A 288,358-nucleotide genomic window follows, 5' to 3' on the forward strand; every position below is an offset into this window, starting at 1 on the left:
TTCTGGGTCTCCTTTAGCAAGCTGTTGACTCATTTTTCATGATTTTCTTGCATCATTACTCTGATTTCTCTTCCCAATTTTTCCTCTGCTTCTTTTACTTGATTTTCAAAATCCTTTTTGAGCCCTTCCATGGCCTGAGATCAATTCACACTTTTCTTGGATGCTTTGGATGTGGGAGCTTTGACTTTGTTATCTCCTTCTGAGTGTACGTTTTGATCTTGTCATCACAGTAACTTTTTATATTCAGATATTTTCTGTTGTTTGCTCATTTTCCCACCCTATTCCTTGACTTTTAACTTTTTATTAAAGTAAGGCTCTGCTTTCAGGGTGGAGGCTATACTGTCCCAAACTTCAGGGGTTTTGTGCAGCTGTTTTCAGACACTTCTAGGGACCTCTAAATTTTCAGTTTTTCCAAGGTCAGGTGTCTGCTCTTCTCTTGGCCTGTGCTCTGATCTGTAAAGGGATCACAAGCACTCTTTTCTCCCCTGGAACTGTGAGGACAGTTCTCTCCTCACTGCTGCCACAAGTTCTACTATGCCATTGCTCCTCCTTGCCCCAAGAATGTGACCCAGATCCAAGTGTGGGCAAAGTCACAGAGTCCTACCTAAGTGTCCACAGAGACCCTGTAATCTCCTTCTGAGCAGTTGCTTGATCCCCTTATTGTCAATGGATAACAGCCACTGCCGCCACTGCTGATTCAGTTACTCTCAAGGCCTGCTCCTGGTTTGCTGGGGTCAGTGCTGTGTTGGGGCCAGGGCTGGTCTGCACTCTTCCGTTACCTAGGTCTGACAGTCCTCTCCTACTGATCTTCTAAGTTGTCTTTGGTGTTTGTGGGTTGAGAAGTCTGCAAACCACCACAGCTGCTAGTGATTCAGTCCCCTGAGGCTGGTTCTGGGTTTGCTGGGTCTCATTCTGCGTTGGCATGGTCCGTGCTGGTTTATTCCTTTCTCAGCCTGGTGCAACAGACCTTTCCTGTCCATCTTCCAGGTTGTCTTGGGCTGGAGATTTGTTTTACTGTCTTTTTGTGGGTTTTGCTGCTCTAGAATTTGTTTAGTAATTTTCTACAACTATTTGGAGAGTTTGGGGGAGAGCTCTGACAAACTCCTTCCTTTATTCCATCACTTTGGCTCTGCCCCCAGTTGTACCAACTCTTTACAAATCATTCCCCAAATGTTCAGCTGAAGAACAAATTACAGCCTCTGAAAATGAAATTCTCACAGTCTTTAAGTTGAGAACAAGAATTTCGCCATTTTCCTTTCTCTGCCTCAGGGTAAACAATGCACAATATTGAGTATTTTTGTTATATAAATCAATTAAATTGGGGAACCCAACTGGATTCCCATGGAAATCAGAGAGAGAAAGTCCACCTGTCATCACAGAAATAACTTTTTCTAGACAGATTTGTGTTTAAACAGTGCTCATAATAACAGAACATTCGAACTGTAGCAATTAACCCAAGAGAATTCAAAGAGAAAAAAGCAGAAAAGCTATTCTCATAGACAAATACAACTATAAAAAGATTGCTTGAACATCACCATATACTTGACAAATCCACACTTGGAGAATATTTCTTTAGAAGTAAGCTATGCACCCTACAAAAATGCCATTGGATCATCCTGGTAAATTACCTCCAAAATAGTAACCCCACTAAGTAGTGATGTCTCTGCCAGATCAAGAATCAAAGGTATTGTCAAGGCCAGATTCAAAAAAATACTCAGGGTCAATGGCATGGGATTTACATCTATAAATACAATAAGATAGGAACTCCTAGATTTAAGGAAGTATGTCCTCTAACCTTAAAAACACACAGAATTTCCCTTTATTTGGCACAAAGGTGTACCACAAAGGCACATCAAGAAAGCCTATTATGATGCAGTTATTGAAACCTATTCCTGTACTTCCTTTACCCTTCGTGTGTGTATGTGTGTTTAAATCATGGCTGATTCTGGGGTCAACTGTAAAGAAAGCTTTTTACATTTGGCATCCTTCACCCTCCTTTCTGGGGTCTTTTTACCTGATTTCAGAGTCACAGAAGTTGGTTTTCTACTCCATACAGGGATCAACCCTACAATATATTCAATTTCTACTTAAATGCTTCTGCTGAGAGGAAAATCATTACCTGCATGGGCTTCCATTTCATTTTCATGAAGATCTAATTATTATAAAGATGTCTTATACAAATCAAAATTTGCCACTATAACTTCTATTCTGAGCCTGCAGGCTCTTAATAAATATTTATTATCTGCAAAATAGCAAAAATATTTGCAGAGTAATCATGAGGGCATTTGGTAAACTGTAAAGCATTCTGTAAACATGAGCTATTATAAAATTTCATATTCTAACAGATGAGGAGAAAAATATCTTTGAGATAAGGAGCTTTTCATGTGATCCTCGAATAATAGAATGAAGTCAACTTCCTACCCTTTCTATGCATGAGTCTTGGGTTTTATTACGTAGAGAACATTCAGACTACACTTTCAAATCTGAGTATAGCCTGACCTATGTCCTAGATTTGGGGTGAGCAAACTTCAAAGGTTTCAGAAAGAGATTAGATAGGATGCTAAGGCCTAAAGTTGTACAGGGCAAGTTAGTTGAGGAAGGATGGAGGGCTCTCAAGAATTAAATTCTGACGATACATCATTCTGAGGTGTTCTCTAAAGCAGACTGTTGTGTATGCATATGGAACTCACTCTTAAATCAATTTTTACTTTTAAGATATGTTCAGGAGATGCATGAAGAACAGGATGAATATAAAAGTGTTATGACCTGGTAAGAATAGTGTAGGTATTGCTAAAACACGCAACTGGTCAAGTCTGAGGAGGAATGCCAAGAACAACAAAGAGGGCTTTTAATCAATATAAGGAGTGAGGGCAGAATCAGAGAAGGGACAGGATTACTGGTAGGGGTAGACAGAGAAAACTACTTAATTCCTATTTTGATTTCTTGGACCAAAGAGAAAAATGAATGAGTAATCTAAGTTAAAATCCAAGATAAATAAGGAGAAAATAAGTAACTAGTTTCTTTGATGAATTTAAGATACTCCTGGGGACCTGAAAATTAGTGGATGGGATTGTTCAGCCATTGTGGGATGACTTTGAAAGATTATGGAGAACGAGTTCTGAAGAAGAGCAAATGTCATGGTTTTCAAAAATAAAAATGGGAGGAAGGAGGCAAAATGTGCAGATGATGGGTCAAGGAGCTTGACTTCCAGTCATCACAAAAAAATTCTCTTACATGAGATAGCCATCTGGGAAGAGAAAAGATAGGATGGGAAATTTAGGCAATATAAAAACAAAAGATATAAATAAAAAAAATTTTAAATAAGTCTAGGATTGTTCTAGATGCTTATTGAACAGCTAGAAAAATAAGCAATGACAAAGACAGAAAGACTGGATTAATTTTTTGCAAGGATTATTGGGCAGTCACATCAAAAAGAAATACCATAGTTATAGGTCACTTAGGTATCAGCAAAATACCTGACAAACACTATCTTTGGGGACAAGGGATCCCACCAATGTGTGGGATCAGAGTATTAACGAGGTAGATTCTTGTTTGAACAGCATCTCAACATCAAGTGAAGCTGTTTGACTCCTTTATTGGGAATGCTGGAAAGGGGATGTTTGTTCAAATATAAGCTGGACTAGATGGTCTTGAGACCTGGAGTCTGGAAGACTGTCTTCCTGAGTAAAACCCAGCCTCAGACACTTACTAGTTGAGTGACCTTGGGTAAGTCATTTGACCCTGTTTTCCTCATTTTCTTCACCTATAAAAATGAGCTGGAGAAGCAAATGGCAAACCACTACAATATCTTTGCCAAGAAAACTCCAAATATGGTCATGAAGGGTCTGAAACAACTGACCAACAACAGATGGCCTCAGAGATCCAGATAACTTCTGATATTTCATGATTCAGAATTCTAGGGGTCAGAATTCTATTTTACCATGCTGTAAATATCATCTTTTTTTTAATGACATTGTGATGTTAAACAAAGATCTAAATACAAAAGATATTATTTTTTGGGGGTGACAACAGAGGAAAAGAGAGGGCTATATATTTGTTTCTTTTCTTTTAAACGCATGCTCTGGTTTGAAAAGTTGTGGTCCCATCAGCTTCATTTTTTCCTTAGGGAAAACAACACAAAAACCCAATCAGTCTAACAAATCACACCATATAATGCAAATGATCCATTTCTGGTCCCCATACTCTACCAATAAAAATTTACTAACTACATACCCATCATATAGCACAATATGCCCATGAATATACAAGAGTACGACAAAAACTCTAGCTCAGCCTTCAGGAAGCTTAAAGTCTTCCCAAAATACCCTTCATTATTTCTGTAAATTTGGTTTGGGCTGCACATAATAATTCAAAGGTCATCATTCTCAATTATATAGCATATATAATAACATTGCTTTTTCAATAGAATTGTACAAATATATAAACTAATTTTTCCCTCTTTTCACCATCTATCTATACTATACAGATAAAAACACCTACTTTAATTAAAAATTGAAAAGCCTATTAGTTTTAAGTTATAATATTTTATTAAAATAGCATATTCAACCACTGTCAACCAATAATACAATAACTTTTTTTATTTTTCCCAGAGTACGCAGCACAACACAGTAGTGATTTAAAATATCTTTATCCATGATAATCAATGAAAATATCTCCAATTCAAGTGAGCAACTAAAACTAAAACCTTGTAAAATTTCTGAATCCAAAGAAACATAAAGGTTTCAAACAGAATTCTCGTGTATACTCCTGCAAACTCAAGCCCAGTATTTTACTTGCCCGACAATACTGTTAAACTTCTTCTCTTATGCATAGTATAACTATGGGACCCATATTTTATAAATAAAATCGGCATTTTCCATTCCATTTATCTTTCTTTTCAGCTTCACAAAGAAACCAGTAAATAAAACTGTCAGTGACAGTCAACAACAAAGGATCTCACAGCAAGATAAAAAACTTGAAAATACTCAAAGATGTTTCTATTCTATTTGTACATAAAAAGACAGATTTTAAAAAGTGCAAGGCAAGATTTGCAGTTTTTTTGAGTGTGTGGCATGTGTGTGTGTGTGTGTGTGTGTGTGTGTGTGTGTGTGTGTGTATGTGTGTGTGTTGGGGAAGGGTTTAGGCACATCCATTTCCTTAAAGCAAGCTTCAGGATGAAATTCCAGTTTGTTCTTCATGACACCTGTTTAAGTCTTTCTTTAAAAAAAAAAAAAGGAAGAGGAAAAAAATTACATCCTGTCAAAGGTAAAAGAGGGAATTCTGTCCAGAGAAGCAAATCCTTCCTTCAATTGTGTCGTGTTCGGCCTTTTTTTATCCTTGCGGGTTTCGGCTTGGGGATGTATTGATTATTTGCTTGGTACTCAAGTTCTTTACGGAAGTAGTGAATTGCCTTATTTAAGCCTTCTTCCAAAGGGACCTGTTTGGAGAGAGAAAGAGAGGCAAGGTCACATCAATACGGAGTTTCTTGTCTAATGAAATAAATAACTGTGCTTGTCCTCGGGGGTGTGCTGTTGCAGGAAATGCTGGTTTTCAACATGAAACATCTGCTAGAAATGCCCACAGCACCACATACTGGCCACAGGACCAGTGCCAACCCAAGAAAAACAGAATCCCATGCTTGCTCCTTTCAAAATGTGGCTGAATCCAACCACAGGAGGACAGTTTTGCTTTTATATTTCATCCTTGCTTATTTATTATAAGTAAAATTTTACTCTAAAACAAATGTCAAATTCTGAAACATTAACCTACTTTTCTTTTTTCTTTCTCCTTCCTTCTTTTTGCTTCTCTCTAGTAGTGTCTATTCATTATTAAAAAATGAAGAAATACCACTTGGGGAGACACTCAGTTTCAGGGCAAGTCATCTGACTTTCTGAGGACTCCGATTTCTCATCTAGAATATGAGAAGCTGCACCGAATGGCCTCTTGGGTCCCTTCTGCCTCCAGAATGGATTCCATTTCACCATTATTCTAGAACAAGGTCACAGGACGGGTAAAGGAAATGTGAAAATACAGTAAGCACTTTGCTTGTGAGCCACTTTATGTCCCAAGTACCTAGATATGTTTCAGATTAAACTGGACGAGCTACTTTCACCTACTGTGGTTGAAGGGACAGAATACTGAAAAAATGACCAAAAATGGCACAATATAAAATAATCTTAACCTCACTGTTAATTGTCAGCTCACTTTAAATAACAGTAACAGTTGAGCTTTCACTTATGAACATGGAGGGTAAAATGGAAGCAGCCTAAGCCCCAAAGCTTCTCTTGGCATAGATCCCTTCCAAATTTCTACAAGATAAGAAATCTTGAGAAAAGTGACCTGAATAGTTGGATGGGTCCTTGGAATCACAGTATCACAGCCTGAGATTTAGAGGGGCAAGGAACCTCAGCGACCATCTAGTCTGACCTCATTGACTTATAGATAAGAAAACTGAGGCCTAGAAATGTTAAATGACTTGCCAAATTCAGAGGGGTAAAGACCAGAAGCAGGATTTGAATACAAGTTCTCTGACTCCATATTCAGTACTCTTTCCACTGTACTACAGAGCCTTCAATTAGAAATACCCAATTTCCCCTCTAGTCTTTAAAACATGTAATGTCTAAATTTATTACTTCACGTAATGGGATTTTTGTTTTGTTTCATGACAGGAACAGGGAGACTAGAACTTCTGACTGGTGGGGGATGGATTCTCTCTCTACAAATGCAGACTGGCAATAGGTCTGTGGAACTTAGTCTCAGGAAATCGATTAGGGAACCAAGATGTTAGGCAATTTTGCCACAACCATGCCATGTCACCAAAAACGAGTCACAGTAAGGACCTGAACCCAGTTCCTTTTGATTCCAAGGCCAGCCCTTTCCACTATGGCATGCTTCCTCTTATGTGATAGATGTGTTACCAAAACGTTGTAAATAAATTACAACTGAACCAAATCTTACAGGCACTAGAAAAGCTTGCCATTTAAAAAGGGAACCGCAGAGAAAATCTTTTGGGGGGGGAGGGGGGAAGAATCCTTTTGTAAGGTAAGAAGTCATCCTAGAATGTTTTCCTGTAATGCAAATATTTTGCAAGGAAAAGGAAAAAGGGAAAAGGGGGGAAAGGGAATGGAGAAAAGCATATTTTTAATTGTTAAAAATGGGAATGGAAGTAGCAGCTACACTATGTGATGATCAGTTATGACTGATTTAGCTCTTGTCACTACAATGATCCGAGACAATTCCAAAAGACTCATGATGGAAAATACTATCCACATCCAGAAAAAAGAACTAATTAATGGAGTCTGAATGCAGATCGAAGCACATTATTTTTATTTCTTTTTCTTCCATGAATTTTTTTTCCTTTTGTTCTATTTCTTCTTTCATAATATGGTGGAAATATGTTTGACAGGATTGCATATGTATATTCCACATCAGATTGCTGTCTGTCTTAGAGAAATGGGAGGGGAGGGAAGGAGAAAAATTTGGAACTCAAGAATCTTACAACACACAACCAGGAATGTAAGCCATTAGACAGAAGTAAAACTTTTGGAAATCTGAAATTCATTTTAGAGTAGGATTTTACTTGCAACATGGTAAGGATAATCTATAGATGTCTCCCTCCTCCATAAGTGACCTCGGCAGTTGGGGTCAGGATAGACCAGTGACTTAGAGCAACAACAAGGATATCCCTATCATCCCCACCACCAGCCTCTCACCCCAAAGTTGCCAACATTACATGCTTCCAAAGGACATGGCAACTTCCTTCCAACTTGCAGTAACAAACTTAGGAGTTCACAGCAAGGGACAATTATCTTCTGTGAATTGTGTGTGTTCGTCCTTTGTTGCCGAAGAAGACCATGCCATCAGAGAAATGATGACATGACTTCCAGTTGACTTCGTTTTTTTGAGTGAGGGAGGGCTGTACAGGTCACCAGTCTCACTTTTCCTCCAGATCCATCTGAATCCAGTGACTAGATATTCATCAGGATGAATAACTGCCTAGGTGGTGCAATGGACTAAGCACCAGTACAGGAGTCAGGAGGACCTGAGCTCAAATCTCACCTCAGACACTTGACACTCACTAGCTGTGTGACCTTGGGCAAATCACTTAATCCCAACTGCATCATCCTGGGTCATCTCCAGTCATCCTGATGAATATCTGGTCACTGGATTCAGATGGCTCTGGAGGAGAAGTGAGGCTGGTGACCTGCACAATCCTCCCTCACTCAAAAAAACAGTCAAGTGCAAGTCATGTTTTCTGCAGATTAGTTAAAACCTCAAAGCTTAAGAATTTTTTCCTCCCTAGGGCTTACGAACTTGCTATCTCTCTGATTCATAGATAATAAATAAGCTATGCAGTCTTACAGGTAAACTTTCATTGCATCCAAGAAAAAGCACAGACCAAGTTAAATGGAGGCATTCTGCTTCACTAGAAATTCTAAACATGGACCTAAAAAAGCAACAGGAGCAAAGGTCAGTATGAGTCCATAAGCTCCAAACAGGTCTCTGGTCAAGATGTCTGCCTAGGGGGAGTACAACTGTGTGCTCCCCCTGCACTGCATTCAGCCCAGGAAGGACCATCAAAGTTATTTCCTTGGTAACAGAAAACAATTTTCAAATGATGCATGAAAAGTCATTTAATGGTGCAAGGAAAACTCCACCCCTTCTTCCGCTCTGCCTGTCCAGGCCTTGCCTGAATCCAGCTGGTATGGCTCTTCCATTGGTGGATGGAACACACAGAAAGGGAGGGGTGTGGGGAAGGTCACGTACAACAGAGAAACTCATTTCTCCAGGGGATACCACCCCTCCTTCAGCTTCACTTACCACAGGCTCCCACCCCAGCATTAGCTTGGCCTTTTGGATATCTGGCTTTCTTCTCTGTGGGTCATCTTGGGCTTCTGAGAGAAACTGAATTTCACTACCGCTACCTGTTTAAAGATCAAAACCAAAACGTAACCAGAGACATAAAGAGAAGAAATCATTGTAATGTGATGTGGGACAATTTAAAAATGAAACATATAAAAGTTCAAATCCTGCCTCAGAGTTATGGGCCCAGACAATTAGAGGGTCTTTGGGGTGAAGACTGGGAGTCCATATCACGTCCAGGCTGGAAGTATAGTCGGTAGCTTTGATTTGCTCTGTTTTCTGACTTGCAACTCTTCACCCCTCCTTAGGCAGCCCAACCTCCCTTCCTGTCCCCCCACCATACTGGTGCAGGACTAGGTACAGACAGCTGAGTAGTTTAGTCTGTCTCAGTTTAGAACTCTCATGCACAAGCCACCCAATAGCCCAGCCTCCCAGCAGCAAGTTTTACGGTGTCCCTTGATCAGCAGAAATATGTTTTCTTAAACCATTTGGTCACATTAGAAAAGGGTCATTTCCCCCTCCTCCCAGGGCTTAGAAAATTAGGGCCCCATTTTTATGTGACAATAGCCTCTCATTTCTATGAGGCTTTAAGACATACAAGGGCTGCTAATTGGTGCAGCAGATAGAGTACCAGAGAGCCAAGCGTGGAGTCAGGAAAACGTGAGTTCCAATACAGCCTTGGATAGTTACTAGCTATGTGACCCTGGCAAGTCATTTAACCCTAACCCTATCTGCCTCAGTTTTCTCAGCTGTAAAATGAACTGGAGAAGGAAATGGCAGACCACTCCAGTGTCTTTGCCAGGAATAACTCAAATGGAGTCCTGAAAAGTCATTCACAACCGAAATGACAGCAACAAACAGGAGACATACAAAGCTCTTTCCTTATGCCACCAACGGATAAGATGTTTTCCCATTTTACAGGTGAAGTAATTGGGCATCACACAGGGTAAGGCAGCACTGTGGACAGACTGCTGAATTTGGAATATGCACAAAGCATTTTGCCAACCTTTAAGTGTCACATATATGCTAACTATCACCTCATCATCATCATCATTGTTGTTTACGAGTAAAAATAATTATCCCAGAAACATGATTTCATTGGTGGAGGAAAAATTCCCAGGGAGGAATCTCCTTCTACTAATGCTGAACTTTGCAATTTATAGTCTGTGAAAATCACCAAGGGCACCAAGGCTAAATGAGTGGCTCAGAGTCACCAGTCAGTGTGGGTCAGAGGCAGGGCTAGAACTCTTTTGAAACCAGATCTCTGTCCTCTATACTAAGCCATTTCTTTCTACCCACAGCATCCAGAATTCCTACATAATTTCCCATCAAACTAAACCCAATCCTTCTGTAGCATCTGTGATGAAAAGTTTTTCTGTTTTGGTGGTTGTTGTTCAGTCATGTCTCACTCTTTGTGACCCCATTTGGTATTTTCTTGGCAGAGATACCAGCGTGGTTTGCCATTTCCTTCTGCAGTACATTTTGCAAATGAGGAAACTGAGGCAGACAGGTTTCAGTGACTTGCCCAGGTTCACACAGCTAGTAAATGTCTGAGGCTGAACTGAAGTCTTCTTGGCTCGAGGCCCATCATTCTTGTCCATTGTGCCATGGCCTAATAAATTCTGTTCCGCTTGCATACCCTAGGATCACCACTTTGTTCCAATGAGGTAATGGAATTGAACCCTAGTGGAGGAAGTAATTTAAATAACAACCTCTTATAAGTGAAATGAAGGTTGTTATGAATACTGCTATTGGTCAGATAACCATACTGTCACTGTGACACCAACTTTTCAGTCACTCAGGTTATTACCTAAGTCTGTAAGTTGTAGGACCAGTACTAATCTTCATTGGTAGAGTAATTTCCTCACCTGGCCCTCCTGACACTGAAATTGAAATTTCGGCCCTCTTAAAAATATGGAAATAAAACTTATTTCTGTTACACACTAAAGTCTAATTCCAGTGCCTACTTGTGGCATGGAGACAAGACCCAGGCGTCATTGGACCACAGATTTATATTTGGAAGAGACCTTAGAAGACACTGAGTCCTACCTCATATTTTATGGATGAGAGAACTGAGGCAGAGAGGTTAAGTGACAGGCTAAGCGTCATACATACATACATACTTCATGTATCTGAGAAGGGATACTTACAAATGGCGAAAAACTGCTATTTTATGTAATTCTGATACTGCAACAATTGAGTAAGGATTCAGAAAATGGAGTCAAAAGAGGTGGGTCCAAAACCCATCCCTGTTATTTATTACCCATGTGACCTTGGGCATGTCACTAGACTTCTCTGGGCCTCAATTTCTTTATTTGTAAAATGAAGGGATTAGATTAGATGCCTCTAAGTTCTCTCCTAGCTCTAAATCTTTGGTCCTATGATAATTAAAAAAAAAAGACTCCTTGCTGGATGCTGGGGTGGGAGGGAACACAATTAACTGAGGGATCAGAGAATACATGGCAATGGAGTGAACCAGGTAAACTGAGTCCCAGAGCTCAGGACCTGTTCTTCTCAGAATGGACAATGAGGAAAAAATTAGAGGCATTCCTTAGATCAGAAATCAGAATTCCAAAATGGTTCACAGGTCAGATTCAGCACCAAAGTTTTAAAGCCTTGCTGCTGACAGATATGTATAATAAAGAGAGGTATTCAGAGGAGGTGGATGGACAACACTGACCTTTGTTTTAAACTTAGACCAGACCTGAACAACTTGGCAGTGGAAAGGGACCAAAATTAAATAGTCAAAACTTCTTTGGGCCACAGATAGGTTTTTAGTGGCTCACTTTCCAAGTAAAAGAATGATTAAACTACTATGCAAATAAGCCATATTTAAAAAGGGGGAAATTTCAATTGATATCAATTAATTACACTTATTACTTAAGATTTTTACTTATCATGAAATTGCACCTCTCAGACTAGAGACAGATTAAGATGGTTGGTTGCTGAGTATCACATGACAAGCAGGAGAGAGTGCACAGTAGCAACCCATCTCTCAAGTTACACGATGGCACAATAGTGACTAGTGGAAGGCCTGGACAAAGCACTCATTACATCTTTACTTTCTTTTACAGTCTCTATATTTTTCCTGGGCCACCTGAAACCCTTTGGCAGGCCATTATGTTGTGCAGGCCAGTCTTAAATCATCTTTGGTTTCAAGTCAAATTCATTTGTAGCTAAACCACAGGACCTCAGGAATATCTATGAGGGGATAATAAGAGGTGACTCTACAATACAGTTTGATCTCAGCAAAGCCTAATTATTTCAGTGCCATACTCTGTTCAAGAGAAATCTTTAGTCTCCATTTATATATGGATATAGTCCTAGTCCTAGGAAAAAAGATTCCAGGGATTCCAGTGATGGGTCCTCAGAAAAGGAATTACTCAGGGCTGGGACTAAGCTCATCATGTTTATAGGAGACAGATTGCTTGGGCCTGAACTGAGTCTGGAATCAGACAAAGCTCTGGGTCACCGTGGGGTGCAACTGGCTGACTTATTATCTCCTGCCCTGATTTCTACATTGGCTCTTACAATTTCACAGGAAAGCTAATCAGAATTGTAAATAGTACTTAGAACTGGTTGATGTGTTCTACACCAAATAATACAAATTTTATGCGACTCTCTTTCACCCTCTGAAATTCCATTCTCACCCAGCAAAGGCTCCTCGAACAAATCATTTTCACCTACACAGAATGACCTACCTTTGGGGAACAAAAAGGATCTAACACAAGAATAAGCCCACAATTACAATCCCAAACAAAAGCAAAGACACCCTTTCTCCTGCTGTTATTTAATTAAAGCATCAGAAGACAAACGTCTCTGATAAAAGTACTGCTTTTATCCAACTCAATTAGCTTATATTAATTACACATTTGCTAATCAAGGCATTAACCACTGATAGGAAACATTCATGCTGAAGTTCACCCGTGAAATGACTTATCCTACTTACCAACAAGGTTTTTAATTAACTGAGCAAATTCTAGAATTGTGTGTTCTTCTGGGTTCCCCTAAGGAAGAAATGGTTACTGGTTATGAGAGTAATTAAGTAATCACATTAATCTTCTGTAAGATGTTTATAGGCTCACCGACAGCAGAAAAGACAACAGGCTTTCTACAACATACATATGTTTATTTCACCAGTTGCAATTTTCATTCAGGGTTGTTAACACATCAAAATCATGTTTACTGAATCTGGCAAGATAATACATTGTATCAACTTACTACCCCTTCTGAGTACGATAGCAGCTACCACGGTATATAGGTGGCTCAGAGATATAGCGCTGAGCCTGGAGTCTGAAAGCCCTGAGTTCAAGTGCAGCCTCAGATACTTACTGTCTGACCACAACAAGTCATTTCACCTGTCTGCCTCAGTTTCATCAATTGTAAAATAAAGGTAATAATAGCACCTAACTCCCAGATTTGTTGTGAAGGTCAAATGAGATAGTACTTATAAAGTACTAGGCACAGGGTAGTCACTAATAAATACTTATTCCTTTCCTTTCTCCTTTGCTATAAAAAATAATTCTGATGGGCTAAATAAGAGCAGGGACAGAAATGCTGAAGGACAAGAAAAGCTTACTGCTTTAATTATTATATCTAGTGTGAAACACACTAGATATAGAAGTCCACATAAAAGACAATTAGAAATCTACACTGATCAAGATGTGGAGATTATTTGGTAAGTAGCATCTCTCCCAATAAAAAAATAGAACCCTGAAGACTGTATTTAATAATGAAAAGAGAAGAAAAAGTCATACCCACTTTCCTCTCCTGGTTTGAAATGGAGTCTCTAAATATGATAGGTTAACTTAATATCTTTCAGGGTAGCAAGCTGAATCATTCTATCTTTTTGTTAAATCTGAGAAAATAAATTTTTAAGTAATTTAAGTAGTAATTTCTCTGATTTTCCTGAAGGATATTTTGATGAATTTTAACTGTAACTTATGGCTTTATTTTGATAATAATAGTAATTAAAAAAAAAACAAACCAAGGATTGCAGAGAAAACAGGCTTTCACATGACCATGGATGTTCAGTTGGAAGGGATGTCAACAGACCAGCTAGTCTAACCCTCTTACTTTGCATAGAAGGAAGCTGCTGTTGTTGTTCAGTAGTTTCTGACTCTTTGTGATCCCATTTTCTTGGCAAAGATACTGAAGTGGTTTCCTATTTCCTTCTCCAGGTCATTTTATAGATAAGGAAAATGAAGCAAATAAGATTAAGTGACTTGCCCAGGCTCACACAGCTAGTAAGTATCTGAGGCTGGATCTGTACCCAGAAAGAGGAATCTTCCTGACTCCAGGCATAACACTCTGTCCACTGCATCACCTAACTGTCCTAAGGAAACTGAGGCCCCAGCAAACTAAAGGACTTGCCCAAAATGTAGCAAGTATCAGAGGTGGTATGTGAACCCAGGTCTTCTGATACCCCAGCCAATGTTCTTTTTACCGAACACAGATGTTCTACAGGTGGAAAGAAGGCTGTTTTCCAGTTATATTATAATCACTCTCACCAGTGAGATATTCTCTTTGAAAAAGCTCCTTCTTCCATGTTATCATTCAGGGATATTTACACAAGGGACATTCATGCATTAAACCAGGAACACACAAATTTATGCATGTAATTTCCATAAATTACAGGCATTACCAAAAAGCTCTTTTTAATAGTGCCTGATTACGCATGCTGCTGCACAAACTGAATAGGCCAGGTAGTCTTACTTAGGAGTTCCAGGTTTCTTCATTATGGTCTTTAGTAAAACATCTTTGTAGAAATTTTTTGCTTGTAAAACTTGCTTACTCAGTGCATCTTCTCCAAACAAAAATCATTTAGGTCCCAACAGATTTTTTGATGGAAAAGGTAGACCTTACAACCCAGAGCTTACAAAGACCTTTGCCAGAAAGTCAATCTCCTGCTAACCAGTGAGGAACAACGAAGGGGAAGAAAAAGAACTTACCAAGTTGACAGGACTACTAACATTGCTATTCATTAAGGCCACAAGTCCATTTACTAGATCACTGCAAAAGAAGGAAAGATCATATTATCTTTTTCCTCAAAATAAATGATTATTGAATACACTTTACAAGTTCCAAAACAATTTTTCAAGCCCTCCCTTCCCCCTCAAAAGAAAATAAATTGGAAAATGAGGAATGTAAAGAAAAAAAATAAATCTTGCAATTAAGATGGATGTTCACACAAGTAAGTCCCTATATTCCTAATGAAGACCCATGTCTGCTGTGTCCCCCAACATCTGGCTCCCATGGACACTGATGAGCATTACTTTTTCCCCAGATGAATGTTATTATGAAATAAAAGCCCACTGTGATGGAAGAACTGTGCAAAGCATGAAGGTCCCCACACTGGCATGTTACAAAGACAAATTGAACAATACTGGTTATTGAAATATGATTATGACTTGTTCTCCAACACTCCAGCCTCCTCCCTCTCCCCAACCAACAATCTTAAGACATCCACGCAAAAAGGTCAGGGAATTGCAAATGTTTCAGATGGATTGTGATTGACTGGTCCATGAAAAGTGAAGAGAAGTAAGCAAATTTCCGCTTACCAAGAATTGGTTCTTATTTTCAGAAGCTTTAAAGTGTGGCTCTGTTAAAAAAAAGTTACTCTGTAAAAATGACACCTCAGCACTACACAAAGACACTCCCCTTGTTCCTTTTTGAGAGGCAGCATGTCCCTAGAGAAAAGCTCTCAGTTCTACATGGGAGGTTTGACTGATGCAAATTTTAAAATATTTCAATCTTCCTCTGTGCATTGTTACCACTGAGGAGCAGGGCATTATGGGTCATGTTACAGGTTTTTTTTTTTTTTTTTTTAAAATAAAGTAATTGTACAAAGCAAAGACAATGTTCAACAGTCTTGCTTTTCTCTTAAACAAAGAAACCTCTTTGGGGGCTATTTTGGCAAGCTTTTCAATTTTCCATTTACAACCAATGGGCATATTTACACTAACATGCTCAAATCATTCTTTTCTCACAAATCAAGCACTCATGCCAATAACTGCCAGCCATTTGATTATTTCTCCATTGTAGAGAAACTGACCAAAAAAAGTCACTTCATCACTATGGCAGTGAATCATTGCATCATGGTACCATCATAACATTCTTGGTAATGGATATATTTTCTTGTAGCAAAGTGGCCTGAAAAGATTCACAGTTTCAGACATTAAAAGCTGCCATTCATTACTATTTATTACTACTAATTAGCCTGAAACTAAGAGAGGGAGGAGAGTGGGGACGAAAGTTATTCAAATTATTATTAAATTATAAGGCTAAAAGAATTCTGATCACCATGCTTTGAATGACAGATCATTTAGAACATAAACTGGCAACTTTTAAGGTCAAACCCGCACAGATCACACTTACATTTAACCTAAAGTTCTATATCAAGTGTCATTTTGACAAAGTGACTTTTTTTTTTTTTTACATAACATGGCTTTAATGCATATGGACATAAACTGACCATGACAATATCAACCACAGCAATGATAAAATGTCAATGGTAATGATTATTTGAATTATTAGATGAATAGATTATCATTATTATTATTAGAATACTTAGATGACACATCTTTGGAAAACAAGTCAATTCTGCATTATAATGACTAGGTAACATCATCCCCAAAAGTCAGAAATAGTAAATTGTAAGAATGAGACACTGTTGGTTAGAGGTTTTTTCAGTTTCTACATATTTTTTTCTCGTGTAATAAACACACTCAATCCTAATTGCAATATAAAATATGAGAAGTATGGATAGTATGGTTGATAAAGGGTTGGTCTAAATGTCATAAAGACTTAGATTTAAGTCCTTCCTCTGACATTTACTAGCCATGTGGCCCCAGGAAAGTCACTTAACCTTCTCAAATCTCTATAGTTGAAATTTAAAGGAAAATCTCTGTAGCTTTAAGTTAAAGAAAGGAGTTTCCTCTCAGGAAGTGCCCTATACTGATAAAATTATGGAACATCCAAAGAAAAGAATGCCCTGATATATAAAGCCTTCTAAAAGATGAAGCTTGGCAAAATAGAAAGCAAAATGGACTTGGAATGAGGAAGACGAAGGTTAAGACAGGTTCAGGTACCATCTCTGACTAGCTGTAACCCTGAATAAAAGCCTCACATAGGTTTCCTCATTTGTAAAAGAGATATAATACCCACAATACCTCTATAAAAGATTGTTGTGAAGACCCAAAGGGATAATATAAAGCACTGTGCAAATGTTAAAGTGCTATATGAAAATACTAGCTATTATTATTATTTTCAGAGTCTAGTTGGCCCAGGAGAGAGAGTAATAGATTTAAAGTCAGGAAGTATAAGACTGGAATCTCATCTCTGACACTTATTAGCTGTGTGATGATGATGGACTACAGGGAAGCCACTTAATGTCTCTAAGTCTCAATTTCCTTATCTACAAAATGGGATAATAATATCTGCAAGTATTTATTTTAGAGGCTTGTTGTGAGACTCCAAGAAGAATATATGTAAAGGGCTTTATATGTTTTAAAACAGTATATAAATTTCATCTGTTATTATTACATTGGGTAAGTCTCATCCTGGGGGAGGGGGCATTTAAAACTTTTATTTCTTTGCTTACTTGAGGTAGTTAGCTATTTATTTATTGTAAGATGTGAATGGATTTTTTTATATAGCTCTTTTTCAGTCTGTGATAATTTGGTCAGGACTGGAGGTCATTTAGGGAAAAAGGATTCATGAAGTAAATGAACATGTATAACATTTCTGTGAGAACTTAAAATGAATGATCCCCTAATGCTAAATATTTATATCTATAACAATATATTGATTAAAGCTATAATACAGAAAGGCAAACTCAAGATGAAGTAACCCGAAAAGCAGTGGTATACTTTACTATCTTGGCTAGAGGTAGTATGTTCTAGAGGAAAGAACACTGGACTTAGGGTAAGATGAGCCATGAATTTTGAATCCTGCTTCTTTAACCTCAGTTGCTGTAAGATCATGGACAAGTCAACCTTTCTGAGCTGTAGTTTATCTGTGTATAAAACAGATAACATATCTGCAATTCCAGCTTAACAAGTTTGAAGTTAGGAGTCAATAATAAAGAATATAAATGCCAGTTACATAAAAGTCAGTTATATTTATAGAAATAGTCAGAGACAGGACCTAAACCCACTTATCCTGCCTAGAAGTCAGCTCTCCATCCACCACGGCTCACACAGCATTATTGAGATCACTACCACTCATCTTATTAATTGAGTTCCAATAGAAACAATCCTAGGAAAGTTAAAATAAATAGGAAAGTAAATAGGAATGAGCACTTGACTACATGTCAGTCACTGTGCTAAACGTTAGAAATAAAAAAAAAAAAAAAAAAAGCTAAAAAATGAAACAAAACTTGACCTGCACTGGTGAAGGGAGTTTCCTCATCAGAAATTAACTATATCAGATAAATCATAGATCAGGTCCAAAATATGAAAGCAGAAACAGCAAAGCTTAACAGATTGAATACATAAGCTCATGTTCTGTACACTCAAAAATAACAACACTGTCATCATCATGTGAACAAATCCTGAGCCTAGGTTTCTCTTTCTGGTAAAATGGGTGTTATACAGACAGGGTAGCTGTGAGAAAAGCATTTATAAATTGTAAAATGAGTGAACATCAGAATGTCTTCATTCAACCAGGAAAGATACTGAGTAACATTATATTAGCATTTAGATGAAACTGTATTTATCAAAGAAAGAAAACTATTTCTTTAAAAATAAAAAGAATTCTCTTCCATCAATTACTTCAAGCTTGTGGAGATTTACAATGTAAAAGGACACCTGGTGAATAATGTAAATAGGATGCCAATGAACGTAAAGAGAGTAAATCAAGAAAATCTTGGCTTGTTGGCATAGTTTTAAAGTGGAAAGGAACTTTAGAGATGATGGAACCAAAATGATTTAAGAGTCCTGAGACTCCTGAGAAGAAAAATGGCACTGGAGTCAGAGATCTGGGCACAGTGCTGGGGCCACCACCGAGGAGCTCTGTGACCTTGGTTACTACTATTCAGTTGTTTCAGTCACTTCCAACTCTTTGTGATACCATCGGGGCTTTTCTTGGCAAGGAGACTACAGCAGTTCAGCATTTCCTTCTCCAGCTCATTTTATAGATGAGGAACTGAAGCTAATAGTTAAGTGACTTGCTGAAGGTCACAGAGCTGGCAAGTATCTGAGGCCAGATTTGAACTCAGGAGTCTCCCTGACTCTGGGCCAGGCACTCTATCCACTGCACCACCTAGCTACCGATGGGCAGGATTATTTCAACTCTCTGGTATTCAATTTTCTTACTATGTGAAATGGAAATAATACTTACACAACCTATCTGGAACACTTTTATCAGAAAGGATTACATACGTGTTAGCTAATATCATTAGACTTTGATTTGATGCGGATGCCTGAGAAAGGTGGGATGACGGGAAATAAAATGTGAAAGTGATGAATTCCCCACCCAAAAGTTGGGTAGCAAACTCTATTTCAATATTTATCTCCAAATATGAAGTGCTAAGTAGTACTTCATAGTACTTCAACAGTACTGCTACTACTAGAGCCCTTTTTACCACTCCCTCTACTTTATGTGTGCCTTGAACTGTTTCAATTGTTGAAACAAATTTTCAAAACCAATCTCTTAGCTGGTGGCTCAAGAATAAGAGATGACTTACTCCAGAGTTTTACAAATTGGAGAGGGCCGGTAGATAGATATTTTCCCTTCTTAGAACAAGGAGGTCATTCTTTTGTACTTAAGAAGACTTGACTTTGAATCTTCTTCAGATACTTAGACTAGGTGTGTGACCCTTTCAAGTCACTTTCACCTCTCTAGTCCTCAGTTTTCTCATCTGCAAAATTGAAAGGGTTGCACCCAACGGCCTCCAAGGTCTCTTATAATTGTCTAAGTCTATTAACCTAAGAGAAAGTAGTCTAGGAATGGCACTAAATTATATTTGTGACTAACTTTTCCTTGTCGCTATGATGGCCTCTACACCATGTAACCTACTTTATCCAAGTACCAGCCAAGAGACTATACAGCAGCTGAGGGGAACATCTTGAGCATCCACCCTGTAAAGTGGGATGGGAGAGAACTTCCCATAACCTGGAACTCAGGGAGAGTAAGTCAAAGATTATTTATGTGTGTGTGTGAGGGGGTGATTTCCCAGTCTCAGAGTACTTCTCCCCGAACTTTCAGCCAGGACCTGATTCTGAGTACAGAAAGAATAAAGTACAAATTCACTTCTGGGGAAAAGAGACCACTGGAAAGTTTAAAGACTAAGTTTATCCAATTAACAATTTTACCTTAGGGAGGTGGGGAGAAGGGAATCTGGGTTCAGATTCTGCTTTTGGCACTTAATACTTTTATCAAGACAATTAACTTCCCTGGGTCTCAATTTCCTCATTGGTCAAATGAGGAAAATGAACTAGATGATTTAGAAGGGTTAAATGACTTACTCATGGTCACATGGTTAACAATTGGAACTGGTTTCAGTATTCTCTGCATTATGCTGCTGACCATCATTGCTGGCTGCCTGTATTCTCACAGAGCTTGCATGTGGAAGAGGGTGCTGGGACCAAGAGAGAGAAAGCCTGGAAGTATTTTGTCAGTGGCCTATGACTAGCACAGTGCCTTTTCATGCAGTGAATTATGACAAATGCTATCAGCAAATTGCAGTATTATCGAATCCACAGGATTTTGTAGAAAACAAAATTTAAAAATTAATGGAATTGTTTAGATTTTCATTGAGCTCAACAGAATTTAAAAATTATTATGAGTTACAATAGAAATTAATTATATATGAAGGAGTGTGCATATGTTATGCACATGTCTGAAGTCTATCTATCTAATCATCTCCTAAGATATGAATTGCTAAGAAAGCTAGCCCAAGGGTTAGGTATACCTGAATTCAATGCATACTAAGTAGGTTACCCTGGCTAAGATGCTTTCTTAGTGTCTTAATTTCTTAGTGCCCCAGAAAATTCTAAAACTACATAAGTTATAGATTGAGTTGTCATTAAATTGATGGGAGTTCCTTACTTTGATGAAAACACAGGTTTGGGTCTCTATTTTTTGTGATGAAGATTTTTACCCCCTTTAATTTTTGAGTTTCAAATCTTCAAAATAAATAATATTATAGAAACCTAGTTTTTTTTGTTTTTTTTTGTTTTTGAAAAGTATTCTCCTCAGGTCAGAATGCTTCATTAGTATCCAACATAAGATCAAAATGAGGGAAGATTGATAGCCACTCATTTAGATAATTCATTAAAGTTTCATGTGCCCAAATTCTGTAGGCTTCCTAGGAAAATATTAGAGTTGACTGGAGGGAGGAGAAAAGGACAAATGGAGGTCTGAAAATGTGGAAGTGATGAAAAGCTAATCTTTGGTGGAAGTTCTACAATATACAGAGAAGTCATAAGTTTAAAAGGAACTCTGAGGACACATGCTAAGAGGGTCATTTAACATAAATAATGTTATGATCCATGAAACTCCAAAGTTACTTTTCTGAGAAGGCTGACAATCTGTGTATGCTCTTTAGGGATAATGGCAAAAGATTTCCCAGAAATAAAGAAGAAACAAGTACACTAAATTGTTTATTTAAATGATTCCTGAGAATTCTGTTCACCTTCTATTCTTTGGTAACAAGGAAACAAAAAACAGAACCCTTTGGTTATCTTTACTTTCTGATTTTTCTCTGCATAGTAAAGGGACAATTATTTAGATGAACAGCAAAATGCTTTGATTTATTTTAGATTAAAAATGATAAGCTTATTTTTATTAGTAATCTTAGGTCACATGGGACTTAAAAGATCCTGCTGTACACTCAAGGGGGAAAATCTAATATCTAAAGTTATAAGTGGATTTTTTTTTTTTATCAATCTAGAATCTTAAAAACTTTAATAGTGGTTATTTGCTACAAGTAATAAATGACCATTTCCACACAATATTTTGTTGCTATCTTTTTATCAGAGACACAAAAATCATTTACAAATGCAATTTTTGAAAAATGGAAATGAGTGTTTAACTATTTTTCATTCCAAACAATAAGATCTACAGAGTGTAAAGACGTGTCCAAGTTCTTCAAATATAATGAATTTAATGTCACATTTTCAGGGTTTTAGTGGCTACCTCATCCAAACTAAGGAAGCCTTGTCCAAAAGATGACACAACGTGCATAGCATTTGTTGGTGTGCTGCATCCAACAAATCTTTATCATCAAAGCTGAGGTCAGAAATTATACTCATTAAAAGTCATACTCAGTACATGACAAATGCAACTAAGAAACACTAGATGGCAGCATGGATTAGGAGAAAACCCACCAAAAGTGGGTTAATTGCTAACAGAAACACAAAACTTGGATTTAGCGTGATTTAATTTTAAAGACAAGACCTACGGAGGCTTTTTAGTTTAAAAAGAAAATCTTAAAAATCTGAATTTATTTTAAAATGGAAAACGGGTCTTTTCAAAATTCCTGTTTTCCAAGTGTATCTTGGAACCTTTACAAAGTGAAAATGAAGATTCCTTAGGACCACATCTTATCTTTCCCCAGAATATCAACACTGGATAATAGACCCTTCAAATTAATTACACATGACAAAAAACGAATATGCCCTTCCTTACCTGACGTACTGGAATGCACGAGTCTGAGACCCAGAACCATATACCTAGGAAAACAAATAGAAAGCCAGTTTGGAACATACTAGTAGACAGGGGTGTGCTGGCAAATGTTTAACAACCAAAAAAATATGCAATCTTAGGCTTTGAGTTCAATCTTCATTATTAACATTTTCTTACCTCAAGTCTAGATAATCTACACAACAGTAAGTCAAGCCTTGTTTTGTAACTTTTACCTATTTTAGAGGTACAAATTCTTGCACTGAAAATTTAACAATTGCCCTGGATCCAACACAGAGCTCCCGAATGTATGGAGAGGATCAAATTCCACAGAACACAAGTTAACTTGAAAAGAATATACCTAAGTGTTGGTGATGTGATTTCTTCACTCCCAACAAAAGTTTTTCTTAATTATTCTCTCCCATGGCAAAAGGGCTGCAGACTAATATTAACTCACATTTACCTAATGCTTTGAAAGCTTACAAAGTGGAATTTGAACCCAGGCCTTCCTAACTCTAAGCCCAATAACCTAATCGACTATGCCATGCTTTGTCTCATGCTGATTGGTAATTAGCTAAGGCAGCCTAAAAAACAGCCCTAAGAACTGTCCTGAGAACTCTTTCTGATGACCCACACAGAATGTTTTGTACCTGAGAATATTAATATATACTGTTGAGAAACTGGATCGTTACATTCTTGGCTCCTCGATGAAATGGTCTGAGCTTTCCAGTCCTCCTATCTTAATTACCTTTTCTAGTACTGACATTTAGCATTTTATTTTTAAATGCTTAGGGCATAACTAGCCAAGACCAGATAGCCAACACCTGCCATTTCTGAACTGAGTTATGATTACTTCCTTATACCTCAATGTTGAGTGAGAAAGCTACTGGGGATCAGAAAATTCTTATACAAATAACCATAAATCCTTTAAAATATTTTCTTCAAGTAAAACTACAGAAGGGAGAATGTGGTAGCATAGGTGATTTGCATATAGTGGGTAAGCCCTCAAATACTCATTTTATGAAATTTTGGAAAAATATAGAGCAAGAAAAAAAAGCTAAATTAAATGGTTCACTTACCTCAAGGGGGAAAAAATTGGGGCAAGAGATGATGTAGTGCTTTAATTTCTTTTTGTGTTCAGACTTGTGATTTCATTCATAAAGGGAAACCCTCAGATTAGCAACTATTCTGCAACTTACTATCTTAGAAAACTTACACCAAGAAAGGCTCAAATGAAGTAATATTTATAAAGGCAGTTAGCCCAGGGCCTGGAACAAAGTAGGCACTTAATGGATGCTGATTCCCTTCCCTTCCTTAAAGGAACATCCCAGGAATCAGTATTCGTCAGAGACAGGAACCCAGCTTTTCTAGACTTGAGATTAGCTCTCTTTTCACTGTACCACACAGCTTTCCTTATGGTAAATAAATGACTTCAAAAGGAAGGGATAAATATCCTCTTGGTAGAGCCGCATTATGATGACAAATCACTTTCTCTGCCAAATATCTGCATTTTATTTGTTAGAAAGATTTCTTTTTTCAATAGGGGTTAGAGGGTGGAAGCAAGGGAGAGAAAAGTATGTTTGCTAAGAGAAAATAAATGTTTTTAATACATGTATGCAATATTTCTGAAATAATTTTTTTTTTTTTAAAAAGAAAAATTGGTGTTATCATTTCTTGCACCTGTTTTTCATCCTGGGTTGTGGTCCAAATTGCGACATCAGAGGTTCTACAGAAGGATTCTTAGAGGGAAGCATATTTCACAGCCTCCTGGCCAAGTGTGGAAAGGTTTTGCTTTCTGTTGTTGGGTGGGAAGTAGAGGGCTATTAGAAAGATTGTCTTTGGGACCAGATCCTCCCTTGACCACAGCAACAATACTGACACCACTATAATAGTGCCTCCTAGTAGTACCATGACTACAAGAAATAGCCTCCCTTGTTCCCCAATCATTAGCTCTGTTAATTAGGGATAAGTCAGTTGCCACAGGTACACTCACTCTATCACCCAAATTTCTAGGGAGCTCAGAGCTAGGTGGTAGGACTGAGTGGTTAAGTGATAAGTTTTATATACATATATATATATATATATATATATATATATATATATATATCTATAAAAAAGTAAAGTGACAAGCTACATTCTGAATCAAAAAATGTGAGAGTTGGAAGGAGTATGAGAAATCATCTAGTCTAGGGGTTTTTAATCTGGATCCATCAACTTGTTTTTAATAACTATATTTCAATATAATCAATTTCCTTTATAATCCTAAGAATTTTATGTATTTAAAAGTATTACTGTGAGAAGGGGTTCCGAGGCTTTAGATGGCCAAAGGAATCTGACAAAAAAGACGGGAAGAACTGACGCAACCCAACCTTTTCCTTCTGCAGCCAAGGAAGCTGAGTGTCCAAGGGACAAAGTGAATTAATTTCCTAAGATCACATAGAAACTGAGCAGCAGAGAGCCTTGATTCCAGCCCAGGCTTCCTTAGCTCTCAGTTCAGCATTCTCTCCATAACATCACACACTCCAACGTTTAAAGAATTGTTTATATATTCTTGGAAACTTCACATTTGGAAAACAGTTGGTAATACCTACTGGAGTTTCCTTTTAGCCCTTGTGGTCTACCGGAGTCTACAGGAGGCAGCTAAGCAGCTCAGCAGAGAGCAGTGGGCCTGGAGTCAGGAAGACATGAGTTCAAATCCAGTCTCAGATACTTGCTAATAACTGTGTGACCCTGGTTAACCTGTTTGCCTTAATCCACTGGAGGAGGAAATGCAAACCACTCCAATACCCTTGTTAAGAAAACCCCACAGACAGCATTAGTGTGCTATAGTCCACAGGATCAAAAAGAGTTGGATACAACTGAACACTCAAAAATCTATACACTACAGACCAGGATGGAATAAGTATGGACCCGGAGCTGGACAACTAGGGCTGAATACTACCTCTGACAATACTTGTGTGATTTCTGGCAAGTCACTTAACTCTCCCTCAGCCCTAATTCCATACTCTAAAAAATGAGGATGCCAATAATGCTTATACCAATGTCATTGTGAGATGCAAAGGAAACAGTGCAAATGCATGAATACAAGCTCTAAGAGTCATTTATGATAACAGTTTTGCTGTTGCTGAGTCTTTTTCAGTCATGTATGACTCTTCATGATCCCACCTGGGGTTTTCTTGACAAAGATACTGATTTTTCATTTCCTTATCCAGCTCATTTTACAGATAAGGAAACTGAGGCAAATGGGATTAAATGACTTGCTCAGGGTTTAAGGCTGAGGCTGGATTTGAACTCACAAAGAGGAGTCTTCTAGACTCCAGGCCTGGTGGTCTGTCTACTATCTACTATGCTATTTAGTATGCTACTATAGCAACAGTAGCAAATCAATTTAGAAAATAAAAAGCCCTTGTAACTCAAAGGCAGATTTGATAATAAGTGCTACAACCAAGTTAGTCAGCCACCAATGATAACAATTAGGAATTAAACAATGAATTGGCTTTTATAAGGTGCTTTAAGGCTTACATAATGCTTTACAAATAATATCATGCTTTATCCTTACAACAGTCCTAGGAGGTGGGTACTATTATTATCCCCATTCTACAGAAGAGGAAACTGAGGCAGAAAGAGGTTAAAGTGTCTCACCCAAGGTCACACTGCTAATTTCAGGGGCTATATTTGAACTCAGATCTTTATGAGTCCATCCACTATTCCACCTAACTGCCCAAACATGCACATAGATGGCTAGTATTGCCAGCACATTTTAATACTTTCTATAAATATATTCCATGTTCTATCTGGAAGCTTTACTATAAGTATACCAGTTGCCCCATCCAGGGATACTCACTTGCATAACATTTTCCTCAGAGGACTAGAAAGTTGTACAATTAGTGTTCAATTGTGATAGACTCTCTGTCATCCTGACAAGTGTAATTCCACAGCAAAATGTCTTATTTTTTCCTGAAATTCTCAATTACTGCTTTTCTCTAGTGTGAGCAAACACTGAGATGTAAAATCCCTAACTTACCTTCCTCTTATTTTTTGACAAGGGTAAGTAGTTAAGTCCTGCCAGAAGGGTGCTTTGTGAAACAGGCAGCCAGAAGACAGTTTTTTCTCTTTCAAAGTGGCGTCTATGGAGTTCATTACGAACACCAACTCCCATGACTAGGCTCTCAGAGTCCTCCTTCTTACACCCCTTCCAGTTCCCACTTGGGAATTTTAACTGGCTTTAGAAATCTTAGGGTTCCTGCAGCTACAGGCTTAGTTTGAGACAGGCCTAAAGGATGAAGGCTGATTCCATAAAGTCAGATGTGGGAAATGGGGAACGGTTCTCCCTGATTCTGATGGATTCCATGGCCATCCTGGGCTTTTGTCACATTTGAGGGAGAAGGCTAAGAGGTAAGATGGTCTGCTAATCCTAATTAAATAACGTGAGAAAGGAATTTTTACATAATCAATCTGTGACAATGTCCCTCATATCTTTCCCGAAGTCACACACTTGGGAGGCGTGTTGTGTTCATGATGGCTCTGAGTGAGTATAAATAGTAACAGCTTCTGTTCAGGGCAGAAACTCAAAGGGTCTTCTTCTCCTAGACTGATTCTTTCATGAAGGCAAACTATGCCATCTTTTGCCTCAATTCTTACTTAGCCTTTAATTTTGGAATGGGTTTTGCTTTAGACAAATTGAGACCTGAGAAAAACCTTTGCTTAAAAAGGCCAAGATTTCCCACTGCAGCCAGGGCATCGCCAGCCATCCTGACCTTGTCACTGGACACAGCTGTGCCTCACTTAAATCCAATTCACTTATTAGTCAAGATAACACCCTCACGATGTCATTGGTCCTCTTCAAGAACAAAGGACAAACAAGAACAATCTTCAGCAGTTATTAAGAATTGCACTGAAGAGGATGCTGGACTTGAAATCAGGATCCAAGTCTGAATCTTGCCTTAGTGACTTCATAGCTATAACCCTAGGCAAATCACTTAGCTTTGTCGAGCCTCAGTTTTCTCTTTTGTAAAATGGCGATAATAGATGGTTGTGAGAATCAAATGAGACAAGACGTAAAAATCAAAGTACATTTCTATTATTATTAATAATTGGTGTTTAAACTTTCAGGGCAGGGATCAAAGGGTCACAGAAGGATCTCAGAGGTCATCTAGCTCACTTCCTTAATTTCAGAGATGAAGAAATTGAGAGGTTTCTTCAGAAGCCAGAGATGTCAAGTGGCCAAAGTCACACAAGTGCTAAGTATGGGGCTGGGGCCCAGGTCCAAAAATCCCCTCTTTTTTCCACTGTACCATGATGCCTTCAGTCTCTTACTTTGGGTTGTCTGTCTTGTGGCCAGCACATAATGGGCATCCACTGTGTGTCAAAGTCTGTGTGGGACACTCATATACGGTGGGAATGACTGACCTTTACTATGCTGGTCTCCCATAGAATTCCATATATCTGGATATGCTTTCCTACCTGACAGGTTTTCCAGGTAGTAGAACTAGGTCATTATGGTATAATAAGCCTAGAGCTGGAAGAAATTTGAGAGACCACAAACATCATTTTACAGAGGAGTAATCTAAGGCCCAGATGTTAATTCTTTAGCTGTGGTATTGTTCACGTGCACTGGGCTATGGGATGATCATAGTCAGACTGCATATTGTGGTCACTTGTTTTAATTACTGACACACATCATTAATGTGTTAAGAGGGGTTCCAGGGGGTTGGAGGACAGACAAGATTATGCTTTGTAAATAAGTAGGCCAAGCCTATTACCTGGAGAGCTTCAGTTTCATGGATCCCTAAAGGCAGGTTTAGAGGCACAATACCACTAAGGATCTCTAGTTGTTCCAACATTTGCCATTCTTATATTAGGACAGAAAAACAGTCCAGTGTAGTGCACAGAGCCTTTGGACTTGAAAGCTGTGTGATCCAGGGTGAGTCACTTCACTTACCAGTGCCCCATGCAATCGTTTAAAGCTACAAGCTGCAAAACAGGTTTCTGACACTGAGGAAATCACAAGACTGGTACGAAACAAAGACAGACACACACAAATGCACAAACACACAGAGGATACTCTCCCTCCCACTCCTCCGCCCAACAACTGGTTCACAGAAATTAAACAATGGGCCCTGGGTCATACAGCCAGCATATGCCCATCTACATATATGCAGGGCAGAAGATGACAGTACTAACCAGCAATGCCATGGCCAAGCAACAACACTTAGGCAGTCTCTTATCATGTTAACTTACAGATGATTCATACACGAGCATGGTCACTGGGTTCTATTCTCATATCTCTCCAGCTTCCCTCTTTCTTCTCCCAACTCTGTCCATTTTAGACAGAGCCAGCTGTCATGGGAAGAAATACTTACTTTAGCACCCCACTCCCACAGAATAGTATCAAATAATCTTCTCCCACATGGGCTTTCACCCTATCTCTATCGGGGTTGCCTTAGGAACCCCTACATTCTAACTGCTGTCTACTGAAGTAGCATTCCTTTAGAAGTCACTGGAAACCTACCCCACTTTGGTGTAGCGGACAAGGCCCTGGACTCAGAATCAGGAAGATTTCAAATCCCACACAGCCTCACTAGTGGTGTGACCCTAAGCTGAATCACTCAATCTCTATGAGCCTCAGTTTCTTAATCTATAAAATGACAGAGTTGGATTCAACGGCTAAGATCTTTTTCAATTCTAAATCTATGATTCTGATTTCATGATTTATTCTGGGTGTCTCCTGAGCACCACTGCCAATGGATTTCGATCAGCACAAAAGGTGTAGGCACGTATATATGTGGAGGGGAAAATGCTTGCCCTTACAACTTGGATGCGGAAGCAGGGAAGGGATTTGCACGACTCCATTGAAACAACATTAAAAAAGGTAGGTAAGTTCATGGTTAAATAATAGTATATAATTTAAATGGTACGGTACCCATGGGCAACTCCTCCATCATTCACAGCAGGAATTTTTTTAACCTTTTTTTAATCATGGGTCCCTCTGGCAGTCTGGTAAAGTCTATGGCCACCTTCTCAAATAATTCTTGTTCCTTACATTCATAATAGAAGGAATGCTAAATTCCAGTAAGAGATTAACAAAAATAAAGATACCATTTTTGCCCCCATTCAAGTTCATGAATCCCCTGCAATCCATCCATGGATTTCAGGTTAAGAACAATATATTTTTCTCTGAGAAAAACTTTCTAAGCTCCAAAACTCTGATTTAACAGAAGGAACTTCTAAAGCAAAATTAATACATTATTAGGGATTCCTAAAAGGTATGTTGTTTTTTTTTTTTTTTGGTCAGGCATAGTGCTTTGTTCAAATCTTCTAAGTCACCCACAGGAATGTCCCTTTGGCATACATGTGTTTGACAACTGTGAATATTTCAACCACACAACTGTAGTCTGAAAGCTTCTTCCTAAATTCCCCCTGTACCAGAGAGCAGCAACTCTGCATATGCTTAATGTCAAAAGAATAATAACCCATGGTAACCAAGAACCTACAACCAAGATGAGAGTGCTAAGAAACTTTGTATGAAAATATGGTATGAGGGAGAAGAAAAGAAAAAAGAAAAAGGTTTAACTGAATTTCCTTGCCCCATCTCATACACACAAGCTTTCTATGCGTAGGAATAAAGAGTGCTTGAAGGGGCAGGGGCATGAGGCACAAATACAAAGTGTTATATTAAAATTCAAAGTGGACCACACACCAACTCTCTCCTCTAAACATGACAACAGTGAGGTCAAAATTTCAATAGATTCTACCTTATTTCCTCTTTGGAAAGGAAACAGAAAGTTTCTGGAGGAAAGAACTGATTACATGAGGATGGTACTCTTTGCAACTATTTAGTAAATGACAAAGTTTAAAAATGATTAGGGAGGAAAACCAGCTACACACAGTGATGAGTGGGACAGTGAAGACCAGGACGGGGGTTATACTTCAGCTGCATTTTCATATGTGCTATCACCTCCTCCTGCTAGTTTCCACAGTCTGCCAGTTTCCATTTGTGGTTTTAATTTTAAAACCTTTTACTTTTCTGATATAGCCATAATTCAGAAATCAGAAAAAGTAGCTGCCCAATCAAATAACTGTAAATATTAAGGTGTTTTTTTAGATTCCCTTTAATGTGACTTCCTCTCCTCTGTATGTCTTATTGGTACAAAGTTGTTTGCATTTTGTCTCCTCATTATACTGTGAGCTCTCAGAGAGCAGGGACTGTCTTGTCTTTTTCTGCCAGCTTTGAGCCTACTGCCTAGGATATAATGGGCATTTAATAAGTACTTGATGACTTGACTTAACTGATTTTAGAAGGAATACCCTTCAAGTATCCATCTAATTTTTATTTTCAAAAATATGGAATAAAAATAATTCCTGAAGAAAGGCTAAAATCAGTGACACATTCATACTTTAATCCCTCAAACTGGAAATATTCATACCAGTTTGTCATTTATTTTTCAAAAATGAAACTGAGGCATGAATGAAAAATTCTTCTAAAACTTTACTGAATAACCAGTTTAATCTGAAACAAGCTAAATCTGTCTGGAAAAAGCGATGGAATCATGGAACTTGGACTCAAATTCCACCTCTACTGGTGTGGCCAGGCAAATTGCTTAAACTTTTTGGGCCAATTTTCTCATCTTTAAAATCAGCGGGCTAGACTAGGCAACTCTTCTACTTATTAAAAAAAAAAAATACTATTGCCCTATTTTTAAAAGCTCCTAAAACTCAAATATATGTGTGTATACATAATACATATACATACAAACACACACACACACACGAAATTTCTAAAACAGTTGATTCCACTCAAATTCTGAGTTATAATGTCTGTGATTCAGCTATGGAATTTTTTTAAAAAAGAACTTGCAAATGATATCTTTTTTTTTTTTTTTTTTACTGTTACAGTACACAACCAAGAGGTGGCCTAAAAATCGAGCCTTTGGGAAACAATTTATGGGTGACTTTGTTAAGGGCAATTAAAGAAGCTAAGTTGGTACTGATACTAAATATTCCTTTTCCCTTAGAAATGACATTTAGAAAGCACTCGTGAGAAAAGAAAGGATATGTGTCTCTTTATTTTCCTTCCCCTAAGGAACTAAGTTTTTTCAAGTGGATTGTGGAGAGGGAGGGAAGGTTTTCCTTCAATCTTTCCCAAGATAACAGCCAAAGAATTAGTTGGCATGAAATTCAAAGATACCTCTAACAGAGCTGGAGAGAGAGAGAGAGAGAGAGAGAGAGAGAGAGAGAGAGAGAGAGAGAGAGAGAGAGAGAGAGAGTGTGTGTGTGTGTGTGTGTGTGTGTGTGTGTGTGTGTGTGTGTGAATTGCTTGAAAAGTCACCATACTGTAAAGTTGCTCTGCAAGTATGATAAATGAAAAAAATCCAGACAATTTTTAAAAGAGAAAAAAAAAAGCAAACCTTTCCCAAATGATCTTTCTGAGGACTAGCTCTCTTTTCACCTTTGCAGACTAACGATTGAATGCTTTGGAATGAAGTGCACTCACTGATGGCACCAGCCATCCTTGCTTCCTCACCACGGAAGCTCTCCAGGCACAAAGACAACATGTGAATTATCGCTGCCTGCCAACAATAGATCTTAGTCTTGTGACACACCGGGAGGCTCATTTGGCTGCCTAGCACTTGGGTTCTGACTGCTGCCAGGAGGCTAATGAATCAAGACCATGCTTCTAGGAAGATGTCTGGCAGTTTGTTCTTGAAACCAAAGAGCTCTGATCTCATAAAAAGAAGGGCTTTTGTAATATAATAGGTGAAAAGAATGAGGGAAAGAAAAGTAAAAAGGAATGTCTGTTGGTGATCTATGTGGCACCAAAGACCAATAGAGCCCTGATTGTATTCTAAGGGGGGCCCAGAACCTCTAAAAGAAGTCAAATGGGAAACAGGGAAAGAAGCTATCAATGTAGCTCCAGTGATTTAGTCTCAGGTGATAGAAACAAGCATCCAGCCCCTGGAGCAAGACATGGGCTTGGTGATGCTACTCATGAGCAACAAACAAACACAGCAGATATAAACTCATCCTTACTATTTAATATTCTTCCCTAACAGACCATGCTCACAAACCTTGGGGCAACAGTATGTTTAAGGTGGAAATCATTGTGAGATGTGGCTTACCACAGTGGGACGTGGCCAGTTTAGCTATACAGTATTCGATGAATGACTTGCCATTGTCTTCATACATATAAAAAACACCAGTTCTTCAGCCTGGCATTTCCTGCCCCCTTCACAGTCCAGCTGCAGTCCTCCTTTCCTGACTTACTTCCCATCACTCATTCCCATCCTCTACACCCTAGCCAGAGTGAATTACTAGTTTGTTCCCTGAACTTGATTCCAACTATTGCCTCTCTCCCTCTGCTCAAGCTGTTTTCTCACTCCTGAAAGGTAATCTTTCATCATTTCTGCCTCTTAGAAAGCTTAAGCTTTATTTTGGGATAAGTAGATTTGGAGCTGGAAGAGACCTCAGGGTTTAACTAGTCTCGTCTGGAGCCAGAAGGGACCATAGGGGCTATCCTGTCAAATGCCCTCATTTTAGCAAATGAGAAAACAGGCCTGGAGAGATTCAGTGATTTGCGTAAGGTCACACAGGTAGTAAGCATGAGACAAAGTGTTTGGCTCTAACTCCAGAGCCAGGACTTTTAAAAACAAATTTTTCCACAATGCCTCCTTCAACTCAGATAAGTCTTTGTATAATAAACCTTATATGATTCCAATTTTTAGTTTTCTTTCCTTCCTAAAATTTCTATGTATTTACTTATGTTTATATATCACTCCTTCCTCAAACAGAATATAAATTCTGTGTAGTGACTGTATTTTTTTCTCCATTCCCCATGGTTTGGATGGAGTGATTTACTTAAATGCTTTTTTTCATCAATGTGAGTCCAATACTACATTCACAATAGCATGGAGCACATTTAACCTTACTTAGGATACATCCCATTTAGAAATATATGATTTTCATAATCTTGAGAGAACTCAGTGCTCAGTTCAATACTTTGGATGATTTGTGATCTCTAGTTGCTTCCTGCACTCTGCAAGACTTTCACATCAACGGCTCCTCACTTTTTTTTTCTTTGTATGATAAATCCCTCTTGGCAATCTGGTATAATGCCTCTGGATTCCTTTCTTCTCAGAATAATGTTTTCAAATGTATAACATTAAATACACAGGGCTACAAAGGAAACTCATGATATACAGTTATCAAAATATTTTATAAAACCGGTTCAGGGGCTCCAAGTTAAGACCTTTGCTTTTAGTTCTTCTGAAGAGGTGTCTATTCAACTACCAACAAGCTCCACTATAAAAAAAATTCATGTAATAAAGTGAGGAAAGAGATGGATTTGTTGTGTCTCATTTAGCAGGCAACTCAAGCAAAGGAGCATTTTATCCCCACCATATTACCAACAAAATAATTCTGATAATGCAGTCTAAGAATCCTTAAACAACAGTCACTATATTTGCCAAAAGTCACTGGTAGAAACTAGGAAGAGTAAGACAGTCAGAAAAACCGAAATCGCAGCGGTTAAAAGAGCAAGGTGCTAGAAATAAGCTATGACGCTATCTAGGAAAGTTTCTGGAGAGAAGGACAGGAAAGCAGGATGCAGATCAAGAACAGGAGAAATAGCAGAATATACTGCGAGAAGAGACAGAGAAATGGGGGTGTGGAGGTGAGCAGTGTTATCAAACACAAACAAAAATTTAAAACCTAATCCTCAGTTAAATGGCAAATTCCATATGCTGGTGATTCTCCTCAACTCCCCCCCACCTTAGCCTCCTATAATAAGAGTTCTAACCATGATTTCACTATCTCTCATAATTGTTCATCCATGACCTAAAACTTGTGAAATTCCTCTCTGGGATCACTATCTGCTGTCCATTCTCCTCTCCCTTGGCCTTATTCCCCAACCCATCTTTCATCTTCACAATGACCTCGAGTCTCTCTGTACCACTTTCTATTCTCCCAGTCCCAGTCGTGTCTTTGTACTCCTGACCAATTCAACTACATATTATCTCCTATTCACACTCTCCTGTACTCTCCATATTTAATCACTTGGCCAAGTCTAGGTTCTATTTCCACAACCTTTTCTATTCTCTCCATTCAGAAGTCTTTTAAGACTTCTTAGACTACTTTAATAGCTTCCTTAGTGGTCATGAGACTTCCAGTTTCGCCCCTTTCCAATCCATCCTCTGCCCAGTTATCAAATGAATATCTGCATAGATCTGATACCATTTCCCTACTCAAAAGTCTTCAGTGGGCTCCTAAATGTCCCTGCAATAAAGTCCAAACTCTTTCTTCCCCCATAGAGCCCTTCTTCATACCCATATCCACCATTCCAAAAATACTAGCCCATTTTGATGTCCCTGAACTCTCCATGTCATCTCTCATGTCTATAACTTTCATGCCAGCTAACTCCCAGCCTTAGAATATGTTCATTCCTGTATCTACCTCTTACAGTCCTAGCTTCAGGGCTCATCCCAAGGGCCACTTTCTCCAGGAAGCCTTTTCTGAACACTCCACCCCAACCCAAGAAGCCTGTGTTCTTTCCCTTCTAAAATTACTCCTATTTATTCACTTTCCAGTGAATATGTTGTGTATTCTCAGTAGTAAGTGAGGTCTTTGAAGACAGCTTTTTACTTTTATATTTATAGCAATTTATAGCATTAATGTCCTAATGAAAGTATTGAATAGGAGATTGTGGAGTCAAAATTCAGACCTAGGCCCTCTGCTCTCTCCATTACCACACACTCCCTCTCCATGTATTTAGGACGTCACTGTAATGAACCACAAGCTCCATCAAGGCAGGAAATGCGACTTTTAGAATTCCACATCTCTGTCATTACCTGGCACAGTACTTTGCACATAGCAGGCACCTAACCGGTGTTAGCTAAATAAATAGATCTTCATGATGACCTAAAATATCCAGACTTCGAGGTGCATAATCTAATAAATACCAAAGCAACACTTGATTAGCAACATGCGAACTAGCCCATGGAAATTTTAGGATGAAGCCTGGCTTAGTCTTTCCACATCTTTATACTGTCAGCTGATGTATATGCTCAGAAAAGGCAGACTAATTTTAAATTTATCTAAGTAAGATCCAATTAGGAACATAAATTTGCTGCAGACACATTTGTGTGATACATTTATGCACAAAGTTGAATTACACATACCAGTGCTAACTCTCTCTGATATGGGGATAATTAAGATTTGAGAGTGAATATATATAAAGAATACGTATATACACAACAGATATGTGGTAAACCAAAAAGCTTTTGGTTTTCTGAGGTTAGACTTCATGTGATTGGCTGTCTCTGCTCTACAGAAACTCTTTCTTCCTATCAAGTATCTGTGAGACCTCTGGAATAGCTTTTCACACACTATAATCTCTCCACCCCAATCTTCCTTGTTGGAAACTTCCAGCAACCATGCTGATTGACATCCCACCCCCCCATTATCCTATTCCTCCCCGCCTCATGACAATAGGTGTTAGAAATCAATCACGGTGAAATTTCATCCCTCCCTATAGAACACCCAAGATTCTTCCAAATTGTACCTGTTCTCTTGGGTTGGGACCACCTAGCAGTCTTGCACCCAAGAACTAGAGGAGTGGTGGAGCCATTTTCGACCTTGGTACAAGGGTAGGAGGACACCTAAATCTCTCTTTCTCCTCCTGCCAAACCTAATGATCCTTTAACTCAAGGCCAAGACCTTATATATCCTGATTCCACTAACGTGTGCCTTTCCCTTCCTATGTTACTTCCTATGTACTCTGTATTTATATCACAGATACCAATTATGTACATGTTGTCCTGTCATTTCACCACCACCCCCCTTCTTCTCCTTATTAGAATGCAAAGTCCTTGAGCGAAGAGACTGCTTCAGCTTTTTCTTTCTAACCCCACAGCAAAGCACAGTGCCTAGGAGAAGCAGTTATTAAATGCCTGAATCTCTTAGATAAAAGAGACTCCAATGCATCCACATCCCTTTTCACTTTGTATAACTGTCTAAAATGAACTATCTTCCTATTGTCCATAATAAAAAGTCTATAAGGTTTCAGTACTACTGGCTGGTTTGCTTCTGTAGAAAACACTAAATTCTCTCAAATTAGCAGCAGCAGATGAAGAGAATTTGCTTCATTAGGCCCCAAGGTGTACATTTTTTCAGGGATATTTATCTTTAATTTAAAATTTTCTTTTCTCTCTCCAGTGTAGCTTAAATTCCAAACAGAGGCCTCATAGTGATTTAAAAGCCTTAAATTTACAGAAGTTCAAAGTGAGGAATGACGTTTCAGATACTCACTGTGAGAGGCTCTCCTTGGAGGGCTTGCAAGATGAAGTTACTGACCACTCGGCCGTCATTCATGTGCATCCGGGGCCCAAAAGTATTGAATATTCTGGCAACTCGCACTTCAACCCCTTCCTGCATGAAAAGAGGGAGAAAAAGCAATATTATGTGGAACTTTCTCATCTGTATTCTTGGTCAGGACAAAACAAATGCAGGGGTTGGAGGATAGAGCATAATCTCTTTCTAGGAACAACAAGTTTTATTTCAAATTTTACTATAGTTAAAAAGCCTTACCTAATACACTGTCTTCTTCTCTTGTATATATCCTTTGACATTGTCTGGGGTTTTAAGTGTGGAGATAATCAAATCTGACAGCTTTCTTACTTTTCTTAACCTTCCTATTGTTTTAGAGACTGTGAACCAGTCTGTCTCTTCCTTCCCATGTTTTTTAAGCATTGCACATTACAGACTGCTCCTTTACAGGTCCATCAGCACTTCTGCTCGCCCACACGTTAACTGTGGTATGCCCTGAGGCTGCCCTGGATTCTCTGTTTTTTTCTTTCTATACCTACTGCAGAGAATTCAACTCACACGGCTTAAATAAGCACCTGGATACCTTTCTAATCTGTATCTCTATCCCTAAACTTTTCATGCTTGCTCTCTCTCTCTGATTATCTATTTCTAGCCATCAACAGAATAGTTTCTCTCAGGACCATTATCTAAAATAGAACACACAGAATACTAACAATCACCATTCACATTTATGTAACACTTTATGGCCTACAAAATGCTGCCTCCAGATATAAGCTCAGCTGTTTGGCATTTATGGCTCTTCCTAACTTGGCCTCTTTCTATCTTTCCAGTTTTCTTACACATTACTCCCCCACAAGCATTCTATGTTCTAGCCACACTGGCCTACTTACAGTTCACCCAACATAATAATCTATGTCCCTTCTCTGTGCCTTTCCACTGGCTGCTCTCCAGGCTGGAATGCTTTGCCTTCTCACTTCGTTTGGTTTCCTGGCTTACTTTCACAGCTTAGTTCATCATACCTTGTGCAGGAGGCCTTTCTTTCCCCCCCAGCTATTGCTACCTTTCCCTCTCTTGGTTCCTCTGTTTTCCTTCAATTCTCAGCTCAAGGGCCACCTGAATTCAGGGACAGCCTGGGCTCAAATCCCAGCCTCTGAAACATGTTCACTGAGTGATCCTCAGAAAGTGATTTAACCTCTCACTGCCCCAGGCAGATCTCTAAGACTCTAAGTTGCTAAACATTTATTGAACTGCCTAGGTAAAGGGAGCTGACTCACTGTCGTTCATTATACCAATGAAATCACAGGTCTTGTCCTATCTCTCTCTCTCACACACATGTATATGTGTATATAAATGTAACATGCACACTATACACGCAGACATGCATATGTGTGTATATACACACATGTATTTCTAGTATCTTTGCTAAGAAAACCTCAAATGGGCTCGTGTAGAGTTGGACACGACTGAAAACAAACAACAGAACCCACACACATGCATTATGTGTATATAAAATATCACCATTTTACAGAAGTTACAAGTGATTTGCCCAAAGTTGCATGATTGTAAGTGATCAATTCAGCACATGAAACCAGGTCTTATGTTTCTGTCTACATCCTCCAGCTCATTAGTCTCTCTGAACACATTACCCTTGCCAGATTCTGGAAGAACAAAGGCACAGATGTCCTCTTGGGCTGTGCTTACCTATCATTCTTGGGGTCATCCTGGACTTCTTTCTGTTTAATAACACCAAGTTTATATTAATAATACCACTTTATATTTGCCTAGTACTTCAGAGTTTCAAAGTGTTCTCTTACAAATCATCTTACAATTCTCACAGCAAGGCAGGGACAATCATCATGTTCCAGAAGAGTAAGATAAGGCCCAAATGTTAAGTGACATGCCCAGGTACACATGTGTAGGAAGTAAAAGAGTTGGGAGTGATGTCCAATAAACCTGGTCCAGTGTTCTTCGCTGTCCTCCACTATCTTGGCAATTAATTCAGATCTACATCTTTCTCTTAATTCCCACAGCTATAACCCCAGCCCAAGCCCTAACCACCTCATGCATATCCTCTTTTCTCCAGTCTTTGCTGATTTAATGTTCCCTAGTACTACCTGGTATAAAAGAGTACTAGGACCCAAGAGCAAAGGGCCAGCACTGTCTCTGCTAGCCTCCCCTCCTGCAGTTACTACTAGCTCCAAGGTATGGGAGGCAATACTCTTGCATATTTTAAGGGACAGCCTGCATCCCTGCCCCAAGCCCTAGAAAGAGGAATTTGGCTATAAAACTCATCCTATCTCTTTCCTCCAGAATGCCTGGGATAAGTGGTATACTTAATAAATGCTTGCTGAATGAATGAATTTTAGAAGGATTTTCCTGTCTGAAGAGAAAGCTGCTGATCCAAATGGGGCTTTCTTCCCTGTCCTCTTCACACTCCTTTCAGTTCACTTCTAGGACAGCTCCTAGCTGGGAAATTCCTAGCTCCAAGGGCTCCATTCTGCTTTGCCTTTTCCCTCATCTCTTTTTCTATTCTTACATAAAGCTTGAGAACGTTTCCTCTGGTCACCTTGAGCAGTAGTGCCAGGGGCATCTATCCAAGAATGGACCCCGAGAAACAAACAAAATGATTGCAAATAATTTGGGAAGGTGGGGAACTTTCTCTGAGGATCCCTTCCCAGCTCAAGGATGCAAGGGAGAGACTAGCTGGGTTTAACAGTCAGGTTTCTCTCTCTGACAGACTGTAAGGAGGTCAGGAGTCCTTTGAAACAACTGGAAAGGTTGTGTTTTCCTTAGATTGTGAAGCTCCAGTTGCAGCCAGCAACAGCAGTAGCAAGGAGTCTAACACAGCCAGCAAGCCATGCGTGGGATGGTGAAAAAGCTGCTTATACTATTTCTGTTTCTGGAGAGCCAGCAAGGTTTAAGCTGTGACTATAGCTAAGAGGGTGACTATTAGCAGCACTCAGTTTCTATACAAAGCAGACTTAGGCGAAATGGTTTACCCTACACATGGTTGAGAGATGGTACCTTCACTGATCAAAATATTCTTGAAGGCACAATGAAATGGGCTCTAGACAAAGCTTTGTGACAGCCTGCTGTCTAAGGTGTCTAATCTTAAACAAGTCACTTCTTTCTAGGCCTTGGTTTCATCCATAAAAATGGCTGAAATGGAGGAAAAAAGTAACAGTGCTGAAAATGGAGTCACAGTCCTTGCCCAAAACTGAACCCAAATCATGCTCCTCACTACCTGAGTGACCTTGGGCAAGTGACTTAAGATCTATGGGCTCTCAGTTTCCTTACTTGTAAAATGAGAAGATTAAATTATCTCTAAGATTCCTCCAAGTCCTAACATCCTACATTATACATACCCTGCCTGGAGGTGCTGTCACTATTTCCTTTTTTCAGGCTTAAGAAAAGGAACCATGAGATTAAATGAGTTGGCTACAGTTAACAAAGGTACTGAGGCAGGATGCAAACTTTCTGATTCCAACTCCAGCACTTTATTCAGTATAATATGCAGCTTTTCTATTAATTTCACAAACAAAAATCCACACACTTTTTTCAGAGATTGCATGAACTTTAGCCTGAAGCCCAGTCAGTGTCACAAATTCTTAATGTTTTAGTTTATGAAGTTTTACAATCTTTATGTTTATATTTCTTCCATTACACGGTAAACTCCTTGAAAGCCAGGACCTTAATACTACACACCCACACCCACACCCTCTCTCTCTCTTTCTCTCTCTCTCTCTCCCTCTCCCTTTCTCTCCACAGCACAGAGTACATTGTTGTCTTGCTGGGTACTCAAATGTTGATGACTAAGGCTTGTGGTTTTATTTGTAGCCTAGAAACAAATAAACTCTTTCCCTACTAAACAAGTCAGAGAAGATGTAAAAAAAAGGGCTAGAGATGGTGATCTCAATAGAAAATAACTCAAAAGTCACCAACTTCAGTTTTATTAATAGAATGGGGGAAGGACACACAGAAACAGGCAGTGAATTCAGCTTTATTCTAGGAATAGAATATAAAATCTCAGCAAGTTTACATAAATCAAACCAGTGTGCCTGACAGAGTAAAAGGCATACCAAGCTCCCATGAAGTCTGCAACAAATCAAGGTTAGCAGCATTACAGGCTCCTAGATCTACAGCTGGAAAGGACCCCAAAGGTCACATGGGCTAAATCTTGATTTTTTTTATAGATGAGGAAACTGAGGCTTCAAGGTCACACAAGTAACCCCCTCCCATCACAACCCAGGGATATAGGAAGGGAAAGAGACTGAATGGGTTTTTACAGTCAGATTCCTCTCTCTGAGAGACTGAAGCAAGGAGCTAACCAGTCAATTGAGATTTGAACTCAGGTTCTATCCCCAGAAATAGTGTTGTTTTTGCTCCCTGTTTTGTTGCCTTATGTGAAAAATTTATCACTGCACAGCCAACCTGGATGGAGAGCCTGAATTAAGTTAGGCTGGAGCTCCATACAGGCATGTTCAATTTTCTAAGTCTTTTCAGCTTCAAAGGCCCTGTCAGAGTTTATATTCTACTGCCCAGGATGATCTCCACGTTACAACAAGGCTTGGGAGGAGGATGTCAGTGCTGAGTCTCAAACTTACTGTTACCAAACCTCACTACAACAGCTACTACTACTACTACTACTACTACTACTGCTGCTGCTGCTGCTATTACTACTACCACCACCACCACCACCACCACCACCCTGCTAGGTTTGTAAAGGGTTTTACGTGTTATTTTACTTGATCCTCACAACTCTGCAAAGTAAGTGCTATTATGATCCTCATTTTCTTAAGAGAAAGAGGTTAAGTGATTTGTCCAGTCACACAGTAAGTATCTGCAGGAGGATTTGAATTCAAGTCTTCCTAACTCTAAGTCTAATACTCTATATTAGTACTTGCTGAATGAATGAATTTTAGTAAGATTGCACCGCACCATCTAAATGAGTGATGGAAAAAAAGATCTTCACAAATAAAAGAACATTTCCCCTTTCTGGCCTCTCTGGAGACTGATGGGACTTAAAGTAAAGGAAAGTGAATCCTTCAGTGAGCTCTGAGACTTGAGAAACAAGTGATTGTGGTCTGGCCTTATCCTCATGTTACTGACACTGTCTGGTCCTCTTCTTTCTCAACAGATAGCAGAAAGAAGATCAGCTCTTCAAGAGGAGCTGTTGTCATTGAACAGTTTTCAGTCATGTCCGAGTGTTCACGACCCTATTTGGTGTTTTCTTGGCAAAGATATTGGAGCGATTTGCCATTTCCTTCTGCAGCTCATTTTATAGGTAAGGTAACTGAGGCAAACAAGGTTAAGTGACTTGCCCAGGGTCACACAGCTAGTAAATGCCTGAGGCTGGGTTCCTGAATCCAGGCCCAGCACTCTATAATTCAAGGACAGTCACTTTGTAAAATTTGGATTTAAGATTCTAAAATGGCAAATCTCTTTTCAACAGGTAGAACAGAATCAGCTCAGTTTTTCTGAGAATTCAAGGCTTTCAAAGGCACATTTTACCACTGAGGTTAGAATATCCCAATACTAAATCCCATATGTGGAAAAGAAATACAGGTCTAACCTCTCTCTGAAGCTGTCTCCTATTTCCTGACCATTTAAAATATCTTGGACTGACTATGTCAAGAAGAGCCCTGATTTTCAGGGCACAGTTTGGAGCCCAGTTAACCCCAAAACTGTCTTCCTAGTTTCTACTTATTCAAAATAGAATCTTCCCTCTGAATGGCCTGTGACTTCAATGCATTTTTCTCATTTTCTCTGCTCTACCAATGTGATTTTCTGAGTTTAAGAGATTATCCCCTCTTTCTAAAAAATAACATTTATGCATAACTTTAATTTTCATAACACATTTCCTATTGTATCCTTCTCTGTATCCCTCCCAGAGGGTCACCCCTAACATGAATAAAGAGAAAAAAAGTTTGTAAAACTAACCAATATATTTTCAAAAGGATATTTTATGCAGAAAATAAAAAAAAATTAAGAAAAATCAAAATGACCCCTCTACCCCCCGCCCAACTCCACAGTGTGTTTTTTTTTGTTTTCACTCAATGGTTAGCGTGTGTTGAGATTTAGGAAGGCAAAGCTGCAGGCTGGAGCCCAGGTGGATTAATTAGGCACACAAAGGAGGAATATCTGTTTCCCAGTCGCAAGATGTATCCATAGGCTGTGGGGTCACCAGAAGGGCTGACTGGATAGGGTAAATGCAATAATGATGATAACAACAACAGCTAGAATTTATTAAGGTTTGCAAAGTACTTTACAATTATCTCATTTCAATTTCACAATAACCATAGGAGGTAGTTATTATTTATTATCCTCATTTTTTACAGATGAGGAAACTGGGGCAGACAGAAGGTAAGTGATATGGCCAAGTTAACACAATAAGTAACAAAGACTGGAACTCATGATTTCCTGACTTTGAGTCTAGCGTTCTAACTTACTGCATCATCTATGAATGTCATCTTAACTACCTAAAAATCCTGCCAAGTATATCTCCTAGTAATAAATATGTCCTCACAATAAATCTCCTTTACAGGCCAATTTAAAGCAATAAAACTTCTTTCTTAGAACTTCTGGAATTAATTTTGTAATGCTGAGCTGACAACTCTGTTCAATTTTTCCTTGTTTTTTCTCAATTCTAAACCTTCTGGCAAAAATAAATGAAAAAAAATCAAATCCTAACTACTCCAGAATCATACCTCAAAGCTGTTTTATACTGCAGACCCCCTACTGACTACAACTGGCAAACTTAAACTCTTCACAAAGGTCTTGGAGTCCACAAGTCAGTAATTCAGGAGGCTTATGGCTGAATCACTGTTACTAATGATCACCTTTCACGTTTGGGTTCTGTGGCTATGTACCATTGTGGGGATAAGATGAGTCACTGGCATCTCACTCTAGACATCATATTAAAAAAAAATCAAAGGAAAAATAAATACTGAATGTCTGAAAGAAGAATATGCAATTGTCAAGTCACCAAGAAAAACATCAACTTGAAAATAAGATGGACAATTAGTGTTCCTCATAAGGCTGATACACATAACTTCAGGGAAGCTTACTGTATCAAGTGGAGTTTCTAAGTTTGTTGTCTGCCCATCCTTCAGAATGTTACTCATTGTTTAAGGTTTCTGTAGTGGATGCAACCTTTATGAAGTTATGGGAAAACAAAAAAGCCAATTAGCTACAAGAGATACAATTTTGGCTTCTGAAGGAGATTGAAAAATTAGGTCTTTCAGAACAGTAACTGCATTTTGATGATGTTTAGCCAAGAGAATGAGGCAGATTTCACTGTCTGTGCCTCCCAACTGAATACAGGCACATACAGCAAATCTGGGTGGGTTGAGATAATTCATAATAATTTGTAATATAGATAGCCTGAGCTAACTTAAATTCGCTCATTTAATAAGCATTTTTAAGTACTAACTATATGTCAGGACTGTGGTAGGTACTAGGGTTATAAAGGCAAAAAAATGAAAATCTTTCTGCCCCATAAGCAGTTTACATTCTAATGGGGAAGGGGAGAAAATAGGTAAATATGAAATATAACAGAAACAGATTGACTTTTTTTTTTTAACATATTCAAAGCAAGAATGTGTTTTGCTTGACTGTGCATATTTATTACAGGGTTTTTGTTTTCCCTCTTTTTCAGTGGCAGGGGCAGAAGGACATAGGAGAGAGAAGGTGAATTTTTATGCATGGAAACAAATTTAAGAAAATGAAAACAAAATTTTAAAATTAACTCTAAGTATAATAGGGCTTTTTGGGGGGGAGGGGAGGAGGGTTAAAAAACTATTAACCAAAAATATCAAGGCACAGCAACCAGCTCTAAATCAGCAACTGGGAAGAAGGAGGGGATCAGGAAAGGTGTTGCTCAGAAGAAACCCCAATGGATAACATGGCTTGTCTTCATGGCAGAAAGAATTGTAGATGGTCTCATCGTGGACATGTTTAAAGTAAGGTAGCCCTGTACATCATTTAGAAGGTTCTACAATAAAACAAGGGCTTGTATTCTGACAGAAACAGCAGCCAAAAAGGATCCCCATGCATACATGATACGCCTATGCTTCAGAGTAAGCCAAAGATGTGAGAATTGGGCATTCACAACAAAAAAAAAGCTCCAATGACAACTGGTTTACTACTGAACTAAGTACTTCCTTCCTGATCTTTTTTTCTTTAAACTGGAGCATCATGACCTACTGAAGGCCTTTACCTTTCACCTATTATTTGATTAACACTTTCTGAGTTCTAAGTCTAAGACACAAGGGCGAAAAATATGCTGGTAGAGATGTCAGCTACTGCCTTGCTGATTAAAACTTCAATGCTTGAGCAGCAGATGGTATTTCTAGGGCAACTTTGTTATGAATCTTCAGAATAAGAAGTGGTAACAAATGTTATGTAAATGGAGGCTATGGGCTGGTTACTCTGGAGACAGTCAAATTATTGTGGTTGCCACACATAGACAATACTGATTTCTACAGATGTTAGGCACATTGTTCAAGGCAAAGGTGTAGAATAAAAGGTATGAGTAAGAGGCAAGAGTCTAGTATTGTCTTTGGCTATAGCTATGGCATCAAGGTAGTCAGGATAGACACCACAGTATCCATCATCACGGATACTACACTATCCAGGAGTCTTTGGGGAGAAATAATTTTTTCTCAGTAAGTCTGTTTCTTAATCTATCCATAACTACAGTAGTCATGTTACCTTGGGGAAACACTGTTTCTTCATCTATATAATTTGGGGGTGGGGTGTCAGGCTAGACAGTCAATCCAATTCAATAAGTATTTATTAAGAGTCTAGTATGTCCAAGTTAGGTGATGCAAGAGAGAATGCCAGGCCTAGAGTCAGGAAAATTCATCTTCCTGATTCAAATAGTACCTCAGACACTTAGCCATGTGGCCCTGAGCAAGTCACTTAACCCTGTTTGTCTCAATCTCTTCATCTGTAAAACGAGCTGGAGAAAGAAATGGCAAACTGCTTCAATATCTTTGCCAAGAAAACCCCAAATGGAGTCATAAAGAGTCAGACATGATGGAAAAGTGACTCGACAACAACAATACATGTAAGGCACTAGAGACATGAAGACAAAAATGAAATAATTCCTGCATACATCGTATACATAGAAAAGTAAATTAAAAGTGCCTGCAAAGCAATTGTGAGGGGGGTGGAGTGTGGAGGAGAGGAGACAGCCCACAGTCCTTCGCAATCTTAATATTCTGGAATACTGAGGTAAGACACTTTGAATCTGAGGAATCACTGAGCAACATAACCAATGACAATAAATGACACTGAGGTATAGGGGCTGGACCTACAGGGTTTTTAAAAATTTGTTTAGGGTATGTTTTCTCCATTGTAGTACCTTGAGGGCAGCATCTGTTTAGTTTTGTGTTTGTTTCCCCAGTACTTACCACAGGACCGTGTATAGGTTAGGTGCTAAATAACTATTGAACTGAACTGGCAAAAAAAGAAAGTCAATCAACAAGCATTTATTAAGTGCTTACTATATGTCAGGCACTGCGCTAAGTGCTAGGCATTCAAATGAAAGATTGGTTCTTTCAACCTTAAGTCTATGCTCCTATGAATAGTTAATTCATTCTGGTCCAAAAGTTCAGTACAGTTCTCTAAATACCAGTCTCCAAGGGGTGTAAACAATCACAATGTTTCATCTATCTTTAATATGTCTGGAAGTACCTTTGGAGGCAGGATTTACTCCTCATAAAGAGTTTTCTAAGATAAAAATGTGTATAGAAAAGGAAGGAAAGTCACATAATTTGGATGAGATTTCTCTGCGTACATTCATTTGGCATCACCAAAGTTGTATGGAATCACTGCTGAAATGTGCAAGCATGCCAGTGAGTTCTGGTTCTAAGGGAAGACACTTCAGCCCCAAGGCTATTCAGAGCTCTGAAACTCGAGTAAGACTGTTGGCATCAGAGAAGATTTTAAACACATGGAGAAAACTGAGCAAAGGCATAAGGCTTGGAAGGTGAGGAAACCAGCACATCCATTCACAAAAGCCCACAGTCTGCTGCTGTGAGTCTCAGGCACTCTTTAACCCCTGGTTGTACTCAGTTGACCATGAAGGCGCAAGTGCACACACAGAAAAAAATTTACCCAATTCATCTGAGATACTTTCCAAGTTCTCACCTTACCATCCAGGTTCACTAGAGAAAAAAAAAAAAATCTATGCTTCCTTTTGATAGCATTCAAAGGGACAAAGGAACAGCTCATTTCTCGCAAAGTCTGGGCAAGACTGTAGGTATATTAAATAAAAATACAAATACATCCACTACCTTCCCACTCCCAGTCCATTAAATATGATGAATACGAATAACACAGAGAAAAATCATGCTTCAAAACTGATTAGGAAAACTATAGTATTCAAATACCAACAATGAAAAACATCTTTTCTCCCATAGACTACATTCACATCACATGTCCACCAACATGATCTGAGTGATACACTGGGAACTTAAAGATCTTCCCTGCCCCTTACTAGGCCCATGTGACCTGCTTTGAGGTTTGGCCCAGCTCACAGCAGAGTCACATGAAACCCACGGTGGGAGGAGCTTGCCAAATGGGTACAGCAGGAAGAGAAAGTGAGGTAGAGCTGGGAGAGAGGCAGAGCAGCTAGTGTGAGTGAGAGAGGGAGGAATTCTGCCTCGGGAAGCTCGTTTGTGGGGAGGCCTGAGGGAGGGAAGGCTTGGGGATGTTGGTGCCCCCTATTTCAGTGGCATGTATAAGCTTCTTTGTTACCCTGGTGGAATTGGCTTTCTGGCATCTGAATAAATATTTTGGTTTCGTCTTTGAGGAAGAGAGTTTATGTTTTGTGAATTTAACCTGGAAATATGCATGTATATCCACAGTGGCTGCTGTGGGTATTGCAATGGCATTATATGTGTGTGTGTGTGTGTGTGTGTGTGTGTGTGTGTGTGTGTGTGTGTGTGTGTGTGTATTCCTAGTAAATAAAATAAATACTAAATGAATCAAACAAATATTAAAAAGTACTGTGGAAAACCAAAGGCATACCTGCTTCATGTAGGCGTAACACATGGTCTCAGCCACACGCTTTCCTTCATCATAACAGGCTCTAGGTCCTATGGGATTCACGTGGCCCCAGTAATCTTCACTCTGGGGGTGGACTTCTGGATCTATTGGAGAGAAATAAAGGACTGGTTTTTCTTGCTCCTCATTTCAAGCTTACGAACAGAGCAAATTCACATTGAAAAAGGGAGAGTGTGGAAGATGGCCAAGGCATTATATTTTTATATTGAGATTGATCTGAAGTGTAAGAAAAATATAAGGAGGATATAATATTAGAGGAATAGGAAAGTGAAAACAAGTTTGGGATGATCTAGTAAGAACTCCTTGCCCTTGGATACAATTTTATTATTCCTGAATGTAAGTAAATGTGTCAAATATTTTTAATGGGGACCTGAAGCAAATTATTTCATAAAAGTTATTTTTTGTTTTGTTTTTGGTAGCATGAATAATCATGCCCTAATTTATTGGTCTTGTGTATTTGATTTAGTATACTTTTTTCTTAAAGGTCTGCCAAAAAAACTAAACTTCTATCTGAAAACGGATAATCACACATGTTACATTTTTCATGGTGTTTAACTTCTGTTTAAAGTGATCACATAAAAAAATTTCTGATGTCCTTGTGTTTGGGACCTATCCAAGGTAATGATCTACAAGTACAATGTAAAGAATGCTGGACTTGCATCAGAAGACCAGAATCAAGCTCCAGTGCCTCCTCTCGCTACTTGTATGCTCTTCGCCAAATCAGCTTAAGTCTCAGTTTCTTAATTTCTTAACTGATAAATGGGAATAAACGAAAATAAAAATGAAAACAAATTTGCAGTCTTCCTTGGAGGGGCATCATGAGACTCAAATGAGAATGAATGTAATGATGCAGCAACGTCAGAAGGAAACCAAAAAGCAGCCCTCAGTAACAGCAATAATTTATGTACCTTGTATTAATATTAAAAGAAACTATGATTATTTATACTTACATTATTTATTTAAATGGACAAGAAAGCATTAAGGATACTTATTGAGTGTCTTTTATCACTGGAGCACAAAATATCCCCTAGGGACAAGCCTTTCATTCCACAATTAAATATCAAATAGAGCTTGTGAATAATTCAGTAAAAGAATAGTGTCCTAAAGCACACAGTATCATAACACTAAGGTATGAATTTTACCCCTACAAAATGAGTTTTCATAAAGAGAAGGAACTAGAGACACAAAAAGGAAGGACTTCATACATAGGAAACAAAATCAATTCGTTTCTCAGAAGAACGAAGACAAACACAATTTTGCTGAGGTCATGCCCTACCTGCACAGAATAGCCCTCATGTTTTATGCAGTGGAAGCCTTCTATCATTGGCATCAATGTCAGAAAAGTTCCTGGTGATAGGGATCTGTACATCCCAGAATAACCAAGTAATAAAAGGTCATGTTACAAAGAACAATCCGAAATACCAGAAGAATATTTCCTTGTGTATTCAAGATTTCTCTATTCAAGATAAATGCTGCCCACATGAAAGATTCATTTACGAGATAGTTTTCCGTGTTATTTATGGTCCAAGTAAAGGTTTACAAGTAAAAGAGCACATGCCCACATAAAGATCTCAATATAAAAGTCATGTCTAGCTTTCTGAGATACTATATACAAAAGATGCACTATAAATAATATTTAGGAAAGCTTTTTAAAAAATTAAGCATGAAATGGAACTGCTGATGCATTTCAGAAAATGCACTGTTTCTATAACCTCACTGAAAACAAACTTCCATCAAATATGTTATTCAAGAGGAAAAGGAAGGTGGGGTACATGGGCTTTGTGAATATGCTGTCTTGGATAGGACAAGGGAGGTCCCTGCATATTTTAGCCTTTTAAGACAGTGCTCAGCCCATGTGACATACTAACTTGGAACAAAGAGCACAATTTCTTGGACGTGGTGTTTTATCTGCCTTTGAGATTGAGGAAGAGAACACCTGACAATTTAAAGGGAGAGTAGTCATTCACTTCTGCATTTGTCCAAACAGGACAGATGATATTTCAATGTTTCTTCAAAGATTGAGAGTAGATAGGGGGAGAAGGAAAGATAAAATCAGGGGAAGAAAAGGTATATGAGTTGCAGGCAGAACATTTCAGTGTCTCATCTGTACCACACATTCTCAAGAAGCAAATCAGCAAAGAAAAGAGGTATAGTTTCCTTAAGCTTCTGGGAAAACGCTGATAACATTCATTCCTTGGTTGTAAGACAATAAAATTATACACAGACTTGACTTGGAGGGATGGGGCGAGTGGAGTACTGTTTAGGTAACAAAGGTCTTATACTTCCCAGATTTCATCCCAGATGTGTCCCGGATTTCCCTCTCCTCCCCGTCATGTAGCATCTGTATAGTTTCTCAATACTTCATCCAGAGTACTGCCATGACATACATACCGCAGAGACTTTCAGTCTCACACTAAACCTAAACTAGATTGCGCCTGATAATTTAATACCCTGCACACATGCTGTGCTCAATTTGAATATTTTGCAGAGCTATGGTTTCAATGGTGTGGGTCTTCTATCCACTGATGCAGGTTGTACTCCTCTAGGCTCTAGTAAATATACTCTTTGTGAGTTGCGATGGCCAAAATAATTCATCACCTTTGAAACCAACCTAGTGATGAGCTGCTCTAAATAACTAATCTGGTCCCTGGATGACAGACATGCAGTCTGTTGCTAGGTTCATACTTGAAACCTTTCCAGCATAGAAGAAGCGGCTAAATACTTTCCCGTGATGTAACTTTTGGGAACCCAGGGTCACCTCCACACACATAATGAGGAGACTTCAGTGTAGGACTGAATGGAGGATAATTTTACTATGAATTTAAAATGCAACTCTCTCTGGTAGTCTTTCTATTACATACATCACTGTTTGACAATTGTAGGCCTAGGGGAATGCTGATGAGAATGCTGCTAGAGGGTAAAACAGTTTTATGAGATAGATTTTTGAGATATGCAATCTACAGAAGGCTCTTTTAGACATCTTAGAGCCCCTAAAGAGCAGCTAGGTGGGGCAGTGGATAGTTAGGCCTAGAGTCAGAAAGATGCATCTTCCTGAGTTCAAGTCTGGTCTCAGACATTTACTACCTGTGTGACTCTGGGCAAGTCACTTAATCCCATTTTCCTGTTTCCTCATCTACAAAATGAGCTGGAAAAGGAAAAGGCAAACCACTCCAGGATCTTTGCCAAGAAAACCCCAAATGGGGTCGACGAAGAGTCAGACATGACTGAAATGAATGAACAACAGGAAAATTTTTTAAAAAAATAGTCGATGTATTTCTTCTTGGAGTAGAGTTTTAATCCTTTCTCCTCAGCCAAAATCAACCAACCAAACAATCAATCAACCAATTGTTTATTTATGGGAAAAAATATTTTAGGAAAAGATGCTGAGAAAAGAAGTGTACTGGACCCAGAGATGTGGTAGGTGTCAATAAAGTCCAAAATAAAAGCAGAAAGGAATACCACAGCAGGGCAGGAAACTGCAAGAACAAAGTCACTATTAAGGTTGGGAAGGTGGAAGGCTTCTCAATAAAGTGATGCTTATTAGCATCCAGCCCATTCCAACACCAACTGGCTAAAAGAGAGACAAAGGGGAGCCAGATTCATTGCTATTGCTTGAAGATAGATCCAGGTTCTCCCACCCCATTCATAAAGGTGATTTTCAAGGGCTAGTCCACACTATTACTAGGTTCTCACTCAACAGGTAAAGACATACAATCTGTCCATCCTGTTTTTCTTTGAATCTTCTCTTTTCTCGATCCTTTTACCTCATTCCAGAATTCAGTCAAGGAAGCAGTAAAAGGGGACTACAAGGGAGAGTCAGGAGACAGCAAACAGTAGGAGAGGAGAGACTTAGAGACAAAGGATTCCTGAGAAGCTGTGGGCATTAACATTCTCCTCCTCCTTTCCATCCCACGGCAGGCTCCTTGCTCATCCAGGCCCTTCAGCTCTAGGGTCGGAGATGGTGACATCTACACTGGGGATAGTCTACTGGACACATTTTAAAATCTGGCCCCTTCTTACCACAAGACTATTTCTGGGGTGACTGACAAATCTTCAAAGCCTCTTATCTGTTTACCAACCTTACTTATCTGTAACCAATGAGTGATCTGTAACCAAACAGTGATAAAACAGTAATAGAAAATGCAAGCTCCATCCTTCTGAGTTGGAACCTCAGACCTAAACCTTAAAATTCTCCTACCAAAGTTTTTATAAAGTTTTAGTGGGGGATGGACCCCATTAACCCCAAGGGACAAGTTGCTGATGTCTTACCTCCATATACTTCCGAAGTGGAGGCCAGTAGAAGACGTGCTCCAACACGTTTTGCCAACCCTACAAATGGGAACATGTAAAAGGATCACTGTGGTTTTTGACATGACAGGGCAGGACTCTAGAAACATTAAGATAAGCATTTTTAATACTGAAATCAAGGAAATGTTGATCCTATCACAACGTGCATATACTTCAGTGTTAGGCTTCAAAGAGACTGTATAAGCAAACCAAAAGAAATTCCATCTAAAGATGGGGTAGTAGTGATTTAGTAGAAGGTAAAAGGCCATGTTGGGAGGCCTTGCCTCAAATGCAAAAACTCCTATTTATTAATAATTACATTAATTAATAATCACATCCATTGAGAACTCAATGTCCTGCTCTTGAGAATAATAACATGTAACCCATTATCAATGTTGGGATATTAAGGCTCATGTTCTTGATGAGTAGTTCCTAATTCAGAGCCAACAGTCTTATGTTGCATTCTAGGTTCAGGCTGATAAGGCACTGAACAGCCTGGGGCAGCTCTACTATTCCACTACTGAGGTGACATGAGAGTAGACAGAGAAAATCATGTCATACTCTCTGATCTACCTGGCTCCTGTGGAAGGGGCTGATAACTCCTGCTTAAATTCCTTTTTTCAAAGAGAAAGATGAAGTTAAGAAACAAAACAAAAACTCTTCTCTTATTTTTCTAGGGAAAAGAAAGGTGAACTCCATTTCCTGAGTTAGTCATTTAAAAAAAAAAAAGTTAGCTTTTTTTAGCTGGCAAGGTTCTATTTTTTTCTGGCTACATAAGGCACTGACCTGAAGGAGAAACCAGTTTAGAGAAATTACCTGAAACCCATATTAACTAAACTTAATAGAAAAATATTTAATCTTTTATCTAGAGACACCAAGTCCATTTTTCTCTGATTGCTCTTAACATCCTCCTTCACCCTTCTGTTGAAATCAAACCTCAGTATCATAGTATACTGAAAAGATTGTTACTTTTTGAGGCAGAGGGTCTAGGTCTAAATCTAATTCTACCATTTGCTATCTATGTGACCTTGGACAAGTCACTGCTGGATGAGAGAACCTGAAATGTATAAATATATTTCTATCTGCTTTGTCAATACTTTCATTTCTTTTAATTTACCTCTCCCCTCCAAAAACTTTAATAAAAGAAAATCATAATTAAGGAATTTTGTTTTGCAGCTATTTAGGAAACCTTAGTCTTTGAAACCTTTTATAAGTTAAATTAAAAAGAACAGCAGCAATAAGTCTTTCTCTAGTAACAATTCTCTAATAAGCTGAATATTAATTCTCTAATAGCCTAAATAATATATTCATTAATGCATTACTAGTATAACCAGGCACACTCAGAAATCTATATGACCTTACATCTTTCTCCCATAACACACATCATCAACACCACCACTAAGGGTACTTTACCTCTACTATGAATCTTGTGGCTTAGTCTAGAGTCTAGTAACAGACTGATCAGTTTTGCTACCTAACAATCAGACAGTTTCTCCTCCCCTGCTTTAAATAAACCCCATTTAACACCTACACACCCATGGCACTATGTCAGTCTAGATCTGAGGCTCAAAGTCATGAGTAATTCTTTGTAAATTTTTAAGATAGAAGTCATGGAATTAATTTCTAGCACTGAATAATGTCTTTAATGACCTATGGAATTGTAGAGGGGAAAGTGAAAGCCGAGATGACAGGATACTTGCAGAGGCAGCCTACAAGTTACAGACACCTGCTTTTAGAATGCTGGCCAGCTGCTCTACTGTAAAAATGGTTACTCAGTGAGAAAGACCCTGCAGTAAATGAAGGCCCCCAGGGACTGTATTAAAACTAAAGAAGTCCTAGCTGATAAGTTAGCAGTCAAGACTGTGAACTACTATGGTACTGGGATGCTCCCTTCATAAGCTACAACATAAAGGAAGCCATTCCAAGCCTGAGATAAATGTCCAGGGCAGGAGTACATGATGTGTATTCGTATCTTGCTAAATAAATAAATATTCCTGATTAAAGAAACAAGGAACCAATTTCAACTTACCCAACATATTTAGTGTCCCAATTGTGTTGGTCTTTAATGTCTTGATAGGATTGTACATGTAGTTTGGAGGAGAAGCAGGAGATGCTAGATGATAAATCTGGTCCACTATGAGAGATATAATGATGAAAACATGATTTCCAGAGACCTATAAAAATCTCAAGATTTTACAACAAAGCCATCATTAAGTTGGTTAAACCCTTTATCGAGAATGAATTTTCTAATATCATAAAAATAACTGCATTTACAGTGATATTTTAAATAGGCAAGCAAATGTCACCTATGTACTGAATATGCCACAGTTTTAAAAGCCTTGCTTTTAAACTGAAACTGAAGTCAATTGGATAATTTGGGTGTTTTTTCATTAAGCAATCTTCAAAGTTAGGTGAGGAGAAGTGCTTGAAACAGAAAGAACACTGATGTTCCAGGCACAGCAGCAGTCAGTTGTATATAAAGGAAAGTGTTTTTAATTTGTGAAGAAAAAAAGGACAAACAAATAGACATAAAAAGGAAAAAAATAATCGTTTATGCAATTTAAGTGGATTCTGTACATGAAAGGGGAGACTGAGATTACTGTTAGGAGATAAAATGACTTGTAAACCCCTAAATGCCAAGACCATTTTAATTCTGATGTATTCTACCCTTTTATTTTGCTTTGTATCTTTTCAGCTTATTGCTCCAATCAATCACCACCACCAAGGATCAGAAGTAATTCCCAGTACACATCAGTGAGGATTTTGCTGCCCAAGTTTCTTTGAGTGTGTATGATGACACTGATACAAATATCTTTTTAATGATGTATTCCTTCAACAACAGTGGCATCTGACTCAAATAGAAAGAGATTCCGGCTGCCACATGATAACTTAGAAAACCACAAATTAACATCACCTATGTTGCATTATTTCATTTTTTTTGTTTGACATTTCCCAATTACACTTTAACCTAGCTCTTGGTGGCACTTAGAAGTTTTGCTGGCCAGTTTTGGCAGGTGACTTTGATACTTAAAGCTTACTTAAAGTAAATACTTAAAGATACTTTAAAGTCTTATCCTTACCTATTTCTACTAATGGAACCACTATTTCTCATTCCCTCTTACATCAATCAGAGGCATCTTGGGTTCTGCCTTCTCCCTTACTCCTTATGTCCCCTTGTGAATTCTTTCACAATTTCTCACTTCTCCTCTTGGTCACCTCTTGGAGTTCAAGTCTCTCAATATTTTACTCCTGGACTATGCAATACTAACTGACCCACTGGTCTCCAGTCTTCCCTTTCTAATATTCATCTTAAATAGCTGTTGCCAAATTAATCTTTCCAATGCACAGCAGAGTTCTGATCAATCACTTCAAAATCACAGGATGACAGACTTAGAGGTGGAAGGGATCTAAAACATCATCTAGTTCAAAAACCCCTTTCTCCTCATTTTGCAGATCAGAAAACTGAGGTTCATGAAAATTAAGTGACTCATCTAAGGTCACACAGACACTAAGTAGCAAGATTTGAACTCAGGTCCTCCCAAAGCCAGAGCCTTCTTCCATTGCACCATGGCTCTCTATTGTCATAACTAATAAAAGTCCAAACATTTTAGACTTGTGCTTAAGGCAATGTTACCTTTCCAGCTTACCTTTCTAAACTCTAAACACAGCTACCCCCCTGGCCTTTTGTCACCCCAAGAAGAATTCTCAGGCTTTCCTTCCCCTGTTCCTCATCACCTCCATCTCATCCAGCCCTTTTTCAGTTGCTCTATTACTTACTTTCAGGTTACAATATAGTGTATCTTCAAGTCTTAGTACAGTTTTAAGATTAAAATTTAAAACTGCACTAAGACTTTGGGGACACTGTAGAAATGCCAATTTCCATGAAAACAAAAATGACATTGAATTCAGTGAAACATATTCACCTTATCTTCCTCTTTCCCTCATATAACAATCAACAACAATAAAAAAAAAATCACAACCTGCTTCTAAAAATACCCCCAATCTTTGAAATTGCCTTGCAAATAAATAGTTTTTTGAGACTTAAGGTTCAATGCTTAAAAATACATCTCTTGTCACAGCAATGATCACCATATGCCAACTGTTTATCCTCAGATAACAGAGAAAATAATAGCTCCATAGTCAGGAGTCAGGTTTCTATCATGTCTTTTCTGTTTTCTCTGTTTATTACCCTCTATCTTAGCTTCCTGGCAATAGCATATTAAATTACATTTTATATTCGGAGAAAAAACTGGCAGATATGACTGCTGAGCCACTATCAGTGATCTCTGAAATATATGGAGAATTAGAAAGGTTACCCAAAGCCTGGAGAAGAGCAAATGTCTAGATTTTCAAAAAGAGCAAGAGGCAGAAGTCTGCAAAATTGTAAGCCATCAACTTTGACTTCTAAATATTAAGTATGTATGGATTAATTTTACATAGATACCTATTTATGTTTAATGATACCCATCTCTAGGGTAGAGCAATAGGGAGTGAAGAAAAATATGAAAAAGGAAAATTACATAACTTTATAATATATTTAAAAGGAATAGCAAGTTTTATACACAATAGATTTGTAATTTCATGTGCAATTGTCCTTTTTGTCCTACTATGTTATGGAAATGGTTTCTTTATTCCATAAATTAAAGACTTAATAGATAAATAATTGAAAAAAGGAAAGTTTTAAAGGGATGGATTGTGAGCATTTAGATAAGGAAGCACTGATGAATAAAAACCTGAATGACTTTGTCCAAAAACAGGCAGGGCTGTAAGGAGGGCAGAGTTATTAGGTTTTGATTTTTTAGACCACTCATCCACTCAGCAGTGCAGGAGTAACAGAGACTAACATATAGAGCATTCTTTCCCTACCTATATATACTTTCCCAATAACTGAGGAAAGGTTTTGTACCATTTTTTTCATGATGAGCATAGCTTGTGGTATTTGCACTAGTTGCAAAAATTCCTACTTATAACTGAGGACAGACAGGCCATACTGAACTTCTCTCCTCTCCTTCTGTGCTATGTGGCTAGACTAGGAAGATAAGGTTAATGCTACTGACATGGTACACTTAGAATTCAGCCAAGCATTTGACAAAGACTGCCCTGTTATCCCTTTTATCTGTGGGCAAAATGGAGATGTGTGAGTTGGCTAACAGTACCTTTTGGGTCTGGAAATTCAACAGGTTAGGTGAATTTGAATGAGTTGAATTTCCAGATTGAAAAAGTTGTCATTAATTGACTGATGTCAGACTGGAGGGTGTTCTCTCCTAGAACACATGAAGGATCTGTCTTTGACCCTGTGCTCCACCATTTTTGATCAATTAATCATTTTTATCAATTTTTTTATCAGTCAGCAATAAGTTAACACTAATTTATCAAATAGTAATCACAGATGACGTACTTAACATCTTATATTTTTAGAGGTGAATTTGTTCATCTGAATGTAGAACTTTTACTTTTATCCCTCTTCCATTTTATTTTAGTCAATTTAATTTATTCTAGCCTGTCAGATTCTTTCTTGATTCCCATATTCAATGTTAGCTACCCCTCCTCACTTTTGCACATCGTTCTATATGTAAGACATAAAAGATAATATTAAGAGTTGAAAAGAATCTGGTCCAATATGCACCACCAAATAGAAACTCATGTTATGGCTTTCTCCATTGAAGATCACCTACCACACATTTGAACATTTGCAATAGAATGAGCCCATCCTACCACCACAAAGTTGTCACATCTAAACTTTTTCCTCTGAACAAGTCAGTATGATTTATAGTAGTCCAAAGAGCAAATGTTATCCTAAGTTACAACTAAAACATAACAATGTGTCATATCTTGATCAGATCACATCTATAATACTTTGTATAGCTCTGCATAGCACATTTCGGAAGTGATACAGGTGAGCAAGAGGGGGTGACTACAATGGCCAAAGAATAAAAAAATATGCCACACAGTACATCAACTGAAGCAACTCAATGGTCAGCCAGGAAAGGTGATGCAAGAGACATGAAAACTGTGTTCAAACGCCTAAAGGACTACTGGATTAAAAAGGGAGTAGACCACTCCCAGGACTTGTCCTCCCCCACTGCCATGCTAACTAAGTCTACATGTCTCAGAATTTCTACCTTGGAATCCCCACCATCCTGAGGAGGGGCTGCCTCAGGTGCTCAAGGCCCAGGCTCCAGCCACGCTTCCTTCACAGATTTCTCACAACCAGCAAGCACACCCTTGGACTCTCTCCTCTGCCACCTACATCCCTCTATCCTCTACATCTGTGGTCCTCGCTCCTAGACCACAGTGTGTCAATGTCCTCCACTCACTCACCCATCCCTGGGACATTCCACATCCAGATATACCTTCCTGACTATGCCCAAAGGGCTATAAAACTGTGCATACCCTTGACCCAGCAATACCACTACTAGGTCTGTATCCTAAAGGGAGCATACAAATGTACAAAAATATTTATACAGCTCTCTTTGTGGTGGCCAAGAACTGGAAATCGAGGAGATGCCCATCGCTCGGAGAATGGCTGAGCAAGCTGTGGTACATGAACATAATGGAACACTATTGCTCCACAAGAAATGATAAGCAGGCAGACTTCAGAGAAACCTGGGAAGACTTGTATGAACTGATGCTGAGCAGAGCGAGTAGAACCAGGGGAACATTGTAACAGTAAGAGCAACACTGTGTCATGACTGACTTTCATAGACTTGGCTCTGCTCATCAATGCAGGGATCTAAGAAAACTCCAAAAGACTCATAATTTTCCAACACTGTCCACCATGGAATCTCAATACAAACTGAAGCCGACTATTTGCTCGCTTTGTTGTTGTGGTTACTTTGCTTCTTCTTTCTTGTGGTTCCTCCTGTTGGTTCCAATTCTTCTTTACAACATGTGAAAATAAAATTAAAAAAAAAAAAAGATATACCTTCCTGGTCACTACCCCTGTATATGTGTCACACTTGTTAAAATGTAAGCTTGGATGGAGGAGGAGACATGTGGCCTCCCGTGTCTCTTCTCCTGCCAAAGCAGGATGGTTGAAGCCAGAGTAGGGAGGAGAAGGGAGCTGCGGGGAGGGGAATGTGACCAGTCAGAGAAAACGGACATAAACTAAATAAGGGTGAGACTCGGAGCAGGCTGGAGTGAGAAGGTGGTTAGCTCTGGGAGCCCGGCTGAACCCAAAAGACTAGACTCCAGAGATGGCTGACTCCACCAAGGTGTTACGGCTTTTTAAAATTTTGCGCAGGACTAGACAGCAAGTTTTCAAAGACAACATCAAGCACTAGAAGCAGCAAGAAGAGAGATAAACGAAGAATTCAAAAAGAACAAAAGTGAGACTTCGCCAGAGGAAATAGGAAAGTTGATCAAGATGGGTTCTGATGTTGAATTAATTCTCAGAAAATCTGTTATACAGGGCATTCACACAGATCACAACACTTTGAAGTTAATTCTTAGGAAAGACCTTCTTATAGAAAATAATCTTTACCAGGACGCACCTGCCCAGAAGCCATGAATCTTCTTGGACAAACAATTTATTGCATATTAATTTTTAAATTATTTTAAGTGACTGAAAAAATAATGATGCCCTTTATAACCGCAACCAAAAAAACAATTAGAATGTGAATCTTGATTACACTGTACATGGAAGGGCATCATTGGGAATAGCTAATTGTACAAAGCAATATGTCATTATATATTTTATACTGGAAGCACATCATTTGGAAAAACTCATTGTGAGGCTGAATGTTTCTGGAGAATATTTCATAAGATGGTTCATTTTCATAGGAAATCAGCCCATGTTTTTTCTTTAAGTTATGCTCGGGTATACTGTGAATTTCAATTTTTGAGATTTTACCATGTATTAATTGAGAAAATGAAGTGTGTTAACAAACTGACTTATTTTCTATTAAATTCTGGCTTGAAATGTATGCTCCTCAAAGTGTTAAATATAATCAGAAATTTTAGTGTTCCAGGAAAAAAAAAAAAAGCTCTTAGAGGGTGAAAACAGTCTTTTGTTTTGTATTTGCATCTCCAAGGACTGGCACTAGTAAGTGCATAATTAATGCCTTTTTATATCTTCATTCAGTATTTGCCTTGCCTCTAGGAAGCAGAAGTAGGGGCAACCTTCCAGCTGAGTGGGAGATTTAGGACTAATTTACTGAAAAACTTCCTAACAATTAAGGTTGTTCAAAAATGAAGGGGCACCTAGATGGTACAGCAGACAGAGCACTGGCCCAGGAGTCTGAAAGATCTGAGTTCATATCTGGCCTCAGACACTAGATACTTACTAGTTGTGTGACCTTGGGCAAGTCACTTAACCCTCACCAAAAAAAAAAAGTTTCCTCCCAAAGAAGAGGCTGAAGTATCACTTCAGAGGGATGTTATATAAAGCAGGGCTTCTTAAAACTTTTTCCATTTCCAACCAACAGTCTCAACCTAGGGTCTCTTCAGATATTTATATTCTATGATTGTTTGACAAACACCCAGTCGGTCAACAAACATAATTCTTTAATGTGCTGGGTACTGTTCTAAGTGTTGGGGTGATGAGTTTCTTCTCATTTAGCTAGGTTGGTGGCTCAGACAACAAGTACAGTTGGTACATAAAAAAAAAAAAAAAAAGAGCATTTCATTTGACAGGGCTCATGATGTGCTGGTGTAGCTCTCAAGTTCCCAGTTTACATCCCAGTTACAATGAGGCATCATGGATGTAACCTGAAAGCCATACTGGTGGCCTTGATATAATGAAATGGCTTGAGGAAAGCCTTGGGTATGCTGATAACTTTTATGGATCATTTACAGAAAGGCAGGAACAAGTAATGCACAAGATGAGAAAACATAAAGGTTTTGAAGTCTACACCAGGAAAGAGAGTATCCACACCAATGAGAGGATCATTTAAGTATGTCATTAAATATCTGAAAAAATCCACGGCACATAAGTAGATAAGAGACCATTGAGGCTGCTGGGCGGCACAGCGGCTAAAGCACTAGGCTTGGCGTCAGGAAAAACTGAGTTCAAATTCTACCTCAGACAATAGGAACTGTGTCTGCCTGTTTGCTCAACCATAAAATAGCATCTACCTCCCAGAGTTGTTGTGAGGATCAAATGAGTTGATATTTTTAAAGCAACATATTACGTTGAGCTGTTTTTCAGTCATGCCAACACTTTGTGACTCCATTTAGGATTTTCCTGGCAAAGACACTGGAGTGGTTTGCATCTCCGTCTCCAGTTCACTTGACAGATGAGAAAACTGAGGCTAACAGGGTTAGGTGAGTTATCCAGGGTCACACAGTGTCTCAGGCCAGATTTGAGATCGGCAAGATGAGCTTGGCACTCTATCCACACAGCTGTTCCAAAAGCACTATGTAAATGTCAGCTATTATCATTTTCAATTAATAATTGCTATTATTATTACTCTGTCAAGGTCAAGCAGGAAAAGCATTTATTACGTGCCTGCTATGCATCAGACACTGTGATACATGCTGGGAATACAAAAAAAGCAAAAAGACAGCTCTTGATCTCAAGGAGTTTATAGTCGAATGGGAGAACCAATATCTAAAGCACTATGGACATGCACACTATATACTACTGTAAAAGACCCTAAGACTGAGAAGAATTAGGAAAAGCTTCTTGGAGAAGGTGAAACTTCAGCTGGGCACGTGATTGTATAGAAAAATGTATGTGCAAATAGGTCTTCAGGACAACTTGACCATAAGAATCTGATGAGGCAGGCCCACAATTCCTGAATTCACTGACATTCCAAGGAGTTTGGCACATGAGAGAGCAAGGCTCAGATTTTCTTCCACCGGCAGCATCTGTTAAGTATATTTTGGCCTTTATAAATACTCTTCTTAATTCTTTAGGTCAACAATTCCAAACCATGCTTCATGAAATTCTAGTGCTCAAGGTGAAAATTTGGATGTTCAATACATTTTTAACCTCTGTTTACTATGAAGTTGTGTATGTACCAAAACTTTTATTAAGTCAAATTCTTCTTGATCTATCACTTAAAAAAACTTAATTTTTTAAAACTTTGATGTAAAAAATTTCAGGAGCTCCTCTTTATTAAAGCTTTCCCATTCTCCTAGAACCCATTGACCAACTTCGTGTATCAGGGCTGTTATTAGAGATGGAAGGGTCATTTGATTTCACATAACACAACAACCTCATTTTACAAATAAGGAAGCTGTGACCCAGAGAGCTTTGGCAACTTCCCCAAGCTGATACAATGAGCAAGTGTCAGAGCCCAGACCTTCATACTAGGAGGACTATAGGTTCCTCTAGACCTCAGAGGTCATCAACTCACTCACTTTAACAGTTGAAGAAAATGAGTTCCAGAGACAAGTGACATGCCCAGGGTCATACAGGTTGGAAACTTAAGAGCCACAACAGTGTTCTTTTCATTAGGCCACACTGCCATAATATATTTTGAGCCCAATATTCTTCTCTGGTCAAATTAGTTTGGGAAGTGATGCTCAAATATGATATAGCTATACAGACAAAAAAAACAAAACAAAACAAAACACAGCACTACAATTTTTTTTTTTAAAGAAAAACATCCAGTACATTCAATATCTTCATTAATTCATGCTAGCTGGAATTACCAGAAGGATGCTGAAAAGTCCAAACTGAAGACAAAGACTTTCTGGATAAGGCTGATTACATGGATACAAATTTTAATAAACATAATCAAAAGACAGACTTCACTATATTTTGAATTGGCAATGCCAAGGTTGTGTTTGGATCCACTTACTCATCCTCTAGAGATTGGTGAACCATGAAATAGGACAGAGCTCTCAAGCTACCACTTCAGACTAAACAAAGAGCAGAAGCAATTTTCATATGAAATTCTTGCTTATTAGAAACCAAGTAAAAAAATCCAGTCTCCCCACACCAGCCCACATGCGAACTCTTAAGGCAGGACCTGACCAAGCACAGAAAGAAATTCTGAAATGGGGTTTTAAAAAACCAGCCCCATTAAGCTAGTTGAATAATACTTTTTTTCCAGTAAAAAGACTTTTTAATTTTATATAAAATTTAAAGAAAAACAATATTTTTTTGAATTAAAAAAAGGGAGGAGGCACCAATTTCAAGAACAATTAACTGAAAGTTCTTGAACTAACTTTCATGGAGTTTAACTTTTATTTACTTAATTCTGCAGGTTATTTGTTAACAGACTGGCTTCTTCCACATTGGGTTGGTTTTAGTTTATGGGGTGAATGCAAGTTTTATTTATCCGTTTTCTTTGGCTTGTGTGGCTGTTCAGTTGTTTTTCAGTAGTGTCTGACTCTTTGTGACTCCATCTGGGATTTTCTTGATGGACACTAGTATAGTTTGCTATTTCCTTCTCTAGCTTATTTTACAGATAAGAAAACTGAGGCAAACAAGGTAAAGTAACCTACCCAGGGTCACCCAACTATTAAGTGTCTGAGGCCAGATTTGAACTCAGGAAGGTGAGTCTTCCTGAGGACTCTAGGCCATCTATCGTGCCACTTTGCTTAATCGTATAGGTAATTAAAAGTAAGTTTGAGTATTAGAACATTTTGGTTTCATCATATAAGTAGCTTCTTCCACAGTATTTCAGTAAATATTCCATGTCATTCTCACTTGCCATGCATCCTTGGGGTTCTTAATATAGACTTAATCTGTTGAGTTTATATTGTTTTATTTTTATACTTATTTATAAATATAAATTATTTCTGTAATTTATATCTGTGTAAATAAATTTAATAAATAAAAATATAAATTACGCTTATTTAATATTTAATATTAAAACATCATTTTAATAATGACCATGGGTCCTAACGATAAATCTTAGTATAAAATTAAGACAGATCTAACAAACAGTCTGGTTTGTTTCCCATCCCAATTTATGAAGTGATTCCTTTCTATTCCTCTAAGATCTAGTTCTTAAAAGTTTTCTGATATTCTGTATAAATGACTGAAGCTGCCTGACACTTGTAAGGTATGTTAATGACAGGGTTTCCCTTTTATCTAAATGCTGGAGTAGATGGCTTCTGAGGTCTCTTCCAACTCTGAGATTTTGTGATTTATAAAAACACTATCGTAGAATGAATATTAAATACCCTTTGCATGTTTAAAGTAAAAATACATGCACAGGAATAAAGGAAAAGCAACAAAGGCTGCTGGGAAGAAAACATTCCCCTAAACATCACACTGGTGACAGACTGACACATTGGCCTTGAGAGTGTGGGTGAACCACAGGATCACCCGACATCTTGCAGAACAAGTCTGCAGCATAAACCGTAGAGTGACACTTTTTCAGCTGACAGTATTCAAGCTGTGATTTCTCATGTCTCTACTTGTTAGTGGGCAGAATGGCAATGCTGCTGCTGTTCCCTACCTACCCCGGAAGGCACCCCTATGGCACTGTTCCAAAAATCTGAACAAATTTTATCCATCCTATTCAAGCAGGAATCTGAAAGCACCATGCAAGCAAAAATTTTCCAACAAAAATAAAAGCTGCCACTTTAAGGTTAGTTGAGTGATTTTTCAAATACATTATCTTATTTAAACTTCATAACAATCCTGCAAGATAAGTTGCAAGGACCTGGCTTCTAAACCTACCTGGGCAAACTTACACTGATCACCACCTCCCTGAGCCTTGGCTTAACTGTAAAAGGAAGGGGTTGGATCAGTGGGTCTCTGAGGTCCCTTTCAGTTCTAAATCTATGATCTGACCATGATCATTTTATAGATAAGAAAACTGAAGCTCAGAGAAGTCATCACCAACTGATAGGATGACAGCCTGGGTGGTTCCTGACTCCAAACCTAGGACTCTTTCCACTGTTAACACTGGCACCTCTCCACACTCCCTCTTTACACTTTCTTTTCCTTCATGTTTTTGATGTCTCTTTTCTTAGATTTTGTCTCCTGGGCATGAGCTTCCTATAAGATTGTGGAAATTATTGCTAATCTTTGTTTATTTTAGTTATTCCTTAGAGTAACTAGTTAGGTGGATAAATATAAAGAGTATTTATTCTCCATCCCCTTCTTTTTCATATAACCTATTTTTGACACAAATAAGAGCAAGAAATCACCCTTGTGATGTCACTGGTCTTCGAGAATGAAGGACAAACAGCAGCCCTTCTTTTCTAACAGAACTTTCTCTGCCTCTGTAGATTTACAGATAGAAGGGCAAAAAATGACAGCAGTACCCTAGGTCCTGTCCTAAAAAGGATATTATTTTAGTTCTAGTTGATGAATTAATTTCTTAAGGGATTATGAAAAAGAGAAATGAGAAAAGAAAAAAATCCTTCAAATTATTATCTATGTAAGTACTAAATCATATGAATGGCAATGAGCAGGAACGTAAATAAAGCAGCAATGTTAACTCTGCTAGTCTAGAATTAGCTGCATAGCATGTCAATTGTTTATACTTCAGCCTGTAATAAAAATGAAAAATGATTCCAAAGTAGGTTGGTGGAGGGTGGGGTGTGGGGAGGAGGGAAGGATGGAAGTGGTAGGCAAAAGACAGGTACGTACTAGTCATTCCCTACAACTTTCCTTCCCTCCAATGAGACTGACCGCTAAATGAACCTTCCCTAAGCACTGCCCATTTGCAATGTCTGGTAATCTCAGCTAGCAAAATTATGACCCTCAGGGAATGAGTCTGAAGAATTTTAAATTAGTTTAGTTAACCCCTTTTAAAGACAAGCTTATTTCTACCTTTTCATGAAACTGCTAAAAATAGCTCAGAAAACACTGTAAGAACACAGGAGTTTTGTTCCTTTTGTATTATCAAGGGAAGGGGAGGAGGCAAGGAAAAAGGGATGGTGTAGACCACACAGATATGAAAAGCATGCCTTAAAGAGGCACTGCCAATAAATGGGAGGGTGAGAGGGGGCATGGAGGTCTAACCATATATGGACTATTTGTGGTTTCTTTTAGCGTGTGCTTTAACGATGCCTGAAGTCTATGCAAACAAAGCATTTATTAAAATCTGGAAGAAAACAGCAAAACACTGAGAAGGAAAATTTCTCTAAGTATCCCACTAGAGCTACTGTCCAGAACATAAATAAAATCAGTTTCTTTCCTATCATGCAATGAGAAGGCATATAAAAATAAATGGTCTACTGCACAACACCCCACTGATTCCTCTCTGCTCAGCCTCAACTCAGCCCCAGTGCCGAGGCCATTAAAACTCTAGGAAGGCATCCGAGTAATTTTAGCTTCCACAATGATGACAAGAGGGCTAATTAAAATTTGAGATTAAAATTAAGATTTGCCCCTGACAATGAAAAAAACAGAAATGGTATCATATTCTCCCTTTATCCAATAAGCTCCGTTCATGAATGGTTAAATGTAGAGTAAAATACAGCATCATAATTTAAAAAAAAAAAAAACAAGAGTGGGGGAAAAAAACTGACCCAGAATCCAGCACGTTATTCTCAGATAAGTCACTAATGTAGCAGTACCATCCACAGAAAAATACACACATATCTGTGTATATATACACTTAAGAATCAACATGTCATAGTCACGGATAGAGAACTAGCCCCAAAGACATATCCTACTTTTGTTAGCCCATATCCCAGGCAACTACCCAAGACCTAAGTTTAGAGAAAATGCTGATATGCATTGGGAGAGAAAGTTTCCTCATTAGGAGTTTGCATTCCAATAAAACAGGTCTGGTCCAAAACTATGAACACGAACACACACACACAGACACACACACAGACACACAGACATACACAGACACACACACCTCCATTGAGCTAATACCAAAAGCTTCATAGTTGTCTTGAGAGGGATGTCTCCATTTTTGAGAATTTGTAAGGTAGTGGAAAAACTAAGCTTCTTTTGGCAGAAAGAAAAAAATACTTTGCTACATCTTTTGACCTATGGCTGGATGGCCTCCAAGGTCCGTTCCAGTTCTAGATTCATTATTCTATGCATTTGGGATTGCTTGATTTCAAATCAGTTCAACCTTACTTCACATCCACTGAAAACAGAAAGGACCATTGGAGCATCTTTCAGTGCTGTTAAGATTTCAGTTCTCACTTAGAATAACAGGATATCAGAATCAGAAAGGAGGGATCTTTAAATATAATCATGTTCAATGTCCTCATTTTGCAGAGGAAAGAACTATTTAATTTTTATGTGATACCCTTTGCAATTAGATATTTAAATATTTTTTTTCACAATTATGATAACAACAATAATTTCTGAGAACTTAGTTCACATCTACCAAGGAAAAGGATTTTGCCTCTTGGCATATAGACTTGTAAAATGAGAGAACGGAGTAAATGATCTCTAAGGTGTTTTTAAGGTATAACATTTTATTATCGAAAGATCCTAAAAAGATATGACCCTATGTCTTCTAACAACTGGCCTTTGTGCTTCATATTTGTAATGTTAACATTAGAGTTAAGAAATTCCCAAGTTAAATGATTAAAATCATAGCACAAAATTATAGAATTTAAGACTGGAAGAGATCTCAGAGATCTCCCTTCATTTTACAGATAAGAATAAGGCCCAAGAAATTAAATGACTTGCCCAAGGGCACACAATGCCTCAAGTGGTAGAGGCAGATGTCCAATCCCTATATTCAGACACTGAAGTCTTGCATTGTTTCTAGTCTACAAGCTCAATAAGAGAGCACAACTCAGATCCTTAGAGTATCATACATATTATGGTACGCTTGGCAACATTACTTTTGCCCTTCTACAATGATTACTCAGGTATTAATAGTCCAAGGCTTTCATCAATACTCCTATTTCCCCTGGTCAACAATGAAACAGAATGAGATTCAAGAGAATTCCTTTGGTTACTGCGGGACAGCTCAAAAAAAAATGGGGAAGATGAGAATAAGAATAAAACAACCATCAATTCTTTATTTTTATCCTTCTGTTCTCTCTTGGTCTAATGCCCACAGATTAAAATGTATTTGTCTCTCCAAGAAGACACAGTCCTTATGGCCAGCATGTCCCACTAGATCCTAACTTCACTTCCACCACCACTTGCCTGCTGCCATTGACAAAGACCTCAGATCATGATGGCATCACAATGCAAGTCCCAACATCCCGCCATCCACTTTTCTATCTCCCCATTCTATAACGATACCCAAGGTGAGGGAGGGGGCTTTCTCCTGGGGCACTCTACAACTTGGCTCCAACCTGTTTCAGACTCATTGCTACCCTCCACTTATTCTCCATCCCAACAATTCAAACCAAACATTCTCAAGTTCATCCTACCCCATTTTCCTTCACTACCCTTAATGCCTGCCCTCTCCTTTCCAAACTCTGCCCCTCAATATCCATTTGTAGAAACTTTTCCCATTCTTCAAGATCCACCTCTAACTTTAAGTAATTTCTCCCTTCTCAAATCTCTCAAAACACTTACTCTGTCCTCTCCTATGAACTAATCCTATCTTAGGGTAACCAGCTTTATTATTGTTCCTGTCTTTGTCTTATGTCCTCTACTACACCATAGACTCCTTGAGGGGAAAAGTTGGCTATGTCATTTTCATTTTGGAATCTCCAGCAATGAGTAGAGGTCAGACGACACCATCACTAACCCTTCTCCTGGTCATTAAAACCCTGTCCTACCTATCAAAGCTCTAAGTATTCCTTCTTTCTGATTCCATACCAAATTCTTGCGCAGCTGTTGGCTTCTTTGTACAATAAGGTATCAAAGGAAACAAAGAGAAATTCTTCTAACATCTTTGCTTTTGAAACATAATTGTAATAACCTGTAAGTTCTAAAATTCCAGGCATCTTTTCATCTATAAATGGCCTTCATGCATGGCTGAAGGAAATCTTCACAGAAGAACTACACAAGGCATGTGCTCTAGATATGCCAAAATGAAACAGCGTAATTACTACCCATTAATCCAAATAATTTACAAACATCAACAAAACAACCCTAAAACTTTTCAAGGCTAAAGAATGTTTTAAAATATACTCACACTAGTTTTTGTAAGGGCTTTCGAAGACAGAATTATAAAAAACACACTGCTAATTACAAGTATTCTTTTGAAGGGGTGGAGAAGGAGATGAGATTTTCTTCCTTTACCTCTCAATTTTCTCCCATCCTGATGAAGGAAAGGAACAAAGCAAAACCGCCAGCTGCCAAATAAACCTGAAAGTGCTAACTTTTTGGTAGTTACCACCATATTCCATTGCACCATGCCTGTGCTAACCTAAAGAGACCATTAATCATGTGTTAGCTGTTAATGGAATGAATCGAAAGACTTCTTTAGGACATATCCCAAACCTCAATTGCTTCCATGTGCCCAAAGTGAGTGAGTGAGAGAGAAAGAGAGAAAGAAAGAAAGAGAGAGAGAGAGAGAGAGAGAGAGAGAGAGAGAGAGAGAGTGTGTGTGTGCGCGTGTGTGTGTGCGCGTGTGTGTGTGCGCGTGTGTGGAGAGGGGGAGGAGAAGGAAAAAAGAAAAGGCCAAACAAAAAAACATAAACGTATTTTTTCTTATTTATAACATGAGCTGATAATAATACCTGGCAAATGGAATAAGAATTCACACAAACAGATAAGAAATCAATCTGAATCACCATGATTCTCCCAATTCTTTTCTAAACATTCATTATTCATAGATAATAGTTTGCAATATACAAATCTTACATGATACAAACTCACAAATTTGAATTTGCCAGTTATTTGATTGGTGTATTTTATTATTATTTTATAATCACTCTAGTAACACTGTAGCAAGCATTTTTACATGTCTACGTGCCAGACATTGTGCTAGGAGCTTAGGCTATAAACACACAAAAAAAGAAACAACCTTTACTGCCCAGAAATTTGTATTTTAACAGATTGTAGTGATGGGCTATTTAAAAATAACCTCCTTATTAACTGCAAATTTAATGTAAAATTGCTTATACTTTTTAGTAGTTAGCAAGAGGATAGAATGCATGGATGCACACACATCAATAAACATTTCCCCTCAAATGAAAACTCTATCCAGAAGCATCACTACATAAGACATGTCCACTCACCTTCAATGTAGAGGGGCTCTACAACATCATGGTTAATTAGTTCAAAGTTTTCATGGCCGATCCAATGTTCCACATTTCTTTTCCTGCCCGTAAAGAAGTTGTCCACAACTGTAACCTCATGGCCATCCATCATTAGTTTGTCAGTAAGATGAGAACCCACAAACCCTGCTCCTCCAGTTATCTGCATTAGGACAGTTTGTATGAAATATTTACAGAAAACACCAAAGAAATCAGATGAAAACAGATTTCACAAACTGGCTTTTGCAGTTGGCTGGGGATGGGGATGGGTAGGGGTGGGAAAAGGGAGAAGTGAGAAGGGAAGATGGGAGGGTAAAGATATTTCAAGTAATACCTTTACTTCTACTCCAGAGCAAGCAAGCATAAATATCGCAACAAATCTCTAAAACAACCAAAAGACATTACTCAGGCAATTCTTCAGGAAGGTAGATATTACAAATTCAAAAATATCTTTCTCTTACAGAACATTACATCATGACAGTTTTCTGTTTACAGAGATACCCTGAGTAATGCTGGGATAGCATAACCATCAATACAAGACCTAACAGAATTACTTTCATTAGAAGTATAGAATGGGTGAGGTGTGAGTCATGCATTGAATGTCTGTGCTAGATAAATAGAGACTTCCATTATAAGAATTCACCAAGGAAAAAAATTAAGAACAAGCTGATAAGCAAACAAGGACTATTCATAGGGTGAAGCCCTAAAACAAGAAAGAAAGAAAACTGCCACGTGATTATCATCATGACAAAGCAAATCCTATCTAGGAGCTAACTACGTGCTGCTTAAAAAGTGATATAATTTGGTTTTATTTGGTAATAGGATTTGGTAATAGCCAATTTCCAAAAACTAAATGCCACTAGAAACACAGGGCCAATTCTCTTCAAAATATTTGAATGAAAAGATGCTGTTAATCCCATATTGTGTGTTTGTGATTAAGGGAGGAGGTATGTAAAGTTGGGGCAAGACAGATGTAAACATGAAAAAAAAATAAGAATTTCTATGTTCTACTCTGATTTACATTCTATTATATAGAACACCAAAATTTCTAGGTTCCCTAAGCCCAAAAGCTAAAAGGCAGTTTGGTATAGATCAAAGGACTCTGATCTTAGGGTTAGAAGATCCACCCATCCTGGCTCAGACACTTCCTAGCCATGCCACTAAATGTCAGTCCCAATTTCTTCTTCTGAAAAATGTGGATAAACATACTCATAACTCATCACTTCATATGGCTATTGTGAAAAAATGTTTAGAAAATCTTAAAGCATTGTCAGCTATTTTATGATAGTGATAGGGAAAGGCAGGTGAACCTAATACCTAAGAAAATACATGGCCTATTCATTTTTCTAAGTCTTCATAAATGTATATTTTATTAATGATTTTGAATTATCATTCTTAGGGGGCAGGAAATTTGATTGCTCACATGTTAGAATCATGGGACAATAGAATGCTTAAGTCAGGAAAGGAATCAGGCACTTAGCGTTCAAAGGGGCCTTAGTGACCTTTCATTTTGCAGATGGGAAAACTGAGCACCCAAAGAGATGAAGTGACTTATCCAAGGTCACATAGGTATTAAATTACAGGACGAGGGTTCAAATCTAAGTATTCTGAGTCCAAAACCAGTGCTCTCTTCATTGCACAACATGTCATGAAGAACCCTGGAGGGCAAATAGTCCAAATGAGGCATTTTACAGAAGGAGAAACTGAGGTCTGGAGAGATTAACTTTCAATATGCTTAATTTATTCACTATTAATAAAATGTTCATAGTAATCCTTTAGAACCATAGAATTACATGGTTGAAAAAGACATTAGGATCACCTAAACAGAGACAATTTCTACCTTGACTATCTCATTGGATGGATACAAGGTCATGACTATAAAAGCACCTTGAACCATCAAGAGAAATACAAATGAAAGGCATTATTATCTAGTCCTGCATTTGAATGTGTGTGTGTGTGTTAGTCCTTCGTTGCCAAAGAAGACCATGCCATTAGAGAAATAACGACCTGACTTGCACTTGACTTTGTTTTGAGTGAGGGAGGGCTGTGCAAGTCACCAGCCTCACTTCTCCACCAATGTCATCTGAATCCAGTGACCAGATATTCATCAGGATGACTGGAGATGAGCCAGGATGAGACAACTGGGGTTAAGTGACTTGCCCAGGGTCACACAACTAGTGAGTGTCAAGTGTCTGAGGTGAGATTTGAACTCAGGTCCTCCTGACTCCTGAACTGGTGCTCTATCCACTGCACCACCTAGCTGCCCCTCCTGCATTTGAATAACCAAGGTCTAAAGAGTCTATATGATCTGGGTCCCCACAGCAGTGCTACTTTCACAACCCTACCATGCTTGTTTGTGATCATTAATCACTTCTACATTTTATCTGAATTAACTTTACTGGCCCATATTTGGGGGTGGGGGGCGGACTAGCAGAAAGAAGTAATAAAAAAGGAACTGGGAAAGAGATTATTAAGAAAAAACACTAACCTTTAGAATGGAACTGCTATTTTGGTCTCAGTCTCTAAGTTCACGAAGTGCTTTTATACTTATTACCTCATCTCATCTTTGTATCCACATGGTGAGATAGGGCAGGAATTACTATCTGTTTAAATGATTTTAGTCTCCTTCAACCCTGTTAAGTCTAACACTTTTTTTTAATAAGGCTAGTTTAATAATGATAAGGATAGTTCCTCTAGGACAGAGAGTGCTGAATTTGAAGGCTGATGACTTGGGTTCATATCCTGGTTCCATCACTTATTATCTGTCTGACCTTGTACAAGTCAACCGTTTTCTCCAGGCCTCAGTTTCCTCCTATGTAAACTGTGTATGTTTAGGGAGGTAGAGGAGAAGGGGGAATTATTCTCTCCAGGTCTTAATTTCCTCCTTTTGAAAGTGAAGAGGGTTTGGAATAGATGACTTTCATGGCCTCTTACAGCTTATGATCTAAGTTTTAAAAATAGCCAAAGGGCTATTTTTGAGAAAAGTCTCAAACAAGGCAATGAATGTATACTTATCTTATGGAGAAGGGAAGAAGAAAGAAAAGTATTTATTAAAGCACTTACTGTGTGCCAGGCACTGTACTTTATATATATACTCTGGGAGGTAGGTGCTACCGTGAGTCCCATTTTACAGCTGAGGAAATGGAGGCCCAATGGAGACCCAGAGAGGTTAAGTGACTTGGCCATGGTGACACAGCTAGTAAGTGTCTGGGGCCAGATTTGAATTCTGTCTTTTTGACTCCAGGTCCAGAGCTTTACCCACTGTATCACCTAACTATCTTCCATTATACAGTCATCTTTGCATCTAAACTGCACAGTCAACAGCCTAGAACCTGAAGCTATGTATTGTATTTAAGGATTATAACAGGTTTGCTTTCTGCATTTCATTAACTTCAGTAGTGGTATAAAATTGTGAGAAGGAGCCTTGGCCTTGGCAGTAACCCACCAAAGTTGTTTTAATGGAATAACTCTCCTCTATCAGAAGCACTTAGTGCTTTATGTTACTTAGCTAGGCAGTCAGAATATTTTTGTCTTATCATATTCAGCCCATTAAGCAAGTACTCCTAATAGAAGAAATACAGATAGAAGCTGAGGGCTTCCGGGGGAGGAAAAAATTCACCAGGAAAACGAAGACAACAATGAATAAGAAACAAATCTTCTTGGTAATTTATCTAAAGGTAGCAGCAAGAAAGGCTTGTTATCTTTCATACTGAAAACTGGATTATGAGTTTATACAACGTTGAATGTTTTCCACATACAAATGCCAGTCGATGAATTAATGTTAATATATGCTCAGGGTGCCAAAAACACCTAAAATGCTTTAAGTTCAAACTTGGCATTTAAACATGAGGTTGCTCAGAAAAAGGGAAAAATGATTTCAGAACTTATTCTAATAGGCCATTCCTCTGTATGAAAATTTCAACACCCCTCCAGCAAAAGGACCCCAAGTTTTAGTGCCAAAAAATTTTTAAATTAAAGGTGTATAACCATTTTTATAAAGGTAGATCACTACATAAATGGACACTATGATTTTTAGAGTTTAAATCCTCATTCTAAACTCGAATCCACAAAAAAAAAAAAAAAAAAATGAACTTCTTTCTTTTCTCACAGTTTAAATTATCCTAGGGCAATTCCTTTAGAAACAGTATAGTCAGTACTGTGCAGCTATCTGTGAAACAGAATAAATTCTGCTACCATTCATCACCCTGTGACCTTTGACATATCATGTATAAATAAAGGCTTCTTTAATAAAACCATTAGTCCTTCCTATAGAACCTTACACAAGATTATCAAATGATCATGACTGTGCCATTAATCAGAAAAACTCAGCACTTTATTCTATGGCTACAGAAGACTGTGAAGAAATAATAGCCCCGTGCTGTTTCATCATGGGTCACTCCATTCAAATTCAGAGGGAGCCACAGATATTATTGAATTGTAAAAAGAAGGTATTACCCAATCAGAGAGGTGACATTTGGAAGAGAAGCTTCCAGTTTGCTCTAGGTCTGCATTATGTGACGCTCTAAGGAAAACAAGTTTTTATGTAAAGATGGTTTATGCTTGCTACTCAAAGATAAGTAGCATTTTTCTTCCAAGTGTTTCTCCTTTATCTTTTTTTAAGTTCCGACAAACCAGGTTATAAAAAATACTTGGACAAAACTTGTACTAAATTGAATTTCAAGCATCCTAAAAGAGAAGGGTTGTAATTTATAAGTCATCAAGGATCATAGATTAACAGGATAAAGGAGTTCCTTTATTAAAAAGAACTCTGTGTGAATGAAGAACAAATATATACAAACTTACCAAAATTCTTTTTCGATCCTTTTCTGATAAAAATTTCACTGGTGGGTACTTCTGGGTAAAGCTACAAAATGTAAAGGCATAAAAAAAAAAAAAATGGAAGGTCAGAATTAGGGGTCATTCTCTGTTAACTGCACTAAGAACAGCAGTTCTACAGAACAAATGCATTTCGCTTCTGCCCTTAATCTTAATGGGCAATGGAAGAGCTGACCTAGGGCAATTCCTACACAGAGTTTATATCTACATTTCATTTAATTCATTGAATAAATGTACTGGGCATGACTTGGGGTTCCATCACAGAAGCCAACTGCAGGTGAAGCTGGCCACCTACTTGATGTACAGTGAAGGTGATACACAAGAGAATTATATACTAAAATAACTGTATAACCAAAGTATTGCTCAAGCCTGGACAGAAGAAAACAGTAGCCATCCTTTTCCAATTCTCAGAGCAGAGAGGAACACCACATTGTTTTGAACAAGATGTTGAAAGAAATGTTTCTTTCCACTTATCAAAATATTAGTTTCCTCCCCCCATTTCCTCTGAGTTCCAAGTTTATTTGTTTTAAAACAATCCCTATTTCATCTTTTTCTCCTCTCCCCAGCTACCACCATCCCACCTGGATAGTATGAAGTCCCAGTAAGCTCATCTATTCCTGTGGTTTCTTCTGCCCCCTAGTAGATGCCTTCCAAAATACAACATCAATCTTGACTTCCTATAGGGAAATGGTTGACTTTTTTTTTTTTTTTTTTACATCACAGAAGTCTGGGGAAGCTTATGGTCTCATCTAAGAATAATATTTTTAAATGTATAAAAGAAAATACATAGGGTTAAAAGGAAATAAATACAGCTAGTTTAAATACAGTTACCAAAAAGTGGAGGTAAAAAAAGTTTAAAACTTTCTTCTACAGAGCCTATCATTGTGTGTGAGCAGACATACACACACACACACACACACATATATATAGCACATATACAGCAGACATACACGCTTGTATACATGTGCACAGTTGAGCACACACATACACACACACCTCTGGAGAGAAGACACAAACACATCATGGGAGTTGGGTACATAATCGAACAAGACTAGGAAAGCAGTCTGATTGCCTATGGGAAATTGTACAGCTCCTTTAAAGACCCCAAACTCCAATCAGGAACAGAGATTATCAGTACTGTTGTGGCTATGAGTTGTAACTCGCTGAAACCAGAATCTGAGGAATTAAAAACGAAGGTCACGAGAAAAATGTCAGGGGTGTGAGCAGGATTTAGCACATAATAAATATGAAACTTCAAAGGTGAATTGGAGCGAATGGTATCATCAGAGAACCGAAGCCTCACTGATAGCCCCCTAAAATCAGGAAAAATCAAAGTCAACACCATGTTGAGTGGATCCCCTGCAGTGAACCTATGGGAAAACATGGACCAGAGTGGTATAGGATGGGAAGGTGCATAGGTGCATTGGTGGGGGGAACTCCCAAAGCAGTAAGACCATACAGCCATTTAATATCTGAGCAGGTCACGTTAATTTGGGTGTCCTGCACTCACATTCAAACTATTTGCAGGTGCCCAAATAAACTTGCCACATCTTTTCCCAAAAGCCTCCCTTTTCAATTATCTTCCTTCCAGCTCTTGGCACAGTGCCTAGCACATACTAGGCACTGAGTAAACTAATATCAGCCTCATTTGATTGCTACAGTATCATCATTCTTCCAACACCAAAGGCAGGGAGTACGTCCAATTTATCTTTACATTTCCCCAGGACAATACTGTGCATCAGTAAGAACATTATCAACATTGAATGAACTGGGTCATCCTGGACTCTTTCTTTCTTTGCTTACAACTAGATTTATAGCCAAGTCCCATTGTTTCTTTTCTCAAAATGTCTCTTGTATCCACCCTCTCTTCTTCGTTCCTACCCTAGTCTCCAAACCTTATTTCTACCATGGTCTGATGTACAAGAGGAGCTACAGCAGCTCCTACTATTTGCGTCTATCCAGAACGGATTCATTCCATAATCTGGCCTCACCTTACCTGCCCCAACCTTACTTTGCACTTCACTTTAACCTATGCCCTCTATTCTAGTTAACAGATTTGCTCATTGTCCAGGGAACATACCAGCGAGTCCCTCCAGCCTGGGGCACCCTCCTTCCTGTTCAGTACTTAGATATATCTGTCCATAGATTATGTCTTTTATCTCTTTTGTGACTACACTTCTTGAGAAGCCTGTCTACAACCAAGCCCTCCACTGTCTTTCCTGTATCTTCTTAATTCTCTACATTCTGGCTTCTGCCCTCATCATTCAACCATAAATGCTCTCTCCAAAGATATCAATGAACTCTTAATTGCCAAATCTAATATCTTTTTCTCAAATCTTTTTGGACCTGTCCAAAGTCTTTAACACTGTCAGTCATCCTTTTGATGTTTTCTTCTCTTAGATTTTCATGATTCTTACTCTATCCTAGCCGTCTTCCTATCTATCTGATCATTCCTCTCAGTATCCTGTGCTGGATCTTCATGCAGTTCACTGCCGCTAACTGTGGATATTCCTCATGGCTGTGAGCATGCTGGTAAAAAGCCTGTTCTGCATGGAAACACGGGTTTTTTTACCAGCATGCTCACGGCCTCCTTGACTGCATACATGAAGCGAAGAAGGAAATGAGGAGGGCATATGCTGCCTGTGGCAAGGGGCTGGCCACAACCTCTTCCAGAACAGAGACAGTGAAAAGACAGGTTTGCTCAAGACAATCTAACATTTTCAAGTGCCAGGGTTGGATCATAAGATCATAGATTTAGAGCTGGAAGGGATGTTAAAGGTCATGTAGTCCAACTGTCATTGTACAAAAATAAATTTGCTGGAGCCATGCCTACTTTGTTAAGTGACAGAAGCAGACAAGTGAAGAGAGCGATAAGTTGATAATGCAGTCTTATTATAAGCACATTTTTTTATTTTTCCAGATCCATAGGATATTCAGATTGGAAGGGAACAGGCCTAGAAAAGATTAAGTGACTTCCTGAAAGTCATACAGGGAATCACTAGCATGGTCTAGGCTAGCAGCTAAGTGTTTGGACACGTAGGATTAACATTTTCTCCCCCATTATATTATTTTCCTTTGTTCTTTTTATATCATAATCTTAGAATTTAAGTTAATATTTGGGGGAAGGGGGAGAGGGAAGCTGCAGCCCTCTCACTATTCACTTCATTTTCCAAGCTCTTGAAAACTACCTCTATTTATCTTCTAAATGAGAGAGAGTTGAGAGGCTTCTAGTTAAGAGGTTGAAAGGTACTAAAAAAACGTAGGTTTACAGCAAATATCTAAAAAGGGTCCCAGGTAGAGCAATTGTAAAGAAAATAAGAGAAACAAAGTTAGTCCTTTTTCTAAACCAGAACTGCACCCAAAAAAGGCAAAGCAAGTCCAAGTAAATAAATAGGCCTGAGGTTGGGCAGCTCTGGGAGAAGAACTATGCTAGGGAAGCCTACGTAATACGCTACTATAAATGATCCCGATGGCCACAGATGCTCCTGGGAAAGGCGGGGGGGAGAGCAGTAAGCCAGCACAAGCTCCAGAATAGTGGCCTAAAGCCTGTCAGAACAGAAGTAAGGAACAGAGAAATCTTTTACAGGTCACTGAGCAGGGACATTACTGGGTGTGCCTTGGAGCACATGAATGCCCAAGGAGGAGGAATAAGGATGGAGGAGAGAGGAAAGAATGGTTTACAAGAACCCTGAGACTGACATGATCTCCAACATCTAAATGGGGCCTTCTAGGCACCAGAACCAACTCCCAACTGGGGATTGTTTAAGAGAGAGACAGTGGTCCAAACTAAAGCCTCTGTGAACCACGACTACCAGGAAATGCAAACAGAAGCTGAGGATTGAGAGAGTAGGGCCTAGTACCAGACACCCTAACTAGATTGGCAGAAGCATCCAGACTTTCTGAGGTGAAAAGACCAAATAGGGTTTTAACCATCCAAAGAACTGGAACTAGAAATAGAAGTGAGCCGGAGAAAACAATCAAAATGAAGAAGTGATAGAGGCTAAGGGAAACCCAAGCATAAGAAGAGAATAACTTCACAAGTATAAACAGAACCTCCAACAGCAATGACTTGGCCACATGGACTATATGAGTAGATGAAAAGAAGGAAGCAAGAAATTTTTAAAAGTGAAATTAGAGATGAAGTTAGATATCTGGAGGAAAAAAAAATTGAAAGAACAGAATATGAAAAATCTTATCAAAGTGGCAGACTCTCTGAAAGAGAATGAAATGGATTAGAAAGAATTAAATTTTGTATAATTCTTTAAAAAAAAAAGGACGATAGAATTAAATTCAAGAACCAGACATGATAATATATACCAGTGATACAATAAGACAAAGCTAAAATACTCCCTCCCTACAATGAACTATTGGGAAGAATAAAGCATTTACCAAAGTAATTTTAAGGACGGAGCACTTATAATCAATCACTTAATCAATAAATATTTAAGTGTCTACCATGTAGACCCTATGCTAGTAACTGAAGGAATCAGGAAAGGTCTCAGTGTAGCAAGTAGAACCTGCTACAAAGCTTTGATTTGAAGGAAGCTAGGAATTCTAAGAGAAAAGCTCAAGAAAGGATGTATCCTGTGGAATATAGAGTGCCATATAGGAACCAGTAGCAGCACATTTTGACAAGAACAGAGTGTGAAAAGGAAAAACTGGAAATAGGAACTCGAAATATCAAGAGAGAGCTATATTATGGAAAGCATTAAAGGCTGAGGCATTTGCATTTTATCCTGGGCAATAGGAAGACACTGAAAATTTGAGAAAGGAGAATGACCCAGTCAAATCAGTGCTTTAGTTATATCAATTTGTCAGCTATGTGAAAGATGGATTGAAGAGAGAAGATAAGAGGCCATAGTAATAGTTTAGACATAACTTAACTGGGCCTAAACTAAGACAGAGCCTATGAGAAGAAACATATTATGAAGGAAGAATCAGCAAGACTTAGCAACTAATTGGATACGGAGGGTGGAGAAGAAGGAAAAGTCAAGACAGCTTCAAGGCTGTGCATCTGAACAACTGGGAGGACGGTTCTGTCTTCAACAAAAATGGGCAAGTTTGAAAAAGAGATGGAAATTTTGAGGAAAGAAGATGAGCTCCATTTTGGACATTTGACTTTGCATTGCCCAGGCAGATATACCCAACAGGTAGCTGGTAACAGGAAGACTATAGCACAGGTGATTTTTTTCTGTATAGATATACAGATTTGTAAGTCATCCATGACAAGATATTAAATTGATATGATATTTAGTTAAATAGACATTAAATTGATGGGAGCTGATGAGCTCACTAAAGAAGATATAGACACATAAACACACATACCGATTCTCCTTTCTCTTCTTTTTCTCTCTTCTCCCACATATTTAATATTTTCTCTTTTATACACAATATGTACACACAATGTACATATATGTGTATGTGTTTAGGTATGAGACGGGCCCAATATTGAGTTCTGAAAGACATCTAGTTTTAGGACAACAAAGGGGCAAGGGTCTAGCAAAGGAGACTGAGTATGAACGTAAGACATGCTAATGGAGAACCAAGAATATAAAAGCCATGGTAACCAAAGGAGAAGAGAGCATTAGGGTGAAAAAATATTTCTCTTGATTTCCAGTACAGGGTCTGTAGGAATCAAAAGTAACAAGGACAGCTAACCAAGTGGTCACCTGAGTTTCACAGATTTCTATTAATGCTATACTGTCAACCATGCTTTTCTAGCAATGCACTATAGAAGTGATCCCTAAAGAATATGTAACCACCTCTCCCAACACACTTAAGGGGAGAGGACAGCCCTAGGGGAGGGGTGATATGGAATGTATCACGCCTTCAGACAGTCCAGGCCAGAGAATTATTATGGCCAGAGAAATATTTATTGAAATCTACTATGTAGAATTCTGTGCTAATAAAACTATTATTACTAATAAAAATACTATCTTTCATCTACATGGCACTTTTCAGGTTTCAAAACTCATTCCCATAACAACTCTATGAGGTAGAAGGAACAGAACCCATCCCCATTTTATGAATAAACTAAGGTTCAGAGATATTTAGTGATTGGTCAAAGGTCACAAAACTACCAAGAATCAAGGGGAGGTCTATTTCAAGTCTTCAGACAATTCTGTATTATCTGCACTATTTGCACTAGCTTAAAAAATCAGTCTCACAATCTAGGTGGGGAGATAGGACAAACTAACAGGACAAAATAACAATACAGGGTATTATTAAGTAAGCAGTCAAATGAATAAGACAGCTGGTTAATATAAAAAGGAAAGGAAAGGTGAGGAAAAGAAAGAAAAAAAGGAGAAAAAAAGAAAGAAAAGAGGAAAAGAGAAAAGAAAACTCAGAGGACAGAGATCACTCGCAGGTAAGGTAAAGCCTACAATAGCAATAGTTGTGAATTGGGCTTTGAAGGATACACAAGATCCTTCATGAGATCTTTTCTATTCTAAGGATACATAAGATTAGGAAGGACAAGGAAAGATGCATTCAATTTAAGTGGAAAAATTGGAGGAACATTCTGAGCAGAGGCATGCAGTAGGCAGCAGACAGGAATAGTAAGGACAGCAGAGTTGTTTGGTAAGAGCAGAGGGTTTGTTTTGTTTTGTTTTTTTTTTTTTTTTTTTTGCAATAACAAGAAATAATGAAACCACCATCAGCTCACACCTACCTAGAACTTTAAAATTTACAGGTGCTTTATCTCACTTGATCATGAAAACAAACCCATGGGATTGATGCTATTATCATCCCAACATTACAGATGAAGAAACCTTACAGGAAGTTAAATGGCTTGTCCAGGGCCATAAAATTAATAAGCTCCTGAGTTGATGTTTGAACCCAGTCCTCATAAAAGAACAGAAGAAGGAAAGTCTTGAAAGGTAGGTTGTGGATGTATTGTGGAGTATACTGAAAGCTGTACCATAGAGTCTACACTGTGTTCTAAAGATTTTTGAGCCATGGAATGATCAAAAATAGAGTTTTAGTTGAATTAATCCAGTATCCTCATGCAGGATGTGCTGAAGGGACAGAAACTGAGAACACAGCTTTAGAGTTAAAGGAGACTTTAAGGGAAAGATGTCAAAAAAGCTGCAATATTCCTAAGAACACAGAGAATCAGATTCAAAGGTAGCTCCTATCTGATTTTAATTGTTGATATATTAATGAAAAAAGAAATATATAATTACATACATTTTCTATAAAAACATGTGTGGTTTTCTAAGTCATCATGTGGCCTGTAGAGTTCCTTATGATTCCATGGAAATGACTAGAAAATGACAATTATCCCTTTACTTTGTTTTATTTAGACCATTAAAATGTTAGATTTGGGATTCCTGTTTCCATTTGAATTTAATACCCCTACTTAGACCAATCTCATTATCCTTATTTATAGGCAAGTGAACTAAAGTCTAGAGTGGTAAGTAACTTGTCTAAGATCATAGAAGTAATGACAGAATTGGGCCTGGAACCCAGATCCTAGATTTCAGACTAGAAGCCTACTAGTCCCAGACTTTACAAATAAATAAACTGAGGTCTAGAGCTGCTAAATGACTTTACAGAGTCATGTTAACTAATAAGTTGCAGAGAAATACTCCCACTAAATTCCTTCTTTTTTCCCACTGTACTAGGCCAATTATCACAGAGGCAAGGAATGCATTTAAGGCAGCATTATGAAAGCTAAACACTGAATTGAGAGGTAGCAGCAAAACTCTGAAGAAAGGGATGGTAGTATGACATTTAAAAAGCATTGGTAGGATTTGGGTGACATCGGATATTGGAAGGGGCAAAGACAGGAAAAAGCCAATGATAACCATATTTAGATCCTAAATAATTAGCAAAAAAACCCCACAAAAAACAGAACCTGTGGGGAAGATAACACATAGGTCTGAGATCATAGAAAAAAAAGAAAATAGTATCATTTGAATTAAGCAGATGAGGGGTTACGGGGCTCAGAAAAAAAGAGGTCAAGGTCAAAGATAAACATTTGGAAGAAGATGGCAAAAAGAGACAAAAAGGGCAGAAAACCAAGCATATTCTGTCTGCAGTCTTAGATATATGATCTTCTAATCTTTTGGGTCAGTTTTTTTTAGAATTGGGCAAATATCTCTAAGACTACTCAGGTTATATTATTTCCTTAAGTCGTAGTTGTTTCTTTAAAAAAAAAAAAAAGGTATTCTAATTTACTGTTATCTGCCTGGAAATTTCAAACATACCTGAAACCCTAAACTATCAGAAAATAACTTAAAATGTTACCAGGTCCATCATTTGAAGTTGGAGGCAGCTAGGTAGTGCAGTGCATAGTGTTCAGGCCCCAGGATCAGGAAGATGAGTCTTTCTGGTCAAATTCGGCCTCAGACACTCACTCACTTACTAGCTGTGTGACCCTGGGCAAATCATTTCATCCAGTTTGCCTCAGTTGCCTCATTTGTAAAATGAGCTGGAGAAGCAAATGGCAAACCATTTCAATATGTTTTACCAGGAAAATTCCAAATGGGGTCATAAAGAATTGGACATACCTGAAAAATGAATGAACTGAAAAATATTTGAAGTTAAACAATAGAAATTATTAGTAACTTTAATAGAAAAACAGAGCACACTAACCTTAAAACTACTCTTGATTGACAATTCTTAATCTCTACTTTTAAAACCACATTTCTTTTTTTCTTGCCTTTTTCTGTAGTTAGGCAAATTCTAAAAACTGGTTATTGTATTTTTCTGTTATTAAACATAGAAGCCAACTCTAATATCTAAATGTATCTTCTAGCTATATTTTCATGTATTCAATGTCAAAATATTCCCATGATTCTAGTGCAGAGGGAAAAAAAGTACAGATCTCAGTCACATAATCTGGCAATTAGTCTTTTTAGTCACATTACTTGAGTGCATGAATGTGCATGCACACACATGTGCACACACACACACACATGCCTGTCTCAGTCTGCTCAGTTAATCTGAAAAATAAGTGTTTCATAAAGTCTAGCAAGTAAAAATGCCAGAAGGTCAATATTTTTTAAATTTAAATTTATTTATTTAAGTTTTCAACATTCATTTCCACAAAATTTTGGTTCCAAATTTTCTCCCCATTTCTCCCCTCCCCTCACCCCAAAATGCCGAGCATTCTATCACCAATCTGTCCTCCCTTCTAACATCCCTCTCTTACCTTATCCCCATCTTCTCTTTTGTCCTGAAGGGCCAGATAACTTTCTATACCCCATTACCTGTATTTCTTATTTCCTAGTAGCAAGAACAATACTCAACAGTTGTTCCTAAAACTTTTGAGTTCCAGCTTCTCTTCATCCCTCCCCTGCCAAAAGGGAATCTTTGGGAAGGCAAGCAGTTCAATATAGGCCATATCTGTGTAGTTTTGCAAATGACTTTCATAACAGTCGTGTTCTGTAAGACTAACTATAATTCCTTCCATCCTATCCTGCCCCCCATTGCTTCTATTCTCTTTTGATCCTATCCCTTCCCAAGATTGCTCCCTCCTCTCACTGCCCTCCCTTCCATTATCCCCCCCACCCTGCTTATCCCCTTCTCCCCCACTATCCTGTATTGTAAGATAGGGTTTCATACCAAAATGACTGTGCATTTTATTCCTTCCTTTAGTTAAATGTGATGAGAGTAAGCTTCATGTTTTTTTCTCTCACCTCCCCCCTTTTTCCCTCCACTGAAGAGTCTTTTACTTGCCTCTTTTATGAGACATAATTTGCCCCATTCCATTTCTCCCTTTCTCCTCCCAATATATTTCTCTCTCACAGCTTAATTTCATTATTTTAAGATATTATCCCATCCTATTCAATTCACTCTCTGCTCTGTGTGTGTGTGTGTGTGTGTATGTGTGTGTGTGTGTAATCCCACCAACTACCCAGATACTGAAAAAAGTTTCAAGAGTTACAAATATTGTCTTTCCATGTAGGAATGTAAACAGTTCAACTTTAGTGAGTCCCTTATGACTTCTCTTTGCTGTTCACCTTTTCATGCTTCTCTTCATTCCTGTGTTTGAAAGTCAAATTTTCTTTCAGCTCTGGTCTTTTCATCAAGAATGCTTGAAAGTCCTTTATTTCATTGAAAGACCAGTTTTTCCCCTGAAGTACTATACTCAGTTTTGCTGGGTAGGTGATTCTTGGTTTTAGTCCTAGTTCCTTTGACTTCTGGAATATCCTATTCCACACCCTGCAATCCCTTAATGTAGAAGCTGCTAGATCTTGTGTTATCCTGATTGTATTTCCACAATACTTGAATTGTTTCTTTCTAGCTGCTTGCAATATTTTCTCCTTGACCAGGGAACTCTGGAATTTGGCCACAATGTTCCTAGGAGTTTCTCTTTTTGGATCTCTTTCAGGAGGTGATCTGTGGATTCCTTGAATACTTATTTTGCCCTCTGGTTCTAGAATATCAGGGCAATTTTCCTTGATAATTTCATGAAACATGATGCCTAGGCTCTTTTTTTTGATCATGGCTTTCAGGTAGTCCCATAATGTTTAAATTGTCTCTCCTGGATCTATTTTCCAGGTCAGTTGTTTTTCCAATGTGATATTTCACATTATTTTCCATTTTTTCATTCTCTTGGCTTTGTTTTGTGATTTCTTGATTTCTCATAAGTCATTAGCCTCCATCTGTTCCATTCTAATTTTGAAAGAATCATTTTCTTCAGTGAGCTTTTGAACCTCCTTTTCCATTTGGCTAATTCTACTTTTTAAAGCATTCTTCTCCTCATTGGCTTTTTGAACCTCTTTTGACAATTGAGTTAAACTATTTTTAAAGTTGTTATTTTCTTCAGCATTTTTTTGGGTCTTCTTTAGCAAGGTGTTGACCCGCTTTTTGTGCTTTTCTTGCATGTCTCTCATTTCTCTTCCCAATGTTTCCTCTACCTCTTTTACTTGATTTTCAAAATCCTTTTTGAGCTCTTTCATGGCCTGAGACCACTGAATATTTATTTTGGATGTTTGGGATATAGAAACCTTGACTTTTATGTCTTTCCCTGATGGTAAGCATTGTTCTTCCTCTTCTGAAAGGATGGGAGAAGATATCTGTTCACCAAGAAAGTAACCTTCTGTAGTCTTTTTTTTTTTCCCCTTTTTGGGGCATTTTTCCCAACCAGTTACTTGACTTTTGGGTCCTTTTTCAAGAGTAGGGTATACTCTGGGAATCTGTGAGATCTCAGTTCCTCCAATGTGGCACGATCAAGCATGTACTGGTTTGGAGGCAGAGAGGGATTTTCGTGCCCAGAATCTTAGCAGATATCTCTCCATAGCCACCTGGTCTCTAGTTCCCAAGGCAGCACTAGGGGCTGATTTTCAGATAAGCTGGATGGGCAGGGCTACCATTCAGTGTGAGACATAGACTAGCTCGCCCAGGGCCTCCACACAGGGTGGAGGCAAGAATCAGCTCCTCAGTGCCCCCAGGGTTTTTACGCTCCAAAAATGTATGCAGCTGCTGCGCCTGCAACGTAGCCTCTGAGGCAGCTGCCTGCTGCTGGGAGCTATGGGAAGGTCCTTCTCCCTTCCTGGTCAGCTGGAAAAACCCCGTCACTGACTTTTGGTGCCTGTGGGTTGATCAAACCCACTGCTGCTGGGACTGGAGATTCCCTGACTGGAGATTCCACTTCCAAGGGCTGATCGCCAGCCATGTGCCGTGCAGCCATGTGCCGCGCAGCCAAGGCTGGGCTGGGCTCCACACTCCACTCCACGACTGATGTAACCCACGTTTGCCATGGGCCTTTCAGGTCACCCTGGGCTGGAAATCTCTTCCATTCTGTTGTTCTCCACTTCTGCTGCTCCAAAATTTGTTGAGAGTCCCTCTCTACAGGTATTTTGTGGGCTGTGTGGGGAGACCCTGCGTATGTGTGTCTTTCTACTCTGCCATCTTGGCTCCGCCCCCAGAAGGTCAATACTTAAATCTGCTCACTGACTTTGGAAATACTTCTCCTATTTAGTCAACAATGACTTTAAGATAGATCCTTAGAGATCAAATATGTAAAAACATAGATAACTTTGCAGCTTCAACAACACACACAGATCATCATCAAAGAAGAATGAAAGGACATGTTCCATTTCTCATATTTTCAGTAATTTCTTTTCTTGTCAATAAAGCAAGAGAGATATATGACTGGTTTCTCTGTTCATCGTTTCTCAAACTTAGAGGAATTTCTAGTCAAGAACACAAGCAGCACAGATTTATTTTCTCAGCTATCTACGCCCTGTCACAGGAAATCTCATTCCAGGTTTTTTTGTTTGTTTTGCCTGTTCTTCCTCATTACAAGCAATAAAACATGAGCCACCATTGATCTTGCTCATGCAGCAGAGCAAACTCTGGGAGCCTGAATATATGGGTTCTTTCTGTCCAAAGAAGTTTAATCTTCAATTTAGGTCAAAACGGTTCGGGTATCAATAACTACCATGAACAGTCACAGGAAAATTCCCAATGATAATACTTGAGCTACTATACTTAAATATGAATAAAATATTTTGCTTTTGCTCTAGGGAGAGATTAAATGCTCAGTTTGCCAGAACAAATTCAGGATAAAAAAGGCGAAATATCAAGACTAGTCACATCCACTTACAGAGCCCAACTCAACTTTCCAAACCAGAATAACCTCTCCACAACTTCCAAATATGTTCTCATTAGAATACAGAAATTCTATAAAAGCAGGAATTTTATCTGCTTTGTTCTTATATCCTTTTGTTTAGCACAGGAAGTTCTTAATACTTTTTCATTTATTCATTCAACTAAATTACAACCTTCCTTACCTTTAATCATTTGGCCAAAGAGCAAAAAGAAAAATAAAAAAAAATCATTTTCAAATCTCTTCCTTTTTAACCCTGAAGTTGATAAATATAATTCCAATAAAGTTGAAAAATTCTATTTTTGCCCTGCCCTAAAACTAGAGGTATGCTAGACAGAACCAGTTTGAGTTTGTAAAGAGCCAATGGCTAAATTCTGATTATGATTTACACCTCGGAAACAGGCAAATGATACAAACCAGGACTTGACTTAGTATTCTGGCAATGTTATTGTTCAGGCTTTTCAGTCATGTCTGACTGTGACACCACTTGGTGTTTTCTTGATAAAGATACTGGAATCATTTGCCATTTTGTTCTCCAGCTCACTTTACAGATGAGGAAACTAAGGAAAACAGGGTTAAGTGACTTGCCCGGGGTCACACAGCTACTGTCTGAGGTCAGACTCCAGGCTTAGCACTCACTGCATCACCTAGCTGGAAGACAAGGATATTATTTCCATGACAGAATAATCATCAATGTAACCAAGGCTGTGGGAGGTTAAGTCTAAGGACACAGAGGGGTGATGGGGCAAGCATCAGGTCTACAATACAGGTCTTATATTCTTTGCAACAGAAACCGTGCTGCCTGTCAGCTGTGATCAGATCAACAAAAATGTTACTCTGAGTTTGCTGAATCCTAAAGAACTGAGAAGGGCAGCTACCTGTATTACCCCAGGTAAGTCACTTTACCCTGTTTGCCTCAGTTTCCTCACCTGGAAAGTGAGCTGAGAAGGAATGGCAAACCACTCCAGTATCTTTGCCAAGAAAGCCCAAATGGGATCATGAGGAGTCAGACACGACTGAACAACAAAAAGAACTGTGAATTATACTTAATTGTGCATGTGCCTCAGATTTCTCCCTGATTGCAATTTTTGTTAAAAGGCCACAGGCAACGTCTGGCTCATCTTTGTATCTTCCACTCATTATTTCTCTGACGGCATGGTCTTCTTCAGCAATGAAGGATGAACACACACACACACACACACACACACACACACACACACACACACACACACACACACACACACACACACACACCCCTTTAGCATAGTCTTTTCTACATAGTAGAAGTTCAGTAACTATTTGTAGAATGAATGAAGCAACTTAATCATCTGAGAGAGAAGGGGAGGGCACCAGGTTTGGCTAGATTCCTTTTCCTATGTGGATTCTTGGCAAACCAGGCTCCAAACTGAGCTTTGGAAATAACTCTGTTAAACAAAACACCTCTTTGTAATGTTTGCATAATGGATTTTATCTGTAGAAACTAGTAAGGTAAACAGAAATTGAGGTAAATGCCAGGGATACAGTACTGGCCTCTGATGAGCACATTCAATCCTGAGCATCCTCCGCGTATAGAGGGAAGAACATTGGCTATGGGGCCAAAACAGGGCTGAGAATGAACAGACCAAGGTTCTAGACTCACTTCCACTACTAAATAGCTTTGTGACCGTGGACACAATTAATCTGTCTGTTTCCTCAAATGTAAAATAAGGGGAATTGAACTAGTTAAAGTTAACTCTTACCCAACACATGGCACCCCTACAATCTGGAAAATCCATGTAAAAATTCAAGGTCAAAGTCTGAATTATGGTACGAAAAGATAAAATATGGTAATATTATACAACACCATACATGTATTTTATACATTTCTGAGTTTCTAAACTTTTTCTGTATTGTCTGCTGGTCTTCCCATATCATCTGAGGCTTCTGCAAAATTCCCTCCCAAATTCCCATTTAATTTCTTATGCCACCCCACGATATATCAAAACCATGATAGGAAAAGTCGTGATGTGGAAGGGATAACTGCATTTCTAAGATTTCTTTTAGCTGATGTTTGATGATTCAAGCTAATCTAGCTCCACCTCTTGCCTTAACTCCAATGCCTCTCCGAAACACAATACCTAGAACTAATCCAAATCTTGCCTCTTAGTAGGAGACTTCAACACAATATATGTGATGTTCCTTCAGACACCCTAATCTCTCAGGTCTTCAATTTACTCACTTCCTGTGACTTGCTCTCCCACTCTACTTCAACTACACAGAGAGGTTAGACCAGGGGTGGGGAACCTGTGGCCCTTTAGGTCCTCAAGTATGGTGTGCCTCAAGGCCACAGACTTGGTCATCACCCACATGTTCCACTTCCATGTTCATGAACTTCTATCCTTTCCTCTTTCCCTATGTGTATTGTCCTAACTGCTCTCGGTCCTCATTCAGTTCTTCTATCCCTAAGTTCTCTGCACTGGCAAAACTCTCTCTCCTGCTTTATCTTGACCACTTTGCTACCCAATTTAACTCTATACTACCCTAAGCTGAAGTCTCTTGCCCCCTTATCTTATTGTATGTTATGTCTTGCCAAGCCCCAACACTGGATTCCTTGGGTCCTATACAACCTTCACTTCAATTAAAGTTGTAGAAAATTATGAAACTGGGTTGAATCCACTGAAAATGTCTGTTACATAATCTCACATGGGACTTCACTGCTGCAAGGCTCTCCTTTCAAGGTCCCATTCATCACATAAACTTTCCCATACCTTTTCATTCTTCCTTTCACCCCCCGCCCCCCCGGCCCCACCATAGCACTCCTCCCCTCTGAGCTGAGAACCCTGACTCATAAACTGAGGCTACTTGCCAAGAGTTCCCTCTTCTCAAATCACACAGATTCTAACCCCTCTATGTATCTCTTGGATCCCATTCCAGGCAGCTGAGTGTACAGTAGATAAAGACTGCTGGACCAGGAATTAGGACAACCTGAATTAAAATTCAGGCTCACTCACGGACTAGCTGTGTGACCATAGGCAAATGGCTTAATTTCATTCTGCCACAATTTCCTCATGTAAAATGGAAATAACAATATTTGCAAGGTGCTTTGCAAACCTTACAGTGTCATATAAATGCTAAAGATTATTCCATCTCAACTGAATTCTATTCAATTAGTATTTCTCTGTTGGTGATTACCAGATCTATTTAACCAACACTACCTTCTCTTTTGACCTCCAGTTTCACTTCTCCAACTGCCTATTGGACATCTCGAAAAACACAACATCCTATAAGCATTTCAACACAACATTATCTTTCCTGCCTCCCCTAAATTGTTTCCTCTTTCAAACCTCCCTATTATTGTCAAGGGTACTACTATCTACTCAGTTACCTGAGCTCAATTTCTCACTCCAACTCACCCCCTATATCCAATTTCTTGTCAAGGCCTGTGGATTTTACCTTCTACATTCTACATCTCTTGAATACATTCTGGTATAGGTCTTATCACTTTTTTTTATTGTTTAGTCATATCTGATTCTTCATGATCCCATTTGGGACTTTCTTGGCAAATATACTGGAGCGGTTTGCAATTTCATTCTCTGGACCATTTTACAAATGAGGAAACTGAGGCAAACAGAGTGAAATAACTTGCTCAGGGACACACAGCTAGTTAGTATCTGAGGCTAGATTTGAACTTGGGCTTTCCTAACTCCAGGCTAGGCATTCTAAACACCTAGCTGCTCCATTACTCCAGGACTACGGAAATAGCTTTCTTGTTGGTTTCCTTGCCTCAGGTCTTTCCCCACTGCAGTCTATCCTCCACTCAGCTGCCAAACTGATTTTCTAAACTGCAGGTCTGACCATGTCCTTTGTCCACCCCATTTGATCAACTCCAGTATCAAATATGAAATCCTCTTTCTGGAAACTTAAAGCCCTTCACAAGCTGGTTCCTTACTAACTTCCCATTCTGTTAGACTTTAACTGCCTTCAAGGTACTCTAGAATCCAGGGGCCTCCTTGTGGTTTCTTGTATGTACCATCTCCAGACTCTCTGTCTTTCCCTGATCAACCTCCTTGGTTCAACCCACATTCTATCAGAGGTCTCCTCCAATGTTAATGCCTTCCCTCTATTAGCTCTCATTTCCCTGTGTATATTTCATATATATATACACACACACATATATATGGTTGTTTGCACATCCCTTGAGAAAAGAGACCATTTTTACCCCTATTCTTTATCTTCCCAGTGTTTAGTACAGAAACTGGCACAGAAGCAAGTGATTAATCAATATTGCTGACTTAACACAATTTAGAATTAATCTAAAACCTCCCACACTTCAGCCAAAAACGAGAAAGATAGTCACCCAGAAATGACTCAGGGCTGCTCTAGATCAAAGCTAGCTGTCCCCAAAATAAGTCATGTTTCTAGGTCTGAATACTGTGATCAGCTTTAGGAATTTGCCTTGATGCCTACAAGTTCCTTTCTAAGAATACTGAGTATGATACTGATAACTCACCAAATTCAGTATTTTTCTGTTTTTATCCAGGCTATTCCAGTAGTTTCCCAATTAATCTTCCTGGCCTCCAGTGTCTCCAGTATAGCAATACCAGATTCCTATCATTTCTACGATTACATCGCAGACTTGCTCTAAAGCATTACTACTAAATAAAGTATGAATTCCTCAGCCCAGCGTCTAAGGCCTTTCAACACTCTTGACTTCAGTCCACATTTCTAGCTTTATCTCTCACAAATTTTCACAAACTTCCAAAAATGTCTTGTGATTTTCTATACTCAAGCTGTTTCCTGTATATAAGCTCCTTCAGACCAGGGACCCTAGTTAATTTTTCTCAGCATCCTCCCACAAGGTAGGAGCTCAGTAAATACCTGTTAAAGGAATGACTCAAGATGAATATCAATCTACAAAACACTCATAATAGAAAATGCTCTTCACAACCCGAGAAAAAGCTGATGAATCTGAATGCAAATGGAAGCATACTATTTTTATTTCCTTATTTTTTACTCTTTGTATTTCCTTTTCTGTTTCTTCTTTCACAACATGACTAATATGGAAAGATGTTTTACACAACTGTACATATATATCCTATATCAAATTGCTTACTGTCTTAGGGAGGGAGGAAGAAAATTTGGAACTCAAATTTTATAACGGAAATGAATGTTAAAAACTGTCTTTACATGTAATTGGAAAAAATAAAATTCTATTTAAAAGAAAAAAGGAAAAAAACTTCAGAAATTAAAAAAAAGATGAATATCAGTCCTCAGCTTCCTACATTCCCCTCCCCACTGAGAATGTTTCCAAATCAGAGACAACCCAGTAACAGCAGATCTCTAGGTTGGAGATCTACTAAATAAAGTTTTGAGGTTAATCAGTAAATCTAATCTTCTGTCTTAGGGTTCTGATTTAGCAGGTAATAGACATTCATTTCAGTCATAGCCTACAAAAGGCTCCATTATCTAAAGGGGTTGAAGAAATAAGGGACAAATTCTTTAGACAGAGGCAACTGATGTGTGTGGGCACTAACATAAGAAAGAGAACAGGAAGACTGGAATTTAAGCCATTTTTACTGAAGATACATCACTGTAGTATTTAAAAAATTAATTTTTTTTGGTGGAAGGCCACTTTCTTATAACTGACAAAGGAGAAACTCTCTTAGGATAGTCAGTGTTTGAAGACAAACAATGACTATTTTGTTTTTTCTAAGCTACATCTGTGTGCGTGTCTGTGTATAAAATATATACAGATATGTTTAAACACACGCAAAAATATATCACAAACACACATAAACCAATACAATTATTTTGGACAAGACCTGTGACTTCATTAATTCAAAAGGAATTCCCCGGGAAGAAATTTCCTCTACCCATACAGATTAGCATGTACTCTACAGTTTGCAGTTTTAAGAAGGTTTAAACAGAGGTCTTCCTGACTTGGCAATTAGCCTTCTACTCATTTTTATCTGTTCTATTGAAGCAAGTAGGTGGTGTAGTAGAGTGCCAAGTCTAGAGTCAGGAAGACCTAAGTTCAAATCAGAACTCAAGACTCTTACTAGCTATGTGACTCTGAATAAGCCACTTCTATTTGCCTCAGTTTCCTTACATGTAAAATGGGGATGATAATAGCACCTACCTCCCAGGGCTACTGTGAGGATAAAATGAGATAATTATCATAAAGCATGTGCCTACTGCCTGGCACACAGGAAGTGGTAGTATAGTCATTATCATCCCTCTCACCTCCTCCCACATACAGACACACATAGACTCAGCCTAGTCAGTTAGCTCTTTCAGCAATTCATGATTGTTATTTAATGATTTTTCCTTGGAAAAGGGAAATACTGAGACAGAACAAGACTATGTGTGTGTACACACACACACACACACACACACACACACACACACACACACACACACAAACTTACTCAAATGATTTATTTATGCACATACACTTAGGGATACTTACTTAACTGTTGAGTCTACCTTTCTAATAATTGTATACTTGACACATACCCAATATTATCAAGTCATAATTCCACTGTCTTAAACTTATTAGTTTTCTTACCTTTTTTCCAAGTCTCTGATTTTCTCTCTCAATGGCGCAACAGCCTATAACAATAATGACAGAAATAAATTTTTAAAGAACTCAAGACCTTTCCCCACCCCTGAAACACACGAACTGTTATTTTATAAGTAAGCATAATGTCTTGTAGATATAACACAGAAGTTTAACATTATTTTCCACTCTTCATTTTCAGTCTGAAAGCTAAATGTACTACAACTTGGATTCAGCTGTTACTCTAAACAATTAAGTGCAGGCATATGGTGCTCCTACTCCTTGAGATGCCTAGGGCTTTGGTAGAAGATAATATCTGTATCTACCCACCACCAGGAGCAGTGAAGGGGAGTTTCAGGTTTGAAACCAAACAGACGGGACCAGCCTTATCCTCTTCTTAACAATGCAGTTTTGTTTTTTTTCTATTTTGGCTTATAAACAATCAACATTTTGTTTGTGCAAATGATTTGGTTTGAATAACTGAGTTGTTCCTCCAGCACGTTCATACATTTTGTGTTGCAAAGGATAAAATCTTGGGGTGAGTCAGGACAATTCTCATGGTCTTCCAGAAATGATTTGTTTTGTACTTGTAATTCTTTTCTCTTTCCTTTGAGCCTCAAACCATGCTCACCGACCTAACTTGATCCTTATGTGAGGGAATTCTAGACATTTTTAAAAAAAATTTTTTTTTTAATGTAACAAAGTGAGCTTCTAGTGTCTGTATTATGTAGGCGCCTTGGCTCATTCAAGAAGCAAGAAGGCAAACAAAAAGTCAGCCTTGTGTTTTTTCTCTTCTTTCTTATTCTCCTCATCTTTTCTTCTTCTCTGCTTCCTCTTTTTTCCTTTTCTCTTTCTCTCTCTTTTCCTCTCCTTACCTCCCTTTTTCTCCCCCCCACCCCCCTTCTCTCCTCAGTTTCTCCCGCTTGCTACCTCAGAAGGATTTCACTGAATGGTGATAAATTAAATTTTCCTTGAGTTAGTTACAATGAATAAAATATTTTAAAACCTGTACTTTTAAAAAAAATTAAAAGTGGAGGTGTTATTTGGAGTGTAACAGTAAGAATCAGAAAAATCTTTCCCATTCAGTTAACTCTTATAACAAAAGAAAAAAAAAAAAGAAAAACTCAGATGGCATGGCCCAACAGGTCCCATCACAGCAAAGATACCAGGGCAGGCTCCAAAAAGAAACTGAAGATTTTAAAGTCTGAGAACTTTAATTCAAATCCAGGCTTCAGCACTTATTGCCAAGGTGACTTTGAACAAGTCTTTTATAACCTCTCTTGGCTACAGCCTCCTCACTGGTAAAATGAAACATCATCAGATGACTTTTGAGTTCCTTTTTAGCAACAACAACAAAAAAAAATGAATCTTTGATTCTACTATTAGAGGAATAAGGAAAGTAAACTGACCTCTTCTATCTTATTTTCAATTTTCTGTTCTCCATTTTCTTGTATAGACCTATGGAGTAGAAAGTTATAAAGCTGAAGTCAGTTGAATAATCTCATGATTTCAAACAATTATTTTAGTATAAATTACCAGAGACAAATAAATACTATGGAATTCAGACATCCCTTATACTTCTTTAATAGTCATTTGTGCCATTTTTCTAAATAGAGGCTCTATTTACCCTAATTTAAAAGTTTTAAACCTAATCTAAGTAATCTCATTCCCACAATACCCCCCAAACTAAGTCTTAAATTAAAAGTTAAGTAGCAAAACTTAGTTAAAAAAAATAAAAAAGATATGCTATGCAACCCTTCATCACATTTAAGGGTGTGAGTTCTGTATACTACAGCTTTCTTGGGCATCTAATACAAAATGAAGCCTTTCAAGTAGCATAACAGAGCTCCTTTACATGGGATCAGCACACACCACACCTAGACACACAGAAGCTTCTTTGTTGACGAAACATACGTATACCACAGTGGTAGAAATCAATCAACATTTCCCTCACCCACTTTGGAAAAATCCTCCAGTCAAAAAAAAAAAAAAGACATCCAGGGGTAAAGAGTGAAAAAAAAGGGATGCTAAAGTTAAATAAAAGAATACTTTTGTCCTTGGATACTACACATGTCACTACAAAAGCAACAGCAAAACATCAATTCTCATTTCATAAGCAAGGGTTATGGTAACCACCCTAACTTGAATTAAAAAGCCAAGAAAGAAACATGGCAATGAGAATTTCCTTTTAACTTAAATGGCTTTCTGGGAAAACCTAAAATATGTTTAAAACAACAAAACACAGCATTTCTTCCCAACATACACATACATGCAAGGGCATACATACATAACCACGTAAGCTCTGCAAAGAGCCTGCTAAATTAACTAAAACACTGTTATCAACAGTAAAAGTGTACACAGTAATATAAACTGGATAAATAGTATTATCATTGCATATATCAAGAATCTGCTCGTAATTTGGGGCACTGACAAGATTCAATTTAGCAATTTTGTCCTCCCTTCTCTTTCCCTTCTTCATATTCAGATTTTTAAAAGGCCTTTTAAATCAATGAAATGGACTTCAGGGGAAAAAAACAAAACACTTCAACAATATTTCCCTCCTCCCTAGCCCCTTAAACATAGAATCTATATTTTAAATACCAATTATAATGTTTTAAACCATGGCAAATCTGAACACATCTTCAAAATCTTATTTGAAAGATGAGTAAAAATGTCACCCATTTTACAGTTACAGAAACTAAGTATTTTATATTCAGACATAGTAATGAGAGAGAGTACCACACACGCACACAAAATTGACCAACTACAAGGTTTTCCTCTTATCTTCTAGAAAAAAAGCCTATACTATAAACTCTCAGTTACACACACTAATAGAGGATTTCATTGCCATGCACAATACAGAACAGCAGACCATTAATACAAAAGTTCCTGTCCTCTCTTCTCACCCTACCCCACGCCCCAGTTAGGCTTTTTAAGAAAGCATTCATTCTGCTCGTTTCTAGTGATGTATTTTTCATCTTATGTTTTGTTGAGGCTAAAATAGCTTGATTTGCCAGAGCACGTACCAACTGACACTGGAGAAGACAGTTTGGATACTGAGAATCCCATCTAAGATTAAAAGTTTCTTTCAGCAAATCTACAAAATGGTTAATTGAAAAATTAATCATAAAACACAATTCCACAGCAGACACATATTAAAATAAATTAATTACCTTATGTTAACGAAGTTGCCCCAAACAGCTGCTAGAAAAAAGAAAAGGAAAAAAATCATTAATGTACGCAATCTAGCATTTACAGTGCTGGAGAACAGAAGGTCAAATCTTCAAGAAAACTGACCTTTAAACAAATTCACACAGAAAACTACAGTCCACTGATTAGTTACAAATTATTTTCAACATATATTATTTACAGTAAGTGATAGATGTATGATGTTACAATATCATGACATCATAAGATTGGCTAAATTTATTTACAGTGAAGGCATTATACAGGGATATAAAAACTAGATTCTTGTACATCAAATAAGCCAAGGGAGGAAGCTGGTACAATAGAGAGACTATGAATTTTTTGGACTCAGAGAACTTGTGTTCAAAACCAGTTCTACCATGTACTGGTTGAGTGACCTTGGGCAAAGAAAGAGATGGGAATAAACATTTATTAAATGCCTACAATGTACCAGGCACTGTACTAAGCCCTTTACAAATATCTTATTTGACCCTCACAACAATCCTAGGAGGCAGGTGCAGTTATTATCCCCATTTTACAATTGAGGAAACTGAGGCAGAGGGCAGTTAGGTGACTTGTTCAGGGTCACACAGCTAGGAAGTGCCTAAGACTGGATTTGAACTTAGGTGTTCCTAACTCTGTGCACTATAGTATCACTTAAGCTGGCTCTGTCATTTTATCTCTGAGACACAGATTCTTCATCTTTAAAAATGACTGGGTTGGGCAAGATGGCTTTTAAGGTGCCTTGCAGTTCAAGACGATCTTCACTCCAACTCTAAACAGGTGAGCATTTGTGACTGATGACTTAGCCTGGGCAGGTGAGCAAAAAGCAAATGAGAAAAACAAACTATTAACCCCCACTGCTGAGAAGCCGGCAAGAAACACTTTAAAACAATAGGAATATATCCAGAGCTAAGGAGGGAGCCTAGCCACCATCTCCTCCAATCCTCTCATGTTATTTATGAGGAAACTGAGACCCAGTAACATCAAAATGGGAATCAGGTACAGGATCTGAATGCAGGCCCTAAGACTTCAGGGCCTCTGCTCCCATGGCCGTGGAAAGAAGCTGCTTTAGTGCTCCACTGCCCTGGCTAAGAAAGGAAGGCTTTTTCTGCTAAAGGAGGCATATGCCTGGTGGAATCCAAAGGGATACTTTTCTTGAGATGGAATAGATAACAACGTCAGCAGAAAAGGGGGAACCATGGTAGTGGCAGGGGTAGGGAGAAATAGAAGATGATCTGATGAAGTAACCTTTGGGTATTTCTGCCTTACACAGCAACCTAACATTAAATTCACTTGTTTTTGCATATATCTTTAGGGGTATCTGCCGAACCTCTTAGTTTCCTTATACATTACACTTTTGTGGGGTTTTGCTCAGCCCTGGATTAGACTTTCCCTTTCTCGGAGGAACAGAATTAATTTAACACAGTACAGTGCATACACTGATATTTTAAATAATATCTTATGGGTTGGCCTTTTATCTTTGTCAATCATTTCCCACCCATACAAGCCCCTCTCTTTATGGCAAAGGAAAATAATGAGGCAAAGGTATTCCACACAGAAGACCTGCCTAGCCGTGTGTTATACACTATCTGTCCTGCCAGCAGTCACTCTACTGCTGTGAGGGAGGAGCCATAGTGGGCTATCTCTTCTCTAGATCCTTCACTGGTTTTTCCATTACCCAGAGTTCAACTTCCTTTTGGTAGGATTTTCATTTACATTGTTATGATTACATCTACTGTTCTTCTAGTTCTTACTTCACTCTGCATCAACTCAAACCGATCTTCCCCGAATTTATAATCTTGCTTAAAAATTACTTACCTTATTTTATTCCATTGCATTCAGATAGTTATTTTAGCCATACCCTATCAACAGGTGACAACTTTGTTTCTAGCTCTTGGTTACAAAAGTCTTGCTAGGAATATTTTGGTTGGACCCTTGCTTCTGTCTTTGACTTCATTAGAATATACACCCAAAGGTGGGATGCTAGATTAAAGAATATGAACAATTTACTTTTTTGGAATAATTTAAAACTGAAATAGATAATATCCTAACATTTAAAAACATTTCTTTGATTTGAGTCTTTTCAGGAAGATTGATCAACAAGTCAAGTTGAGCATCCATCAACTAGGAATGTATGGACAAATTACTGTACATGTATGTAACACAATTTTATTTTGCCATATGAAACAGCAAAAGGGATGGTGTCAGAGGAACCTGGAAAGACTTGTATGAACTGATGCAGAGTGAGGTCAACAGAACTAAGAGGATAATTTATAAAACAAACAACACTGAAAAGAAAAACAACTTTGAAAGATTTAAGAATTCTAATAGATGAAATGAAAAAATCATGACTCCAAAGGACTGATCAAGAAACATGCTACCTACCACCTGACAGCGCAATGGGAGAATCAAGATTCAGAATGAGACTTACATGTCTTGGACAGTGGATAGTATAGAAAAATATTTTGCTTGACAATGCATATTTGCTGCAAGGCTTTTTCTTTTTTCCTCTCATGGGGGGATGGGGAGGGAAAGAAAGGGAATAATGTTCCCTCCCAACAAAAAAGAGAACCAAAGGACTATAGCAAGAAAGCTCTAAATTTTACATATTGGATTTATTATATGCTTTAAAAGAAAAACAAGCTCTATGTAATAGAAATTCACAATTTAATGTACAGTATTCTCCTAGTCTATAATCTTTATGAAAATACTCATTTTATTTGGCATTTATTAAATTGAGGATAAAAAAATGAAATAAAAATGAATAAAACTTAACGGGCTAAAAATTAAATTTAGCCAAGTGAGTTAAAGAAAGAATGAATAAATAATAAAAAAAAACATTTATTAAAGATTTACTTTATATTATACATAGTACTTTGTCTTGGGGATACAAAAGATAGCTAGTAACTTGTCTCAAGGAAAGTACCTTCTAATGAGAAAGAAAACATATATGGGAGAGAAATAGCTAAAAGAGAAGGGTATTTAGACATAGTATGTCACTGGAATGGTGAGTGAAGCAGTAGGGCAGTCACCAGATGCAAGGGCAGTGCTATATCATTAAAGATTCCAGAGCAAGATGGTAGATGGGGGCGTAGGATAGTAAAAAGGTGGGGATGGGAACAGGGAGGAGGGAACAGCTGTTAGGTTGAAACAAGGATAAGGGACGAGGTAGATAAAGCACCTTATGTGAGTTTGGTCATCCACCCACTCACTAATCAGGAAATCAAGGTTTCAGTGTGGGAGAGTTCAGAATTTCCACATTGAATCCCAAACATGACTTGAGGTAGTGGTAAGGCCGATTGTGATCATGTGGCCTAACCCGTATTTTGGGGATGAGTACATCTCATTCTCAAAATACTTGAAACTAGATCAATAAAGCTCTCACTAGTTTACCAGAAACTCATTAAATACCCCATTTTTAAAGATTAAATGGAGTGTTTACTGTCTAATATGCATTAACATCTTTACAAAATTATTTCTGGATTCATGGAGTTTTGGGGTTTTTTTGGGGGGCAGTACTAGTAAAAGAAAGTACAATAGTAGGAAAGTAAAAGGAAGAAGAGATCGAGAAAACGGTTATTAAATAAAGCATATTATTCTAAATGTAATAAATAATCTTCATTGTCCTTAATGTTATGAATCTTTGATCCCCAAATTTAACTATACCTTGAATAAACCTATTTATATATTTGCACCTTCTTGGAGAAATAAACACCAGAGTACTATCTGAAGTATTTAGTAATTCTTTGTACTTGTTCTTCAAATCCTGGAATCTTAAGTGAATTGTCTTAACAGTTTATGCAATTTTCTTCCTAGTTTTCTCAGTTAGCATTCTATTAGTCCTTGGCTTGTTCTTTCTAGATCCATATCAGTGTTGTTAGTCTAGCCAAACAAAGCAGTGGGAAGTGGGATTTTCTATACAGTCTCCTGGTCCTCCCCTGCCACTCAACTCTGTTCCTAACCATTTTCTACCTTTTGCTCTAGTAAACCTAAACAAAATCAATACCATTCCCCTAAAGCTCCATCCCTAATACTTGGGACTTCTCAAGCCAAAACACTTAAGTCCCCTTTTCTGGCTACCACTTCTCCATGTGTATTGTCTGGTCCCTATTAGAATGCACACTGTATGTAACTTGTATGTACATAGCTATTTCAATGCTGTTTCCCCTCACTGGAAGGTGAGCTCCTTGGGAGCAAGGACTATGTTTTTGTTTTTCTTTGTATCCCCAGTGCTTCATGCTGCTTAGCACATAGAAGACACTTAAAAAATGTTATTGTTGACTCTGGAAATTGTAGGGTCAATTGTATTTCCATTTGTATAGTGCTTAGCACGTAGTATGAACCCACCCTACCCCCCCCTCTCTCTGCATCCATCCATCCATCCATCCATCCATTTATTTATCTTTCTAATACCTGCTAACTATGCGATACAGCAATTCACTTAACTTCTATGTTTCTCAGACAACTCCCTAGGTCATTATATGTTATATATATTACATATATATATTACAATTCCCTAAACTCATGAAAATCACAGATCCTTTGTGTATTAAATCACTGTAGAAGAGACTGGCATGATGTCAGGCTTTAACCTGTACTCCCTTGGGAGTATATGGCAAAAGCATTCCATGAACTTTCTAGGCATGTCAGGAGGGCAAGTGAGAACCTCCAATTTGGAACAGACCTTAGGAGGTACTTGGTACAAATCTCCCATCTGATAAGCCCCTATTTGGGGGCCAGGTACAGACAGGGCTAGGAGCAAGGAAGAGGAGTGAAGGTGGGAGAAGGAAGCAAGTAAAATATTACCTGCCCCTAGGGAACTTAGATTCAATCAGGAAAACAACAGGGACATGCATAAGGAATGGCAAAAAAAATACAAGATGATTTGCAGAGTATAGAATGTGGCTCCTGAAACAAGTTTTGAGGAAGAGATTCTAAGAGGTCAAGAGGGAATACGCTCTAGATATGGGGGAAATTCAAGCAACAGCACAGAGACAGAAGGTGGAAATGGAGAGTCATATGTTGAGAACAGCATGAAAACCAATTTGGTTGGACTAGGGGGAAGGGGGGAAGGAAGAGAAGGGAGGGAAGATAATGTGTGACAAAAGGTATGATGGAGTCAGACTATAAAAGGCTTGTAATGATAAAACAGGATTTTTTAAAACTGATTCCAAAAATAATGGGGACACACTGAAGTTTATTGAGAAGGGGAATGACATGTTCAGAATTGTTCTTTAAGGAAAATAATTTTGGCAGCTGGGAGAAGGATGGATTATGGATTGAAGCAGGGAGAGACTAGAGGCAGAGAGACCAAATAGATATGATAGAATCTTAGTGTTGGAAATGACCTCAGAAATAATTTAATTAAAATCATACCTAAATACTTCCTCTAACACTGCACTAGGGATATGGGAGAAAGGATTCCTAACCTTTACCTTGACTCTGTCCCATCCTAGTAATGCACTCAACTCTGCTACCCTGGGATGAGTCCCAAAGGGCCACTCCTTGTTCTTTGGGCCATCAGTGCTGAATAAAATCAAGATCTCTGGGTGATTCATATATGAATCTTTTAGCTTTCTCTTCAGAAGTAGCAGTACTAATAGTCATCAGCATCATCTCATTTGATTTTCAAAACAGTCTCTAGAGATAGGTTTTACAGATGACTTGGCAGGTTCACTTAGCTAGTAAGTAAGGTCTTGTCTCTAAGGCATGTGATTTCACAATGTTTAAGCAACAAGGGTCAGAAAGGTCTCCAAACACAAAGTATGTTTCCTCACATTCTTTCTAGTTTGTCTTTGCCATTCCACATTTTTCTGTCACCCTCTAAAATCATATGAATAAACACTGCAATTCTGAAATTAAGATACCTTAAGTATTTCCAAGAGTAAGTATCATTTGTGACAATTGACTTGCTACTCGAGATTAAAATTACCTCTTAACCTCTGTGCTTTGGTTTCCTTTTGTAATAAAATAAGAAATAAATACTGATCCAAAAAATTAAACCTTATAGGATTGGTTATATTAACTTAAATAAGAAGCTAAATAATGATGGGGCTCAATTATCACAATACCTAAATCTTTGTTATTGAATGATAACAACAGAAAGAGAACTCACCTAAGAGTTAGATACTGTTACTGTTGTTCAACTCTCCAAGACCCCATTTGGGGCTTTCTTGGCAGAGATACTGATTTGCCATTTCCTTCTCCGGCTCATTTTACAGATGAGGAAACTGGGACAAATGAGATTAAATGACTTGATCAGGGTCACACAGCTACTAAGTGTCTGAGGCTGGATTTGAACACAGGAAATGGAATCTTCCTGATTCCCATCCCACTGTGTTACTTAGTTGCCACAGACTTAAAAGACGTAGGTTCAGATCCCAGCTCCATCTCTTTTGCTGTCTACACGACCTTTAGACATGTTTTTCTCTTCAGCTCAAGTTTTATATCATAAATTGCCTGCTGGATATATCCATCTCAATGCCTCATAGGTATTTTAGATTAACCATGTCCTTAAACTCTTCACTCATCCTAACTTTCCCCTATTTCTTTCTGTTGATGGCCCTATATTTTTTCAGTCATCTAGGTTTGCAACTTCAATCATCCTGTGTGATTCTCTCTCCCTCATTCCCCACAATCAGTTACCAAGTCACATATTTTCAGCCTCCAGAACATCTATCCCCTTCTGTCTCCTGGCATAGACACCACCCTAGTTAGATCCTCCAGTGCTTCTCATCTGGATAAGCCTTCTAACGTGCTTCAATCAAAAGGACTTACATTCTATCTCCTAATGCCTGAAATATGCTCCATCATCATTTCTGCCTCTTAGAATCTCTAGCATCCTAAGGGTTCTCAAGGAAACTTAGCATCCTTAACTGCCTACATGAGGCCTATCTTGATCTCCCCAACTGCTAGTATCCAACCCCACCCTAGAAATTATTTTGCATTTAATTCATATGTATTTTGCATTATCTGAATTCAGATTTTTATTTACTTATCAGATATGCATATATCTGATACAAAATAAATACTTTAAATTGCTAACTTGTATATTCTATTGTGGCAGCAGCAAAAGGGCTTCGATGATCATTTTTCATCACTTCCTTAAAACCAGCATTGTGTGATAGACCATTACCATCTCCACTTTCTCAGCTGGCAGGAGACTGGCTAAGAGATGTACTTAATTCACAAAGTCCTTTTATGTAATCTAGAGAGCTCATTTCATTGATTTAGAGCTGGTAGGGTTCTCAGTGGTCATTTAAACCTCTCATTTTACAGACACAGAAAACAGGGCCAACAGCAAGTTAAGTGACTTGCTTAAGATCTCACAGGTAATTGGGGTGGCCAAATTTTAGACCACCTGTGCTCTGGCAGCTGGGAAAGGAGAGATGATAATAACCTATCACACAATGTTGCTAACAATTAATATGAATCTTTGGGGCAGCCTCTCATAGTCAGTACTTTATTGATTAACCTCCATGAGAAGATTACAGACCAAATAGACCTTTCAAAGCCATTATCATATTCATTGACCTTAACTAGTTTTAAATGAACTCTGCCAGAGATAGAAAGCCTAAAACCTGTTTTATCAATTAAACATCAACTGGCCAAAGAGAGAGGCAGACATAAGAACTTCATCTTAAATAATTTCCTTCCTTTCAGGTGGTTATATTTTTATTCTGTGAAAAATGATTGTCTATGATGAAATTACAATGTTCATCTTAGTCATTTTCCTTCTTTCCCTTTAAATGGAAATTTCCTGGTCAGGCACAGTTGGGCATTTGTTATTCCTTATAGACAGAGATAAAGTTAGGGATATATGTGGAGAAAGTGAGACAGACATACACATACATGTATGTGTGTATAGATACATATGTTAAATGAATAAAGAATGCACATATATATTCATTCAAATGAAGGAAGAGCTCTCAATTATTGGCAGCGAGTGAATGAATTTTTTTAAAAGCATCTATGTACAAATGTAGATATATGTATTTATTATTCATTATATATACATATGCATTTGTTATTCATCATGACTATACATTTATTGTATACATACATAAATAAAATGAGTAACAAATGCCCAATTGTGCCCCTTCAAGAAACATGCACACATACTTATAATTTATTTATTGAACTCCTACCATGGAAGGGTTACAATAAAGATACTACTAGGGAGAGAGAGAGAGCATGACATATGATACTTCTCAATTCACACAACAGGTAAATTAAGTTTCTTTAAGTCATTTTTTGCAGCAGAAAAGCCAGGCATTCTCTTCTCTTAAAAAAAAAAAAGTTAAAGAGATAGATGGCTTCACACAGTCATTTGGTTTTCAAGCTGTAGATCCTTTCTCCCACTCCTCTGTCCAGGTCTTCATATCTTTCTTCCTTATAAGAACATAGATTTAGAGCTGGAATGGACTTCTGAGGCAATCTAATTCAACCCCATCATTTTACAAATGAGAAAACCACACTGAGGACCAGAAAGATTAAGGGATTTGGGCAAAGTCACACAGCTAGTAGGGGGCAGTCAGAATCTGAACCCATTTCCTAGTGGCAGTCAGAATCTGAACCCATGTTCTTTGATTTCAAATGTGGAACATTTCCCATTGTACCACACATTGCTTTCCCCTCAAAAACTAGGTTCCAATCAAGCTTACCTGTTTGCATTCTCCTGCATGTGTTTCATGCTTCAGTGTCTGGTTATGCACCTACTCTTCCAAATTTCCCTCCATCTATAACTAGCAGCTTCAGAAACCCTCCTCAGTCTTGCCTCCTCTAGGAGACACTCCCTAATTAACCTATTACACTGTTCCCTCTGCTTAGGACCCCTTCCTCCCAATACAACTTCAGTTTAATCGCCTCTTGACTATGTTATTTTTATACAACCCTAATAGTTTATAGAGCCCCATGTACAAATCGTACAAATTTAGAACCCAATTAGTCTGAGCTAATGAGATTCCCAAATAAAACATACTCTCTAAGCTTTGTCGGAAAAGTGATTGATTTCATTTGCATAACTCCAAATCCAAAAGCAGTTGCTCTGTAATGAGAATTAAGGAATGGGCACTTGAAAAGAACACATTTACCTTGAGTTCTAATTTTTCTGAGAAGGAAATTTAAGCGAGTAGGACAGAGAAGCCTGATGCAAGTCAAAGTCAGCTCTAGGCAATTTCGTAATTCAAAGGAAGGAAGTGAGAGTTCCCAAGTACTGGCAGAAAGTGAATGAATGAATGAATGGATTTAAAAAACCTGCCATTTATTAAGTGCTATGTGCAAAGCACTATGCTAAACTCTGTGGAGGGTAAACAGAAAGGTATGACTGACTCTGCTCAACCAGTTCACATTCTAGTAGAAGGGAGACAACATATAAGAAAGGTTTCAGCTGCCAGTCAGATGGAAAGATCGAAAAGACCTTAGGGTAAAGCTTCAAGGCTTCACCCTAAAGGTAATACCTTTTCCATAATGTCATTTCCACTGATAAAATCATATCAGTTTGTAATGCTGAACCATTTCACACTGGCTAGAACCATTCCAATTCCAAAGGCTCTTCTTTTCAGGGTTGTTTGCATGAAATCTAAGACGAGAAAATGATCAAAGTGAGGGTGACAGTAGTGGTAGTTTGACTTGCCTGGCACATGCTGCCTCCCTTCTCCCCCTCGCGGTATCTTACTACTTTTTGCTAGGCTGAATGGATTTCCTGCCCCATTATGGTCAGATTGTATGTGAACCAGTTTGTTCAGTTCTGAGTTGTTGAGAAAGGCAAGGGACAAACAGTATGATCAGGATGGGACTGAATTTGATACCATGGCAGCGGGTTTATCCAAGAGGAGAGTTAATGAGAGCTGTTTGCTAGCATTTAAAGGGCTCTCCTGTGTACAAAAGATCGGAATTATTTTGCTTTATGTTATTTCACTGTATGTACATATGTGGTCTTTTCCAGTGTTGAAGAGTTAAGTAAGCAATTTGAGGACAGGGAACAAATAACCTAGAGGCTATAGGTTTAATAGAAAAGTCCTTGTCTGGAAGTTAAAAGCCCCAGGCTCTTATCTAAACTGTCACTAACTACCTTGTACCAATACCTTTGAGCCTTGGTTTCCTGTTCTGTAAAACTGGGAAATTGAAATAGATTATCTCAGGGGAGGCAGCTATGTCTTAGGATCTCAAAGGGCACTGGATTTGGAATCAATCTCCCTGGGTGAGTCCTGTGCTGCCACTTTTTAGCCAAGTTCCTGAGCAAGTGGTTTCAATTATAAACTTCATTCTTCTCATCTATTAAATGGATCTAAGAGTGATTATTACATGAACTGATGCAGAATGAAGTTAGTAGAAACAGGAAAACAATGTAAGAATGAAAATGGAAAGAATAAAAATATGAAAATGAACTTACATCTAATGACAGCCATCTCTAAGGTTGGGGGAGGGAAGAAAAAAGGGGGGAAAAGAAATTTACATAACTTCATTATTGTTTTAAAAGCAATAGCAAGTTGTACACAAAAATTTGCAGTTTCATGTGTAATCATCTTTTTTATTATACTATGTTATGAAAATGAACTCTTTGCAGAGACTAGGAACTACAGACATATAGTGCAGACATGACTTCTATGTTAACTGTTTCTGCTAACCTACCTTTTCCCCCCTCTTTTTTTCCATAAATATTTGTTATTAGGGATGGCTCACTAGGTAGCAGTGGAGGGAGGAATACATTAAAAATGAAGATGATAAAAAAACAAAATATATCAATAAAACTAAGATTTCTTTTTAAAGAGAGCATACCAAAGTAAGAAGGCTATTATAAAATCCAAATAAGATATATAATGTAAAGCACTCTGTAATTAGAGAAGCTCTAAAAAATGTTAACGTTATCTCTTCCAACTCAAATTCTGTGATTTGAATTCTGTGCAACTTCTTCCTTTTTCAACAGTGTTTTGCTCATTTCCATGGTTAATGGGAACTGGATGAGTACAAAGCAGGAAACCTTCCTTCCATCAGTCACCATCATAAAACAACTGCTTCAGGTTAGTTTAAGATACAAAGTTGCTGACAAATGAAATAAGATCTTAAAATAAACTTAGTAGTATGAATTACTTATCCTAAAAGATACAGAGCTACTTTTAATGGAAATAAGTGTTAGCCCTCCTACACTTTTCTTTTTCTTAAAAAAAAAAGGGGGGGGAGGAGTTCTCTTGTCCAGGCTAGAAGGAAGTGCTGGGGCTACTCAGGCCCTATCCCACCCCTGATCATCAGGGGAGCTCTGAGATGTTCAATTTCTGACTTGAGGCAGTGATTCACACCCAAGGCAATATAGTACAATCATACCTCCTGAGGTACTGCCTCACTTCCCACACTGCCATACTTAGTGGGAATAGTCAATCAGTTCAGCCTACCACAGCACAGAAAGCTAGAGCTCTTACCAGCCTCTGCCTCCCCAAGCAGCAGAAATTCCAGGTGTACACAGGTATGCCTAGGTCCCTCTACTTTTTAAAATTTTTTTTAAAGGAATGCAGCATCTCCCTCTATCTAAGTATACAGCTCTAGGAAGAATCAGCCCCTAGAGGACCCATGTCATTAAAAGTCAGGCATTCCTCTAAGAATAATCCACAGATCTCCTCTCTCCTCTATTCTACCCAATGCTCACTGAGCTAAGCATTCTTTGTTTTCCTTGAAATAAGTTTCCTGCTCCTAGTTTCTGAATCAAGTCATACTGAATTGTCTGCTTACTTTTCAGAGAATTCTTGGGCTTTCCAATGGATCTAAAATAAGCAAACAAACAAAAAAAATCCCACACATTGAGAGGATATGTATTTTTGGCACCTGTTCCTGCAGTAACTTTGGGAAGCTGGCTGGATCTGGAAGAAGTTAAGATCAAAACCACATAGAATGTATTTAAGCATGAGGTCAATGAAGTCGGGAAAGTTACCAGCAGTATAGTGAGAAGAAAGTGACGAACCACAAACCTTGGTTAATAGCATATAGAAATCAATTTTAAATATTACCATTGGTACTATTCAATCATTTATTCAGGCAGTGCTTGCCTCAACACTTTGTGAGGCAAAGGAATATGAAGATAGAGCAACTTTCTGAGGTCAAGTACTGTGCTCATTTTACAGATGAAGAGACAGGGCAAGTGACTTACTTGCAATGACAAAACTAATAAGTAAGTAGCTTGTAAAGAGGGATTAGATGGAAAAAAGGGTAAGATTGACTAAAATATGACAGAAAATGGAGACAGTTTGAAATTAGCTCAGCTAAACAGTACTAGGATTATGTCCCAAAAAGATCAAAGACTCGAATGTACAAAAAATATTGATAGCAAATCTTTTTATAGTGACAAAGAATTAGAAAATAAGGGGGTGCTCATCAATTTGTCTGAACAGATTATGGTATATAAATGCTACAGAAGTATATTTTTAAATGTCCTTTTTAAAAAAATTAAAACAATTAAGAAATAATATGAACCACTCTTCTCCAACGAGAAAAGACATTAATTTCTGTCACAGGCAGGAAGCTACTTCTTCGTTTACTATAGGAGGTGAGGGGAGAGTGGTCCAGGAAGGAATGGGAATTCTGTATTTTTACAACCTGTGAACTTCTTGTTTTATTTTCCTACAAATGTTACCTAAAATTGTTTTGGTGAGGAGACTCTGATGGCGTATGGAATCATGCCAATTTGGACATCTCCTTCTCCTAGCTAGAAATACTTAGATATTAGATTAATATTAAATTTAATAAAATTGCTTCTGGCAAACTTGAATCTAAAATGCAGAATGTATATTTTTTTCCTTCAACAATGTAATGGAATACTATTGTGCTGTAAGAAATGAAAAAAGGAGATGGCTTCAGAAAAACCCAGAGACCTGCATGAATTGATGCAGAATGAACTAAATAGGCCAAGAAAATAATTTAAAACTTTGATATGTGTAGAGATCAAACAACAGTTGCAAAGTACAGATGTTGAAGAACACTACCTGTCTCTGGACAGGAAAATGAAGGCCATGAATGAGAAAAATATTTTTGGACAGGGCCAACATGGTAGATGAAATCAAGCATTTATTAAGTGTTCACTGTGCATTAAGTACAAATAAGGGCAAAAAAAAGTCCCTTCCCTCAAGGATCTTACATTCTAACCGGAACCAACAACACATAAAAGAGAACTGAAAAGCAGGAAGAAAAGTTCGGAAAACAGCAAGACAAAGGAGGAAGATTTAAAAAGCAGTTCAGCGGGTTAGGGGCAAAGCATAGTTTGAAGCGTGAATGTCTGGTCAGAGTGGTAATTCGTTTTGCTTGAGTCTTCGTATTTGTTCCATAGGTTTCTTTCTTTCTTTTTTTTTCAATATTGGGAAGGTAGGAAGAAGAGGAAATAGTGCTTACTAAAGATAGGATAAAAAACAAAACTAGTAAATATCAAGGTGGGATTCAAACCCAGCAGGCTTTTCATCACTCCAGGCCCAGTGTTCTTTCCAACTATAGCAGAAGTTCTTACCTTCTTTGTGTCATGACCCCTTGGATAGTCTGGTGAAGCCTATGGATCCCTTCTCAGAATAATGTTTTTAAACGCATAAAGTAAAATCTATAGGATTATAATGGAAACCGATCATATTGAAAAAAGTTGCTTAAAACAGAGAGTTCACACTGGTTCAAGCATACTGGAGAACAGTCTGGAACTATGCCCAAAGCGCTGTAAAACTGGGCATACCCTTTGACTCAGCAAAACTACTTGTAGATCTATATCCCAAAGAGATCAATGAGAAAGGAAAAGGACCTATTTGTACCAAAAAATATTTATAGTAGCTCTTTTTGTGGTTGCAAAGAAATGGAAGTTGAAGGGACATCCATTAATTGGGGAATGGCTGAACAAGTTGTGGTATATGACTGTGATGGAATATTATTGTGATGTAAAAAATGAGGACGGTTTCTAAAAAAAATACTGACACAAAGTGAAGCAAGCAGAACTACGAAAACACTATACATAGTAACAGCATTATTGTAATGATAATCGATTGTGAAAGACTTAGCCACTCTGATCAATGCGGTCTAAGACATTTCCAAAACACTCTTCACTTCAAAAGAAAACCAATACACTCTGAGTGCAGATTGAAGTATAACTTTTTCACTTCCTTTCTTTATCGTGCTTTTCTTTTTTGCAACATGGCTAATTTGGAAACATGCTCTGCATGTGTGATTTCACCTGTATAATTGCTATCTTATTGCTTGCCTTCTCAGTGGGTAGGTACGGGAGGGTCTGGAAGAAGGGAGATAATTTGGGATTCAAAATTTTAAAAAAAGAATGTTAAAAATAAATAAATGATAAGCTTAGGGGAGAGAGAGAGAGAGAATTCACAGATCCCAGGTTAAGAACTGCTACATGACATCCTACTGCAGTCTTTTTTAACAACTGACCTTGACGGTACATGAGTAGTGGGTTGTAAAGAAATAAGATAATAAATTTAAAACTAGAAGGAACCTTTCTTAGAGACTGTCATCTAATTTTACACGTAAGGATTTTGATGTTTAAGTACTTTGTCCAAGGTTACAAGGATAGTTACGTGGCAGAAGTAAGATTCAAACCCAGATTCCTCACTCCTCTCCCCACTCTCTATACTGCTCCCCATTATGATGTTTGGGCATCCAGGTAGTGCTGTGGGCAAGAGTGCTGAGTCTGGAGTCAGGAAGACAAGTTCAAATCTGGTTTCAGACACTTACTAGATGTGTGACTCTGGGCAATTCACTTAACTCTGGTTTGCCTCCCTTTTCTCACCTGTAAAATGAGCTAGAGAAGGAAATGTGTTTGTATGCAGATAATGTATTTTTGCTTGCTGTTAATGCAATTTTGCTTCTTAATGGGAAGATGTTTCCCATCCATTAATAGGCCCATGTGACCTGGTCACATGGAAGTCTGAGTCACATAGAGTCTGGGTGGGAGGAGTTTGCTGAACAGGCAGAGCAGAAAGTGAGTCAGAGCAGTCAGAGCTGGCAAAGAGAGAGCAGGCATCAGCTAGGGGCGTAGGAGAGCTTGTTAGTGATTCTGTTTAATGGAGCTAGTTTGTGGGAAGCCTAGCAGAGGGAAGACTTGGGGCTGGTGTTCTCTGCACTGTTATTGTGTATAGATTCTTGTTACTACGATGGATTTGGTTTTCTGGTGTCGGAACAAATGTTTTGGTTCTGTCTTCTATGTGGCGAGCCTGTTGTATTTTGAGATTCAGAATTGCACCAGGATACTCATGGCCACTGTAGGTGCTGTAAATATCACATTGGCACTATGCTTTGCCAAGAAAATCCCAAATGGGGTTCACAAAGAGAAAAAACAACAAAAAGTATGATGCTGAGAATTTAATTCTCAGACTTACAAAGACTCACAAACTCTGAGTCCCCTAAAGCAGCAACTGAGTGGCTTCCTACCACAACATGTTAATTATTACAGTTGATTTGTAAAAGTGCTTAGACAGCGGACATATTCTGTGTTACTCCCCAGTGGTCTTAAAGTTTGTTTCACTAAATCATCTTTTGATCTTCTCTTAAAAAAAAACCAAAAACAGTTTCTTTCATGTTTAAACAAAGGACCTATTTCCAACCCTTTACACAATATTGCTGCTTGCTTCTAAACCTTTTCCAAATTGTCCATCTCAGGCGCTATGAAATACAAAGAAGGTGTCACACAGTACCTGCCTCTCTACAAATCCAAGGTGACCTAAAGCATTACAACCATTGAGGGGTAAATTGGGCATTTTCTATCAAACACTCACTCAATTTAAGCAAACAAACCCTTGCCAATTCATTTCTTTTCCTTCCTTCCCCTTTTACCTCACTATCTGCTCCTTTAGCAAAGTAGAATATATTCCAAGTTTTTGTAAGGATATTCTCCATAGACAAAGCTCAGAAGGAAGGCCCATTTGGAACCCAGTCATATCAAGTGTCAGGCCTTTTTTCTGTGTTTTCTACAAACACTGTTCTCCATCAGGAACACAAGACATTGATTTTTAAAGAGTTGTTAAGATACTAAACATCAAACTCTTCCAACATTAATTTCTAGATATTCAGCCATTTTCTGATTATTAATATTGAGCAAGTATAAAATAGGAAAGATGTTTGCCAGTCCATCAAATGGCATTTATTAAGAACTTATTCTGTCCCAGGTACTTATCTAGCTGCTGAATGAATGAAAGAATAAATGAATGAAAAAAACATTAAACATATACTTTGTCCAAAGCACTGTACTGAGTGCTACAGACATGGGGACACACACAAACACACACACACACACACACACACACACACAAACTCAACTCACATTCTAACAGGGGAAAGCAACCAGGGATGTGTTAGCTCTTAGAGAGCTGCAGAAATTAGCAAACACTGCAAATCAGGACTTGATTTATTGTTTTGCTAATTCTCTTAAGAAAGCGATGGAAAAAATATTAATGATTCAGATTAAACTTAAAAGTCTGTCATGCTTTTTTGGAGAGCTGTTTGTTACACATTTACCAACATGCCCCAGGCTCTGACGACAGTCAGCTTCTAGCTACAAGACAAATGGAGAGGCCCATGGTGCTTAGGTCCAAAGTAGAGGGCTATTCATTTTCTTCAATGTTATTTTCACCACATCTGTTTCTAAAGTTGAACCATTTGACAGTGCCAAGGACTCAGTGGCAAGAACTTTGTTTTCTCCCTTTCAGTGGTTGTAGCTGTTCAGGTAGAAATGCAATACCTGTAAAAGCAGCTGCAAGTCACATCTCCATAGGGGATGGGGGATCATTGGGTCAGAAGCAGGGTCAGTGATTTACAGGGTGCTGCCATTTCCAGGGCTCCTGGACTCAGGGTCCTGGGATACCTCCGTCTGGGCATGAGGAATGGCAAGGAAATGGCATTGGTTTGACTTGTATGGAATATAGTGGCTCCTGTCTCTCCCAGCGTGTACCCTGCTTTTTCATCAAGGCTGTCTTTACTGCTCTGTAAGAAGCAGCTGGTCATCAGTGAGAGGAGATAGCTGGCCCCCTTCTCCACAGAGGCTGCTCTCCTAGGTAATGGCTAGAGGGGCTTTGGGTATACCCAAAGATCTAGAGAGTACTGCCATGCCCAGTGTATACAAAGACTAATACAAAACAGTTTCTGCCCTCAAGGAGCTTATATTCTACCAATTTACTAACTGATTTTTACTAACAGTGTCACCTAGCACAAATCATTTAACTTTCCTCAACCTGGATTTCTTCATATACAAAACTGAGGGAAGCTGGATTACATCCTTTTCAGCTCTAGATTCTATGACTTCAGAACTCTGACTTAACGGGATTCCAGAATCATGATTCCAGAAAACTTATCAAGTATGCTGCTTCCTCCTCAAGACTCCACTCTCACACCCTCCCACACCCAATGGGAAGATTTGTTAAACTTTCTCAGACATAGCTAGTATGTTGATTTGTTTAGCTTTAATACATACACATACATAGATACATACACACACACGTTAAGTGCAGAAGCACATTAAAAACCTCCTTTTTGGTTAAACAGAAGATATTACAATATAAACATTTCTTTAGTCTAGAAACTTTTTCTAGTCCTTTTACTGTCTGACAGCATATAGAAGGCAAAGATGAGAAGGCCTTTTTTAGGAAAATGGTTATAAGCAGCCCTAATACTAGTTGAGATCATTGCCTCTTCACCCTCCTGAAGTGATAGACACCACAATTCACCTAAGAGCAGTGCCTACTTTTGAACTTAAAAGTTTAGCTTACAACTACTTTTAAAATATTGTATAATCTTTTCCCTGTTCAAGATTCCTAAAATGTTGCCTCAAGTAATCTTGAGGTGGAGAGTCACATTTGAGAGCATGGGGAAGGCTATGCCATTTTCAACATTTTTCTCTCTAAACTATAAATTACTTGGAGATAGAAGAGTAATAAAATTGTTTCTGGCAGATTTGGGCCTAAAATGCCAAATATAGTATTAACATTTTTTTCATCATAAGGGGATTTCTTCTGAGGAGAGGAAAATCAATGGGAAGTGACAGATACAAAGCTAAAGAAGGAAAAAAAGAAAGAAAAGAACACAAAAAACATTTTAAATTACACATAAAACAAAGGAAATTTAATAAGGGAATCCAAAGAGCGCCATTTTGTTAATACTTGGTTCATTTTTCTTCTTTGCATGTTGAAATATATGTCTGTCAATAATTAAGTTCATAATAAAAAAAGGGAACAGTGGCATGTTGTCCAGAATACACGTTACATATGCACAGTTCGATGGGCAGCCCCTTGAGTTTCTACATCAGTACATCTATCTTGGACAGGTACTACAAGAGGACAATAAGCTGAATTCACAAATGAATAGGAGAATGTGCTGGATTCCATTTAGGACTGTGCAGTACTGTCAATGACCCCAAGCTGTTCTCTGACCAGAAAATCGCACCTTGAAGAGCAAAACACTATAAAAATGAAAATAAAAGCAAAACATTAATATTCTCCTAGTGATACTATGTGACCATGAATCATTAACTATCATATTCCTCAATGAATAAAAATTGCAGGTAATGTAAAAGGAAGGGTGAAAACACATGGCTTGCACCTAAGAAACTATGAAAAAAAATCAGGTAACTAGAAAAGGAAGTGGGCTGGTCACAATAGTGATACAGGACAGATGGTCAGCCTTAGTGCTGCAGTGGTGCCCAGGAAATATTTAAAGACCCAGAGGAACATCTTCAGTGTGTTAGGTCCTCTAGAGGATATTTATGGAAAGACAAGAATCACACAGGACGAGAAGACTTGTAAGGGATGAGACTTGCACCAATGGGAATAGTCATATCAATAAGATCACTTATCCACTGAAATCCTGCAGTATTAGATCATGAGATGCCTTATAAAGGTGCCTCTGAAAAAGAGATCAAGATCTATGAACAAACCTCTACATTTACAGCCTTTCTCTTGTTTTGCCCTAGTTCTTTACTATCAAACTTCTTTCCTTTTCCACTACACATCCCCAATGACTTCAAGATTTCAAGAAATGAAAACAAGTTCTTCCTCATACAAAGGTTGGAAACCATTACCACAGATTATGACTCAAAATTGATTTTTAAAATGAAAATTCTGAGTTATTTTTAAGAGTCTTGTTACAACCAATTTTATTTTTAAAGCAGCAGTAACCTCACTTAAGTAGGAATTGCTGTGACTCATTTAAAATCTACAAAAAGTCAAGGTCTATATATCCCCAGTCTCAAGACTTGTGAGTGTTCTACATTCTACTTTTTTAAGAGACAAGCTCAAATATAAATATTCCCGAGCAGGAACACATAGCAATAAGCTGAAGGAAGGATGTGCTTTTTAAACAGGTGTCCTGAATCTAATTCCCAAAATGTACTAATATCTAACCTGACACTGCCCCCAATTCTAAGAAATTAAATTACAAGCAAGAGGACAAAGGAGTAGAAAAGTGATTATGCCATCATTCTAATAATAACTTACATTTGTTCTAATAGTAACTTACATTTGTTTCCAAGACACTTTAAAAAAACACAATAAGGCATTTTTGGAATATTGCTAAAGAAAAAAAAGAGGGGTTAAGACTACTACTCAAGGAAGATTAGTTAATGACTGATGACAGAAAAAAACAGAAGGACAATCAAAACTCTGCTTCTACTTTTTTCAAAGAAGTGATAATCAGGACTGAGAAAGATGGAGTAAAAAATGATTAAAGGGAGTAAAGACAAAGATAAATGGAATAGTAAAGGAGCAAAGAGCTGCCTTCAATGAATTCAAGACACCAGGCCAGACAAATTAAATGGAGGGTGAGGGAGGAAAGGGGGCTAGTGGGTGGATGGCAAGGTTCTACAATGTATTATATTAAAGGAGTAGATTATGATCACTTCAAAATGGTGATACCTGTGGTCCAACATAGGTTCAGTAAAAAAAAAAATTATGCCAGAAAAACATAATTTCCTTTTTTAAAAGGCTTAACTATTAGATCAGAGAAATCCCACCTCATCCCTTTAACATTATTTCCAGTACCATTTGGTTTTCTTTCTCTCATGCCTTCTGAGGACTCCCTGGGCCAGGAGGCATTGGCATAATCCTAGCTCCCTGTTATAACTTCCATACTCACAGACATCCACGTTGTCACTGAAAGAAGGAAGTGCATTTTCTTATCTCTTCCTTGCAGACAGAATTATACAGAGTTCATTTTTATCAATAATAATTTAGGAACATGGATCAAAACAAAAATCATTTTCCATAGCTAAAAGCTTCTCTTCCTCCTCTCCATCATACTGAAATTTAAAAAAAAAAAAACCAACCTTAAAATAGCTTTAAGTAAATCAAGTCTGTCATCTTATCACCCACCTCTTTGTATAATTCAAAGAATCTTTAAAAAGTTAATACTTTCTCAGTGGTCTATTATCATCGTCACCATTTAGACCCCGGGATTTTTTTTTAATTTTCCAAAGTACTTTCCTATTATACAAGGTGTTTCAAAAGTTTTAGCTTTAATGGCTTAAAACTACACTAAGTCTTTTGGAACATTCTATACATTTTTTCACTTTTAAAAAAAAATTCTGAACTTAACCATCAAATAAAATGGGCTTTTCCATATATAAATATCAAATAATTCTTAAAATTCTCCCATTTCAAATTCTTGAAAACCATGCTTTGACAGGAAGAAATAGAGGCAAGAGCTAAACATACTGAGAGAGAGTCAAGATCTGGCAAAGAATAAAAAACACTAATGCTCAAAGATATCAAGTTTTCTCATTGCTGAAAAAAATTAGAAGCAGGGAATGATTCCATACAGACCCATAATTCCTAACTAGTTAGATTAGCACCTGTTAGTGCTCGTTTGTCTTGCTCCCAAATCATTACGTGATGATTTTTAAAAGAAATTAAACAGAACTCAAAGTTTTTGTTGGGAATTTCAAAACATCGCCTGAGATCATCTGGCCACACACTGGAATGGGCTTGGGATAGCCAAAATTCATTGGATGTAGAAGAAGAAAAATAGTCACATAAAACTGCTATATAAAAACATGAGTCTATTTGGGAGAAGTCTGTTATTTTTTCCTGAAATTTAAAAAAATGAGCTTCTGACACACAACATAAAAAACATCATAGAAAATTGAAAAGGAACACAGAATAGTAGGGTCATGGATGCAGAATGGCCCAGTGGGAGAGAACCAACTTTTTCTAGAGGCAGAGGAGGCTCATGAATGGGTCTCTCTCACTGGTCCTGCATACTCCTCATCCCCTTCTTTCATCTACACCTCTCCTAGCTGCAAGACCTGCCTAATTCCCTCACTGGGCCAGTAAGTTCCATTAAGCCATCTCAGTAACAGTGAGCAGTTCCAGAATTAAGTACTAACAATCCTTTCAAGCCTAGGGGATCATTAGGGGAATTGAAAGGGTACTGCCAGAAGACTTCTAAGGGATTAGAACAAGGCCTCAGAGTAAGGAAGGCTCCCTGCCCTCACTGGCCTTGTAACACTCTCAGCAGGTTCAACTGTCAAACTTTCAGTCTAGGCTTTCAAGTCTAGATGTTGTAGCCACAGGTCCTAGGGAGACAAGCATGATTTAAGAAGGGTCTATGGTATTAACAGCACCACTGCAGTATAAGCCATACTCAACTGATCCACAGGTATGCACTGAACACACCTACTATGTGCCAGGCACCATGCTAGGTGCTGGGGTTACAAAAACAATGACTGTAACAATTCTACTCTCAAAGAATTTACATTCTAATAAGCACAGGTTGTTACACTTATATATGACCTTGTTAGAATGCAAATTCCTCAAGAGTATCATGCATATGCATATGCTTATACATTCCTATGTGTACATATACGGGGTTGTTCAGTAGTTCAGTCAGGTCCAACTCTTCAGGAGCCCAAGCACCATACTGTCCATGGGATTTTCTTGGCAAAGATACTGGAGTGGTTTGCCATTCGTTTCTCGAATAGGTTAAAGCAAGCAGGTTAAGTGACCTGCCTAAGGCCTCATTTGAACTCAGGTCTTTCTGGCTCCAGGCCCAGCTTTCTACCCACTGAGCGACCTATTTATCCCATACATGTGTATATGACACACACTATATGTATACACACATATATGTGTATATATGCACACATGTGTGTATGTAGATATGTGCATATATACAGATTTATATAGATATGTATATATACATATATACATATCTACATACACACAGCACATACCAGCCTCCTAGCAGAGAGGTGATAAACTCAAGGAAGGGGAAGGGATCCCCTACCCTATGATTTCTTTAATGTAGAGGATTAAGGTCTGAAAATTTCCTATAAAAATGCAACAATGTAACTGTCTTGTGACTTTGAGTCCTAGAGACATGTGTAGGGCACTGAGAAATTAAGGGATTTGTCCAAGATCACACATCTAGTATACGTAAAGTTTTGAATCTAGGCCTTCCTGACTCCAAAGCCAGGTGTCTATGCACAGTCAGACCAATAAATGTTCACTTTAATTATAAATTATTTTTTATTATTATTAGTGATTAATATTTTCAAAATATGTTATTAATGTATGAATTATAAAATTCCTTTAAATATTAAACTTTTAAATGTATTTTAAATATATGTGTGTGTGCACATGAGCCTTAGCTCCCTCATCTGTAAAATAAGGCCTCTAAAGTCCCTTTCAGTTCTAAATCTTATGATTCCATGATCTTACATATTACTTATATCCATCAGTTCTTCAGATCTTTAAAACTAAGACAAAAAAGTGTATGCACCTGGAAGGATTTTCCTCAGATCCACTATACAGTAAATTGCATTTATGAAAATAACAGATTATAGTTATTTTAAGGACATATTTAAAGATAAGTCATTTATTTCATTACACTGGGCCCTTCCTCATCAACATAGCTTAAAGCCTTTATAACTTGTTAGATGATTTTCAAGAGGTCCTATGGCCAAATAGTTAATCCATCACCTAGCAGACCATCTGGTGATAAGATAGTGAAGGTTTCTAATCATACTGTATTTAAACAACTATTAAGTACTATATAAAATAACCTTCTTTAAAAGATACATTTAAAAACTTGGAGATTTTTAAAGGATTCTTTACTTTGGAATAGCTAAGAGTCTCAGGTTGCTTAAAAGTCAAGCAACATATAAAACACATCTCCTTCTCTCTTGAATCTACCTTTGGGGACAAGTATTTCCAGGATATGGTTTTAATAACGTTCTTTTCAGGCTTCATAATAACATGACTTCACATAAAAGTCTTACTATTTTGGAGAACAGCTTTATCAGGTACCCCCTCCCTAGTACAATTCACTTAATTACCTGGCCTCAGAAGGAAGTTATTAACTCACTGACAATTATGGGCTATTGTTTTTATTTTAAAACAGATTCTTTAAGAACTCGGACAGGCTCCTTATCCTTTTACCTTTTCCCCAACCCCATTTACTTCTGAGCTACTTTTAAATGGGCTGCACTGAGAGAATACAAATTAATTTTAATAATCCTGTCTTAAGTAAAACAATAAGGCAGTTTGGGGCAGTAACTAAAAGGCCAATCTCAGTCTGGCTCACTTCCTGCCTGTGCGACAATTTTGACTAGGAGACCCTGGGCATGTCACTTAATTTAATGTCCCAAGCAACTCTCTAAGACTATAAAGTTGCAGACTAATTGCTGCTGTGCACTGATGAAGGGTGTGTCTTCATCAGGAAACCATGGCTATAGCTCTGGTTCTCAAATCCTTTATTCTCAGGAACCCCTTTAAACTCTTAAAAATTAAGGATATCCCCCCCCCAGGAACTTTTGTGTACATGAGTTATGTCTGTTAGAAATTAAGACATCAACATTATTATGAAAATTAATTTGACCTTGTGGACTTCTGAAAGGATTTCAGGGACTCTCTCAGGGGTTACCATACCACAATTTGAAAACCACTACTCTGAAATGATAAAGGGTCAAGAAGGTAAACAATAAAGTGGAAATATTTTTGCAGGAGACAGGTGAGTTTCCCCTTTGGGGGAGGAATCTTCAATTAAGGGGCAAACTAAGAGGTATTAATTAGAAAGTGTTTATTAGAAATTCTCTTACCTAACCAAAATTTTTAAAGGGCACTAAAAAGGGGTACCTGATTAAAAGGGTTGCTGTGCTCAGGTAAGGAAACCCATCACGAAGCAATCAGCTAGACTGTCTAAGCAATGAAGTGACATCACCCCTTTGCTCAAGAACTTTCAGTAGCTGTCTGCTGTTAATTGAATATGATAAAAATATTACCATTTAGCGCAAATGAGGAACTAAGGCTCAGAAATTGACTCCCTCACAGTCATAGTGTGACTGCAGCAGAGTAGACTTTGAATTCATGTCATATGACTTTAACTACAGGATTCTTTCTATGTCATTACATTGTCTCTTACTTAACCTGGCATTCACGAGTCTCCACAAACTGAGCCAACCATTCTGGAAAGTAATTTGGAATTATACCCTAGAAAGTCACAAAGACAAAGCAGGTTGGCTTCATCAAGAATGGGTCATGTCAGATCAACCTCATTTTCCTGATTATTATGTTCGCACATGAGAGGAATATCTTGATTTTTAGCAAACTTTTAGATAAAGCAACCCATACTATTCTTGTGGAAATGATCTGGGCAATAATCCTATCAGATGGATTCAGAATTAAATATGGTGCCAGATTCAAAGAGAACTGTCAAGTGCCTCACTGTAGCAGAAGGTGTGATGTCCTAAAAGGATTGGTGCTGGGCCCTGTGCTGCTTAACATTTTTATCCAAACTTAGATAGAGGTACTATGATGGTGTGCTCATCATATCTGTAGGTGACACAAAATTAGATCCAAAAAAGATCTTGCCAGGCTAGCAGCAGCTGGTGGCTCAATGAATAGAGTGCTGGGCCTGGACTCAGGAAGACCTGTATTTAAATCCAGCCTAAGACACTTAACTAGCTATGCATGACTCTAGGCAAGTCACTTAAACTGTTTGCCTCAGTTTCCTCCACTTTAAAATAAGGATAATAACACTACCTACCTCTCAAGGTAGTTGTGAAAACAATGAGACCATATTTGGAAAGTGCCTAGCATAGTGTCTGACACGTTATAGGCTGTATATAAATGCTTACTCCCTTCTCTTTCCCCACTCACTCCCCACCCCAAGCTAGAGGATAGGGCTGAGAAATGGTGAATCTAAAAATGAAATTCTATTAGGTACAAGCATTTATCAAGTGCTTACTATGTGCCAGGCAGTGGATTAAACTCAGTGGATACAAATACAAGAAAAACAAAAGACAATCCCTGCCCTCAAAAAGTTGACATTCATTTCCCACCTGGCTGCAACTCCTTTCTACTTTTCCTTCATACTGCAAGGTCACATCAGTGCTGGAACTCGATATCCTATGCAGGAGCACCTCTACTTGGTGGGCATACATTGATAAAGGCATTCAGGCCAGGCATCTCTTCACTTCTCACCTAGCTGGATACCTTCCCTTTCTGCTTTTTTTTTGTGGGTTATTTTCCCACATTAGATTATAAGCTCTTTGAGAGTAAGAACTTTTTTTTTGGTATTTGTATTTCCAGTCTGAGCACAGTGATTAGAAGGTGGGCACTTAATAAATGTTTACTGACTACCTGAATAATGTGAGAGACAGAGAGAGAGAGAGAGAGAAAGGAAGGAAGGAAGGAACCCCAAACCAAAAAATATATATATAAGGAAACTGAAAAGGAGGCAGGGGAAGATAATGTAAAAAAAAAACAAAACAACTTTCCAAATATAAGATGGGCGAGAGACATGAATAGACAATAGCTTTATTGAAAAAGATCTGGGGGCTTTAGTGGACAGCAAGCTCAATGAGTCAGAAACATGATGGGGTAGCCAGAAAAGTCACCACAATCTTGGGATATATGAACAAGGACATCTCTTCTAAGAGTAGGAAGCAGTAATTCCTCTATACTTCTGCCCTTGTCAGTCTTCATCTGAAGGACTGTGTTCAGTTTGGGGGCAACATGGTTTAAGAAGAACATCGCTAAACTAGTGTCAAGTTGGAGGCAGCTAGGACCCTGAAGGCCCTTGAATCCAAGATTATGAGGATCAGTTAAGGAACTCGGTCCCTTTAGCCTGAAGAAGAGATGATTCAGGGATGATATGATGGCAGCCTTCAGATACCTAAAAGGTTATTATCTGGAGGTAGGATCACACCTGTTCTCTTTTGGCCTTGGAAGCAGAACCAAAAGCAATAGCTGCAGATTTTATAAGGAGGCAAATTTAGGTTTCAAGTGGGTGGGGCAGAAAACTTCCTACCAATTAGAGCTATCCAAAAGTCAAATGGCCTGCTTGGAGAGGTGGGAGGTTCCCCCTCCCCATTTGGAGGTCTCCAGGTAGAGGCTGGATGCACAGGTCAATTAAGGGATGAATGAACAAATGATGATGTATGAATACAGTGGAACATTACTAAGCTACAATGACGAAAGGGATGAAATCAGAGCAACCAGGAAAAGACATGCATGAACTCATGCACAGGAAAGTGAGGACCAGAAGTACAATTTATATAATGAATCCATTGTCAAGGCAAACGTGGAAAGATGTAACAACTTTTAACAATGAAATAATGAATCAAAACTCCAAAAGACTAACAATGAAACAAGCTTTCCACCTCCTGGCAAGGAGACAACAGATTGTGTTGGTTGCAGGGGTTGTGTTTCTGACGTGAATTTGTTTTGTTTCTAGATAAATCTGTTGAGGAAACAAGGTGTGACATAGTGGATGCGGAACGAGCCTTGGGGCCAGAAACACCTGAGTTCAAATCCCCACTCTGACACATACTAGCTGCATGGCTCTAGGCAACTCTCTTAGTGGCAGAGAAGGTGCCACTCAACACTGGTGGAGGGAAAGGGAATTTCCTCATCTGGATTTCAGTGAAATCACAGATCTGGTCCCTAATCCTATACTTGTTACAAATCCGGGGTTTTATTTTCTATTTGGGAAGTGCAGTGGGGAGCAATGATGCTGTTTTTGGTCTTTGGTTTTTTTAAACAGAAAGGTGTCAATGAAATATATAAAAATGCAAAGAGAAGGACAGAAGTTAAGAAGGAATACAGATAAGCAGGGCAGTATAGGTAACGTTAAATTTAAACATACACTTTTAAAAAAGAAACAATCCATATGTAAATAAGAACCACAATTTCATGTACAAGGCTTTTCCCCATTCTTTGTCTGTGGGAATATTCAGGTTTGTTGTTATTTGTCAAATTAAATACCAAAGAAAAAGAAATTTGGAAGAAAAAAAAATTCAATTGACACTAAAATAACAAAAGAAAAGTTTCCCAAAGAGCCTCTTTTGAACTAACTTTTTGAGTCTTATTTCATGGTAATTTCCTTCCTACATGCTATTATTCCACCCACTCCCACTGCCATGCTTTTGTGCACTCAATCTCCTCTGCTGGCCATGGACTCCTTCTTTACCAATTACTACTACCTACTGAAATTCCTGCTCAGTTGAAGAGGCACCTCATCCATGAGGCTTTACCTCTCAGAGCCTCTTGGACCATTGTTTGAATTCTCTCACACAGTAATAATTTTTTTATTATTATTATTTTCCACTGGTCTTAGATCTTGAGGTTACTTACAGCCATTTTTCATTCCCCTTCCATTCCCTCGAACTAGCAAAGTTCCTTAATAAAATGTCTGTTTCCATCATTTGGACAAAGCAAGAGGTCGCTGCTCTCACCCTCCTTGATTGCTTTGAACAACCCTCTCCCCACACCCCCACTAAAAAACCAACCAAATACAAAAACATAAGAATTAAAATGGAAAATACTCATATCACTATTCACCCAGGCCCAAACTCAGGAATACTGCATCTTCTTTATAACTCTCAACCCAATTAGTCATCAAGGCCTGTTGTTTTCCTTTGAAATGTCTCAGATTCATCCCTACTATTCTCCATCACTCTGATCACCTCATGTTTAGTTTACTGAAATTGCCTTCTGTCTGGTCTTTCTTATGCCAGCCTCTATGCTTCAGTCCATCTATCTTTTTTTTTTAACTAAATCATTGCTTTCAGCATGTTCACTCCCCTTGCCAAAGGCTGCTAATTACCTGGCACATCAAATCTCAACCCTTCTACTTGCTTTCAATGTCCACTATAATCTGGTTCCATCCTATCAATACAACCTTATTTTCCACTAGTCCTCAAACACATCCTTTTCACTGTAATTAGGTAGGTCATCTTCTTATAGTTGTCTCTCATACCATATCTTTATTCATGCTGCACCATTATTTTTACCCTCATATCTTCACCCTGCTCCCCTCTAGTCAGCCAGATCCTTAGGCACTCTCAAGTCTCAGCTCCTCTGAGAAGAATTCCCTGAGGATGGCAGCATATACCATGCAATTCCATCTGCACATACTATTTGAATCACTCCATTGGGACCTTATAGCATACTCTTCTATTCTTTATCATATAACTTAGTCATTTATTTTATATTACATATTTATGGGTGAATATGTATATATATACACATGAATGGAGGGAAACACATCAAATAGGTAATTAGTGGCTACTCTCTCTATATACATGTATATACAGACATAAACTCTAGATAGTTAGATAGCTGGGGAGGCAAGAAAATGCATAATGTTTAAGCAGCTCATTCGTTAGATGTTTGCCTATTCCTTATGTGTATGTTACGTCTCTGCAATTACTTGTTGGCTCCCAATCTATTCATTTTTTTCAATGCCTTCACCTTAAATGATACTAGGCGCATAGTAGTGCTCTCATGGTATGTCTCATACTTGCCCGATACACACAAACATGCACATATCCACACTTTTGGTGGGGAGGGAAAGGATGAATAAGATTCATGTAAGGAAACTCCTACCAATGAAGAGGACTACTTGCTCAGTAACTTAAGTCTTCAAGAATTCCCTGGGGTTCAGACAGTTAAATGATTTGTCCAGGGTCATACAGCCAGTATGTGTCAGAGGAATGACTTAAACTCGGTAGTTCCTGCCTCAAAGGCCAATCTCTATCCAAGATAGTCATGCTAACTTACATGCATTACATACAAATACACATTATACCTATATATGCACACACATATATATATTTGCATGTGTATATATGTACATATATCCCAGTAGTTCCTGACTCAAAGGTCATTATCCAAGAGGTGGTCATGCTAACTTACATACATGTATGCATATCTATGCACACACATAAATAACCCAGTAGTTCCTGACTCAAAGGCCAGTCTCTATCCAAGAAGGTCATGCTAACTTACATACATATATACATTCATACATATCCACATATGTAAATAAACAATTGATAGCTTGATTTTTGCTAAATAAATACATTTACACACATATACATAACATGTTCAAGCACAATATACATGTGCATACTTGTTCTGGTGGGGGAAGCAGGGGAAAGAGGAAGAACATTTAGCTTTCAAAATTCTTTAGTTTCCCAGATGAATGAAAAATTATCTCAGGTATTTTTAACTTAGACTCTGTGTGACTAAACATCCTGACTCTTCCATGTATCCTTCATAAAGAATGGACCACTGAATTTGTACAAATGTCAAATCAAGTTGGCATAGGGTTTTATGGGGAGAAGGGTGGAGAAGTAGGGAGAAGAGAGAGGGAGGGAAAAAAGGGTCAGAAAGGAGAGGAAGGAGAAAAGGTCCAGACATCATCAAAGTTTCCTTGCCTTGGAGACAGGTATCTAGGGACATAAGGTATATACATAATGAATACCAAACATCTAGCAAAAAGAAGCTATTTAACCTTTCTGAGTTTGCTTTAGAGCAGAGACTCCATCTAATAACTTATGCCCCATAGCACCAATGGTACTAGGAACATTGTGGCTGCTCAAAAAAAACTTGTTAAATGAATTTGCTAAAATCAAAATAATAAACATCATATTATAAACTTTACTCCCACAAGTCAATCCAAATGCCACCTGGAGGAATACTCATAGACTGGCAGTAGCCCCACAGATCTGACTTTGAGAACCATTTATCTAAATTTGCATGACAGATCCCTTTGGTAATCATACGAAATCTATGGGTCCCTTCTCAGAATAATGTTTCTAAATGCGTAAAATAAAATACATAGGATTACAAAAAGAAATCAACCATATTGAAATGAAGATGCAATTTCTCCCTCATCCAAATTCACAAGTACTCTGAAATTTATTCAGGCTAACAATCCCTGTTCTACAAGGTTGGCTCAAAAGAAGAGATATGAGAAGATACACCTAGCCTAGTCCTTTGCAAAGGTGGAAAGTTCACTGGCTTGACATACTGACTGTATTTTCAGACTTTTTCATTATATCAATAATAGGTTTTGATGATTTTTTTAAAGTCTCTTTAGCTTTTTTTTTTTTTTTGTTTAAAAATACTACTTCTTTTATGAGGTGACTAAGGGGCAAGAATACTGGGAAAAATTATGAGAATAAGAACAACAAAGGCTATTAATATATTTTTTTAAAAGAACCCTCGTTCTAAAGAAACTCCGATTAACATATTTTTTGCTTTTTATTTAACTACACAAGGTGGGTTCCCTTTCAGCCTGCATACTATCTTAAATACTTCCACATAATCCAAAGTGAACTTAATTTGGCAACTATGCAAATTCTGTGTTCTCTTCTTTATTATACACATGTTGAAACATCAGAATACTGAGTTCTAGAGTACACATTAAAATGCCCATGAGAAAGTTGGGGACGGATTCAGGAAGCTATCAAGTAGTCTGAATGGAAAGTAATTATTTCCCATTAGACCAAAAATAAACAGCTACTTTTGACTAAAAATAAAGAACAAACAAATAAACCATCAGTGATACTTAGAACCTCCTAAACCAGCTGAATGTCTCAACAGTGACTATTCTGTATCCCTGCTACAGTGTACCTCTTTAAGCATTCTGCATCCCTAATATGGTGTATCTCCTTGCATTTTCTGCACTCCTGGTATGGTGTAATTTGTCTATATCCTAGGCATTCAGCCCTGTGCCTGAACCAACACCCTGGCATGGACTAGCAAGTTCTCCATCTCAACTCAACGATTAACTAAAGATTTACGTAGAACTACCTGCACACTACACACTACAGTGTGGGAACAGGATTCTCTAAACAACTTGAAATAAACAGAACTGAAGGGCAACTCTTCTATTTGCAGTTCTTCACATGGGAAAGTTCCCCAGCTTTTGCATAGTCACAGCAGGACAAGGAAACATTTGACAAACACATTCCACTCTCACACATGTCATCCCCAGTTCTCAAAGGCATCAATAATTATTTCATAGAATCTTAACTTCAGAGGTCATCTAGTTCAAACTTATTTTACAAGCGAGGAAACTGAGGTCAAGCAATGAACATTCAAAAACTTATCTCAAAAACTAAATCTAAATAGGTGTTAAAGTTAGGAGGAAAGAGGTAGGAAAGGATAGGGAGAGACCACGAAGCAGGCTGCTGTTGATCTTTGCCAAAAAAAAAACCAACAAAAAACCCCACAATCTATTCTTTATTTTGAAGATAAATATTAATGACAAAAAACACTTCCAGATAACAAAAAATGCAAACATATATGAGGAGAGAGAGAGATAGTTACAAGGAATTTAAATCAGATTCACCTCAGAATGCAATGATAAGAGGGAAAAAACACAAAATGCAAAGATAGCTTTGATTTGGTACAGTTGCAATAGAAAATACTATCTCTAAAGCTAAGAAAAAAATCAGTCTTTCCATTAGAAAACTGAAAGGAAAAGCGTTGTCAAAGAAAAATATATCTGTAAAGGTATATGACACTCACATAGGGCCTTATGATTTCCAAAGAGAAGTAATGCATTTGAATCTCACAACTACCCTACAAGGTACATGAGAAAATGGAAGTCTTGTTGCATGCCCCAAGTGCCCATTAGTGACAGAGACGGGATTTAAAATCTTGATCTTCCTAAGCCAAGTCCATTGCTAGCTTCAATTCGTTGAGGTTTAGTGATTTCATCAGTAATATAATAACATCCAGTATTTATGTAGCACTTTGTTTAACAAAATGCTTTATGCATATTATCTTATTTGGATCTCAGCCTTCTCTGGTAGGTAAAATTAAAATCCCCATTTTACAGATATAGAAACTGAAGCAAAGAGATATTAAATAACATACCCAGGGTCACACCGTCAACAAGTTTCTGAGGTAGGATTCAAACTCAGATCTTTTGATTCACTATCCTGCCCTCTATTCACAGAGCCATCTAAGAGGCCTATGACATCAGTGTGATGACTCCATCAAATTAAATTAAATTAAAATCTCTCTCTGACTTTAGTAAATGGTGCATGGGAGTACAATTGTCAGACTGTGGCCAACCTGGTGATAAACCTCTCTGAACTGGTCATTTGGATGACTACATGTTCATCCCTAGACCCCCTAGTTTTTTAAGCTAGGTAGGAAGGACCTGCTGGAGGCTCATGTCCACCACCATGTCACAAGCCATTAGTGTGGAATTTACAGGAAGATTCAAGAATCTTAGAGTGGCAAAGCCCATATGAGGCCATCTGGTCCAATGCACAGTGGAAGCAGGAGTCCTTCTTATAGCAGGAACCATTTTCCTTTTCTATTTGGAGGCTCTGTGATTGGAACAGTGCTTATTACGTGGACTGGCTATGTCCGACTCTTCCATGATTGGGGTATACTTGACAAAGACACTGGAGTGGTTTGCCACTTCTTTCCCCAGCTCATTTTTACTAATGAGGAAACTGAGGAAAACAAGGTTAAGTGACTTGTCCAGGTTCACACAACTAATAAGCATCTGAGTCTGCATTTGAACTTAGATCCTACTGACTCTGGGAGGGCAGCAAAGTGACACAGTAGAGTGCTTTCATACTTTAGGCAATGATGGCAGGGGATGAAATTCCTACCGGTCTGACCTCAACTCCTTGCGTCTCAGTTTCTTCATCTATAAAATGGACTAAATGGTCTCTGAGGTCCCTTCTGGCTAGTCTTTTCACGGTTCTCATTCAGCCCTCCCACCCCTGCCCTCTGTTTTTCAGGTATCCCCATTAGATCAAAGACTAATAATAGTCAACATAGTGCTTTACAGCTGAAAGATTTTTTTGTGCTGTGCTCGTCCCAACCACAGCACCAGGGCCTAGATCCCACTAGGACCTTGGATTTCCATAAGCTGGGTCCATTTTAAATGTATCTATTCTTTGCCACCAAGAAGCATTACCTCTTCTGGCTCCTCTCCCCTTCTTTTCCCAAGCCTTAAGAGTTGGCTCATCATAACTAGCTTCAAGCCCAAAGTCTCTGCTATCATTTGGCAGCTTAGATCTTTTTTTTTTTTAATGAATGTGAGAGTCAATGGCAGAGACTGTGTGTAGATGACAAAGAGAGAGAGATCAGTATTAAAATGTATACAATGACAGGTACAGCTATAAAGATACATCCAGAAAACTATGAACATCAGTGCTATTTTAGATACCAGATCTCACACCAAGTGCTATAATGACAGGGGGAAAAACTGATTTAGTTGTATAAAAGAAGCAATCAAGAATTCTGGATTAGCTACAACTCTTGTTTACTGAGGACCTGTGTGACTCAGCTAAATGTCTAAGTAGATAGAGCCCTGGGTCTGGAGACAGGGAGATCTGGATTCAAATCCAGCTTCAGACACTTAGTAGCTGTGTGACCCTGGGCAAGGAACAGAAGTTTTGTCACCCTCAATTGTTTTCTCAACTGTAATGCAGGCACCTATCTCATAAGCTTGTTTTAAGATCAAATGAGATATTGACAAAGTTTTTAGCAGTCTCACACACAGTAGGTGCTGTGTAAATGCTTATTTCTTTCCCTTTCCTTTCCCCCTTGGGTAAACTACTTCACCTCTTCAGTTAGAGCTATTTCTTTTAACTTTAAATCCTAGAGACATTATTAATGAGAAATGCTGAAGCTGGATGGTGAATTCAAAGCTATCTCAGGGCAGTCTTCCCATCTTGACTTTACTCTCTAGCTCCCTATCGTGGATATCTTGAACGTATTAGGGACTTGAATTTTGTTGAAATTATGAAATGAACAAATGAACAGTATGAACAATAACTCTTAGGTATATTATTTCATTTTAATTTTCTTACAAATTTTTTAATAGACGCAAAATTCTGTTCCCAATAACCTCCTGTTGTTATGCAATGTGGTCATCTGCTATTTTTGTAATTTTTAGAATTTTAATTTAAACTTTTTGTTGTTACATTTCAAGTTCCAAACTGTCTCCCTCCCTTCCCACCCTACATTAGAAAAGGCCATCATGATTTTCTTCGGACTTCAAACCTTGAATCCTGACCTACATGGACTGAAAGCTGAAAAGGCGCATCGTGCAATACCTAAACAGTAACAAATACGGAAAATATGTGGATATTTGCACCTTAGCATCTGATTTGCAAGAATTGTACAGTGTAGATTATGGCAGAAGGAAGAGAAATGCTTTCAGAATTCAGGTAGAAAAAGTTTTTAGCATAATCAGGAGAGAGAAAGAACTTGAAGACTTAACTGAATTACAAGATGAACCTGTGGCAAAGAGCAAGAAAAAGTCAAGAGTTTAATGAATATATAGCAAACAAAACAGATGATGATTCAGATGTGAAAGATTTCCCAGATCACCAGGAAAATTCTGAATATCACCTGGTAAGATAAGGTACTGAAGTTAAGGTCCTTTTTCTCAAGCTGAAATGCCAAGCCTTCAAACTTACTGCAGATAGTACAGTTCTGATGGGCTAGCCATGTTTTTCAAACGCCGAATATGTTTGTCTAAAAGACTGTTTTACAGAGAAGTCACACAAGGTAAGTGAGCACACGGAGGTCAGAAGAAATGATACAAGGACAGTCTCAAGGTCTCTCTGAAGACTTCTGGAATCAGTTGTGAGACATGGGAGACACTGGCATAGGACTATCCAACATGGCATTCCCACATCAAAGAAGGCACTGTGCTCTGTGAGCAAAGCAGAGTGCAATAGCTCAAAAGAAATGTGAAATGCACAAACTTAGAGATATCTCTACTCCAAATGTTCACATGGATTACTTGTTCCCAATCTATGGTAGAGCCTTCTGAGCACAAATTGGTCTGATAGACACCATAGTGAGACACTGTACCTTGACCCCAACCTGGTGTCATTTTGCTCCTCTTTGAACACAAAAAACAACAACCAGACACAAAACTACCCCTTATACAGTACGGGCCAGTCAAACTGGCTTTTTTTCCATCTAATTGCTATGCCTTTACACTGGCTGTCTCAGATTCCTGAAATGCACTCTCTCTCTCTCTGCCTGTATGAATCCATAGTTTCCTTCAAAGCTTGAAGGATATACCACCACCTACACAAGACCTTTCCTGATCCTCCCAGCTCTTCTTCCCCTCACCCCACACTCCCACCCCATTACCTCTTATTTCATATATGTTTTATATCAATGTATGTGTATATAGGTTTTTTCTCCTCAAAGAATGGAAGCTTATTTATGACAGGGACTGTGATTTATGTTTTTACATCCTTGGTGCCTGGCAGTGTAAATTTGCACATAATAACTCTTTAATAAATTAACTAGACATAAAGAAAAAAAGAAAAGGCCATCATTTCACACACATGATGAAAATAATTATACTAGGGAGCCAAGATGGCGGAGTAGAAAGACACACATATGCTAGCTCCAAACCCACAGCCCATAAAATATCTGTAAAAAAGAACTCCCAACAAATTCTGGAGAAGCAGAAGCCACAGAACAATGGAGCAGACGAGATTTCTGTTCCAGAGAGCCCAGAAAACCTCTCCCAAAAGGTCCTTCGCGCTGTGGACCCGGAGCCGAGCTCAGCCCCACCTTGGCAGCGTGGCACCAAGAGGAGCAGATCCGAGCAGGCTTCAGGGACGGAATCTCCAGTGGCCTCATGGGTCCCTCCACCCACAGGTGACAAGGGTCGGTGAGAGGGTCTTCTCGGCTTGCCAACAGGGGAGTGGGGCGCCCCCATAACTCAGGCCCCCTCAGGAGGCAGCAGCAGAGGCAGCAGCAGACAGGGGCTACCCAAGTAGGCAGGAGCCTGGATCCATTGTTGAAGGTCTCTGCATAAACTCCCTGAGGGAACTGAGCCCATGAGGCGGCCCTGCCCCCACCTGAGCACCTAAAGTTAATCTCACACTGAATAAGCAGCCCTGCCCCTGCCCCAAGCCCTGAGGCTGGGAAGCAGCATTTGAATCTCAGACCCCAAGCCCTGGCTGGGCAGATCTGGAGGCAAAGTGGGTGTGAAGAGAATATTCAGAAGTCAAGTCACTGGCTGCGAAAATGCCCAGAAAAGGGAAAAAAAAATAAGACTATAGAAGGTTACTTTCTTGGTGAACACGTATTTCCTCCCTTCCTTTCTGATGAGGAAGAACAATGCTTACCATCACAGAAAGACACAGAAGTCAAGGTATCTGCATCCCAGCCCACTCAATGGGCTCAGGCCATGGAAGAGTTCAAAAAGGATTTTGAAAATCAAGTTAGAGAGGTGGAAGAAAAACTGGGAAGAGAAATGAGAGGCACGCAAGCAAAGCATGAAAAACAAGTAAACACCCTGCTAAAGGAGACCCCAAAAAAATGCTGAAGAAAATAACACATTGAAAAATGGCTAACTCAATCGGCAAAAGAGGTTCAAAAAGCCAATGAGGAGAAGAATGCTTTCAAAAGCAGAATTAGCCAGATGGAAAAGGAGGTTCAAAAGATCACTGAAGAAAATAGTTCTCTCAAAATTAGAATGGCACAGATGGAGGCTAATGACTTTATGAGAAACCAAGAAATCACAAAACAAAACCAAAAGAATGAAAAAATGGAAGATAATGTGAAATATCTCATTGGAAAAACCACTGACCTGGAAAATAGATCCAGGAGAGACAATTTAAAAATTATGGGCCTACCTGAAAGCCAGGATCAAAAAAAGAGCCTAGACATCATCTTTCATGAAATTATCAAGGAAAACTGCCCTGAGATTCTAGAACCAGAGGGCAAAATAAGTATTCAAGGAATCCACAGATCACCGCCTGAAAGAGATCCAAAAAGAGAAAACTCCTAGGAACATTGTGGCCAAATTCTAGAGTTGCCAGGTCAAGGAGAAAATATTACAAGCAGCTAGAAAGAAACAATTCAAGTATTGTGGAAATACAATCAGGATAACACAAGATCTAGCAGCTTCTACATTAAGGGATCGAAGGGTGTGGAACAGGATATTCCAGAAGTCAAAGGAACTAGGACTAAAACCAAGAATCACCTACCCAGCAAAACTGAGTATAATACTTCAGGGGAAAAAATGGTCTTTCAATGAAATTGGGGACTTTCAAGCATTCTTGATGGAAAGAAAATTTGACTTTCAAATACAAGAATGAAGAGAAGCATGAAAAGGTAAACAGCAAAGAGAAGTCATAAGGGACTTACTAAAGCTGAACTGTTTACATTTCTACATGGAAAGACAATATTTGTAACTCTTGAAACTATTCAGTATCTGGGTACTGGGTGGGATTACACACACACACACATAGAGACAGAGTGCACAGAGTGAATTGAAGAGGATGGGATCATATCTTAAAAAAATGAAATCAAGCAGTGAGAGAAAAATATATTGGGAGGAGAAAGGGAGAAATGGAATGGGGCAAATTATCTCTCATAAAAGAGGCAAGCAAAAGACTTATTAGTAGAGGGATAAAGAGGGGAGGTAAGAGAAAAACATGAAGTTTACTCTCATCACATTCCACTAAAGGAAGGAATAAAATGCACACTCATTTTGGTAGGAAAACCTATCTTACAATACAGGAAAGTGGGGGAGAAGGGGATAAGCAGGGTGGGGGGGATGATAGAAGGGAGGGCATGGGGAGGAGGGAGCAATTTGAGGTTGACACTCATGGGGAGGGACAGGATCAAAAGAGAATAGAAGTAATGGGGGGCAGGATAGGATGGAGGGATATATAGTTAGTCTTACACAACATGACTATTATGGAAGTCATTTGCAAAACTACACAGATTTGGCCTATATTGAGTTGCTTGCCTTCCAAAGGGAATGGATGGGGAGGGAGGGATGAAGAGAAGTTGGAACTCAAAGTTTTAGGAACAACTGTCGAATACTGTTCTTGCCACTAGGAAATAAGAAATACAGGTAAAGGGGTATAGAAAGTTATTTGGCCCTACAGGACAAAAGAGAAGATGGAAACAAGGGCAGAGAGGGATGATAGAAGAGAGAGCAGATTGGTGATAGGAGCAATTAGAATGCTCGGTGTTTTGGGGTGGGGGGAGGGGACAAAAGGAGAGAAAATTTGGAACCCAAAATTTTGTTAAAATGAATGTTAAAACTTAAATAAATTAATTAATTAATTAAAAAATAAATAAAATGAAGAGGATGGATTAGAAAAAAAGAAAATAAATAAAAAAAAGAAAATAATTATACTATATATACTTCAATTTATCAGTTCTTTCTCTAGAGGTGAATAGCATCTTTCTTCATAGGTTCTTAGTAGTTGATTTGAGCATTTAAAATATTCAGAATAGCTTAGTCATTTTTAAAAAATTTAAATGGAGGGAACATTAGACACTGACAATTGAATGCTAGAAGAAAGTCTGTGGAGTTTGAGATGCTCGTAATTCACTTACCCTGCAACCACTCTTTACAGTTTATATATTACTCTCCTCTAAATAACCCTATGAGTGAAGACAGGCTATCCCATGACATATTTAATTGCCCAAAGCAGTGAGATATGATCTCCTGTAAAGATTGCATGAACAATGAAAACAATAAAAACAATCTAAATAGAAAGGAACAATGAAACCAAAATTGAGTGCTCCACAGCTATAATTTCCAGAAGAGATGAGAAAATACACCTCTCCCCTTTCATTGGAGAGGGAGGAGAGTACAGATATGGAATGCTATATATGTCAAACAAGATCAATTTGTTAGTTGATCTTGCTGAAATTTTTTTTATTTCCAGGCACAAGAGAAGGCTAAACAAGGAGAAGAGGGTGAGGAAGATATGTTCATAGATGAATGTGCATGCAGAATCTAGTTGCCATCTTGGGGAAAGGGGAGGAGAGGGAGAAAAATTGGGAACTGAAAATTTTTCAAAGAACGAATGTTGACAATTGTCTTTACATGTAATTGAGAAAAAATACTATTAAAAAGAATGTGAAATAAAGACAAAAGTCATCAATTAAAAAAACAGCAACACTCCTGAAAAAAATAAAAAAAGACTGCATGAAAGGAGAAAGAATCCAAAAGGTCTTTCTGCTTAAAATGGTCTTCCCTTAACCCTTCCTCAGAATGAAAGATGGATGAGGAAAAATGGCCCATCCTCTAAAGAAGGTGGCAAATTGTGTTTGTCACTAGCATTCATATCAAGAAGTATCTGCAGCTCCACAAGAATCAGGTTATTTTGATGCTTATAGCTAGGAATATTTTCCAGTAATCAGACTGACCTGCTAAATCTTCTTTTATCCTTACAGGTGATTATTATTATTAGCCCCTTATAATCCCCTCACATTAATGCCCTACTTTGAATGCTATATCCTGATATGCTAAGTACAACTTTAATGGAGGGGAGACAAACATACCTGATTAATCTAATAAGAGACTATCAGAATCAAGAACTGCTTCATTTAAGTCCTGCCACTGACAAAGACTACCTTTGTTATAGTGGGCAAGTCATTTAACTTCTCAGTGTCTCTAGTGTCTAAAATGCTAAAGAACGGACCACTTGCCAACCTGCATCAAAGGAGAGAATTTCCATAATGGATACTCTCCCATAGATGACATCATGGGCTCTGAATAAATAATCAAAAAACCACATATACACATGTGCATGTGTGTGTCATATACTAAACTAAATACTTTTTATTACATAAAAGGAATCAAGGACATGGGGTACACAGTGTCCAAATTCCTTACTATTTCATTTAAAAGTTCTACTCAAAACATACTTGAGAATTCTGATTACAAATGAAAAGAGACCTGCACTGGTTATAAAATCATCAGTTGTTGTAGGTGATGCTGGACCTAGAGTCAAGAAGACTCATCTTTGTGACTTCCCACATTTACTAGTTATGCGACCCTGGGCAAGTCACTTAACTCTGACTCAGTCTCCTCATCTATAAAATGAGCCAGAGAAGGAAATAGCAAACCACTCTAGTATCTTTGCCAAGAAAAGCCCAAAGGGAATCACAAAGAGTCAGACACTACTGACAATGAAGGTACAAACCTAGTGGAACTGAATCTCTGTAACCTACATCCAAGGCCCTCTGCTTTGCAGATTATCCAGGGCATTTTTTTTTAAATCCCAGATGCCATCTAGTTTATGCCTGGATGTTCTCTGCACCAAGCTGGTGTGTACTTAAGCAATAAGTTTACTTTAATGAATTAAACATAATGTAAAAGGTTCATCTGCAGTTTTTAAAAAACTATAATGCATTCCAAAGCCAAATATGCTTTTTAGATTAACTATGAATCTATTCCCATTAATATGCATAATGGAGAATTAACAGACTAAGCCCCAAAATCCAGTACATACAGATATACATCAATTTATGCAAGTCTTATGTTCCTGAGAAGTGAACAAAGTTTATACATAGGTTTGGGAGATTTTCTTGTAAACTGGGGAGGAGAGGAACCAAAGCTTGGGATTTGCTTATTTCAGGTCTGACTAGGACTGATTCAAAAAGAAGGAAAATAAAGAGTAACTAGGTAAGATCAGGGAGATGATTACAGAAGAAGAAAGAGAACAAGAAGTTCATTCCTTCCCTTCTCAGCAGAGATGGGTTTAGTTTGGCTCAACTGTTACATGTTTTCCGTCTTTCATTTTTTTTGTTTGTTATAAAGGATGGCTTGCTGAAGAGGAGGGGATGAGTATATACTTATAAATGAGAATGATATAAAAGCAAAAAACTGACCAATAAATTAACATCTTTCAATTAGTTTTTTATTAAATTTAAGAAAAAAATTCCTACAGATATAATTCCATTATAGATGGTATGAGTTAATCAAATTGTCTTCTTAGTGTAGAACTGGGGCAAAATGAGCACACTAGAATAAATCACATTCCCACTCTTTAAGAGTTCATGTCAGAGACCCAAACAAGCAAGTGGAAAGGAGTATTCTGAACCAATTAGAGGGAAACTGGGAGAGTCAGGACACTGCATCTTTTATTCCTTAATCCAAACGGTATTTATTGAGCTCCAGATATGTGCCTACTACATGATGTCCTAGATGCAGTGAGGACATAAAAATGGCTTATGCCATGCTCTCAAGCAGAACTTAGAAAATATGCATACGAAACAATCTGAGACTAACACAAGGATATCTGTGATCTAGTGCCAAATGTCAGGGAAAAACCTAAGGTGACTTGCTTCTTCCGTGAAGCAGGATGTGCTGTGAGAATGAGGCACCAAGCTGGAGTCTGTCTGAGATGTAAATGAACTCTCCTAGGAAATCCTGCTACCCTGTCCTTATTTCATTCATTTGGCAAACATTTATTTAAATACCCACTAGGTAGTGGCACTGAGGTACAAGGACCTGAAACAGATACAAAGATAAATAAATAAGACAGTTCCTGAAATGAGAGGAGATCCCAGTGGGTTTAGTCAGCAAACCTGAGTTAGAATTCTGATTCTGATTATTTACATTGTCTGACTTGGGCAAATCACTTAACTTCAAAGAAACATCAATTTCCCCATCTGTAAAAGGAGCTTGGTGGTTGCCAATCTTTTTGAATATCTGTACCTTCTTTTATATATAAAAAACCCTGAGGACCTCCACACTAATAATAATTGTATTATTGGTGTCTAATGAAGAAGAAACACTTAGTGATGAAAAATTGCTATGAATTCACTAATTCCTTTAAATAAATGTGTATTGTACTAACCACAATATCTACACATAACTGAAAAAAACAAGGATAATCTATATGATTGAGATTATTTCATTCAACCAACAGGAAGTATGCATGTTTAGAATGGCATGTTACACAGTGTATTTTCTTGGATTTAAATAGGTATCAAAAGGATAATTATGGTGTATATATTGGTTTAGGACCCTGTCCTGCATTAACAGGGACTTATAGCTCACAAGTTGGGTAACTACTGAATTAAAACATTCTAAAGTTGCTTTAAGAGGCTGCAAGGTGGCACCAGAGAAAGAATTAGGAGGCAGAGGGATGCCAGAAGTCTGAAAGACCTAACCTAACTTTACCTCTCTCTGCCTCATCTTCCTCATCTGTAAAATGGGGATGATAACAGTACCCACCTCCCAGAGCTTTGTGCGATCGGATGAAAGAATATTTGCAAAAATACTTTGGAAACCATAAAACACCCTGGGGAAGAGGAAACAGAGGAACCGCTCAGAGGTGTGGTGTGGTGGGGGGAGGGTAGAGAATGGGGAATGACTGAACACTTGAGGTAGGGCTGCCAGCCCCTCCCATCCCAGGAAGCCCCATAACCCTAACAGATGCAATCAAGACAAAAGCAGGAACTCAATCACAAGGATTCCACAGTCCTTTCTTAGAACTTTGTGATTAAGTTAACTGTAAGTTTCCCTATTGTCTAAATTCTGACAGAATATTTCCCTTTAACTGCCAAAAGGCCCCTCCTAATAGAATTTCCAGAATGCTACTTATCCATTCTTATTTTCTTAAATTTTAAGGAATTCCCAAATCCTCATCCCTATTCTGACTAGCTAGCCCTGTCTTTTGAGTTTACTCCAGCCTGGTTTGCCCATCTATCTCCTCCACCATTACCCAGGCCCCCAAGTTCCTCTCCCTCACTATCAAATTCTATCAGGTCCTCCAATTTTTCAAGCTACTTGCTTTCCCTGGAGAATATTGCATTCTTTCTAACACTTACAGAGGAGGTTCCTCCTCCCATTTCCCCACCCCTAGACACAAAGGCATAAAAAGAAAGAATGGCAAACTCCCAAGCTCCCACGAGCACTTCTAGTCCGTTCCTCTACCCACATCTCCCAATAATTTATCCCCTTTTGAAGTCTATCCAGTCTATTTATACCACCCACTCCCCATTCTTATTTCTGTCATCTACTGACATCCATGTCACTCATTCTTCCACATTTCTAAAAGACTTTAGCATCTGTTTCACAACTTCCTCTCCACCCCATTGCCTGCCTTCATCCTCCAGGGCTCAAATATTTATGATGAGGACCATTCAGACATAAATTCTCCACTCCTCACCCATCTCAGTCACATGCAAGCATGACCACACATTAGATCACCGCTACACAGAACTTCAATACTTCAAAGATCACAAGATTTAGAGCTAAAAGAACCCTTAGAGCTTTTGCCTTATCTTGTTCCTCATCAGACCTCAGGTCCTACCTCTTTTTAGAACCTTCCCTTAGGGGCTTTTCTCTATCATTACAATGCAAATTCTTTCAGGTCAGGTAGGTCTCACTTACTTGCATTTGTATCCCCTCCCCTTTCCCTACACACCACCCCTGCCCCTGGGGTAACATAATACCTAGTACATAGGAGTTAAAGAAAATGCTTTATCTATCAATCCAAGGGCAGCTAGGTGGTGCAGTAGAGTGCTAGTTCTGGAATGAGGAAGACAAATTTGTCTTCACTAGATGTGTGACCTCGGACAAATCACTTAACCTTTTTTTGCCTCAGTTTTCTCATCTGTAAAATAAGCTGGAAAAGAAAATGGCAAACCACTGCAGTATCTTTGCCAAGAAAACCCCAAATGAGAACATAATCAGACATGACTGAAAAACGACCAAACAACAATAACGTCGATCCAAATTGAGAACGATCATTTTGAGACCTTTCATGTTATAGATGAAATTGAGGACCTAAAGTGACTTGTCCAAGGTCATACACTCTCACCTCAAATATCCAATAAGTTGTGAAATCTTGTCATTTCTAGCTCCACAATATCTCTCACGTACAATTCCATTCTGTCAGGTTCATTCCATATCACCGGGATTATTATGATAACCTCCTAAGTGGTCTCTCTATCTCAAGTTTTTCTCTCCAATCCATCCTCCACCTAGCTTCCAAAGTGATTTTCCTGAAGTGCAGCTCTAACCATGGCAGTTCCTTATTCACTAAATTCCAGTGGCTTTCTATTGCTTCTAGAAACAAATAGAAATTTCTTTGTTGCCAGTCTTACTTCACATTACTTCCCGTGTCCATGAAGTTGTCTTCCCTTTGCTTAATTGACTCTTCTTGCTAATCTTTACCAATAAATGAAATGGTCTCTGGCCCTGAAGTAACTTACATTCTACTGAAGGAAATATGTTCGGATAAATAAGCTTCTAAAAGTAAGGAGAGTCAGTAAGTAACCAGCATTCCCTATTCCTTGGTGAGAACCATCCCTCTACTTGTACCTTTGCTCCCACCCAGTCTCACTCTTCCAGAGCCTTACTCCAGGAGTCACATCCCCTGTCATACACACTGTCAATCTCTCTTCTTCTACAAGTTCTTTCCCAACTGTCTACAAACATAAAACATAGTCATCACGTAGTAAGCTGCAGAACTGGTAGACAATTCAAAAAGTTATCTAGTTCTAATTCCTTATTGTACACAAAAAGAAAATGAGGCCTAAGAAGTTAAGTACCACGCCCAAGGTCACACAGGTAGTAAATGTCAAAGGCAGGAATCAAACTCAGGTCCTCTGACTAGAGTATTGTTTTCCCCTAGATCACATTAGGTCAGTCTCTCTCCCAATCATAAAAATGTCCTTCTCTGACCCTTCAATCTCATTCAACCATGATCCCATTTCTCATCTCCCTAATGTCTTGAAAAAGTCATCTATACTCAATGTCTCCACTTCCTCACTACTTTCTTCCTAATTTTAGGCAATTTGGCTTCTACTCTCTCTCCTTCAATTTACTAAAGTCATTCTTGGAAGAGATGAACTCCTAATCACCCAATCTAAGAGTTAAGTTAAAACTATCTTTTTAGTCCCTGTCCTACTAGATCTCATGAGATGCGGCAAAATACCCAACTGGAGAGATCTTCCTCTCTCCCTCAGCTTCCATGACACTATATTCTCTAGGTTTTTCTAGCTTTTTATCCATTCCTCCCTGTCCCTTAGGGATCAAGGATGAGTTGTTCCAAAACTCTTCACGTGGATCTCTTGGCTATTTTCTCTCCCATGGAAATTTCATTCACTTCCCTCTCCTTTCTGTTCCTGCTGCAACTACCCTAGTACAGGACTTCACTACCCCCTGTCCAGACAACTGAAATAACCTAACAGGACTTCTCACCTCCAAATGATCTCTTATATTACTGCCAGTTTATCCTAAGGCAAAGAAAGACCTGGCCTCTACTCCAAAATTTTCAATGGTCTGTAAGAAATTATGAAACCATTAATACAGAGAAACATGAAAGACTGAGCTTTCAAGAAGCATGAAAGATTTATAAAAACTAAAGCAAAACTAAGTAAACAGAACCAGGAAAACAATATACTATGTAAATAAGGACAAGAAAACAATCAAAACAATCAATACTATGAAATTACAATGACCAAACTTGGCCTCAAACTGATAGAAGAATGCACCAGAGCCCCCCTAATCCGAAGCCCTAAGGCTGTAAGTCCATCAACATGCATTTGTTAATCATTTACTATGTCTCAGGTACTAAGCTAAACACTAGGATTACAAAAAAAGGCAAAACAGGTCCCTGGCCTCAAGAACTTCATATTCTAGGGAATGAGAGGTCTGGGGCAAACCACCATATACACATAAAATACATAAAATGTAAGTAAATGGGAGGCAATCTCAGAGGGAAGGCACAAAGATAGGAGAGGAGGGAAAGAAGAAATCAGGAAAACATCTCTAACAGAAGGTGGAATTTGGGATGAGTCTTGAAGAAAGCCACAGAATCCAGTAGTAAGACATAAGGGGGAGAACATTCCAAGTATAGGGGAGAACCAGTGAAAAGGCAAAAGTCTGATGGAGTATACTGCTCAAGGAACATTAAGGAGATCCATATTTGCTTGAGAGGATTGAAACGAAAGACTAGAAAGGTACAAAGGGGCCTGGTAGAGAGGGGTATATATGTGATGTATTTAACTCTGAATGTCAGATGTCCATGTTCTGGTTAGTTTTACTGGACTCTTACGGGACTCTCCTCCTTTTTTATTCTTTTTTTTTTTTAGAAGATATCTCTCCAAGAGAGGGAATACATTGAGAAATGTAGGTAACATAAAAGATATCTATAATAATATTATTTTTTTAAATGTTCAGTGGCTTCATATTACTTACCATAGTCCTTTTACCAGGCACTCAAAGTTCTGTCCTAACTTTGAATTCTTCAAACTTAGAGTCTCTTTGGAAGATTTGCTATATCTGATACAGCTATAACATATAAGTTCATTAGAGAAGTACAAGCACAGTACTTTGTGAGAAATTCAAGGGAAGGAAGTTCATAGATGAGAGCGTAGGAAGTATGTATGTGAAGGGGGAGGAAAGTCAGAAAGCATCATGGAAGAGGATGAACTCTGAATTGTTTTCAAAGATGATTTGGAATTCAGTGTTCTACAAAAAAAACAACTTCACTCTGCTCAAAATCTTCAATTACTCCCTAATTCTTACCTCTTCAAATTCTTCTATTTTCAAACCTTAATGAACTAGAAGTTTTCACCTTAAATGCTCTACTTTTCCTGCCTCACTTCTTCTATTCATGCTTAAACACCCAGCTCAGGACCCACTCTCTCTCTATTAAGACTTGAAGTCTCTCCAACTATCCCCCACAACTCCTACACAAGTTAGCCTGTACCTTACAAGTGAACATTTAATCACATCCTGTCCACTGCCCATCATGAGAGGTGTGGCCACAAAAAGAGACTTCCCTGAATCTGCAGTGTCCCCTGGAATCCTACCTTCCCCACTTGGTTGGGAGAGTATGTGGTTTCATGTCTGTTTGTGTGTCTGGCTAGTGGTTTCTTCTTGAAGGGAACTACAGACAACTACTTTCATTTCATTCTTGGTTCTTAGTTTTGCATATGTATTTCCACTGACCATGAGAGTGCCTGGAACAGAGCAGGTGCTTAATAAATGTTTTCCTTGAAAAAATGCTTTCTAATCAATGCTGTCATGCTCCTCCCCTCCCCACCCCCCAATACCCTACACACACACACACACACACACACACACACACACACACACACACACACACACACACACATCACTACCACCAACAAGAATCCCATCATTTCTTAAGTCAGCAGGATGTCTTTCCTGAGCAGGAGCGGTACACTGATGACAAACTAAAACCACAGCAAACCAGGGGGAAAAAGAGCAAACCCTACCTACAATCAGTCCTGTCCCATTACTCTTCACCCTTCTTTTTTTCAAGATTTATCTCTCGTCAAAATAGTCCCACCTTTCAGTCCTTCAAGTAACATTTCCTCTTACTTGAGGACTTAGCAAGTAGCACCCAATGAAAAAGCTACTCAGATGGAGGAACCCACCTCCCCAGGAAGAACTAAAATCCTGTCCACACACAGTTACGTCTGCAACACTAACTGTCGGCTTAGCCCAGAGACTTACTCGAACGCCGGAAAAGGTTGGATACACATGTAACATTTAACTGCCAACTCAACTCAAAGACTGAATCGAACCCAGGAAAAGGTTAGATACACAAGTAACACTAGCGGCGGGCTCAACCCAGAGTCACTGAATCGAACCAACGAAAAGGTTGGACACACCATTAGTGATCCACTCTGGCTTCCAGGGAGGAGAGAACTGGGGGAGGAAGGAGGGTTCGGCTTGGGGAGTAAAATTTAGCATGAGAATAGTTAAATGCTGAGTAATTTCCCTGCAGTGTAAACACTGAGCTCAGTGGATTCTGCCAACTGCACAGTATTTTTATCCTATTTAATAAACACCGATGGCTGGCTGCGAGTGTTACGGGGTTCCGTGGCTGTGCGCGGCACAACTCTCTCCAGACTAAAACAACAAAGAAGGAGGGCTTTTTAGAGCAGTTACCCAGAGACTCCCAAAGGGCATTAACCGGGCACTTGCAGAACAGCTGAGCTCTGCCAGTCTCCTCTGCTACTCTCTGTTCGACTTCCATTCAACACACACAGTAAGCAGACTCTTCTCTACACACACACACACACACACACACACACACACACACACACACACACACACACACACAACACACACGCATCTTTTCCATTCATCTACACTCGAAAAAGAGGGCTCCAGGTAATAGAAGAAGAAGTCTCCATCCAACCACTACGGCCCTAAAGGATTCCTATTCCACGTCCATCTCTCCTAGGCACCAACGTGCACCCCGCTCCACCACCCTCAGAGGGCAGACACGCCTCCGCTCTCGTCGCCCCCTCCCCTCCCGTGTCTCAAGTTCACGGTTAACTCTACACAGGTTGCATTCTTCCCAGCGGGGCCTAAAGCGGTCTCCCTGGGTCTGGGCTGAAGTTTGCTCGCAGATTACTTGCAACGGAGCAAAAATCTCCGAGTCTCTAGAAAAGCGGGGAGGTGGGGGAGGAAGGAGGTTTGGAGAGGGAGGGGTAAGAAGGGCAGGTAGAGCCAGGTGTGCGGAAAGGCAGGCTTAGGGAGCTGGAAGGAAAAGCACCCTCCGGGCTAGAAGCGCCTGCACCCACGAAGCGTGCACCCACCGTCCACACACACGCGCACACGCACACACGCACACACACACCCCTCACTCCCCACCACCACTCAGAACGCAGTGTGTAGGCACCACAGCTACACGACCGCCCGCATCAGCAGTGCCACTCACTTCTCCCATCCCTCCCATCCCTCCCCCTCCCCGCCCAGAAGGACTCCCCACACGAAAGGGGAGAAGGGAACCTCGTCCACCACTCCCCCCACCTCCTTCCCCCCCCCTCCACGAGTGCCCAGCAATGAATGAATGGGGGGGGTCACCCCCACCAGCGCACACTTACAGGCGACGTAGGCGACGAAGGCGATGACCACGAGCAGTTTCATCCTCCTCCGGTTGACGGTGGTCAGCAGGCGTAGCAGCGGCCCCTTGCTCACCATCCCCGGGAGCAGCGCGAGCCCAGGACCCTGCCGCGCGCGCGGGGACCCGCCTGCTGCACAATGCGCGCGGCAGGGCGGCAGCGGCCCGAGGAAACTCCTCCCTCTGCCAGCCAGCCTCGGAGTCTCCGCCCCTCGGCGCCGGAGGCTTCCTGCCGATGGGCCCCAACGCGCAGGCGCAAATTCAGTTCCGCCCTCTCCTTTACTCCCCGCCCCCAACCCGCAGGCGCAGGAACCACCTCTTTTACCCCGCCCCTCCGGTCATCAAAGAATGTTGGGAGCGGGTAAGGGTCCAACTTCCACTGGTGTACGCATGCGTGGAACCGTGCTTCTTTGACCACGCCCTCTCATCTGTCTGGTCTTGTCTTTTTCACCAGCCCTGAGGCTTGTCTGGCGAGTTCCCGTTTGGTCTATTTCAGGGAAGATGTTCCCTCATGAAGCGAGGAAACTCCGAGCTTTGGGGCACGCGTGCTTGGTCTTTACCCTCGCCTCGCCCCCTGCTCCCCGCAGTTAATTTACTCGTCTTTGAGAACGTCACAGGAAAGTTTTTATTTTTAGGATTCATTTATTGTCCTCATGCTTTCCACCATAACAGCATCGGAATGATAGCGTCTCTAGTCCTCCGTTCCCAGGCGAGAAAGGAAACTTTTCGTGGGAACTGCTAGAATTTGCCTTACGTTTGTGCTGCTGCATCTGAGCAAGGAAGTGATTTGTGGACAAGGGCTCCCGTCTATACGTCTTCAAGTCACGCCCTATAAACTTAGCGAGGATAGCCTTGCTCAGTCAGGGCTGAGCTCTGAAATAGCCCCGCAATTGGGGTTGTAGAGACAAGGGTGTGTGTAAACGTTGAACAACTCTCTGAAATATATACACCAGACGCCCTTTTGAGTTTTATTAACATTCTTAAAATTTGTTCCGTCACTTCTTAAGTCTAGACAATGAATAAAGCAGTACCTCAACTCAAAATCCAATGTGTATAGTTTGCCTATTTCCAAGGTGCAGATACGCTGAAGATTTTAATAATCCTGAGCTGGTTGGAGCTGGCTCCCGCACCCCCCTGGCATAGAGCCCGAGATTCTGATAATGAGTTATAGTGGATTATTAAGAACAAATAATCCCTGCTTGTGTGTTAGCTTGCCCATCTGTCTCTTTGATCAAAAGTCTTACTGTCAAGTCCCAAGCATGCTGGAAATTTGGGATTGCCCGTTTAGGGATGCCCAGAAGCCCAACTAGAATCTTTCTGTGCTCCATGAATATTAGGGCAAGGAACTGTAATAACTCAAAACTTGTGTCTATGGCTCTGCCTTAACTCTTTATAAGTAGTGTAAATACTGAAGATTTCAAGTACACAAAAAGGGGGCTCTGTCAAGGGACCTTTGATAATACTTCAGACTGTTCCTGAGTAATGGCAATCTACCTTCTCCTAACTCGTGTTTGCGACTCAAGCAATTCAACTTCTATTCATTCCTATTTAGAACTCAGCCACTTAGAACCACTCACTTACGGTACTTGGAACAAGCAGTACAAAAATAAACCCCAGTCACTCATTTCTGCTTTCCCCTGGCTCCCAGACTTGTGAGAGCCAATTGCTACATTCTCCAGGAGGTCTCTTCTTCGAAATCCTGTTGCTATCACGCACAAGTCCAAACAGAGAAGGGAGGAAAGGAGCATACCTAAGGGAAAGAGAAATAGAAGAGGAAAATGATGTAGGAAGTAAGGTATTGACTTTCTTGTGTAGCTGGTAAACCGACTGAAGAAACTCCAAACATGTTATGGGTAATATGACTATTTTGAAGGACAAGAGTCATGGGAATAGGTAAGTGGAGATGCAAGGGAGCAAGCTTTTTTAAGTCTACTGTATGCCAAGCATTGTGCTAAGTGCTTTACAAACACACAACAGCCCTGGGAGGTAGGCGCTACTATTATCCCCATTTTGTAGTTGAGGAAATTTGGATGGACAGAGAGGTTATGGAACTTGTTCAAGGTCACACAGCAGTATCTAAAGTAGGATTTTAACTCTGGTCTTCCTAACTCCAGGAACTTCCTAACTTCCTAACTCTATCTAATGTTCCATCTAGCTGCCTCCTGTGTTTTTACTTTTCTTTTTTTTTTTTTTGGTGGGGGAATTAAAATGTGTTGATTGCTACAGAAGCACACTATTCCTAAAAACATTTAAAATACCCAATAAAAAGACAAAAATATTGAATGCTTACAATCCTTTGTTATGAGATGATGAGAACAGGACTTGTGGCTGAGATGGGCTTTTGAATTTATGAATGTAGAATAAAGGTAAGACCAATAATTAAGCCAAATGTTGAGACTTTTCGGTACAGATTGTAGGATGGAAAATTCAGTCCAAAGCTGGTGAATGTATTTTGAAGCAATCATGTCTTGCATAAAATCAAGGGTGTAAGGTTAGTAGCTCATTTCATTCTTGAGGTAATAACTCAAGAAAAAGGAAGATTTTCTTCTTTGAAACATGAAAAGATCATCAACTCAATCTCGGGCGTCTGTGCTTGCCACCAAAAAATTTACAATGAGGGAAAAAATGGCAACAAAACAGATGTCTTTGGAACCATTACTCAAGAAGCTATCAGATAGCCTCAAGGTCCAGAATCACAGAATTTTAGATGGGAAGGGACTTTCAGATCATTGGAATCTAACTCCCTTAGTTTCCTTAAAGTTACCTATCACAACTTCCCTAAGGAAAATCTTTAAATTCTGTAAGCTTGATGAAAGTTTTCCTATATTTTCTGTTGTTTAAAGTATAAATGTCTGGAATGAAAATAATTTTGTGTAACATGATATCATGTCATATTAAATACAGTTTTATGGGGTTGGAGATTATGTTTACCTGTCTGACTTTAGACACTTCAGACAGCTTTATATTGTGCAGTATAAAGACACATAATTTAATTCGTTAACTAATAAAAATTTACTAAGCTACTACTGTGTGTCAGGCACTAAATGAGATAAGCCCTGTCCTTTAGGAGCTTACATGTGTAGCCCCTATTTAAGGAGGTTCAGATTCCCAAAATGCACAACTATGGGGGAAACTCCAGGGTCTGTCTACATGTAGGACTGAGATTGATTGGTGGAGAATTGTGTTAAGAAGAGGAGAGAGGCATGGAGTTCAAGTGAAGCAGATGAGCTCTATATCTTGAGAGATAAAGACACATTGGGTACAGTTGATACCCTTGGCTTGTTTCCTCCCCAGTACCAGCATCAGAAAGACTCAGAACTGACTTCTCAGCTGTAGGAGGTGCAACCCCTGTGTGGCAGATTCAATCTAGTTTGAGTGAAGATGTTCTCCATTCCCCTCTCTCAGCAAGATGGAGAGAGAAAGTTGTGTGTATGTGTGTGTTCATCTTTCGTTTTCAAAGAAGACCACGCCATCAGAGAAATGATGACATGACTTCCACCTGACTTTGTTCTGAGTGAGGGAGGGCTGTGCAGCTTACCAGCCTTACTTCTCCTCCAGAGCCATCTGAATCCAGTGACCAGATATTCATCAGGATGACTGGAGATGGCCCAGGATGTAATGGGAAAGTGCTAATCAACTGATTCACCTTTTTTTCTTCACTTTTCTTTGATTCTTCTCCTAATTTTATATTTTTTCAACTTGGAAAGTGGTGGTATAGAGGATACAGTGAAGGAATTGGAATCAGTAAGATCCCTGATTTTGAATCCTGCCTCAGTTACAAGCTGTGTGTTTCTGGGCCAGTCACTTACTCTCTTGTCAGCTTCAGTTGCCTTCTCTGCAAAATAAAGATAACAACAACACCTACCTCACAGGATTGTTGTGAGGCTCAAATGCATCAACAAATGTAAAGTACTTTCCAAATCTTAAAGTGCTCTATAAATGCTTTTTTTTTGAACGGATCACTTCACTAGACTCATTTTTTTTTCTGGGACACCAGATGGTCTGGTGGCACAATAGTAATTGTTTTTCCAGCAAGACAGTTATGAATCCTGTTGGCATTTTTCTTAGTCTTAAGTATGTTGTTTTGGTTATTTTGCTTGGGAAGGGGATTTTAACATCTTCATTCTAGAACTTGAATTTTGTTTTACATCTTTTCCCTATAGTAAGCAGGGTTGTTTTTTTTTTAAAGCATTTATAATTTTATTTCATTTTGTGGTTATATACTCAAATTATATTCCTCATAATTACTTTGAGAAAACTTTGTTTATTCCCAACTTTATTTCATTTATTTTGTGGAGTTGTGAAGTTTTTTCGCCAACTAGCTTGGTATCCCATCTACCTGCTGCTAACATGAAATGTTATGTGAATTTTATTGATGTGCTTTGTGTTTGTAAACAAGTTCTGAATGCCTGTTACATGTGCAATTTTTGCTATATGTTAATACATAGAAATTATTAATATCATTTTATGAGTTTGATTTAATGCCTGCTGCTTTGATAATGCCTGGGTAGTAGCTTAGTACTTATTCCCAGTATATTAATTGCATAAAGATTGGTTTGCTACATAGCAAGCAATTTTATTTCTCAAGTTAATATTTGAGGTAGTGATGATGTCACAAGTGCAATCTCTTAAACTTTGGGAGTTGAAGCCATTGAATCGCCATAGAAATAAATGACAATATAATGCTAGAGTTTGTTGTTAAGACTTTCAATAGGGAGATAGTTTTAAACCTTGATATTCAAGGGAGTTACAAATAAACTGACCCATTGAAAGTTAACCCATACAAAGTCGTTGAGAGATTGGGCGATATGACTGTTTACAGAATAGCCCGAGAGAGTAAAGGGGATGCCATCAAAACTATTCACTAAATCGTTCTAATGACCAAAGAATGAGAAATGATGAAAGCTTACCACAACAGGTATTGAACAAAAGAGACCATTTGTGCATTGTAAAGACTTCCTGAAAGCAATATTTCTCATGGAGAATTTGCAATTTGTGTACTATAACATGCTGAGTGTTCTAAACCTAGAAGCAGGTTCTTGCCTAGAATTGCTAGTATAGGTAACGTTGCAATCCACAGAGCACAAGAATGCTGATAACTAAACTGCCCTCGCCTTACATCGAGGTGCAAAGAAACAAATATATATAATGATACTGATCATCAGCCCAAACCATCTACTACCACAAGTATAGGAGAAGAAAGGTCAACAAGTGACAAGGCAAATAGACCCATAGACCCATCAGATTAGTTACTAGACTACCTAAAGATAAGATTAAAAGAAAATTCAATAACTGGGGAGCTGAGGGAGGGAAATCTATGCAGCAATTTCTCTGATAAACATCTCATTTCATATATACATATATACACAAATATATATACATATATATACACACACATATATGTGTATATATATACATATATATATAACTGATTGAAATTAATAAGAAAAGGAGCCATTCCCCAAATGAATATGGTCTAAAGATATGATCATATAGTTCTCAAGGGAAGAAACCCAGGCTGTTTGTAGCCATGTGAAAAGATTCTCCAAATCACCACTAAATAGAGAAACGAAATTAAAATTCTTCTGAGATCCCACCTCACACTCATCACAGTGACAAAAATGGAAGGGTGAAGAAAATGATAAATGTTGGAGGGGCTGCAAGAAAATAGAGACATTGATGCAATTTTGGTGGACCTTTGAAGGGATATAAGCATTGCAGAAAGCAATTTGGCATTATATAAAGTGAATGCTCTTTGACCTAGCTATAACACTGCTAGACCTATTATTATAAAAGAGATTGAAGAAACACAAAAAGGCCCTTTTTGTACAAAAATTTCCATGGGGGAAAACTGGAAACTGGCAAAATGTTCATCAAATGACGAAAGATTGAATAAATTGTTATTATATATGAAAGTAACAGAGAACTATTTTGGTCTAATGAAATAATAAAATAAAATAAAATAAAATAGATAAAGAAATAATAAAAAATAGATGATTTCAAAAAGATGTGGAAAGATATAACAACTGATAGAGAGTAAAATAAGCAGAACCAGAAAAAAAACAATTTATTCAATGCATCAATATTATAGAACTGTACAATTTCAAGAACTTTATAAATTAAAGAAGAATGAAATGATCAAACCAGAACAATTTATACAGTAATATCATAAAAGCAAACAATTTTGAAAGCTGTAAGCTATGATCAATATAATGATCATTCATGATTCCAGAGAACTAATGATGAAATATACTATCCATTACAAAGAACTGAGGGATTTAAGATGTAGTATGAGATGTATGTGTGTGTGTTTTGCTTTTTTAAAAATTTTAATTTCTTATTCAGAACTTAAACACCAAAAAAGATTTTCCATTTCCATATATACAGAAGAACACCCGCAAAGATTGTATATGAAACTATGAATCTCCATGTTATATGATATACTTAAAAATTATGTGACAAATTTTACAGATTCCTTTCTTTTTTTAAAAAATTTAAATAGCATTTTATTTTTTCCCAATTATGTATCAAGGAAATTTTTAGCATTCATTTTTACAAGATTTTGAGTTCCAAATTTTTCTCCCTCCCTCCCTCCCCTCTTCCAAAAATGGTAGGCAATTTGATATAGGTTGTACATGTGCTAACATGTAATAGGAGTTAAAAATCTTCCTTGCTCATTGATAGGCCTCAGGCAGGTCTATTGAGGGAGGCTTGATTAGGGGAGACTTCTTTCCCATGAAGTCCCACACCTTTTGCTGATTACTGGTGAGTCACTGAGTCACGAGGGTGTCCTCCGGCTCTGAAAAGAGTATTTATTCTTTGAGATGAGGTTTTGCTTTGAGGCTTAGTTTTTGGAATAAGGTTCATGTGCCAGATGAGACTCTGGGCAGCTGTTTTAAGAAGCCCTTCAGCTTTGAAAATCCGGATGTCGGTGCTTCTCTGTCTGGTAATAATGTGTGTATCACCTATGGTCAGATTGGAAGCCCTGTCTGTTGGTCCTACTTATATTTTTTCTGTTGGTACATGTTTGATTAAAGTGATTGTTGCCTCTTCAAAAACTACTTTCCTTTTAGAAAAATGGATCTAAGAACCTGTACAGTAGACCTTCCTGTGTATGCTGGGGTGCTTACTGCTACACATGTAAAACATATTTCCAAGTCCCAGTTGAGAAAGAGGAAACAGAGCAAAAAGAAAAAAAAGCACAAAAAAGAATACATTTTTTAAAAAGTATGCTTCAGTCTGCATTCAGCATCTGTCAGTTCGTTATCTGGGGATAGTCCTTTGTACTTGTTTCAGATCACTGTGTTGCTGAGAAGAGCTGAGTCATTCAGAGCTGATCATCCCATAATGTTGCTGATACTGTGTACAATGTTTTCCTGGTTCTGCTCATTTCACTTTGTATCAGTTCATACAAGTGTTTCCAGGTTTTTCTGAAATTGGCCTGTTCATCATTTTTTACTGGACAACAGTATTCCATTGCATTCATATACCACTACTTGTCCAGCTATTCTCCAATCAGTGGGGGCCCCCTTAATTTCCAATTCTTGGTCACTATGAAATGAGCTGCTATAAATATTTTTATACATGTGAGCCCTTTCCCATTTTAATGATTTCTTTGGGATAGAGATCTAGTAGTGGTATTGCTGGATCAAAGGGTATGCATAGTTTGGTTGTCCTTTGGGCATAGTTCTAAATTCCTCTCCAGAATGGTTGGATCAGTTCAAAACTCCACCAACAATACATTAGTATCCCAATTTTCCCACATCCTCTTAAACATTTATAATTTTCCTTTTGTGTTGTATTAATCCATCTTATAGGTATGAGGTGGTATCTCAGAGTTGTTTTGATTTGCATTTCAGTAATCAAAAGAGATTTAGAACACTTCTTCGTATGTCTATAGATAGCTTTAATTTCTTCATCTGAAAACTGCCTCTTCATAACCTTTGACCATTTATCAATTGGTGAATGGTTTGTATTCTTATATATTTGACTCAGTTTTTTAGATATTCAAGAAATGAGGCATTTATCAGAGACACTTGCTGTAAAGATTATTTCCCAGTTTTCTGCTTTCCTTCTAATCTTGATTGCATTGGTTTCATCTGTGCAAAACCTTTTTAATTTAATATAATCAAAAGTATTGATTTTACATTTAGTAATACTCTCTATCTGTTATCTGGTCATGATATCTTCCCTTCTCCATAGATCTGACAGGCAGATTGTTCCTTACTCTTCCAATTTGCTTATGGTGTCATACTTTAGGTCTAAATCATGTACCCATTTTAACTTTATCTTGCTATATGGTGTGAGATGTTGGTCTATACCTACATTTGTGCCCTATTGTTTTCCAGTTTTCCCAGAAGTTTTTGTCTTTGGGTTGATCACACACTAGGTTACTATGGTCATTTACTACTGTGTCTTGTGTACCTAATCTATTCCACCGATCCACCACTCTGTTTCTTAACTAGTACCAAGTAGTTTTGTTTTATAATTTTATAATTCAGTTTGAGATCCTCTATTGCCAGGCCACCTTCCTTTTTGTTTTGTGTTTTTCATTAATTTCCTTGATATTCTTGACCTTTTGTTCTTCCAGATGAATTTTGTTATCATTTTTCCACCTCTATAAATTAATGTTTTGATAATTTGATTGGTATGGCACTGAATAAATAAATTAACTTAGATGTCATTTTTATTATATTAGCTTGGCCTACCAATGAACAATTAATATTTTTCTAATTGTTTTTGTCTGACTTTATTTGTGTGAAAAATGTTTTTTATTTGTGTTCATATAGTTGTTGGACTTGTCTTGACAAGTACACTCCCAAGTGTTTTATATTGTTCGCAGTTATTTTAAATGGAATTTCCTTTTCTATCTCTTGGTGCTAGACTTTGTTGGTCATATAAAGAAATGCTGATAATTTGTGTGGGTTTATTTTACGTCCTGTAGCTTTGCTAAGTTATTGATTATTTCAAGTTTTTTAGTTGCTTCTCTAGGGCTCTTTAAGTACACCATCATATCATATGCAGAGTGATAGTTTTGTTTACTCATTGCCTATTCTAAAATCCTTTGATTTCTTTTTCTTCCCTTATTGCTATAGCTAACATTTCTAGTGCTATATTAGTGTGATAATGGGTATTGTGGTGATAATGGGTATCCTTGTTTCACCCCTGATCTTATTGGAGCAGGTTTTAGCTTATCCCCATTACGGGTAATGCTTGCTGACGGTTTTAGGTAAATACTGCTTATCATTCTAAGTAATACTCCCTTTATTCCTATGCTCTTTAGTGTTTTTTTTAATTAATTAATTTTATTTATTTTCAGTGTTTTACAATCACTACTATATAACTTGGATGATTATTTCTCCCTACCTCCCCCCTCCCTTCTCCCTCCCTCCCAGTTATGGCATACAACTTTATATAGGTTCTACACATTCTTATTCAATACATTTTCACTATAGTCATGCTATGTAGAAGAATTAAATTGAATGGGAGAAATCATATAACAAACCAAAATGTAATACACACACAAAAAATGATCTGCTACATTCTGTGGTTGAATTTCATAGTTCTTTCTCTGGATGTGGAAGGCATTTTGCCTTAGAAGATCATTGGGAATTTTTTTTAAGTCCTTGCATTGCAATGAAGTTCCAAGTCTACCAGAAAAAAACTCTCACACATTGTGGTTGTTGCTGTGCACAAAGTTCTCCTGGTTCTGCTCCTTTCACTCAGCATCATATCATATAAGTTTTTCCAGGTCTCTCCAGACCTTCTTGGTCATCATTTCTTATAGCACAATAGTATTCCATTGCATTCATACACCATAATTTATTCAGCCATTCCCCAATTGATGGGCATCCCCTTGATTTCCAGTTTTTGGCCAACACAAAGAGCTGCTATAAATATTTTTGTACCTATGGGACCCTTTCCCATTTTTATGATCTCTTGGGGATACAGTCCTAGAAGCAATATTGCTGGGTCAAAGGGTATGCATATTTTGTAGCCTTTTGGGCATAGTTCCAAATTGTTCTCCAGAATGAGTGGATCAGCTTACAGCTCCACCAACAATGTATTAGTGTAGCAACTCTCTCACATCCTCTCCAACATTTATTATCTTCCTGTTCTGTCATGTTTGCCAATCTGATAGGTGTGTTGTGGTACCTCAGAGTTGTTTTGATTTGCATCTCTCTAATCAAAAGTGATTTAGATCACTTTTTCATATGACTATAGATATGTTTAATTTCTTCCTCTGAAAATTGTCTGTTCATATCCTTTGACCATTCATCAGTTGGGAAATGACTTGTATTTTTGTATCTTTAGTGTTTCTAATAGGAATGGGTGCTGTATTTTGTCAGAAGCATTTGTTGAGATAATCACATGATTTCTGTCAGTTTTGTTATTGATATGGTCAGTTTTGTTGATAGTTTTCCTAATATTGAACCAACACTACATTCCTGGTATAAATTCCACCTGTTCATAATGTATAGTCTTTGTGAAATATTGCTGTAATCACCTTGCTAATATTTTGTTCAAAATTTTTGCTTGATATTCATTAAGGAAACTATTTTATACTTTTTTTCCTCTCTTTTAGCCCTTACTGGTTTATGTCATAAAAGGAGTTAGGTAGGACTCCTTCTTTGCCTATTTGTCCAAATAGTTTATATAGTATCAGAATTAATTGTTCTTTAAATGTTTGGTAGAGTTCACTTGTGAATTCATCTGGCCCTGGGGATTTTTTTTCTTAGGGAGTTTATTTCTTTTTTTAAGATGGGATTATTTACTCATTATATTTACCTGGTATATTAATCTAGGTATTTTATATTTTTGTAAATATTCATCAATTTTGCTGATTGTCAGATTTATTGGCATATAATTGGGTAAAATATTCCCTATTGATTGCTTTAATTTCTTCTTTATTGGAGTGATTTTACTCTTTTTATTTTTGTTACTAAATGTTTGGTTTTCTTCTTTCTTTTTTTAATCAAATTAACCAATGACTTATCTACCATATTGTTGGGGTATTTTTCCATAAAACTAGCTCCTAGTCTTATTTATTGGCTCAATAATTTTTTTTAACTTTCAATTTTATTACTTTCACTTTTAATTTTCAGAATTTCCAATTTGGTGCTCAATTAAGGGTTTTTAATTTATCATTTTCTATTTTTTTAGTTGTATGCCCAATTCATTGATCTGCTCTTTGTCTATTTTGTTGATGTAAGAATTTAGAGAAATAAAATTTCCCTAAATATTGCTTTGACTGCATCCCATAAATTTTGGGATGTTGTCTCATTGTCATTCTCTTCGATGAAATTATTGATTGTTTCTATGATTTGTTCTTTGATCCACTCATTCTTCAGGATTAGATTATTTAGTTTCCAATTAATTTTTAATCTATCTTTCCACTGCCCTTTCTTGAATGTAATTTTTATTGTCTTTTTATCTGAAAAGAATATATTTAATATTTCTGCCTTTCCACATTTGACTTTGAGGTCTTTATGCCCTAATACATGGTCAGTTTTTGGGTAGGTGCCATATGTAGCTGAGAAAAAGGTATATTCCTTTCTCTTCCCATTCAATTTCCTCCAAATGTCTGTCATATTTAAATTTTCTAATATGCTATTCACCTCCTTAATTTATTTCTTGTATACTTTTTAGTTGTATTTATTAGGTTCTGAGAGGGGACAGTTTAGGTTCCCCCAGTATAATTTTGCTGTCTATTTCTTCCTGTAACTCACTTAACTTCTTTAAGAATTTGGATGCTATACCACTTGGAGCATATATGTTTAGCAATGATATTGCTTCATTGTCCATGGTGCCTTTTCGAATTAGATCTATTTTTGCTTTTTTTCCTCTCTGAGGTCAAGATTGCTACCCCTGCTTTTTTTTTTTTTTTTTTTGCTTTAGCTTAAACATAATAGATTCTGCTCTAGGCACTCACCTTTATTCTGTGTGTGTCTCTCAGCTTCAGATTTGTTTCTCATAGGCAGCATATTGTAGGATTCTAGTTTTTGATCCACTCTGCAACCTGCTTCCATTATAAAATGGGAAAATTCATTCCATTAACATTCATAGTTATGATTATTAACTGTGTATTTCCCTCCATCCTATTTTCCTCTTGTTTGTCCTCTCTCTCCTTTCCTTCCTTGACAATGTTTTGCTCCTGTCTGCCATCTCCCCAAATCTGTCCTCTCTTCTGTCAGTCCTCCCACCCTTTACTTAATCTCCTCCCCTCCTACATTTCTGTTGGGTAAGATAGATTTCTATATTCAACTGATGTCTATATTTTTCCCTCTTTGAGCAAATATTGATGAGAGTAAAGTTCAGGTGATGTCCATTGACTATCCTCCAATCCTTCCCTCCACTGTAATAGGTTTTTCATGCCTCTTTGTGTAAAAATAATTTACCCCATTCCACCTCTCCCTTTCTTCTGTATCTAGTGTACTCTTCTTTTTCATCTCTTAATTATTTTTTTTTGTCATTCCCTCAAATTCACCTTATACTGTCACCCTCTGTCTATGTATATTCCTTCTAGCTGTCCTATTAGTGGAATAATAAGAATTACAAGTATCATCTTCCTGTGTGGAGATGTAAACAGTTCAGCTCCATTGAATCCCTTGTGCTTCTTTCCCCTTTTTAGGCTTTTCTTGGGTTTTAGTATTGGGGATCAAATTGTTCAATTCTGGTCTTCTCCTTTTGAAAACTTGAAATCCTTCTATTTCATTGAATGGCAATTTTTTTCTCTTGAAGTATTATTCTCAATTTTGCGGGGTATTTGCTTAGTTTAGTCGCAGCTCCTTTGCCTTCTGGAATATCATGTTCCATGAATTCTGATCCTTTAACACTTACAACTGCTAAATCCTGTATAATCCTGATTGTGGCACCCTGATATTTTAATTGTTTTATTCTGGCCAGTTGCAGTATTTTTGTCCTTGATCTGATGGTTCTGAAATTTTGCTATAATGTTCCTTGGAATTCTTATTTTGGGATCTCCTTCCTGAGATGATTGGTGGATTTTTTTCAATGCATATTTTGCCCTCTGGTTCCAGGGTATCAGGGAAATTTTCCTTGATAATTTCTTGAAAGATGCTGTCCAGTTCATCCTTTTGATTATGGCTTTCAGGTAGTCCAATCATTCCAATATTGACATTCCTGGATCTATTTTCCAGGTCAGCTGTTTTTACAATGAGGTATTTTACATTTTCTTCAATTTTTTCATTCTTTTGAATTCTTTCGATTGATTTTTGATGTCTCAAAGAGTCATTAGCTTCCACTTGCCCAATTCTAACTTTTAAAGGGTTATTTTCCTCAGTTAACTTTTGTATTTCCTTTTCCAGTTGGCTAATTCTACTTTTTAAACAGTTGTTTTCTTTTAACAAGCTGTTGACTCTTTTTTCATAATTCTCTTGCATCACTCTCATTCCTTTTTCCAGTTTTTCTTCTGCCTCTCTTATATGATTTTTAAGCTCCTTTTTGAGCTTTTCCATGAGTTCTTTCTGGGCTCGAGACCACTTCCTGTTTTTGTTTGGGGCTTTGCCCAGAGATATTTTGACATTGTTGTCTTCCTCTGAGTTTGTGTCTTGATCTTCCCAGTCATCATAATAACTTCCTATGGTCAGATTCAATTTTTTTTGTTTTGCTTATCATTTTAGTCCTTTCCCCAGTGGCATTGTCTCATGTTTCTTGTGCCAGGGGCTGCAGGCTTTGGCTGTTTATTTGGTGCTCCCTTGATGTTGCCCTGAAGCCTGTGTCTGGTGCTTTGCTCAGAGGGGGGTGGTGGAGAATGATTGTTGCTGCTCAAGGCTGCAGGGTCTAACAGCTTACTTGGTGCTGAACCAGGGTCCAAGTGCCAGGATCTGGCATGTGCTGAGGCTGGTGGTGTATTTCTGTGTTTCCATCATGGGGTTATGCTGTAACATGCAAAGGTGTGGTGGCTGGAGGTTGCCTGTTTGCCTGGGGCTATACTGAAGCAAAAGGTGGTTCTCATAGCTGGAATGTGCCCATTCCCCGGGCTTTGCTGAGACATGTGGGGTGGGGAGGTCCTGGTATTGGTGGTTTGTCTGCTTTGCTGCACTGGGGCTGACGTTCTCCTTCTGGTTTGCTTAGGTGGGACTTTGCAGCAGGCTTGCTGGAATACTTCCCATCCTGGACTGTGTTTTCCTTTAGCCTGAGTGAAACAGATCTTTTCTGCCAGTCTTCCAAGTTTCTTGGGTTCAAAGACTGTTTCACCCTCTTTTTCACTGATTCTACTATTTCAGGATTTGTTTTGGGGTGCTCTTTGGGGGTGCTCAGTTGTTTGGAACTGAATATGGGAGAGTTATGGTGACATTGCTTATTCCACCATCTTGGCTCCTGGATGTCCTTCTGAGATATGTGTGTGTGTGTGTGTGTGTGTGTGTGTGTGTGTGTGTATGTGTATGTGTATGTAGTTTCATCCAATCATTGGGGGAATTTGTTTTACCTGAATAGACATATTTTTACAAGAGGCTTATGATTTTCTTCTTTTTTAAATAAAATATAAGGTGGATAGAAAAGAAAATAGATTTCTCTTAATTAAAAAATAGAGAAATGTGGGGTACTACAGAAGTGAAATGTTGCATGAACTTTCAGATGAAGTCACTGTATTTTAATTTAACTTAACTGTTTTATTTTGACCCAAGAGTGAAGAATAATCTGCTAATGTTTGCAAAATAAATACAAAATATATGAATGAAATTGAAATTTTTTTAAAGACATGGTTACTTGCATATCCAGATGATAATACTAGATGTTGCCCAAATGTTTATCTTGTTGCAATTGCAAATTTATTGCTACACATGATAATTACTTCATGTTTCAATATGCTTGTTTTATGATGTTGCTTGTTTACATACCTGTGTTGTTTGTAATAGAACAATATATACTTGCTCATTGTTTTGCTTTTTTTATGTGCACATATACTGATAGTTAATTTTAGTCGATTTTATTGGTCCATTGATAGTAATATTATTATAGCCAACTAACTTTGCTTGTGGCTTTGCTGTTTGTGATTATTCCCTTTGTCAAGAAGTGTTTATTAAAGTGTTTACTATATTTCAGGCACTGTGCTAAGTATATATATATATATATATATATATATATATATATATATATATATATATATATATACATATATGTATGTATGTATATATATTATGTATGTATGTATACACACACACATATATATACTGTATATACATGTACTTCTGAGATGTTCATATGCTATATGTTTTGCATGTAACTTAGGTAGCTGGTCACTCAAGCATCTTATGTAGGGATGCTTTGCATGGTGCCGTGGCTATATCATATAATAATAATGAGCATGTTTTCTTTATTTTCAAAGGTTCTCTAGGTTGGTCACCTGGCATGCCAGGAAAATTATCTTTATTAAACAATGAAATGTTGATGTTTGTATTTATGCTGTGTGGTTATTGCTTCCAATCAAATCCTCTCCCAGTTTATTTTTGCAAGAGAATGAAAATTTCTGGCAGTGGTAAAGAATGTAGTCCCTATCGAAGCAGGGTCAGAATCCCAAAATGTACAGCAATTGACATTTGGTAAAAAACAAACAAACAAAAAAAGCTAAAGTAAACTAAACTCTAGAAGCTCTGCATTGGTGTACATGACTGGAATTGGTTTGTGGAAAATTTGGGGAAAAGAAGAGAAAGAGGAACAGAGTTCAAAAGAGCCAGGCATGTTCTCCATTATGAGGGAGAGAAATGGGTGCACTGATTTGTTTCCTCCACAGAACCTGTACCAGAGGGCCTATGAGATCAAATGACTACAGAAATCCAGCTTGAGGTATGGAAGCAGTATCACAGACTATAACCCCTTGGTTTAGAACTTCTTACAAATGCCATTCCTTTCCCATCCCTGCTGGCCAAACCAAGGGGAAGAAACCAATAAATTTTCTCTCTTCAGTATTCCAAGTAGGAAGTCCTTCCTGTTCCTTATAGTCAAAAGAATGCCTAAATGGAGCACACGTAAGCTCCATTACTTATTCTACTGGAGGATAAAACACATTCATAGAGAAGTATATACTGGATATTATAAATACGTAAGCTTAGATCTAAAAACAATGTCTGTGACCTTTTACATTTTAAAAAATTGGGGTGATTTTTAGACAAGGTACGTTGTTGGAAAGTGTTACATCAAAAACAAACAAAAACCCTCTCAAAATCCTGAATCAATAAATTTTAAAATAGATAAACTGAATAAGAGGTCTTTAATCAAACTCCTAACCCCCTATATTTACTGGGTCTATGAGAAAACTGAATTTGACTTAGACATATTCTACAAATATAACCACAAAAAGAGTTGTAAAGGTGTCAGGGCAGTATGAAAGACAGTTCAAGTTAACTATAACTCTAAATAAGTAACCAAAATACTTTGCGATTATACTCTCAAACTGACTTTTTGGCAACTTAGATGTATTGTTCTAAGAGAAAGGTTTTTGGAACTGAAAGCCTGGTACTTGAACAATAAAAAAAAAAAAAAAGAAAGAAAGAAATTTGTGGCCTTCCTCCCAGTCTTAGCAAGATTATTTAAAGAGGCCGCTCTGATACTTGAGGAAATATATTTTTTTAAAAACACAACTTAGGCTTTCTTAATTTGAACACTTCTTATTTTGACAAATACCTTTCCTAGTGAAGAAAAAAAACACTAGTTGGTTCCCATCTATGTTTCTAGTCTTATTTCATGTTACTCTTCTGAACCAAGTCTCAGTTCTAATCCAAATTATTTGTTAGCTCTTTCCCATACCTTCTTTCATCTTCCAGCTCTGTGTTTTTGTTTTGACTATTTCTCTTGGCCTCTTTAACACTGCCTCTTGGGATCCCTCGCATCCTCTGAGGTCTTCCTACTTTCTTATATTATTGACCTTATATTATTATTTGTAAAACAAATTTCATGTCTGATACTGCTGACACAGTATCTAGCGTAGCTTTTCAGATGTAAAACATTTTCATAGTAAATTCCAAGACTTTGTGGAGATTGAGTAGACATTGATAGAAATCGACAGACTCCATTTTTCCTGTTTTTGAAAGGCATATAAGTATAGCTCCATGGAGTTTCCTGGAGAAAAAATAAACACTCAAAAATCATCACTCTGTTCTAGTTTCTGACTCTGATTGACATGTTATGACGGTACTTGAACCTGAAATTCTTTTGTATGGCTGGTGAAATGCCAACCTACTCACATTTTTCAATATGAAAGGATCAAGATCAAGCTTGTTTCAGGTCTGATGAACACACTAAGATGGAGGGGGATGGGGAAGCAACCCTTTGTAGGAGCAAATTTTGTAAGGTTCAGAAATAATAATTTTCCCACATTTTCCCATGACAGCCTCACCTAAGTGTTGTCTATTAATCAGCAAGCATTTATTAAGTATCTACTATGTGGTAGGTACCGCATTAGGCAGTGACGATAAATGAAACAGTTCTTGCCCTCAGAAAGCTTACTCTGTAATAGCAGAACCTCTGGGAAAATCTATAAGTGTATGTGAAATATAACAAAATAAATACAAGGTAATTTGGGAGTGGGGAAGCACCTGATAATTTATGGGAATCAGGAAAGGACTCATTTAGAAGGTGATGCAATTTGAGTTTTGAAAGAAATTAGGAATTCTGAGAGGTGGAGGAGAGGAGAGAGTGTACTCCAGGCATGAGGGATAGATAACCTATACAGAAACATGGAGATATTGTGTATGGAAAATGGCAATCAGGCTAACTCTGTATATCAGCAGAAGGAATAGTGGGGAAAAAAATTAAACTGGAGCTCAGAAGCCCTGAGTTCTAGTTCTAAAACTGTCACTACTTGGATATAGGTCTGAGCTAAGTCATTTGCCTTCTTTGATTTCATTTTCCTCATTTATAAAGTAAGAGTATTGGAGATAAAATTCTATGGTCACTTCTTTCAGGAAGTTGGAAGAGTATGTGTTATAGCATCATTTAATAAGATAAATCTTCTTTAAAAAATGTTAACTAAGCAGTTTGACTTTAATTTAAGCAAACCTTTATTTTTCTTTACAGTTCTCTTATTCTATACCATCCTAATCCTTCCGCCTCTTCTCAATCTTGGAGAGACTGGGATTGAGAATTGTCCCAAGTTGTGGCTCATCGTTTAAGTTACAAGTTGATACCTTCCTAGGCTTCCCAACCTTGAGGAGTTGGTAGGACCGGGGTCAGGAAGGGCAATAGTAGGTAGGGGGAGTGAAGGTAGGGGAAGGATTGAATCTGTGAAGTTTCTGTTTCTGTGGAGGTCAGATCAGCATGCAAACTGGGCAACATACATGCAACTAGGAATACGGTCATTACAAGACCCCAGGTTGTCTCAAATAGAAATGAGATTGAAATCATAACTATGTCAACTCCAAAGACACTTTTTAAAGCAAGAGCCTAAGATTCATGTCCCTGTTAAGGTGGAAAATTCCTCATTTTTGAAAAGTAAGTTGCAAGGGAAAGAGTACTGACTTTGGATTCAGAGGACTTGTATTTAAATTCCACTTCTCATGTTCTACCTTGGGCTGGTGACTTAATCTCACTTGACATTAGATTGTTTATCTGTAAAATGAGAGGGTTAAATGAGATGGACTCTAAGGTCCCTTCCCAGTATTCTATCTACAATCCTATAATAGCATATGGAGACAAAGTCCATGTCTAGCTCTTGTTAAGGAGGCAGCATGGTGTGAGGTGGAGAGTGCCATACTGGGAAGTAGAAAGAAGACCAGGGTTCAAATCTAGCCTCCAATATTAACTGAACAAGTCAATACATCCCTGCTCTGTTTTCTCTTATGTAAAATGAGAATCCTAATCCCTATGATACCTGCCTTATAGGGTTGTTAGGTAATGGGTAGAGTCAATTATAAAAGATAAAAGAGATCATTTTTATTACGTAAGTGGAAATATTTCTACACACAAAACTAATGCATCAAGAATAGAGAAGATCAATAGATAAGAATAGGAGCAACAGAACAGGGAAAATGTTTTGTATCAAATTTCTCAGATTAGAGTCTGACATACAAGATATATAGATAAACAATGCTTATAAATATATAAATATAAACAAATATGTACACAAATGAAGAGTTATACATACATAAATATGAAGAATGATATAGTTTTATATAAATAAAAACATCCACTAATATGGAAATTGATACATGAAAATATACAAATTCATGTGAATATATACATAAACTATAAACATATACATGTAAATATAAAAATGTATATATAAATACATACTATAGTGTATCTTATCATATCATGTTAGACAGCCAGGTGGTGCTATAGCGCACAGAGTGCTGGGCCTGGAGTCAGGAAGACTCATCTTCCTGAGTTCAAATCTAGCTTCTGATACTGTAAAATGATCTGCAGAGGGAAAGGATAAACCACTCTAGCATCTTTGCCAAGAAAACCACAGATGGAGTCACAACTGAAGCAACAACAACATATGTATGTGTACGTATATATAAAACATGTACACGTGCATATGTTAATATAAATTATATCCCATTATAGAAACGATAAAAGATATGAACTAGTTCTTAAAAGAATTGAAAAGTGTTAATGAAAACATGAAAGATGACCCAAATCACTAATAATAAAGGAAATAAAAATTTTAAAAACTCTCAACTTTCTCACCTTATACCAAGAAAATTGGTAAAGGTGCCAAAAGTTGGAAATAGTCAATTTTGGAGGCTTTATAGGAACACAGGCGCATAAGTCTATTGACAGTTGAGCCATAAATCAGTACGGTTTTGGAAAGCAATTTGGAATTATGCAAATAAAGAGATTAAAATATCTATACGCCTTGCCTCAGAGATTCCACTATTGGCACATACTCCAAGGAAGTCATTGACAAAGAAAAGTCCTAAATATAAAATACGTATATAGCAATACTTTTTGTTGTAATAAAAACCTGTAACAAAGCAGATATAAATCTATTGGGGAATAGGCAGAAAGAGGGGATACTCAAGGAGTAGAGAGAAAAGAAGGCAGATGAGAGAAAAGTCAAAGATAATTCCAAGGTTTCAAACATGAGAAACCAGGGGAAATAATAGGAGATGATACTGGAGTCAAAAGGAGGACAAAGTTTATGGGGAAATACTGTAGTCTTTTGAAAATTGTGGTACACAAATGTAATGAAATATTACTGTGTTATCAAAAATGACAAATATGATGAATACAGATGTAAGGATAGATTTACATGAGTTGATATAGAGGGGAATAAGCAGAACCAACACAATAATATTCCGAGTGACTAAATAGTGGAACTAACCAACTGATTGATTGTGAATGCTGTAAAAGTACTAAAAGAACAAACATAAGCCTAAAGATGAAATGCAGTTGAAGAAACCATCCTTGATTTCTTTGCATACGTGGGATGTTCATGAACATGGCATTTTCAGGTATTTTTCAGAATATTTTGGATATATTGATCATTTTTTGCTGATTGTTTTTCTTTCCTTTTTCTCTTTTCTTTTAAAGACTATTCTTGGTTACATGAGTCAGCTTTCTATGAGGGAGGAGTAGGAATACAAGGCAAATTTTAGGTAACGTAAAAATAAAAGATATCAATGAAATTATTTGTTTTTTTTTAAAAAGTTCTATGTAAATTTCAACTGTTATTATTTTATGTTTGGCCCTACTTTCACACCTTTGCTAAATTGCTTTCAGCTGAAAAATGTCTATTATTCCTGTATTATTCATGGCATAACTAACTACAATGTTGTTTTATCAAGTCTACCCACAGGGGAAACATACTCTGGTCTGTTCTGTTGACTATATCTTTGGTGTCAGATGTGCTGTTCCAAATTCATTGCTATTCTCTCTCTACAGAGAAAAGGGGGTTCTTTTGCTTGGGTGATACATAGCTGACCCTGAGTTGTATATATGGTCCTGTGCCTGTTGTCAGACAGATCCAATGAGATCTGGTGAAAGTTGTGTGGCTTAAAGAAATTCTCTAACCCTAATAAGACTTGCATGATTAGCTGGTGGTGATGGTAGGGAACCTGGGGTAGGGTGGGGTGGTATTTTGTCTTCTAAGACAAGGCATTTGACTCGGAATTTCATTACCTTACTACATATAGTTGAAAAGTTGAACCAGCAGATGAATAGATCCTTCTTTTTTAGTCTCTAGCTTAATTTTCTCTCTTATTGGCAGGGTTCTGGTTAGATGTTGTGACCCCGCTGAGTGCCAAATGCAGTCTTAGCTGCAAGCCCTCTTTCTTTCAGTTTGAATGATACTTTTCAGTTGCTGATATTTGCCATGAAAAAGATATAGGGGATCAACATCAGTTAAAAAAATTTTCATAGGTATTTCTAGATTATGGGCATTTGGTATCATGTTTTAGCCTTTTATCTGTATTAAAACTGAACTGATTATTAGCCTAAAAAATTAAATTGTTGTGCAGAAGGAAGATAAATAATGTCATCTGCCAACACCTTTGATGATACAAAATTGCATTTTCCTTTACTGTTTTCTATAATTTGAGATTGTTTCACTTATCAAGTTGGATGAGGGTCTATAGTCATAGCATTTTGCATAGTATAGAAGTCTAGCGTTAGTCTCAGACAGAAGACCTGAAGTTCTGGCCCTGACATTTTTTAGCTTCTTGGGCAGATCACAACACCTCTCTAGGCATCAATTTCCTCATCTATAAAATGAAGAAATTGTACAAACTATACATTTTTCTAGTCTTTTTGTATATTGTCCTCCTGATTCTACTTATTTCATTCTCCACCAGTTCAGACAAGTCCTGCCATGTTTCTTGCAATTTCTCACATTCATTGTTTCTTCTAAAATTAATATATGTACATATATATTGTCTGAATTTAATAAACACCTCCTCAAAAAAAGAGAACAGGACCATATACAAAGGAGAACAAAAAGCAATAGCCACTATTTCTTATGACACAATAATGTTCCATCATGTTGATCTGCCTAAAGAAGAGTTTCTATAGTGAGAGTCCAATAAAAGTTCTTTTGGGTGCAAAGTGTAGATACGTAACTTTTTATATTCTAAACCCAGCCTAACCAACAATGGATTTCACATTTACAATCGAAATATCATTTTTCCTAATGCCAGATATTTGTGAAGCAAATTAATGTTTTTGGGGCACAGTACGGCTGTGGTATAATCCTCTTCTGTCGTTGTTAAGTTGTTTTAGTAGTGTATGTATGACTTTTCATGATTCCATCTGGAGTTTTCTTGACAAAGATACTGGAGTGATTTGCCATTTCCTTTTCAAGCTCATTTTACAGATGAGGAAATTGAGGCAAACATGGTTAAGTGACTTGCCCAGGGTCATACAGCTTATAAGTGTCTGAGGCTGTATTTGAACTCAGATCTTCTTGACTCCAAGCCTGGGGCTCTATCCACTGTACTGCTAGGTGCCCCAGGATGATTTGTATCAATGACATTATGGCTCCATGGAGGTAATAAATTATGATACAAAATGCAGGGTCTGTTTAAAACATTGAAATTTGTGAGAGAGACTTTAATTTTTGATAGTTAAAGCAATGTGCTTATTTTGGCTGGACAAAATTTCTCATTGTTCAATAATTTGAATTTTAAAATAAGTATTTTTAAAAAATATCTCCCCCTTTACTTGAATTATATCCGTGTTTTATGCAGGAATTTTGAACATATTGGACCTGGCATATGATGGAACTCTTCAAAATTTTTACTGTAGGGAAGACCACTCCATGTCCTTTTAATCATTATCATTATAATATAAAATAATTCATATTTCATTAGACTAGTGCAAAAAAGTAATTGGGAAAGAGGAAGAAGAGGAAGAGGTTATTTCTGCTGGGAAGATGGGGAAAATTTTATGAATGATGTGGCTTCAGTTTGACTTGAAGGATGGATAGGAACTCACAAGACAGGAAAAGGTAAAATAATGACATTGATGCAGATTGACTGCTCAGTCAGTCATTGATGGGAAACCTTGGAATTACTAGAAGATGCTGAATGAACTTGGAACCCAGAGCCAGGAGAGCATTTTCTAGGAACAGAGGGCAACCTAGCTGGCAAGAACATACAGGATATGTAGAAGGGAGAAGTATTAGCTAAAGGCTAGAAAGCTAGAGTGATGACAGATTGTATTGGCTCTTCAATGCTAGGTAAAGGAATTTTGATTTTACTTGGTAGGCAGTGGTGAGCTACTGAAGACTCTGGAGCAGAGGAGTAACATGTTTTTATGTTAGTAGAAGGAAAATTAGTTTGAAAGTGGGATGAAAGATAAATTAGAGAGGAGAAGAGCTAAGACCTTTTGACTGATTAGGCATTGGTAATGAGGGACTTACTAGGTAGTTGGAGTAGAAATATGTAAAAGAAATTTTATATGTTTGTATGTGTATACATGCATGTATACATATATGTATAGATGAATATGTACATGTGCATATGAATATGTATATCTGTGTATATATATTAGCTACTCTGTGTGTGTATGAAAAACATTATAAATATAGAACCAGTTGGATTGAGAAACCATTTGGATATGTGAGGTTAAATAAAAGTAAAAGATGATTACAATGTTTCAAATATGGGAGTACAGAAGAAGTCATAGGATCCAGAAATAGTGGAATCAAGAGGAAGACCAGGTTCAGGGGAAACACTGGATTATCTCTTAGCTGTGACCTAGTATATGTCATTTAGGAATACACAGTCTGAAGGATATTTTCAAAAATTCTGATGCATAAATCTAATTCAGGTCAGTCAAAAATGTCAGATCCACATTGGGTAGTCCTAGGAATCAGACTTGTCAAGGTAATCAATAATATGTATTAGTGACTAGGATGGATCCCAATGTAATAGATGTGGTCTCACCTCTTAAACGGATGAATATCCTCCCCAAATCTCTTTCTTTGACTTTCTGACTTTTCTTTCCACACATATTCTTTCTTATTTTTGAAGCAATTAGGGTAAAGTGACTTACCCAGTATTTGAGGTCAAATTTGAACTTGGAGCCTCCTGACTCCAGGGTCCTTGTTCTATCCACTGTACCACCTAAGTGCCCATACATGTATTCTTTTGATTGCCTATATATATCACCTTGATTCCAATATTCTGCGTGATGCTAAGGAAAGCAAGTTGGATTTGGAATTAGAGGATCTGGGTTTGAATCCTGGCTTTGTCATTTACTACCTCTGTTACCTTGAGTAAGTCACTTAACACTTTCTTGACCTCAGTTTCTTCATTTTTAAATTAAAGAGGTTAGATTAGATATAAGGCACCTTCCAACTCTAACAATCTGTAATCTAATGATCTATGATAATGTCAGTTTTGAACTAGAGGTGAAACTAGAGGTGAAACATCTGGAGATTTTTTGTGAGTAGTTGGAAATACAGGGCTAGAGATCAGAAAAAATTTCAGGCCAATAGCTGGAATTTGCAAAGTGTTATAAGATGTACAAAGTACCTACATTCCATTTGACCTTCATAATACCTCGAAGTAAGGTATTCTAGGTATTAGCTGCCATTTCACAGGTGGTGAAACTAAGGAAAAGTGACTTTCCCATAGCCATAGATTTGAATCCAGGAAGACCTCATTCATTTGCATCAAAGGGGAGGTTGAAAGTCATTGAGATTGTTTTGAGACAGGACATTAGGGAGAACCAGTACATTGGAGCAAACTCAGACTGGTTTTGATAGTGGATTGATACATTTTAGTGAGCATTTACACTTCAGAAACAGCAGGTACTATAAATAAGTACTTCATTTATTGTTTTTCCAATTGTCTTGATTTAAGAAAGTACTGGAGAATATTAAACTTTAAAATGTGTCATTACTTTTTTTTCAATTGCTGGTTGTTAAACATTTATCAGTTTGCCTCTGGAGAGAACCCTTCTTAATGGGTTGCAAAGAAGACAAGAACTCAACAAAGGAGGCTGGGAAAGAATGATTTGTGGGGAATTAGAGAATATCAGTGACTCCAAAGCCAAAGGAGGAGATGGAGAATATGCTTTAGGAATAGTGGTCATCTATCAAAAAAAAAATTAAAGGGGTCCAGGAGAATGAGGACTGCAAAAATGATTGTTGCATTCAGTAACCAGGAAGTTATTAATAACTTTAGAAAGAGCAGCTGTTAGTAGAGAGATGGGTAGAAGCCAGATTGCAAGGACTAGAGAGTAGATAGTAATGGAATGGGCATGTCAAAAGCAGAAAACTTTTTTGAGAAGTTTAGCAGTGAGGGGGAGGAAGGAGGTAGAACAGTTAGCTAGATGAAATAAAAGGAGCAAGGAAAGTCTTTTGTGAAATTAGGGAGACTTAAACATGTTTGTAGGCAGATGAAAAGGAGCCAGTGAAGAAAAAGATTGAAGATGCATGAGAGAAAATATCAATCAATTACATGATCAATCAAAAAGTCTTTCTCAAGTGCTTACTATGTGCCAGCTACTGTGCTAAATACTGGGAATACAAAGGAAGGTAAAAACAGTTCCTTCCCTCAAGAAACTCATATTCTAATGTGGGGAGATGATGTATAAATAACCAGATACATAACAAGATTCATACAGAGTAGATAGGGAGTTATCTCAAAGGAAGCAACTGTTTGGCATAGTAGATAGAGTGCTGAGCCTTAAGTCAGGAAGACTCATCTTCCTGAGTTCAAATCTGGTCTCAAATACTTATTAGCTCTGTGACCCTAGGTAAGTGTAAGGCTAATTTAAGGTTAATGGTGGGTGGGGGTAAAGTTAAAGATCTTCCCTGCCCATTAATAGGCCTCAATGCCTTTTGTTAATTTCTATTGAGGCACTGGTCAGAGGATCCTGCCCTCCAGCTCTGAACATTGTATAAATACTCTGATGTGAGTTTAGGGTTGAGGTTTTACTTTGAGGCTTAGTTTTAGGAAGAAGGTTTGTGTGTCAGATGAGACTCTGAGAAGCCACTAATGAGCCCTCTGACTTTGAAAACCCATTTGTTGGTGCTTCTCTCTCTGGTAACTATGTATGTATGGTCAGACAGTTGGATATGTCTGTTGATCTGTGATGTATGTATTGTTTGTGGTCAGACATTTGGAAGCCCTATCTGTTGCTCTTTATTTTTCTGTTTGTATTTTCTCTGAAGTTCAGGGTGCTGACTCTTTCCCCTGAATTAAGTGAATGATGTATGTGCCTGTTGACCCCCCAAAAGTTGCTTTCCTTTGAGGAAAGTAGATTTAAGAACCTATACAGCAGCGCCCCCCCCCCCCCATGTATGTTGGGATTCTTGGTGTTGCAGTAACTTAACCCTGTTTGCCTCAGTTTCCTCATCTGTAAAATGAGCTGGACAAAGAAATGGCAAACCCCTTCAGTATCTTTGCCAAGAAAACCCCAAATGGGGTTTGGAACAAAGTTGGACATGACGGAAAAAAGATTGAAGAACAACTGAACAATATCAGAGGAAAAAGATTCCAGCAGCTGGGAGAATCAGGAGAAGCCTCCTCTTAGAAAGGAGGACCTGGGGAACAAAACGGCAGAGGTGAATAAGGATTCCAGGTAATTGGGTGGGAGATGTAGTTCCATACGAAAGGAGCAGTAAATAGGCCAGCATCAGTGGATTGTAGCAACCATAGAGCAAAGAAAAAATGTAAGAACTTCAGAAAGTAGAAGAGATCATATTTTTAAAAGCCTTAAATGGCAAAGAGAGACCTTTAAAAATACTTTGGAGGTAATATGGAGCCACTAGAGTTTATTTAATGAGGGTGGGGAGGAGTGACACTTTAGGAAAATTACTTAACAGTTGAGTGGATGATGGATTGGAGGAGGGGAGAGTTTTGAGGCAGGAAGACCAATTAGAAATCTGTTTGAATAGTTCAAGTAAGATATGATGAAGATGTGGACCAGGGTAGTTTCTATGTGAATGGAGATAAGGGGAGGTAAATGAGAGAGATTGTGAAGATATAGATGACAAGAGTTGGTAGCATTTCATGTGGGTGAGGAGTTGAAGATGATACCAAGGCTATTCCCTACTAGGAACTGAAGATGATACTAAGGCTATCCCTATTAGGAATTGAAGATGATACCAAGGCTATCCCTATTAGGAACTGAAGATGATACTGAGGATATTCTCTATTAAGGAATGTAGGGAATTTCAAGAAAGGGAAGATAAAGGGGCAGTTGAAGTGAAATGAGCTCCAGGTTTAAGGTTAAGGAGAATAAAGAGGGAGCTTTTACAGTAGTTGGAATGTGAGTCCTGAACTGGAGTAGTGGCTACATGAGAGAAAGAGAAATATGGAAAGGAAGTTGATGAGATACAAAGGGCATGATCTGGGAAGTGACTGGATTTATGAGAGGAGTGAGAGTGAGGAGTCAGGTATAACACTGAGGTTGGGAGTCTGGGTGACTGAAAGGATGGTGGTGCCTTCAACAGTGGTAGGAAATTTTGGAAGACCAGCAAGATTTGGGGGAGAAGGGTAAAGATAGTGAGTTCTGTTATTAACTGGCTGACTAACTGGAGTTCAGGAGAGAGACGAGGGATGAGTTTTTATAGCTTTTTTGGAGTCATTGGTATACCATAGTAAAGAGAATGTAGGGAAAGAATAAAATGGGATCCCGGAGAGAGCCTTGGGGTACATACAAAATTAGTGGGCATATTATGAATGATGAGTTGGAGAAGGCCACTGAGAAAGCATTTAGATTAGTAGGAGAACCAGGAAATCGTAGTGTCATAAAAAACAAAAGATAAGAAAACCTAGAAGAAGTAGGATTCATGAAGGTAATCGAGTGTCAGGTGCTATCTGACAGTCAGGAAGGATTTAAAGAGATCATTTGATTCCAAATGTAAGAAATCGTTGGTAACTTTGGTAACACTCAGCTGAGTGACATTGAAAGACAAATTGCTACTCTGCCTGGTTTCATCTCCTAGGAATATGATTCCCCTTCCATGTTAAGTTCATCTTCATTAATCTCCTCACCACATAGATAACTCAAGTCTTGACTGACACCACCTCCATCAGCCTCCTTTCACCTCTGATTGGTGGAATACCCTACTTCTCCCAGTGCCTCCTTTATAGAAGGCTAAAATTGTACTTTTCAGACCACTCCACTCTGCATTTGATTCTCTGCCTGGTTTCAACTTCACAGAACAAAGTACCCCTCTAGATAACCCCGTGGTCCCCTGCACTCCTACTTTCTGCCTCCTTTAGGTGTGTTTTCTTCCCCTAACTCCCTTTAGATGGTGAGCTCCTTGAGGACAGGGAGTTTCTTTCTTTTAATTAATTGTCCCTCATCCTTAGTACTGTGCTTGACCCATGGTAGGCTCTTCATACATGTTGATTGGTTTAATTGGCTTATTGGAATGATGATTTGGTTTAAAGGATGGTCTTTTCCGAAAAAAAAAAATCACTCTGACTCTCATTGATTGGCCAATAATATGTCCCAGGCTAAGGCTGATTTGGTCATTTTTTGGGCCCTGATTGGCTCAGAATACATATTTCTCATTAGGCCAGAACACTGACGATCTTCTCTCAGATTGATTTTTTCTTTTTAAGTAGGTGAAGAGGCCATTCTCTTCCATAATCATTAAATGGGCATTGCCTCAGTCAAACTGAAACTTGTTGAAGGTCTTAGCTTCAAAAGTTCAATGTCCCCTACTGAATCCCGAGCTATTTCTGATTGTCCTGATCTATATCTGGCCACTGGACCCAGATGACACATGAGGAGAAAGTGAGGTTGGTGACTTTGTACAGTCCTCCTTCACTTAAATCCAATTCACTTGCATGTCATAGCATCACCTCCCTGATGTCATGGTCCTCTTTGAGAATGAAGGAAAAATGGCAACAGCAATTATGAGAGGAAATTGAGGGCCTAAGAGTAAACCACTTGAAAAGGAGGATTGTAGGTTGGGGATTTCAGGAAAGAAGGAAGTTCTGTTTCCACAGAGTTGTGACCTAGTAAGGTTAGGTAGAGGTCAGAAACTTGTGTGCAGGTTTGAGTAGCTGTTTGAGGGAAAGCCTATCAGAGAGGAGAACATGAAGTTGTGTGATGGTGGGGCACTGAGTCCAAAATTTCAAACAATATAAGAAGCTTCCAGTAGTCTGAACAAGTTGTAGTCTTCCTGTAACCTTACTGGGAAGCTACTGTTCATAATGAACATAGAAGGTATTCCTTTCTCTGAACTCTATTTTAATAAATTTTCCTTGATACTCTTTTGTGTGTCAAGTGCATCTCTAACAACTTGGTGGCCAACATGGCATCTGACTTGGAAAAGTGAGATAAAATACAAGGAGAGTGCTCCTGTAAAAAAAATTCTTTCTAAAGTCCCTGTAAGTTAAATCTACTCCATTCAAATACACAACTCCCAGCCACATTCAGGGAGTTCAGAGAAATTAGGAAGGAAACTTGCCAACTGACCAGGTAACTAGGTATGCTTTGCAAAGATCAGGCCACCCTGGGAACTTGCTCTCCAGAGTGAAATTCGGTGTGGCAATCTCTTTGTTGGTCATATCTCTGTCCAGAGTTTCCTGGTTAGCCCCAAGCTAACGAGTAAATTTGGACTGAGTCCTGGGAATTCAAGCAATGGCGGGAATTCAAATTCAAAATTGATGTGCACTTTACAATGCTTTGTTAAGTGTCTTGTCTCTGTGTGTATGTGTGTTTGTGAAGTGTTTCATAATGGTGTTAATAGAGAGTTGAAAACCTTTAAAAAAAATCTTGCAGCATTCTAAACTCTGGCCAAGTTTTTCAATGTGAAAAGAAAGATAAAGGAAAGGAAAACCTTTTTCCTTCAGATCACTCTTTGCAGAGAATTCAACTTAAAAAAAATGTGGCTCTCTTGATATGTAAATTGTTAAGCTCCAACTTCTAAAGTTTCTTTTTTCTTAGGGAGCAGAGAGTCTGGAAGAAATTGGTGAGTATTTGATTTACTCACCAATGTAAATGGAGAAATGTAAAGGGAGAAAGATATGGGTGGAACATTGGAGTATCCATGTGCTCTTTACCATATTTACCAGGGGAATTTACCCCTTCCCCCAATCTGATTCAAAAGCTGGAATGGGATTGGGAGAGTTCTTTGTATGGTGAGCCTGGGAGTGGGGAAAGGGAGATGGAAGACACTGTTTCAACTCTTTAAGGAAGTAGAGTAAAAAGGGAAAAAGCTGTTCAGAGCTGAAAATGGCCACCCCATGTTCCTTCAAGGAATGATGTGAAGTTATAAATAAAGGTATCTTTTAAGTAGCAAGAGTATTTGACTTAAGAAAAAAGGGTTAAAATGTTTATCGTTAATGATTATAAATCCAGATTTGATAAGATTCAAGTCAAAATCTGTCCTGAAGGAATACAGAGCAGCATCTGAGAGTGCTCTTCCTCTCAGGATTAAGCAGAAAAAGATATAGTTATTTGGCATTTATGATTGTAAAGTGCTTGACACAACGATGAGCATATGTTAGTTGCAACATTAATCTAATGTAATTGTTACGCAATTTTTGAATTTGGATTTTGTCATATATAGATTGGAGTTTTAAAATGATGTGATAGAAATTTGATAATTTGAAACCTATATTTGGTTATAAATAAGTAGTGAAAATTCTGATGTTTGCTATATAATGACAGATTTTCCATTTGAAATCTTGACTCTGAAGATTTAGCTCCTGAAATATTTCATTCTTCCAGAGTGAGTATAATTAGGGAAGCATGAACAAGCTTGTGAAAAAGTTAGTCATTAACCTCTTTGCTTTGTTTAAGCTGGAATAGGATTCTAGTATAGACAGTTGTTAGTAAAGGGTAATAACTTATGAACTATCTTGACCTACGGTTGAAATATAAAGGAAAGCTGGATAATCCAAGTAATGGGATTGAAAGAACTGGAAAGAAATAAAAGTTTGATTGAAAATATGAAAGGAAGGTTAGGTTTGAATAGTTGCTCTGGATGTGTCAGTTTCAGGTGGTTTTAGTAAGTTGTGAGGGTATGAGGAAGTATTTTAAGAAGACAGAAAATTATCAGGTGATTGTGTGTGCCAACTTGGTGGTAAGGAGATCAATTTCTGCGCAAGGTGATGTGGAAATACTTTCATCTGAATAGATAATGAGTTGCTTCAAGTTTTAAACATATATTATGTATTGTCAAAAAAGTAATTTACCTAAATGTTGTTATCTTAGGAATTTCATTGTTAAATTAATGATGAATTGGTTAAGCAGCTGTTTTGAGTTCTGTGTAAGAGTTTCTGTGTTGTAGAATTCCTACTGAGAAAATGAGAATCCTTGAAAATACACACACACACACACACACACACACACATTTTAATATATTGGTATGATTTTCAAGCTTGTTCCATCTAAGGATGTATTAAAAATGTTAAAAAACCTTATTTCTGCTTTTAAGAAGGAAGTTTTAAATAAAATTGCTTTTGCTATAAATCAAGCATTTACAAAAGTATGTTTGTGAAAGGAAACTTGGTATTTATGCAAAGGCCTTGATTTTAGATCTTTTCTTGTAATTTTTGTCAATTAGGTTCAAGAGGACTTTGTGATAAATTGTAAACTGTTTTTAAGAGAGGAAAATATTTGTTTTATGAAGAAATGTTTTGTAAAATCTTTTGTAAGAGGGCCTACCAAATTTATATGTGTAAGTTAATTTTTTTTTATAACCTTTGTTATATAAAGGTTTTATGGGGGTTGGAAGATAAGGGACAAGAAAAAGGACACCAGGAATTTTATGCTCTGTGATAGGAAGCTCTGTGATAAATTTAAGACAGTCTCACGGTGGTCTCCTTATTCACCTTCAAAGTCCTGTCATTATTACAGAAGGACGTCTTAAGATATAATCTGAACTCAGAGGTACTCAAAGAAAAGATGTTAATTCTTTCCCATTGTCAAAAGAAAGGAGGGGTGCCACTCCCACCCTGGGCCTGTAAGGCTGGAAAAGCCTGAAAGCATCACCCAAGTGGCTATAGCATCTGAGACTAGCAAGCAGTGGCACCTCAGACTTTGTTAAAGTTGTAGTCTATATATAGAGTTCCTAAATAAGGAACTTGTTTTGGTGATAAATAATCTCTAGTGATTGGTTTTTAGGACAAATTTAAGATCTAAGATGTAAGTCCTGGTAAAATTTTTGATTAGTGAAACCTGTCATCTGATGCAAAGGCCTCTGGGACTATTACTAATTGTGTTCTACTACTCAGAGAGTAATGTGAGTGACTGTTACAGGCAAAAGTTTGCCTCAGGGGAGAATCCTGTCCTCAGCCTGTGATGGGAACCTTCTGACTCAGTTTCCCCATTGTATTCCTCTGAAAAGGAACATTTTCCCATATGACTATTTCTGAGTCTGGCTAAATTGATACTCTTGTATAGTATCATGAAAGATAAAATTCCTGGAATAGGACATTTTTTCTAAACATTATGGGAATAGTTACGTAAAGGAAAGGAAACCAAAGAATAAATGTGATACTGAATCATTGTTCCATAGAACAAGACTGGGATTCAAAGTTAAATGTAATGGTATGGAATTGTTGAGGTTAGGGGTACTTGGGACCCAAAAATAGTGACACACTGGGTCTTGCTCAAATGAATTCAACCCAAGCCTTCATTAAGCTAAAGAAGGCCAAAGTTTGTTAAGGTTTCTCAATATTGGGTAGACTTTTAGGGAATCTGAGCATTTGTATTGCCAATGTAAGAGGGCTGGATGGAGTCTGAACACCTTCATGGATCTGATTTACAGGGAAACTAGGGAATGAGTTCGGGCGTGACCCAAGGTGATATGGGGGGTTCCATGGATGGTCTTGATGGGAGTGGCTAGTAACCCTGACAACTGAATTGATGCAATGAAGGGTGGGAAATAGAACAGAGATTTGGGCATAGTGATAGGGAGAGACTATGGGCCTCAAGAGGGCCCATTCAGGGAAATCCAAGGAGCTTTCAAGGTGAGATTTCCCAAGGCCTTGTTAGACAAATGGAACTAAAATTCTTTTGGGGTAAAGAACAAAGGTCCTGACTTGGAATAAGGTTTTTACATGTTACAAAGATCAATTGGGTAAATATAATTGGGTGAGTCAAATTGCTGAGACTAAATCAGAGGCATCTTCAGTTTGGGGGAAAAAAGAATTTCAGGATAGTTTCTTAGAGGCAAGTCACCTCTGGTAATATTTTGCATTGGTAGAAAAGTTAAATGTTTCTGTTTTTATTTGAATTCATTTCATGAACATAAGTTGATGTTAGTGTTCGAACTTATATGTATAACTCATTCTTTTAGACTGTGCATGGTTAGAAAGGGATAGAGAAGCTTGGGAAGCAGATGTGAATCTATTAGAACAATAACATGGTTTTAATAGTAAATTAGATTTTATGATTTTTATTTAATCAGGAACTAGAATAAGTATAGAAAGATATGCAAGCTACTTAAGATTTACTTTAAAAGATGTTCCTTAGCTAATGTAAAATTATAGTCATATCTGAAACTGATTACTGGAGCTTGTTATTTTAAGATTTTATGGAACTATTAAGTGCTTGTTCTTCTGAGTCTGACTCCGGGTGTGGATAGTAAGAAAGGCTCTCTGAGCCTGTGAGATGCTGGTATGAACTGCAAAAAGGTGATTTCATAGGAAAGTTGGGAGAATGTTTGTTCCACCTGAGCTGAGGTAGGATTCTCCTGACTCAGTTTCCTCACTGACACCTGGAAACCTTTAAGCTTGGCTAAATGCCAGCTGACAATCTACTCCTGCCTGAAACTGACATGAAGTTAGGGAGATGTTGTTTCCCTGAAATGTCCCTACTCTTAGTGGCAATTTCCTACAATATCAAAAGTTTTGTAAGCATAATACTAGATCTATTAAATAATAGATTGTTGGTAGAGGAACATCTGAGGTTAAGTCCAAAAATTCAGCTATTAGGCTTAAGATATGAGACCAACAAAAATAAGTTAGGGTCCTTTAATTCTTAGTAATAGTGTGGAGGCAGATTGAGGGCCTGTGGGGTTAGCATACTTAGTTAATATTATTCTTGTCTCAGTTGGTTAATGTTAAAAGAAGAATGGTTTGTGGTCTGTCTTGTAAATGGTTTAAGGGAAGCATCACATGATTAGAAATTGGAATTGTTTTGTGACATTATATATACTGTGTTAAAAATGATTACTTATTGTTTTTATGTATGTACTGGAGCCTGTTATTAATTCCTCAGTGAAATCTCATCCTCCTGATGGGGGAAATGAATAACGAATTAACGTAAAATGTAAAAACTGGGTTCTAATTTGAATTTCTTAAACATGACAATTGGCCAAAGTTCTGATTTTGACTTTGTAAGAGTGATAAGAGTATGAAGCTTAGGAACGGTAATCTAAAATTGTATTAAGGTCGGTTTTATAGGAGAGTGGACATCTGGATTTCTGCAAGAAGATAAAGGGAAGAAGATGCTGAGATACTGTTCTGAAGATGGATTGAACGAGCATCCAGACCAGAAAACTGCATCAGATGATGTTCCTCCCCAGACTGCTGTATGAGATGGAACTTCTGAAAGGACAATTCTTTGATTTTGCCTTTTTCTTCTGATTGTCTGTATCTGTACTTATGAAAGGGGACTGCCCCCTTGTAATTTCTCAATGCGTTGGTCAACTTTGCTCTTTTCCCATATTCATATAAAGGGGAAATAGATGAATGGAAGAATTCATAAGGGAAAGAAAGTATTTGGATTTAGGTGTGGAAACAGAAATTTTAATAAAGAGAAAAAAGGGGGAGTTTGTGGGAAACAAGGAAGTTCTATTTCCACAGAGTTGTGGTCTAGCAAGGTTAGGTAGAGGTCAGAAACTTGTGCATAGGCTTAATGAGCTGTTTGAGGGAAAGCCTATCAGAGAGAAAAACATGAAGTCACATGGCCAAGGGATGGTGGGGCACTGAGTCCAAAATTCAGAACAGTATAAGAAGTTTCCATTAGTCTGAACAAGTTGTAGTCTTCCTGTGGCCTTACTGGGAAGCTACCCTTCATAATGAACGTAGAAGGCACTCCCTCCTCTGAACTCTATTTTAATAAATTTTCCTTGATACCCTTTTGTGTTTCAAGTGTGTCTCTAACGGATAGTGGGATGAAGTAAGGGCTTATTCTATTTATTTTGAAAGGCAGTCAGTTTAAACCTTTTTTTTGTTTAGCTCATCTGCACTACAGAAGGTGATAGGATCATAGCATAATAGATTTAAAGTTTGAAAGAAACTCAGAGATAATCTGTCCAATCTCACCATTTTATAGATAAGAAAATGAAGGCCCAGAGAGGCTGTGGCTTCTCCACCATCCCAGAGAAGTAAAGTTGCAAAAATAAGATTTGAATTGAAACCAAGAACTCAAAATGTAGAGAACTCTTTACAATGTACATTGCTGAGGAACAGATTACAGGAAGAAATCAACATATCCTTTTAAGACTCTAAATTCAGATACTTTCAAGGATAGAAGGAAAGAATTCAGTATTCTGACAATGAAAATTAAGCCTGATAAATTTGAAAAACAAAATATACTCCCCCTCTCCTCCACCAAATATGCTCAACATGTTTTGAAAGGAATTCATGTCATTAAGTAGCTATAAACATTAGAAATCATTTATATGTATTAAAGTGTCTTTGAATGCTGTATTTTCCTTCACAACCCCTCCCTCCATAGTTCAGTTATTATGAGATGTAAATACATCCCTTATGTATTCGTGAACTGCATAGATCTCACTCTAAATTGATGGATAAGATTTTAGAAGTTTATCATAATGAGAAAATAACTAGAATTCTGATTCTAGCCACAAGAAACAGAAAGTAGAACTCTTTCAGGCATCAGTGTATGTTATAAATAAAATAATATTTTTTACAACTGGGATTTCAGATGTAAACATTTGCTTAATATTTTTGTCATGCATCATAGGATGGTCTCTTCTGTATAGTAGATCAGATGAATAGTTCATGCAGAATGGCTTAAAGGATACCTTTAGATATCCTTGTTTCAAGATATCTTCCCACACAAGTATCTAATTTCCATCATTAGATTAAACATTTTATTTTATTAAACGTATTATAAAAGATATGATGTCCTTTGTTTTTATAACACTCATTTCTAAATATATACCTCTGCTTATCAAGTCATCCCTTGTAACAAAGCATGGATAGGTTCCCAAAGTGTGTGATTCTGCCCCCAAGGGGAGGTGCTGGAAGGATGGGGGAGGACATTAGTAGTAGCCCCTGGTACCATTGGAGGGTGTTGAATAAAAATGAGGTAGCATAAGGAAAGAAGTTAAGAAAATTTTGAAAAACCACTTGTACATGTATAACAGATTTAAAGTTGCATTGATTACATTATTTTCTAAATAAACACACAAAATGCAAATTATAACCAATCAGTAGTCATGTCCACTGACATATCTTAACAAGAATTTGTTGGCAGGCAAATGTGCTGCATATTGTTAGGAAGTCCAGCATACATCAGCAGGAATGTAATATGGGTGTAATGACTTATTTGTAATACAATATTATATGGTTATATGAGGTGATATTACATCATCAAAATTTCAATGCATGAAAAATCCCACAAATTTACAATAAATTATTAAATTTAAGATGCATCATTTTAAATTATATATATTTTATATATTTTTTGAAATGATGTAAATTTCAAAAAAAAAATGTTAAAGGGCTAAATAAAGTAGATTTCCAGTGGGGTACTGAGTAAATTTTTTTTTTTTTTGAAAAGGAGGAGGTACGCCAAATAAATTTGGGAACTTCTGGTAAAGAGAGAAAAAGGCAGTTTATCACAAACAACCAAACCAAATCTGAACCAAGTCTGACGGTATATGCACTACGCCATTACCTTTGCAAAGAATGGAGGGAGTACCCATTAGGGTCTCAGGAGAATAGTGCATTATGTTGATAAGATTAACACTACTGATTAAACGATTCATGAGGCAACTGGATGACTCAGCAGATGGAGCCCTAGGCCTAGAGTCAGGAAGACCTGAGGTCAAATCTAGCTTTAGACATTCACTAGCTACGAGACTGAGAAAGTCACATCTCTTTGCCCCCAGAGAAGGAAATAGCAAACAACTTTGGTATCTTTGCCAAGAAAACCTGTGATATGGTACATGGGGCGACGAAGAATTGGAATAACATGGTATGTTGTTATAGATTAAATTATTTGATTAAACCATTGTAATTATCACCTGCAGAGGTACTAAGGGAAGGGGACACAAGAAGACCTATTTGGAAGAAAGGGTGTGAGGCAGGTTTTTACAGTGAATAGATCACTGGACCTGAAGTCAGGAAGACCTGTGTGCAAATCCTGCTTCAGACACTTACTTGCTTGTGTGACCCTGAGCAAATCACTTAATCTCAGTTTTAAAATAGGAATAATAATAACACCTCACTCCTAGGAGGATCAAATGAGATAATATTTGTTTAAAACAAAAGTGCTTAGCACAGTTCCTGGCACTTAGTAGATGCTATATACATGTTTCCTTCCTTCCCTTCCATCTATAGGGAATGACTGGATAAAATAAGAGCCTTAATTGCAGTGGGATGAGGGGATGCCTTATTAGTTCTTAATCAGGGGCTGAGAAACAAAGCTGAACTTTGACCCTTTTGCAATTTTGTCTAGGGTGGAGAAGAGGAAATAGAAGCTTTTTTTTTTCCTCTGTAAAAAGGTGAAAGCATTTTGGATACTTTAGCTGTTTTAAATATTGTGTTTTGACAGCAAGACATCTGAGAAAGGAAGAAAAGGATTAATTCATGGCATGCATAGGATGGTTGTTTCTCAGTTGACTAGATTTTAATATGGAGCAGCTAGATGGTGCAGTGGATAGAGCACCAGTGCAGGAGTCAGGAGGACCTGAGTTCAAATCTCACCTCAGACACTTGACACTCACTAGCTGTGTGACCTTGGGCAAGTCACTTAATCTCAATTGCCTCATCCTGGGTCATCTCCAGTCATCCAGATGAATATCTGGTCACTGGATTCAGATGGTTCTGGATGGGAAGTGAGGCTGGTGACCTGCACAGCCCTCCCTCACTCAAAACAAAGTCAAGTGCAAGTCATGTCATCATTTCTCTGATGGCGTGGTCTTCTTAGGCAACAAAGGACAAACACACACACACACACACACGCAGATTTTAATACACCTGGCACTTTGAAACTACTCATTAATAATGGTGATGTGTGTGTATGAGTAAATATATATATATGTTATATAGTATATCTATTTCTGTACAAATATATATATGTGTGTGTATCTATATTTGTCTGTCTATCCATCTATCTTCTGGCAGACTTGTTTTGGCTTCCACTAGCACTAGACATTGATAGTTCTTTTCTGTTGGACAGATGTAAGCATTTATTAAGTTTCTGCTGTATGCCAGGCACTATGCAAAGCACTTTAGATTTATTTTATTCTCAAAACAACTCTGTGAAGTAGATGCTATTATTATCCCCCATTTTACACTTAAGGAAACTGAGATAGACAGTGAGTGACTCACCCAGGGTCACACAGCTAGGTGTCCATGTCAATTTGAACTCAGGTCTTCCTAACTCTAGGCTCAGCACTCTATGCTCTGAATCATCTAGCTGCTTTCTTTCTCCTGCGTTTGTGGGTACTCAGCTCTCTGGTTTCCCTCCTTTTTTTTTTGCCACTAACTGCTGAAGAGAGAGAAACTGGAAAAGAGGAGGGTTTTCCTGATGGCTTTCATTTACTGATCTAGCAGACTTTGAGCTCCCTTGGCAGCTACCTTTTCCCTGGCTTTCCTAGCCCACATTCTTCATTACTCCCACCCTTCCCAGCACATATGATTTCATCCACCTGAGCCTAACCACCTTAGAGATACTTAAACTTCAACTGAAGTTAGTTCTGTAATGGAACATTTCATAGCCAGTCAGAGGACTTGAAGCCAGGTGATCTCTATTCATGGTGCCATGATTCCTCGGTGGAGAATGGGATAAATATGGTAAGAGTGATAGGAGAGGTCAAGAGAAGATAAGAAGTCCAGTTTGGACAAAAAATAATTGAAGAAAGAGAAGTAGCAGTTTAAAACAAAGTTGGAATGGTAGATACGGTGTTGGAAATTCCACTATGATATGTTCTGTACTGGTTAGGAGTGAGAAGGAAGGAAGGGAATATTCTGGAATAATTTCTAAAGATGTTTGAATAATATTTGGCAGAAGTGATGGCTAAACCACAGTTACTGAATTAAAAAAAGATTTGCAAGAAGGGGAGAGGCATTCGTGTTCGTCCTTCATTGCAGAAGAAGACAGAAGAGTTACAGATAAGGAGAAAGCTGAATACTGACTCAATTTTCAAAAAATTGAACTGAGTAGAGTCTAAGCTAGAAGACAGTGAACTTGACTAACCTTGCTGGCAAAATTCAAAATTCTTGACCATTTTCTCACGGGCAGAGCGTGTGTGCATTTAGAAAGGAAGCAATAATCATTAAAATCAGCCTGACTTCAATAGGAACAAGTCATGCCAGACTAACTTCATTTCTTTCCTTGACAAGATAACTAGCCTGAAAGATTAAGGGAATACCATAGGCAGAGTATAAATAGATTTAAGCAGAGTATTTGACAAAAGCTGCTATGCTATACTTGTAAGACAAGTAGAGAGGCGGAGAGATGTATTCTTTGTTAGGTGGCAGTATAGCTAAGTGGCTAGTTCAACTTGGGGGGAGGTCTCTAGAGAGTTGCTCAGAGAACTGTTTTTGGCCCTGTTGTTGTTTGGTTGTATCTGACTCTTGGTGACCTCATTTGGTGTTTTCTTGGCAAAAATGCTGGAGTGATTTGTCTTTTTTTCTAGCTCAGGTGCATAGCTAGTAAGTGTCTGAGGCATAATTTGAAGTCTGGGCTTCCTGACTCCAGGACCAGTGCTCTGCCCACAGCATCACCTTGCTGGTGCAATCTCTGGCTCTATGTGAGCCCATTTTTACCTCCTTCAAAGATTAGGATGAAAATATGGAAAGCTGTTGTGTTTGTCCTTCGTTTTTGAAGAGGACCATGACATTAGGGAGATGATGACAAGATTTGCAGTTGACTTTGATTTGAGTGAGGGAGGGCTGTGCAAGGTCACCAGCCTCACTTTCTCCTCCAGAGTCATCTGGGTCCAGTGACCAGATATTAATCAGGATGACTGGAGATGGCTCAGGATGCAGTGGAAGATGCTGGACCTTTTAGGCTAAAGTCTTTTCAGGTTTTCACTTTGAGTGAGGTAATGCCCATTCAGTTTATAGTTCTTTTTCAACGGTGAGTCCAGGAATAGCTCCTTTAATTTCAAAATAAATAAATCAAATTAGAAGGGGAAGACCTTCAGAGTTGCTGGCCAAGAAAGAAACAGTTAGCATTTACATTCACTTTGAGCTAGGAGGGCCCAAAGTATATCCATTAAGTAGTGCTTGGGTTCTGGAACTCATAGATTGATTGGCCTGGAAGGGATGCTTGTCAGATTTGCAATCAACACAAAGCTGGAATGAAAAAGTTAATAGGACTGAGTCCTATTGAGATCTTATCAAGATAGAATGATAAGGTGAATTTCTAAGAAGATAGATGTGTTCTAAATGCAGCCTCACAGGGACTGAATAGGTGATTTATGGCCAGACAATAGTTCTTATGAAAAGCATCTGTAAGTTTTTGTGGGTTATAATGTAAGCTCATTATACATCAGTAGTTTTGCTTGATCGTCAAAGAGATAATGCATTGACAGACATAGTTTCCTGAAGAAAATTCTGCTGCGCTCTCCCTGTTCAGACCACATCAAGTGTGTTGTGTTCAGTCCTAGGAATCGGTGTTTAGGCAGGACAGAGATGAGTGGGAGCACATCTGGAATTAGACATTCAGGGGGATGAGAAGACTGGTGATAATAGCGTATGAGTATCAGTTGAAAGAACTTGGGATGTTTAGCCCCGAAACATAGCTGCACCTAGGAAGGTGTGACCACTCTTCGGTTATTAGTGCTTTCTCTGTCTTCAAGCTACCTTATATTTATATATGTGAGCTCCTATGTTCAAATGGAATGTATTCTTCTTGAGGGTAGAGACTCTCATCTTTGTATTAGCAATACCTAATTCAGTGTTCTATATTTAGTAGGTATTTAATTAATAATTATCAAATTATATTCATTTGAATTTGCCCCAAGATGGGGCAAAAGAAGAAAGGAAGCCTTGTCCAAGGATCCTTACCTTTCCTACCTTTACCTGTCTTATCTCGAGACAGAAGCAGTGCCTCATTCTACCAGTTTCTTTCCCCTTCTGTAGCTTAAAAACCTTGTGATTTTCTAAGGAGTACTCCGTTTCCCTCATGGCCACACTCCAGGTGAATCTATCTCCCCAGCTTCCTGGCACTGCCCAAGTGCAATGATTGTTAGGTATGACTCTGCCTAGAGAAAAGAAAGCTTAAGGTAGGGATGGAATTGGGATAGGGGAGATGATATCAATTTTTAAGTATTTCAAGGGCTACCAAATGGCAGTTCATTTTTTCTATTTAGCTCCAGAGGACAAAACAAAGAACTATGGGTAGAAGTTGCAAAGAGAAAAACTTGGGCTTGATATAATGAAAAAGTTCCTCATAATTAGAACTGTCTAAAGCTAGAATGGCCTGTCTTGGGAGGGAATGGGTTCTACTTCATCTACTATCTTCAGAGACTTGGTTATATTAGAGTAGGGGAGGAAGCATGGATTAGAATAGATGATCTCTCAAGTGATCACCACCTATAAGGTTTTAGGTTTTTTGTTTTCTCACTTGTCTCAGGAAAGAGTGGAAGGAGTCTGTACATCTGACCAGGACAACTTTATCTCTGCATTTGATGAAGGATACTGGGGCAATCTTTTATTTTTTTTCCTACAGATACCAACTGCTTTTTACATTATATATTCTTAATGAGTACTTATTGAATGGCTAACTCAAGGGTTATGCGTTCTATAGTCAAATTACTTTTTCAATTTGTTATTTTATAAAGTTGGTATTAATCATCAAAGAGCATGGTTTCTCTGGGGTGTATTGAATACTTAGTTTTCTTGTCAATGAAGAACAAAATGACCATAAAACATAAATCATCATGTATCACCAAGTCTGTTCTTGAAAACATGATTTTTTCTTCCAGTTCAGAAGCAAATTCCTTGCCTTTTAAATAGATTCATTCATCAGCTATAAATCCAGTCATCAGAAGTACAACTAATTTCTAAGCACCTAATTACATAGTTACATGGCGATACCATAAAATATTGAGAATGTAAAACTCACAAGGTTTGCAAAAAGTATAAGAGCACATCCTTGATAAGACTGATTTGTATTTTTTCCCTCCCCTACATGAAGGAGAGAGAAACATTGTTAGAGAGATGGAAGGAAATCTTCTGCAGCTGTTTTCAGAGTGTACTATATTATTCTGTGGCTTTAATTAGAACTCCAATGGGAAACTGGAATTATGTATTACACTTCACATAGGCAGATAACCTTGTAAAATATGCTTTGTGGGGCAGGTTTTGGTTAATGTTCCCTTGGCTTTCTTTCTTTTCTTTTTTTTTCAAACCAAAGTACCTCTTACTGTTTGGAACAGTAGACTGTAAATGTGAGATTCAGAAGACTTTTTAATCTTTATGCTGAACTCTGGCTTGAGTAAAAATTATTTTGCTTTCCGGTTAAGTTAAAAATAATGGAAATCTTTGTAATGAAGAATCTGAAAACCTGTTAGGAAACTGCTGTGAATACTGCAGATGGATTAATGATAGGAATGAGATATTGACATTATTTTTATTTTCTTAATGAGTCACATGATACAATGGAAAGATCCCTAGATACAGATGAGTAAAAAGACATGAATTTGAGTCAAAGTTCTGATACTAGCTGGGTCAACTTTTAGAATCTTACTTTACTTATCTGTAAGATGGGGATGAAATACAGTAGAATTTAGTGGATTAAGAGTAAGCATTGGAATCAGAAAGACCTGGGTTCAGGGGTTCCTCAGATACATGCTACCTCTGTGTCCATGGATGCAGTGCTTAGCCACTCAGTATTCCAGGTCAACCTTTAAGACTGCTTGCAGATTAGTAGACAGTATGCATCAGTGAAGGGAATTTCCACAGAGGGAGTTTCCTACACCAATGAAATCACAAGTCCAGACCAAAAAAAAAAAAAAAAAAAAGCAGGGAAAGTATTCCTTCACTACTTCTCTCACAAGGCTGTGATAAAGAAAACATTTTGAGCTATAATATCAGGGAAAGATAGTGGAGTGCTAGGAAGTAGTTTGGCTTGCTCTTTACTCGCCTACACAAAACTCCTCTAAACAGACCTAGAAAATGTACAGACCAAATCCTGATAGAATCCAGAAAAAATAAGTCCATCATTTGTCCAGTCCATCTTGGCAGAGGGAGACAGAAGGGAGGTCTGTAGACCCTGCAGACCATCTTGTTCTAAGAGAATACCTTTCAAGGAACATTCTAGTGCCCAGCCAGTGCAATAGAATAATGGAGATCCCTCAGATCGATATGGGGCACTACAACAAGGATGGTTGTCAACTGGCAACTTTGTCACTGACTACCCAGTTCCAAGTCAAAGATCCAAGGAGATTTATGGAATACCACCATTGTGTTCTGGGATAAGGAGTCCCTGGGTAATATACTAAGAAAGGAGGAAATTCAGAAGTCAGCCTTAGCAGTAGAGTGGCTCAGACCACAGGTGCAGAACAGGTTCTTATTTGTTTCAAGTGTAGATATCTTATTCCAGGAAATCTTAAAAGAAAACTGTCTTTTTTGAAGTGGCCAAAAATGGAAATCTGAGGGGATGCTCATAAATTGGGGAATTGATGAATGAGTTATGATATAAAATTGAGATGAAATATTATTGTGCTGCACTTGAATCAGCATAAGAATGACCAACCATGATTCTAGAGGGCTAGTGGTGAAACACTCTACCCACCTCCTGAGAGGTGAAAGATTCAGAATGTAGAATGAGTCTTTTTTTTTTTTTTTTTTGGACATGGCCAGTGTGCTAAGTTGTTAGGATGGACTATACTTACTTGTACTGGGTTTTGTTTTCCTTGTGTTCTAAAGTGTATATATGAGTGGGGGTGGTATTTGGGGTAGAAGGGTGAGAAGACAGATTTTGACTGATTTAAAACAAATACTATTTTTTTTAATGAAAGATATTACATAAGAGCGAATTGATGTGTGTGTGTATGTGTGTGTGTGTATGTATGTGCACATGCATTGAACTCTTTGTCAGTCTGATAAAGCCTATGGATCCCTTCTCAGAAAATCATTTTTATATGCATTATGTAAAATTTGTACGATCATGAAGGAAACACATATGAAAATATTTTTTTTCCTCTTCAAGTTCATGACCCCCTTCAGATCTGTCCACAAACCCATGCTTTTTTATGCTGTGTGATCTCCCATAAATTCTCTGCAGAGGGTCCACCTGATATTCCATTACATTCATGTACCACCATTACATTACATTCATGTACCATCAACTGTTTAGCCATTCCTCAATTGATGGACCCTCTTTTAACTCCCCAGACATTGCTTGGATAGCAGAGTAGGTTATTCATCATTTATTCCGTGCTCTCACTACATGGCTAGCCTACTTATTCTGGTTAAACATCTTTCTGGTAACATTCTTTGTGACATTTCCCTTGTGTAATTCTTTATTTATAATGTTTTGCATTCTTCTCTATCCACTCCCCTGCCCCCTGCCACTAGGTACTTCTCCATTGCCCTTTAGGTAACATTCAACTTTAGCTCATTAGATGTTATTGTATTCTGAAATTAAGAATCATATGGCACCATTGGAAACATATAGGCATTTAAAGGATGGAACTTTGTTTCAGAGAGAAGCTTTCAATAATAAATAAAAAGCACTGCTTAATTTCCCAAAGGCAGTCCTTTGGGATTGCCAGCTCTTCCTTCTGTTCATTTCTTGACTTCAGTGTCCATTTGGAGTATGTATTCAAGATATATTTATCTGTCTGCATATATAGATAGACATAGATACAGAAATCTATAGATATATAATGATATAAATATCTACATGGCTATAGATATTTATATCCATTTGTATATCTTGAATATATATATATATATATATATATATATATATTCAAGGAAATAAATACATATATCCAAGGGAAAATAGATATGTTTGTGTATATATAATATACAAACATATATATGTATTTATGTATGTATGCATGTATTTCCCCAACTGTGTATCATATTCTGGACAATAAGTATTCTTTTTCATCTACTTGTCTCTCCCCTCTCATTTTGTCCAATTAGGTGTTTCTATAAAGTTCTAAGACTTTGTTCAGTTAACACAGTGTCATATAAAGAGGAGCAGATGGAGAATCTCACTGTCTATTGGAATTTCTTTCAATTTGAACTCTACTATGGACAGGCATGCATCTTTCTTTTTTTATGTCTTGCTTAATATTAATAATTAGAGAGTCATCAGTCAAAGTTATCTCTGTTGTTTCTTCTTTAAGGAAATCTTATATGATATTTTACATGTGCTTGGGAGATAGTTTGTTTCTTTAAATATATTTTTATTGATATCTTTCATTTTTACATCACTTACATATATCAATGTATCCTTTTCCCTTCTCTCTTCCCCAGTGCCATCCCTTTTAAAATAGCAAGGAGAAACTAACATTGAAAAAGTCTAATGTTATATGCAGTGTTTTGCATTTGTTGTCTCCCACCTCTGAAAAGTTAATAGGAAAGCTTATTTCCATATCTAGTCTTTGAGGCCCAGCTCGATCATAATTTTATAGCATTCAGTTTTGATGGATTTGTTGTTTCTCCTCTTATATTGTAATCATTGCATCTATTATTTGCCTGGTTCATTCTATTTTATTTTGCATCACCTCATATAAGTCTTCTCATATATCTCTATATCTATCATACTCATTATTTCTTGCAGCATAGTAATATTCCATTGCAAGCATGTATCTCAACTTGCTGAGCCAATCCTTAATATATGGGCATCTATTTTTATTCTAGTTCTTTGCTATTTGGCTTCCTCCCATTTACACTATGTATTTATGTCATGTATTTACATTGTTTCAATGTACATGTCATATAATTACATTGTCATTTGCATGTCATCTCTCCTGTTAGCATATGAACTTCTTGAGGACAGAATCGTATTTTAGTCTTTCTTTGTATCATAGTGTCTGACATATAATGAGTATTTAATAAATGCTAGTTGATTGATTAAGTGCTAAAAATATTTTGGTTTATGTGGGGCCTTTCTCGATTTCTTTGAGGATAAGTTTAGCACTGCAATTTCTGGATTAAAGAGTAAGGACCCTTCAATTTTCTTCAATTTTTTACATAATTCTAAATTGTTTTTCAGAATGGTCAAATCAGGCTTAAATAAATACCTTAAAGAAGTATTTTGCTCTATCTAAAAAAAGATGCTTTTTTTTGTAATCAAAAATGATAAACACAATGGGAATCTTGTGGTCTCTACATTTGTTAATTGTTTGACTATAAACATGTGGTCTCCTATAGAACATAATTTTTGAAAGGTCATCTGTTCTCATACTTGAGTATGTAATATTTGTATAAAAGATTTTATAGAAGTGGAAAGTAATTGTATGGGTCACTAGTTACTGAAATTTTCTCTATCATCCTGTTGGGGGTAACGTAAAAAGTTCATGTCTCTCACTTCCAAAACATTGGATCTCTTCTCCTTCAGAGAGGTACTTAAGTGCTTTCCAGGTATACTTAATTTTGCCCTGCTGCTTTCTTTCCTTTTCTTTTTCTTTCACACTATTTCTTCTTCCTCATACAAGGAATGTTTTGTTAGGGTCTAAATGAAGTCACTGTCATGGATAGAGGAAAATATTTGTTATAAAAATCCATGTGGATTTTTTCCATATTCTCTGTTTCTATTGTCTTTCCAATTTCATTCTTAAATATTTTCAGCATGATCTGGCTTGGTTGGATCTGTTACCAAGCTTTTCGTAACTTTTTTCTCGCTCCATTGATTCTTGCTGCTTTACAAGGTGAAACTGCTTTTATTTTTCTAACATCCTCGATCCATAAGATTTCACAACTTAAACTGATTTTGCCTTTGGCTGTCATCTATGTCTATTTGGCAAGGAAGAACAAGTTTTTCATGGCTGAGCTTGTTTCTAGACTCATTTGGTCACATTCTTTTGACAACTGTTTTTTGTTTCTTAAATTTCCTTAGGAAATGATGACAGTCTATAATAATATTGATTCTTTTATCCATTTTCCATTTTTTTCTTTAGTATCACTGGTTTGTTTAAATCGGTAAGACTTGCCTCAATTTCATGCCATATTTTCTTGTCCATTTTATTCCTTCTAATCTGATACTGATTTTGATTTTTGCTAAAATAAGCCAATAGTCTGACTCTAAAGAAAGCTGAGTTAGAAACATTTCTCACATCAGTTTTTTATTACTTCTTAAAAATAATCAATTCTACTTTTTTTGTGAGGTTATTAAATGATTGCCATGTCTAGATTGTCCCAATTCTCCTCTTGAAGAAAGTATTGAGGCTTTAATACAGTCTACAAGTATTTGGTCTTTTAAATTTCTTATTCCTGAACCATAGTTTCTCACAAAGTTTCCACCATTTTCCCCCATGTCCCTATTTTGATTGAAATCACTAAAATGATTTAGTTTGAAGGGTCTTACTCAAGATCTTCATTTAATTTCTCTATTTCCTTGTCCTACACAACAGCTGTTGGTACATATACTCTAATTATCTCCATGGCAGTCATTTTACAAGTGTTTATCATGAACATTGCAGCACATTATGATCAAGAATTCTATGAAATGTAGTTTCTTACTGCCTTTGATTCATGATAAAAGCAAATGCTGCTAACTCTTTTTTTTGCCTTTCCAAGGCCATCCTTCCAATTAGCTGCAGCTTCTTTTTGTCTTCTCGTTTCATTTAGAGAGAATATGTCAATATTAATATGATTCAGTTTCTTTAGCAGTATGTATACTCACTGGTTACTGAACCATAGGTCACAGATCTTATATTCTGAGGATAAATAACTAAGCTAATATTTATATGAGATGGCCAAAAGATGTGAATTTTGATGACTTGTCTTCTTTTCTAACATTCTGTCACCATAGCTGTAGAAGCAGAAAGCACTGGACTGAATATCATTCTGTATATCTTTTTGTTTCATGGCTTGACATGACCAATGAATCCACTGTCATATAGCCAGCAATTAGCACATTTTTATGACAATTAGCAAATGTCATTAATTAGTGAATCGTTAAGTCATTCAGAAAATCGGTTGCAGAATTAAACTTTCTAGCCAGATATTTAACAATACTTAGTAGGTATTTATTGTGAACACAACATTGTTATATACAATGGAAGGGAAAAATGACACAGATATCACACAAGCCAGTTTATTATTAAGTGCCAAGGCAATTTCTATGGATAATAAATACTATGGAGGTTCAAGGGTCAGAGAAATCAATAAAAATTAAAGTTGTAAGTGAAGACTTTATGGAAAAAAGAGCATAGAATTGCAAATTTTTGAACTAGTTCTAGTTCAGTTCTACCACTAATTAACTAATTAGCTTGGAAGGTATTTCTCTTCTTCACCTATAAAATGAGAGGTTTATACCAGATATTGTCCAAGATCTCTTTCTAGTCCTAATTTTCCATCAGTACAGAAGTGAGACTTGATTTATGCCTAATAGAATAGAATGGAAGTTGGATAGGTCGAGTAACAAGCAAAAATAAAAACTCAGAGGTGGGAATTAATATAGTATGGTTAAGAAAATCATGAACATACAAGTCTAGCTAGAGTGTAGGATTCAGTTAAATGAGCGGTGGTATACAAAATTGGATAGAGTGGAATTACATGATGGAGGACCTTGAATATCGGGCTGGGAAATTCTATTAGCAGTCTACAGTCATAAAAACAAAAGTGGTAATAGATTATTGTTGCTGAGTTGTTTTTCAGTCATGTCCTACCCTCCATGACCCCATGGGCAAAGATATTGGAGTGGTTTGCCATTTCCTTCTCTAGGTCATAGTACCTTAAATCTAAAGCTAGAGGAGACCTTAGAAGTCCTTTAATGTAAACCTCTCACTTTATAGATCAGCAAAATGAAGCCCAGGGAGATTAAATAACTTCTTTATAATAGTCATTTAATAAATATATACAAACTCAAAAACAAATGTTTGTTTACTGCTCAGTACTCTACTCAAAAATCTTCAATGAATCCCCATTGTCTATCAAACTGAGTTTACTCTTTAGCCTACATTCAAATTCTTCCACTAGATGGCTATAACCAGATTCTTTTATACCCCTACTTGGGGTACTGTGCTCCAGCCAAAGTGGATGAATTGCCATTTCATGGAGCACACCTTATGTGTTCAACTAAATTTAAACATTTATTAAGTGTCTATCATATGCCAAGCACTGGTAGATGCTGGGGGTACAAAGAAAACCCCCCCCACATTTTTTGTACTTTAGGAGATATAAGAAATAGACACAACCATATAGATATACATATACATGCACACATATGTAGATGTATATACATACATGTAGTTATATATAAATTAATATGGTTCAAGGTAGAATGGGATAAAATCATAAAAACTAATGAGAAAAATAAAGTATTATAAGAAATTTTGAGGAAGGAAAGATCATTTTGGGGGGGGGGAGAGGAAAGAAGATGGCACCTGAACTGGGCCTCAAAGGAAAAGAAGTGGAAGAAATGTGATTTAGGTGTTAGGGATCATTTGTATAAGATGTACAAATGTGAGAGAAGGCAGGGTGAAATTCGGAAACAGCTAGTTGCTAAGTTTGTCTTAAAGAATGGAGGGCATGCAAAGGAGTAGGGGGAAAAAAGAGCCAGTGTGGCCATGGTTGGAAAGAATATTGAACCTGAAATCAGAAGACCTAGATTTGAGGTTCTTTTTAAAACTTACTAGCTGTGTGTCTGTGGACACGTTACTTACCTTCTCTGATTTTCAGGTTCCTCATCTGCAAAATGGAGATGACAGTTCCTGCAGTACTGACTTAATCAAGTAGTTGTGTGGTTCAAATGAAATAGTGTATGTCCAGCACTTTGTAAACTTTAAGATGCTGTTAGTATCATTGATTAATATTATTATTAAATATCAGCTCATGACATTCCATTCTCCCACAATGTTCCTTCCTTTCTTATCTACCTGTCAAAACCCTAAAAATCCAGTGTTGAAGTCATTCCTCTGCCTCCTTTTAGAGGTGGGGGGGTTATGGGTGTACATATTCTGTCAGAAACTGTTAATTTGTTGGTTAGTTTTGTTGAACTGCCTTTTGATTTTTCTTTTTTAAAATTTTTATTATTCTTGCAAGAGATGGATCACTAAGTAGAGGAGGGATGAGAAAAATACTCTAAATGAGAATAAATACTCTAAAATGGAGGTGATATAAAAATATATCCATGAAAATAAGAGAAAGTGTTAAAAAAATACAACATATCCTCCTCAAAGGCACCAAAGTGCCCTCAAAAATGCTTCCAGAAACAATGCAATAATATTATATTTATGTCACCAAATGGACAGTGATATTTGCTGCTCTTGAAGCTACAAAAGATAAAAGCTATATTTAATATTTTAAAGAGTCACCTCCTCAGTAAGCCTCCACTGATTTCCTCAGTCCAAAGTGCTCTCTTTCTTTCCTAAACTTTGTTATTTTTTCTACTTCTTTTATGACACTTACCATATTCTACCTTTCATTATAATTCTGAAAAATTCATATGAACTAGAAAATCATCAACAGACATAAATATTTCCATGTATAAGAAAAACCAGAAAGTGGAGTTTATATAAGAAAACATTTGAATGTAATTAATAATATATAATTTCTGTTACTTTGAAATCAATATAATCAATATAATTTTGATATGAACATCATTAATAATATATAAGTAATACAATTTTAATGTCAAATTTGATGTGTTAGTAGCAACATTACATTACTCATCTGTGTCCCCTTCCTAACTTCCTTTTGCTTTCATTTGTATATTTTCAAATGTTCCATTTCTAATCTTTTCTTTTTCCCATTTTATTCGGGTAGGGATAATACTATCACTGCACTAGAGTCACCTGGGTGGCTCAGTGGATAGAGTGCTGGGCCTGGAGGTAGACAGACCTGAGTTCCCATTAAGCCTCAGAAACTTACTAGTTGTGCTACCTTGGGCAAATCACCCAATTTTTGTGTGCTTCAGTTTCATCATCTATAAAATAATGATATAATAACACCTACCTCTCAGGGCTGCTGTGAGGATCGAATGACTTAGCACAGTGTCTAGCACATAATTAGCACTATAATTGTTAGGTATCATCATCCTCATCATGATTATTATTTAACCTCTGCTTGCCTCAGTTTCCTCAATTTTAAAATTGGGACAATACCTCACAGGGATGTGAGGTCCAAATAAAAGAATATTTGTAAAGTGCATAGCACAGTGTTTGGCACAATCATAAGTGCTATATAAATGTTTATTCCTTCCTCTTCCCTCTGCTACTTTCGCCCCCCACTCTCATCATATTTAAAATTTTTAATGTGTATATTAATAGAATCATAGATTTAGAGCTAGAAAAGATCTAGAAGTAGGATTAGGTCATCTAGTCAATCTCCTCATTTGTCAATTGAGAAAATGAAGACCCCATAGCGGTGCAAGGATCATAGAGCTAAAACCTCAAGGATCCTCAGAGACCCTCATTTTATAGATGAAGAAACTGAAACCCAGAGAGGTAATATATTCCCCATAGTAAGTTTCAAGAGAAATGGGTTTTAAAGATCAGATCCAAACTCTGGTCTTCCCTTTCTCATTCAGCATCCTTTCCACTTTGAGCCTTAGTTTCATTTCTAGAGGTTAAACTCAGTGAGAAAGAAGGTTTTGTTTGTCCATATCATCTTTGTTTTCCTCATAGTAACTACCCAACACAGTTGTTATTCAGTTCAACAAACATTTTATTAAGCACCTAAATAGGCAAGACAGTATTTGAGGACTGAGGGTAGAAAAAAAAATAAAAGTTTGCCTTCAACGTGCTTATATTCTACTGGGGAGAAGGTTATAATAGCATGAAAGAAATTTGATTTAGGTCAACATCTTACATCATTTACCAAATAAGCTCCAAATGAAAAAATTACCAAGTTATAAAAGGTCAGAAATTCAATCATAAATGAATGAATGAAAATTGAAAGAATTACTACATGGATATATGAGTAGAAGGAGAGTTCATAATCAAACAAAAGATAGAGTGAATCATGTAGGATAAAATGGATAATTCTGATTACCTAAAAATAAAAAGTTTTTGAATAATTGCAATTATGCTAAGATTAAAAGGTAAACAATAAACAGAGATAAATCTTCACAGCAAGTTTCTTTGATAAAGGTCTCATTTCCAAGATATATAAGGGACTAATTTAAACTTATAGGAATAAGAGCCATTCCCCAACTGATAAATGGTATAAGGGAGCGATCTCAAGAGAAGAAAATCAGACTATCTATAACCAAAACCAAAACAAAACAAACCAAAAAGCCCCAACCCTTCAAATCACTAATAACTATAAAAATGAAAATTTAAGCAATTCTAAAGTTTTGACTTACACTAATCAGATTGGCAAAGATGACAAAAAGGGAAAATGACCTATGTTGGAGGAGAAGTGATTCAATAGGCACACTGATTCATTGTTAATTGGTCTGTGCATGGGTATAACCATTCTGGAAAGCAATTTAGAATTATACGAGGTTATATAACAATTATATAACAACGAGGTTACAAAACTGTGTATACCCTTTCATTTAGCTATCCCACTTATGGGCCAATGCCCCCAAAGAGATTTTAAAAAGAGGAAAAGATTCTATATGTGTAAATATATAACTCTTTTGATGATGACAATATAATCTGGAAACTAAGAGGATACTCATCAATTAAGCAAAAACTGAGCAAATGATAGTATAAGAATGTGATGGAATATTACTGTGCTGTAAGAAATGAGAAAGTAGATAATTTCCAAGAGATATGTAAGACTTTGTGAAATGAGGCAGAGTGAAGTAAGCAGAACCAGGAGGACAATTTATATATACATATATATGCATGTATGTATGTATGTATATGCATATGTACATTTTTGTATATATGTATGTATGTATATATAAAAAGGAACAATTTAAAGACTTCTATTAACTGTAGGCAGTAGGTGGCACAATGGATAGAGCACTGGGCCTGAAGTCAGGAAGACCTGAGTTCAAATCTAGCATCAGACACTTACTAGTTGTGTGACCCAGGGCAAGTCACTTAATCATGCTTGCCTCAGTTTCCTCATATGTAAAATGAGCTTGGGAAAGAAATGGTAAACCACTCCAATATCTTTGCCAAGAAAACCCCAAATGCAGACAAAACTAAAATGAATGAACAAAGAGAAAAGACCAGAGCTGAACGGAAGAATGAATTGTTGAAGAATAAAATTAGCAGAATTGGGGAACAGTTAATGCAATAATAATAGCTTTGAAAGCAGAAATAGCTATGATCAATGTAATGACCATCCATGATTCAAGAGGAAGAATGATAAAACATGCTATCTACCTCCTGACAGGTGATGGATTCAGAATGAGACATTTACTATTTGTGCGCAATCAGTGAAGGAATTTGTTTTCTTGACTATGCATATTTGTTACAAGGAATTTGTTTTTCTATTGGGAGGGAGAAAAAATAAATTTTTGTTAATCTGAATTTTAAAAAATTTAGTATTCATTTATTTATAATATTCTTTAAAAAAAATTTTTGCGTTCCAAATTTTCTCCTTCCTTCCCACCTCTTCCTCCCCTGTCCCACTGAAAAGGCAAGCAGTAGAATATCAATTATACATGTAAAATAAGAGAAAGCATTTTCATATTAGCTGTATCTCCAAAAAGCAAGAAAAATAAAGTGAAATACTTCAACTTTAATTATACTTCACCTTCAACACAGAGTTGATCATTTCACTCTCTGGAGGTGGATGGTATTTTTTCAAAATGAATCCTTTGGAATTATCTTGGATCATTGCATTGATCTGAGTAGCTCAGTCTTTTACAATTGATCATCATTACAATATTTCTTTTACTATGAATGATGATCTGCTCATTTCACTTTCCATCAGTTCATATGGGTCTTCCCATGTTTTTCTGAAACCATCTACCTTTTCATTTCTTATAGCACAACAGTACTCCATCACAATTATATGCCACAACTTGTTCAGCCATTTCCCAATTGATGAGCATCCCCTCCATTTCAAATTTTATGCCACAGCAAAATGAGCTACTAGAGATATTTTGATTTGAGACTTTATTTTAAAATTATTTGGAAGGGAATGTTGGGAGAGTTTGACTCTACTCTGCCATCTTGGCTCTGACCCCTAAAGAAAACTCAAACAAAATATATTTAAAATAATACAAAGCAATTTCAAGAGAGACGGACAGATATTAAATGGTAGTAGTGGTGGTGATAATCAGGAAAGGCTTCATACAGGAGAAGGGATGCCTGATGTGCTTCGAAATTTTATAGTGGGGACATGAAGAAGAAAAATGTTTTAGGCTCTGGGAACCATTTGTGCCTTTAACTGGAAGGAAGTGATTGAAATGGTGACCCAGAATTACTTATGGGCAATAGAGTTGCCATTTAGTGTCAGTTGGACCCAGTACCATCAGAGTCCCCTGACATCTTTTTTTGAGCAATTGTCCACATTGCCTTACCATCTCTGCAGGTGCTTCAAATACCATTGCTTCACAAGTTGTTGATTCAACTTTGGATCCTTTGCTTCACTACGATGCCCAATAAGCACTTTGTAAATGTCTTTATACAATTGTGAGATATTCTTCTTCAAATTAATTCCCAAATTAAATCCTAAAGATATAATATAAAAAGAAAATGACAGGAGGTACCTTTCAACTGCAAATTTGACATATTTCATATGATCAATTCCTTGGGATTAACTGTACAAATTATACAGGAAAATGTGATCTAGATATTTAGGGAATAGTTTCTGTCTAGAAATAGATGCTGTTTTAAATGAGCCAACATCAAACGAATGAGGTTTTCTTTAAGTCATTCTTCAGAGTGATTTCTCTTGGGAGAAAATGCAGATGCTTCTTGGTGCAGTTTCTGCGTATTTAGGCCAGATACTTTTTTCCCTTCTAAAATTGTCTGGAGTCCTAGACTTTCATCAGTGACCTGTCCTGATTTGTCTGAACAAAGAATTAAACAGTCATTTTTAAGGCTTTTAAACCCCCATTTCCTTTTACCCTCTGCAGGATTCTTCCAGTAGCCATAATCAAATTATGTCTAGATAGAGTATAAACAACCAGCATGGACCCTCTTGGCCTATGCTTTACTTGGGGTCTATATTTTATTGTGGCTAGACTTTTTTTTTTGGTCTAGACTTTTGACTTCAACGATATCAGAAATTCCCCAGTACAGAAACTCTTACTAAAGTGTATCAGTAAATGCTCACATGGCCTTAGTTCCTTAGGTCACTGAGAGGTTTAGAGACTTGATTAGGGTCGCACAGTCAGTATGTGTCAGAGAAAAGATGATTCTGAAGTAAGCTTTCTATGCATTACACTATGCTGAATTTCCATGCCCAGGTCTAGGTTCAAAAGAAAATAAAGACTGAATGTTTTTAAAGATTGTATAAATTTTGTCTTTTAGAAGCATTTGCTTTAAGGGTAATGCAACTAGAAATTCTTGTTTCCTTTGTCCATGCTGAAGTGATGCAAATTGTGTTGGATAAATTATTCCAATTATTTTCAAGAATTTTTAACTTTAAATGATGCTTTTACCATTTCCATTTTAAGCTTCAGAAGTTAAATGGACCTCAACCTACAAATATCTCCTAATCCTGAGAATTTGAGGATTATATTTTTCTACCACTTATAGACTGAGTTAAAAAAATATCCGTCTGGTGTGGGGGTCATAGATAATGACCAATAACAGTATTCTTGCCTAGGATAAGAGCTTTTTTGGGCTTCATTTATTTCCTTCTTCCATAAATTCTTTAGTAATTATAGTCTATGCCACTTAATTTGATTTAGCACTTAATGGTATACTGTTATATACTGTGTAATTGTTTTATATATCATAGTCTCATTTCCTTGTACTGGCTTATCCCATCATCCCTTGCATTGTAGTAATTCATACATAACTTCAATTTACCTTACCAAGTGTAATATTAAGGTAATTTGAAGATCTTCCCTGCCCCTTACTAGGCCAATGTGACCTGCTTTGATGTTTGGCCCAACCCACAGCTTGAGTCACATGAAACCCATGGCAGGAGGAGCTTGCTGAAGAGATGGAGCAGAAAGGGTACAGCAGAGAGAGTGAGATGGAGCTGAGAGAGAGGCAGCAGGCAGATCAGAGCAGTTAGCTTGAGTGAGAGGGGCATTTGGCCTAAGGGAGCTTGTTTGTGGGAAGGTCTGATGGAGGGAAGGCTTGAGGTTGGTGGTCCTCCCTCTGTTGGTAATGTGCATGAACTTTGTTGTTACCACAGTGGAACTGGCTTTCTGGTGTCTGAATAAATATTTTAGTTTCATCTTTGAGGAAGAGTTTATATTTTGCGAATTTACCCTGGAAATACACCTGCATATCCATAGTGGCTGCTGTGGGTATTGCATTGGTGCTACACCAAGATGGTGGACTCCTGAAGGATAGGCTTCCTTATGCTTATACCTTTTATATACCCTTTATATATTACTGGAACGCTAGGTGGCACAGTGGGATAGAATGCTGGGCCTTGAATCAGAAAGACCGGAGTTCAAATCATTCCTCAGACACTTACTAGATATATGACCTTAGACAAATCATCTGATTTGTTTGCCTCAGTTCCCTCACCTATAAAGTGAGGATAATAATAGTATTTACCTCACAGGACTGAAGTTGGTAATTCAGGTTTATTATCTTCATTTTTCCAGTGATTAAACTGAAGCTCAAAAAGGTTAATTGAACTGTCCATGGTCAGTTAATTAAGCTAAGATGGATTAGATTTAACTTGGCTGTAGAGGGCAAAATTAGGAACAGTAAAAGCTACAAAGAGGCAGATATAGGTTTGATGCGAGAAAAATGTCCTAAAAATTAAAACTCTCTCAAAGTAGAATGGCCTACTCCAAGATATAGTAGGTTCCTTTCACCAGACAGCATCAGGTATACTATAGAGGGATTTTGTTCTGGATTTGAATCAAACTAGATGGTTGGGTCCTATTTAAAGTCTGAAATTCCATGATTCTCCAAAGCATCATAGGTTAGATTTCAATCCAGGCCTTGTAGAATATAAGGAATACATCCAAGTGTAATACTCTATCTGCTATACATCTGTGTAGAAGGCATTCATCAAGTATTTGATTTATATTGGGGTCAACCAGTGATTTTTAAAAGTTAATGTCTAACCTCAGACAGAATACCTCATTTCCCTTTTTTTTTTACTTCCTCAGCCACATATGGAAGTATATCACACAGCAGAGTTCCCAGTCAGTTCGATTATTATTGGTTGCAGTGTGAATTGTAATCATGTCCTTTCTTTGTCACAGACTATATTGGCTTTGAGGGGGTCATAAAATTTCCTGCCCAGCCCTCATAGCCATTATTTGAGGAAACAACTCTTGTGGAGAAGGGGTAGGCATCCCAACCAACTGCCAACCAGCTGCCACACACACAGGGCTAGTAAGCCAGCCTAGCTGAAGCAGCAAAGACACCCTGAGGGACAGACAGAAAGGAGCACATGCCAGGCATTTCAATCTACCACCACTAACTTGACCACCATCTTCTCTTAGATCCTGATGGACACAACCCAAGACCCTGAACTTGAGTCCTGGTCATTGTAATCCTTCCAGACCAATGTCCTCCACTATCACTCTGGGAAACCACCCTTGTGGAGATGAAGCTTGGCAACATCTTCTTGAACCATATCTTCTGAAGACCCAGAAAAGGAAGTTCTTGTCAACAAAGTTCTTTACATTGTCAAATGATTCAACATCAGAAACAAATATAATTTATTGGTAGAAATCACATTAAAGAAGAGGCATTAACATCTGCTTTGTTGCTATGTCTCTAAGGACAATGAGACTTTTCCTTCTGATTTAGAGATAAAACCTTCCAATTATGGTCTCCTCTATTAGAATATAAGCCCTTTGACAGCAGGGACTTGTCCTATCTTTCTATTTGTACTTTCAGTGCTTAGTACAGTGCTTTCCACATAATAAATGCTTTATTAGTTCATTCATTTAATATAGTAACTGGAAGAGATTTTATATAGAGAGCATCTCATTGAGACACCTCACTCATGAATGAGATTTGAGGTCCAGACAAGTAATTAGAGCAAGGTCACACAGACAATAGAAGAGCCAGAACTTGAGTTTAGATCTTTTGAATCCAGTCCAGTGTTTTTATTTCTTTTGTTTTTCTACTACACTATAGAGCTAGATATAGGTTAGAGATGATTAATTTAGGGATTATTGTTCATTTTTTTGGAGGCAATTAGGGTTAAATGACTTGCTCAGAGTTACACAGCTATTAAATGTCTGAGGTCAAATTTAAACTCAAGTCCTCCTGACTCCAGAGCCAGTGCTCTATCTACTGCGTTACTCATCCTTGTTTTCAAAGAGGATCAATGACATCATGGGGTGATGTTTTGACTTGCATGTGAATTGGATTTAAGTGAGGCAGAGTTGCATGAAGTCATCAACCTCACTTTCTCTTCCAGAATCCTCAAAATCCATGGCAAGACAAAAGTCAGAATGAGTAGCAATGACCTGGGATTCAGTGAATGATGACTGTGACATCTTTAATTTCTGATCAAGCTCTCAGTACTTCATAGTCATCTTCTGCTGCCTTCATGACTCTTGGAAAAAATTGTTCTCATTTGCCCATTCTTCTGGGGGAAGTCTTCAAACGCTTGGGCTAGACATTTCCTTAACTCACTGAAGGATTGGCCTGTCAGTCACCCTCAACCTGGTTTAACCCATCTACCAAGATGGTTTTACAGGGATGTGGCTGCAATACATGTTACAGTTTCTTGGAGGGACATAGAAGGGATATAAGGAGTTCTCTCAATGGGATATTCAGAAAAGATGAATAAAATCAAGTGATTATACCATGTAGGAAGAAAAGTCATATATTGTCTCTATGAGTATGGCTTACTTAACAATCCAGCAGACTAAGACTTTACTCATTACGAGGTCAGACATCCTTCAACCTCAATCCTCTAGAACATGACAATCAATGCAGAAAGTGAAAAGAGTGTGAGAGAGTAAAATATCCATCACAAAATTCTATTTTTTAAAAGTAGATTCTTGTTGACTCTTTGTAAAATTTTAGGATCTTATAACTTTACAGGCACTTAAGTTCAACCACACTTTTTATAAAACAAGAAATTTGGGCCCAAAAGTGTTGCTAACTGACTTGCCAAAAGTCACTTTGCACCTGTGTGGGATGATAAGACCCCTACTCAAATTGACCACTCAGAGGCATCTCAAAGTATAAACAGAAAGTCCTTTATTCGGTTCTTGCAAGAACTGGACTTCACCCTCCTCCAAGCAGATTGGAGGAGAAGCATTTTACAGAAGCAGATGCAAGGTTATACAGCAGAAAACCACAATCCCCCCCCCCCCCCTTACGCTTTTGGTCAAGAGCCTGAATAAGGCAATGGGTTAAGCCAGACTGGGGAGAGGGGCAACAGACAGTTTCATAACTTCAAGTTTCCCCATATCATATGGTTTTTGATGAATTGAAACTCAGGCATTCCGTCTGCTTTACTTTAGACTTAGGTCCCTGAGAAGTCTTCACTGACTTATCACATTCACACCCTTTTAATAAACTTGTCTATCTGTACATGGCAAACTTAAATTCTCAGAAAGTTTACTAACCCCATATGAATACAAAAGGCCAGGGATGTGATCCATAATCCCAAGACATTGTCCTTTGGGTTTGAGGTTTGTTTTCTTCCTTTTCTTTTTCTTATTCATTTGTATTAAAGAGCAAAAGAATTTGGAATCAATGAAACAGGGAATCTGGAGCCTTTGGAAATTTGCACTATGTAGCCTTTATAAGGATGTTGATTAAGTGTGATTTAGCTATCAGAAATTAAACAGGATGTTACACTGATTATTTGACCCTGTCAGACAAAAATTCCCAAGAGACTCTTCCTTTGATGAAATGCAGGCAAAAAAAAAAAAAAAAACCATATTTAAGTGTGTAGATGCTTGCTGTGAGATGCCCAAGGGGGAAAAAACCCCAAACTGTGTGTCCAGCAGAGACTGAGCACTATCCCTCAAGAAGAGCAAAACAATGCTTCCAGAAGAAATCAGTGACCATGAAACATCAAAAATATAACTCGCCCTTCCTGGCCATGCATGGCCCCTACATCTACACTTCTCCTCATGTACTCCCTGGCCACATGAGAACTCAAGCATGTGCCTCTCCAAACATTTTCTTTATCAGTGGTATATGTATTTGTGAAAGGGTATGCCCAAGGTTTATTGGGGGGTAAGTTTTATTGCTTAGTAAAGAAAAACACATTGGAAAGTCTTCATGAACTATTGTTTTACATAAATATGGATCCAAAAAGTACTTTGAACTTGGTGCAGCTTTGTTGGTGGACAGGGATCCACTATATGAGTTGAAGGGCTACTTGTCATTCTCCAGCCTGTGGGAAATAAGAAAAAGCAAACTGGATGGAGTTTAGTGAGGAGAAGAGTTGTTAGAGGCAGGTACCCCAACGAAAAAGAGAAATGATGGTTAACAGCTTGACGGCAAGGCAGGGCAAAAAATCCCTAAGAATCAAGAATAAAATAAGAAAGGTCTTGGTCTATAACCCCTGAGGGTATTGCTAAAGAACAATTCAGGAAAGGTTATGTTGTGATAAGCTCATATTGTTTAACAAGAGAGAGCAGCATAAAATACTTTTTAGAAAGAAAAAAATGAAAATATTTGAAACAAGGAAAATATCTTACACTTGGAAGGGCAAGCTTGAATTAACTGGCTCATTTCTCTGTAATTCTGTATATATGAGTCATAGATTAGAAGACCTCAAGGGTCATTGCTAGTCTTTGAGCCTGCAAACTATTGTGTGATAAAATTAAACAAAATCCACAACGAAGCTACAATGGCACATTCCTGCCTTTACATCTTTGTTTATCCATTCCTTGATCCTATAATACTCATCACCTTTTTCTTCTGATTTTCTGTGACCTATTCTTTCTTTAAATCTGACCTCTGTAGGAGAGCCTTACAATAATAGAATCTTAAAGTATAATGGGTCCTTAGAGGTAATCTAGGTTTTTCCTGATCATCCAAGTTTATTGTACAGTTTCTTCCCTCAATTTTTCTGTATGTTTATTGTTTCTCTTTAACTAGATTTTAAGACAGTTGCAGGCAGGAACTTTGTCTAAATCCTCAACACCTAGCAAAATGTCTTACACATAATTTGTTGCTTAGTTGTTTTCAGTCATGTCTGACTCTTCATGACCCCATTTGGGATTTTCTTGGTAAAGGTACTGGAGTGGTTTGTCATTTTCTTTTCCAGCTCACTTTACAAATGAGGAAACTGAAGCAAACGAGGTTAGGTGACTTGCCCAAGGTCACACAGCTGGTAAGTGTTTGGCTAGATTTGAACTCACTCTTCCTGATTTCAGGCCTGGCAATTTATTCACTAAATACCTAGGTGCCCCAGCTTGCATATAATAGGTCCTCAATATATCTGTTTATTTTTTCCTTTAGCTCATGGAAGGATTGTTGGGTTTACAAAAGAATCTACTATAAAAGTCCGGAAATAAAAAGAGATCTTGCATTGTTTTTGGGGACCCCAAAATGCCAACAAGCCGAGTGCTGTTAGAATGAATTCCACACAAGTCTTCTTAAAGTCAAAAACCCCAAAATTTATTAAAGATTCGCCATACTGGGTTGACTCTTAAGGAGCCTAAGCATTTGTAATACTTGTATTAACAAGTGGGTCAGATACAATTTCGGTTAGACAGAGTCTATGCTGGATTAAATCTGAGCCCCTTCATGGAGGGGAGGGGGAACTTAAATACAGAAAAAGACTGAGGGAAGAATCCAGGTGTTGCTAAGAAGTCTGGGGCCCTAGTGATGGCCTTGATAGGGGAGGTCAGCTTGGAATATAGATCAAATCCAGGGAGGATCCTGATGGGAATGGCCAGTGGTCCAGACAATCTGTGCAGGGTGACATGGACCTCAAGAGAATGCTAAATAGTGGCCTGTAATAGGATCAAAGGTGGGGAATATCTAGAGAATGCTAAGGAGCAGCCTATAGTCTGGACAATAGGATTTTGATAAAATCAAGGATCAAAGGTAGGGAGTGTCAGGGCAATATGGACCTCAAGAGAATGCTAAATCAAATAAGGGGAATACAAGTAGCCCATCAAAGACAGGTTTTCTGGGGCCCTTTAAACATATGGGACTAAAACTCTCCTGCTCCAAGGGACAAAGGTCTCGGCTTGGGCTTGTACCCCGTCAGATTCAATTTCTTTATTTTAACAATCTTATTTTCAAAATTCCAAACTTAATAAGCACCAAATGAAATAGATATTTCCACAGATATAGTAGAATAGATAAAGATGATTGCAAGTGAAATTGTAAATCTTTATTATTTGTAGCTTGCTTTTCTTTTAAAAAATGTGAAAAATTGAACATGTAATTTTCAAAGCTGTCTTCAGTTCAGGGATCTTTCTATACTTCGTCTGTTCATGTTTGTGCATTTAAACAGCCTTCAAAAAAGAATTTAAATTGGTGCTTGTTTTCTAATTCTGTCAGGTGTGCTAAAAGTTTATTAGAACATGCTGAGAATAATCAAATGAGAATATTTGTCTAGACAAATGCTCCTATGCATTAAAAGAATTTCAAAAATGTGTTTTTCCTGGAAATGTACCAAAAAATCCTTAGCATCTTGACTTTTTCCACACCTCCTCCCTTCCAGAAAAAAACTGACCATGAATAAACTCATTAGAATTAGGAATTCCTTTTTAGGAATTTAGAATTAATTTAGAATTAGGATTTAGAAAATACAAACACACATATTAGGTTATCCTTGGTGGGATGAGAAAACCTGGGTAAGTCATAAGGCCTCCTTTCCTCCGTATCACCTCTCTGAGATAGTTTCTTTTATTGAAAAACAGAGATAAAACCTTACTTGTAAAAAAGAAAAGTGCTTTGGAAACCTTAAGACACATTAAAAAAGTGAGTTATCAACTTTATTCTGCATCCTTTATTTTTATTCAGGTGAAATCAAGCTAAAAATTAATATCAAGAGCAGCCCATAGAATAAAGAAAAAAATCACGCAGCCTCCAACTATAGCAGAGTAGGAAGTGGTGTCATATAGAGAGGAAAGAGTTTTGAGCTTATAGTCACAGGAGCTGAATTCAAATCCTGATTCTGCTACTTAATGTCTATATAATATTTAAGTCACTTCACCTCTCCAGGTCTCAGTTTCCTAATTTGTAAAATCAAGAGGTTAGACTAAATGACCTTTAATTTTTCTTTACTTTCTAAATCTATGAGCTTTTATCTTAGGGATGGTAGAATGGGGGTTCTATTCTGATTGTATGTGTGAAGGTCATGTTTCAACGTTTTGGGGCGACCAGTTGACAAAGATATCTCTTCCTACTGCCTCTTGGAGTCACTGCTCAGCTATTAATAACAAAGGGACCCCTAAAATGAAATGCCTAATGTAACTGTCCACATTGTTCAATGATGATAGACGTTGACAATGTGTTGGTTAGTTTTGCTGATTATTTTTTTACCTTTCTTTCTTATTCTTACTCTGGAAGAAGGAGTGATGCATTGGGAACTGAAGGTGATATAGAAACAACGGACATCACAGTTTTTGAAAGTGATAACAATAAAACAGAAAATACCATAATAAAAAGAAACCAAAGTCATTACAGTTTCTTATGTAAAATGGTTTAACAAGTCATTAAAAGAAGACTTTTTGATCTCTAGCCCTGGATTCAAATATTCCACCAAGAACTAAAAGCCAGTGACAAAAACTATTAAATTATCAAAGTTACAGTCCCAAAGGAGATGCTGAAATACCCCCAAAGATTGGTACTCTTTCAGAGTCATGTCAAATAGATACTAATTTGAGAATTCTCAAGATAACTTAACCCACTTATTTTATTATTTCTGGTACAGTGCTCCCAGGCTAGTATGTCCAAATGTGGAACATCTCAGAGTAGCACTTGTGGAAGGGTTCTTAACCTTTTTTAATCATGGATCCTTAAGGCAGTTTGATGATATCTATGGACCCTATCTCATAAAAACGTTTTTAAATGCCTAAATAAAATACATAGAATTATAAAGAAACCTAATTATACTGAAATAAAGACATTTTTTTCTTATCCAAGTTTACAGACCCCCACAGATTCTGGTCTGCTAATCAGTGGTAAAGAGCTGTGACTTATAGGATCATGGAGATGGAAGGGATCTCAAAGGCCATCTGGTCCAATTATTTCCTTTCACAGATGAAGAAACTGAGACCTACTGAGGCTAAGTGACTTGATCTAGATCACAATGGTAGTAAGTATCTGCAGCTATGTTTGAATGCTGGTGGTCTCTTCATGTGAGAGATCATGCTCTTTGCACTCAACCTTTAGCACATGCTTCAATTGTCCTTGTCTTGGCTTCAGCAATACTGTTTGTGCTACTACTTGAGGACTGTCACTACTACATCCATTTTCAATGGCACATCACCATTTTCTCCTAATCACCTCAAACTCTCTACTAGCAGGGGAAGCCTAAGGAACTGTAGCCAGGTGCTAGCCACTCCTAGAAACCCAGGGTAAACTCTGCCAATCTTCCTGGCCCTCTTTTGAACCAGCTCAGAACCGCTAAATAGTTTCCAGGAACTCCTTTTAGAATCAAGCAAACTGAAACAATTGACCATAAGAAGAGCAATAGATCCACATCTTCCTATCATTGTTATTCCTACCTGGTTGCTTGACAGATGAAGCTTAGAGTGATGTAAGCTGACAACATGGCATCTCTCACCAACATTATATTTTCTTAAGAAGGAAACTGCAGGAGACATTTAAGAAATTCTAAGAAGAATAGCAGTGCAGCTCAGTCTCCTGGAAAGATGAATACTATAGCACGGCATATAAATGGTGCCTATAAGGGTGATGCCTATCAGGTTTTTTCTTTTTTGCAAATGAAAATGATTAGGTTAAATAGACTTTTCTTCTTTGAATCATAAATCACTAATATGCCTATTTCCATTTAACATCTCTGGCTGGCAGCAGATTTTAATACCTCATTTCAATGGACTGCCCATCTATTTCTGGATGTCTACTTCAGTTCAATAAAAGAAGACTGTGTTTAATTCCTAAAAACTGTGGCCAAATTGTCAGTGATTGTGTTAGGACCAATCTCTCCCAGGTGAATTCTAATTTTAGGTAGCCTGAAATAATGGAAATATCCTAATACTCAGACCTAGGATATCTGGTTTCCAGTTATGTCTTCATATTTAAAAGTTTCCTCTCATTTATCATCTTGCTTGACTTTTGCCTTTGTTATTTTACCTAATAATGACTGATATTTCTATAGTACTTTCCTTATGTAATCTTCTTTTGATTCCCACAATGACTCTGTAAATTACATACCTCATTTAATAGAGGAGAAAATCAAGGCTGAAGAAGGTTAAGTGATCTGTCCAGATCACAGAATTAGTGTCTAAGGTAAGATTTGAAATCAGGTCGTCCTGACCCTAGATTTAGAGCTTTATATACTACCCCACTTAGCTGCCTCTAGATAAAATGGGGATAATATCTCAGGGGGCAGCTCGATGGCATAGTTGATAGAGCTTTGGTCCTGCAATCAGGAAGACTTATTTTCCTGAATTCAAATCTGACCTCAAATCTGTGTGACCTTGGGCAAGTTAGTTAACTGTGTTTGCCTCAGTTTCATTATCTGTAAAATGATCTGGAGAAAGGAATGGTAAATCAGTCTAGTATTTCTGCTAAGTGAGGTCAGACATGGCTGAAATGACTAAACAATAACAATGCCAATAATATCGAAGTGCTCTTTCAGCCATCCTAGCCAAATGATTCTAGCTCTCTTCTTCTCATTTTCCTCATCTATAAAAGAAGAGCTTTTGTGTAAATAATCTCTAGGGTCCCTTCCAGCTCTAGCAGTCTATGTATGCTAATTTTTAAAAGACAAGTTTAATAGTCCCTGACTTTTCCTCCTTTATGTTTCTTTAACTTTTTTTTTTCTTCATCTTTATTTTGAAAGGTTGCATGGTGTATGGAAAGGTTATGGAGACCTGGGTTCAGGTGTGTGCTGGTGAATATTTCTTACCCAGCTCTCCAAAAACACATATGTTTAAGTTTAATCTGTATTATTAAAATTTTCAGAAGTTTAGACAATCAAAATAAAAATAAATTATATCCTTTTTTTTGGCCTATTGCTGGGGTACAAATGCTCACATTGCAATTTAACAGTTGACTCTGCTGGAATTGGTTCCAGCACATCCCTCCCCTTACCCTCCCCCCAGTTCTTCCACTAGACTGGCTAAGCTGCCTTGGGCAAATCTTCACCTGTAACACCAATGCGATATTCACAGCAGCTATGTAGCCATGAATATACCAGAGCAATCATGAAATACAACAAAGTCTCACATGGAATACAGAACCAAAACATTTATTCAAACACCAGAAGTCCAAACCCATCACAGCAACAAAGAACTCCATACACAATAACAATGCAGAGGGTAACACCATCCCCAAGCCTTCCCCCTGGTAGGCTTCCTGCAAACCAGCTCCCTTAAGCAAATCCCAAACAGCCTCCCTTAAACAAAAACACAAACAAGCTCTCCTACTCATGCTAGCCAGCTGCCTACTTTCTCTTTCTCCCTCAGTTCTGAGTACTCTGACCAATTTCCCATCAACTCTGCTCCACCCTTCCTGCTCCACCTGTTTAGCAGACTCCTCCCACCACAGGCTCCATGTGACTCAGACTTCCATGGCAGGTCACATGGACCTATTAATGAATGGGAATGATCTTCCCATTTAAATTACCATTACGTTCTTTAAATTATCATTACATTATTTCTCAGCTCTCCAAGTTTCTTCCTCTATAAAATGAGGATGCTGGACAAGAAGAGCTGTAGAGTCCCTTTCAGCTGCAACATCCTATGTTTTTATGACTTCAAAGTAAAAATACAAATGTAATTGGTTCCTCAGCAACATTGCTTGATCAAGATTCCATTTATAATGATATGTATCCCTATCCCAATCCACATTCCATACAGCTTTCTTGTTCAGTCATTTTTCAGTCATGTCCAAATCATTGTGACTCCATTTGAGGTTTCCTTGGTAAAGACACTCCAGTAGTTTGCCATTTCCTTCTCTAGCTTATTTTAAAGAAGAGGAAACTGAGACAAATAGGGTTAAGTGACTTGCCCAGAGTCACACAACTAGTAAGTGTGTGAGGACAGATTTGAATTCATGAAGATGAACCTTCCTGACTCTAGGCCCTGCCTACTATTCACTATGGTGCCATCTAACTGCTTCACACAGTTACCAAAATGATTTTAATTAAGCATAGATCTAAGTCATGTCACTTCCCTATTCAATATACCCTTACTGCTTTCTGAATAAAATATAAACGCGTCTACTTGACTTTTCAAGTCCTTCATATCTTGGCCCCAACTTATCTTTTCTAGACTCATTATAAATTAATCTATCTCTTACTCTTTTTTGAGAGGGGTCACAAGACAATTGGGGTTAGGTGACTTGCCCAATGTCACACAGGCCAGATTTGAACTCAGGTCCTCCTGACTCCAGGGTCAGGACTCTATTTACTCTGCCACCGTGCTGTCTCTTTTTCCATTACTTATCAGTCAAAACAAACTGTTTTCTTATGTTCCTTAGAGATGACGTATCCTACCTCCATGCCTTTGCACTGTCTGACTCCCAGGATTGCTATGAGTCCTTGCCTCATATTTTTAAAATATAGCTTGAGCATTACCATCTACATGAAGCCTTCCCTACCCTTCCAACTACTACTGCCTGTCTTCATTAACTTCCTTGTATGCATTTTGTATTTTTCTCTCTGTATATTTATTCTGCATCTATTATCAATCAAGCAACAAACAGGTATTAACTTCCTGCTGTGCGCCAGGAACTAAGCATACAAATATAGTTAACAAAACAGTACTGACTCCAGATATGATAGTCAATGTGGTGTCATGAGGGCATTATAATAAGGCAGCTGGGTGGCACAGTGAATAGATCAATGCACCTAAAGTCAGGAAGACCTATATTCAAATCTGGCTTCAGACAATGACTAGCTGTGTGACCCTGGACAAGGCATTTGACCTCTGTTTGCCTAGGTTTCTTCAACTGTAAAATAAAGATAATAAAAGCCCCAACCTAGCAGAATTGTTGTGAGTGTCAAATAAGATAATATTTATAAAACACTTAGCACAGTGCCCAGCATATAGTAAATGCTATATAACTGCTTATTCCTTTCTCCACTCTCTATCCGCCAAGTGGACAGAGACCCAGCCTAGACAGGAAGATCTGGATTTGAATCCAGTGGCTGACACATACTAGCTGTATGAACCTGAGCAAGTCACTTAACATATGTAACTCTGTATGTAACATATGTAACTCTATAAGAACATAAATTGAAGCAATAGTGATGACCTGCATTGGTAGAGAGAGTTTCCTTATATGGGAGTTCCCTATGTCAGTAAAATTGTAGGTTCATTCCTTATACACGTACACATTATCTTTGTTGGTAGAGTGTAACCTTCTTGAGAGAAAGAATTGATTGATGCTTTATCTCTGTATCCTGTAAACACCCTTTCTGGGCAATTCCCCTCAGCTTAAACTACTGAAGGGCTGTTATCTCGGGTTCTGGGAATAGTCCTGTGGATTGCCAGTCTTACTACTTTTGCTCATGGTCCTCTCTAGCGTGCTTTGCATTAAGAGTTAACCAGCTCATTCAATTGACTCTTAGCAAAGATAGTTACTAAGATGATGCAGCAAGAACATTTGGTACAAGACATTCTTTCCCCTACAAAAAAAAGGAAGAAAGGAGGAAGGAAAAAAGAAAGGAAGGAAGTATGAGGTAGTCATTCCCACAACTACGCATCCTATCCAGGGAAAGAGAAGGCTCAGACTTAGAGTGAAGCGGTGGTGAGGCACACATGTAAAATATACATATGGCAGACAGTACCCAAAACTCCTGTTACTTCATAGCCTAGAAATCATTTATCTATCTGCAGAGTCCTCACGCAACTGCCATGAGATAGCTAGGTGACATAGTGCATAGAGTGTTGAGCCTGGAATCGGGAAAACTTCTTCCTGAGTTCAAATCTGGCCTCAGACACTTACTAGTTGTGTGACCTTGGGCAAGTCACTTAACCTTGCTTGCCTCAATTTCCTCATCTGTCAAATGAGCTGGAGAAGGAAATGGTAAATCACTCCATTTTCTTTGCCAAGAAAACCCCAAATGGGATCACAAAGAGTCAAACATGACTGAAAATGACTGAACAACAACACATACCTCCCCTTGAGTGCAAAGTCTCTCCTAAGGACTGCTTCTTTGTTGAGTCCATAGAACAAGTCCACCACAAGGGAATATTCTCTCTAAACTGCCTCCTCCCTCAGATGACTGTCTCTCTGCATCTATATCTGTTTCTACCTGCATGATCTCTGATGACCTGGCTGATGGAGCAGGGGGAGGAAAGGAGAGAGATTCGTTTCCTCTCCTTGCTGCTGTGAAGCCTCAACAGGTCTCTTAAGTCTTGGATCCTCATCTATTGGAGTAGAACTCTCACAGCTATAATTCACCAATCTATTTAAGGCTTGGCTAACTTGCTTGCTTTTGACCTAATCCAAGGGGTTCACACTTTGCAATGGTGCCACAAATGATGTGGCTATAATATGTAACCAAGATATGCCTATACCTTCTGATGCTTTTACAAATAACATTCCGTAGCATGTGCAGCAACCACACCCCAGTAAAAGCATCTTGGCAGACAGGCTTCAGATCTATCAGTGAGTTAGGGAGATATTTTCCCCAAGTATGTGAAGGCTTCCCTGTATGGAATGGGCAGATTAGAACAATTTGCTACAAAACCCACATAGGCAGCTGAAGCAAGCTCTATGGAGCTCTTAGAGCTTGGTCAGACATCAAAAACACCAAGGTCATCCATTGCATCCTAGGATATTGCTAGCCACCTTGACATTTGACTCTGGAAGAGAGAATGAGGCTCAGCCTCCCTTAAATCCAATTCATGCATGAGTCAAAGACATCATCCTATGATGTCCTTGGTCCTCTTCAAAAGGAAGGACAAACAACAACAAAAACAAACCATTGCAAAGTGTGAACCCCTTGGATTAGGTCAAAAGCAAGCAAGTTAGCCAAGCCTTAAATAGATTGGTGAATTATAGCTGTGAGAGTTCTACTCCAATAGATGAGGATCCAAGACTTAAGAGACCTGTTGAGGCTTCACAGCAGCAAGGAGAGGAAACGAATCTCTCTCCTTTCCTCCCCCTGCTCCATCAGCCAGGTCATCAGAGATCATGCAGGTAGAAACAGATATAGATGCAGAGAGACAGTCATCTGAGGGAGGAGGCAGTTTAGAGAGAATATTCCCTTGTGGTGGACTTGTTCTATGGACTCAACAAAGAAGCAGTCCTTAGGAGAGACTTTGCACTCAAGGGGAGGTATGTGTTGTTGTTCAGTCATTTTCAGTCATGTTTGACTCTTTGTGATCCCATTTGGGGTTTTCTTGGCAAAGAAAATGGAGTGATTTACCATTTCCTTCTCCAGCTCATTTGACAGATGAGGAAATTGAGGCAAGCAAGGTTAAGTGACTTGCCCAAGGTCACACAACTAGTAAGTGTCTGAGGCACTTGTGGGGAGTCTTGTACTCCCCACTGACTAACACAGTGACTTTTACATAATAGGTACTTAAGAAGTACTTATTGATTGACTAATTAATTGATGAAAGTATTCTCAATTTCCACTGATTTATCCTGAAGTACTTAGTACTAATTTTTGCATTTAGTCTGTACTTAGTGATTGTTGGGTGAGTCTATCACCATCAAGTGCCATTTATCTATCACAGAGTGCCAGGCCTGAAGTCAGGAACATTTATCTTCCTAAGTTCAAATCTGGCCTTGGATACTTGCCAAAATAGTTTTGATGAAAGGTAATCTGGAGGGGAGTTACCAGAAGAGTGGCTAGATGGTACAGTAGATACAGCATTGAGGCTGGAGGCAGAAAGACCTCAGTTCAAATCCAGACTCAGATGGACTAGCTGTGTGACCCTGGACAAGTCACTTAACCTTGTTTGCCTCAGTTTTCTCAACTGTAAAATGAGCTGGAGAAGGAAATGGTAAACAACTTTAGTATCTTTGCCAAGAAAACCCCAAATGGGTTCATGACATGTCAGACACAACTGAAAATGACTTAACAACAATACCAGTAACAATAGCTACATACAACTCCCCTTACATGCAAATGTTTCAAGAACTCCAGTAGCGCTTGGCACTAAACTTCACTTACAGTGTAACTGTGCTATTCAGAGCTGTTTAAGGGCATGTCCAAAGCTGGTTTTTCATTAAGGAAATTTAAGTTGAGGAAGAAACAGGAAACAGAAAAATGATCAGAAAATGAAAAGTGAATCAATCTCAAAGTTGTCATCCTACTCTGATCTGGCTTCCTTGTCACAGGTATGGACAACTTAATAGCTTCGACTAAGAGTCAGGACCAGGCTCCTGAAGGTCTTGTGATCCCAGATGAGAGAACATCCCTTGAAAATAAAATTGTGGATGGATTTCTCCATCCTTTTTATTCTGTTCGCTTTGCCACTGCACCAGGATGGTTTTTTTTTTTTTAACATATAGGTCTTACCATGCTTCTCCCTTGTTCGATGAGTTCTAGTGGTTTCCTACTATTTTCAAGATTAAATATAAACTCCTCTGACCCCTTCCAGCTTTTCCAGTCTTACAATTCTCTTTTTACAATCTATATGTACATTTGCCTATTGACTATTTCTCGTACGGGATACTCCATTCTCCCAGTTCCATGCCTTTTCAGTTGTTATTTGTCATGCCCAAAATGCTCTTCTCCATTGCTTCCACTTCTTGGTTGTCGTGGCTTCCTTTAACATTTAGCTTATGCCCTGCTTTCTGTTGGAGACTTTTCCCTGTTCCTATCCTTGCACCCTCCCCCAACCAGGCTACTGGCTTTTTTGTTTATTTAGTCATTTTTGGTTGTTCTTATCCTTCATTGACCCCAATTGGGATTTTCTTGGTGAAGATGCTGGAGTGATTTGCCATTTCTTCTCCACTCATTTTACAGATGATGAAACAGATGAACAGAATTAAGTCACTTGTTTGGGGTCACACAGCTAGTACATCTGAGTCTGGATTTGAACTGAAGTCTTCCTGCCTCCAGGTTCAATGCTCTATCCACTGTACTATCTAGTTAGTCACCTTTCTGATAACTCCCTTCCAGATTATCTTTCATCAAAACTATTTTGGTGAAGTAGTTGTATGACCCTAGCTGTGTGACCTTGGGCAAGTCATTTAACCCTGTTTGTCTCTGGTTTTTCTTCTGTAAAATGAGCTGGAAAAGAAAATGACAAACTACTCCAGTATCTCTGCCAAGAAAACCCCAAGTGGGGTCATGAAGAGCTGGACAAGACTAAAACGAATGAGCAACAAGCTATTTATGTGTTGTTTCCTGAATGACATTTATTACAGTGACTGTCACATTTTGTGTTTAGTCATTTCAGTAATGTCTGCCTCTCCATGACCCTGTTTGGGGTTTTCCTGGCAAAGATATGGAGTGGTTTGCCATTTCCTTCTCCAGATCATTTTACAGATGAGAAAAACAGAGTCAACAGGGTTAAGTGACTTGCAAAAAATGCTTGTGCATTGACTGGTTGACTTGACTCATACTTGAACTTTGGGACAGAGCTACAGTGAATGAATGGAATTAGGTACCAAATTATAATCCCAATTTGCATGTAGCACTAGAAATTGGCCATTGGCTTGAGAAAAGGAATTGAACAGGTATGACTCATAGACTTGCAGAATTGATAAGGACCTCAAAGGCTATCTAGTCCAACTCTTACTTGAACAAGATCACTCTTCCCATCACATACACAAGTGGCCATTTGCTCAAATAAGGGGATGCCCTCTGCCGCTTGAATGCAGCCCATCCAACTTTTGGACAGCTTTAATTATTAACGCCTTTCTTGACATCAAGCCCAGATCTGCCTCTCTGCAATTTATACCGAATGCTTCTTCTTTCTTATTGGCTAAGCAGAATACATTTAATCCCTCTTGTAAATGATAGCTCTTCAAATACCTGAGGGGGTATTATTATAATAACGATCATTTTCCCTTCTCTCCATCAAGTTAAACATTCCCAGTTCCTTCAATGAATTTTGGCTATTTACTACAGATGTACTGGGTGCTATCCTACATAATTCCCTATTTATTTTTTTTCCAATAATAGACTAACTAATATGAAAGACCATCAGTAGAAACAGACATAGGATTTACTTCCTGATTCCTCACTGGCAACATTTTTCATTTACAGCCAAGGTCATTTCCTTTAGGCTCTCTCTGAAGCCTTTTGGTTTCATCTCAGTTTCTCTTTATGCTATTTAAAGATACATTATATTTCCTGCAGTCTTGGTGCTACCTGCAGTGTTATTTTGACCTGGTACATATTATATTACGCACACGCTACCGCACCCGAGCATTTCAGCCAGCAAGGTAAGTGCAAGGTGACTTACATGATAAATGTTTGCTGGATTGATGTCTCTTGGGAGTAAAATTATTTCTACTGTAAGTGATGCATCTTTTTGTTGTATGCCCAAAGTATTCAAACTGAAAGGACTTCAGAGGTCATCCAGTATAAAGACTTCATTTTACTGATTAGGAGACCAAGGCTCAGAGAGGTTACATGACTAGTCTAAAGCATCATAGGGGTAATTTTTCACAAGTGAGCAAGCCAAAGAAAGGGAAGTAATTCATTAATTAGTGATGGTAACAATCAAGCCTGGGGAACAAGCAAGGTTTGAAGCTGAGAAGGCATACTGCTTTAAACAGGTCCTCAATTATGATTTATTTCCTACAACCTTTAAAAATCAAAGGAAAATTAAATGAAGGGTAAAAAATATCTACCTTTTAGCAAGAACACTATAATTTTAAGTTTGCTTTTCAACTAGAAATATCTAATTTAGTCATCAGCATGTAATTGTTAGTATTATGGTAGCATGATTAGGATACATGTCATTTGGTTTAGTTAATCATAAAGCCACCCTATAATCTCAGTGGGTTTTTTTAAGGGCAAAGTGATTCATCTTAAAATTGATTGCCTATGTAACATTCCTTGGGATTCTGAGAACACTACCTAAAAGAAAAAACAAAACTAATAAACCATTTGAATTCTTAAAGCCGTTACTACTGTGGCCAGAGTTTTAGATTCCAAGAATTTGTCCCCTCTTCAAGGGGAAAGATTTTCAGGACAGATCATCTTTATAATTACTGTGTGATGTTTGCCATTGAGTGCAAATAGGCCTGCTTTTCATCTAGGAGATTATTTTACTTCCTTTATTATTTTGGCTTATGGCATCTGCTTTTAAAATTTCATTCTTGCCATAACATTTGTTGAAAGAATTTGTCTTCAAAATATCTTCAAGGAGGGTTCATGGGAGGGTGGTAATATAGATAAATTTGGAACATTGGGACTTCCTTAAAGGTACTGTATGGTGATCTTGGCAAGAAATGTTTTCAAAAAGGACCTAGTCTATTAGAAATGTCTCAGGTAAATATCTTAAACTGTACGGCGATCCTTTGAAAACAGCTGAGTTGGCACCATGTTAGTTACACTGGGGAAAGATCCTTGGTACATGAAAGAGGTCATAAAAAGTAGATCAGAATTCAAATGTTTTAGTTCTTTTCAATTAAATTGTTTACTAATCAAGAAACAATACTTTGAGTTTTTGTGATTCTGATTAGTCCTGAAAGGTCATAATTTTAAAAAGACTCGTTTTGGCTTTTCCTTTGGGATTCTGTCATTTCGCTTTTCTTTTCCTTGTTTCTTCTTCCTCTGAGAGAGTTTTATGTTTATCATCTTTCCATTGAATTGTAGAGAAAATACAGATAACTCAAACATAAAGGCCAAAAACCAGCTGAGCAGCAAGAGGGAATTTTCCTGTGGTCCTAATAGAGATATCCAAAGTGATGAGAACTGCAGAGGAGTTAAGTGATGGTTATGTCTTGTGGGTTTAAAGAGATTGGACAATACCATGAAAGCTGACAGCCTTCCAATGTAGGAATGACCTTAAGCATTGGATCAAAAAAAAAAAATCTAAAAACTAAGATTTGTTTATTAGAAATGTGATGTAGAGCAGTGTGCTTTATGAATGAGGTCAAGTGAATGGAGAATGATAGGAAATGAATTGTGTCCTTAACTTTGGTTTGAATAAATGACTTTGGGCAAATAACTATCCCTCTTTGTGCCCTTTGAGCATTACCAGAGCATTTTAATGCTTATTACACATATGGAGATGAATAAGAAAATATTTGTAAAACCATACTTTGGGTTCCTTGGTGATAGGGGTTCTATAGATGGAAGAGCATTGCTGCCATTGGGCATGGAGCTGTCATAAATGAAGAGGAAGATGCTGAGCAGACGTTATCTTTTTGGGGAGGTTATGGCAAAGCTAATACCTTTTAGAGACTGATATTGCTCCATGTGAACAGATTTTTACTTGCATTATATTGGTGGTTCAGTAGAGGGTGCTGGCCTTAGAATCATGCAGACATGGGTTCAAATCTAGCCTTAGATCTTCTCTAGCTATGTGACCCTGATTGTCCCTAATCTTTCCAAGCCTGTTTCTCATCTGTAACATGGATACAATAAGAGCACCTAATTGCTAGGGTATTTGTGAGAATAAAATGACATGATATATGTGAAGTGTTCTGCAAACTTTAAGCATTATACATGGCATTATAAACATTATTGTTATTACTATTAATGATGATGATGATGATTTTATCTGAGATTCTCCTCCTGCATCTTCAACACTGAAGAACATTCTGAAAGAGTGGCATAGTATAGTTTGGGTATTCAATCAATATTTAGCAGTCTACCACACTTCACCAGTTTATGAGTTTTGTTTTATTGGTGTGGTTTTGATGAAGATATGGCCAGTATGCAAATATGACAGGTGAGGATAAGCCCTCAAAAATGAATGTGACCTTGACATAGCATTAATTTTCTGAACTCTTTGATCTTTTGATCATCTTTCTTCTGTAGTATATTAGTTATCATAAAATATTCATTAAGTACCTTCCTCCATATGTCAGAGTTAGGCACAGATAAGGTATAAAACACTCTTCATATATAACAGAGACAAAATGAAAGCCCATAGATCAACAATAAGAGGAAACCACTAAATATTTACTGCACAGAGCTGTTAAATTGCATAAGATGTTTTAGTCTACATTGTTTACATAAATTTTTTCTATATCTGGGCTAGTGAGATTTTTTTTCTAATAAAAAGAGTCCAGATTTCAACATAAAAGAAAAAAAATGATTGAAGGTGAAGGTTGTGAGACCTTTGCCCAAAGGCATGTTAGTATGAACAGGGCCAATAAACGGTGTGCGATGGTGTGCTAGCTGCCTAGAATTCTCTGGAGAGAATAGGGTCATGGATATGGAGCTGGAAGAGACCTTAGAGGCTACCTCATCTATCCTAATTGTACAGAAGAAGAGGTTAAGGTCCAGAGAGGATATAACTTGCTGAGGATCAAATACTGAAACTATATGGCAGTAGAGTACATAACTCCACTTGGACTCAAACCTGACCCTCTGATTCCAAATCCAGGCATCTGGCCATCTTCTGAAGGAAAGTTCAACTAAACATAGGTCAGTTGTGATAGGATCCATAGACTGTGAAGAGCAGAGAGGTGGGACAGATTTAAAGATGGAAGATGCCTTAGAGGTCATCTAATTCAACTGTTCCTCAGTTTTCCCTCCACTTTTCAGTTGTAGAAACTGAGACTCAATTTTTAAGAAATGAACTTTTAAAAGCTTAAAAAGAATGGATGACATATCTATCTCAGTTGAACAAGGGATCTGAGTTTCCTTCAATTCAGAAAATGTAGGAAATTACTGGGAATAGGACTGATGTGACAAACTATAATAAAATTTTTAAAAGTAACTAAAATTAAAAAAACCATGTAATTAGAAGAAAAAGAAAAATTAGCAATTTGGTAAGGATAATTAAAAAATATTTTATTTCAAGTTTTGAGTTCCAAATTCTATCCTTCCCTCACTCCCTCCCTTCCCCCTCTGTGAAACGGCAAGCAATCAGATATAGGTTACACATGTACATTTATGTAAAAGCATAATATATTAGTCATTTTGTACAAGAAAACTTGAATAAAACAGAAATAAAATAAGGAAAAAATGAAATAGAGTGAAGGATAACACACTTTGGTCTATATTTAAACAATATCAGTTCTTTCTCTGGAGGTAGATCATATGCTTCATCATTTGTCCCTTGAGATTGTTTTAGATCATTGTATTGCTGAGAACAATCAAGTCATTCACAGTTCCTCATCCAACAGTGTTGTTGTTACTGTTTACAACATTCTCCTGGTTTTTGTTCCCTTCACTTTGCATCAGTTCATGTCAGTCTGTCCAGGTTTTCCTGAAGTCATGCTGCTTGTCATTTTTTATAGCACAATAATATTCCAGTACAATCATATACCATAGCTTGTTTAGCCATTTTCCAACTAATGAATCCTTTCCATTTTCAATTGTTAGCCATGACAAAAACAGTTGCTATAAATATTTTTGTGCAAATAGGCCCTTTCCCCCTTTTTTGGATGTTGTTGGGATATAAACCTAGTAGTAGTATTTCTGGATAAAGGGTATGCACAGTTTTACAGCCCTTAGGACATAGTTCTAAATTGCTCTCCAGAATGGTTGGATCAGTTCACTACTCCACCAATAGTACATCAGCATCTCAGTTTTCCCACATTCCCTGCAACATCCAACATTTTCCTTTTTCTTGGTCATATTAGCCAGTCTGATAGGTGTGAGTGGTACCTCTGAGTTGTTTTAGTTTGCATTTCTCTAATCAAGAGCGATTTAGAGCATTTTATTTTCATGTGACTGTAAGATAGTTTTGATTTCTTTGTGTGAAAACTGCCTGTTCATATCTTTTGACCTTTCATCAATTGAAGAATGACTTGAATCTTTATAAATTTTACTCAGTTCTCTATATATTTGGAAAATGTGGTCTTTATCAGAGATACTTGTTGCAAAATTCACCCCTCCCCTCTTTTCTGCTTTTCGTATGTATGTATGCAAAGGCCCCATCATACACAAGAGGGCTTGCTATCACAGGTCCTTAGATCTGCTTTTCTAAAAAGAAAGCAACTTTTGAGGCGTCAACAATCACTTTAATCAAACACATATATCATTCATTTAGTTCAGGGGACAAAGTCAGTACCCTGAACTTCAGAAAAACTATAAACAGAGAAACAAAGATCAACCAACAGACAGGGCTTCCAATTGTCTGACATAAGCAATACACACATCACAGATCGACAGACAGATCTAACTGCCTGACCATACATACATAGTTACCAGAGAGGGAAGCATCAACATCTGGGTTTTCAAAGCCAGAGGGCTCCATAGCGGCTGTCCAGAGTCTCATCTGGCCAAACACTTCCAATGAGTAAGCCCCAAAATAAAACCATTGGTGGGTGGGAAAGATCTTTAACTCTCTGATTAACTTTACACCTTATAATTTTGGCTGCATTGATTTTGTTTGTGCAAATTTCATATAATCAAAGTTATCTATTTTATATTTTATAATGTTCTCTTTATCTTATTGGGTCCTAAATTCTTCCATTATCTAAAAATCTGACAGATAAACTATTCCATGCTCTCTTAAGTTGCTTATGGTATTACCCTTTATCTGTAAATCATGTACTTATTTTGACCTTATCTTGGTATATGTTGTGAAGTGTTGGTCTATAGCTAATTTCTGCCATACTGTTTTCTAATTTTTCCAGCAGTTTTTGGTCAAATAATGAGTTTTTGTTCCAAAAGCTAGTCTCTGATCTCTATTTTATTGATGTAAGCAATAAGAGATATAAAATTTCTTTGCACTTCAGATGCATTCCATGAATTTTGGTATGCTCTCTTATTGTCATTTTCTTTAATGAAATTAACAATTGTTTCTATGATTTGTTCTTTAACCCACTTGTTTTTAAAGATTAGATTATTTAGTTTCCAATTAATTTTTAATCTCTCTATTATCCATTATCAAATGAAATTTTTATTATTTTGATCCAAGGGATACATTTACTATTTCTGTTTTTTTGCATTTGGTTGTGAGGCTTTTAGGTCCCAATACATGGTCAATTTTTGTGTAGGTGCCAGGTACTACTGCTGTGAAAAATTCTATTCTTATTCAGTTTTCTCCAGAAACCTCTCATACTTAACTTTTCCAGAATTTTTTTCACCTTCTTAATTTCTTGGTTATCTAATTCTGAAAGTTGAGGTCCCCCATGAATATAGTTTTATTATCTTTTTGCTCCTGTAACTTCTTCAACTTCTTCAAAAATTTTGGTGCTATACCCATTTGCTTTATCTGAGATCATGATTGCTACCCCTGCTTTCTTCATTTCAGCTGAAGCATAATAGATTCTGCTCTGACCTTTACCCTGTGTGTATCTCTCTGTTTCAAATGTGTTTCTTGTAAATAACATGTTGTGGGATTCTGGTTTTTAACCCATTCTGCTATCTTCTTATGTTTTATGGATAAATTCATCCCATTCCAAGTTATAGTTATGACTATTTATTTTCCTCCATGCTATCCTCCTCTCTCTCACTCTTGTTTATCCCCCTCTCTCTCTAACCTCCCACCCTTTCTCTCCTCACAGGAGTTTTACCTTTCTACATTGCCTTCCCTAATCTACCCTCTCTTTTATTAGCCTTCTCCACCTTCTATTATTCGTCTTCCTTTTTACTCTCTTTTAGTGTAAGATAGATAGTCTGTATCAAACTGAGTGTGCATATAATTCCCTCTTTGAGCCAATTCTGGTGAGAATAAGATTTAAACTTTGCCCATCACCTCCCCATCCCCATCTTCTCTTTTATTATAATGCTCTTAGGATGATTCACCCCATTCAATCCTCCCCTCTTTCTTCTTGCAGTGCAATTTTCTTTCTTACCCCTTTTGTTGTTTTTTTCTGTATCATCTCATCAAAGTCAGCTTATTTCCACACCCTCTGTTTACATATACTTCTTTTAATTGTTCTTATCATAATAATGTTAAGAGTTACAAATTTTATCTTTCTGTATACAAATATAAATAGTTTAACTTCATTGAATTTCTTATGTTTTCTCTTCTCTATCTCTGTCTCTATCCCTCTCTCTCTCTCTCATTTTATGTTTCCCTTGAGTCTTATATTTAGAAGTCAAAGTTTTTACTCTGCTCTGATCTTTTATTTGTAGTGCTTGAAAATCTTCTGTTTAATTAAATGCCCATTTTTCCCCCTGAAAGATTATATTCACTTTTACTGGGTAGGTCATTCTTGATTGTAATCCTAACTTATTGCTTTCTGGTATATCATATTCTAAGCCCTTAGTTTTTTATGTTGAAGTTGCCAAATCCTGTGTTATCCTGCTGTAGTTCCACAGTATTTGAATTGTTTCTTTTTGACTGCTTGCAGTACTTTCTTCTTGATCTGTGAGCTCTGTAATTTGGCTATGATGTTCCTAGGAGTTTTCATTTTGGGATCTCTTTCAGGTTGTGATCAGTGGATTCTTTCAGCATCTATTTTGCCCTCCAGTTCTAACATATCAGGGCATTTTTCTTTGATAATTTCTTGAAAGATGTTGTCTAGGCCTTTTTTTTTTTTTTCTGGATTATGGCTTTTAGGTAGTCTAATGTTATCTCTCCTGGATGTATTTCCTAGGTCAATTGCTTTTCCAATGAGAAATTTCACATTTTCTTCTATATTTTAAAACATTTTTGATTTATTTTATCATATCTTTATGTCTCTTAGAGTCATTAGCTTCCATTTACTCAATTCTAGTTTTTAAGGAATTATTCTCTTTAGTGTGTACTTGTACTTCCTTTTCCATTTGGTCAATTCTAGTTTTTAGGGAGTTATTTTCCTTGGTAAATTTTTGTATATCTTTTCATGTTTTTCTTGCATTACTCTCTTTTCCCAGTTTTTCTTCTACTTCTCTAATTTGCTTTTTAAAATCCTTTTTAAGCTCTTTCAGGAATTCTTTTTGTGCCTGAGACCAAATTGAACTTTTCTTTGAGGCTTCACATGTAGCCATTTTGACCCTGTTTTTCTCTTCTGAGTTTATGCCTTGATCCTCCCTATCACTATAATAATTTTCAATAGTCAAATTCTTTTTTTGTTTTTTGCTCACTTCTTCTTCTTTCTTCTTCTTCTTCTTCTTCTTCTTCTTCTTCTTCTTCTTCTTCTTCTTCTTCTCCTCCTCCTCCTCCTCCTTCTTCCTCTTCCTCTTCCTCTTGGTGTTCATATGTGAGTATTGGGCTCTGTTCCTGTGCTGTTCCAAGTTTTTTGTCCTGGGGCTCAGAATCTTACTTGCTGGCTTTCACTCTACTTTAGTGCTCAGCTACTTGCTTTCACTGGAGGGTAGGCTTCTCTTCTGACTTGTACTGGGAGGTGGGGCCTCCCTGTTGACCTCCCTGGATGTGGGATTTAACTACTGGCCTGTCCCAGGGGTGGGGTCCTACTGCTGGGTTGCTATGGAAACAGTCACTCTGGTGGTAGCCCCAAGGGTCAGGGTCTTGCTGTTGGCCATCCCCAGGGTGGGGCTTCACTACTGGTCAGCAAACGGGTAAAGACATTTTGGTGGCTTGTGCTGGGGATGGGGATCCTGGGGTTGGGCTTTGCTATGCTTCACAGAGGGCTCACTTGCCTAGGGGGATGCTAGTTTAAAGGAGGGTAGGGTCTCACTGATGGAATTCTACTTAGGCTTGAAGCTTTGCTGCAGGCATCCTGCTGTGAAGTTGGCTGTTGCTGCTGCTCTTGTACCTTGCTTCTTTTCCACCCAGTGAGACCGACCTTTCCTGTTGAGCTGGTGAGCTGTTTCCTTGCTCCTCAGATCAATTCTGAGGTGGTTTTCTAGTTGTTTGGGCAGGGATTTTGGAGGGCTTCAGAGGGTTCCTTGCTCACACAGCCATCTTGGCACTGGAGGCCTGGTAAGAATATTTATGGCAAATATTACAGGAACCAAGAGAAACAGTTTCAGAGAGTGAAGAGAGTTCTAGATTTGGAATCAAGAAATCTGTGTTTAAATCCTTGGTCTGCCTCTTACTCTCCATGTGACTCTAGACAAATCATTTACTTCTCTTGGTCTCAGTTTCTCATCTGTTGGCCTTGAAAATCCCTTTCAGTTCCAAATCTATGGTACTCTGATCTGATGATTCTAAGAAGTAATGAAAATCCAAGATCCTAAAAATGAGAACATGACTGGGGTTTATTATTCTAGGGATTAATATTTTGGATCATTACTACAGAAAATTCATCTGACTTTTTGACCCAGAAATATCACTTCTAGGGTTGTATCCCAAAGAGATCATACAAATGAGAAAAGGATACACATGTATAAAAATATTTATAGCAGCTCTTTTTATGGTAGTCAAGAATTAGAAATTGAGGGGATGCCCACTAATTGAGGAATGACTGAACCAAGTTCTAGCATATCAATGTAATGGAATACTTCTGTGCTACAAGAAAGGATGAACAGGCCAACTTCAGAAAAACCTGGAAAGACTTGTATGAACTAATGCTGAGTAAGGGGAGCAGAACCAGGAGAACAATGTATACAGTTACAGTAACATAATGTGATGACTAATTTTGATAGACTTAACTCCTCTCAGCAATGCAAGGATCTAAGACAACTCCAAAAGGCTCATGATGGAAATGCTATCCACATCCAAAGAAAGAATTAAGGAGTCTGAATGCAGATCAAAGCATACTATTTGTTCTCTCTTTTTTGTTTTGTTTCTTTTTTCTCATGGTTCATTCCATTGGTCATAATTCTTCTTTACAACATGACTAAATTAAAAGCATATTTAATATGAATGTATACATATAGAGTCTATATCAGATTGCATGCTGTCTTGAGGAGGAGGAAGGAGAAGGATGGGGAGAAAATTTAACACTCAAAAGCTTGTGGAACTCAATGCTGTAAACTAAAAATAAATAAATAAAAGAAAAAAAAACAAATTAAAAAAAAAGTCATCTGAAGTTTAGATACTATTCCAAGGTGGAGAAGCAGAGGTTGAAATGAATACATCAGATTAGGTTTAAATATCTAAAAGTCAGAGAAGTATAGATAAACATTTGTAGATAAGCAGCAAGGAGAAACAACATGGATGGATTGAATTTGATAATTGGATTTTAACTTATAACTGAAATAGGATTTTGTGTGTGCCTAGAACACCTAACATGAAAACTCCTGTGTAGGAGAAGTCAGGGATCAGTTTCTAGGAGAAGACATCCTGCATTCTTCTACCATGTATGTGGGAATGGCCTCTTTCCATCGATTGTGTAGCTGGAACAGGCTTTGCTTTTAAAGCAACCAGACTGGGACAGTCTCTTTCTAGTTGAATCTAGAGAGAAGTGAAAGTCTTGTTTTCCCACAGTATAGGTGCCATGAACTGAGCTGGGTGAAGAAAAAGACTATCCCCTACCCTTCCCCTGTTAGCTCCTATGGCACAAAAACGCAGGCTTGGAGGGGTTATTTGTCCTTTTCAATTCTAGGTGCAGAATTCCAGACCAGATATTATTATTGCCAGCCTAGTAGGGAAATGGAGAATCCATGGTGCCCAGGACTCAAGTACCTGAAAATAGTAGGTGATCAGCACTTTTCTCATTATTTAAGTTTGATATATTTTACAGACTACCTCATCTTCTCTACCAACATGAACACAACATTCCTTCTACATCCCCACCCAAATTTTGTCCAAGAGCACCTTTCCCTTTCTTTTCTCACCCTCATCAAATTTTAAATCTTATTTTTCAATCCAATGATATGGCAAATAAGATTTAGATATAGCTTGCAAAATAAAAAAAAAAACTGATGAGAGATATTGATATTATCTTAGTCTCCTGACTAGGGGAAGGCATGGTCTATGCTATTTTTCTCTTATGGAAAGAGTAGTGAGGTTAAATCTAAACTGAGAGCAAGGATTTTTACACCTTTTCTTTGTATCTTCAGCCCTTAACATGTATGTAGCAGGTGCATAATAAATTCTTGTTGACTGATGTTGATACACTGCTTGATTGGAATGACTCTGAAAGAGTTGAAATCAGAACCTAAGTGACTTCATAGAGACCCTTTCAACTATAGTTATGGAGGCTACAAATTCCCTTCTTTCTTCCCTGTTTATCTGCTTGTACTCAAGGTCTTTCACTGAATTTTCTATCTCCTGAGATCTTTGACAATTTCAGTCTTTTTTTACTTATTTTCTCCCATTTCTCACTTTCTGACTCCTTTTATGATAGTTTATCATGGGGTTAGATCTCAAACCTGTTCCTGCCTCCTTCCATGCCTTGGTTTCTGCCCCAAGAGACTTTGGAATGGAAATGGCTAAGTCAATCCTCTCCCTTTTCAGGCTTGGTTGAGCCCCATACTCACCCCCTATCCCCCATATAAATTGATATTCTGCTCCATTTCCCTCTGTTCATTTGTCTGGCTGAACACTGTAGCACGACATAGAGCTACCATGCAGGATGGAAGGGAGGACAGGTAGGAGTGGGATTGAGGTCTGTTGCAAGCCTGTGTGGGAGGCAAGAAAATTCTGTGTTCCACATTACTAGGTGATGAGGGTTGTGACCTAACATGGACCGGTTAGAGGTCAGAAATTAATGCGCAGGCCCAAGGAACTGTATGAGAAAGGGCCTATCAGAGAGGAGAACATGGAGTCACCTGGCTGTGGGAAGAGAGGAAGTTCTGTTGTCCACATTCCTAGGTGATAAAGGGTTGTCACCTAGCATGGACAGGTTAGAGTTCAGAAGTTAATGCTCAGGCCCAAGGAGCAGTGTGAGGAAGGGCCTATCAGAGAAGAGAACGTGGAGTCACATGACCAAAAGGTGGTATTGCAGGAGATCCAAAGTTAGGAAAAGAGTATAAGAAACCCCATCTTTCTGCAGGTGTCGTGGTCATCCTGTTACCTTACTGGGGAGGCTACCAGTCCAATGGATGTAAAGATTAATGAAGGCTTTCCTGATTTCACAACAGCTATTGCTCATTATTTAAGGTGAGCATGTTTCTCACTGTTGGGAGCTTGTTAGATGGGCTCACTTCTAACACCTGTGGGTAGACATGTGCATTCCCACCAAATGTGATATCCAGCAAGGGAGGAAGTGATGAGCGAGGCCATTAGGGACTAAGGATTAGCTTTTCTTTTTTCATTGAGCTGTTACCTTGGAAGGATTCTTAGTGTCTCAGGTTATGGAGAAAACAGAAATTGCTTTTATCTCTTGTACATAATTCCTATTCTGGAGTGGTTTGGTAAGTCATTAAGGTCAGAGGAAGTGTCTAGTTTTCCATCTTGTTGGTCATGTCACCTGGAAGTTTCAATTAGAATTAACCAAAATTTTCAACTCTATACTTAGCTTTTAAGATGGATTCTGAAGACTGAAAGGCTACCAGTTTTCTTCCATAAGGGACGACTGCATGATTCAGCAAAAAGCATATTGAACTTGTGGTCAGGTAGGCTGTATTTGATTCCAGATGCTGGTACTTGGTATCTTTGTGACCTTGGGCAAGTCACTTAAACTCTTGAATTTCAGTTTACTTATTTGTAAAATGGAGAGAATCATATTCATATCAACTACCTCATGGGTATGTGCTTCCCAGCCCTTAAAAGGTTTGCCAGTTAATCCCTAAGGGGAAGGTTTTTTTATGTTTTTGTTTGTTTTTTGCCAATCTCCCTCTATGTCAATTCAACTGTTACATTTTACATCTCATCTCTTCCTTCTTCACGTCTTCTATTCACCAGTTGCTGTGTTGTAGCAAATAATTGGTCATTGGATAGGACAGGATTGAATTCTCCTACATCTGCCTCTAGAGTATCTAGGAATACAGATGGAAGTTGGAGCTTAAAACAAGGAGATAAACTCCTACTTCTTATCAGAGTTACTGAAATTGGGAAGATGTGTGATATGTATTTTTTTTTTTAACTGAAGCTCCCAAAGGGAAACAGCTAAATGGTTTAATTCTGCTTCTTGATAAGGCATCATTAAAGGCAATTATGTAGGGAGAGAGGACTGTAACTTTGCTGCTATTTTGAGAATTTTGAACAAAATGTTCAGTCTCCCCCTCCCCCAATTGAATGAATAAAATGAGTGGGCAGATTCTGTGACTCAAACGTTCAGGAAATTTCCCACAGATCACATAGACGCCAAGGAACAGGATTTGGATATTTAATAAACAAACTAGAACATTGCTATGACTGCCAGTCTAAATTGAGATGCCTCAAGGAGAAGCTGTATCTCTAAATCATAGGAAGGATGTCATCACAAAGAATCATAAAAGCATGGTCCTACCATCATAGAATCAAAGGATCATAGCTTTTGATCTTGTTATTGAGATCAACTTCCTCATTTACATATGAAGAAACTGACATTCAGAGAGACACATTAAGTGACTTTCTCAGAGTTACCTTGCTGGTATAATGTCTGAAACACTAGGATTCAAACTTAGGTCTTGTGGACTTAAAAGTCTAATACTTTTAGCTCCTACAAGGTGGCAAGCAATGAGACAGCCCCTAGTTTAGCTACCTTCAGGTATGTCAATTTGCATTTTGGAAGTCTGCACACAGAGGCAAACAAAGGTCACTCTTCAGTTTAGCAAGATTTTATCATTCCCATAACCTGAGAGGTGAGTTACTCCTGGGGAATGAGTAATAGGAGAGCAATACCAAGACTTGTGCTCATCTTCCACTAAAGATAAGACGTCAAAAAAACTGTTGTACCTCCAATTGCACAGTCATTTTCTTGATACTTGTTGTGTACCCCAGGACTGTTTGGCTTACCTGGGGTATTTAAATGATCAATCCTGCTGTGAAGGTTACTATAAGTGACTGTATGTTAGAGAACTAACTCAAGGACTTGTTTTCAAAATGCCTCAAAGAAAATTTTTGTTTTCAGCCTTATTTAGGGGAGATCTTACCAGCTGCTGAGATCTGTTGTTCTCAGAGCTTAAATTACATACAAGTGCCATTCTAAGCTCAATAGAGATTTGCATTGGAGATCCAACATTCAATGGCTCCTCCATGGCCTGCTGGATAAAATCCAAACTCTTTAAATTTGCACTATTGACCCCAATTTACCTTTCCAGTCTTCCCCTATATGAACATGTCACTAGCCAAACTAATATATTTCCAATTCCCAAACCGCTCTTTGTGCTTTCCCTGCTGAATCCTTTGAGTTGTGCTATTCCTCTGATATGTGCAATGCCCTCCACACCTTTCTGTTCAAATTCTTTCCAACTTTTCACAGCAAGTTGAAGCTCCTCTTTCTCCTTGAGGTCATCCTAGAATTCTTCTTCCCAAAACAAGCGCCTCTCTTTTCTGAACTCATAGTATTTTCTGTCTTCACTACTCATTGAATCATATTATCTCATGGGACATCTCATGTTGCTGTCATGTATTAAAATTTAAATGGTGAATTTTTAACTCTTCACACACAGGAAACTTAGGTATTACAAATCAGATATGAGGTTTCTTGTTGATATGGCCTCTGTCATATATTTATTTGTTTGCTTATTTTCTTTCTCAGAGCCTAGAATAAAACAATGCCTTGAACATGGTAGGTGTTTGATTAATATTGTTGATTGTTCTGTAAAGATACTGTTAAGAGACATGTTGTTTTCCAGAGCTAAGGCCCAGCAAGCAAGCTGTGCCTTGAGCTTGGCATAACAACAATCCTTTGCACTCACCCTCTGGATGATCTCACCCTCTGGCAAAATCACATAATTACTGTGTTGCTTTGACCAGCACCAGGTGTCCTCTGAGCTCTGACAAGCACCAGACAAGTACCCATGTTCTCATGAAGCCCTGTTACAAATCAAATTTGCCTCCTGGTTGTTGTTACACCTCATTGTCAGGGCTATGGCTGCTGCTTAGTCCTTGATATAAGTATTGAGGTCTCCCCACATTGCCTCAGGTCCCCCTACTAGCGATGGGGCCCTGGCACATGTATCTAGATCCCCTTCTTGCTTGCAAACTCTTTCCCTCACTTTTATTCCTGACTTTCCCGTCTCTGGCCTGCTCTCTTTAGCTCTGGCCACCCACAGGTTAGAGGCGGGTTCAGTGCAGTTGACAGGTTCAAATCTTGTCCTCCTGGGGATTATTATTGGTACTGCTCTTTCAGTGCCAGCTCTCACTGCTATGATTGATTCACTGAGAGTCTGCAAGGCATTTTTGAGGTGTTTCTCTAACCCAGAAGATGGAAAGAGTTAAGTATATTCTCTTGAGATAGGTTGTACATTTTTTTTTCTGGGTACAGAGGGAAGCTGATAGTTCATATTTTGAGACAAATTTCATCTCCAAAAGGTCTCTCAATATTGTACCCCCCTCCTCCTGTCTTTTCTTTGACTGGATCTGTTACTGAGGGTGGAAAACAAGAATATCTCTGTGTATTTAAGGTAGAGAGACAGGGAAAGTGTTCATAGTAGGTAGCTCTATGATGCCATAAGTCTCTGATCAGAGATGCCAGCTCTGATGACCTCCTATGCTTTTGTGGGTCCCAACCCTTGATGCTCAGGATATTTTGTCTCATCTAACAAAAGGAGCCTTTCAAAAGGCCAATTACTACTGATTTGTAGCTTCATTTACCAATGGTCCCTGAGCTTTCTACCTCTCCCTCATTTCCTGAATTATCTTAGGAAACTGAGACAATTATATCCTTTTCCTCACTAAAACTGATGGTGACTTGGTTTATTTCTTGGATGCTCCCTCTTCTGTAAGTTGGAATATTTGATTTGAAATGTGATGCGCATGTTGGTGGAAAGGATAATTCTTTCTTTTCTTTAACCATCCTGGATCACAGCATCTATCCCTTCTCTTCATTTATTATCTTCTCTGTCTTATACTTCTTCCCTCTATGATTGTTGATTCTTAGAGTGTAATCTATTGATAAACTTTTATTAAGCACCTACTATTTACCAGACATTTTTGTGCTAAGCTTTGGAGATACAAAAAGTGGCAAAAGACAGTCTTTTTTGCCCCCAAAGAGCTTATAATAGAAGGGCAGATGCTATATGGAAACCAATATATATATATATGAAGCAAGTTATATGAGGATAAATAGGAAATAATTAAAAAACAGAAAACATTGGAATTAAGATGTGTTAGGGAAGGCTTCCTGAGGAAGGTGAAATTTTAGTTGGAACTTAAAAGAAGCCAGGGAAGAGTGTAAAGTTCTAGATCATAGGATTTTTCTATTTAACTTGCATTGTGTAGTGACTTTTTCGATTTCTTTCTTTTTCATTCCATAACATCCTTCTCACATTGGAATATTGCTGTGTACCTGTGGCCCCTTCCTCTGATTGATCAGTTCCCCCCAAAATTTTTATTTTAAGGAAGGTCTCAGGCCAGCTATGTTCACTCTACCATTCCTCTTAATTCCCATATCTAATTCTTCAGAGCTTTTTCTCCACTATACCCTTTGTGCAGGTAACTACTTCCTGCTGGTTAAATTTAATTGTTGACTAGTACATGTCACAATGCATACTATCTAGAATGATGATAACAATGATGGCATCAAAATCTGTTTACTCTGTAAAGATGTTGACCATTGCCTGGCATACAATACATACTTAATAATTGTTGGAGTCAGGAGGACCTGAATTCAAATTCAGCTTCAGATACTTACCAGCTGTGTGAACCTGGCAAATGGCTTAATGTTGATTGCCTCTCTCCTCCCAAAATGCTGATTGATTGATAGAGATGCTCCTTCTGATCAATTTGAGCATATTTCTCTCCCTACAGATCATGGATGTACACATGGGCATCTTGTTAGGACAAATGGCAACTTCTGGTTGATTACTCATAACTAGGTTTGCTCTCCATATGATTGGCTGGTCAGGACTCATCTTATTTATAGGATCAAGGTGGCAGTGTGGTATAGAAAGACAAATTATCTGGTTCTGCTACTTACTAGTTGTTCTCTCACCTATCAACCAGAGAGATGGAAGGAGTTGATCTTTCTCTCTTCAAAGTGTCTATGATTCTAATGATAATGATTTTAATAAGCCAGAGCTCAATTTAAAAATATGAATTTAGTATCAAATTCCTTTAGGAAAATAACAGCAGCTATAAAAACAAATGATAATTCACCTGAGACAGAGAGATGAGAGTGCAATGGAAAGAGCCCTGACTCCCATTTGCCCTCCCTTCTATCATCCTCCCCACCCCACTTGTCCCCTTCGCCCCTTCTCCCCTACTTTCCTCTAGTGTAAGATAGGGTTTCATACCAAATTGAGTGTGCATGTCATTCTCTCCTTAAGCCAAATGTGAAGAGAGTAAGCTTCACTTTTCCCCTCTCATCCCCTCCATTTTCTCCTCCATTGGAAAAGCTTTTTCTTGCCTCTTTTATGAGAGAAAATTTGCCCTATTTCTCCTCCCAATATATTCCTCTCCCACCCCTTAATTTTATTTTTTAGATATCATCCCTTCTTATTCAACTCACCCTGTACTCTCTGTCTGTCTCTCTCTCTATATATACACACACACACACATGTGTGTGTGTGAGTGTGTGTGTGTGTGTGTGTGTGTGTGTGTGTGTATAATCCCTCTAACTATCCAAATACTAAGAAAAGTCTCGAGAGTTACAAATATTATCTTTCCATGTAGGAATGTAAACAGTTCAACTTTAGAAAATCCCTTAGGATTTCTCTTTCCTGTTTACCTTTTCATTCTTCTCTTGATTCTTGTGTTTGAAAGTCAAATTTTCTTTTCAGCTCTGGTCTTTTCATCAAGAATGCTTGAAAGTCCTCTATTTCATTGAAAGTCCAGTTTTTCCCCTGAAGTACTATACTCAGTTTTGCTGGGTAGGTGATTCTTGGTTTTAGTCCTAGTTCCTTTGACTTCTGGAATATCCTATTCCACACCCTGCAATCCCTTAATGTAGAAGCTGCTAGATCTTGTGTTATCCTGATTGTATTTCCACAATACTTGAATTGTTTCTTTCTAGCTGCTTGCAATATTTTCTCCTTGACCAGGGAACTCTGGAATTTGGCCACAATGTTCCTAGGAGTTTCTCTTTTTGGATCTCTTTCAGGAGGTGATCTGTGGATTCCTTGAATACTTATTTTGCCCTCTGGTTCTAGAATCTCAGGGCAGTTTTCCTTGATAATTTCATGGAAGATAATGTCTAGGCTCTTTTTTTGATCATGGCTTTCAGGTACTCCCATAATGTTTAAATTGTCTCTCCTGGATCTATTTTCCAGATCAGTTGTTTTTCCAATGTGATATTTCACATTATCTTCCATTTTTTCATTCTTTTGGTTTTGTTTTGTGATTTTTTGGTTTCTCATTAAGTCATTAGCCTCCATCTGTTCCATTCTAATTTTGAAAGAACTATTTTCTTCAGTGAGCTTTTGAACCTCCTTTTCCATCTGGCTAATTCTGCTTTTGAAAGCATTCCTCTCCTCACTGGCTTTTTGAACCTCTTTTGCCATTTGAATTAGCCTATTTTTCAAGTTGTTATTTTCTTCAGCATTTTTTTGGGTCTCCTTTAGCAAGGTGTTGTCCTGCTTTTCATGATTTTCTTGCATCTCTCTCATTTCTCTTCCCAGTTTTTCCTCCACCTCTCTAACTTGATTTTCAAAATCCTTTTTGAGCTCTTCCATGGCCTGAGCCCACTGGATGGGCTGGGATACAGAAGCCTTGATTTCTATGTCTTTCCCTGATGGTAAGCATTGTTCTTCCTCATCTGAAAGGAAAGGAGGAGATATCTGTTCAGCAAGAAAGTAACCTTCTATAGTCTTATTTTTTTTCCCTTTTCTGGGCATTTTCCCAGCCAGTAACTTGACTTCTATGTCCTCTCCATACTCACTTGGCCTCCGGATCTGCTCAGCCAGTGCTTGGGGTCTGAGATTCAAATGCTGCCTCCCAGCCTCAGGGCTTTGGGTGGGGGCGGGGCTGCTATTCAGTGTGAGATTAAGTTCAGGTGCTCAGGTGGGGCAGGGCCGCCTCACGGGGCTTAGTTCCCTCGGGGTGGGGGGGTGGGGGGGTGGAGGGGTGGGTGGAGGGGCGGGTTTATGTGGAGACCTTCAACAATGGATCTAAGCTCCTGCCTGCTTTGGGAGCCCTTGTGTGCTGCCGCCTCTGCTGCTTCCTCCTGAGGGTGCCTGAGTTATGGGACACCCCACTCCCCTCTTGGAGAGCCAAAAAGATTCTCTCACTGATCTTTGGGGCCTGTGGGTGGAGGGACCTACACAGCTGCTGGAGATCCTGTCCCTGAAGCCTGCTCAGATCTGCTCCTCTCGGTGCCATGCAAGCAAGGCAGGACTGGGCTTTGCTCTGGGTCCAGTGCACAACGGACCTTTCGTGTTGGTTTTTCAGGTCTCTCTGGAACAGAAATCTACTCTGCTCCAGAATTTGTTGGGAGTTCTTCTTTATGAGTATTTTATGGGCTGTGGGTTCGGAGCTAGTGTATGTGTATCTTTCTACTCTGCCATCTTGGCTCCTCCCCCTGAAAGTCAAATTTTCTAATCATCTCTGGCCTTTTTGTCAAGAATGCTTGAAAGTCTTGTATTTCATTGAATGACCATTTTCCCCTGAAGTATTATATTCAGTTTTGCTGGGTAGGTGATTCTTGGTTTTAATCCTAGTTCATTTGACTTCTGGAATATCATATTCCAAGCCCTTTGATCCCTTAATGTAGAAGCTGCTAGATCTTCTGTTATTCTGATTGTATTTCCACAATACTAAAATTGTTTCTTTTTAATTGCTTGCAATATTTTCTCCTTGACCTGAGAACTCCGGAATTTGGCTACAATATTCCTAGGAATTTCTCTTTTTGGATTTCTTTCAGGAGATGATTGGTAGATTCTTTCAATATTTATTTTGTTCTGTGGTTCTAGAATATCAGGGCAGTTTTCCTTGGTATTTTCGTGAAAGATGATGTCTAGGCCCCCCCTTTTTTTTAATCATGGCTTTCAGGTAGTCCCATAATTTTTAAATTGTCTCTCCTGGATCTATTTTCCAGGTCAGTTGTTTTTCCAATGAGATATTTCACATTATCTTCCGTTTTTTCATTCTTTTGGTTTTGTTTTGTGATTTCTTGGTTTCTCATAAAGTCATTAGCTTCCATCTTCTCTGTTCTAATTTTAAAAATACTCTTTTCTTCAGTGAGCTTTTGAACCTTCTTTTCCATTTGGCTAATTCTGCTTTTCAAAGCCTTCTTCTCATTTGCTTTTTGGACCTCTTTTGTCAATTGAGCTAGCCTATTTTCTTCAGCATTTTTTTTGGGTCGCCTTTAGCAAGCTGTTGACTCACTTTCCATGATTTTCTTGCATTGCTCTCATTCCTCTTCCCAATTTTTCCTCAACCTCTATTATTTGATTTTCAAGATCCTTTCTGAGTTCTTTCATGGCCTGAGACCATAGCATATTTATTTTGGAGGTTTTGGATGCAGAGGTCTTGACTTCCTCTGAAGGTATGTATTCTTCTTTCTCATCTGAAAGGATGGAAGAAAATACCTCTTCACCAAGAAAGTAACCTTCTGTAGTCTTATTTTCCCCCCCCCTTTTGGGCATTTTCCTAGCCTTGACTTGACTTTTGAGTCCTTTGTCGAGAGGAGGGTATACTCTGGGAACCTGTAAGTTCTCAGTTCCTCCTGGGTGGCACAATCAAGGGAGAGGAGTTTACTCCTCTCCTTTCCTGTGCACTGGTCTGGGAGGAACCAAAAACTTTTCTGCCCAGAATCTGGGAGTAGAATTCCCTCTTTATATCTGTTTCCAGATCCATGCCAGAGTTCCTCCTCACCCCAGGACCAAGCTCAGGGCTGAGATTCAGATCAGCTCCTCGATTCCGCCAGGGGTTTAGGCGAAGGGCTCCAAAAATGGATGCTGCTGCTGTAGTGGCTACTGCCTGTGGTCCAGCTACTGCCCGTGGTCCAGACTGCATTCCCTTCTCCTGGGTAAAGGAGCTTTCTCACTGACCTTTGAAGCTGTCTTTGGTATTTGTGGGTTGAGCAATCTGTGAAGTGCTGCTGCCAGTGGCTCCCTGATGTCTGTTCTGGGTCTTTTCCCTTCCCTTCCCTTCCCTTCCCTTCCCTTCCCTTCCCTTCCCTTCCCTTCCCTTCCCTTCCCTTCCCTTCCCTTCCCTTCCCTTCCCTTCCCTTCTCCTTCCCTTCCTTTCCCTTCCCTTCCATTCCCCTCCCCTCCCCTCCCCTCCCCTTCCCTTCCCTCCCCTCTCCTCCCCTCCCCTTCCCCTCCTCTCCCTTCCCCTCCCCTCCCCTTCCCTTCCCTTTCCCAAAACCTTAAACCTAATGCACTCTGAAGCTCACACATTGGAGAACACTAGGCCCCTGCCTAAGGGCTAGCTTCTGGACCCTCCTGGCTTAAGAGTGATTATCAGTAGTAACTGTTGCTGTTTCCCTCCCAGCCTGATGTCATTTTATTTCCTATGCCTCTCTAGAGGGGCCATTCCCTGGCTACTTCTTAAAGAGGCTTATTCACTGAATGAGTGTTCCCTCACCCTAAGTGAGTTTCTGAATAGACTATGGCATCCTGGGTCATCTCCAGTCATCCATCATCTCTGGAAGAGAAGTGAGGCTGGTGACCTGCACAGACCTTTCTCACTCAAAGTCAAGTACAAGTCATGTCATCATTTCTCTGATGATATGGTCTTCTTTGGCAACGAAGGATGGATGAACACAATATCTATGAATTTATAAACCTGCTAAAGGAACATTTCCTTGCTGGGTGGCACAGTTTCTAGAGTGCCATACCTGGAGTCAGGAAAACCTGGGTAGTAGTCCTGCCTCAGACACATTAGTTGGATGACCTTGGGCAAGACATTTATTCAATATCTGCCTCAGTTTCCTCTTCTGTAAAATGAGGATAATAATAGTACCTATCTTCCAGGGTTGTTGTGAGGATAAAATGAAATAGTGTTTGTATCTTGTTTTGCAAAACTTAAAATGCTATTACTGTTATTCCCAAGAAAGAAGGGCTAAATTTGAGATTCTGTGATAGTCTCCCCCTTTGCAAGCCTTTTGTTTTGTAAACCTTGTTAACTGATAATAAATAAGACACTATTTTATACATCATTTTTAGGACCTGAACCAAATGATTCAAATAAAATTAGAGGGTGGAATTCAAATAAGTTTTAGGAAAAAAATATGCTAGGGGCCTATGTCAGATCCTCTCTCCCTTAGTAATCATGACCTAAAAATCCCCCACTAAATCCCATCTGCTCATCTCTAAAAGAATCAACAGTTTCTTTACATATGGTTTTTCTTGACAGACTGATTAATTTGTCATACTTTGCCAATTCTCTGACTCATCCCATGCAGTGACTTGACTTTTAAATGACTGTTATAAATCCAATTATATTTTATAATTTCATCAGCTCTTACTCAAGTAACTGTGGACACTAAATAGGGCCAGTCATTAATTCTGATGGCAAAATATAAAAAAAATTGAGGTTTTCAACTACACTCTAGGTTTTCTACAACTTAACAGTGTCTTCACAAAATATTTATTGAAATAACAAAGTCCAAATCATCTTTTAAATGAAATATGTCCATAGAATCATAGAATCTGTGTGGAGAGAACCTTCATAAGTTGCCTAGTTCAAACTGTATGTAAGTAACCTTGCCTTATACAAAATTCTCAAAAGGAACCATCCAGGTTGAAGAACTCTCAGATTGAAAAGTTCCGTAAGTTCTACTTAGCTCAAACTACTTCTGGATAGTTCTAATCGATACATTCCAATAAAGGACTGAAAGAGAATTCAGAAATCATCTAGTTTAACCCTCCTATATAATTGTTAAGAAATTGGAGCCCAGAGAATGTTAAGACTTGTCCAAAGCCCCACAGGTAAGAAGTCTCAGACACAGGATTGGAATCCAGGGCTTCCAATCACAGAACCAATGCTCTTTCTACCCATACTATGCCACAGAGGAGTTTTTGCTTCTATCAAACCAAAATCTGCCTCTCTGTACTTCCCCTCACTGCTTTTAGAACCAAGCAGAATATATGTAATTTTCCTTCCATATGACAAATGCAAGCTGTGAGAAGTTTTCTATGTGACAAATACAAATAAAACAGCATGATGTAGCAAAGGACCAATGATTTTATAAGTCACTTCCTCAGCTCAGTTTAAAAATATACATTTGGTATCAAACTCCTTAATGAGTGGAAAATAGCAACTGTTGAAAAAATTAATGTTCACATAAGACAGAGAGTTAATTTATCCTCAGTGTTCAAATCTTAGCTTCTAAGTTGGACTATATCAGATTTAAAAGCAAATTTAACCTACTGTCCCTTTCTTCCCCTCTCTCCTCTCTCTTCTCTTCCCTTCTCTTTTTGTCATTGACTATCTCAGAATGCTCAGCAAGAAAGAGAAGAGAGATGAACAGACAGAGACACAGAAATAGACATAGAGATAGTGAAAAAGAAGTCATAGAAGCAGAGGAATAGTCAGAGATTTGGTGAGTACTCTTGAAGAAATTGCAAATGAAGGGGAAAATTTTCCTGCATCTAAAGTCATTACTTTTGCCACCCAAAGTGAAACATCTCAGAGACAATCCTTGAGTTTACTGCTAGTTTTTCCCTGAGTTTCTAAAATCAGTTACGTTTAGACAATGATGCTTCTATGCAAAAAGCATGGTTCTGTATTCTCTATCATCATTGTACTTTTAGGCATACTAAATCTTAACTGGGAGACTTTTGGAAAAGTATGGTCATTGGCTGCTTTGAGTGTTATATTCTCTTTTTCCTGCCACTATCTTTAGCAACTCTGATATTCACAATAATGATCCTTATAGTATTCCAGAATTTCAGCAAATTATCCTCCTTAACTCCCATAACATCTCTCTACACTCTACCTCTGCTACTCACATGGGTGGTCATGTTTTAGGACTTAGCATCACCTCTAAGGTTCTTAGCACTGATATTCCCCTTTTGATCACAACTTCCTTCAACCTCATTCATTGCTTTACTCCTCCATTTTCATTTTGAGCTCTTATGCTTCAATAACCCTTTGCTCCTAATCCATTATTACCTTTGGTCTGAGTATTCTTCTCTCCTTTCACAGTTCTGAGTCTTTCATTAGTCATTTCAATAAAGTAATATCCTCCAGCCTGGAATTCCTTTTCCCCTTTTTCTTTTGTGGTAACTGCCTTGACAGTTTTCAACTCTAACCAACTATTTTCTCTGCTTCTATTCCCAAACCCTGAATGCTACTGAGGATGATGTAAAACTGTGCTTATGATATTCCATAAGGCAAAGGATCTGGGACTACAACCAAGGATCAATTATCCAGCAAAGTTGTGCATAATATTTCAGGCAAGGAGATGGACATTCAGTGAAATAAGGGATTTCCAGACCTTCCTGATGAAAAGGCCAGAGATAATAGAAAATTTGATCTACACACACAGGTCTCAAGAGAGGCATAAAAAGGTAAACAGGGAAAAAAAGCTTGTTATTCAATATGGGCAAACTGTTTACATCCCTGTAAGGGAAGATGATACTTGTTAATCTGGAGAATTGTATATTTATTATGATGTAGAAAAGAAATATAGATAGAGAGAGTGGGCATAAAGGAAATGATGTGATGATAAAAATGTGATTTAAGGGTGTGAAGGTATTGTAACAGGAGATGTAAAAAGGAGGAGACAGAAAAAGATAAATTACACTACAGGAAGAGACACAAAAATATGTTACAGTAGAGGGAGAGAGGGGAGGTAGATGAGCATTGTTTGAGATTTACTCTCATCTGATTTGGTTCAAGGAGGGAACAACAAACTCAGTTAAGTATAGAAATCAAACTAGCTGTATAGGTGGTAGGAGGGGAAGGGGGAAAGAAAAGGGAGGGGAGGCTAAAAGGGAGGGAAGAAGTAGTAAGGAAAAAGGGGAGTAAAAAGGAGGGGGACTGAAGGAAGGGAGGGAATACTGAGGGAGTAAGTGGTCAAAAATTAAAACTCTATTGTGGAGGGGGAGAGAGAACTAAAAGCATAAGCAGGGGGAAAGAGGATAGAGAGAAAGACACAGACAGTATTCGTACCTGTGAATGTGCATGGGATGAACTCTCCCATAAAAAAGGAGATGGATAACAGAATGGATTAAAAATCATAATTCAACAATATGTTGTTTACAAGAAACACATTTGAAATGGGATACACACAGGGTGAAGGTAAAAGGTTGGAGCAGAATATATTGTGCTTCAGCTGATGAAAAAGAAGCAGGGGTAGCAATCTTAATCTCAGACAAAGCAAAAGCAGAAATGGATCTAATCAAAAGAGAAAAGGAAGGAAACTATATCCTACTGAAAGGCACCATAGACAAGGAAGCAATATCATGACTAAACATATATGCTCCAAGTGGTATAGCATCCAAATTCTTAGAGGAGAAGTTAAGGGAGTTACAGGAAGAAATAGAGAGCAAAACTATACTAGTGGGGGACCTCAACCTCTCCCTCTCTGAACTTGATAAATGTAACCTCAAAATAGACAAGAAAGAAGTTAAGGAGGTGAATAAAACTCTAGATAAGGTAAATATGATAGATCTCTGGAGAAAATTGAATGGGGACAGAAAGGAATACATCTTTTTCTCAGTGGTACATGGCACATATACAAAAATTGACCATGTTCTTGGGCATAAAAACCTCACAATCCAGTGCAGAAAGGCAGATAGTGAAGGCAACCTTCTCGGATCATAATGCCATAAAAATTACATGTAATGGAAGGCCATGGAAAGATAAGCTGAAAATTAATTGAAAACTAAACAATCTATTCCTAAAGAATGAGTGGGCTAAACAGCAAATCATAGAAACAATCAGCAACTTCATTCAAGAGAATGACAATAATGAGACAACCTACCAAATGTTATGGGATACTTCCAAAACAGTTCTTAGGGGAAGTTTTATATCTTTGAATGCCTACATGAATAAAATAGAGAAAGAGGAGATCAATGAATTGGGTATGCAGCTGAAAAAGCTAGAAAAAGAACAAATTGAAAACCCCTAAGTAAATACCATATTAGAAATATTGAAACCCAAAGGAGAGATTAATAAAATTAAATTAAGAAAATTATTGACCTAATACATAAAACTAAGAGTTGGTTTTATGAAAAACCAATAAAATTAATATTTTTATTAAATATTAATTTAATTACAATTACAATTACAATAATCAATTTGATTGAAAAAGAAAAGAAGAAAATAAAATTACCAATATCAAAAATGAAAAGGGTGAACTAACCTCCAATGAGGAGGAAATTAAAAGAATAATTTGAAATTACTTTGCTCAACTCTATGCCCATAAATTTGACAATTGAAATGAGATGGATGATTATTTTAAAAAATATAAATTGCCCATGTTATCAGAAGAGGAAGCTGAACACTTAAATAACCCCATCTCAGAAAAATAAATTGAACAAGCCATCAATGAATTCCATAGGAAAAAAATCTCTAGGGCCAGATGGATTTGCAAGTGAATTCTGTTAAACATTTAAAAAACTCCATTTAAAGAATTCCAATACTACATAGAGTATTTTGGAAATTTGGAGAAGAAGGAGTCGTATCAAATTCTTTTTCTGATACCTAAACCAGGAAGAGCCAAAACAGAGGAAGAAAATTATAGACCAATTTCTCTAATGAATATAGATGCAAAAATTTTAAGGAAGATATTAGCAAAAAGAATACAGCAACTTATCATGAGAATAATACATTATAATCAGGTAAGTTTAATACCAGAAATGCAGGACCGGTTCAATATTAGGAAAACTATTAGCATTATTGATCATATCAACAACAAAATTAACAGAAACCACATGATTATCTCAATAGATGGAGAAAAACTCTTGACAAAATACAACACTCTTTCCTATTGAAAATACTGGAGAGCACAGGAATAAATGGAAAGTTCCATAAAATAATAAGCAGTATCTACCTAAAATCTTCAACAAGCATTATATGCAAGGGGGATGAACTAGATGCATTTCCAATAACATCATCACTATTGTTCAATATGGTATTAGAAATGTTAGCTGTAGCAATAAGAGAAGAAAAAGAAATAGAAGGAATTAGAAAAAAGAAGACACTAAGTTATCACTTTTGGCAGATGATATGATGATATACTTACAGAATTCCAGAGAACCAAGTAAAAAACTGCTTGAAATAATAAACAACTTTGGCAAAGTTGCAGGTTACAGAATAAACCCAGATAAATCATCTGCATTTCTATACATTACTGACAAAGTCCAACAGCAAGAGAAAGAAAGAGAAATCCCATTTAAAGCTATGTTAGACACTATAAAATATTTGGGAGTCTACCTGCCAAAACAAATCCAGGGACTATATGAACACAATTACAAAACACTTTTCTCACAAATAAAGCCAGACTAAGTAAGTGGAAAAACATCAGTTACTCATGGGTAGTCAGAGCCAATATAATAAAAATGACATTTCTACCTAAATTAATTTACTTTTTCAGTGCCTTACCAATCAAACTACCAGATAATTATTTTCTAGAGTTATAAAAAGTAATATCAAAATTCATCTGGAAGAAAAAAAGGTCCAGAATATCAGGGAATTAATGAAAAGAATGCTAGGGAAAGTGGCCTAGCCCTACCAGATCTCAAATTGTATTATAAAGCAGCAATTATTAAAACCACTTGGTACTGGCTAAGAAAACAGATAGGTAGATCAGTGAATAGGGTAGGTACTCAAGACACAGTAGTCAATGAATATAGCAATCTACTGTTTGATAAACCCAAGGACCCCAGCTTCCGTGATAAGGACTCGCTGTTTGACAAAAATTGCTAAGAAAACTGGATAACAGTGTGGTGGAAACTGGGCACAGATCAATGCTTGACAACAAACCCCAGAATAAAGTCCAAATGTATACATCATCTAGGCGTAAAGACTGATAGTATAAACAAATTAGGGGAGCAAGGAATAGTATATTTGTCAGATTTATGGAGAATGGAGAAATTTTTTAAAATTTTAATGTATTTATTTATTTTCAGTGTCCCACAATCACTACCATACAAGCTAGATCTTTTCTTTCCTTGCCTCCCCTTCCCTCCTCTCACTCTCCCCCTTCCTCTCTGAGATGGCATACAATTTTATATAGGTTCTACATATTCCTATTAAATACATTTTCATCATGGTCATGTTGTATAGAAGAATTAAAATGAATGGGAGAAATCATATAGCAAACCAAAACAGAATACAAAAGAAAATGATCTGCTATAATCTGTTATTGAATTCCACAGTTCTTTCTCTGGATGTGGAAGGGATTTTGCCTTAAAAGACCTCTGGAATTTTTTTTAAAATTAATTTATTTAAGTTTTCAACATTCATTTCCACAAAATTTTGAGTTCTAAATTTTCTCCCCATTTCTCCCCTCCCTGCACCCCAAAACACCAAGCATTCTAATTATCCATATCACCAATCTCCCCTCCCTTCTAACATCCTTCCCTTTGCTTATCCCTATCTTCTCTTTTCTCTTGTAGGGCAAGATAAATTTCTATACCCCATTACCTACATTTCTTATTTCCCATTTGTATGCAAGAACAATACTCAACAGTTGTTCCTAAAACTTTGAGTTCCAACTTCTCTTCCTCCCTCCCTCCCCACTCATCCCCATTGAGAAGGCAAGCAATTCAGTAAATGACTTCCATAATAGTCATATTGTTTAAGACTGACTATATTTCCCTCTATTCTATCCTGCCCCTCATTTCTTCTATTCTTTCTTTTGACTTTGTTCCTCCCCAAGAGTGTTGACTTCTAATTGCTCCCTCCTCCCATTGCCCTCCCTTCCATCATCCCCCACCCTGCTTTTCCCCTTTTCCTCCACTTTCCTGTATTGTAAGATAGGTTTTCATACTAAAATGAGAGTGCATTTTATTCCTTCCTTTAACTGAATATGATGAGAGTAAGCTTCATGTTTTTTCTCTTACCTCCCCCCTTTTTCCCTCCACTGAAACGTCTTTTACTTGCCTTTTTTATGAGAGATAATTTGCCCCATTCCATTTCTCCCTTTCTCCTCCCAATATATTCCTCTCTCACCCCTTGATTTCATTTTTTAAAGATATGATCCTATCCTATTCAACTCTGTGCTCTCTCTCTCTTCCCCCCCCTCCCCCCGTGTAATCCCGCCAACTACCCAGATATGAAAAAAGTTTCAAGACTTACAAGTATTGTCTTTCCATGTAGGAATGTAAACAGTTCAACTTTAGTAAATCCTTTATGATTTCTCTTTGCTATTTGCCTTTTCATGCTTCTCTTGATTTTTGTGTTTGAAAGTCAAGTTTCTTTTCAGCTCTGGTATTTTCATCAAGAATGCTTAAAAGTCCTCTATTTCATTGAAAGACCATTTTTCCCCCTGAAGTATTATACTCAGTTTTGCTGGGTAGGTGATTCTTGGTTTCAGTCTTAGTTCCTTTGACTTCTGGAATATCATATTCCATGCCCTTTGATCCCTTAATGTAGAAGCTGCTAGATCTTGTGTTATCCTCATTGTATTTCCACAATACTTGAGTTGTTTCTTTCTAGCTGCTTGAAATATTTTCTCCTTGACCAGGGAACTCTGGAATTTGGCCACAATGTTCCTAGGAGTTTCTCTTTTTGGATTTCTTTCAGGAGGTGATCTGTGGATTCCTTGAATACTTATTTTGCCCTCTGGTTCTAGAATCTCAGGGCAATTTTCCTTGATAATTTCACGAAAGATGACGTCTAGGCTCTTTTTTTGGTCATGGCTTTCAGGTAGTCCTGAGGCCTGCTCTTGTCCTCCTCCCAGAGCTGTGTGGTGCGGCCAAGGCTTAGCTAGGCTCCACTCTGCATCTGGTGTGACAGACGTTTCCTGTCAGCCTTTCAGGTCACCCTGGGCTGGAAATCTCCTTCACTCTGTTGTTCTATGGCTTCTGCTGCTTTAGAATTTGTTGAGAGTCTTTCTTTACAGGTATTTTATGTGCTGTGGGGATGGAAATTTTTTAAGTCCTTGCATTGCGATGAAGTCTACCAGAAAATGTCCTTGCACACTGTGGTTGTTGTTTTGTACAAAGTTCTCCTGGTTCTGCTCCTTTCGCTCAGCATCAGATCATATAAGTCTTTCCAGGTCTCTCTGAGGTTTTCCTATTCATCATTTCTTATAGGACAATAGTATTCCATTACATTCATATACCAGTTTGTTCAGCCATTCCCCAATTGATGGGCATCCCCTTGATTTCCAGCTTTTGGCCACCACAAAGAGTGTTGCTATAAATATCTCCTTTCAAATGGAGAAATTTTTGATGAAAGAAGAGATACAGAACATTTTGAAGTGCAAAATTGATCATTTTGATTACATTAAATTGAAAAGTTTTTGCACAAACAAACCCAATGCAACCAACGTTAGAAGTAAAGCAGAAAACTGGGAAAGAATGTTGGCAGCTAGTGTCTGTGCTAAAGGCCTCATTTCTAAAATATATAGAGAACTGAGTCAAATTTACAAGAGTACAAGTCATTTCCCAATTGATAAATGGTCAAAGGATATGAACAGACAGTTTTCAGAGGAAGAAATTAAAGCTATCTATAGTCATATGAAAAAATACTCTAAATCACTATTGATTAGAGAGATGCAAATGAAAACAACTCTGAGGTACCACATCACATGTATCAGGTTGGCTAGTACGACAAAACTGAAAGATGATAAATGTTGGAGAAGATGTGGGAGAGTTGGAACACTGATTCATTGTTGGTGGAACTGTGAGCTAATTCAACCATTCTGGAGAGCAATTTGGAACTATGCCCAAAGGGCTACAAAAATGTGCATACCCTTTGACCAAGCAATATCACTTCTAGGACTGTATTCCCAAGAGATCATAAAAATAGGAAATGGTCCCTCCCACATGTACAAAATATTTATGACATATAAACTGATGGTGAGTGAAAGGAGCAGAACCAGGAGAACTTTGTACACAGCAATAACCAAAATGTGTGAAGAATTTTTCTGGTATACTTAGTCCCTCATATATATGCAAGGAACTAAAAACTTCCCAATGCACTTTTGAGGCAAAACACCTTCCACATCCAGAGAAAGAACTATGGAATTGAATTGTAGAATGAAATAGACAATTTTCTTTTGTATTATGTTTTGTTTTGTTTTATGGTTTCTCTCATCCATTTTGATTCTTCTATTCAATATGACTAAGGTGAAAATGTATTTAACAAGAATGTATGTGTAGAATCTATGTAAGATTGCATGTCATCTTGGGGAGGGAGTAAGCAGGGAGGGGGAATGGCAGGGGTGGGAGGGGAAAATATCTAAAATGTATATAGAATGATTGCATAACACAAAAAACAAAATAATTGAAAAAAGAAATAAAAAACTGTTTATTTGAACATTTAGGAGAAAAGATTACTGAATTTAAGTTAAGGACTGTAATCATTATACCACTCTGCCATTTTATTTCACACTATTCCTCTTGACACACTTCCCATTCCAATCAAAATGAGCTACTAAAGGGTTCTCATTCATATTATGACTTCTCTCATACCTCTGCATTTGCATAGATGATTTACTATGTTCCCTACATTCCTTCTTCCTCTTTTGAAATTTTTATTTCCCCCCAAACCCCTTCTCTTCATCAAAAGTTATTCCTCTCCTGCTTTTACATTTTTGTAGGCCACTTTGCTTGGGTCTCTCCCAGCTAGATGACACAGTGGATAGGGCTCTGGGCCTGGAATCAAGGAGATTTGTGTTCAAGTCAGGCCCCAGACCCTAGTTGTGTGACCCTGGGCAAATCTTAACCTCTTAGCCTCTAACCTAGTTTCTTCAACTGTAAAATGCCGATAATAGTAGAAATCGAGATAATAACAGCACTTCTCTGGTGAGCTTGTTTTGAAGGTTAAATGAGAGAGGAAATAAAGACAAAGAACATTTATCAAGCCCTTACTGTGTGCCAGACACTGTGTAAACATCTCGGACAGCAATCTTGGGTGCTAGGTGCTATTATTTTCCTTATTTTACAGTTAAGGAAACTGAGACAGAGGGAGGTTAAGTGACTTGTCCAGGGACGCATAGCTAGCATCTCAGGACAGATCACAATTCAGGCTTTCCTGATTTCATGACCAGTGCTCTATCTACTTTTCTACTGCCTTTTCTACTTGCCTTTCAATAATATTTGTAAAGTGCTTAAATTAAGAGGAAAGATTCCATATACATAACCCAGGTATAGTCAGAAAATAATTGCTAGATTAAACCATTATCAGGGAACTATTCAGTCATTTACTTTTCTTAACCTTCCCAATCATGTTTCATTTCCCCCCCTTTTGATTTAGAATGAATTAAGATAACTTTATTCTCTTTAGAATATGAAGAATAATTTAATTCATGAATTTGAAAAGAAAAAATGTAATTTAGAATTTAAAGAGTACATCAAAACCATCAATGAATTTGTACAATGTTACCTTTATAGACTTATTTGAAATGGCTTATTTATCAAGTTCACCAACTATTCCTCAATCCTATCTTTCTTGAATTATAATAGAAAAAGTGTATATTTGGCCAATACCAAGAAAAAAGTTTGATTTGCATCCTATGGGCTTTGGATATAGATGCAGAACAATTGAAATAAGAATTTTATAAAAAGCATTCCATAGAGAGGATAGTGACCCCATTGTTCTCCAAGTTCAGTGAAGTCAGAACAAAGAGAAATGTATTTAAACTGACATGTGAAGGATTTAAGTTAGACAGAAGGAAGCATTTACTAATGGTCAAGGGCACAGATATTCCTTCCTTGTAGGTATTTTTTTTTTTTTTGGTTAATCTGAAAAAAGCTTCAACATCAAAAGACACCCAATGATCCTTCATTGTCAAATTCACTGATGGACAAATCAGAGCTCTTCTAAACTCAATGTCACCAGATTGTTCCTTCTGTCATCAAAATTTTCCTTTTTTTTGGCCAAGGGCTTTGACTTCTCAGCATTATAAAACAATTTGTCTTATGCGCATTAATGTGTCACATGTAATTTTTCTTCTTAGGGAGATACACTGACAGAGACCAGTATATTCTTCCTGCCAGAAATCGGGAAGGCAAGTCAATGCTATCATTCATGGCCAGGCCAACAGTTCTTCTGTGTATGTCCCTTCTGTTTCCATAGGAATGATCTCTATATCCCTCCAAGCTATGCCTCTCACTTTTCTTTGTGTCATGGTACAAGCATATATATCTATCTATATCTATATATATATCTATATATACCCCATATAAACTTTGATAATACTTAACCAAGCTTTTCCTCTCATCTTGGGTGCTGAGCAAGGCTCCAGATGCTTTTCAAGCTTTTGGGGGTACTACTTAAGTGTCAGGGATGATTCTCTAATGTTATCATCTTGAGACCCCACTGATGTGCTATCCCTTCCCAACCCTTCCCAAGATTATCAGTGGAGAATCATTTATATCAGTCAGCTTTAAGTAATTGTAACATTTTTTTAGGGGGAGGAATTAATAAACATTTATTTTCTCTTTCTTTTACTTTTGTTGTTGGGGAAAAAAAACCTTATAATAAATATGCATTATCAACCAAAACAAACGTCCACACTGGTGATGTCCAAAAATGTGTGTCTCATTTTACATTTTGAGTCCATCATCTTCTTGTTAGGAGGTGGGTAGCATGTTTCACCTTTGACCCTCTGGAATCATGGTAGGTCATTAGATTGATTAGAGTTCTTAAGTTGAAATAGCTTTTAAAAATAGAAACTTATTAAGGTCAATAAAAACATATGGTATTAAATATCTCTCTAAAAGTCTGTGACATAGTTTTCTAGAAGTAGGTGTGGAGTCCAGAGGAGCCAGTAGATTTGGCAAAAGACCCTGATGGTTGGAAGTCCTCTACCAGTGTTCAAAAAGTTTCCCTTAGCCATGGTGCAGTTTTTTGTTTTTTGCTTTGCTTCTTGTCAAACTGTAAATCTACATCCAGTTTGTCATTGACTTCCAATGCAGACATTGCCATTAGTCACAGTCAGTCAATAAACACTGTGTGCCAGGATGCTGCTAAGATACCAGTGGGAAGATTGAAGGTTCAGTGTCTTATATGCTCTTTGAATCTTACATGACTCTCCTCTGACCAAGAGGGGAGGGGGTTGTAGAGTAAAGCCAAAGACTAATATCTCTCTTTTGCTTATCCCTTCCAGGTAGTTCCCCTTCAGAGGTTTTGCAGGAATGCCACACTTGCTCCAAACTCTGGAATGACTCCTTTCTCAATCTGCTGGATAATTTATATATGACCCCTGGGGCTTATTCAGATTCCCTTAAGCTTATTCAATATTACTCCCGTTTCAAGGACTTTTCACACTTAACCTGAAGCAACTGGAGTATGTGAACTTGATTTTTCAATAATTGTATTGAATTTTTTACATTACCAAAATTTCCCCCAGCATACCCTTCCCTCTGAGAAAGCTGTCCAATATACCAAATATTTTTAAAGAAAGAGAAAATCTCAGCACAACTGACTAATACATAGAAAAAAATTAAAAATATGTGCAATGAACTATATTTTTAGGCTCCCCACTTTTGCAGAGGGGTGTGGTGAGGGTGTCTTCCATATGTCTTCCTTGATGCCAGGCTTATTCTTTGTAATTTTGTGAACATTCACTTTTGATTTTTTTTTTGTGCATGTGGTTATTTTTTCCATTTGCATTGCTGTGGTAATTTTATAGATTGTTTTCTTGGTTCTTTGTTACTACCTTCTGAATCACTTCATGTAGAGCTTTCTGTTCTCTGTGTTCATATTTTTCATTTCTCGTAGCACAGTAATATTCTATTATAGATAATTTTATTTCACTATACTATTTCCTTTTATAATCTTATGTATTTCATTTTATGTATTTAAAAACATTATTCTGAGATGGAGTCTCTGGGCTTCACCAGACGGACACAGGGATTCATGACTAAAAATAGATTGAGAATATATGGTTTCTAGCCTATAACTGAGGGACTGTTTTCACCAAATAAATGTACCAGTGCATTATATCAGTTAAGTGCAACTGGGGTAATGTTAAATATGAAGACATTCAGAAATGCCAAGAAAACTTGGTAGAGCCCAATATATATAAATTATAAAGTGGGAATGGGATGGCAACTGAATAAATGAGTCCCTTACAGAGAAATAGAATTTCATGCAATAGGTGAATGTCAGGGAATATATATATTGCTCCTGCTAAAAAGGACTGACACCCTTTATCACACAATTTATATGTGCTTGATGCCTCTTACCTTTAGTCACTTAATGTTTCTGATCTTTGTTTTCTAAAGTGGAATAGCATTATTACTACTTAGTTCACAAGATTATTGTAAAGATCAAATGAAAAGAAATGATGTGTGTGTGTATATGTATATATATGAATCTCTTTGTGAATCATAGAATTCTATATAACTATTGGTTATTATTATTTGCAACATCTCAGATCCCTATTAGGGTCTGCAGCATAGGAAACTGATGCAAAAAGAATTTATATAATGTATTGAAGGATGCCACTGCCTCAGCCAAGGTGGTCCATGAAATTTTGAGTCCAAGGACTTGTGAGATCATTCAGCTCAGGACTTAAACATGCAGTAAATGCTTAATCAGTAGTTGATTAAATTTGACTAAACCCCAGTTCATTTCAAATGTGTGTGTGCCTAACGAATCGATATTCAAGATTCCATTGTTTCAGTCTTGTCTGATGCTTTGTGACTCCGTTTGGGGTTTTCTTGGCAAAGATACTGGAGTGGTTTGCATTTCCTTTTCTAGCTCATTTTATAGATAAGGAAACAGAGGCAAACAAGGTTAAGTGACTTGCCCAGGGTGGTACAGCTAGTAAATGTGTGAGGCCAGATTTGAACTTCGGAAGAGGAGTCTTCCTGACTCCAGGTCCGCCCTAAATGTGCCACCTAGTTGCCCAAGATTAAAATGTTGACTTAAATATATTGATAATGATCTCAGTCAGTGTGGGCACTGTCTCCACTGATGCAGTTTAAAACCCCTTTATACTTACTTAGCCTGTGGGATTCCACCACTGCATAGAAATTTTTTTAAAAGTTTTATTTTACACGTATAAAAACGATGCTGTTGTTATTTCCCTGGCCATAGGAAATAGATTTTGAATTATCTTTGCAGTACCACTCATGGGTTGGTTTTCTGTTGTCAGGTCCTAATTGTGAACAACAGTGAAAAACTGAAAGTTGCATTTAATTTGCATGTATGTTTTAAAATAATTTTTGGTTTATTTTTAATTTATGGAATAAAACAAATATATCCCTAACATAGTACAACCAAAAAGATGATTGCATGAGAAACTACCAGTCTATTATGCACAACTTGCCATTCCTTTCAAATATATACAAAATTATCATGTAAATTTCTTTTTCCTTTTTTCCCCTCTCTCTCCAAGATAGATACCATTAGAAATGCTACACATGCATATACACATATATACTACATGCACATGTGCATCTATAAATAGGTGTGCTTACAAACACATATGCATATATGTACATTTATGTATATACATACATACACACGCATGTATATCTACATTTACACACACATATATAGGTATATGTTATCTCCCCCAGCATGATATAAGCTATTTGAGGGAAGGTATTGTTTCATGTTTACCTTCATTTGCCTTGCTTTTCATACAGTAGGTGCCTAATGAATGTTTGTTTATTACCTGCTTGCTTGATGACTGACTGAGGTCAAGCATAAGATTAGTGCCCATAAAGCAATTTTCCTTGATAAGAAGCTAAGAGATGATATAGTGATTGAATTTTAAATATTGACCAAGCTCATTAGTAACATAAGTAACTGAACTTGTTGGTCTAAACACAACTTTAGAATAGTATTTATAGAAGCTAATCATGTTTCCACTAAATATACTAATTCAATTCTAATGACAAATTCATGGTTTCAAAATCAGTAGTTATAAGCAGCACAATTAAATTCCAAATACAAAAAAAGTTCATCCTAGTGATTTTAAATTTGGAATTCATGATCAGATCCATCTATTCTATTACATTTTGTCATAATTTCCCAGATACATGAAAACTATTTTGATGGAGTTTATTTATGCATTTCTAAAAGAGAAAATGTTCTGGGAAAATGTTAGGCTACGACTAGTACAATTAATTAAATATCCTTCCGTCAAAGGATAGGATGTTTTGGCTAGACCAGCCCTATTGAAGCACAGCAGCTTGGCTGGCGACATTGGCAAAGTCCCTTGGGAGCATTAGACTCAAATCCTGTGTACACAGTTTTATTGTGCTTGGGCCCTGAGAAAGAAGCTTGTTAAGTAGAAAGTCCTTTTCCAGTTCAAAGAGTTGGACTTTGGGTTCCATGGCAGCATAGATGAAAAAAAGCTTATGTCATTTAATAAAGCTCCAAGAGTTACTTTTCAGTTTATGGCAAATTCACAAAAGTATAGAGAACATTGTTCCTCTGTCACTTCTTTCTATTTGAAAGTCCCTGAGCTATAACCTACTGGTGACTTTTTTCCCTAGAACAATAACCTAGAGTCTGGAACACAATCTTCTACTCTCATACCTGTGGGTCAAGCACTTGAATATTTGAAAGAATTCTTCATGGTGGTCTATGTCAGGTGAAGTCAAGAGAACAGTTCTTTTCAATAAACTCAGGCTACATTTCTTCATGTCTTAAAAATAATGTTTTATTTTCCCCCAATTACATGTAAAAACAGTTTTTAATATTCATCATTTTTTTTAAAGTTTTGAGTTCCAAATTCTACCTTTCCTTCCCTTTCTTCTCACTACATTTCTTCTTAAAAGACATTTTTCTTCATAGCATAGGATTTCTACCTGTCATAATTTGAAGAGATCATGACAACCTTTTCCCCTTCCCCTCCCCACCACCTTAAACTAAACCCAGTGCCCATTTTCTCATGTTATACCTTTATTACTTTTGGGTCCTGAAAACTTTGATTTCTCAAAGTCCCAATATGAAATATAACCCCCTTTGGGAGGGGTCATACCTTAAGCCTTTGAATCGATTAATCACCAAGCATGTGTCAAGCTCCTAATATGTTCTAGAAAATGTGCTATGACACTGTTGATACTAAGACAAAAACGAAACTATCCCCGGCTTTGAGGGCCTTATCATTTTCCATCAGGATAGACATGTACCCATCCAAGTATGTGCAAAGTAGAGGCAAGGTAATTCTTTGGAGGAAGTACTAGAAGCTTGAGAGGGCTTGGGGGGAGGTAGAAATCAGGAAAGACCTCATGTAAGAGATGGACATTAAACTGAGATTTGAAGGACATATTCTAAAGGGTAACTTTGTAAACTATAAGTGCCTGGGTTTTGAACCGCTTGAGAAACTGGGAAGCAGCAGAAGAGATGTGGTTATTGTTCTTGGTGGTGGTAGTCCTTCATTTTGAAGATGACCAACGATCTCTAAGTCCAGTGGCAAGACAAAAGTCAGTGTGGTTGGTGATGGCTCGAAATGCAGTGTTAGAGTCTTAGAGCTTGGTCAAGCAGAAGAGATGAATAGTTGCCAAACACTAAATTTGCCTACCTCATAATTTTGCTGTTTTCCTCTTTTCCTGTGATCTCTTGTCTAAATTCAGAAATCTTGTGATTTACTACTAGTTATGAGAATTATGGTCAAAGGGAAAAATGAATTTGAGCATTGCAGTTTCCATTTTCATCCTGGGTAATGTATTCTCTATAAACTGAGGAAAATGTCATGCATGGAGATGGAGTACGTTTTTCAAAGAGTGGGGACTTGAGACTATTTATTGAAATGATTGCATGGAGTTATTGACCTGTTAAAGGGACAGTTACAAGATGAAAATTTGCCCATTTGTTTTCGCTCTGTTTACTCTTCATGCATGAGGAATAGTTTCTATCCTTTAAGGGTTAGAGGGGAAGTCAAAACACACTCTAAAATTGTTGTGTTTGTCCTTCATTATCTTAGAGGACCATGACATCAGGGAAATGATGACATGATCTGCAGTTGACTTTGATTTGAGTGAGATGATTGTGCAAGGTCACCAGTCTCATTTTCTCCTCCAGAGCCATCTGGGTCCAGTGACCAGATGTTCATCAGGATGACTGGAGATGACTCAGGATGCAATGGGAGACCCTGACCCTTTTAGGTTAAAAGATCTTTTTCAGGTTCTCACTTGAGTGAGATAACTCCCATTCTCTTTAAGAAGTGAGTCAATTTAATAAAAAAAAAAAGTCAAACTGGGAGGGGAAGCCCCTCAGGGTTGCTGGTCAAAAGAAAAACAGTTTCTAATTAGTATTTACATACAGTTATGAAGAAGGAATCAAAGAGTAAATGATTTCTTAGATTTTACTGACAAACATTTCTTGGCCTAGATTTTTGCTTAAATTTGCCTGTGTCCTAAGAATGTATGTGCTCTCTTTTTATTATATAGTTGGTAATCCAATCCCTCAGCCCCTAGTTCATTACTAGGCCATCAACCCTGAAGTGACCGTGCTCTCCTTCCTTCCTTATCTCATACTCTTGGTGAATCATTCTAACTCTATACTATCCTTTGCACTCAAGTCTTTTGCCCCCTTATTCTATTGTAAATCATGCCTTGCCAAATGCCAACACTGAATAACCCATCTTTTGGCACCTTTGCTCCTATTCACAAGCTTCTGAATAGGGCTGGAGAAAGTCACAAAACTATGCTGAGTGGGTCTTCTATACATTTATGTTACATGATTTCTTGTTAAAGTTTAACTTAATTTTATTTTTAATTTGTGGAATAAAACAAATATTTCCATAACGTAAAAAGATAATTGTACATTAAGCTGGAAATCTGCTATGCACAGCTTGCATGTACAACAAAATATATAAGTATACAACAAAATTACCTTGTAAATTGTTTTCTTTCTTTCCTCCCCCTCCCCCTGCCCTAGAGACAGCTACCATTAGACACAAATAGGTGTGTGTATATATACATATATATATGTAATATATATGTATATGTAAAATTATTCTATACATACTTCTATTTATCAGCTCTTTCTCTGGATGCAGATAGCATCTTTCTTCATTTGTCCTTTGTTAATTTGGGTATTTACAACAGACAGAATAACTTATTCACTCAAAGTAATTCTTAAAACAATATTCCTGTTACTGTATTCAATGTTCTCTTGGTTTTTGGCTCATTTTGCTCTTCATTATTTCCTGCAAGTCCATGTTTTTCTGAAATCATTAAGCTCCTCATTTCTTATAATACAGTGATATTCTATCACAATCATATACCACAAGTTGTTCAGCCATTCCACCATCTATGGGCATCCCTGCAGTTTCCTGTTCTTTGCCACCACAAAGAGAACTGCTCTAAACATTTTAGAACATGTAGGTTCTCTCTGCTTTTCCCTAATCATCTTTGGAAATAGACCAAGTAGTGGTATTGCTAGGCTATGTTACATAATTTCAAATGGAACCTCTTGCAACTCCCTGATTGATTCACTCTCCCCCTTAACCACAGTAGCTATTCCAAAGCTTTTCATCCTTTCTCAGTTCTCCCATGGTATCCCCTCCCTTATCTTCTCAGCTGAGGACCTTGCCCCATAATTTGGAGAAATAATTAAGTTCATTCTATAAGAATTCACATTTTTCTCTCCTCTTCTTATATGTTTTCCTTCAGATATCTTCTCTATCTCCTCTTTTACCCATCTCATGTGAATAGGTAACCCTTCTTGCAAAAGCAAACCCGTCTACATATAGCCTTGATCACATTCCATTTTATTTTCTCCAGCAGATTGCTTCTGTATCATCCTCACTATCTCTCTAAAATTTAATCTCTCTCATGCTGCCTATAATATACCTGTTTCCCTATTCTTTAAAAATCCTTATTTGATCAAACCACACCCACACATTTTCATCCTATATCTCTCTTCCCCTTCATGGATAAATTTCTTGAGAAAGATAAAGGCTCTTCACTTCTTCTTCTCTCACTCATTTCTAAACCCTCTAAAATGTGGCTTCTGATCCCATTATTTGATGGAAATTGCCCTCTCCAATCTAACAGTCTTTTCTTCATGCTTTTTGCCCTCTCTGATTACTGTCCTCCTGGATACTTTTTCCTTTCTGAGTTTTAATGACATATCTCTCTCCTGCGTCTTTTCCTACCTGACTATTCCTTGGTCTCCTTTGCTAGGTTTTTGTCTAGATCAAAACCAGTAACTATAAGTGTTCCCCAAGTTCTTTCCTGGGCCCTCTTCCCTTTTCTCTCTATACCATCTGCATGATAATCTCATAAGTTCCTATAGATTCAGTTATCTTTGTGCAGATGACTTCTAGATCTACCTTTCTCAAGGTTTATATGACCAGTTGCTTCTGGATATTTTGAACTGGATATCCTTGTGGTTTCTCAAACTCAACATGTTCAGAACAGGTCATTATCTCTTCTTCCAATCCTTCCCCTCTTTCAAACTTCTCCATTATTGTCAAAGACACCAATATATTTTCAAACTTCTCTTGTCAAAGACACCAGTATTCTCCCTGCCATCCAGAATTAGAGCCTATGTGTCATTCTTGTCCTCTTACTCATAGTCACCTCATATACACATATGTATACACATACATACACACACATTCATATATATACATACATACATATAGACATATACATACATATATACACACATACACGCATGAACACACACATATGTGTTTAGGCCCTCATCACCTTACACCTGGATTATTGCCATAATTCTGGTTGGTCTCTGGTTAAGTCTCTCCCCACTCTAAGCCATTCTCCATTCAGCTGCCAAGCTGATTTTCCTAAAGCACAAGCTTGATCGATCATGTCACCCTTCCTCTACTCAATTAACTCCAGAGAATCCTTACTGTCATTGGGATCAAATATATACTCCTCTGTTTGGTGGTCTTGCCTCACTTGACCCATTTCTTTCTTTCCAGGGGTCTAACTACACTGCAATTCAGCCATACCTCCCTTCTTGTCCTTCCTCCCAAACAACACCATTTCATGACTCTTTGCCTTTTCCCAGACTGTCCTCCATACCAACATGGAATTCTCTTCCTCCTCATCTCAGCCTCCTGGTTTCCCTTACTCTATTCAAGATTCAACTCAAATCCCATTTTTTGCAGGAGCTCTTTCCCTATTCCACCATTTCTACTGTCTTCTCTCTGACATTATTTTCCACTGATACAATATATACAATTTTTCACATGTCACAAAAAAAGTCCCCTATTAGAATGTTCACTCTTTGAGGGCAGGGATCATGTGTTTTGCCTTTCTTTGTGTCCCCAGTGCTTAGTATAGTGCCGGGCACATAGTAAGCATGTAACATATTCTTGTTAACTGATTGATCATTTGTATGGCATTGATAATTTTGTAATAGTCGTGATGGGTACCATTGCAGAAAGAGTCCTGGACTTGCAGTCAGAAGAACTGGTTTCAAAGTCCTGCTGCGGATAAATTCTGTGGCTTTGGGACAGTCATTTAAAGAAAGGAAGGAAATTAACATTTATTAATTGCCTATAATGTGCCAGGCAATGTGCTAAGAGGTATCCCAATATTATCTCATTTGATTCAACAATACTGGGAGGTAAGCACCATTATTATCTCCCTTTTATAGTTGAGGAAACTGAGGCAGAGAGAAGTTGGGACCTAAATTGAAGTTCTGACCATGTTATCCCCAATACATTCAATAAACTCTAGTGACTCCCTAATAACTTCAGGATAAAATATAAAAATCTTCTGTTTGACTTTTAAAATCTTGTACAACCTGGTCACTTCCCATCTTCCAGTCTTCCTGGTCCTTACTCCATTCTACATACTTTGTTATCCAGTGACAAGGCAAGGTCAAACTGATGATGAATGCTTGAGATTTGGACTGGAGTCATTCTGATTCCACACCCAGAATTCTATTCACTGTGCCATCTACTTCACTAAAGTACCTGAGCTGAAATTTCCTCGTCTATAAAATTATGATATAACAATTTCTGTTCTAACTATCTGATAGGCCCCCAATGAGACAGATAATATAAGTAGCATATGAATGCCTCACCAGATCAGAATTCCTCACCCATGACCCTTCTGTGATGAGCTGCACACATGTGAGATGAGTGGGAAGGTAGGAGTATACTCTGTGCCCAAATACCTAGACCTGTAGGAATTTTCTCTCTGAACAAAGAAAATAAGCCTGATAGGGATAACATCCACCTGTTTGCTTCATTAATCTATCATCTAACCAGTTAAACTAAGAGGACCAATCTAAGTAAACATTGTCTGTACCATCAGGGAAGGGAGCTAGAGATTTAGTTTGTTTAGCAAACTGTATTATGACATCTTGAATGAAGACAGTAAATTCTGAATTATTTAAAAAGCTATTTGATGACCTTGGTGACTTTGATCTGAGTAGACTGAACTGCACTGCAAGGAAGAGAAAGTTCTTTTACATTCTGAGGACTCTAACAGATTGATCTTTTCACTTGGTTTAAGAAGCCAGAAATATTCCATGCTTGTCTCCGTCTTGACCATTTCAGCCAAACTGATGATAATACCTTAGCAAGATGAGTAGTAGATCTGGAGCCTAATGTTATATAAGTTCTTGGTAAAATTCCAAAAATTTTCTTAAAAGTCAAGTCAACAAGCATTTATTAAATGCCTACTGTGTGTCCAGGACTTTGCTAAGCGATGTGGATACAAAGAAAGGCAAAAAACAATTCCTGCTCTCAAGGAGCTCACAGTCTAATAATGAGGGAGAGAATATGAAAACAAAATCAAAATGTATACAAGATAAAAGAAGGAAGGTACAATCACTAAAGGGGATCAGGAAAGGCTTCTTTTAGAAGGTGAGATTTTAACTTAAATTGAAAGAACCCAAGAAGTCAAGAAGAAGAGATGAGAAAAGGAAGAATTCCATTTAGGAAAGACAGCTAGTGACAAAGCATAAAGTTGGGAGATGGAGTGTCATGTTAGAGAGATAGCAAGGAATCCAAGGTCTTTGGATCACAAAATATGTAGAATGGAGTAAGGAGCAGGAGGACTGGAAAGGTAGGAAAGGATCAGGTTAGGCAGGATTTTAAAAGTCAAACAGGATTTTATATTTGATTCTGGAGGTAATAGGGAGCCACTGGAGTTTATTTGATGGGGTCAGACATACATGGTCAGACCTACAATTTAATTTGACAACTAAGTGAAGGATGGGCTAGAATAGGACAAAGACTTGAGAAAGGAAAACTAACCATCAGGCTATTGTAATAGTACAGATGAGATAATGAGGGTGTTGTCCACCAAGATGGTGGCAATGCCAAAGGAGAGGAGGGGACATATATGACAGATGTTATGAAGAAAGAATCAGCACATACATAACCTATATAGAATTGTTTACTATCTTAGGGAAGGAGAAAGAGAAAGGAGAAAATTTGGAAATAGAAATTTCATAAAAAAAATGAATGTTAAAAATTGTCTTTACATGTAATTGGAAGAAATAAAATACTATTAAAATAAATTAATTAAAATAAAGAATCAACAGAACTTAGCAAAATGATTAGATATGAGAAGTGAGAGAGAATAAAGAATCAGGGATGACATTTATGTTGCAAGTCTGGTTGACTGATTAAAAGCATCTCTCTACCAAGAGTTTCATGAAGTAGGAAAGATTGAAAATCAGGAAAGGCCAGCTCTTTATCCACTTGCCCAGGCTGTCTTTCCTCCATCACTACCTTTAAAAACAAACAAGGTTCATTGATGAACACAGAACAGGTTATATCAGTTTCATCCCTTTTGTCTTTGTTTAATAGTTTAAATATTCTTTTGATTTGTACGTGGAAGAATGCAGATAGGCTGACAAAAATGCCAAGGAGTAGACCTATGAACCAATGTCCCACAACACTCTCCATCTGTTACGTTTACATAATCTCACAAATCCCAATGTAGGAAACTCCCTAGAACTGTACAGCTGTTGTGCATAGTTGCAGCTGTTGAAAGGACTCAATCAGCTCACCTCTGTATCTCTTCTGCCCTTTGGATAAGTCTTTGCTTTGATATGGCACTGAATTATTGCTTCAAAGGAAATAAAGTAATGGGGAGATGTGAGAAAACCATAGATCATTTGACTTTTCTTCCTTCATGTTAAAAGGGCATCTTCCACAGAAAAAAAGAAATTGAAATTATCTTGGTAGCTCATGTTAAAGGATTAGAGAAAGCCTCTGTTACTGATATTTCAGGATAAAACAAAACCACTTAAAAAATGTCTTTACTTAAGAAGGTAGTTGGGGAGTATCTAGTGAAACTTGCTAAATTTTCTAGAAGAAGTATTTTTGAATTTTAGATTTGAGATAAAATGTAAAGGATAACCCTGATCTAGGGTAGGTGAACCATTGGGATTTTGCCTGCAGTTTCCAAATTGAGGCTTTAGGTTTTCTATCCAAACTACCACTTCTTGATTCTCTGTTATTGCACAGCTTCTTCAAATATTCTTTCAAATAATTTGACTCAGTGATAGCGTTTCTGACTGAAGCAGAAGGGTGATCTCAATAGGCTAATATTCTGAAAGTTTTGGCCAGGGCAGCTGATGATGCACCCCAGTGGTGTCAGATAGAAAGGGATGTCATTAAACTAGATATAAGAATCCCTTCAGGTATATATTGACTTAAAAAATTCACATATTAACATTACTTACATTCCATTATATTTTTATATATTTTGTTAAATAGTTCCTAATTCTATTTTAATCTGATTCTGAGCACTTGTTGCTGGTTTCATACTCCATAGTGATATTTGATGCCTCTGAACACTACTCTTGGAAAGGATAGAAGAAAGGTTGAATTTTCCTCTGTATCCATCTCTATAAAGGCAGATGGATCTAAAGATCTGACTTAACTGATACAACCTCCCTTTCCCAGAAGCTTTCCCATTATCTCTATATAAGGCAGTTCTCTGTGATCTCCCTCACCCTTCTTCTGCCTTCCATTTCTCCCTGGAATTAAAGGATCCAAATGCAAGTTCACCACATTGATCCTTCTACCCCTCCTCTGCCTTTTTAGGGCAGGGAAAGAGTGTTGATTTGGGGGACAGAGGAACTTTGTTTGAATTCTCACTCTGCTTACTACTTGTGTGACCTTTTTCACTCAACAAGAGATGTAAAATGGTGTAGTGGATACTGTGTTTGACTTGAAATCGGGAAGACCTCAATTTAAATCCTAACTCAGACACATACTAAATGTTTGATTCTGGGCAAATTTTTTCAGTTTTCCAGACCTCAGTTTCCTCATCTGCAAATGAGGGAGTTGGATTAGGAAATCTAAGGTCCCTTTCAGCTTCATATCTGTAATCTTATGATGAACCTAAGATCTCTGGTTCTTAGTTCCCTCATTTGTGAAGATATTGGACTACATGACCTCTAAGGTCTCTTTCCGGTCTGAATTCACCCTATCAGCTCCTCTTCCTGGGAATTACCTAGCCTAGTGTTTTTTTTTTTGGTCATCCTTTTCTCCCCACTCTTTCTTTTCAACTTACCCTCATGCTAGAATTATTGGCTAAGGTCCTAACTATGACTTATGATAGAGCATAGTTAAATGTGAAGAAATGTTCTCAAAGTATTAGTCCAGTGATTGCTAAAATACCTTATGTCACTAGAAGACTTGTCATACTGTTACAATTCCTCCTGTAACTCTGTATAATACCCTGGGATCAAACGTCAGGTGTTTTTCACATCTATTGCCAATGAATACTTTATTTATTTTGGAGGAAAGCTCAGTTGTTTACAGCATATCACTAAGGGAGCCAAGGTCATGGTTTCGATTCCATTGTAGGTCAGGTAGCTTCATTCAGTTTTATTTCACAAACCCTGGGCACCTGTATCACAAATTCAGGTTATGAGGGTGGCAAAGCAATAAAGTAATGAATAGATCAGAGCATTTTGAGCCAGTCCAAGCCCTTATTTTCACAGATGAGGAAAATCATGCTCAGAGACATTAAGTGACTTCTTTAAGGTCACATTAGGCACTTAAACAGCACAAATAACATTAGAGCATAGGCCTTCTGATGGATGATAAACCCTATGCTATTTACCAATTTGCAACACCGTTTCTCTGTCTCTCTCTCTCTCTCCCCCTCTCTCTTTAGGGTTTAGTCTTATTCATTCACTAACCATTTATTAAGCTCTATGTGCTAATCTACTTGGATTATACTATTTACCACTATATAAATGTTTTCCTTCAAAGGTGATTCCATTTATGAACTATATGCTATTTTATTAAAAATTCTTTGCCTATTATTCTAAATAATTTATTTAATATTGGGATTAGTTGATCTTTAAATGTTTGATAGAATTCACTTGTAAATCCATCTGGTTCTGGTGCTTTTTTCTTAGGAAGTTCATTTATGGCCTCTTCAATTTCTTTTTCTAAAACAGGTCTTTTTAAATATTCTATTTCCTCTTCTGCTAATCTAGACAATTTATATTTTTGTAAACAGGCAACACCATTTTTTCACGCCTATGTTTTCAGACTTCAAATTCGGGGCTTTTTTCACTATGCCATATCATCTAGTTGATGCAGATTCATCACCGCTACTGGTAAAACAGCTCTAAGTTCAATCCAAAATAAGGAGATTGAAATTGAAATGATCTTGAATGTCCCTTTCAGTTCTGATTTTATGATCCTGTGCTTATGACCCCTTCCAACAGTGGGTTAGTACCATCATCTGGAAGGCATATTAAAATGTCTTTATTGCTACAAGGAAGGAAATTGAAGGTGAAAATAATTTTAACACACTCAACCCTATCATTTGGTTCCTAGAGGAATAAGTAGTCATTTGTATAAATAAATCACTATACAGGAAGGTAAAATTGTGAATAGAGTGGTGGTTATTTGACACTTTGGTCTTCTGATTTTATGAAGCTTTGAATTCAACAGGAATGGGTGGAAATGGTGATTGTTGCTGATGCTGGAGGTGCTAAGTAGCAATTTAAGAGGGTTAAACTGCTAGCAAAGTCCAAGTTGTAATAATTACCTTAATTACAGAATACTAATGGTCATTTACAATGAAAATGAAACATAATTACACAGTCTTAATTCCAGAACAAACTTCTAGGTCAACAAAACATTTTAGATGCCCTTCGATTCCATGCACATCACTTAAAACATGGTTATTTATCACATAAGTGTGTGAGGCCTAAAATAAATAAAATAGAGAGGAGGTTTTAGAGGAGACATGGATTCATTTCTATAACTTGTTCTATAACTGTAGTTATATACCTCTGACCTGATTCTCAATCTTTTTTTTTTTTTTGATTGACTCTTTTGGTAGTGTGGTGAAGTCTTTGAACTTCTTGGCATAATATTTTTAGACGCATGAAATAAAATATATGGAAACCTATGGAAACCAATTATAGAACATTTATCAAAATTTTTTTTCTTTCTTTCTTTCTTTATTTTATTTTTAATGGTTTACAATTGCTTCCATAAAATTAAGATTTTATCCCCCCATGCCTACCCCCCACTGCCCCCCTTCCCCCCCATGACTGCATACAATTCTGTATAGGTTCTACATATACTTTCCTATTGAGTACATTTTCACTATAGTCATGCTATGTAGTCGAACTAAAATAAGTGGAAGTAATCATATAACAAATCAAAACGTGATACACAAAAACACACACACACACAAACATGATCTGCTACATTCTGCAAATGACTTCCATATTTCTTTCTCTGAGTGTGGAAGGCATTTTGCCTTAGAAATCCACCACTGGGATTTTTTTTTTAATAAGTTCTTGCATTATTACGGAATTCCAAGTCTACCAGAAAAAACTCTCGCACACTGTGGTCGTTGCTGTGCACAGAGTTCTCCTGGTTCTGCTCCTTTCACTCAGCATCAGATCATATAAGTCCTTCCAGGCCTCTCTGAAGTCTTCTTGTTCATCATTTCTTATGGCACAATAGTATTCCATTACATTCATATACCATAGTTTATTCAGCCATAATTGATGGGCATCCCCTTGATTTCCAGTTTTTGGCAACTACAAAGAGTGCTGCAAAAAACATTTTTGTACATGTGGGACCCTTTCCTATTTTTATGATCTCTTGGGGATACAGTCCTAGTAGTGATATTGCTGGGTCAAAGGCAAAATATTTTTTAAAAATTCCAAGTTCATGGGTTTCAGGTGAAGAACCTCTTCTCCAATCTTTTCAAATTATATATTATGTTATATTTATTATTCTGCATCTAACAACTAATGGAAAACATTTGCAAATTAAAAAATAATTCCATTTTAAACATAAACTGATCCAAAAATGTTTAGTCTAGAAGTTTAGAGTTTAGAAGGGATGTAGCTTGATATCAAAGGAAAAAAATGTAAGATTTAGAATCAGAGGATATGGGTTTGAATTCCTGGTCTGCCATTTATTTGTCTGTGTGACATTGGGCAAGTCACTTGATTTCCCTGAGGCTCTCTTTTCTCATGCACAAAATGAGTGGTTTTGACATCTTGAAATCTGGGCTACCCACTACTAGTGCTTTACCCTAAGGAGTTTTTTGCTAGGAAAAAGGAACCTAGTGGTTAAAAAATATTCCTAGCAGTAGTAGTTGTAATAGCAAAAATGAACAAACAGTAATGACAACAACAAACTAAAAACCAAACCAACCTTGGAAACAAATGAGAGGCCTAAGATTGGAGAATAACTGAAGAAATTATGATATGTAAATATGTGAGAAGGGTAGTCTGTTGCTTTGCTCGTACTCTGAAATTTCAATAAAGCTTCATTGCTCATTTTCCTCTTGAGGTCTAAAATATCTGGGAATGCTTATGTGGGGAAGCTTACATGGGTGGAAAAAATAATCCAAATGTATGTAAAGCCTAGGAGAAAGAGCAATTATAACTTCTTCCTCCCATTATATTTGGAAGGGAGCTATTATGAATGCAATGGAATATCATTGCACCAAAAGGAAAGACAAATATACAGGATACAACAAAATACTGGAAGACACATGAAATGATACAGAGCAAGTAGAATCAGAAGATTAATTTATACGATGACTACATCAGTGTGACTAAGGATAGCCACAGCAACAGCACAACCTTGATAAATGCCCAGGGAAAAAATTCAGAAGGGACCATGGAAAAGCTGACATCCTTATTAAAGTTAATGTATTCTTTACAAAAAAGCAAATTGTAAACAACAGGTTCACAGGCACATGTATAGTTCTTTACGATCTCCTTTTCCTCTTTGTTTTTCTTTTTCTTCTTGCCTAAGCATGTGGACACTTGTACTTGTTGATGAAAGATAAAATAATATCTGTTAATTGGGGGAAGATGAACTGAGTCAACTCCATGATAGGAAAGGAAGATATATAAACCTGAGTGAATGTGTTGGAGACAGAAGAAATGATGAGCAATGATCATTATTTATATGTCAAAATTCTTTTAAACATGTAAAAGGTTTGAAATGTATGTGTAATCAGTTTTATGGACACTGCAAGTTTATGTTGAACTGTTTAGAAAGGGGAAAAAATGAAAGAGGAGATTTCATTGTAGTTGAATGCATTACCAGATGATCATTCCTAACCGTATTACATTTCTTATTCTGTGTAGATACATAATGGTTTTTCAAAAACAAAGATCATGGGTTGAATTTTGCAACCTTTTGCTCTTTATTCCATTTTCTACAATGAATAGGCACTTAGTTGGCCGTTAAGAATTATTTATCATCTTTTCTGAAAGATCCCATTGTCTTTCTTGCTTATTTTTCTTATTTCACTGGAGAGCCCAGAGGAATGACTCATACCCTAAAATGAGCATGAAAACTGAAAAGTGCCTTTGCTTAGATCTGACCCTCAAAACTGATTTTAAATAATAGTAAAAGCTGACATTTGTATAAATTCTTTATTGTTGTGAACTTTTCATTATCTATTATCTCATTTGATTATTATAAAAACCTTGGGAGGAGGGCAGATCAAGTCATATTATCTCTGTTTTACAAATGATAAAGTTGTAGGTTACGTTATCACCCAAGGTCAGTTACAAAGTCAATAACGGAGCCAAGATTTGGACCCCAATATTCCAGTGTTGTTTCTTTCATCTAAGATCCTGGATTCAACAGGGCAGTCAATTAACCAGCACCTATTTTATGCCAGGCACTGAGCTAGGTGCTTGGAGATATAACTACAAGAATGAAACAATATTTATTCTCAAGGAGCTTTTGCTCTAAAAGACCCTGTTGTAGTATCTTCATTTTTATGTGATAGTGATTATAAGGACCAGGGAGAAATGAGAAAGAACAATACTGAAGAATTTAAATTTGTTGATGGGAATGATGGGCTTTGGGAATAACTAATTATATCTGCTCCAGTAAATTCATATGGGTGATCCCTGAGGAAAATGGGAATCTAAAAATAAACACATCTTCAGACTTTGTTCCCCTATTTGAAAAGGGAACAAAACAGTTAAAGATGAGAATGGAAATTTTGTTTCTCAGTTAAGACAGAATTAGAATGCAGAATGATGTCTTAGGTTACTCAAGACTGGGATTTGGATAAATGCCTAGGTGCTATGGTCAGATAAACCACAGATATTCTGACTCTCCCTCAATCTCCCTCAATCTCTCTCTCCCCCTCTCTCTCCTTCTCCCTCCCCACCTTATCCTAGTTTGTGAAAGCTACGGTGATATCAGGAGGGAAGTAGACTGGATATTTCTTTCGGTGGAAGGATAATAAGAGTGACTGAGTAGTGGAGAAGGTAATAGGACAAAAGTTTAAGAAATACCACGAATCATGAAAATATACCATCACATTTCATGAGGTGATGATTAACTTCTCTCCTATGATCCTTCAATAAGAGGCATAATGGTCTAATGTACAAAAGACATGGGTTTATTTCTAGTTTGGCCACTAAATAATTGTATGGCCATAGACAAATGATTTAGCAGTTCTGAGGCTCTCTTGATATTTGTAAAACAGAGATAAAACCACCTTTATTACTTCTGACTAAGGGCAAAAATGGTATAGATTGTATAATGAAAAGAACATTAGACTGACTCAGAAAAGCTCTAAATTTGAATACTACATCTAACACTTACTAACTGAGGAACCTTGGAAAAATCATTTAACCATTGTGAGCCTCAGTTTCTAAATCTACAATATGGAGATAGCTATCTGTACTGCCAAAAGTTGGCTTTAGACCAATATTTTATATTATATATCCCATAGTAAACTCAAAATGGACATATGACCTAACATTACATGTCATACTATAAAGAATTAGAAGAGACTCACATCAAGTACCTCATAGCTAGGTATAGGGATTGAATTATCAAGCAAAGAATAGTGATAGTCACAAAAGGTAAAATAATTTCAATTGTAAAAAATTGAAAATTTTTTGCATAAACAAATGAATGCCCCCTGGATAAGAAAGAAAGTGGTCAACTGGGGAAAAATTGTAAAGGTACTGATACCCAAGGTATATAAATGACTAATACAAATATTGAAAAGCAAAATCTTTCTCCAAAAGATAAGAACAAGATATTAAAGGAGGGTATCAGGGAAGACACTGAGACTGGCAGTCAGAAGAGAGGTTAGAGCTGGATAAATAGATCAGAGATCAACATTGCCGTGACCGTGTACAGTGTTCTCCCAGTTTTAGTATCTCACTTTGTGCCAGTTCATATACATCTACCCAGGTTTTTCTGAAACCATCCAGCTCATCATTTCTTACAAAACAATAATGTATCATAATAATCATATACCACAGCTTGTTCATTCATTCCTCAGTTGATGAACATCCCCTCAATTTCTAATTCTTTGACACCACTAAAATAATTACTATAAATATTTTTGCACATTTGGTCCTTTTCCTTTGATCTTTTTGGGTTATAGAGCTAGTAGTGGTATTGTTGGATCAAAAGGTATGCATAGTTTTATAGCCCTTTGGACATAGTTTCCATAGTTCTCTAAAATGGTTGGACTAGTTCACAACTCCACCAACAATGCATTAGTGTTCCAATTTTTCTATATCCCCTCTGTTTTTGTCATTTCCTTTTTCTGTCATACTAGACTATCTGATAAGCAGGAGGCTGCTTTCCTCCACACTTTTTTTCCCTGATTCCTTTGATATTCTTGATCTTTTACACTTTCAGATGAATTTTAATATTTTCCCCCTAGAAATCTCTTTCTACCTCTATAAAATAATTCTTTGGTAGTTTGGTTGATATGATATTGAATAAACAAATTAATCTCAGTAGAATTTTAATTTTTATTATATTACCTTGGCCTATCATGAGCAATGAATGTTTCTCCAGTCATTTAGATGTATTTTTAGTACTGTGAAAATGTTTTGTAATTGTGTTTGTATAGTTCCTGGGTAGATATTGGCAGACTCCCTAGATGTGGGTAGACTCCCTAGTGTTTTATATATAGTCTATGGATACTTTTTAAAGTTAAATTCATTTTATTTATTTTCAATTTTCTACATTCACTTCCATGAAATTTTGAATTTCAAATTTTCTCCCATTTTCCCCCCTTGCTCCACTCCAGGACAGTATGTATTTTGATTACCTTTTTCTCAAATATGCCCTCCCTTCTATCACTCACCTCCACCTTATCCCCTTCCCTTCTATTTTCTGGTAGAGAAGATAGATTTCTATACCCCATTGCCTATGTATCTTATTTCCTAGTTGCATGTAAAAACATTTTTTAACATTCATTTTTAAAGCTTTGAGATACACATTCTCTCTTTTTCCCCCTCCTCACCCACCCTCCTTGAGAAAGCAACCAATTTGATAAAGGTTATGCATGTATAGTCATGCAAAACACTTTCATAACAGTCATGTTGTGAAAGATAAACTATATTTCCCTCTCTCCTGTCCTGTCTTTCATTTATTCTATTTTCTCTTTTGACCTGTTTTTCTACCAAAGTTTTTGCCTCCACTTACCCCTTCCCCCAGTCTATTGTCCCTTTTATTATCCCCTTTCCCCCCACATTCCTGTAGGGTAAGATAAATTCCATACCCAACTGAGTGTGTATGTTATTCCCTCCCGAAGTCAAATCTGATGAAAGTAAGGCTCATTTATTCCCCTAATATCCCTCTTCTCTTCAATTTTAAAAGCTCTTTTTTTGCCTCTTTTATGTGAGATGATTTACCACATTCTACCTCTCTCTTTCTCTTTCTCCTAGTATATTCCTCTCAACACTTAATTTTATTGTTTAGATATCATCCCTTTACATTCAGCTCACCCTGTGCCTTCTCTCTCTCTCTTTTTCTTTCTTTTTTCTCTCTCCATACACACACAACACACATCTCCATACCTCCATGCACATACACACACACACACACACACACACACACACACATACACACGTATATACCCCCATGAGTTCCAAATATCATCTTTCCACGTAGGAATGTAAACAGTTCAACTTTAATAAATTGTCCTTTATGATTTCTTTTTTCTGTTTACCTTTTCATGCTTCTCATGATTCTTGTATTTAAAATCCAAATTTTCAATTTGGCTCTTGTCTTCTCAACAAGAAGTCCTCTATTTCTTTGAAATTTCATTTCCCCCCCTGAAGTGTTATATTTAGTTTTGTTGGGTAGCTGATTGTTTTAATCCCATCTCCTTTGACCTCTGTAATATTATATTCCAAATCCGCTGATCTCATGGTGTAGAAGTTACTAAGTCCTGTGTTATCCTGATTGTGTTTCCACAATATTTGAATTGTTTATTTCTAGGTGCTTGTAGTATTTCCTCCTTGACCTGGGAACTTTGAAATTTGACTACAATATTCCTAGAAGTTTTCCTTTTGGGATCTCTTTCAGGAGGTGATCAGTGAATTCTTTCCATTTCTATTTTACCCTCTAGTTTTAGAATATCTAGAATATCAGGGCAATTTTCCTTGATAATTCCTTGAAAGATGATGTCTAGGTTCTTTTTTTGATCATGACTTTCAGAATGTCCAATAATGTTTAAATTATGACTCCTAGATCTATTTTCCAGGTCAGTTGTTTTTCCAATGATATATTTCACATTGTCTTCTATTTTTTCATTCTTTTGGTTCTGTTTTATAATTTCTTGATTTCTCACAATGTCATTAACTTCCATTTGCTTCATTTGAATTTCGAAGGAATTATTTTCTTCAGTGAGATTTTTGGACCACTTTTGACATTTGGGTTAGTCTAATTTTAAAGGTATTATTTTCTTCAGCATTTTTTTTGGATCTCCTTTAGCAAGTTGTTGACTAGTTTTTCACGATTTTTTTGCATCACTCTCATTTCTCTTCCCAATTTTTCCTCTACTTCTCTTAATGGATTTCAAAAATTCTTTTTGAGAGGGGGCAGAGCCAAGATGGCGGAGTAGAAAGATGCAAATACACATAGCTCTGAACCCACAACCCATACAACATCTGTATAAAGTAACTCACGGTGAATTCTGGAGCAGTGAGGCCACAGAACAGTGGAGTGAAGGAGATTTCTGTTCCAGAGGGACCTGCAAACCTCTCGCAAAAGGTCCGTCGCGCTGCAGATGTGGAGCCCAGCCCAGACCTGCCGCGGCCGGCTGCGGCACCAAGAGGAACAGATCTGAGCAGGCTTCAGGAACGGGATCTCCAGCAGCCACACAAGCCCCTCCACCCACAGGTGACGGGGGTCGGTGAGAGAGTCTCTTTGGCGGGTCGAGAGGGGAGTGGGGTGCCCCCATAACTCAGGCCCCCTCGGGAGGCAGAAGCTGAGAGGCAGTGGCAGACCAGGGTTCCCCAAACAGGCAGGAGCCTGGATCCATTGTTGAAGGTCTCTGCATAAACCCCCTGAGGGAACTGAGCCTGAGAGGCGGCCCTGCCCTGACCTGAGCACCTGAACTTAATCTCACACTGAATAGCAGCCCTGCCCCCGCCAAAAGCCCTAAGGCTGGAAGCAGCATTTGAATCTCAGACCCCAAACGCTGGCTGGGAGGATCAGGAGGTGAGGTGGGTGTGAGGAGAATATTCAGAGGTCAAGTCACTGGCTGGGAAAATGCCCAGAAAAGGGAAAAGAAATAAGACTATAGAAGGTTACTTTCTTGGTGAACAGGCATTTCCTCCCTTCCTTTCTGATGAGGAAGAACAATGCTTACCATCAGGCAAAGACACAGAAGTCAAGGCTTCTGTATCCCAGCCCACTCAATGGGCTCAGGCCATGGAAGAGCTCAAAAAGAATTTTGAAAATCAAGTTAGAGAGGTGGAGGAAAAGCTGGGAAGAGAAATGAGAGACATGAAGTCAAAGCATGAATAGCAGATCAGCTCCCTGCTGAAGGAGACCCAAAAAAATGTTGAAGAAAATAACACCTTGAAAAGTAAGCTAACTCAATTGGCAAAAGACGTTCAAGAAGCCAATGAGGAAAAGAATGCTTTCAAAAGCAGAATTAGCCAGATGGAAAAGGAGATTCAAAAGCTCACTGAAGAAAATAGTTCTTTCAAAATTAGAATGGCACAGATGGAGGCTAATGACTTTATGAGAAAGCAAGAAATCACAAAACAAAACCAAAAGAATGGAAAAATGGAAGATAATGTGAAATATCTCATTGGAAAAACACCTGATCTGGAAAATAGATCCAGGAGAGACAATTTAAAAATTATGGGACTACCTGAAAGCCATGATCAAAAAAAGAGCCTAGATATCATCTTTCATGAAATTATCAAGGAAAACTGCCCTGAGATTCTAGAACCAGAGGGCAAAATGAATATTCAAGGAATCCACAGAACACTGCCTGAAAGAGATCCAAAAAGAGAAACTCCTAGGAATATTGCGGCCAAATTCCAGAGTTCCCAGGTCAAGGAGAAAATATTGCAAGCAGCTAGAAAGAAACAATTCAAGTATTGTGGAAGTACAATCAGGATAACACAAGATCTAGCAGCTTCTACATTAAGGGATCGAAGGGCATGGAATAGGATATTCCAGAAGTCAAAGGAACTAGGACTAAAACCAAGAATCACCTACCCAGCCAAACTGAGTATAATACTTCAGGGGAAAAATTGGTCTTTCAATGAAATAGAGGATTTTCAAGCATTCTTGATGAAAAGACCAGAGCTGGAAAGAAAATTTGACTTTCAAACACAAGAATGAAGAGAAGCATGAAAAGGTGAACAGCAAAGAGAAGTCATAAGGGACTTACTGAAGTTGAACTGTTTACATTCCTACATGGAAAGACAATATTTGTAACTCTTGAAACTTTTCAGTATCTGGGTACTGGGTGGGATTACACACACACACATGCACACACGCACACACACATAGAGACAGAGTGCACAGAGTGAATTGAAGAGGATGGGATCATATCTTAAAAAAAAATGAAATTAAGGGGTGAGAGAGAAATATATTGGGAGGAGAAAGGGAGAAGTGGAATGGGGCAAATTATCTCTCATAAAAGAGGCAAGCAAAAGACTCATTAGTGGAGGGATAAAGAGGGGAGGTGAGAGAAAAACATGAAGTCTACTCTCATCACATTCCACTAAAGGAAGGAATAAAATGCACACTCATTTTGGTATGAAAACCTATCTTACAATACAGGAAAGTGGGGGATAAGGGGATAAGCAGGGTGGGGGAGATGATAGAAGGGAGGGCATGGGGAGGAGGGAGCAATTTGAGGTCGACACTCATGGGGAGGGACAGGATCAAAAGAGAATAGAAGTAATGGGGGACAGGATAGGATGGAGGGAAATATAGTTAGTCTTATACAACACAACTATTATGGAAGTCATTTGCAAAACTACACAGATTTGGCCTATATTGAATTGCTTGCCTTCCAAAGGGAAGGGGTGGAGAGGGAGGGAGGTAAAGAAGTTGGAACTCAAAGTGTTAGGAACAACTGTCGAGTAATGTTCTTGCCACTAGGAGACAAGAAATACAGGTAAAGGGGTATAGAAAGCTATCTGGCCCTACAGGACAAAAGAGAAGATGGAGACAAGGGCAGAGAGGGATGATAGAAGAGAGAACAGATTGGTCATAGGGGCAATTAGAATGCTTGGTGTTTGGGGGGGGAGGGGACAAAAGGGGAGAAAATTTGTAACCCAAAATTTTGTGAAAATGAATGTTAAAAGTTAAATAAATAAATTTAATAAAAAAAAAAAGAAATGCGGTGTAATGCTAACATATGATAACTATGTCACCATGTACAAGCCACTAAATCTCTAAGCTCCTAGCTATTCACTAGATTATAAAGTACAAAGGAGCTGCTAAGCTGTGTGGATGTAGGGAATAAAAAAAAAAAAAAGAAAAAGAAAAAAAAATTCTTTTTGAGCTCTTCCATGGCCTGAGACCAATTCATATTTTTCTTGGAGGCTTTGAATGCAGGAACTTTGACTTTGTTGTCTTCTTCTGGTTGTATGTTTTGATCTTCCTCCTCACCTATGACATTAAGAAAATATCTTTAAGACTGTCATTGGCATTTTTGGGTTGAGAAGTCTGCAAACCATCACAGCCACCAGTGATTCAGTCTCCTAAGGCCTGTTCAACCTCCATCCAAGGTGTCTCATGCCAAACTGTCCTCTGCTCCCAGTCTAGTGCAGTCCTTTCTGTCAACCTTCCAGAATGTCTTTGGCTGGAAATTTGCTTGAGTCTGTCATTTTGGGACTTCTGCTACTCTACAATTTGTTTAGAGACATTTTTGACAGAGTTTTTTGAGGGTCTCGGGGGAGAGCTCAAGCAGGTGCCTGGCTCTGCCCCTTTTCCTCCTACTGTTATTTTTAATGGAATTTCTCTTTCTCTTCCTGCTAGGTTTTGTTAGTAATATATAGAAATGCTGATGATTTATATGGGTTTATTTTACATCCTGCACTTTACTAAAATTAAGTATTTAAACTAGTTTTTTCTTTGGTTCTCTAAGTATAATATCATATCATCTGCAAAGAGACATAGTTTTGTTTCCTCATTGCCTGTTTTGATTCCTTCAATTTCTTTTTCTTGCGTTATTGTTATAGTTAGTATTTCTAATACAATACTGAAAAATAGTGGTGATAATGGATGTCTATATCTTACATTTGATCTTATTGGGAAGGCTTGTATTTTATCTCCATTACAGATAATTCTCGTTCTTGGTTTTATATAGATATTACTTCTTTTAAAATAGGGTCCATTTATTTCTATGTTTCGTAGAGAGATTTTCAAACAAGTTTGTATAAGAATGGGAGGAGCAATATAAGAAGGTTGTTAGCAGGAATGGTTGGATCAAGCAAGGGTTTTTTTTTTCTTTTTTTTTATTAATTTATTTAACTTCTAACATTCATTTTCACAAAATTTTGGGTTCCACATTTTCTCCCCTTTTGTCCCCTCCCCCCACCCCAAAACACCCAGCGTTCTAATTGCCCCTGTCTGCCAATCTGCCCTCCCTCCCTCCCCACCCCTTCCCTTTGGAAGGCAAGCAATTCAATATAGGCCAGATCTGTGTAGTTTTGCAAATGACTTCCACAATAGTAGTGTTGTGTAAGAACTAATTATATTTCCCTCCATCCTATCCTGTCCCCCATTACTTCTGTTCTCTCTTTTGATCCTGTCCCTCCCCATGAGTGTTGACCTCAGATTGCTCCCTCCTCCCTATGCCCTCCCTTCCATCATCCCTCCCACCCTGCTTATCCCCTTATCCCCCACTTTCCTGTATTGTAAGATAGGTTTTCATACCAAAATGACTGTCAAGCAAGGGTTTTTTTAAGGATGGGGAGAAACACGTATTTCATTGTCCTCAGGGATGGAATTAGGAGATAGGGAGGTATTGAATATCAGAGAGATAGTGGAGATGATATAGTGGAAAATCTGTGGAAAAAGATGGTAAGGGATTGGATCAAGCGTGCAAATTGGGTGGTTTGACTTAGCATGGAGAAGGATGACCTCTTGATATAAGACAAAGGATTCAGGAGGAGATACTGTAGGAAAATTTCTGAGTAATGTGAGATAAGGGAAGTGAGAAGGAGCTCTCAGCAAGTGGCCTCAATTTTTTTTTTTTTGTGAATTATTAGATAGCGAAGTACAAGGCCAATTGACTTTTGTCACTGCTGGTATGTATTAGAGGCAACTCTTGAACACAGGTAGAGGGTGGTTCTCTATAATCTACACCAGGGCTTCTCAACTTTTCCTTGTCCTTGTACCTTCATTGTTGGTCCAATCTTCCCATATTCCAATTATTTAATATGAAAGGAAACACTTTCTAAGGTATACTAAATATATGCCTATAAGCAAATTAAAGAAATTAATTTCAATAGACTTAACCATATCCATTGAAAAACCTCTCATACCCTCTAGGGGTATGCATAGTCCAAGTTGGGAACTTCTCCATTCTACCATACTACATTTCAATATTTGTTATCAAGAAAAAAGTCTAACATTTATCTCTTTATACCATGTGCCCCTTAAATCATTCCATTAAGTGAAAGAGCTCTGAAGCTGTTTTTTTGTTTGTTTGTTTTTGGTCATAGATCCCTTTCGCCATGTGGTATAGTTTATTGATTCCTCAGAATGTTTTTTTTAATTTAATTTTATTTTTTTTTATTTGCACAGAATTTTATTTTTTTAAAATTAATTAATTTAATTATTTGACATTCATTTTAACAAACTTTTGGGTTACAAATTTTCTCCCCTTTTCTCCCCTCCCCCCCCAAACACCAAGCATTCTAATTGCCCCTATGACCAATCTGTTCTCTCTTCTATCATCCCTCTCTGCCCTTGTCTCCACCTTCTCTTTTGTCCTGTAGGGCCAGATAACTTTCTATACCCCTTTACCTGTATTTCTTATTTCCTAGTGGCAAGAACATTACTCGACAGTTGTTCCTAACACTTTGAGTTCCAACTTCTTTACCTCCCTCCCTCTCCACCCCTTCCCTTTGGAAGGCAAGCAATTCAATATAGGCCAAATCTGTGTAGTTTTGCAAATGACTTCCATAATAGTTGTGTTGTATAAGACTAACTATATTTCCCTGCATTCTATCCTGTCCCCCATTACTTCTATTCTCTTTTGATCCTGTCCCTCCCCATGAGTGTCGACCTCAAATTGCTCCCTCCTCCCCATGCCCTCCCTTCTATCATCTCCCCCACCCTGCTTATCCCCTTCTCCCCCACTTTCCTGTATTGTAAGATAGGTTTTCATACCAAAATGAGTGTGCATTTTATTCCTTCCTTTAGTGGAATGTGATGAGAGTAGACTTCATGTTTTTCTCTCACCTCCCCTCTAATGAGTCTTTTGCTTGCCTCTTTTATGAGAGATAATTTGCCCCATTCCACTTCTCCCTTTCTCCTCCCAATATATTTCTCTCTCACCCCTTAATTTCATTTTTTTTTAAGATATGATCCCATCCTCTTCAATTCACTCTGTGCACTCTGTCTCTATGTGTGTGTGCGTGTGTGCATGTGTGTGTGTGTAATCCCACCCAGTACCCAGATACTGAAAAGTTTCAAGAGTTACAAATATTGTCTTTCCATGTAGGAATGTAAACAGTTCAACTTTAGTAAGTCCCTTACGACTTCTCTTTGGTGTTTACCTTTTCATGCTTCTCTTCATTCTTGTGTTTGAAAGTCAAATTTTCTTTTCAGCTCTGGTCTTTTCATCAAGAATGCTTGAAAGTCCTCTATTTCATTGAAAGACCAATTTTTCCCCTGAAATATTATACTTAGTTTTGCTGGGTAGGTGATTCTTGGTTTTAGTCCTAGTTCCTTTGACTTCTGGAATATCCTATTCCACACCCTTCGATCCCTTAATGTAGAAGCTGCTAGATCTTGTGTTATCCTGATTGTATTTCCACAATATTTGAATTGTTTCTTTCTAGCTGCTTGCAATATTTTCTCCTTGACCTGGGAACTCTGGAATTTGGCCGCAATATTCCTAGGAGTTTCTCTTTTTGGATCTCTTTCAGGCAGTGTTCTGTGGATTCCTTGAATATTCATTTTGCCCTCTGGTTCTAGAATCTCAGGGCAGTTTTCCTTGATAATTTCATGAAAGATGATATCTAGGCTCTTTTTTTGATCATGGCTTTCAGGTAGTCCCATAATTTTTAAATTGTCTCTCCTGGATCTATTTTCCAGATCAGGTGTTTTTCCAATGAGATATTTCACATTATCTTCCATTTTTCCATTCTTTTGGTTTTGTTTTGTGATTTCTTGCTTTCTCATAAAGTCATTAGCCTCCATCTGTGCCATTCTAATTTTGAAAGAACTATTTTCTTCAGTGAGCTTTTGAATCTCCTTTTCCATCTGGCTAATTCTGCTTTTGAAAGCATTCTTTTCCTCATTGGCTTCTTGAACGTCTTTTGCCAATTGAGTTAGCTTACTTTTCAAGGTGTTATTTTCTTCAACATTTTTTTGGGTCTCCTTCAGCAGGGTGCTGACCTGCTGTTCATGGTTTGACTGCATGTCTCTCATTTCTCTTCCCAGCTTTTCTTCCACCTCTCTAACTTGATTTTCAAAATTCTTTTTGAGCTCTTCCATGGCCTGAGCCCATTGAGTGGGCTGGGATACAGAGGCCTTGACTTCTGTGTCTTTGCCTGATGGTAAGCATTGTTCTTCCTCATCAGAAAGGAAGGGAGGAAATGCCTGTTCACCAAGAAAGTAACCTTCTATAGTCTTATTTCTTTTCCCTTTTCTGGGCATTTTCCCAGCCAGTGACTTGACCTCTGAATATTCTCCTCACACCCACCTCACCTCCTGATCCTCCCAGCCAGCGCTTGGGGTCTGAGATTCAAATGCTGCTTCCAGCCTCAGGGCTTTTGGCGGGGGCAGGGCTGCTATTCAGTGTGAGGTTAAGTTCAGGTGCTCAGGTCAGGGCAGGGCCGCCTCTCAGGCTCAGTTCCCTCAGGGGGTTTATGCAGAGACCTTCAACAATGGATCCAGGCTTCTGCCTGCTTGGGGAGCCCTGGTCTGCCACTGCCTCAGCTTCTGCCTCCCGAGGGGGCCTGAGTTATGGGGGCACCTCACTCCCCTCTCAACCCAACAAAAGACCCTCTCACCGACCCCCGTCACCTGTGGGTGGAGGGACTTGTGCGGCCGCTGGAGATCCCGTCCCTGAAGCCTGCTCAGATCTGCTCCTCTCTGTGCCATGGCCGTGGCAGGGTTGGGCTGGGCTCCGCATCCGCAGCACGATGGACCTTTTGCGAGAGGTTTGCAGGTCCCTCTGGAACGGAAATCTCCTTTGCTCCACTGTTCAGTGGCCTGTACTGCTGCAGAATTAGCCGTGAGTTCCTTTTTACAGATATTCAATGGGTTGTGAGTTCGGAGCTATGTGTATGTGCGTCTTTCTACTCCGCCATCTTGGCTCCGCCCCCCTCAGAATGTTTTTAAAGGCATAAAGTATATATAGAGTATATGTAGGATTCCAAAGAAAACCAATTATATTGATATAAGATTTTCAGAATACATAAAAAATAAGTTTATGAACCCCCAACTAAGAACATCTGATTTAAAATGACATGGAAAATTTTGGAATTCTAAAATTCCATTAGATATCAGCCAAAAAATGTGGTGAGTAAACTTGTTTGATGTCCAGATAATCAGAGACTTCATGGTAGTAAATTGTATTCCAGGTCACCTGTTCATTTACCATTAGGTCTTCTTTTTTAACTCACTGATTCATATCACTAGAAGGAGAAAGAAAGAAAGAAAGAAAGAAAGAAAGAAAGAAAGAAAGGAAGAAAGAAAGAAAGGAAGAAAGAAAGAAAGGAAGAAAGAAAGAAGGAAAGATAGAAAGAGAAAGAAAAAAATCAACCTGATGAACCAAAAAAACCCCCCAAATTTCTCACAAAGCTCAAGTTTTTTCTAATGTGCTACTCTGAACATCTAGAATCCAAGGCTTTTTTCTTTTTTTCTGGTGCACAGTTATTGGAGACATACAAATGGAGAAATTACAGAAAATATTGAAAGTCCAGATTGTCAAGGAAGAAGACCAAGAAATATCATAATTTTGCAGGGTTGAAGCAGAAAACTACATGTAGAAAAGGAAGTAGAAAAACAAATCTGAAGAAAGAAAATACAAGTATGCATTAAGATGGAATACTCATAGTAACTGGTACAAAACGGACAAAGCTTATAATACTTTCTTGGAATCTTGATCTTAACCAAGAAAATCATTATAAACTGAAAATTATTGGAGTAGAAAGTTGGAAGTAGAAAGAAAGATGAGTTCCAAAAATGAGTTGAAACTGCAGATCTTAATGAATCCCATCTTAATCTACTCAAAGACTTGACACTGGCTATGGCATGGTGACTCATCAGCTATCACTGTGAAGAGTTTATTGACACTTCAAGAGAAACCTGGAAGATGCTATCATTCAAATCAGTTCCCAAAACACTTATTAAGCACCTACTATGTGCTAGGTTCTGGAAATGCAAAAGCAAAATAGACCTTTCCTTGCTGAATCTTACATTTTGTATGGATATTATAATCTATAGACAAATTTTGCTGTTTCTACCTCCGCAACATCTTTTGTAGTTCTTCCCTTCTCTCCACTTACATAGGCTGTTATCACTACTTACTGGACTATTGCAAAAGTTTTGTAATAGGGTCTCCCTACCTCAAGTCTCTTCCCTCTCTGATATATCCTCCACACATCAAAAGTGATTTTCCTAAAGCATAGATAGATATGATCCCATCATTTTCCTGTTCAATGAACTCAAATGGCTCCCCTGTTACTTCTAGGATCAAATGTAAACTCCTGTGCTTGGCATTCAGCTTTTTCACAATTTGGCCTTAATTTACCTTTCAAGACTTAGTATACATTACTTCTCCTTATGCACTCTATATAGTGCAGTTACACTGCCCTACTTGTTATTCATCAAAGATGGCACACCTTCTGTAAACTCCCATGTTCAGAATCTTCTCCCTCTTAAATTCCTTAATTTCCCTCAATACTCAACTCAAACATTTATTTTCTGTGTGAAATCTGACTGGTGAGCTGCTAGCACTTCCCTCTCACAATCATGTAACTACATATATTTATCTATGAAATTGCAACTCTATAGTTATTTCTATCTCCATCTCTCTTCATCTCTCTTCTTTCCCTCCCTACTTCCTTCCTTCCTTCTTTCTATCCTTCCTTTTTTCTTCCTTCCTTCCTCCCTTTCTCTCTCTTTCCTTCCTTCCTTCCTTCCTTCCTTCCTTCCTTCCTTCCTTCCTTCCTTCCTTCCTTCCTTCCTTCCTTCCTTCCTTCCTTCCTTCCTTCCTTCCTTTCTTTCTTTCTCTCTTGGATGTCTTGCACATGGGCAGAATACCTTGGATGGCATTTTTATGTGTAGAGACTGGGAACCTGTTTCTAGGTGAGTAGTGATATATAGGGGGGAGGTGTCTTCAGGAGACTGGAGCATGTGTAGACATTTTGTAACCAGTTTTACTTGAACCACATTAAGCATGTGTTGAATGGATGTGGAGGCAGTTGGTTTGTGTCATCTCTCTTTGACATCAGTCCTTTGGGGTACTCTGTTTCTGGTCTTGTGAGATCATGTTGTAAGGCTACAGGTCTTGGTGACTTAGTATATTCTCCCTTCTAAAGCACCTTGGTCCTTGAGCTCTATGCTTGCTCTTTTCTATTGTAGGTGAAGGGAGTGGAGCCTCCACAACCTTGCAAATTTAGAAAAGTCTGGAGGGAGTTTTAGCATTTTGGTATCCATGAGTATGGAGGACTCTTTAGTGTCCTGGAATTCCAGACTGTTTTGCAGCTTTCCCTGAGGAGTAAGGTGTAATCTTCTGTATGGAGAACAGCAGAAGTTGAGAGCTGCCTGGCACTGATGCTGCATATCGACAGGAATTTGGTAGGATCAGTGCTATGTAAAAACTGAGCTGTTATAACCCTGTTCTCCTCAGACTGAGGTGATATAAGACAGTAAGCCCCTAGATGGTGAAAAAATATGTTGAAAGATGTTTGTACCACTGTTCTTTTTATACCTTTGAAATAAATATGCCTTTGTAAAAATTAATCAGTGTTAAGTGGTTTAATGGAACTGGGGTGCTAGTTTCTGGCCTTTAACAATGAGGAACATAGTCAATGGGGGCTTGAGTCAATAGCAGTACAGAAAAGATATCCCCCAAACTTCTTAGGGTAATCTGGAACCATGAGAAGGCAGATACAACTGTCTGGTTCTGGGTACAAAGGCCAGAGTGATTTGCTATCATAATTTATATATCTGTCTTCCCTCTTTAAATATGAGCTTCTTGGGGGGGTTATTGCTTCATTTCTATCCCTGGTGACAGGTACTTGGTAGCTGCTTAATCAATACTCATTGATTAAGATAAGTGCATACAAGATAATCAAGGAAGTGGAGAGAACTAAAAAAGTTGATAATGTTCCATTTAGTTCTAGGATAGGAGGATCATAGATTTATAGCTCAAAGAAGGCTTCTACAAGAATGTTCTATACTCCATGTTATGGAAAGACTCTTCTGCACCCTCTCTTCGAATGAAATGTACTTATCTTTTATTCTGTTCCTTTAGGAACCTGAAGACCAGGAACTACAAGGGCATTTTGTGAATAGTCTTCAGGGGTTTAGCAAATTTGGATCGGAAAAAGATCATCTTTATTTTCACTAATTTTTAACTGAAATCTATAATTTCCTCCAATTATTTAAAGACATTATTATGAGAATGGGTCTATATGTTTCAGATTTCCAAGGAGATCTATGATAGGTACAAAAAAAGATTAAGAACTTCTGCCTTAGGGACTCAGTGAACTTAGTTCCCTGTCCCTACCACCAGTACCTCTAGACAATTGAAAATAATCCAGCAAACTAGTTTAAAGTAACAATGACAGATAATAGTTTAGTAGTTTGCTTTCTCCTTCCAGGAATTCTTAGAAACACAATGCCTTAACCTAAGGGGATAATTCTTTAAAGATGGAATTTTAGTTATGGTTAAAGGCCAATGAGGAAGACATTTAGGGGATAGGATGTGGTTAGGATGAGGTATTCTATAAAATTCTTGAGGTCACAAAATAGGTAGCTATGCCTCTGAGTAATCTAACCTGTTTGTTCATTAATCCATGCCTACCTATATATGATATGTTTATGATATCTTGGCTTAATAAGGAGAGATTGATTCAAATATAAAATAACAAGGAAAATACTTTGGGACCAATTAACATGAATTTATTAATTGCCTACTACACGTCAGACTGCACTAGATTCCATGGAAGAGAAACAAAGGGAAGGTAAGAGAAGGGAGACAAAAGTGAAATAGCTCCTTTTTTCTTAGGAATCTCATATTCTGCAAGAGAAGAAAACATGCATACATTTAAATATATAAAAAACACATATGTGAAAATATGTACTAAATCCATACAAAGTAATTTTGTGGTGGAGGCATGAGTAGCTGTGTGTGAAATAACATTTGACCTGCGCTATGAAAGAAACTTGGAATCCTTAGAGACAGAGATGAGGAGGGAATGCTTTCCATGTATAGTGATCAGCCTTATTAAAAAAGCACAAAGATTAGAGATTCTGATGGTAATCCTGATACAGGTAATAGTGATTTTTTGATAGGAACCTTGAGATGAAAAAGCTGGTGGGAAAACTATGGTTCTTACTGTATTAACTGGAACCAGGGAAGGGAAGGGATTTCACTGTAGGCATAGTCAGCTGAAGTTTGAGTTGTGTTCCATGCCTGACAGCTGTTTGCAGCTGCTTGTCCTGGCATGATTTTCTGAGGGGCACCAGAGCCACTTATTTTTTTCTGTCAGTTTCCAGAACCAGCTTTGCAGTTGCTGTAAGAGGCAGCGAGAATGCTATTTTCCAAGACTTGAGTTTTAGTTATGTGTGAATAGCTGTCACATAAACAATAAATACTTAGGGGGAAGTCTGAGTTGCCAACTTCTTGGACAAAGAACTGCACAATTTCTGCCTTCAGACTCTCTTTGCTAAGCTTATTTTGATTGAGGTTAGGGTAGGAGGTCTCTTCAAACACTTGCTTATTTGTTTATTCTCTTGGGTGACTTTTTGGGTCTAAAACAACTAATCCTTTGTCTCTATAAAGTATCTTTCTTCTGCCCAGCTCAAAGCCTGTCTCTTTTTAATCCTCACAGTCTCTGTAAGGCAGGTAGATCACAGGGACTGTCCTCATTTCTCCTCAGAGAAAAAGGAGTTGTGATTTCTCTTTCCTTGAGGCTATCCAGAGCCTTAACAAAAGACTGGTATAGATTATTTTGGGTACCTTTCAAGTCACTCCCACCACCTCATCATGTCTCCCCTGGGCTGGTGCTCTTATGTCCAGTAGAGGGCATTGTTGAGCACAAGACAGCACTGTTGAGTATAACAGAATTCTAGAACTGGAGGGGACTTTAGATATCATCTAGTCTACTTCCTTTTCACTTTGTAAAGGAGTTACTTGATACCCAGAGAGGCAAACTGAATTGTCCAAAGCCACATTCATTTGACTATATTATATACTACATTCAAAAGATTACGTTGTTTCCCTCTTTCTCTTTCCTAAAAAGATTTATTTAGTACAGCAGAGCTAATTGCTCTTTGAACTAGACTTCTTGATTCCTATCTCCCTACTCTAGCTTCACATAAACATCTAAGTAATTTTCTTAGTCAAGGGGAATCACCTAATTACTCCCACTCTTCATGGGGCCACCTAGAGCTGGTGCCAAACAGGACTTCCCTCTCCTTTGCCCACTCCAGGCTGACCCAGAATCTGTTGCAACTTTCCTGTAAATGCCCTTGATCACTTTCCCTTCTTACTATTCCTCCCTGAAAGTTCTACGTTCCACAAGCTATTCTACATTCTCTTTCTGGACCACCAAACCTAGAAATAGTCCTTCTTAATCTAAACTATTTGAAATTCCTTACTATTTGAAATATTTTTTCTTTTTTTACTTTAATACCTAATTAGATGCAGCTTCCTCCATGAAATCCACCTGGTTCTTATTTCTCTGATTGCCAAAACTGATTTTTCCCTTTCTATTTTCTTAGCATTATATATAAAGCAATAGTTCTTAACCTGGAATCCATACGTCCATGGATAGAGTACAGATTACAGTGGGTCTGTGAATTTGGATT

At 37.8% G+C, this 288,358-nt stretch overlaps 1 protein-coding gene and 1 pseudogene across 6 annotated transcripts; one reads left to right on the plus strand and one right to left on the minus strand.

Annotated features, from left to right (window-relative positions):
• Nucleotides 1-4,528: 4,528 nt before the first annotated feature.
• UXS1 (UDP-glucuronate decarboxylase 1) lies at nucleotides 4,529-146,437 on the minus strand. 6 transcript variants are annotated; one of them, XM_072621780.1, is made up of 15 exons: nucleotides 146,177-146,437; nucleotides 97,268-97,298; nucleotides 95,504-95,552; nucleotides 94,104-94,147; nucleotides 74,962-75,022; nucleotides 70,141-70,321; nucleotides 54,197-54,301; nucleotides 52,150-52,209; nucleotides 47,845-47,966; nucleotides 36,790-36,909; nucleotides 22,495-22,538; nucleotides 14,814-14,874; nucleotides 12,812-12,869; nucleotides 8,821-8,924; nucleotides 4,529-5,437 (listed from the first exon to the last, which is right to left on the minus strand). In XM_072621780.1, exons 1-15 carry the CDS (start codon nucleotides 146,271-146,273, stop codon nucleotides 5,306-5,308), a joined length of 1,269 nt encoding a protein of 422 aa, XP_072477881.1. In that variant the 5' UTR covers nucleotides 146,274-146,437; the 3' UTR covers nucleotides 4,529-5,305. The 6 variants fall into 6 exon arrangements, with proteins under 6 accessions (XP_072477881.1, XP_072477878.1, XP_072477883.1 ...); XM_072621777.1 differs by having other exon boundaries at nucleotides 97,268-97,295; nucleotides 146,177-146,407; XM_072621782.1 differs by having other exon boundaries at nucleotides 70,141-70,223; nucleotides 146,177-146,384.
• On the plus strand, nucleotides 59,275-59,677 carry LOC140512593 (complex III assembly factor LYRM7 pseudogene; annotated as a pseudogene).
• Nucleotides 146,438-288,358: the final 141,921 nt, after the last annotated feature.

Source organism: Notamacropus eugenii, chromosome 6 (assembly GCF_028372415.1).
Source record: "Notamacropus eugenii isolate mMacEug1 chromosome 6, mMacEug1.pri_v2, whole genome shotgun sequence".
In the NCBI taxonomy this organism is placed as follows: domain Eukaryota; kingdom Metazoa; phylum Chordata; class Mammalia; order Diprotodontia; family Macropodidae; genus Notamacropus; species Notamacropus eugenii.

Bases quoted from the DNA above. Each gene is read 5' to 3' on its own strand.
- UXS1 (XM_072621780.1), bottom strand. From the start codon at position 146,273: ATGGTGAGCAAGGGGCCGCTGCTACGCCTGCTGACCACCGTCAACCGG. The intron at 36,910-47,844 runs GTATGCCTTTGG...CTTTTCATGCAG, and splicing joins GTTACGCCTACATGAAGCAG to GAAGGGGTTGAAGTGCGAGT. The intron at 22,539-36,789 runs GTGAGTATCTGA...TTGTTTTCCTAG, and splicing joins TCCAAGGAGAGCCTCTCACA to GTATATGGTTCTGGGTCTCA.